We start from the raw sequence: 282,133 nt of genomic DNA on the forward strand, positions 1-282,133 counted from the left end.
CTCTGGCTCGTGATCGCTCGCCTCCTGGCTTCACCGCTCCTGGCTGGCGGCCAACTCTGAGAGCGCCATTTTGGGATTCCTGATCGGCGGATCGGGTAGGACTCATTTAAAACTTTGTCTCCCGCTTTTCTCCCAGAGCTGTACATTTCCTCATTTCCCCTTTCCTTTGTAAATAAACCTTTTATTAACCTTTCACGTGTGCCTGCAGTAGAGCATTGATAAGTCCTTTTAAGCGCGCGGGTGAGGACCCACAGTCAGGCACCCCGTTTTGTATCGGGGTTGCTCTACAACACTCTCTCTCTTCATCCTCTCCAGACCCCTCTTCAAAATTCTCTAATCCTCTAAATTCTCAGTCTTCACCTCCTTCAGCTCCCCAATCCAGCCCCTCCCCCCCCTTTCTTTTCACCTCCCAGCTGCCACACCCTCTCTCATGCTTATCCTCTTCTCCCTCCCCTCAGGGAAGTGGGTGGGGACTGAAGGAGGAGTTAGAGTCCATGTTCATTTCTCTGTCTGATCTCTCCCAACTTGAAAAGCGTCTTGACTCTTTCACAAACGATCCCACTACCTACACCTAAAAAATTTCATTATCTTACCCAAGCCTATGACCATACATGTCAAAATTACATGTTATCTTCTCTTCCACCCTGACCTCTGACCTGTCCCCTAGCTGGTCTCCAACCGGCAGCGCCTAAACCTATAAACTTTCATAAGTTCTGAAAAATTACCCAGACTTCCTCAAAAACCCCTCCTGACTTCCAAAGGCTGAAGGCAGTCCTCAAACCCCTATCCAGGATCTGCTTGATGCCGGCGTGTGTAACAACAGCTGCCGCTTTACCATGAGTTCTTGTCTCGTGAAACCCTAAAAAGGAATTCACAGACTTTTGGAGTAAGTAAGCAGAGAGAGACAAATCTTGTCTTTAAAAGAAAAGTTTATTTAGGAAGAAAAGAGACAAAGAAGAAAGACTCCCAGGTAAAAAGTATCTGGGAGGGGCCAAGATGAGCCGGTATGGGATATTACATTGGCAATATATACTTTTTTTCTCTCATTATGTTAAAAGTTCAGTCTCTCTTCCTGATTGGCTAGCTCTCAGGGGGTACTGAGGAATTTCACATTCCTTATTTCAATAGTATTTTCTTTTCCCATTTGTTATGCTTATCGCTTTACCTTTATGGTCTAGCCCTCCCGCTGAGCATCTTTACACTTTATCTTATCATCTAAAAAAAAACAGGACCATCCTTAACGAGATTATCTGTGGTGCTAGGATGTTTGTTTTTCCCCTAGTGTTAACAATAGTGCTGGGAAGTTTGTTTTTCCCAGTGTAATTGGTTTCATTTCCTTGCATGTCCTTATCTCTGAAGCCTCCCTAAATTCTTCAGAGTTCCCCTCCTGCACTGTCCCTAAAACTGCCTAATAACCCTAGCTTGCCCTGTCTCATGCTGAACATGGCCTTTACAGTATTTAACAACCGGGAGGAACGGGACAGGGCAGAGAGGGAACTCCATAGTCGCCAGAAGGCTGACCTTCAAGTTCAGGCCCTGGTAGCTGCCTTGAGACTGCCAGGCCCTGCTCCTCCAACGACCGCAGACTGACAGAGGATGACAAGGGCCCCATGGGCCCCAATCGACCGCCACTGGAAGCCTGCTTCAAATGTGGCCAAGAAGGCCACTGGTCCAGACAATGCCCCAACCCCCGCCCTCCAGGACCGTGCCTCATCTGAAACGTCCAGGGTCACTGGAAAAGTGACTGCCCCTCCATGCCTGGCTGTGGTGGGCCAGTCCTTCCAGTCCCTGCTACTCTTGCCACCAGCGGTCTTGGGTTTGGTGGCTGAGGACTGAAGAGGCCCGGACTTATCAACTCCGATAAACTTTGAAGAGCCCAGGGTAACGGTCAAGGTAGCAGGTAAGTACATCTCCTTTCTGGTTGACACAGCTACCTTCTCTGTCCTCCCCTCCTATTCTGGTCAAGTTTATCCTTCTCTGGCCTTGGTTACGGGTGTTGATGGCCTTCCTTCTCAGCCCAGGACCACTGGTCCGCTCTTTCCTAGTCATGCCTTCTTGCCCCACACCACTCCTGGGTCGTGGCCTCCTGACCAAACCCAGGGCTACTCTCTCATGGTTCCAAAACCCTAGCACTGCTCTCACCCTCCCACAGCTCCAAACATTTCCTAATCCTCTTCAGGACTACCTGCTGTCCCGCCGTCTCCTTCCACTGTCAACCCCCTGTTCTGGAATATCTCTATCCTGATTGTTGCCACCCATCGTATCCCAGTCCTCATTCGCCTTAAGGATCCCTCTTCTTTTCCCTCTCACCCCCAGTTTCCAATTTCCCTCACTCACCGTCAGGGTCTCAAACCCATCAGCCAACGACTCCTGGGAAAGGGACTCCTTACTCCTATCAACTCGCCCTGTAATACTCCCATTCTCTCCATTAAAAAGCCTGATGGTTCTTATCCCTTAGTTCAAGACCTTCGCCTCATTAACAAAGTGGTGGTGCCTATCCATCCCATAGTGCCAAACCCCTACACCCTTCTATTTCATATACCGTCTCCTACTGTTATAGGACAGGGAGAGGGGCAGCCCAAGCCCCGCAAACCTGCCCATTCTAAATGGGTTCTGCCATCCGCCGCATCAACACAAAACATATGAGACTTTAATGGGAAGGATCTTTAATAAAACTAGGAAACAATACAGGTAAGGCAAAGAGTCCAGTTTCTAAATGAAGCACCCAAAGTTACCCGTCCCCTCATGGGTAAAAGTCCATCCATATGGGATTGGCCCAGAGCAAGGCCCCAAAGCCTGCCACAAGTCTAAAGCACCTTCCAGTGGGGACCCACAGAAAAGAGTCAGAAACAACCAAACAAGCCCGGAAGGAAAAGAGCAAAATCAACATCAAGATAAAAGCTGCCATTGTCACCTCCCCACGGTCTCACCCACATCTGTGTCACCCCGTCCACGACCAAACGACAAGTGCAGTTTCTTCACGTGTCTCTAGGCTCCATGCGCCTCCTCCAGGTCTCCTGGCTCCATCCTGCTTCCTTCCTCAGTCTCTTCTGCAGCTTCTCCTCTTCCTGCTCTGCTCCACCCTCCCTTGGGTGGGGCAGGGAACCTGGAACTTCCCCCTTTCCTGGGGACCACCCTGTTACACTACCACACACTTCTCTGTACTTCACCTCAAAGGTATTTTTTTTTTCATCCTTCTAAATCCTCAATGTAACTGTTGTAGAGCAACCCCATACAAAACGGGGTGCCTGACTGTGGGTCCTCACCCGCGCGCTTAAAAGGACTTATCAATGCTCTACTGCAGGCACACGTGAAAGGTTCATAAAAGGTTTATTTACAAGGGAAGGGGAAATGAGGAAATGTACAGCTCTGGGAGAAAAGTGGGAGACAAAGTTTTAAATGAGTCCTACCCGATCCGCCGATTAGGAATCCCAAAATGGCGCTCTGAGAGCTGGCCGCCAGCCAGGAGCGGTGAAGCCAGGAGGCGAGCGATCGCGAGCCAGAGAGCGAGCCCAAGGCCCACGTGTTTGGTTTTTTATATCCAACCTGGCTGCCCAACTCCACCCTCAGGTCCCAGCCACCCTCCCTTGGTGGTGATGGGATTTGTCTTTCCCAGAGTCTTGATGGCTTTTGTCTGGAGTGGGGGTGGAGTCCACAAAGCCTGTATAGGATTAACTCAGGACATCACCCCTAACAATTCCCCCCTTTCACTTTTTGCCACCATTTCCATGGTGATGAAGATCAAACATATGGATGCTGGGATACAGTCTCAGATGAAAGTTTTCCAGGGTTCCAGTCTGAAAGAAAACGAATCCCTCCAGGTAGTGTCCATTGTGGAAAGCAAAAGTCCTCCATTCCTGGAAAAAACAGTTCATCAGTCCCAGCCGAAAGAAAACATCTGGAGGCATTAGCCAGAACAAGACAGCAGATATGTCAAAAATCACAGGGAAAAAAATCTTAAAATGGTTCAACTTATGTAAAAACAAATTCTCTCAACCTTGATCCCAAATTTTTTTTTAAACAGCATAGCAAAAGTTTGCAAACCAAATCTACTTTTAAACCATATTGCCTATTTTTGCATAAAATCACAGGGCAGAATAACTAAGCAGCAATTTTTAGCTGGCTTCGTTGGAATACTCCATATAGGATTCAGAGCGAACTGTTGACATCCGGTCCGTGTAGGCTTCTGGAAGAAGTTGGTCTCATCAGACTCCCCCTGGGCTTTCCTCTTCTCGAGGGTACCAGGGACTTTTCGTTGGCCGGGTTGTCCAGTCCTGCCAATGGAGGCAAGCTTCCTCACCTTCTTTGGAGGTCTCTGGAACCCTACAAACAAGGCAAACAGGTTCTCCTCTTCTTGGTTCAGCTCTGTTTCAACTTTCTGTAAGAGCTCCACACAAAGCTCCACACAATGAAACTTATGTCCAATTTTTTTCAGTTTAAACAAAATCCCTATGGAAGTTATGCAAAAAAGACTCTGAGATAAGTAGTAAAAGATTACTACCACTATTTTTATGCTGTGTTGGTATCAAGGGGAGAGAAAATGCAAACACAAGTTAGCTTTGTTGGAAAAAAAATTACAACCTTGCTGCAGATCCTGGTCATCAAAACAAGAAAACTTTGTGGATTTAGAGCAAAATGCAAAAAAATCATCAGTATTACTATGTCAAGGAAAACTTAGTAAATATGAGGTGTATTTCCAAGTCTATTCAGTCCTTAGTAGAAAAGTTTTACTCTCAACAGTTCCATCAATAGGAATCTGTTGAGACCTTTTCTCCCTATATTTTCAGAAACAATTCCTGTAGATATGAAACAATTGAATTATACAATATTACAAGGTGACAATCATCATTGACAATTTACATACATACCAGATACTGAGAGGTTTTTTTTTTTTTTACACATTATAGAGAACCACTGTTAACATTTTGTACATACCAAAGTTTTACCATTTTCCCAAGTGACAATGCTTCCCTTCTAGTTTTACTCTACTAGGTGAGCCAAATAGAACAAATTCATCTAATGCCTTTCCCAGGAGGAAAGGGAGAAACTTTGTGGAGTGTCTCAGAAGCTCTACTGAGGTTCCACAAAATTTCCTTGCATCAGCCAAATGACAGGCTACCAAATTTGTACTTGAATTTAGATTTCTGGGAAGCTTTGCCATAAATATCAGAAAAATAACAGAAACAACAATGTTCAATCTCTATGAAGGCACCGGCTTAGTTCAGTAGCACAATGTTGACAATGAAACCATAACCTTTAGTTTTTCTCATAACTGGAGACTCTTTTTTTTTTTCACGTCTATGGGCACCATGTATACCAATTTGTCAATCACTGGAGGTCAAGACAAGGACACAAGGAAAGGACATACAGACATACAACATATAGACACAAAGAGCTCTTTAGTTACCATTTATCACGCGTGGGATATCTCATGCAACTGCAGTTTCACTCATTGGCCAAAGTAACAAAAAGAAAGCAGAGAAAAAAATCTCAAAGTTAAAAACAAAAGTTAAAAAGAAATACCAAAATCAAGATTGAACGCCTTTCTGTGTAAAAAAATAGTGGCAGCATATGCATGATCCTAGATGTTATTTCACGTCTCCTAAACTTTGAAAGGAAGAAGATTGGTTAGAGCATGTTAGTTTTCTCAGGGTTTCTTCAGGAAAAAAAATGAGTCCTTGGGTATCCTGTAACAATAACTGGAAAAGAAGTCAGTAATATTCAAGTTTTTGTCTGTTTCTTAAACAAATACCTCAAGTCCTCAATGGGTTCACAAGACCAATGGGACTTCATCTCCGGGTCAGTTCCTCCTGGGGCTTCTCTAGATCTAGTGGAGCCCACGGGCACCCCTATTCTGCATCTGAACTTTCTCCATGAACTATCATCTGTCTCCTCTCCTCTGCACTTGGTTCTAGATTCCTTCTACTCTGTCTGTATTCCCTCCTATCTTCACCTGAGGCTCTACCCTGTGCTGTCATTTGTCTCCTGTCCTCTGTACTGGGCTCTCGATTCCTTCTCTGTCTGTATTCCCTGTCATCATCTGAGCCTCCACTCTGTGCTAACATTTGTCTTCTTTCCTCTCTCCTTGGTTCCTGGTTCTGTGTGCTCCTTCTATATTCCCTCCTGTAACCCCTACGTGAATCATCATGTCTTGGGGTTCTCTGTCTTCTATCCTGCCTTCTATAATTATTGCGTCTGCCGCTTCCCTGTAACCTGGGACAACTGTACTTCCAATGTCCCTCTTCCCTACAGAAAGCACACTGATTTCTTCCTAGGGGTTCACGTCTCTGTCCATTATTGTTTCCCTGAAACCCTGTTCTGTGTTCTCTTTGTAAAAAAACAGTCGCAGGTTTCGGTCTCCTGTCCTCTCTATTATTATAAACCCTGAATGCCAGGTCATTACCTGGGACCGACTCATCTCAGTGACGCCGTCCACCTTAGCTAACTTTTTCTTCATGTCTGGGGCACTATGGGTAATGAAAGCCATAGTGATCAGAGGAGCATTTTCTGGGGCATCTGGGTTTATATCCGTGTGGTTAGTGTAAGTTTGAATAATCCTCTCAAGGAACTCTGACGGATCCTCATTAGCTCCTTGCTCGAGTTGCAATATTTTGTTAAAGTTTTTTTGTTTGGGGATCCCCTGCTGCAGTCCTACCAATAAGCATTTTTTATACAGATCCAACATCGCCGTTCCTCCATTGTTAGGGTCCCATCCAGGATCTCTCTCTGGGACAACAACCTCCGGCTCTGGGGACTGCCTATCCTGTTGGTGGAGACGGTCAGCCTCCTCCCTGGCTTTCCTGAATACCATCCTCTGCTCATCCAGCGTTAATAAAGTATGCAGCATGGACTGTATATCTGCCCAGTTAGGGCGGTGGGAGACAAAGATAGAGGCAAACAAGTTCGCCATCCTCTGAGGAGCCTGCCGGTATGGGGGGAACAGAGCTCCTCCAATTTTAGGAGGTCCGCAGTACTGAACGGATGGTGCGACCAAAAGTACCCAGCAGGTCTCCCATGTTCATTTAAGCCACCCATTGGCATCTGGCGAAGGGGAAACTGCCCTGCCTCAGGTTGATCCTTCCTGCCAAAATGGGTGCCGAGTCTAGTGTGGGGAGGAGACGCCATTTTAGTGTCCTCCCCAGAGGGCAGTGGAGGCTGTGCAGCCTCAGAGGGGTCTGCACGGGAGGGGCTTTGTCACGTGGAAGAGGATTTTGTCCTGATGTATTTAAAGTATTTAAAATATGATGCTCCTCCTCTTCTAACTCTGCTCGCTGGCTGTCCTCATGGAAAGGGGAAGGTCTATCCTTTCCCTGCACCATTAGCCTAGCCTTCGCCTCCGCCATATCTAATTTATGGAGGGCGGCCTGCATCTGGTCCTGCATACCTTTAAAAGCTGACTCAAAAGTCCGATTTTGTTGTTGCACTTGAGACAGCATGCTTTGATAAGCTGACTCAAAAACGTTACGATTTTCATCCCTTATACTCTTAATCGTTAAATCAAAAGCCTGATTTTGTTGTTGTATGGCCACGTTAAAAGCCTGAATTTGTTGTTGCATGGCTATGTTAAGAGCCTGAATGTGTTGTTGCACATTCTCAGTATGTGAAGTAGAACTTCTACCTCTCACAGAAACAGGAATGTAGCAAATTGCGCTTACACATATTACCAAAAACCCACCCAGAAGCACAGTCTGTAAAGGGATGGCTTGTAAACCACCCATGTATGTATACAATAGTAAAATCACGTGCCATACACCAGGCTTCATCAAATTATTTATATTAATGAAACTGGTGGTGATATTTAATGGAAGAAGGCTGCTCAAATTCAAGGCCGGAAGGAAACTGAAAGAACTCAGGCTAGGGATGAAACTGTATAGGCTCATGATTGAGGCCATATTTGAGTCAAAAACGCACCCACAAGGGCTGTACGCACAGGGAAAAAACAGACTTTTCAGGACTAGAGACAAATATTATACTGCTAGTCCTGCAAACTAGTGCGCTTATGGTGACCAACGCAAGGAATGTTACTTTGGGCTGGTCAACCGCGGGTGTAACTTGGAAACCACGCTGGGTGCCAAACTGTTGTAGAGCAACCCCGATACAAAACGGGGTGCCTGACTGTGGGTCCTCACCCGCGCGCTTAAAAGGACTTATCAATGCTCTACTGCAGGCACACGTGAAAGGTTAATAAAAGGTTTATTTACAAGGGAAGGGGAAATGAGGAAATGTACAGCTCTGGGAGAAAAGTGGGAGACAAAGTTTTAAATGAGTCCTACCCGATCCGCCAACCAGGAATCCCAAAATGGCGCTCTCAGAGTTGGGCAGCCAGGAGTGGTGAAGCCAGGAGGCGAGCAATCGCGAGCCAGAGAGAGCCCAAGTCCCACGTGTTTGGTTTTTTATATCCAACCTGGCTGCCCAACTCCACCCTCAGGTCCCAGCCACCCTCCCTTGGTGGTGATGGGATTTGTCTTTCCCAGAGTCTTGATGGCTTTAGTCTGGAGTGGGGGTGGAGTCCACAAAGCCTGTATAGGATTAACTCAGGACATCACCCCTAACATTACTTACTATTTGCTTTTACTTGGGAAAATCCGGACACACACATCCCAACAACTGGCCTGGACTGTCCTGCCTCAGGGCTTCCGAGACAGCTCTCATTTGCTTGCTCAGGCATTAGCTAGTGATCTCTTGTCATGTTATGTTCAACCCAGCACTCTCCTCCAGTCTGTTGCTGACCTCCTCCTCTGCAGTCCTTCTCTGCCACAGTCTCAGCAACACACTGCACAACTCCTCACCTTCCTGTGCTCCAAAGGAAACCGTGTCTCCCCATTCAAAGGGCAACTCTCAGTTCCCACAGTCGTCTATCTGGGTCTTCGACTAACTCCTTCCTCCAAACAGCTGACGGTGGACCGCAAGCAGACAATCTGGGACCTTCCCTCCCCTAAATCGGCAAAAACAAATCCTTTCCTTCCTAGGTTTGGCTGGATTCTTCCGACACTGGATCCCTAATTTTGCTTTCCCAGCCAAGCCACTGCACGATGCAGCAAAAGCCTCCTTGAAGGACCTCTCCAATGCCCCGGAGAGTCCACAGGGTCACACATATCCTTCTTCAGGCACCTGTCCTTACCCTTCCTGATCCAGAAAAGCCTTTGCTCCTGTTCACAGCAGAACGTCAGGGTATTGCGGCAGGCGGCCTTTCCCAGTCTCTCAGGCCAGCCCTGCGTCCTGTCGCTTATCTCTCCAAGCAGATGGACCCCACTGTCAGGGGCTGGCAACCCTGCCTTAGAGCCCTGGCAGCGGCAGCCCAATTCACCCGGGAATCCCTTCAACTTACTCTGGGAAGACCCGTCCAAGTACATTCCTCGCACCGCCTTCAGGACCTCCTGTCTCCCTGCTCGCTCTCCACTCTTACTCCTTCCCGTTTACAGTATTTCCATATGCTCTTTATTGAAAATCCCCTGGTGAGTCTCACTCAGTCTAATTCTCTCAACCCAGCCACTCTTCTGCCTGTCTCTGGCCCCCTTCTGCCGCTCATTCGTGTTCTGAAATCCTGGAAAAAACTCAAACCTCCAGACTGGCTCTCCTTTGTCAGATGCCTCCTGTGTTTGTAGACTGGCAGTTCTTGTGAAGATGCGCGCTGTCAGCGGAGGGTCACCTAGGCCACTGTTACCATCGATCAGGTAATCGACACAGAAAAACTGCCTGGAAGAACCACCTCCCAAAAGACAAAACTCATAGCACTTAACCAGGGACCTTACCCTCAGCAAACATAATAAAGTCAACATCTATATAAATTCAAAATATGCCTTCCTTATTGCTCACAGTTATGCTGCGATTTGGCAGGAAAGGGGGTTCCTTTCCACCAAGGGGACCCCCATCATGAACGCTAAACTTATCCTTAAGCTTTTAATAGCCTTGCAGCTTCCAACTGAAGTCGCCATTCTCTACTGTAAAGGACACCAAGGCAGATGCAAGAGTTTTCGCTCTCACAACTGACTCTGCTGCAGACCCTGCTCCTATTCTCTTCCTATCAGTCCCCTCCAACACTCCCGGCTTATGAGCCTAATCAACACCAAATTCTCATGACAAAACAAGGAATTCAAATAGCCCAGGGCTAAATTATGGTAAATAACAAACTGGCTCTACCTGCCAAACAGGCAGACTTGGTCATTCAGCAAGTCCACAATACCCTTCACATCGGGCCACGCCCACTTACCCAATTCCTAAGTCTGCTCTTCTTCCACCCCTCCTTGAGTGCAAAAGTCTAATATGTTCCCGTCGTCAAACCTGTGCTCACGTGTCACCTCGAGGGGGAGTTCGCCCACCTTCTTCTTTTGCAGCTCACCGACTGCATGGACACCTACCCAGACAGGATTGACTTCTCCCTACTCAGGCAACTGCTCCAGGAACACGCAGACCGGTACTTACTCAGTCCTGCCTCAGATCTCAATCTCCTCAACCAACCTTCCCCACCACTGCATCCGGGAGACCAAGTCCTGCTCAAATCGCTTCAGCCAAAGCCACTGCAGCCTCGGTGGACTGGCCCACACACGGTTATTCTCACCACGCCTACAGCAGTAAAACTTCTGGGAGACCCCTCCTGGCACCATCTATCACGGGTCAAACCTGCCCCCGAAGACAAACAGTATGTATGTCATAAACTGGGTCCTACTAGGATGTGCATTTCTTGTCAAAATCTCCCCTAGCTCAGTGTCCTGTGTATGGAAATTCAAAGTTAGGGAGACCTTTGTCTCAGGATCCACGGAGACTACCCACTAGGTGGTACTGCGGGGTGCCCACAGGCCGGATGCAGAGCACCTATCACTCTCACCCTAACTCTTTAATCAATTACTAACCCTATGAACACCTTGTTTTGTTTCTTTACCATCAAACCTTAGATCACTGCAAAAATACCTATAGAGAATATGAGGGGTGCCCCTACCAGTCATGCACAGGGCATCTTCCAGACAAAGGCCAAATGTTCTCTCTGGTCCGTCATAATACGGGCTTCAATATAAATCAAGTTAGCTATGCTATTTCAGATCCTTGGGACCAACGTTGGAGACAGGGAGTCCAAGCCGCAGTGTGCACTGGCTGGCATTCCTACCCAGTGGCAACACTGTCCGTCTCAAGGGAATATGTCCCGACACAAAATGCCGCAGTCCAAGTCTCCCAGGACATCCTCCATTCAGAACAAATCCTATAAAATTAGTTAACATCATCAGAAAAAACTGAGACACCCTCAATTTGAATTCATATAATCCAAAATGCTATAGCCTTCCTAAATGACTCTCTAGGGACTAATACCTCCTCTTGTTTCCTCTGCGCTTCCCTGCAGAGACCCCTACTGGTGGCAGTTCCAATCAATCTCAATACCACTGTTATAGAGCAACCCCGATATTAAACGGAGTCCTGCAGACCTAATGCGCTTTTATGGTGACCAACGCAAGAAAAATTACTTTGGGTTGGTCAACCACGGGTGAAACTTGCAAATCACGTTGGGCGCCAAGCTGTTATAGAGCAACCCCGATATTAAACGGGTTCCTGGCTGTGGGTCCTCACCTGCGCGCTTTAAAGGGACTTATGAATACTCTACTACACACACACACAAAAGGGTTAATAAAAGGTTTTTTTACAAGAGAAAAAGAAATAAGGAAAATGTACAACTCAGGGAGAAAATAGGGAAATAAAGTCTTTAATGCGTCCTACCCGATCCGGCGACCTGGAAACCCAAAGTCACTCTCAGAGCTGGCCGGGTCGCTGCGAGCTGGCGGAGAGCCAAAAATGGGGGATCCTCCAAAGCCCACGTGTCTGCCTTTTTGCCGCGGACCAGCACAGCGATGGACGATGAGGCCGTCTCAGGGTTAAGAGATTGCGCAGGGTGGTCAGGGATTCGATAAATAAATGACACACAGACACACTTCAAGAGAGTGAAAATCTGAGTGCGTCTTTATTAAGCTAGTGGTCAGTATATATATGTTTTTCTAAAAGCATAGGAACAGTGAACATCAAAGAGATCAGTTTGCTCATAGACTTAGCTTATTTGACAGGGCAGTGATTTATGTCCGAAGTTACATCTGGACCTAGCCTCATTCCTAATTGGACAGGCTATAAATTCTTTCTACTGTTTTATATAATTATTTTCTAGTTGCACTAACTATCATTTTTACTCATAATTAATTGTCATGGGTGAATTTATTTTATAATGCAGTTAATATCAAAGGTACTAAAGTTAAGCACATAATAGAAAGATTATTAAACTAACAATTCTATTATAACACAGTGTTTAGTAATGTTTCATTTGCATTAGCCTAATTATTAAATTATGTATGTTTTTTTAATTAGCAATCAATGACCAGAAAAAGGAAAGATTTTAGAAAGACAGTTGTAGCAGAATAAAGTTTGTGGGCCTTGAGAAAGCGAGATAAGGTTCCAGGTGGTCAGCATTTCTTTTAATCATCTTTGTGGCCGCTTTTGATGGTCATTATTTCTTGGCAGGCATTCAGTTTCTCTGCATCTTAGGGAGTTTGCTGTTCTCCCCCTGCGCACATGGTTCCTTGCCCACGCCGGACCTCAGGGACCATGGCAACAGCCATTAGCCCTGAGGGTCACTGCAGGGGGGGGGGGTGCAGCACCTTTTATATCCACCTGGCTGCTTAACCCCACCCTCAGGTCCCAGCCACCTTCCCTTTGGTGGTGATGGGATTTGGAGTTCCCAGTGTCTTTGACTTTGACCTAGGGTGGGGGTGTAGTCCACAAAGCCTATATGGAATTAGCTTTGGGACATCCTTATCCCCCCTAACACCACTACCACCAAAATAACGGATGCTGCTAGCCAGACTCCCCAACTCTCAGTCCCCCTATGGGACTCCAATCACAGCTACCCTTGCTATCAAACTGATGCCCTTGTCAGCTTTCATTCCTGTACTTCTAACATTTCGGTTACTTCTGTGCTCTGAACAACAACAAAGGGAAACTTTTTCTGGTGCAATGGCTCTCTCTCTCGGTGTATTAATTCTGCTACTCCAGGCCCACGTATCCAAGTCCTCGTGGTCCCACATTTAGCTCTGTATGGACGGTCTGAGCTAGGTTGGTTATTCTCACCACATCGGACTGAGCGGGCGGCCTTTCTTCCAATCATGGTGGAATCAGCCTGGCATCATCGATAGCAGCTGCAAGTATGGCAGGTGGGGCCCTGGGACACAGCCTGATTTCTGCCCAGGGATTTCATGAAAGAATAGATACCTCCTTAGAAAAACCTATGTGTCTTTAGCATCATTACAAAGACAGCTCACCTCCTGGCACAGGTCACTCTCCAAAACCGGCGGGCTCCGGACTTGTTAACACCTAATAAGGGGGGTACCTGCCTGTTTCTCAGGGAAGAATGTTGTTACTATATCAACGAATCGGGGATTGTAGAACGAACTGTAGAAGCCTTAATAAAACCACGCAAAGACATAGAATGGGAAACAGGGGGCTCCAACTCTCCACTGACAAGGTTTCAAATCCTATAGTGTCATGGCTCCTCCCACTCTTGGGGCCAATAATAATGATAACCTTATTTTTTCTTTTCAGTCCTTGCCTCCTAAAATTCATTCAGGCTCGCATTTGGGAAATGTCTCATACCACCTTTAACCAACTCCTTCTCCATCCGTATTCTCGCATCCCTGCAGAAAACCCTCATAACCAGGCCTGAGCCACCCACTTGGTCTTCGCCCCCTTTCAGCAGGAAGTAGCCAAAGAGAGAACTGTGGCCCCTTTTCCTATCAACAAAAGGCTGGTATGAAAGGTCCATGCAGGAGGCCAGAATGCAGAAGCCAACCAGGAAGCCCACCTGGGGGGCAGGAATGGGGATACCTGCCTGGAGGATTCAGGCAGTGAGCCTCCCACCTCCCCTTAGAGTCTCTTCTCAGAAAAAGAACCTCTACCTGCCCCACGAAACTCCCCCCCCCAACCCCCCCCTCCCCGCCCAGCCCACCTAACAACGTGTGCGGCTTCACTGACCCCCACCTTGGGTGTGTGAGGTCCACCCGGGGCACAATAAACTTTTCCTCCCTTTGAGAAATTTAGCCTGGCTCTCCTTTTCTTTACTGCGCCGAACCTTTCATCTGTGAGATTAACTGAGGACTGCTCCTGTTTCTGATCCTCACATGACATAGAGTAGCTGTACTGACAGTACCGCCTGGAGGAGTGATGGTGAAACACTTGTCCTGGAATAAACTGATAGAAAAGAAAGTTAAGAAACAGGTAAAGAGTTTTGACTGAATGGAATATATTCTTACATGAAATGGCTGGGGGGGAGGGGGAAGAAAAAGAAGGAGGAGGGTAAAAAGACAGCAGCAGCTTTTGAAAGGAAAGAATGAAGAACTTAAAATTATTTAAAAGGATATGTTTACTGCAGCACTGTTTATAATAGCTAAGATATAGAAACAACCCAAATGCCCCAAAACATACGAATAAATCAAGGAGATATTGTATGTTTATATACACACATACAACAGAATACTGCTCGGTAATCAAAAAGGATAAACTCATGCCATTCGCAGCAACATAGGTGGAGCTGGAAGGGATTGTGCCAAGCAAAGTAAGTCAGAAGGGAAAGGAAATAATGGATGGTTTCACATATATGGAATATAGAAAATACAAACAAAGGGGCAGGAAAAATACAAAACTTGCAAACTGACCATAGATCTGAGGTACACAGCAGGGAAGGGGGAAAGACATAGGTCAAAACAGGGGAGGAAAGAGCACAGGTGTTATGGTGGCAGGAGAACTATGGGGACTACACCTGAGGGGAGAAATCAAATACTGTACAAAAATGAACAACAATGTAAATAAATAAATAAATAAAATTATTTAGAAGGGAAAACATACAAACTACTGGTGAAAAAAATTGTCCAACAGAAGTGCATAATAAAATAAGAATCTCAAGAGATTTCAACAGGATTTTGGGGAAATGAAAATGATAGCAATTTTATTTTTTAATCTCTATATCCCCATATAAAAACAGGCAAAATAAGCAAATTGTAAAACCAAAATCACACAGGTAACATTTGCAAAAAAAACTAGGTGCCAAGATATTCTCACGAATCCCAAAATACAGGTGAATGGTGACAAATCCCCAGTAGCCCCAAGAACTCTATGGCAATAGCTTCCATGGTGGAGAAAGCAGAAAAGTAGTAAGACCTGAAAGCAGGAGTAACTCAAAGTATCCAACAGATATTACTGGAAAAGATGGCAGCACTAAAACCGGGAAGTATTTTGTCCAATATAAAGATAAACGAAGGCAAGGAGTACATAGTAAAATCTTAAGGGGCTGGAACAGCCTGAGCTTCTATGAGCTCTGCAAATTAAACAACCAGGCCTCCCTTCCAACACAAAGTCTCACACAATAGAATCTAATCCGTACAGGGTAAAGAATTCCAGTCCTGAAAGTTGGAGTAAATGAACCAGCTTTACTTTCTCACCTGAAGCAAACAAAAAATAGGCAAAATATATGAAATAGTGGTTTTCAAGCCATTGGATATTAGGCCATGGACAGTATTCCTGCAATATGGGAAACAAACAAGTCCTGTGACTGCCCCCAACTTCTTGCTCCAAGAGAATTTCTAGAGCAGTGGTACAGGGACAGGGAGCCCAAGCAGAAAACACAGACTCCCTGCCTTGAAAAGGCAAGTGAGAGGGTCTCCCTGGTGGTGCAAGGGGTTAAGTCTCAGTACTTTGAAGCTATCAGCAAACACTGCAGCACTGCAGCACGAGTTGGATCCCTGGCCAGACCTCTCCTGTCTCTCCTGCTGCTCCCCTCAACAGTGTATTTCAGTAGATCAGCCTGTTCTGTTCCCTAGTCTGGTGAATCCTCTCCCCCCCCACACACTGCTGGCCTACATCCCAATTTATAAATAAAAATAAATCTTAAAAAAAAAGAAAAAGAACTGACAACTGAGAATCCAGAATGATTGAGGTAAGAAGAGTAATGGTGAGAAGAGAGCTTCACAGTTCACCCTTGAAAGTTCAGCAGAATTGGGAATGAAGAGATTTCCTGAGCAGAGATAGGCAGATTTCAGTCTTTTACTGTAATTTTTTACAGTATTCCATATATAATTGTCTTAATATGTAAATTTAGTGACATTAGCTAATGATCATTTAATGAGCGATAGTTTTAACAGTACAAAGTTCACAATGTTCTGTCCTTAGCCTTTCATTATTTTTCATCAGCATTTAAAAGGGAAGAAGGTGACTTATAGGTCATTATAAAGTCTTAACATGGGGGAAAAAAAGAAAAAGAAAGAATGCAGCAAAGAGAGTGATCTTTGAAGCAGCTGTGTGCAAACAACCTGAAGCTGTAGGAGGAACCAGCAGAAAGGATTAGAGGGAATGTACCTTGTACTTACACAGGACCAAAATTGTGCCACCAGGCTCAAAACCCTTTTAATTCTTAGTACATTGTGTAGAGAAATCACAAAGTTTTGTCTCCACTGGGGAAAATTAGCCTTACACTTAAACAAAGCTTTAATACTGCCTTAAAAATCTTAAAAACAAGATCAGAAAGGAATAGGTAACTGAAATGATTTCCAGAAGAAAGCTCAAGAATATTTATAGGGAAACAAAAATACCTAGCACACAACAAAACAAGTAGGTTTTTGTATCCCTTATTTCACTTTTCCCAGCTGAGTTTCTATGTAACAACCAGGGCATTTGGTTGCAAGCGCCAAAACTCACATAGTCTAAATTAAACAAAGGGGAATTTTCTCAGAGGAAATAATGGGAGTTAGAGGTTAGAAGGTGAAAGGAAGACTTTTGAGGTGGGAAATGCCATGAGAGACACTGCAGTTATGGAGCAGGTCTGCAAGGTAAGATTCTGCAGCTCAAGCAGATATTCTTATGTCATTTATTGAAAGCATGCAGGCTAGTAAAAGCTGATCAAGCCACAATGGTAAAAGGAACAAGGTCCAGAGGGTGGGATTAGAATGGGGGACAAAGTTATATGAGGAACAGAGAGGGGAATATAATGACCATATGTCAATAGACATTTGTGTCAGCAAAGTAATTGACGTTATCACGAGCAGAGTTATCCTGAGACCACCATGGAGTCTTGGTCACATAATCAGGTCAACAGTGGCCTAGGCATCCCAGGATCCCTGGGCCTGCCTTGTAATATGGGCTATTGTCCATAGGTAGTCAAGGAATGCTCTGCTGCAATTTTCAGGTAGCAAATAGGTCAGATTTGCCCATGAGTGGCCAGCTCATAGGAACCCACACATCCTCCTTTTCTATTATTTGGGTGAGAGGGAAATGGAGGGAAGTTATGAAGAGTGGTCTGGCCGATCAACATGGCTTACAGGAGGTGACATGATTGGATGTAGAGGCAGCACCATCAACATAGGCAGGTGAGAAAGAAAAACAAACAGGAGATATAAAAATATTTGAATATAAGTCTGTAGAGAGAAACTAGACCACCAGGTTTGTGGATTAGCTAATGAGAAGAAAGTTAGGAGACCATTGACGATTTGCTGAAGTTGGACAAGGAATTTGGCCTGTAGTTCTTGTACAGAGGTTTGTAAGAGGGAACTAAAGGTTTGGAGTAGATTTTGTTTTTGAGAAGTCCAGGAGAAGGAGGTGAAATTATCGGTGGTAAGACTGGTAGCACAAGGACGATCATAACCAACATCACACTGAAGAAGAGACCTTGTCCTTTTACAGTTTGTGCCAGTTATTTTCTGGGATGTCTGGTCTCCAGGGCTGGCCTTTGACACAGAAACATGTTCTGGCCTCTGCTTCTGTGTTCCTGGAGCTGGGTTGTTTTTTCTGGTCATGCTGGTTGGTTTTATGACCTTGTCTCCAAGCAGCCTTATCCATTCCCTAAGCTATTCCGGCCTTTTAAAACATACCTTATTTTACTTGCATTTAGAGTTATTTTGTCCTATTGTAGATCATAAGATATTGTAATAGCTGTTATACTATCATCCCTTTAAGTTAGACAACTTACACATAAACACGTTTTAATGTTCTTTTAGGTGAAATGACATTAAAGTTTAGTTTCCTTACAATAAAAAGCAAAAAGTAAACCTGAAAACTTAGTAATTTTAGATAAAATGACTTTAGCTTAGTAATTTTAGATAAAATGACTTTAGCTAGTTAACAAATTATTGTTATTAAACTTAACAAAATCTTAGTTTTATAAGCAATCTGGGGGGAGCAGCGCTCAAGTCAGGAGGGGTCTGCTGCTCCATGTGGGTTGCTCCCTGGCTGGCCGGGGGATCGAACTCATGCTCCCAGCCAAGGAGCAACCCACATGGAGCAGCAGACCGCTCTTGTCTTGCCCACTGCTCCCCTCAACAGTGTCAGTCACTCTGCTTTTTCTGTTCCCCGCTCTGTCTCTGGTGAATCCTCTCACCTCCCACACCTCTGGCCTGTACCCCAGCTCTTGTATACATGAATAAATAAATATTTAAAATAAATAAATAATGATAAAAAGAACAAATTCAAGATGAAGATATCAGTTATGGCTTTGGTTGTTATTTTTTTTCCCCCTTTGGACTGGAATTTTAAATTAGAGACTTGCAAATGTAGCAATTACATACACTAGGATACTTTTTAGGCAACCACTAGATAAACTGATAGAAGCAAGAAGCATTAGAGAGATTTAGTATTGCATAATTTTCTGTATTTTGGTGAGAGTCGCAGTATAGCTCAGTAGCTCATCTAGGTAGTTTTTGATGTCATCTTGAATTCCTTAGCTAGCAGAGAAAGAAGTCAGGGCATTTACTGGGGAAAAAAGTAGTTTTTTTTTCAAGGGGGAAAAGATGAGTGAATTAGTCTTCCTGGAAAGGAACTTTATCAAGAGAAGTTTCAGTATAAACAACTTTATCTTTGTTAGCATAGACCAGGTTAATTACTCCTTTTTTGCCAAATACCATGAGCTTTCTTTTTTAAGTAAACACATTTAACTATAGAATAAAGTGTTAATATCCAACATTGTAACCTTAATGCATGCAGGCTTCAAATTAAGCCATTAAATTTTGAACAAGTTCTTGTTTACCAAAATTTGAGATTCTCAATTTTATTAGAATTTATATAGGTGCCATTTATAATTAACCCTCCAGAGGCAAAAGACAATTACAGACACAGATAACTCTTGATTGTCATTTAAAATTCTGGCCATATGTACTAATTTTAAGAATTAGTTATTTTATTTGTAAACACACTGAGAAACTTTAATTGATTAAATTTTAGTTTTGAGTAACTCCTTTAAAACGTGTTAAATTTTTAGGAGTGACTCTTCGTCTTGAACTTAGGTTTTAGTTTAAGTTTGACAAATCCGTTTAACTGAGTTTTAATTTTTTTTTATATCAAGGCTTCCACTGAGATAGAAGCTAAAAATCTTTACATAGAATAAGTGTCCGATTTTAACCATTTCTTAAGACCAAGGACCCAAGACCACAACAATTTTAAAGACAAGCAGCTTTTTGTTGTTGTTGTTGTTTTTAAAGATTTATTTTTATTTATTTATGCATATATGAACTGGAGTATAGGCTAGAGGTGAGGGGAGGATTCACCAGAGACAGAATGGTAGCAGAACAGGCAGATCTACTGAAATATACTGCTGAAGGGAGCATCAGGCGAGACAGGAGAGTTCTGCTGTGCCATGTGGGTTAATCCCCTGGCCGGGGATCAAACTCATGCTGCAGTGGCTGACAAGAGCTTGATAGCTCTGAGACATTAACCCCTGTGCCATCAGGTAGGCCCAAGACAAACAGTTTTTACTAACTTTCTTACACAAGAAAACCTTTTTGAGTTTGTTCTCTAAGAAGTGATCCTTTGGCTTTATATTGTTTTTGTTCTACTTCATTGAGACCAAGCACATTTTTAAGACAAAAGACACTTTCCATGAGGACAGGAAAAGAGATAGATTAAGATCTTCATTTACAGTTTGTTCTTAGACTCAACAGAAATCTGATGTTGGAATTAAGCTCAAAGAAAGTTGCATTTCCACCTTATAGTTTTTACCAGATTAGTTAATTTTAATAAGAAACTTATTACAGGCCCAATAAGCAATTTAGAAGTTTTTACTCAATCAACAAGAATTCTATAGGAAAAGACAGGGAAATAGAATTTTTTACCCATAGAAAAAACCAGACTAGTATGTTACCATGGACAAAGGGAGAGTCCAGTTCCTCTATAGCAGCAAGGCAGCAGAGACATGCCAATGATTCCAGCACTGGAGCAAAGGTCTAGGCAGCTGCTTTCTGAGACCAGAAGCAGCCCCCTCCACTAGCCAGCCATAGTGGGTTGGTACTGTTTTGATAAGAACCTTTCAGATCCAAAGAATTAATGGAAGAACTAAAGAATTCTGGGAAAAGCAATGAAAGCAGAATAGATGAAATGGAAGAACGAATAAGTAATCTTGAAGACACAGAAATAAAAAGAACCAAAACAGAAAAGGAAAGAGAAGTACGAAGGAAAAAGAACGAAGAAAGACATCGGGAACTATCTGACTCCATGAGGAAAGGAAATATAAGAGTTATAGGAATACCAAAAGGAGAGGAGAGAGATGTAGGAACAGAGAAAATATTCAAAGAGATAATTGAAGAGAACTTCCCAAATGTGAAGAAGGAGCTGAAAATTGATATACAAGAAGCAAGAAGAACACCAAACTTCCACGACGAAAGGAAAAATACAGCAAGACACACAATAGAAAAGCTCCCAAGAATCCAGGACAAGGAAAAAATAATGAAGCTGGCAAGAGGGAAGAAACAGATAACATTCAAAGGAAAACCAATCAGGCTGACATCAGACTTCTCCGAAGAAACACTACGGGCAAGGAGAGAGTGGAGGGACATAGTCAACAGACTCCAAGAAAACAGATGCCAACCAAGAATACTCTATCCCGCAAAGCTCTCCTTCCTCTTTGAAGAAAGAATAAGGACCTTCCCAGACAAACAGAAACTCCGGAATTTCATTGCAACTAAACCCCCACTCCAAAAAATACTACAAGGAGTCCTAAAGCCAGAACCTCAGAGGGACGAATAACAATGAAAGAAGGCCAAAAAAAAAAAAAGTTATTAAAAGAATAAATAAATAAAATCAAAGGAAAGACAAACACAATGGCAAATACAGATGTTAACATATCAATATTAACTCTAAATGTAAATGGACTAAACTCTTCAATAAAAAGACACAGTTGCAGCCTGGATTAAGAAACAAAACCCAACCTTTTGCTGTCTCCAGGAAACACATTTAGCTACAAAAGATAAAAATAGGCTCAAAGTTAAAGGATGGAAAACAATCCTACAAGCAAATGGACCAAAAAAGAAAGCAGGAACAGCTATACTTAAATCAGATAAAACAGATATCAAACTCAAAAAGATAAAAAGAGACCCCAATGGTCACTACATTATGATCAAGGGGACAATACTTCAAGAAGAAATAACACTCGTTAACATATACTCACCAAACGAAGGAGCACCAAAATATATCAGACAACTGTTGTCCTCTCTGAAAACAGACATCAGAGAAAACACATACGTAGTGGGAGACTTCAACACACCACTATCAACAATGGATAGATCAACAAGACAAAAAATAAGTAAAGAAACCAAAGCTCTAAATAAGGACCTAGAGCAATTGGGCTTAACAGACATCTATAGAACACTAAACCCCAAAAAAACGGAGTACACATTTTTCTCAAGCGCACACGGATCATTCTCCAGGATCGATCACATACTGGGGCACAAGACAAACATCAACAGATACACCAAGATTGAAATCATATCAACCATCTTTTCTGACCATGAAGGCATCAAACTAGAAATAAACCATAAAAAGAAGGCAAGGAACTTTCCTACCTCATGGAGATTAAAAGCCACACTACTGGAAGACCATTGGACTAATGAGGAGATCAAAGAAGAAATTAAAAAATTTTTTGAATTGAATGACAAGGAGGACACCAATATCCTAAATGTATGGGATGCAGCAAAAGCAGTAATAAGAGGAAAATATATAGCAATAGAAGCTCACATCAAGAAACAAGAAAGAACGCAAAGAAACAACCTAATCTCGAAGCTCAAAGATCTAGAAAAAGAACAACAAAAAAACCCCAAAACCAGTAGAAGAAAAGAAATAATAAAAACCAAAGCAGAAATAAATGAAATTGAAACTAAAAAAACAATCCAAAAGATCAATGAAACCAAGAGCTGGTTCTTTGAAAAAATCAATAAAATAGACAAACCCCTAGCCAGGCTCACAAAGGAAAAAAGGGAGAAAGCACAAATAAACAGGATCATCAATGAAAGAGGAGAAATCACAACGGACACAGCAGAAATCAAAAGAATAATCAGTAACTACTATGAACAGTTATATGGAAACAAGTTCAACAATCTAGAGGAGATGGACAAATTCCTACAACTCTACAATCACCCAAAGCTAGATAAAGAAGAAATAGAACACCTAAACAGACCAATTACAATTAGCGAAATTGAAATGGTAATCAAAAACCTCCCCAAAAACAAAAGCCCAGGACCTGATGGATTTACAAATGAATTCTACCAAACATTCAGAGATGAATTAGTGCCTATCCTTCACAAACTCTTCCAAAAAATTGAGAAGGAAGGGACAATACCAAAAACGTTTTATGAAGCCAACATTACACTAATGCCAAAACCGAACAAGGACAACACAAAAAAGGAAAACTACAGGCCAATCTCCTTAATGAACACTGATGCAAAAATCCTCAATAAAATTTTAGCTATCAGAATCCAACAATGTATCCATAAGATAATTCACCACGACCAAGTAGGATTCATTCCAGGGACACAAGGATGGTTTAACATCCGAAAATCAATCAACGTTATCCAACACATCAACAAAAAGAAATATAAAAACCATATGATAATATCAATAGATGCTGAGAAAGCTTTCGACAAAGTGCAACACCCATTCATGATAAAAGCCCTTGAAATTCTTGGGATACAAGGAACATACCTCAACATCATAAAGGCCATCTATGACAAGCCAACAGCCAGTATCATTCTCAATGGTGAAAAGCTGAAAGCAATTCCATTAAGATCTGGAACAAGACAAGGATGTCCACTCTCACCACTGCTTTTCAATATAATACTGGAAGTCCTAGCCAGGGCAATAAGACAAGAGAAAGACATCCAAGGAATCCAAATAGGAAAAGAAGAAGTCAAACTATCACTATTTGCAGACGATATGATATTATACATAGAGAACCCCAAAAACTCCACAGAAAAGCTAATTCAACTCATCAATCAGTTCAGTAAAGTGGCAGGATACAAAATCAACACGCAAAAGTCAGTAGCCTTCCTATACACAAACAATAAATCTGAAGAAGAAGAAATCAAAAAAACCATCCCTTTTGTTATTGAAACAAAAAAAATCAAATATTTGGGAATAAATCTAACAAAAGAGGTAAAGGACCTATACAAAGAAAACTATAAAACACTGTTAAAAGAAATAGAAGAAGACACAAAGAAATGGAGAGACATCCCCTGCTCATGGATTGGAAGAATAAGCATTATTAAAATGGCCATCCTTCCAAAAGCAATACACAGATTCAATGCTATTCCAATCAAAATTTCAATGTCATTCTTCAAAGAAATAGAACAATTATTGATGAAATTCATATGGAATCACAAAACACCCCGAATAGCCAAAGCTCTCCTGAAAAAAAAAGAAGGGAATGGAGGCATCACACTCCCAGACTTCAAACTATACTACAAAGCCATAATCATCAAAACTGCATGGTATTGGAACAAGAACAGACATACAGACCAATGGAATCGAATAGAAAATCCAGAAATAAACCCACAGATTTATGGTCAACTAATCTTTGACAAAGGAGCAAAGAATATGCATTGGAGCAAAGAAAGTTTGTTCAATAAATGGTGCTGGGAAAACTGGGTCGCTACATGCAAAAGAATGAAGCTTGACCACTACCTCACACCATACACAAAAATCAACTCAAAATGGATTAAAGAACTAGACATAAGACCTGAAACCATAAAATATATAGAAGGAAATATAGGCAAAACACTACGTGATTTGCACATCAAAGACATCTTTACAGACACATCACCCAAAGCAGTGATAGTGAAGGCAAAGATAAACAGCTGGGACTACATCAAATTAAAGAGCTTTTGCACAGCAAAAGAGACAATAACAAAAACAAAGAGAAACCCCACCAACTGGGAGAACATTTTTGCACCCAACACTAATGATAAAGGACTGATCACAAAAATCTGCAAAGAGCTGATGAGACTCAACAACAACAAAGAAAATAATCCAGTCAAAAAATGGGCAGAAGAGCTAAAAAGAAACTTTTCTGAAGAGGAAATGCAAATGGCCAACAGGCATATGAAAAAATGTTCAACATCACTTGTAATCAGGGAAATGCAAATCAAAACTACCATGAGATACCATCTTACACCAGTGAGAATGGCACATATTAAAAAAACTAGCAACAACAAATGTTGGCGAGGGTGTGGAGAAAAAGGAACTCTCCTGCACTGTTGGTGGGAGTGCAAACTGGTCCAACCACTGTGGAAAGCTGTGTGGAGATTTCTGGACCTACTAAACATAGAGCTTCCATATGATCCAGCAATTCCACTCCTAGGTATTTACCCAAAGGACACAGAAACATCAATTCCAAAGAGCACCTGCACCCCTATGTTTATAGCAGCACTGTTTACAATAGCTAAGCTTTGGAAACAACCCAAATGCCCAAAAATAGATGAGTGTATCAAGAAGATGTGGTATATATCTACCATGGAATATTACTCAGCATTCAAAAAAGATAAACACATGCAATTTGCAGCAACATGGATGGCGCTGGAAGGGATCATGCTCAGCGAAATAAGCCAAAAAGAAAAATAAAAATACCGGATGGGCTCACTCATAGCAGGAATCTAGAAAACTTAAATAAGGGACCAGGAAAATGAATATAAGAAAGTGAAAATCAAAATCAACAAAAAACTATGAACCAGAGACACTTTTAGGGGGGCGGGGGCGGGAGGGGAGTGACTGGGGTCAGAATGGGGGGGCTGCAATTGTATGGGGAATATAACAATAAAATTTATATAAAAAAAAAGAACCTTTCAGATCCATGCAGTTATTTTTATACCCATTTTTTAATAACTTTAACAATGTTTTTTTGTGAATGAACTTTGACTGCCATTTTTAGAAATACCTTTTCTAAATTACTCAAAAACAGCAAATGGCAAACTCTTGTGTCAGGGACACTGGCCTTCTCCTCAAATAACTAAAAAAGCTTGAAGCATTTCTCCCTCTGATTGCTTTTCATGAAAACATCTTTCTATGCCTGGCTCAAAATCTGCTGGAGGCAGTGGTCCCATTTTTGGATCTCAGCTGCACCCATACAGTGGTGGCAGCACAGGAGAGGGAGGAGGAGGACAAGTTAGGGCAGGAACCGCCAGGTCATTTGTAAGTAATATCTTTATAGCCCCTTGAACGGGTCATAATGCTGATAGGCAGCAATTCCATGTGGAAAGGTGAGATACTTGTACTGGGCAGGCTGATGGCCTTAGCCATTGCCCTAATTTTCCCCAATTATTTAAATTTAAGGTTCCTTTCCTAGGATACCAGGGACATCACTTTCTGATGGTTATCAAAAGATGCTTGAACTACCAAGGAAACATTTAGCAAGAGAAAGAAATATTTGCCAATTGAGGCTTTTTGGCCTACTAAAAAGAAACATACAACATTTGGTTTTTTCAGGCTACTTCTTGTAAAGAAAAGACAAGGAGAGAGTAAGGAAGAAAAGAAAGTAATCACGACTGTCGTGTGAAAAAAAATGTCACAACATACTGTTCTGTCACAGACTCAAGGGTCTATGGGGCTGTGATGCAGCTGAGGCAGACGTCCTATCCCCTCACTGGATCGAGCAAGGAATGGCTTTTGATCCCTGGTCAGTCAATCCCTGGTCAGTCAATCCCTGGTCAGTGCAGGCCAACTGATCATTGATGAAGTCTCTTTTAGGGCACCACTCTGTTGCAGTAGGAAATACGATGAGAAAGCAGAAGTCCTTTATTGAAAGCATCCAGGCAAGGAAAATCTGATCACGCAACAATGGTATGAGGAACAAGGTCCAGAGGGTAGGATAGGAATGGAGGGAAAAGTTTCATAAGGAACAGAGAAAGAGACATAGGTCAAAAGACATTTGTGTCAGCAAAGTATTTGATGTTATCATAGGTAGAGTTATCCCAACAACACCATGGAGTTAGTCACATAATTAGAACAACCGCATCCTAGGCGTCCCAGGCGTCCCCAGGCCTTTCTCATGATACGGGTTATTGTCCATAGGTAGTCAAGGAATGCTCTACTGTGATATTCAGATAGCAAATAGGTCACAGTTGCTTATGAGTGGCCACCTCATAGGAACCCACAGAAGACTAAAACACTAGGCTAAGAAAACAGTAATTCTGAGCGTGTAGATAGTAGAAACTACTCAACATGAATTAAGGAGCACCAACCATTCACCAGCTCTCTCTCTAATCAAGGTCATATTCCAAGGAAAAAGCATCCACTTGTATAACTGAGCCTCATGACTGCTATTGGATAGAGGAGGGAAGGACAGTGTAAGAGAGATTATTCCCAGGGATAGAATGCATGATCCTACGAGCAGAAAGAGGAATGGATATATGCAGGCCAAAGACCAATGACCTCCACAACTTAAATTCTAGGCTTCTCTCATGCTAATGGTTCACTATCAACAACACCATTTTAGACACTAGAATAAACTAGAAACTAATGAAAAGAGTTGGGAATGGAGTAAATGATGAAGAGGTTCCAAATGGGAGCAAGGCATCTGAGTATACCTTTTTCTATAATTTTGACTATTGAAACATGTAAATGTCTTACAAGTTCAAAAGTAAAAGGGAAAAAAGCAAGACAAGGAAGTGAATGTTTCTTTTTAAACCAAAAACATATGCTGGTCTGTACCTTGCTCTTATCACTTCTGGAACCTGAAACTCACTCCATTATCAGTTCACAGGAATCTCCCTTTTTTTAAAATGTATAATTCAATCATTTTTATATTCACTGTATATTCATAAAGGTAGGTAACCATCACCGAAATCTAATTTTAGAACATTTTTGTCACCCTAAAAAGAAGCCCTGTATCCACTGTCAGCCACTCTTCATCATCCCCAACTTCCCACTTGCCTTCCTCTAGGCAACCAATAATTCACTCTCTATGGATTTGTCTATTTTGGACATTTTATATAAATGGAAATCATACAATGTGTGGAGGATGGGGGGTGTCCAAATTCTTCCACTTAGCATATGTTTTCAAGGTTCATCATCCTGTAGCATGGATCAGTACTTCATTCCTTTATGTTGCTGAATAAAATTCCAGTGTGTGGGTACACATTTTACTTTTCCACTCATCAGTTGATGGACATTTTGTTATTTCCACTTTTGAGCCACCATGATAATGCTGCTAAAAACCTTCATATACAATTTTTGTGTCCCATGTTCCTTTTTAAAGCTCAGTATTACTATACCATTTGATGTTTGTTCACCCATCCTCTCCTGATAAACATTGTTTCTGATCTTTTACTATTACAAACAATATTACAACAAATACTCCTGTGCTTATGCCTTCTTCCGTTTGAAGAAACATATCTTTAAGAACTATTCATACTGGGCCTCCCCGGTGGCGCAGCGGTTGAGCGCTGGGTTGCGAAGCTGCCCGCAGCCTCTGCAGCAGTTGGATCCCCGGCTGCTCCCCGGCCACTGGAGGAGGGTCCCACATGGCGCGCAGACATCTCCTGCCTCCCGCTGCTCCCCTCAGCAGTGTCCTTCGGTCCTTCTGCCTGCTCTGCTCCCCGCTCTGGCTCTGGTGAATTCTCTCACCCTCCCGCGCTTCTGACTGTACCCAGTGCTTGTATAATAAATAAATAAAATAAATCTTTAAAAAAAAAAAAAAGAACTATTCATACAAGTGGAAATACTAGGTTTATGTAAAGCATCATTTTTATTTATTTATTTATTTATTTATTTAATTTTTTAATCAAAGCATTATTTATTTTTTAATTTAAATTTTATTTTTATATTCCCCATACAATTACAACCCCCTTGTTTTGACACCAATCCCTCCTTTCCCCACCCCCCAACCCCCATAGAGTGTCTCTGGTTCATAGTTTTTTGTTGATTTTGATTTTCACTTTCTTATAGTTATTCATTTTCCTGGTCTCTTATTTAAGTTTTCTAGATTCCTGCTATGAGTGAGACCATCCGGTATTTTCCTTTTTCTTTCTGGCTTATTTCGCTGAGCATGATCCCTTCTAGCTCCATCCATGTTGCTGCAAACTGCATGTGTTTATCTTTTTTGAATGCTGAGTAATATTCCATGGTGTATATGTACCACATCTTCTTGATCCAGTCATCTATTTTTGGGCATTTGGGTTGTTTCCAAAGCTTAGCTATTGTAAATAGTGCTGCTATAAACATAGGGGTGCAGGTGCCCTTTGGAATTAGAATTAATGTTTCTGTCATTTGTTCATTTTTGTAAATATTTGATTTCTCCCCTCATGTGTAGTCTCTATAATTCTCCCCACTACCACATCACCTGTGAAGCATCACCAGTCACTTGTGCTCTGCCCTCTCCTGTTTTGACCTCTGTCCCTCCTCTTCCTCTGTTGTAAACCTCAGATCTATGGTTTGCCTGTAAGTTTTGTCTTTTTCCTAACCCTTTGTTCAGTTTCCCTATATTCCCCCTGTTTATCTTCTAACAATGTTTATATTGTACTTTGTTTGGGTTGATATAAATAAGTTTTCAATTTTTATATCTAGTCAAAATGTTTCTCTTTTTTTTAAACTCAATTTTGAGACATAGTTACAAAAGTTTTCCTCAGTTCCAGGTTATAAGGAAATTTACCCATATTTTTATCTTGAATTAATACGGCTTGTCTTCACATTAAATTTCTGACAATTTGGAGTTAATTTTGATATACCAAAAATAAGCCCAAGTTTATTTCTTTCCAAATGGATATATGGAGGTCCTATTCTATTTTTGTAATGCAACATCTTTTTCCTCAGTGACTTGAGATGCCACAAATCATATGTTAAAATTTCATGTTCAGGCCTATTTCTGGTCTTTCTGTTCTATTGTATGGTTCATTCATGCACCCATACCACATCGCTTAGTCATGAAGGCTTACTGGTATGCATTAGTGGCTAATATTATCAGTATATCTCCATTGCTCTCTTTGGGAGTTTTCCTGTCTTTTAATTTACATGTCTACATGGACTTTAAAATCAACTTGTCTAGCTCCCAAAAAACAAAAACCTTGTATTGATATTTTTATTGAAATTGACTTAAATATATGTAGTAATGTGAGAAGAATTGGGATATTTAAAATGTTGTCTAACTGTCCACTTGAGATGTTTTCCCATTTTTTCAAATCTACTTTTGTATTTTTCAAGGTTTTTTTCATTATAGGTTTTGTTCATATCTGAAATATTTTGTTGTTGCTTATACCAGTCACTGTCAATTGTGTACTTGAAAAACATTGACTTGTATGCTGATTTTACATCTTACTACTTCATTAGATTAATTCACTTATAGTATTCATTTGTTTTCCACCTAACCTGTTAGGCTATTCATAAATGCCTCTTCTTTTATAATTCTCACTCCCCTAATTGTTTTCTTTTGCCTGATTATTTTGCTTAAGATATTGTAATGGAGGTAGTGGGTATCCTCATCATGTTCGTTGGCTGATGGAAATGTATATAGTTTTCTCATTAAACAAGATGCTAGATTTTACTACTTTTTGTTTACTCAAATGGGTGTTGAATTTTGTCAGAGGACTTTTCATCATTCATGGAGTGCTCTCCTTAGATCATGCCTGTCCTTAGATCTACAATATGTGAACTGTATGAACAGATTTCCTAATATTGAACCATTTTTGTAACAATCATGTTATATCATCTAAAATTGTGCTTTAGATTGTTTGCTGATATTTTATCAATAGTTAGGACTTTTGCATCAATGTTCATTTGTGAGACTGGTTTGTACGTTTTATTTTTGTGTGTGCAATTTTTATCAGATTTAGGAATCAATGTTATATATGCTTCATTTAAAAGAACTGTAAATTTTCCTTCATTTTCCATATTTTGGAAGAGTTAATGTGACATTAGCGATTATCTGGTCTTTACAAGGTTTGGTAATTTCTGCATAAAGCCACTTGGGTCAGATGATCCTCTATAACAGTAATCCTGTTAGGGGGAAAAGGATGTCCTAAAGCTAATTCCATACAGGCTTTGTGGACTCCACCCCCACCCCAGGCCAAAGCCAAAGACACTGGGAACTCCAAATCCCATCACCACCAAAGAGAAGGTAACTGGGACCTAAGGGTGGGGTTAAGCAGCCAGGTTGATATAAAAGGCAGACACGTGGGCTTTGGAGGGGTCCCCCATTTTGGCTTTCCGCCAGCTCGCAGAGTCCGGCCAGTTCTGAGAGTGACTTTGGGTTTCCAGGTCGGCAGATCGGATAGGACGCATTAAAGACTTTATTTCCCTATTTTCTCCCTTAGTTGTACAGTTTCCTTATTTCCTTTTCCCTTGTAAATAAACCTTTTATTAACCTTTTGTGTGTGCCTGTAGTGGAGTATTAATAAGTCCCTTTTAAGCGCGCGGGTGAGGACCCACAGCCAGGAACCCGTTCAATATCGGGGCTGCTCTATAACAATCCTTCAGTAATTTTCTCATTCCCTTCTATGGAAATCTTTTTATACTTTCCATCTGTACTAGGATGAATTTCAATAAATTCTATTTTTCTTTTCTAGGAAATTACTCATCCATTGATCAAATTTATTCAGACCAAAATCAAAGGAATCTTAGCTTGTTTGAGTATCCTGTTTCAGTGGCTATTTCTCTCCTTAATTTTTTGGTATCTGCATGTTCTTTCTTGATTGGGTAAGTAAAAGTAGAATTATCCTTTTCTGAGGATCACCATATATTAACACAATTATTTATATCTAATAACTGTCTGGTTTTATCTTTATCAAAATTTTCTGAAAAGACATACTAAATATCAGAATTTGTGGAATTCCATTAAAGCATTGGTGAGGGAAACCTATAACTTTTAGTTACTTTATGTAAATAATAATTAAAATAAGTGAATTATACATTCAGTTATAAAAATCAAAAATTATAAAAAAAAATTTTTTTAAAGATTTATTTATACAAGAACCGGGGTACAGGCCAGAGGTGTGGGAGGGTGAGATGATTCACCAGACACAGAGCGGGGAACAGAACAGGCAGACTGATGAAATACACTGCTGAGGGGAGCAGCGGACAAGACAGGAGAGGTCTGCTGCACCATGTGGGATTCTCACCAGCCGGACAGGATCGAACCCGCGCTGCAGAGGCTGTGGACAGTTTCACATTGCGGTGCTCAACCGCCTGTGCCACCAGGGAGGCCCAAAAGATTATTTTAAAAAAGAAAGAATAGATGGCAATAAAGATAAAAATCCCAAATTCCTCAACCTTTTTCAAGTCAAATGCTGACAAAATATAAGTCAAATGTTACAGCATTCTCCCGGATTGGTTCTTAGATTTGGATTGCTAAGTAATGATGAGATCTCAGAACAATCTTTGGATTTCATTATTTCTGATCCTGATGCAGAGCAACAATCTCCTCAGGCAGCACACGCATTTTAAAAAGAGATAAGACAGAAGTGTAGCTTTTCCACATAGATCTTTAAAAATATTTTAATACTAGCAATCCATCAGGCAGCATGAAGGGCAGCATTTGTGCTCAAACCTGCTAGTAATACTAAACTGAACTATGATAAAAATGACCCAATAATGACAGACATTCAAATTAAAGCTAAAACTAAAATAAAATATACAAAGTCAAAGAGTTACATAATCTCAGCAATTAAGTGTAAGATTTTATGCTTGCCAATGTTTATAGAAAGTAATTAGTATAGAAAGTAATTTATTTTCCAAAATCTTATCAACAATTTCAATTATATTTGACAGACAGTAAGAGCAGACTAGGAAAAATGTTTAAAATAAATGAAGAAAACATATATTATTACATACAAAGACTTAACTCTGTAAACAAAATATAATTATGTATATTTTATACACCAAACTATTTACACTGGTAATAATTCCTTAAAGGCAAAAATCCCTGTCTTACTCATTCTTATAGTCCCATCTTAGAAGAGTGCCTGGCACAAAGTAGTTATTCAATAACTATTTGCTAAAAAAATGAAAATGGATAATCCATATCTTCAAGAAAAAGGTACACAAAGGTAAATATATGAAATATTTAATATGTTTGTATATGAAACATACAAAGGCCTAAACACAAAGTCAATACCTAACTAAACGTTTCTTATGTAATTCATTATTACAAATCTTGAGTCAAAAATACAACTCTAAAAATAGGTACTAAAAAATCACATATCTACATAAAACATTAAGACAAGTAAATTGTCTTAGGCTGCATCATCATCATCATCATCATCCACCGCAGTGTAAATGGCTTGATTTCTTCTCTTAATTTTCTTTCTTTGTTCAGGCTCATGTTCATCACTTAACCTCTTCATTGGCACCTGTGTTAGGTCCGTTCCACCTCCCAACTCCACAGTCTCACCAGGCTTCTCTCTGTCATCCAGGGAACCCAATGTATCATCAGAAGATACAACCATGGAACCTGGCAAGATCCTGACATCAGAAAAACTTGCAGAAAAGTCAGAGGCTTGACCAGAAGAAGGTTCTACAGACGGTGGATTTGTGTCACTATGTGCACTTATAATACTATCTTCATCTTCTTCCTCTTCATCTAACATTATTTCATCTGGATTAATAGAAGACAGGGCAGATGTGTCTGTGTTATATTCACTAGGGTCTTCCCCAGAGTCATTATTCTCCACATCATCCTGCTCTTCATATTCACCACACAAATGATTTTCTTCTTTGGCCTTCTGAAGCCTGACATTAATGTCTGTGATGCCAAGTTGCGCACAAAATTCAGTAGTCTGAGGGTTAATCCTATGAACCAATGGTATTTGTGTCTGTGGCTTGCTAGGGTCAAAACAGGCAGCTGTCATACTAAAGTTACATGGAACTTTGAGGTCATGATTCATTTTTTCCAGTACTTCATTCATAGATTCTTCCGTGGCACTATAATCCCACCTGAAAAAAGTAAAAAAAAAAAGAAGAAAGAAGAGAAAAAATGGCTTTTTATAGCTTACCAGCCTTAGACAACAAATGATGAAATACAGCTGTGGACTTCAGGTACAAGCATTAAAAATAAACCATATACCAACATTCCATTTAGTAAAATGGCAGTTTAGCAAAAACCATTCTGAAATGAAAATAATTTTCAGGAAGAGCTGTCCGTAATTCACACCCTAAAACGAGGATTAATCATTTTAATGTGTGAACCAAATCTCCACCATACTATATGGTTAGACATTTATTCACTTTATACACTGATTTGGGTTGGTAATCAACAGTACACTTTGTTGTGGCTCCTACTAGTCAAGTAAACTGAATTGTTCTTACATTCATTTATTCCCTTGATCACAAAAAAAAAGTGGAAGGGAAAAGGCAAGTCCTATATAAGGACAAACTTACCTTGTGTACAAGCCATTATTCTCAGGCATATTCCACAGGCGCCCAGTCACATTAATAAGATCATTAGTAGCCTTGAGAATAGTGAGCCATTCAATATCATACTCTAAGTAATCAGGAGCACTGGGATCATGTTCTATTTCTATTACCTGTAGGAAGAAACCAGTAATTTAAGAAATACATATCTATTTTTAATATCCTGAGAATTTCAATATAATACATTTTTATAGAAATTTAATTTAGGAGCCTAAAAACATTAATGTAAGTTAAATATCCCCAAAGAATTCTCAAATATACATAGATTACAAAAAAGCACAGATTATGAAAGGAAAATTAATAATTATTTTAATTATGGTTAGACTAAAACTGTACTGTAAAGGTTTTTCACTTTCTTTTTACCTGAAGAAAGTCTCTATGTGGTAAGCATTTGTCCAAGGCTAAAAATTTGGTTGCTTTTGCTGTCTGTCCTTTATCCTTGACCTAGATAAAATGAACCACAATTTAAGAAAGAATGTTCATGTTGGGGGGAGGGATAGGGAGTAAGGGGAACACAATGGACTATGGTAATGGACTATGGGTGTTTTGGTGGTAGGAGCACTATGATAACAGCACCATAGCAGGAGGGGGAATAAAAGGGAGTCCTATATTTCCAAAATACAAACTATGTAAACCAACATTGCCTCAACACAAAAAGAGTGAATGTTAAAATATCACAGGAAACTCATACACTGAATAGGATGGATATAATCTTTACTGCACATACCCTTAGGTTGTTTGTCAAAGGAACAACTGCAAATTTTCCAAAACAAGTTAGTTCTATACCCACTTATGCAATAATGGGCAAAGGACTTAAACACCTGAAGGCACTCTAGGCTTCAACTGCCTTACAAAAGTCAAAACAAAAACTAATGATGAGGGTCTCCCCTGGTGGCGCAGCAGTTGAGCGCTGGGCTGCGAAGCTGCCCGCAGCCTCTGCAGCGCTGGCTCGATCCCCAGTCGCTGGGCGAGGGTCCCACATGGTGCACAGACCTCTCCTGCTGCCCACTGCTCCCCTTAGCAGTATACTTGGTCAATCTGCCTGTTCTGTTCTCTGCTCTGGCTCTGATGAATTCTCTCATCCTCCCGTGCTTCTGACTGTACCCAGTGCTTGTATAATATATAAATAAATAAATCTTTAAAAAAAAAGTTTAAAAAAAAAAACCTAATGATGATAATATGCATTAAAGCATATAACCCACAATGCCTGATAGCAAAAGGATTAAAGATAACAGAAGAGTTTAAAAGTAAATTACCAAAACTAAAAGTATACAACTTCAAGAAGAAACCATAGGAGAAAATTTTCATAACCTTGTATCAGACAAAGATTTCTGGACACAACATCAAAAGTAGATGCACTCTAGCCAAAGAATGAAATACTATTTTCACAATAAAAATGAACGAAATACTAATACATGATACAAATAGAGACACAAAAACAGATTAGGGCTACCTGGAGCTGACGATGGGAATAAGAATTTGCCATAAACAGGTGCAAAGGATCTTTGGAGGATGGTGGAAATGTTCTAAAACAAGATTATGTGATATCCACACAACTCTGGAGATTTACTAAAAATTACTAAATTGTACATTTAAATGGGTACATTTTATGATATGTAAGTTATACTCCAATAAAGCTATTTTTTAAAAAATGAATTTGCAGGAAAAAAAAAACATGGGTTGGGGAGGTCACAAACATGAAGGTCATACATAGGGAACAGGAAAAAAGTATCTCATTGAAAATAATGAGGCACATGGGAAAAAGACAAGGATTTAGCCTTCTGAGAATCAGGTTTAAATTCAGTGCTGCTAAGGGACTAAGAAAGGTGGGAGGCACAGAGATCACAGGCAAACGCTGGCATCAGAGCAGTTCTGAGGAATAGTGGTCTCTGGCGTTGGTGAAGGCAGAGAGAGAGAACACTGGCAAAGTCAGAGGAGGTGGAGAAGCCAAGAAAAAAGGATCAAACATATCATTAATGCAGAGATACAGGCACATGAGGTTGACAACAGAAGAGGGAATGGAGAAAAGGTAGTAAATCAGATGCCCTAACAGAAATCCAAGAATACCATGAATCCTACAAGAAAGAGAAACACAGAGGTGGAAAGGTTATATAAGCAGATGACCTGACCTTTTAAAGAGGACCACCACTTTGGTACTAGCTCAAAGGAAACTGAAAGGAGTAACCTCACCTCATTCTCCCAGTGAAATGGGTGATCCCACAACAGAAAGGGCCTGTCAGAATGTTTTCTGAAAGAACCTTCCGCACTGTGTCTGAGGAACCTGATTAAAGTGTACCTCCACCACAGCAAAGTATTTGGACAACTAAGTTTGGGAACCACTGCACACCACATCCCATGCTTGGAAAAAGACTATGCTCGATGGCACATTAAAGAATTAAAGACTCAGAAACTTTGTAAAAAGCCTCTGAGGAGAAATCTCCAACTTTGCTAATTCAGTATTTTCTAAATGCTTTCTCTATGGAATGGAATAATTCATGGGAAAGTCACAGTTCAATCAAAATCAAGAGTGAATGGAAGAACTTCAAATTTCCATAAAAGTATATATTTATGCTCTACCCTCCATTAGACGCAATCATCCAGTGACACAAGAAAAACTCCATGAGTCACCCTAAATTACCACCTCCCTATCACCAAATCTTGATGATTCTGCTTCCAAAATCTCCACAAAACCAGCTTCATTCTGTATTCCTTCTTTGCCTTTGTTAACTTTTGCCTTTATTAGAACCTCAGCTTTAACTTCCACAGTCTCCTCTGCCTCGCATTTAACACTACTTCAATCCACATGCAAAACTGCTGCGAAAGAAATCTGATTTTATTACTCCCCAACTTTCCCCATCCTCTCTGGTTAAGACATAAATGCCAGGATATGGCTCAGAAGGAAGTTCTGATCTTGCTCCATTTTTGTCTCTCCCTAAGCTTCCGCCATAGGACTAACAGCAGCAGCTCAGACCTCCAGCTCTGCATACATTGGTCCCTCTAGAACACCCCCTATCTTCTCCTTCCTGGTACTATCAGTACTCAGCTCAGCCATCAATTCCTTTAGAAATTAAAGTCCTTCTCTCCATCTCTCTGTCCACAGTCCCAAGTCACCAGTTTGGCTTGGAATTCCCAGAGTATCCTAGCACTTTTTAAACTTTTTACAACCTTGTATTTTGTTTTTTGTAATTGCTTGCTTATCTCCTTCCCACCATTTGGATACTGAGCTACTGACAAGGGAAAAGTTATTTGTTTTGAACTTTACAACTGTGCCAACAGTGCCTACTCCATAGTCAAGGTGTTTGTTAAATAAAAGAATAAATATTTTGTTTTCTACCTGATGCTGCATAAAAGCTGCAAACTTGACATGAAGGTGTGCAGAAAACCAGTAAGTAGGTTTTAAGTACTCTAAAAGCTCTGAGGCAGCAGGACTTCCTAATGTATTATTTTCTACTTCTTGTCGGAAAAAAGATTTAGTCTTGAGAAGTTGCTTCTTATTTCCATAATGATATATGCTTCTTGGCCAATCATGAGATAAGAATATGTCCATAGGCTGCTTCAGCTTTAACAGAAAAAGAAAACTCTTAAAAACAGATTAACCAAAAGCTATCCCCCCTCCCTTTTCTCCACCACTAAACCACCAGTTACCCATTTAGATCTCTAGATTTCAGTGAAATTCATTCCAAAGATGCCATATTTAAGTAAGTCAAAGAAACACTAAACGACTCATCTAGGCAAAGAGTAAGTTTTCTGTCTCACAAATTATCTTATTTTCAGTGGCATGGCAAGCCAACAGAGGCTGATTAGACTGTCAATGATCTATGGTCTTGAGTATTGAGTTTCTAAAATATATGATAACCACGGTTCTTTTCCTTTGGCAAAGAAACTACTGTTTTAAGATCCAGAGACATCAGATTTCATGAGACTGCTCATGTAGTTGACACAATAAACCCAAAGATAGATTCCAATTTTTCCCTAATGGATTTACATACTATACACTGAAAAAAATCCCATTTTACCACATAAATTATATTAGAGGCATTTAAGGTACTTGGTGTCTTAATGGGGAACACACAAAAAATACCCCATACTTGACTCATCTCCAGCACTTCCAAGTAAACTGAAACAAATACTTGGAAAACTACATTAAAATAACTTTAAAAAATTGCTCAAGATAATACAAAATATTGACTAATACCTGAATAACAAGTGTGGGGAAATAAGTGCAATAAAAATTTGGATAAGGGACATGACTTTAAACTAGAATACTGGTTGGGAAGTGGTGTCTAAGCTGGGTCTTTATTGTTTTTTTAAAGATATATTTATTTACGCATACAAGAACTGGGGTACAGGACAGAGGTGTGGGGGATGAGAATATTCACCAGAGACAGAGTGGGGAAGAGAACAGGAAGACTGACTATAATAAACTGCTGAGGGGAACAGCAGGCAAGACAGGAGAGGTCTGCTGCACCACGTGGTAGTTCCCTGGCTGGAGATTAAGACACAATCTATGAAGCTATTCGCAGCCACTGCAGCTGGGTCTTTAAAGACTGGTAGAATTTAGATAGGGAAAGGGAAAAAAGCATTGAAGGTAGAGAACTGTCATGAATAGAGCATAAAAGAAATGCCCACAAGCAATCTTATGCTACTGTAGGGGGGTATGGTAGGTTGTATGGGATGGTGGGAAGGACTGAGATCAGTCAGGCAGGCTCTAACACTTAACAACTCGGAAAAGTCCTATGCAGGTTACTTACCTGAGTCGTGTGCCCTTAACATGTCATCCTTAATATGACAGTCATGCCCACCTCACTACATTTGAGTGGAAATGAAATATCAAGTGTGAAAGGTATTTAGCCCAAATATCAGGCATTTAGTCAGATCTCAAACAACAGACTAGTTTCACCTAATGTCCAATTAGGCCAGTATCTTGATTCCATCTTCACAATGTCATATCTGCTATCAACTTCACTATTATTTATTTTCAATTTAAAACCATTATTTAAGGGCCCCCTGGTGGCGCAAGGGGTTAAGATGCAACCTATGAAGCTATCCACAGCCTCTGCAGCACAAGTTCGATCCCCAGCCAGGGAGCTACCCACATGGTGCAGCAGACCTCTCCTGACTTGCCCGCTGCTTCCCTCAGCAGTGTATTTCAGTCAATCTGCATGTTCTGTTCCCCACTCTGTCTCTGGTGAATCCCCTCACCCCCCTGCACCTCTGGCCTGTACCCTAGTTCTTGTATGCACAAATAAATAAATCTTTTTAAAAAATAAATAAAACCATTATTTAAAATAAAATATTTTAATATTTTCTTTAAAAATCATCTATTTCAATCAATATCTACTCTTTAGACTCCCCCTAAATAATAATGTTGAAAATCAAGGATTAAATATTTTATTTCATTATTACTCACTAAATAAGTTCATAACTATCAAAATGAAACAAAATGTTCAGCTATCATTCTCCCAAAAGCAACTAGAGATATAAATGTTAGAAACTCCAACTTAACTTAAGCTCCTCTTGGAAGTAGTATACCAAAATGATCAAAATACATTTTGGTAAAGAATTACTTAAAAATCATTTCAAGTCCACTATAATGTACTTTTAACATACCTGTTTTAATTTGTAGACTTCAATATTTCTTACATGATATATACTCCTTATTGTAGCTGGATTATAAGGGGGATACTCAAAATGACCTTAAATTGAAGAGGAAAAATAAATTATGTCTAAGTCCTTTAAATATTGCAAATGAGAATACATACACACACTTTCCCAAAATTAGTTATTTATCAACACCTTTGCTTCTTAAACTGTTTATTTTTTTAAAGTGCTCTAAAAATGTTATTTTCTAGTAGTAAGTGATCACAAAATTTAATTAATTGGGAAGTTTATGATCTGTTAATTAAAATATACTTAATTTTGGAAACTATTGTCCATGTACACTATTTACAATTAAAAACATATCATTAGAAAGGTAGAGAATAAAAAGTGTCCCTCCTAGAGAGTGGATCAATTGATGTACTGGAGGAGACATTCATTATGAACAGACATAAAACTTTTCGGGGGTAATAGGAATGTTCTAAATCTGGATAGTGGTAAATAACTCCTATAAAATCACTGAATACTCACAATGGTACATAAATTTCACCTCAATAAAGCTGCCCAAAAAAAAGGGGCATGAATTCTCCTTTCCTGCCCCCTTGCCATCAGTAACTCTATTTAGAGGCAATGAATGTTAATCAGGTTTTATTATTTTTATCCCAAGGATATCACCATCTATGCGTATAATACACATACTTCTTTACCCCCCCCCTTTTCTTCACATGCATGGCAGTACATTTTATATGTATTTTGTGCCTTGTTTTATTCACTTAACATATTTTGGAGTTCTTTCCACATTAGTTATACATAATTGCCTCACTTCTCTTTCTTTCTTTTCCTTTTATTTTCTTTCATGGTGGCAATACAAGTTAACAAATATTGAATACCAAAGAACTCACATTATTTATTAGATTACTGACCCATTGAACCAGCTCATTGTTGGGGATGACAAATTGAAGTAAATCCTGCATCTTGGGAAATGAAGCCATAGCCAGCTGATATATAGCCAACTGTAAGAATCACAGGCCCTATATAGGAGGGCATCAGCTACCCCACCCTTTAGATACACTGAAATTCCATAGTCCTCAAACAGTTTTTGTCTCTCTGGAATTTCATTTTCAAATTCACTGCATGATACAGTACTTTTGGTTCTCTGGGTAACCTGACAAAGACCTAGCATATTCCACAGCAACTTGGCTCAGTTACTTCCCACCAAATGCAACCATTTCTTCTTTTTCTAAATGGCTTCATCAGCATTATATTGTATAGTTATATCATATTTAACTAGTTCCTACCTTTTGCTATTATAGACAAGGTTGAAACAAATAAATTTGTATCACTTTTTATTTGTGGACTACATCTGTAGATAAATTTCTGGAAGTGAACTCCTAAATTAGAGTACTTTTATAATTTCCAATTTCCTTTTGTCCACAAAAAAGTGGTTCCAATTTGCACTCATATCTGCCATAAAGTAGACAACCTATTGCTATATACCCATGTCAACAGTTTAGAATCATGAGAAACAGGGCAGCAGGAAACAGACTTGTGATTTAATAGTTACATTGAGGATAGAAGTTTTAGCTACTATGAAATTTTGTAATCAGTATGAACCCAAGCTATTTCTTTCAGCTATAGTAGAATGCATATAAAATGGAATATGCACGTATAATGAAACGCTATTCACAAACTAGAACGAATCGTTACACATAGTAACATATATTTCAAAAATATTAACTAAAGTAGTAAGGTGCAGAAAAATACAGGCAAAATGACACATTTATGTTAAGTTTAAAACATGCTATGTAACACATCATTTAAAATTCTTACATATGTGGAATAATGTAAAATAACCAAGGAAAAAACACCAAAAGGCTGGGATAAAAGGAGAACAAAGAGAGTCAGGATAGATAAACAGTGAACTTCAATTGAGTCTGTACTGTCCTATTTCTTAATATCACACTAAAAATGTCCAAATACCAAAACTTGATAAAACTAGATAGTGGATACACAGATAATATGATCTAATGTTCTCTGTATTTTAATACATACAAGTTATTTTATAATAAAAAATTAAAAATAAGATAGTACATAGAAAAAAACAATGAAAAAGTTAAATAATATTCTTAAATTTTTCTGGGGCATGCAATTTCTAAAATTTATAAACAATTCTCAGGTCAATTTTTAATCAATAAACAATACCTTTTCGATAATCATGAGATTTAAAGATACCAGAGATTCCACCAATCCTTACGCCTCGGTATTTTACTACACCAGCCAAACCTGGAAAATTACAGTTAAATATAATTACTACAGGGAAAAGCAATCTCTGTACTAACAGAATGAACAGTTGAAATGACTGGAATTCATGTAGCCCTAAAATTATTGGAAAATTAAGTATGAGGTTAGTCTTTTATGTATTAACAAGTCAAAAATATATAAGACCAGGGAGGGAAATCCTAGAAACAGATCACTCTAGAGATCAAACAGGAAGGAACAAATGAGACAGGGTGCATTAAGAGGGAAAAGACATAAATACAGTACCTAATGGAACAAGGTATGGAGGTAGGGAAGAGAAGAAAACATCCTATGATGGATTTATATGTTAATAGTCAACAGGTACAAGATAGGCTTTTTTTTTTTGATAGATAAGTTAGTGTTTTATTTGTTTCCCTTTTTTTATTTTTTTATTTTAACATTTATCATTTTTTTAATTTTTTTAAAAGATTTATTTATTTATTTGTTTTTTTTGTTTTGTTTTGTTTATTGTTTATTTATACAAGCACTGGGTACAGTCAGAAGCGCGGGAGGGTGAGAGAATTCACCAGAGCCAGAGCGGGGAGCAGAGCAGGCAGAAGGACCGAAGTACACTGCTGAGGGGAGAAGCGGGCGGCAGGAGAGGTCCGCACGCCATGTGGGACCCTCCTCTGGTGGCGGGGAGCAGGTGGGGATTGAACTGGCGCCGCAGAGGCTGCGGGCAGTTTTGTAACCCAGCGTTCAACCGCTGCGCCACCGGGGAGGCCCCATCATTTTTTAAATTTTAACAGGTACAAGATAGTTTTTATATTTCATTTCTGACTGATAATCTTCAGATAATTTCACCTTTTCACAATATTGCAGGATGATCAATCAGTAATGAAGTAGGGAAATTGAATTTCTAAAATTATTATTTTATCATTGGAAAAATCTATTAATAGCCCTGGAAAAAATATATACATTTAAATCAACGAGAGGACTATATAATTTACTAGGACTAAAACTGAAGAAGAATCCTAATCGGGTCTGTAAACCTAAACAGTGATTATGGGAAAAGCAGAAGGTAAAAGGAGACTTTAAACACAAGGAATTCCAATATGCTAAATTCAGAATGCAGGAGATTGACCTTAAAAGTTTCCCATTTTCTTTAACAAAACAAATGGAATAGGAGGTAGGGGGTAAGAGAGGGGAAAAAAGAGACCCTTATTGTCTAACAGACTTCAGAGTGATGGCAATCAAATGAAATGTGTGGACCTTGTTTGGATCTGATTTGAACAAACCATTAGCAAAACAGTTATCTTTGGGATAGAGAAATCTAAACAAAAACTAGGCAATAGGTAATAAAGAATTATTGTTACTTTAGGTATAATGATGGTACTATAGTTGAGAAATTCTGAAGTCTATATCACTTAAAAATAGGTACTGAAGGGCCTCCCCAGTGGCGCAGGGGTTGAGTGCTGGGTTGTGAAGCTACCCGTAGCCTCTGCAGCGCCAGTTTGATCCCCGGCTGCTCCCTGGCCACTGGAGGAGGGTCCCACATGGCGCGCAGACCTCTCCTTCCGCCCACTGCTACCCTTAGCAGTGTACTTTGGTCCTTCTGCCTGCTCTGCTCTCTGCTCTGGTGAATTCTCTCACCATCCCCCACTTCTGACTGTACCCAGTGCTTATATAAATAAATAAAAATTAAAAAAAAAAAAACAACCCTGCTTTAAAAAAAAAAATAGTATTTACAGGTAAAATAATATGGGTGAGATTTATTTTAAAATACTCCAGTCATCTTTTCTCACAAAAAAAAAGTTTACAAGACAATATGTTGAGATAAGAATGACAGAATAATAGCTGTTAAAACTTGAAAATAGGTACAGAGATTCAGTATACTATTCTCTACTTTTGTGTATGTCTAACAATTTCCATTATAAACAGTTTAAGTTTTTTTAATTGAATAAAAAGAGTAAAAACAAAGGATTGCAAATTGTGTGTAATGTTTTTGCAGTTATATTAACTATTGCTTAAAACACTCGATGAAATTGGACAAGTGTATTTGCAGTTATATTAACTATTGCTTAAAACACTCGATGAAATTGGACAAATGTATTTGCAGTTATATTAACTATTGCTTAAAACACTCGAAGTATGGATATTTTCATGAATAACTACTTAAATATTTTAGTTACATTTTCATGATTACCTATTTAAATTAAGAGACATTTCCAAAATACCACACATCTCAAGATGCTGCCCAAATGGTATACAAATCCTGACAGACTCTTCCATCCCATGAAACCCAGAAAATACCAGCAAACACGCACCTAAATAATAAATGTTTGGCGCCACCCAGCCACCATAGGGTAACTCTTGCAAATGGTTTGAGGCTTCATGGTTTCCCCCTATGAAGATTGTGAGAACTGGGGCATTTTTCTCTCCAGAGTAATACCTAAAATGTAAAAGTAATGTTGTCAATTGGGATAGGAGAAATTAGGTGTAGAGAAAAGTAATTAGGCGTGACGACACAATGAGGCACAGCAGAAAAGGAAACTGAGGTCCAAATGAAAAATCTAAGCTTCTGACATAAAGTTTAAAATGGCCTTTTAAATGAATTGACCGGTATCCACCCTAGCCCTTAAGAAGGAAGAGATGCCTCCTTGGATTTCAATCCAGTGTACGTTTACTGAGGTCAAGACTTTAACGAGTTCGCTTACTATAAACTCAGCTTCTAGAACAAGGACTAGCACGTAGCAGGCGTCCAACAACAACCACCCAAAGAATCCAGGATCTTTAAGTGAACTAATCCCAGGGTCCTACTAAATATAAGTAGATTAACCTGTCAGTTTCTAAATCCAGGTTTTTCCCTCAGGCTACGACCCTTCCGAAACTTAAAAATGAATGGAAAGAAGAAAAATGACACTGACTAAGCGCGGGCTGCTGGAGACAGCGTGAACAAAGACAGGAACTGGGAGAGAATTCGGGGATTCGAACTCAGCACAGGTCCTCTCCCCACAGCTAACTAGTCACCGGTGGCACGGCACGGTCTGAGGCCCGGCCGCGCCCCTCACCTGTAGAAGGTCTGCATGTGGCGGTACTTGGGCGGCACAGCCATGCAGCGCAAGTCGGCCTCGTTGCGCACCGCCTGGAAGTCACCGCAGCACAGCAGAAGGTCTATGGGTCCTGGGCCGCGCCGCTCCGCCAGGGCCAGCGTCTCGTAGATCTTGTCGAGCTCGCCGTGGCAGCAGCCAGCCACGGCCACCCTCATCCCGCCGGCCCGGGGCAGCGAGTGCTGCCGCAAGCCACTGGACGGCAGTCGGCTCAGGGCGCGGAGACTGAGCGCTCAGCTCCCGCCAACATTACCAGAGCCGCGGCCTCCCCGGGAGGGCTGCAGCGGAACTCACTTCCGGTTCTCAAATCTCGCGAGAAAGGGACTGGGCACGGCAAGCCTGACCTTAGGGTCCCGGGAGCTTCCAAATAAACTCCGGGACTTCTGTCTCTCCTCTTGAGTCCAAGAAGTCTGACAGATGACAAAAATCGGAACTAGAAAAGTAGATAAGATCCCAGAAATAGGAGCTTAGTTGACAAAATTAGACCAAGTAAAACCAGTGAGCAGTCTAATTGCCCTAGGACAGACCTCTCATGGCAGAGATGATTGCCTGAATGTCAATTAGTTGAAAAGATTTTTCCCAGGTTTTAGCGTCAAAGAAAAGATTTTTTTTTTAATTTGCAAGACTCTCCAACTGAGTTTTAAAATAACCTATCCCTAGCCCCAGGAAAATTTCCAAAATTATCAGTGAAACTCTGAAGTGGGGCCTTGGACTCTTCGTTTTCCTTCCTAATAGTTGTTTGCCTAATGTTTATAAGCTGTTAACACTCACTAGACTGTTAGGGGGAAATGATGTCCTGAGTTAATCCCATACAGGCTTTGTGGACCCCACCCCCACTCCAGACCAAAGCCATCAAGACATTGGGAAAGACAAATCCCATCACCACCAAGGGAGGGTGGCTGGGACCTGAGGGTGGAGTTGGGTAGCCAGGTTGGATATAAAAACCAAACACGTGGGCCTTGCGCTCTCTCTGGCTCGCAATCGCTCGCCTCCTGGCTTCATAGCTCCTGGCTGGCAGCCAACTCTGAGAGCGCCATTTCGGGATTCCTGATTGGGGGATCGGGTAGGACTCATTTAAAACTTTGTCTCCCACTTTTCTCCCAGAGCTGTACATTTCCCCATTTCCCCTTCCCTTGTGAGACAGGGCAAGCTAGGGTTATTAGGCAGTTTTAGGGATAGTGCAGGAGGGGACCTCTGAAAAATTTAGGGAGACTTCAGAGATAAGGACAAGCAAGGGAAAGTAACCCATTCCATTAGGAAAAACAAACATGCCAGGACCAAGGACAACATTGTTAATGCTGGTCCTGGTTTCCTTCAGGTGGTAAAGGGAGGCGGAGATTGGAGAAATGGAGAGTGGTTTAATTTATGGTCACATTAGAAGGGCAGCTGTTTAACTTCAATGCAGGGATGCCCATCCAGAGGACTGGGCCATAAATTTAAAGATGCAGCAAATGGGGAAAGAGAAAGCTGTTAGATAAGGAATGTGAAGATCCCCACTCAGTAGCAAATTAAGTGAGACAGCCGAGAACTGACCAATCACAAAGACACTGGGGCAGCTTTAGAATAATGAGGGAAAAAAGGTATATATGCCCTACGACACGACTCTACTTTGGCTTCCTTGCCCCTCCCAGGCCTGGTTCCCTGGCCTGGGAGTCCCACTTTATTTCTGCTCTTTTTCTCCTCAATAAACTTTTTAATCTTCTAAACAAACTGCCTCTTCTCGCTTGCTTGCCTGAGCGTCTGCGGAGTTCCTGCTGCGGCTTCGTGAGACACCAACCTGTGGGGGGTCTAGCAGCTGGGGCTCAGCGCTGCCCTGCAGCCTGGAATCCATTCCTGGCTGGGAGACTAGGCCTGACAATTCCGGTATCATTTGTAAATAAACCTTTTATTAACCTTTCACGTGTGCCTGCAGTAGAGCATTGGTAAGTCCTTTTAAGCGCGTGGGTAAGGACTCACAGTCAGGCACCCCGTTTTGTATCGGGGTTGCTCTACAACAAGACCACAAACTAAATAAAAACAGATGAATATTTTTTTAAAACATTTATTTATTTATTTATACAGCACTGGGTACAGTCAGAAGCGTGGGAGGGTGAGAGAATTCACCAGAGCCAGAGAAGGGAGCAGAACAGGCAGAAGGACGGAAGTACACTGCTGAGGGGAGCAGCGGGTGGCAGGGGAGATCTGCATGCCAGGTGGGACCCTCCTCCAGTGGTCATGTTAGGGGGAAGTGATGTCCTGAGTTAATCCCATACAGGCTTTGTGGACTCCACCCCCACTCCAGACTAAAGCCATCAAGACTCTGGGAAAGACAAATCCCATCACCACCAAGGGAGGGTGGCTGGGACCTGAGGGTGGAGTTGGGCAGCCAGGTTGGATATAAAAACCAAACACGTGGGCCTTGCTCTCTCGCTCTCTGGCTCGTGATCGCTCGCCTCCTGGCTTCACCGCTCCTGGCTGGCGGCCAACTCTGAGAGCGCCATTTTGGGATTCCTAATCGGCGGATCGGGTAGGACTCATTTAAAACTTTGTCTCCCACTTTTCTCCCAGAGCTGTACATTTCCTCATTTCCCCTTCCCTTGTAAATAAACCTTTTATGAACCTTTCACGTGTGCCTGCAGTAGAGCATTGATAAGTCCTTTTAAGCGCGCGGGTGAGGACCCACAGTCAGGCACCCCGTTTTGTATCGGGGTTGCTCTACAACAGTCAGAGAGCAACCAGGGATCGAACCGGCGCTGCAGAGGCTGCAGGCAGCTTCACAACCCAGCGCTCAACCGCTGCGCCACTGGGGAGGCCCAAAAACAGATGAATATCTTTAAGTTCAGGAGGGAAAGAGTCAAATTGATAATTGCCGAATGATTGACCAAAACAGAAATGAGCAAATAACACACCTCTAGTAAATGTAATAAAGAAAGTTAATCTTATCAAGATATCAAAATAATAAGCCCACCTCTACTCATTTGGAAAAAAAAACAAACAACATTCTAAGAACAGACACCAATCAACTCAAATGATGCAGGACATGTAACTAGAGCGATGAAAATACAGAGACATTAGAAAAGTTGTAAAGCTATAAATCCACTAAAAGACATGATGCCCAAAGTGATTTGTGGGTAATTTTTTTCAAATTCACTAAATGTGTATGTGTGTGTGAATTTTCATGACATTTATATTTATCAGAATAACAGAAAAATAATATTTTCAATTTTTTAGCATTGCACTTTCCTTCCGTATTGGATTTTTGAAATCTACAAGAACAACACATACTTTCTACAACATTGTTAAATTTAACTTTTTCCACCTTATTTTTAATACGCATGAATTGGGGTTTTTTGGGGGATTGTTTTTCCTCCATGTAAAATATTTTAATTAAAATATAATTAGGAGTAAGATGAACAAATAAAAGTTTGCTGATTTTTTACATACATAATCCACCATATAGCCACCATCCATATCAAGATATAAAATATTTTCAGCATTCAGGAAAACTGTCATATTGTTAGGGAGAAATGATGTCCTGAGCTAATCCCATACAGGCTTTGTGGACTCCACCCCCACTCCAGACCAAAGCCATCAGGACACTGGGAAAGACAAATCCCATCACCACCAAAGGGAGGGTGGCTGGGACCTGAGGGTGGAGTTAAGCAGCCAGGTTGGGTATAAAAACCAACACGTGGGCTTGGGCGGGCTCGCTTTTGCTCGCCTCCTGGCTACACAGCTCCTGGCTGGTGGCCAGCTCTCAGAGCGCCATTTTGGGATTCCTGATGGGCGGATCGGGTAGGACTCATTTAAAACTTTGTCTCCCACTTTTCTCCCTGAGCTGTACATCTCCTCATTTCCCCTTCCCTTGTAAATAAACCTTTTATTAACCTTTCGCATGTGCCTGCAGTAGAGCATTGATAAGTCCATTTAAGCGCGCGGGTGAGGACCCACAGTCAGGCACCCCATTTTATATTGGGGTTGCTCTACAACAATATCCTGGTCAAGTCTCTTGCCCCCCCCCACACACATAAAGTACTATCTGACCTGTCAGAAATAAGTCAGCCTTACTTATTTTTAAGCATCATATAAATGTCAATATGTATTGTGTACTCTTTTGTGTCTGGCTTATTGTTTGTGAAATTCATCTATTAAAAGATAATCTATGACATTAAAATTTTTTAAAGTTTATTTGAGGAAAAAGTCAAGTCAGGCAGCATCCAATCTAGCAGATAGAAAGGAACTCTAAGGAGCTACACAAAATGAAAGATATTTTATGACCAAAGGAAGCAGGAACAAGGACATAGCACCAGGCCAAAAAAAAAAAAAAAAAGAAAAGAAAAAGAAAGAAAGAAAGAAAGATTGGTGATTTAGAAGTTAGTTTCTTTTAGGGAATGGCAAAAAGATGACCAAACTAGTGTTAACCTGGCAATTTTTAATTGATTGGTTTAAATTCCATCTCTAGGACTATCAACACTGCAAGTAAGTCTCAGTTTGGTTTCATGGGGCTTAGAAATTAAGTCCCCATTTGGGGCCAGTTATCTTGTTTTTTAATACATCCATGAATCTATTCTGTAGAAATATATAGCCATAGTATGTTGTTTCTTATTGCTATGTGGTATTCCATGTATTTTGCTCTTGAAGGACATTTGGATTTGTTTCTAATGAATAAAGTAGGCATGTATCAGTACAATCTTGTAAAATCTTTTGGTGAACATAGCACTCATTTTCTTTGGATATTGCCTAGGAGTGGAATCTCTTGAAAATAGAGAGGATACATGTTTAACTGCAATAGCATCAATTTCCACAGTAACTACTAATTCAGTTTTCTAATTAATATAGTAGCACTCCAATTACTTTCCTATGTTCAACAGCACTTGGCATTATCTGTCTGTTAAATTTTACTTATTCTGTTAGGTACACCATGATATCTCCCTGTGATCCATGTAGATTTTAGAGCAAAAATGTAATACATCTGTCAACTTGAATTTTTTAACTTTGTGACCAATAAGAAGCAATAATTTAATGTCATAACATTCAAAAGCTATTAGTCAAGAAAATAAATAGAAGATTTTGAAGAACATTAAAGTTCAGTGTGTTTCAGGTCCTAACTCTATTCCCAACCCACAGTCCATTTCCAAGGGCCATCTTGGTAAATCAACAAATTTGAGAATTCTCATTGACTTTTCTCAAATGCAAAGGCAATCAACCATACAGAAAACCTTACCCCTTTCCCATTATGAATGAAAAGAAAAGGAAAGGTTGATGAGAGGAAATGGATTGAATGAATAATGATACTCTCTGAGAAATGTGAATGACCACTGAACATGCAGGCATTCTCAAAGTGTGTCTGTGGCCTGTGGGGAAAACAAGCAGGCCATAGAACTGGTGGGAAAGAAATTTCCATCCAACACTGAGCAAAATAAAAATGAATCCATATGAATTATGGGTACATGCTAAAAAGAATATAATCTGAGGTGAGGATGCATGGAAATGTTGTTTAAAACTAAGTCTTGGTTTTTCAATATCATTCTCCTCTTAAAATAATCAAGTATACTTGTTGAAATGGTTGCTCCAGGGCAGAGAATGTACAAATGAAGATGGATTGTCTTGGAAAGCAAGGAAGTGCCCAAAAAATCTGCAAATAATGAAAGAATGCTGATTAAAGATTTTTCTATTGGCCAAATCTGAAACAAATTCAGCATCAAAATCCATAGTTATAGCTACAGACTATCTAGTTCATTGAATAAAATAGGAATCTATTGTCCCATACTAATGTAAATAAATAACAGGGACAAGAGAGAGCCCTTATTTACATAAGAATGCTGACTGATAAATATAGAAGGAAGTTTAGAATTAGAAATCCCCATTTCACTACCATCACCAACACTACCACTGTCATCGCAATTGTATCAAGCAAGAATATTCAATAAATGCTAACAAAGGTTAAAACTTTGAAGAGGAAAAGGATACTTATTTACAGGGTATCAGTTATATAGTTTCAAAGTTTCATCCCAAAAGATACTTATAATAACAAAGAGAAAAATAGGAAATTTATTCTAGAGAAACCTGGTAGACACCAGTTTAATGGTGATCAAAGTTAACCTTATTAGGAATGGACATATGCACATTAGGTGCCTTCTGATATGACATACTTCTGTAGCATTCCTGTCAAAAATTCATAACCTAAATTCCTGCTATGAGTGAGACCATCCGGTATTTTTCTTACTGGCTTATTTCTCTGAGCATGATCCCTTCCAGCTCTATCCATGTTGCTGCAAATTGCATGAGTTTATCTTTTTGATTGCTGAGTAATATTCCATTGTGTATACATACCACATCTTCTTGATCCAGTCATCTATTTTTGGGCATTTGGGTTGTTTCCATAGCTTAGCTATTATAAATAGTGCTGCTATAAACATAGGGGACCAGGAAAAAGACTAACTATAATAAAGAAAAAATCAAAATCAACAAGCAACTATAAACCAAAGACACACTATGGGGGGGGGCGGGGAAAGGAAGGATTAGGGTCAAAATAAGGGGGGTGCAATTGTATGGGGAATATAACCAAAATGAAAATGCATACATTGTGCAAAAATGAAAAATGATGTAAGAATTACATAAAATAAAATATTTTTTAAAAATGCATAACCTGAAATCTTGAAAAATAAAACATCAGACAAATTAAAATTGAGAGATTTTGAAAAATAACTGATGGTGAAATATAAGGACAGATTGGAAAAGATTAACAATTAAAAGCTATTGCTGATTCATGATGTTTGAATGTAATGTGGTGCTATAAAAAACATCTTTAGGGAAAGTGACAAAATCTGGATAGGGTCTGTAGATATTATTGTATCAGTGTTAATTTCCTAATTTTATTAATTTTACTCTGGTTATGTAAGGGAATTCTTTGTTTTTAGGACACATGCTGAAATAGGAATGAAGGAGTATCTAACCTCCAATTTTATATATACACATACCTTTATATACATAAACAAATATCTTGGAAAGCAAGGAATGTACATTATAATATACACTGTACATTATAAACATGCACACACACATTAATTTAGTTCTCTGCCCATCCATGTATTGCAGGGAATAAAAGCTAAGAGACTATATTTCTTAGACTCCCTTGCTGGCTGAGATCTAAATTAAGTATTGCAAATTCAAACATTTGGTGAGATTGAAAGACAGAAGAAAGATAACAGCCATTCATTTTCTTTTCTGGCTCTGGCAATGGTGGTAGCAGCTTTTTGAGTGGTGGTGAACCTCTTATTGTTCCTGATCTCAAGTAAAAAAAATTCCCTCTCTGTTTGCATCTTTAGACTTTCCAAAACCTTTGTAATCTTTTTTGCTCAAAATACCTAGATGGGTTCTGATTTTCTGTGTTTTACCAGAGAAGATTTTGTTCAAATAAAAGGCAACAATGTCTTCAACCAATAGAGTCCCAGGGAGACAACACCCAAGGACACTTTTTGAAAAAAAATGTTTTACAATGAAATCCAGTCAAATAAGAAGTGAATATAGGACAAAGGAAGAAAGACCTGCCTATTAATTGATGCATGATTAAAAATAGAACAGAGTAAGGGGAGGGGAAATATTGTGGTGGAAGGTATGTACTTAATTAATGTAGGGTATTTCTGGAAGACCACACTGACAGTGTGACACACTGAGCAGCAACCTTCATGAAGCAAGGGAGTGAGCCATGTAGATATATGGACAATGAGTTTTTGAGTCAGTTTGTAAATAAAATATTACAAACATCAGGAAAACCTTCCATCCTTGCCATCAGCATCTTAACGTTGAAAGAGGTGATTGTTGCACCAACCACCACCTGATGGCAGCATGCTCTAACTACAGGAAAACTATTAAAGGAGATAGTTCATCTGTGAGGGAATGCAAACATCATGGAGAGGTAAAAAAAGTTCAGTGGTGTCTCTAGCCCTGCACCTTAAACTTGGCAAACAGTTCACAGAACTTTCTGGTTTCATCAGGGAAAACAAAAAATAGTCCTTGTTTATAGGTTTTATGACTTCCAGATTCCATTCCTAAACTGTAAATGGTGAAAAGAACTGATGCACTTTGCCTAACTTGTTGCTTTTCCGTCTCCATTTTGAAACACATCTTTATTCTACTTTGAATCCAAAGTACAATGTGTGCACAAATAAACCCACAGTTTGTGTCTGTTGAACTAAACTAGATTCAGGTTGTCAAGGTTTGGTGGCCAGTAACTAAACCAAGATACTGTGGAATCTGTTGACCTCATCAGATTACCCAGAAACCCTTAAGTATTGCTCTACACAAACAATTTGAAAATAAAATTCCAGAGAGACAAAAACTATTTGAGGACAATGGAACTTCAATGCATCTAAAGGGTGGGGCACCTGACGCCCTCCTGAATGGGGCGTCCATGAGCTGGCTATGGCTTCATTTCCCAAGAAGCAGGGTTGCCTTCAATTTGTCATCTCAGCAATTAGCTGGTTCAATGCACCATAATCTGATAGTCTAAGTTCTTTGGGGATCAATATTTATTGACTTGTATTGCTACCAATAAAGCAGTCTTTCCCATGAAAGATAACTATCTCTTCTATACCACTGCTCGTCCATTTTCTCTTTTTTATTTATTTAAAGAATCACTTCCATTTTCAAATACTTTTTTAAGATTTACTTTCATTTATTTATGCATTATAAGAACTGGGATGCAGGCCAGAGGTGTGTGTGTGGGGCGGTGGGGGGGGGGTGGGGGGTTGAGAGGATTCACCAGAGACAGAGTGAGGAGCAGAATGGGCAAATCTACTGAAATATACTGCTGAAAGGAGAGGTGGATGACAGGAGAGGTCTGCTGTGCTATGTGGGTTAGCTCCCTGGTTGGGGGGCTGGGGATTGAACTCATGCTGTAGTGGCTGCCAATAGCTTCGCTATGCTGAGACTTAAGCCCTCTTAAACCCTTGTACCACCAGGGAGGCCCCATTTTCAAATCTTTTTAAAGGTTTTTTTCAATTTCTTTTGGGGTCACAGTTTTTGGATTATGTCTCTCTTTTTATATTTTAAACTTTCCCTCTTTGCATAGATATGTTACTATTAAAAAATGTGGCTCTGTTTCTCCATCCGGAAATTTTTACTTAGATATTTATAAACACTTTTCAGATTTCCTTCTAACTACCTATTTTCTATCCCACATTACTAGTTTTTCTTTATTAAACTCACAATTTGTATTTTTTTTTAGAAATTAATGCTTCTGAGATGAGTGCCAAACTAAATCTTTTGTTGCTGAATCAAGATTTCTTATCACCCCTCAAATTCTACTCATTACTTAGATTTAAAGAGTATACATAAGGTTATTTAGCAGCAAATTTTAAACGAGAAATGAAATTCCTGATACTGTTGCATAGAGAGTTGCTAATAATCAATATTTCCTTTCTTTAAAATAGTTATGTCAGGAAAAACAGGAAAGCCAGCATAGCAGGAGTTTTTCTACTTGACTCAGTGGCCCTCCCCCAATGATTTCACATACAACTAATGATGGTTCTGCTGTCAGCCCAGACTCATACTGTTTCAAATACATCCCACCCCAAGTGTGAGCCTACAGATCTGTTTTTTAACATCAGATTAAGGAAGCCCTCTGTGCTCTATGTAGAAGTGCAATACAGGTAGGTAGAGAATTAAAAGTTTTGGGGGAAATCTTTAACCATTTCAGACAGGAGTGATAAATGCTCCAATCTCAAAATGGATATGGGGGGGGGCATTCTGAATGTTTATGAGGATAAGTAGTGACTTGAAAAATAAACACTTATATTGATTTTTTTTCTTTCTTTTCTTACTCTTCCTGACCCATCAATTCTGTTTCTTGGAAATACTTTCCAAATAAACTAGCTGTACCCAAATCACTTACCAGAACCCACCTTTGTGAATGCTCAAACTAAGCCAAAAATTAAATGAACAAACATTTCCTTAAGCGACTATTCTATAGAAGGCAGTGAGATGAGAGACCAAGAAGATAAAATTCTTAGTTTCTGTCCTTTAGTGAATAACAGGGTAGATAAACAAGTGGCAAGAACACACTGATGCATGACGATATGAGGAGGGGTCACATAAACTTGTACTTAGAGGAGTAGCTTCCCAAGGATGTATTGCTTGAGTTTAATGGATGAAGTGTGAATCAAATACAGTTATAATAGCTCTAATCATATAAATGTTAACTAAAATTTCAATTACATCTCTGTGTAGTCTGTGTAAGGGATATGCTCTAAATTGTAATATGCCATAATGTCGGTGATTTATGGCTAGTTGTTTAAATTCTCTGTAATGTAAGGTTAATGTATATTGGGATAAAAAAATAACAGCATGATAAATTTCATTTTACTGAATATTACATTTTAGGATGAGGCTTTTTCAATGAGTTGGAGTTGCCTTTAAAAAAACATTGAGTGAATAATAATAGTCATCTTTCCAGATTAGCAAAGAGTATGTGGGTGAAATGCATATTACTGAAGTTTGAGAAATAGTGTTGTAGCAGTAGAAAAATCAAAAATAAAATTCTTGCACTTCCAAAACTCAACAGTTAGAGAACACACATCATAAACAAGGATGATCAATGCTACAATTAATTTGGAATGCCAGTACAAGAGAATATAGGAATTCAGTAAAGAGCAAAATGAAGGAGAGGTTAGAGGTTACAAGACCAGTTGAAAGTTATCCGTCTAGTCCAGGGGAGAAATATAACAGCCTAAATGGAAGGAAGAGACTGGTAGTAGAACAGGTTCATTGCAGCCATTCTGTGAAAACCTCACTATTTGTGAGCAGCGTGAAGGTGAAACCTGTCCAGTCAAGTAACAGGCAGTTTCGTGTACACACACACACATACACACACACACCCCTCACTAAAATGGAAGAGCTGGATTAAGACAGAAAACTAGAATTAAAAGCTTACTTTTATTGGGTTTTAGTAATAAATATTCAGATAATTGGTCCCATTTTTTTCTACTTTACTAGGAGGCTGGAGAAACGCTATCATACAAGGTTTTCTGCATTCCAGGCATGTACGAAGAGCTTTACGTACGTTCTCTATCCTAACCCTTATTTCACTGAAACATGAAGAAGTTAAGCAACCTGCTGAAGATAATGCACTGAATGCAGTAAGGATGAAATACAGGCGTTCTGGCTCTAGAGTATCTATTCCTGACACTACACCAGAAAACATGGATTGGGCAGATAATGCTAACGTAGTTCACACTTCAACATTAGATCGGAAACATTCTCATTGGTAGCAGCAGACCTGGTTCCGAGATCACAGTTTTTCCATCTGTAAAGTGGAGATAATGACACTAAGGGGTTTGGTGCAAAGAGGAATAAGATAATGCATGTGAAAGTGAACTTCCAACCATGTGTATGATCCTACAAACCAGCAGTTCGGAATACAAACGTCCCAACTCATAAATTGCAGCGGAACACCCCGCGTACCTTACAGCGCCGGAGGTACACTCCGCCCCTGAGCTCCGCCCGCCCCGCCCCTTTACTCCCTCCCCGCGCCCCCGCCCGCGCGGGCGGCAGGTGGGGCCGAGAGCGCCTCTTTGCGCATGCGGACACTGCCGCCCGCTCCCACCTCTCACCCAGCCTGAGAGTAGCTGCTATTTCTGAGAGGACGATTCGTAAGGCGGCTCCTGGCGCGGTTTTCTGTAGCTATCCTTCTTGCCGCTCCCGGCCGTATTTCAGCGGCGTCTAGAACGTGGTCCGTTCTCGCGTACCGGCCCGGCTTTCTGCAGAAGTGCCTTTCGTTGGCCCAATAGTTGGCTGTCGAAAGTGCCGGCCCCCGCGCCGGCGCCGGCCGCAGCCGGGTGGGAAGGCTCAAGATGGCGTGCCTGCTGGAGACCCCAATCCGCATGAGCGTCCTCTCGGTGAGTGACCCGCCGCCGCCGCCCGCCCGCCCGGGAGCTCGGCCCGGCCCGCAGCGTTCACCCCAAATGTGGCGTACCTCTTGGACACCACCCCTTGGGGTGGCCTCGGGCTCAGCATTGGCGGGGGGAGTGAGAGAGGGTGGGCGGGTGGGATAGACTGGCCCCTGGCCGACCCAGAAACGTCTCCAACTCCCGGGGCTCCCTTGGGTGCTGGTTCTCAGGACGACGTCCCGCGGGCGGGGTGCTTGAGCGGACGGGCGGCAGGCCTGACGGCGCGGCTCGGCTGTGCCAGGAGCTGCGCGGAGCCTTCCCTTTAGAGATGCCGCTGCTCCGGAGCGGAGCGCTCGGCGCTGCGAGGCGTTGGGCTTGCAGCTGGCCTGGGGACGAGCGCCCACTCAGCTTCCCGCGTCTTTGGCAAGAAGAGGTGCAGGCTCCTTAGTCCCCGTAGACTCAGAGCTGCCAGGCCAGATCTGTGTGGTTTCTGTTGCGTCCCAGCACCCGGGCATGGCTAGAGCTGCTTGCTTCTTGGCAACGCGGATTTTATATCAGCTGCAACGTCTCCTAGTGTATGTGGTTATTTAAGCCCCTTTTCTCCGCTTGATTGGGGAGGTAGCAGCTCTGAGTCTAAAGGAACCTGTGCCTGTCTTTTCGTTTTCCTCTAAGGGGAATCAAAACGTAGGGAAAAAAAAATCAAATTTTCCTGTTGTTGAATAAGGAAAGGGACGTATTGACATGCCAGGAAATAATACCTAGGTGTCTTTTTTTTTTTTTTTTAAAGAATAAAAAACAAAACCCCACACGACTTTCATTCACCTTTCACCAGGTTGCTCTTAAGAATCAGGACTAGGGGTGAAAGTTGCTGGGAGATAACTTCGGAGGGTTTTGCAACAAATTAGAACTGTCTTACTATGCGAGCGGTCAATTTCCCAATGGTCCATTTTGCTGTTGTTGGAAATAAGCAAGCAAATACTGGTTGATATCTTTTAGACTTGTGGGGAAATCAGTCTGATGTTAAGAGAGTAGTCGGAATATGGATGAGTTGTCAGGTTTTTATTTAGAGTCTCTGACCTCAACCACTTTCATTTCTCTTCCCTAACTTCTATAAACACATTCACCTATCTGAAAACACCTTCGACATTTGCCTATGATTCGAGATTAGAGCATTGTGGTATACTAAAACCTTGGTAATGTATTGAGGGAGGCAAAATTTGTCACAAATTTGTCCCCGATCCATTTTAGCAATCTTTTTTTCTTATTTTAAAACTGCAAGTTGGGAAATACTGCTCACCTAAGTATTGAATTAGATTAGACAATTATTCCACCTCTGACTGAAATACCTAGGAATGTTTTGTGGAAAGCAGGTCAGTGATTTCACTCATTATGACTTTTTTTTAAAAGTATGTATCTGAACTGTTCTCATTTCCCCTTCATCACATATACCCCTTCATTTCACCTGAAACTTCTGTACTTTTTGTACATTGTCAGCTTGTATAGTGCATACAATAGAACATTTGCATCTGTTTCACTTAGTAAATAGCATTTACTGCTTAATTTATTTCAAAAACTTCTGGAAGCGTTCCCTATTGTAATGGGGATTTGCTTTAGTCTCATTGGGTGCTTATTTTTTTTAAAGGTTTTTCATAGTCCCAAAGTCTGGTTTGTCAGTTCTTCAGTTCTAGAGCCTGCGGAAATTAGAGCTTAGGACTTAATTCACTTAAACTGTTTAAACTCACTGATTATATTAATTTAAAGACTGTGTCTTTTTAAATACTACCCAAGGCACCACTTTTTGAAAGTACAGGTGGAACAGGAAAATTAATAAGAAATTATCTTGAAAATAATTGATTCCCTTAATAGGCTACTTATTGTGAAACACCCAAGAATGAGATCAGACATGCCCTCAGGGAGCTCACAGTCTGATTCTATGGCATTCATTCATTCATCCTAGGGGCAAATCAAATTGTTTTTAAAGGATTTTCATTCAAGACCCTTTAAACCTTCTTCCCTTTGAGAGATCTAATTGATCCTCACACCTTACCTGTGATCAACTCACATATACTCTGCCAACTTTGACATTTCTTCTTTACTTAGTCTTCTTCAAGTGTCTGAATCTTACACATCACTTCCAACCCAAACACTTTTCTTCACCTGAGGAGGACTTAGCCATGACTTCCCATTTCTGTTAATGATATTTATCTTTCACTCACCACTCGCAGTTAAGCCTCTTGCAACATCTTTGACTTTCCCCTCTTTCCTGTCCCTGTATCTGTTCAGTCTTTAAGTTCTGTTGGCTCTTCATTCTTAGTGTTTCTCACATCTTTCTGTTTCCGTGGTCCCCCTCTCACCCCTTATCATTTTCTGCCTGAATTATTACCACAGTGTCTACAAAATTGCTTTTACTGCCCCTAGTGTTTCTTAGCCTCTCAGTTCGAGTCCATTCTCCACATTAATTTTATTTGGACATGCCACTTCCCTATTTCTTTAGTGACTTCCTGTTGCCAAAAGGCAGGCATTCATATTTAGCTTTGAATATAAGATTCTTTATACTTTGCATGATGAACATTTTATTCCATATAAATTGGCTTTCTCAAGTTGAAGTGATCTTGGGTCTCCAAACCCCAGTAATTCTGATTTTCTGCCCACTCATATGCATATATGAATTACAGCTTTGTATGGATTTATTTATTTTGGCAGGAATGGCACTGGGTACAAAGGTGAGCTCTATAGGTCTCTCTCTACCTTTGGGGAATTTTAGCCTAATGGGGAACATAGGTGTCAAATTGTCATACAGTTCTTTGTGATTAATAGTGTTATGGATGAAAAATATGGAGTGTTGTGCAAACATGTAATAGAGGGACTTGATCAAATATGGAAGGCAATAAGAAGAGCTAGGGAGAGTTTCTTTGAAGAAGTGACACCAAGCTGAGGGTTTGAGGACACATAAGAACTATCTAGAAAAGCAGAAAAAGCATTTCAGGCAAAAAGGAACTGCTTTTGCAGAGACCCTGAAACCTTTAATAATTATTCTGTATTATGTTCTTAGTACATTAATTCATAGGTAAGAAGTGGGAGTCTTCTTTTAAACCCACTGCTGTTTATAGGATTATATCTTACATATACTAGGTACTCAATAAATGTTTGATTGAATTGTATTTCAGGGAGAAAATCAAACTCTAGCTGTCTTTTTCTACCGTGCCTTAGTCAGCCCATTCCTCTTTTTTTTTTTTTTAAAAGATTTATTTATTTATTTACACAAGCTCTGGGTACAGTCAGAAGCGCAGGAGGGTGAGAGAATTCACCAGAGCCAGAGCAGGGAGCAGAGCAGGCAGAAGGACCAAAGTACACTGCTGAGGGGAGCAGCGGGCGGCAGGAGAGGTCTGTGCGCCATGTGGGACCCTTCTCCGGTGGCCGGGGAGCAGCCGGGGATCAAACCGGCTCTGCAGAGGCCGTGGGCAGCTTCGCAACCCAGCGCTCAACCGCTGCGCCACCGGGGAGGCCCCAGCCCATTCCTCTTTGTTTTGCAGTCAGTATTACAATGTCATGCTTTTCAACAAAGTTGTAAAATCTCCCATGTTCCCCAAAATTTTGGGTAATTTTTAATTTACATTATTTGCACTTTAAAACACATTTTCTTTTGAAAATAATCTAGATTCACAAAAAGTTGCAAAGATAGTATAGAGATCCCTGTATCCAATTCATCCGGTTTCCCCCATTGGTTACATTTTATGTAACTGTGTACAAGATCAAAACTAGAAAATTGACATCTGTGTAAGTATCTATAGAGTTCATGTAGCCAAGATACAGAACTAATCTGTCACTAGAAAAATTTCCCTCATGCTATTTCTTTATGGTCACACCTACCTACTCTTTCCCCTGGCTCCTAATTGTGTCTACATCCCTATAAATCTGTCTTTTTCTATAATGTTATATAAATGGAGTTATATAGTATGTGACCTTTTGGGAGTGACTTTTGTCACTCAACATAATCCCCGTGAGATCCATCCAAGTTGTGTGTGTCAATAGTTTGTTCCTTTTTATTGCTGAATAGTATTCCATGGCATAGATGTACCAGTCTACTTAACCTTTCATCTACTAGGTGTTTTAGCTATTTTTGGTTTGGAGCTATTCTGACCTGTTTTGTACGAGTTTTATATGACTGTAAATTTTCTTTGAGGTAAATGTCCAGAAATGCAATCTGAGATAAATGGCCAGGAATACATTTTATGGTATGTTTAGTTTTTAAAGAAATTGATAAACTTTTTTAAAAGTGGCTATCCCATTTTACATTCCTATCAGTAATGTATGAGAGATCCAGTTTCTCTGCATTGTTGTCATCATTTAGTAATTGTCATTGTATTTTAACTATTCTAATAGATGTGTAGTCATATCTCATCATTGTCTCAATTTGCATTTCCCTAGTGATTAAAAATGTCAAAAATATTTTCATTACTTATTTGCCATCCATATAGCCTCTTTGGTGAAATATTTCTTCTTTTTGCCTACTTTCTAATTGAACTGTTTGTTTGGGGGGTTTTTTGGGAAGTTGAGGGTTTTGCTTTTTTAACCAGAGGTCTTTATTTTTTTTTCCAGAGGTCTTTATTTTTAAATAAAGCTTGCATTTATATTCCTGAATAATTAATAGTGTTGCATAAAAAAGTCTGACTTGAGTTTTGAACGTTCTTTATATAGACTATATGTGAGTCTTTTGTCAAAGAGGTACTTTGCAAATATTTTCTCCTAGCCTGTAGCTTATTTTTTCAGCTTCTTAAAGGAGAGGTTAAAAAAAAGAACCTTGATCTTAACTTCACATCTTATAAAAATTAATTTTAGATGGGTCATAGATTAACACAATAAGACAATTTTTAGGAGAAAAAGGGTAAAATCCACTGAACCTTGAACTTGCAGAAGAAATTTTAGACACAACACCAAAAGCCTGACCTGGTTTAAAAAAAATTAATAACTGTTCTTAATCAATATGAAAATGTACATTCTGTGAAAGACCCAATTAAAAGAATGATTCCATTTTACTTGGACTGCTTTGTAATGATTTGAGAAAGGCAAGGTAATAAAATGTCTTTGAATCACATTGTAGGCTGGTATAGACAATTAAGGCACATATTAATTTTTTTAAGATTTATTTATGCATACAAGAACTGGGGTACAAGCCAGAGATGTGGGGTGAGGAGGCTGGGAAGATTCACTAGAGACAGAGTGGGGAGCAGAACAGGCAGATTGACTGAAATACACTGCTGAGGAGAACAGCGGGCAAGACAGGAGAGGTCTGCGGCGCCATGTGGGTTAGCTCCCTGGTCAGGGATTGAACTTGTGTTGCAGTGGCTGCAGACAGCCTCATAGTGCTGAGGCTTAACCACTTGCACCACCAGGGAGGCCCAAGGCACATATTAATTTTAATTGCTTTCTTTATTGTCTTTTCCCAGTGCCATTATGCCTTTTTTTTAGAAACAGCTATTTTAGCTGTATAGGGTATTACAGGTCTGGGTGTTCCTTGATTTTGTTATGTTATTGATTATTTTAAGTATTTTGTTGACCTTAAGCTGCATATTGGCTTGCTATCATCTATGAGTAGCTGACAATAGAATAATTTTTTAAAAGATTTTATTTATTTATGCATAGGAGAACTGAGGTATAGGCCAGAGATGTGGGGTGAGAGGATTCACCAGAGACAGAGCTGGGAGTAGAATAGGCAGATCTACTGAATTACACTTCTCAGGGGAGCAGCAGGTGAGACAGGAGAGGTTTGTTGCGCCATATGTGGGTTACATCCCTGGCTGGGGATTGAACTCAGGCAGCATCTGTGAGAGTGCTGAGACTTAACCCTTATGCCACCAGGGTGGCCCAGAATAAATTTTCTTTCTGTGCAATTAAACCCAAATATCCTACAACTTGAATTTTGTTCCTCTTGGTTTTTAGAAAATATGGTCAGCACATTTTAAAGTTTGCCACTGGTACCAAATAAGCACATGGTATGTCAGGAGGTGGTTCCAAAAGAAAGTAATCATTATGAACTTCCTAATCTTTAGTGGCAATGTGTGAAGAATGCTTGATACATACTGTTTCCAGACATCTGTTTCTTTAAGGAAGATAGCCACCTGAATAAAACAAGAAGTGCTCAAGAAATCTTTTTAACACTACCAAGAATTACAAACACTTCGCATAGGAACTTCATATTTCACTTGGAGATCTAGTCTTCCTATCTCCTTGTATTTTTACTAAGAATTTTAAAATAATGTCAGGGGCTAGGAATTTCAGTGATTCTTTTATCATTTTTTATTTCTTATTTGGCATTTGTTTTGCAGTGCCATCTGTCATGTTGGCTTTTGGGTAAGATAGGGAATTATTTGACAAAGGAAAAATCCTTATGGAAATGGGAGAAGAGTTCCCGTCATAGAGTACTGCTATGAAAGGTATTCTAAATAAGAGCAGAAATAGCCCTCACTTGTCAGTTTGATAAAGGAAACTTTTTTTTTTTTAAGATTTATGTATTTATGCATACAAGAACTGGGGTACAGGCCAGAGGAGCGGGGATTGAGAGGATTCACCAGAGACAGGAACAGAACAGGCAGATTGACTGAAATACACTGCTGAGAGCAGTGGGTAAGACAGGCGAGGTCTGCTGTGCCATGTGGATAGCTCCCTGGCTGGGGATCAAGCTTGTGCTGTGGATAGCTTCATGTACTAAGGCTTAACCCCTTGTGGAGGGAGGCCCAATAAAGGAAACTCTGTTGACCTCATTACATAAAGTAAGAAGATGAAGGAATTTGTTACATTTCTCTGGCATACTCATAATGCAGTTATTGAAAAAGGAGGAATGATGAGACAGTGTTAGGCTTTCTAGGAAAAGTCCAGTGGGAAGAGTTTCCAGCCTGTGGGAAATAATGACACTTAAAGATCTTTACCACCTCTGGAAAATCATCATAGGACACATGATTCTTTTGCTTCAGGAGTGTTTTAAGAATTTGTTAGGCTTTCAGAAAGTTGTAAGTGGTAATTGATAGGGGAATGAGGAAAAGAGAAGAGTCATGATCATGATCGAGCATGATTCATGGGGATTTTTTCTTTCCAGCTAGGTTGTGTCATCTATTAAGATGTGAGAGTTAGGGAAGAACATGTTTGGAGAATAAAGAGGAAACCTGAGTGTCATTTTGAAAGTGCAGAATTTAAAATGTTTTTGGAATATTCAGTAAGAGGACATGTCCAATAGGCAGTTGGATGTTCTGAGGTATTTATCCATAAAACTAATCCGTTCTCCTGTTGTCTGAAGACACTAGCTGGTGTCCTACAATTTAACTCAGTTCTGCAGTTTGGTAGTGTCAAATCCCACAGGTTGACTCAGTTCTATAAGAATTCTTCTACTTCAGAGGCCCGTTGTGATTCCAGGTTGTTCACATGTGCCTCTAACCAACCAGCTATAAATATATCTGAGATTCCTGCCACTCCTTCCTCAGGTTTAATAATTTGTTAGAATGTTTCACAAAGCCCAGAAATACATTTACTTACATGAATCAATTTCTTACAGAGGATATTATAAAGTATACAGATGAAGAGGTCCATAAGGCAAGATTCAGAAAGGCCCCAAGTACAGTAACTTTTGTCTCCATGGAACCACAGTATGCTACCCTTCTGGCACATGGATACATTCAATAATTTGTAAGCTCATTAATTTTTAATCAGGAGTGTTTATAGAGCTTACATCTCCAGCCTCCCACTCTTTCCCTCCCCAAAGGTTGATTGGTTGCATTGAAAGTTCCAACCTTCTAGTTATTTGGTCTTTTGGTAACCAACCCCATCCTGAGGATATCTAGGAGCCTTAGCCTAACTGCTTATTAGCATAAACTCAGTTGTGCTCAAAAGGAACTCCTTATGAATAACCAAAGACTGATCACTCAAGAAATGCCAAAAGCTCTGTGTCAGGAACTGGATGAAAACCAAGTATTTTATGCCACAGTTATGAGAATCTGGTTCTTAAATCTGGGGTGATAATCATTATTTTAGAGTAATCTCCAATGTGTCCCAACCTTTTAAGGATAACAATTTCAGTATGTCTTTCCCCAGGGAAAAAAAAATATCTGCTTAAAGAATCACATCATTTCAAGGGATTTATAGATTCCCTGAAACCTACACATCAATGTTTACTTAAAATTCCTATTCTTTATTTTTCCCACGGGGAGTTAGTCACAAAAGGATATAGGAAAAGTTAGAAATCATTTAAAATAATTTTGGAGTGGTAAAAAATATAACAAGGTTTAAAAACTCTCATAAGATATCATGTGCAGGACTTGGCTCTGATGTACTGTAATCTTTTGCTCAGCATATGCCCAGTCATCTTTCACAAGGTGCACTGAATGCAGAGAGGACTTTGTGTAACAGATGGTGCATGCTTGCTTAAGTTAGCTGGAGAGCCAAGGAAGGACAAACAAAGCAAGGCACTTGTGGGTCTGCTCACAGATATAGTGGAATAGACAGATATCAGAAGTGGTCTATGATATTGACATGATTATCACAGGCCATAATGTGGAAAAACAGATTAGACAGACCTTGAGCGGTACTGTAATAGGAAAACTAATACACCAAATGTTGGAAGTGGTGGGCTAAGTCTGAGTCAAGCACCATGGATAGCTCCAAGCCAAGGGTGTTTACTGCCTCAAAGAATCTGCAAGGTCTTTTTTATAAATCAGAAAAAAACTGATCTGGTGCATTTCTGAGGTGCAGCATTAAAAAATGGTATCCAGAACCTCAGCTAATACATGATTTCAATATTGAGTAATAATTCAAACTGTTCTTATGGTCCAGGACAACCACACAAGCCTTTTCTGAAAATCCTTATTATTCTTTGTGTCAGAATTGAGAGGTAGACATTTAACTGCATCCTAGTGAATTTTCTGGACCATCTTATCTTGGGAGGCATCTGAACAAACCTCAGCCTACACAGAGAATATCTCAACCTTTGTAAAACTCCTCACAACCTGTTTCACCATATATATGTCCCAGAGATGGTTCTTCTGTCCATTGATTTCCATATTATGCTGGTTTGCACCATTGGTCCTTACTTAGTTCACTTACTCTGTCTGGAGGGCTCTCTTTTTGGCCCACAGTCTTGAGATAGTCTCATCTACACCAAAGAATAAAGGATCAGAATTTAATTATAAGGCAGAACAATCATATAGATCCAGATAGCTCTTGGTAATTTGTACCATATTTTATTTTAATTTTTTAATAAAGATTTATTTCTTCAGTTTATTTATGCATACAAGAACTGGAGTGTAGGCCAGAGGTATGGGGCTGGAAAGGATTCACCAGAGACAGAGTGGGGAGCAGAACAGGCAGATCTACTGAAATACATTGCTGAGGAGTGCAGCGGTTGAGACAGGAAAGGTTTGCTGCGCTTTGTGGATTATCTCCCTGTCCAGGGATGGAACTCATGCTGCAGTGGCTGCCAATAGCTTGCTAGTGCTGAGACTAACCCCTTATGCCAACAGGGAGGCCCTGTACTGTATTTTAATAGTGTAAACATTGGAGTTCCTGATTAAAAACATGAGTGCTAAATTGCTTCCGATTTTTGTGATCACCAAGGCATGTTTAGAATGATTGTTGATATTAGCCAAGGGCTATAAGAATATTTTATTACATTAAACATTCACTACAGAAAAAGTAAAGGCTGTTCTTCATATCCATTTTAGCCTAACTGTGCTAGTTTTTTTATTATGTAAAAAAACACCCCTGCATACAGGTATAATATTGCCTAGAAGAAACCTGCCAGTAGTCTTTAGTTCATCCTTGTCATTTTTTTATTGGAGGCAGCTGAGAAACAGAGACACTGACTTGCCTACTGTCATACACTATTTTATATAAAGTTTCAAAGTCAGATTTCTAAACACCTAATTAAAAGCTTTTGTTGGTGTATCCAGCCTTACATTTTAGAATTTCATTTTAAAACTTGATGAGCAGTTGTTTGCTTTTATTTTTTTAAAGAGGCATGTATTTTTATTTATTTGTTTGTTTGTTTGTACATGCACTGGGTACAGTCAGAAGCGCGGGAGGGTGAGAGAATTCACCAGAGCCAGAGCGGGGAGCAGAGCAGGCAGAAGGACTGAAGTACACTGCTGAGGGGAGCAGCGGGCGGCAGGAGAGGTCTGCACGCCAAGTGGGACCCTCCTCCGGTGGCCGGGGAGCAGCCGGGGATCTAACCGGCGCCGCAGAGGCTGCAGGCAGCTTCGCACCCCAGCGCTCAACCACTGCGCCACCGGGGAGGCCCAACAGTTGTTTGCTTTTTATTTTAAAATATGTTCTTAACATATAAAGCCTTTTTAGTTTAAATTACTTGAGAGATCGGGTTGCCTCTTATCTAAATAGATTACATTAAAATTAATATTTAAGTATTTGCATGATTGTACTTGTGAAATAAAAGCAGATTAGTGTCTAAGAATCTCAATTATCACAAGTATGCTATATTCTACACTGATGGGGCCCAGCCAAACTATCCTTTTGTAGATGTCCAAAGTTTCTAACAGCTACAGGAAGTAGGACTTTAATTATTCCAGGGAGGGAAGATGCAGTGAACCTCTAGAAACAGCGAAGAATGAATCCTTGGATTTAAAGAAAAAAGTTAATAATTAGAAATAGTTACAAAAATACTGTTTGAAGGGTCTTGAAGACTTGAATGAAAATCTGATTGAGTTCTAATGGGGCAAGTAGTTTACAACAATATAAAATGTAAAAGAAAAACAAACAAAAAATCCCACCAAAATCTTGGGTTTTAAATAGAACTTGGGCATTTTCTTATTTTTCTTCAATTTAAAGGCAAACTAGGAATTTTGGAATATCTAGGAAGGGTGTAATGGCTGTCTGCAAGGAAAATGTCAGTTAATCTTTGTTGATGATATTAATGTTTTTTTTTTTTTCATTCCAGAAATAAGCAGATTTTTTTCCCTCTCAAAAATAGGGGAAAATTGTCTAGTAGTTAGTTTTGTCTAATAGTGAAGTAGGGCCTCCCCTGGTGGCGCAGCAGTTGAGCACTGGGCTTTGAAGCTACCCACAGCCTCTGTAGGCCGTTTTGATCCCCAGCTGCTGGCGAGGGTCCCACATGGCACACAGATCTCTCCTGCCACCCGCTGCTCCCCTCAGCAGTGTACTTCATCAGTCTGCCTGCTCTGTTCCTTGCTCTGGCTCTGGTGAATTCTCTCACCCTCTCATGCTTCTGATTGTACCCAGTGCTTGAATAAATAAATAAATAAATCTTTAAAAAAAAATAGCGAAGTAAACTCTCTGGCACAGAAGTCCTATATATTAGCAGAATTCTTCAAGCAATATCGTAGCAATATTTAAGATTTCTTGACTATCTTACCAGAAAAAGGGAGACATGTTTTAAATTAAGACACCATTTAATAAAATGCTAATTTCAAAATATTGATTTGTGATTTCCTGCATTATAGCAGCCCCTAGTCTCCCTAAGGATAAATAAACACACAAGTGTCTCTGGGCTTTAAAATGAACAATTGCAATTTTGTGACTGTTCTAAGTAGTACACTTATTTGAGATTTCAGAAAATTGCCAGAATGACAAAAGAAAGTTTGGACTAAGATTTGGAAGCATCAAAAATTCAGATTTTGGTTTCACATTGTTTTGGGAATGGGGAAGAGTTTCTGGGGCTCCCAGTTGACTGGAACATTAAGAATTGTTTGAGGTAGTGGTCCCCAGCTTTACCAGACTTCTAACTCTCTTAAAACATGTTTTTGTAACCCCTTCATGTATATCCTGAAGTGAGAAATCATAGGTAAGTTAATTACTTTTACATGTAACTTTAAAAGTTGGCATAATTCCTAGCTATATATTAAGGTGAAAAGAGCAGGAAACTAATTTATATCATTTGAATGAGTACTACTCAGCTTCTACTAACTAGAAAGAAGCAATTAAGTGGTGCTATATTTGCAAATGTACAGTTTGGCTGTGACTGTGACTGCTAACTACAGACTGATATAGGTATGATGTAATGGATATTTAAATACAATAAGTAATTTTGTTTTAAATGTGACTAAAATATAAAGCTTTTGGCAAAATACAAGCTTTTCTTTTACTCATATGGGAGTTGCATTTTTGGAAAATTGATTGTATAAGATGACTCAAAACATATTTTGTGGTTGTATGTAAAACAGTTAGATTCTAGGCTCACATAATTAAAAATGGGTTTTTGGTCTTTAAGACTGCAGAGTGGAAAGAGTTCAGGAGTGGGCCTATTGTGCCATGCATTACAGAACATCTAACATCATCCTTGGTTCTTGTGCACTATATGGCAGTAGCACCTCTTATCCTTGTGACAGCCCATATCATTTCCATGGATTTACAAAATGTATCCAGGGAATAGTGCTGCCTCTGTTTAAAACTGCTGACACGCTGAGAGCATGGGACCTTTTCAGAGGTTTGGTATCTTGGTGTACCTTTCTATTTCTTTCCCTCCTGCCCCAACTTGTGACAGTGTACCATATGAGGACATGGAAATAAAATGTGGTAGTAAACATTTTCTCTCCTAGCATGTATAGCCCTCCAAATATGCTATGTCATTTAATTATGCTTATTGTTGTTTATCTTTTGTCTCTTGTTGAAACATAAACTCTGAAAAGGTGGACTTTTACATTTTTTATTGTTTTGGCTTTTGTTTATTACCTCGAATAGTACTGCCTAGCTGTTTTGTTGTTGTTTTTTTTTTTTTTTTTAAGATTTGTTTATTTATGTGTACAAGAACTGGGGTACAGGCCAGAGGTGTGGGGGGTGAAAGGATTCACCAGAGACAGAGTGGGGAACAGAACATGCAGATTGACTGAAATACACTGCTGAGGGGAGCAGAGGGAAGTCAGGAGAGGTCTGCTGCACCCTGGGTGGGTAGCTCCCTGGCCAGGGATCGAACTCCTGCTGCAGTGGCTGTGGATAGCTTCATAGGTTGTCTTTTATTCCCTTGTGCCACCAGGGAGACCCTGCCTAGTTGTTTAAATGTTGAATGACTGAATTAGAGTACAACATCAATTTTGTATCATCATAGTACTAAATTGCATTTTTCAAATACACCATTGCTTCAGAACTCTTTAGAATGTGCTGTTCTTCACATAGAGTCCTTATCTTATTTTCCTCCCTTTTTCATTTGTCAAAATAATATTAGCATTTCAGATTACTTTTTTTTTTTTTTTTTTTTTTAATACAAGCACTGGGTACAGTCAGAAGCGCAGGGAGGGTGAGAGAATTCACCAGAGCCAGAGTGGAGAGCAGAACAGGCAGAAGGATCAAAGTACACTGCTGTGGGGAGCAGCGGGTGCGGCAGGAGAGGTCTGCACACCATGTGGGAGCCTCCCCAGTGGCCGGGGATCGAACTAGCGCTGCAGGCTGCAGAGGCTGCAGGCAGCTTCGCAACCCAGCGCTCAACCGCTGCGCCACTGGGGAGGCCCTTAAATAATTTTTTTTTCGCATGTTTTTATTTATTTATTTGTTTGTTTGGTTTATACATGCACTGGGTACAGTCAGAAGCGCGGGAGGGTGAGAGAATTCACCAGAGCCAGAGCGGGGAGCAGAGCAGGCAGAAGGACCGAAGTACACTGCTGAGGGGAGCAGCGGGCGGCAGGAGAGGTCTGCGCGCCATGTGGGACCCTCCCCCGGTGGCCGGGGAGCAGCCGGGGATCTAACCGGCGCCGCAGAGGCCGCGGGCAGCTTCGCAACCCAGCTACTGGTTAGACATCGCCTCCTAATTCTACCCCTATCTTCAGTATTTCATTAATTTACATCTTAGACTTGCTTTCTTTTAAACATTTATCCATTTTATGGTTACACTTACCATGTGTTGCAAGTTACACTTTGTTTCCTTTCTGTTCTGTGAGCCTCTCGAAGGTAAGAAATTCTTTATCTTCCTGTTCCATCACCTAGCATAGTACCTGATATGGTAAAGATATGCACTGTTGAATTTCAGCCTGAAACAAGTTTTAAACTGAATCGTTATGGAGTTCAAATACTATATTTTTGTTTGTTTCTTCTCTCCAAAATAAGACGCTCCCTGACGTTACTGAAGGGACAGTTTTATCTTAAAGTTCCTAGTAGTTATGGAATAATTGACTTATTAAATATTGATTGGCAGACACTAGTATAAACATTCATTTCTTAGAAGTCACAATTTCCCATGAGAATATAATTTTTAATTTCTAAAGCGCACATAAATTAGAGTACAACATTAATTTTGTATACTGTATCATAGTACTAAATTGTGTTTTTCAAACACACCATTGCTTCAGAACTTTTTTGAATGTGCTATGTTTGCCACAGAGTCCTTATTTTATTACTAAATACGTGTCATATATGAAAATATTCATCTGTATACCATTTCTTCCTGGATTGATTGTATGAGAGAAAAAACACTCCTCTAATTATACATTAATTTTCTTAACTGTGATTTTAAATTCTATCTGGATGCATGGTAACAACCACGGTTATAATGGAGGTTGGTGATACAGACTGCACAAATTTTATACATTTTAAGTAGTTTAAAATCTCAAGTAATGAAAGTTTAGATTTTTAAATTTGCCACTCAAATGTATATTTATTTCTTGCTAAGTACTTAGCTTGGTGTAAGAGGACACTGCTATTAGACAAGGAAAGGTTTCTTTGAATAATTAGGTTTTAACAATGAATATGAATATAAACAAGAGTGTTTTGGTATACCTGTTAAAGCAGGGGGTTTTTTGGGTAGAAAAATAGAATTTTCCTGGAATCAGTATTTGTGTGGTACTTTTACAAGGGTCCTCCATATGTTATTTGATCCATACTCTGAGCTATATGGTATTATCACCATTTTATAATAGAAGAAACTGTCTCAAATTTTTATTTTAGCCCTGGAAATTAGCCCTAAGTTACAAAGTTAGTAAGTGACATAACTCAAACCCAAGTCTTCAAATGCCAAATCATTTGTTTTTCTATTATACAATGCCTGAATGTGTTAAAAATTTTGAAATAAAGCATTTCATGAAATGTAGAGTAAGACTTTATTAAAATAAGATGCACTTGATATTTTCTTATTAACTCTTTAAGTGGCATTCTTTGTTGTCTATAAATACATTATTTTACCCCAAAGCTTCAGTTGAAACATTTATTTCTAACTTTTTGAGTTAAATCCCATTCATGGCCAATCTGAGATTTAGTAATTTGGTATTCAAAATTCTTTCTCGAAGAGTTTTTTTTTCAAAAGGCAAGGTTTTCACTTCAGTCATGGGTAGGTTATTCGGAAAAACACTGGCAACTGTTCCTTTTCAGATATCTGACCAATTTTCTGGGTTACCTCTATCCTCTTCTTTTGAATAAAGGGTAGGGTTATTGTACAGTCCTTGTCTCCAGCACTCGACTTTTGTGAATTATTCCTTGACTATTATTTATAGTACTCTCTAACTTTTTTGGGGGGAAGCATTTTTAAAGGACAGGTTTATTAGGAAAAAGAGAAAGGAAAAAGAGGGAACTGCTTAGATACAGATGGGCAGAAAGCTGCTTTCAATTGGGGCCAGTTTGCTGAAAGAGATGCCTGCATAGACACAGGGGGACAGTCTTGCAACAGGATCTGCTTTAGTTCTTAAAATAATCCTGGCTTGGATGATAAATATGAAAGTCTATTAGTTATCTATTGTATTGCTATGCAACAAATTACTCTGAAGCTTAGCTGCTTAAAACAACATTTCTTATGTCACAGTTTCTGTAGGTCAGGAATCAGGTGTGACTTAGCTGGTACCTTTGCCCCAAAGTCTCTCATAAGGTTGTAGACAGGGTGTCAGTCTTTTCTGAAGTCTCATTTGAGGGGGACTCTGCTTCCCAAGCTCTATGACTTAGTTATTGGTAGGATTTAGTTCCATGTGGGCTGTTAGATTGAGGGTCTTAGTTCCTTGCTGACTTTTGGCCAGGGACTTCCCTCAATTCCATGTCATATGGACTTTTCTATAGGGCAGCTCACAGCATAGCACCTGGCTTTTGAGAGGGAGAAAGAGGGAGAGAATAAGAATGAAAGAATGAGAGAGAGAGAGAGAGAGAGAGAGAGAGAGAGAGAGAGAGAGAGAGAGAGAATGCTCTGAAATGATGTCCCATCTCCTCCACTGCTTTCTGTTTGCTAGGATCAAGTCTCTACATCAGAGCCCTCACTCAGGGGAGATATTGCACACAGCTTGAATATTGAGAGGTGGTGGAGATTATCAAGAACCAACTTAGAGGCTGCCTGTCACAGAGGATCACCCCAATAAAAGGGAAATAACTTCCACCAAATACTTCTTCACAGTGGAAAGCAACTCCACCTATTTTTACTTTTGTTTTCCTGAGAAAATGTGCTTCAAGTTCTTCTCTTTCTCCTCATCTACCACCACTACACCATTTTTTACACAGTAAATTTAGCTCTTCTTCGAATTCTAATTTGCTTATTTGTTGCTTACAAACTTTCTGATGCAGGATTCCATGTACATCTTCACATAATATAATGGGTGGGGTGCTATTACGCATAACTGTAACAGGTTTTTAGTATATATATTTGTGGTAGCTTTATTGAAGCTTTGAATGTGTAATATGAGTTCAGAGCCAGGTTGGAGGGCTCATTAGCTGCTTTGTTTGGAGCCCTGTGCCAATAGATGGAGGTCATAGTCTGATCTTGGCTGGCTTAGTTCTCATCCTAGACACAAACTGTACCCTGAGCTGCTTAGTATAGTCACTCTATTGGTTGTGGGGATGGAAGAATCACAATGTGTTCAATCCTTTCCAGCTACTAGAAGTTATATAACCTAAGTTAAAAGAGCGTTGGTGTTCTGAAGTGAGGGTGAAGCAACATCTTGAAAGGACAGAATGTCAGGAACCCTCTTAACCATCTTGCCTCTGTGGGCAGGACAGGTAAAGGATCCCCATGATTTCTCATATTTGGGGGAATAAGTAAGAATACCCAGATCAAACTGTCCCTCACCAGCATTATTCATATTGTTGTTGGCAAGAATAAAGACTAACTCCCAAATTCTCTCCACCCCTACTCAGAGCCCTCACTCCTGTGCTTGAGGGCATCAGGATTAAGGTCTTTATCTTTTTACATTAACTACCATGCTGAGGCTCAGGACTCTAGTTTCATTTCTCATGCTCAAATGGCCTTGTCTGTTTACTTTTCTGTCCAGATCCCTTGCCTGCACCTTTCATGGGATTTCCTTTAGCCGCAGCCTCTTCTCTGAACAGTTCCTTCATCTTTTTGCTTAGATTAGAATTGTATTTTCCATCTGATGACACGCTCTTCCTAGCTTTCCTTTAATCTTAGCTGGTGGATCTTTTCCTTCCCTCCCATGTCTCTCATATTAGATTAAAAGGTGGAGAGAAAGAGAGACTTGCTCCTCATTGCTCTTTTTCAGGCCTCTTTCCCTCTACTCTAAACATTTCAACTCTGAATCTCATCAGATTCCAGTTTGTTGTAGTCAGCTGCAGACTCCCCTGGATCATTCCCCCTCATTTCTTTAAGATGTTTTGGCTCCCAGCTTATTATCTGTAATTATTATCATTATCTGTGATAGTTTATGGAAATTTCATTATGTATTAGTGCTACCTGGCAATGTTGGTACATTTTCCTGACCAATTCATGGTCCTAAAGTTTTTTTTCTTTTTTCGAACTACCCACTGTCTGTCTCACACACACACACATACCCACCAACACACATACCTCTTTTAGACTCAAAAAATTTTTTAAAGTAGAGAAAATATCCACAAGCTCTCACCACCATATCTGCCTAATTAATTCTCACTGGTTATTATACTTTCCAAGCTCTGCCTGGTCAGTAAATCCCATTCCTACTTCATTATTCATGAATGCTGGTCCAAAAATTCTCCCCTCCCCAGTGTAGCATCAGTTTTTTTTCTCTATTGAAAAAAATTTCCATCAGTGAGTTAAGCATGTTCCTTTAAAAAAAAAAGTTTTCCTGTCTCCACTTCTCCCTCTAGTTGTCACTCTATTTCTTCACTTCCCTTTAGATTGAAACTCCTCAAAGAGTTGTCTGTATTTACTTACTCTAATTACTCTTGGACCCTTGTCCAATACTCTTGTCAAGATCATTGATGCCATCCATGTTTTTAAACCCCATAGTTGAGTGTTTATACTACACATCAGTAGTATTTGATGTATTTGATTACTGTCTCATGTGAAACATTCTCTCATTTGGCTGCTTACATTTCTTCCCACCACATTGACTGCTTGTGCTCTAAAGTTCAGTCTTCATGGCTTGCTTTTATCAATCCATGGTCACTCCCTTAATGAACCCATACTATTTATAGGCTGACAACGCACTACCCACAACTCTTTCTTAAACTCTAGACTTATCTATACACTTGGCCAAATGGACATTCTCTCTTGGATGTCTGTTAAAATTTTCAATCCTGACATGTCCAAAACAAGTTTTTGGTTTTTTAAAAATATTTATTTTTTTATTTGTTTGTGCATACAAGAATTGGGGTGTAGACCAGAGGTGCGGGAGGTAAGAGGATTCCTCAGAGATAGAGTGGGGAGCAAAACAGGCATATCGACTAAAATACACTGCTGAGGGGAGCAGCGGGTGAAACAGGAGAGGTCTGCTGAGCCATGTAGGTCAGCTCCCTGGCCGGGGATCAAACTATCAAACTCAAGCTGCAGTGGCTGGTGATAGATTGATAGCGCTATGACTCTAATCCATGTGCCACCAGGGAGGATCCCCCAAAATAAGTTTTTGACCTTCACTCAAATTCAGTTTCTCTAGGTACTCTGGCGAAAATGTGAAATGTTATTCTTGTTTTTTCTTGTCTTTCATACTACACACCTAGTCTGACAATATCCAATTTGATAGTCATTAGAACTTCAACTTCTATCTGCAATCTGAGAGAATCTTGCTGCCACCAAATCTCTCACTTTAGTCCATGCTACCATTATCTCTGAAATAACAGCATTTCTGATGATTGAAATTTAACCTCCTATCTAGTCCCTTTGCTTTTGTCCTCTAGTCCCCTCCACACATTTGTCTGTTTCTAAATTTGGAACCAAAGCAATTCTTTTAAAACAAATCACTCATGTCTCTATTTTCTGAAAATTCTCTAATGACTTCCTAACACCGTAAAAATCAGAATCCTTGGGGAAAGATGAATTCTGCATGGTTATCACCTATATGAGGAATTGAAAAAGCAAAGAAAGGTTCAGACATACTTTAAAATCAACTTTTGAAAGCTGACCTTAGAACTGATGCATCTAGAGTGGAAGAGGGGTTAGGCCAGGGTGGGGAGAGAGCACATTGGACTGTGTGGATACCTTGGTGATGGCTATACACTTGAAGGGGGAGATCCTATACTTCCGAAATACTAACAATGATATAAGCCAGTGGCACTACTAAATTTTATTTATTTATTTATTTATTTAAAATAGAGGCATGTTTTATTTATTTGTTTTGTTTTGTTTTGTTTATACAAGCACTGGGTACAGTCAGAAGCGCGGGAGGGTGAGAGAATTCACCAGAGCCAGAGCGGGGAGCAGAGCAGGCAGAAGGACTGAAGTACACTGCTGAGGGGAGCAGCGGGCGGCAGGAGAGGTCTGCGCGCCATGTGGGACCCTCCTCTGGTGGCCGGGGAGCAGCCGGGGATCGAACCAGCGCCGCAGAGGCCGCTGGCAGCTTCGCAACCCAGCGCTCAACCTCTGCGCCACTGGGGAGGCCCTACTACTAAATTTTAAAAAAAAGTTTAAAAAATCAAAATCCAGTGACCAACAAGGTTTCTATATTAGCATTGTCCCATGGAAAAATAATGCGATGCACAGTTGTAATTTAAAATTTTCTGATAGGACCTCCCCAGTGGCGCAGCGGTTGAGCACTGGATGGCGAAGCTGCCCGCAGCCTCTGCAGTGCCGGTTCGATCCCCGGCTGCTCCCCGGCCACCGGAGGAGGGTCCCACATGGCGCGCAGACCTCTCCTGCTGCCCGCTGCTCCCCTCAGCAGTGTGCTTTTGTCCTTCTGCCTGCTCTGCTCCCGCTCTGGCTCTGGTGAATTCTCTCACCCTCCTGCACTTCTGACTGTTCCTAGTGCTTATATAAATAAAAACAAACAAACAAATAAATAAATCTTTTAATAAAATAAAATAAAACAAAATTTTCTAATAGCCATGCTGAGGATGTTAAAGATAACATATGAAATTAATTTTAATATATTTTATTTAAGCCAGCATATCAAAATGTTGTTTCTACATGTATTCAAATATAAGAAATTACTAAATTATTTTATTCTTTTATATCAAGTCTTCAAAATCTGATGTGTATTTTATACAATTTAGATGCCAAATTATAGTTGGAAATACTTGATTTGCAATTAGATTCCACAAAATTTACAGTTGAAAAAGTAGATTCACTTATCTAAGTGGTTCTAAACATTCCTAATATTTTTCTGATAACTGCATCCAGTATTGGTTTTTAATTTGAATTTTAATTAAAGTTAAAAATCTTAAATTTAGTTCCCAGTCACATTTCTTTTTTTTAATAACATTTTTATTTTATTCATTTATTTTTTAGATTTATTTATTTATTTATACAAGCACTGGGTACAGTCAGAAGCGTGGGAGGGTGAGAGAATTCACCAGAGCCAGAGCGGGGAGCAGAGCAGGCAGAAGGAGCGAAGTACACTGCTGAGGGGAGCACGGGCGGCAGGAGAGGTCTGCGCACCATGTGGAACCCTCCTCCGGTGGCCAGGGAGCAGCCGGGGATTGAACCGGCGCTGCAGAGGCTGCGGGCAGCTTCACAACCCAGCGCTCAACTGCTGCGCCACCGGGTAGGCCCCCAGTCACATTTCAAATGCTCAGTAGCCACATGAGATTATTGGCCACCATATTGGACAATACAGCTCTTTGCCATCTGGCCCCTCTTCTCTGACCTCATCTCCTACTGCTTTCCTCTTTGCTTTTTCTGCTCCAGCTCTAATGACCTCCTGTTCTTTGATCACAGCTATTTCATAGCCTTTGCATTTTGCTGTTCTTGCCTAAAAAACTTTGTCCCCAAATAATTTATTTACTCACCTTCTTCAGATGTTTGCTCAAATGTCACCTTCTTAGATGGTCAGTCTCTCTATACCAATAACCTTCTCTCTCAAGTTTTTACATTGCCAGGCTGCCTTTTGAAATAAGGGAGAAGAGGGCTGAGAGAGGAAAGGGGACCTGATCTATAAAAGGAAGGCAGTGAAATATGAAAATTGTTCCATACAGACAAATAATGATCATGTTAGGTAAAAGCACAGAGTAAAATTAAATTCAATAAGTGACCATATCTTCTCAACTTGCTACTTACTAAGTACGTAGCTGAGAGGATTATCTTTCATCTACTGGCCCCTTATATTGATAGATTGTAAGTTCCTTGAATGCAAGGCTGTTATCTTAACCTCTTCTTTTACCATCTTTGGGACTTAGCATAGAACTTGACCGAGAGGCAATCTGAACTCCAGTTATGGGGACTACCTGTTGGTTAATCTTTGGTGTTTTACATGCTATGATACCTCCCTGCTCTCCCCTCTTTTACAGTGCTTGCAACTGATGTACTTGTTGATAGGCCTGCATTGTCTTTACATGGCCTATGCCTGTGATTGTGACGTGAACGTTTTTTCCTTTGCCAGTTCTTTTACATTTTTATTCATTTTCCAAAACCAATTCCTCTAAGAATCCTTCACTGAGTCTCCTAGCTTAATTAAGCACTTCAGTGCTGCCTATATGAATGTATACTTTGTTTTATATTCTAGCAGGGAATATAAACATATAAGCACAGTTACAGTGGAATATGAATTTGTGAGGGTAAGGGCATAGATCTTACTAAATATTCAAAACTCTTTAATGCCTTGCTCAGTGCCTTGTGTATAGTAGGTACTCAGTGCTTGTTAAATTGAATGAACCAGGCACAGAGGAGTCATAAGAGTTGCTATTAATGAGTGAAATTTTGTTGTTTAAAATGTGGGTCTTAAACCTGTGCCTTTTTAAAAGCCACATTGATGTACATCTGTGTGGAGAGGAACAGTAAATCAAAGATCAGTGCTTGGATAGGAAGGAGGCTAAGGGTCTGAGGTGCTTGGAGGAAGTTGCATGTTGGAAAACCAGAAGCGTATGTGTACCCAGAGGGACAAAACTCAGCAGTTTGTATCACAAGAAAACTGTTTTTAGTTTACCCTGGATTTTGCTCTTGGTGTATTATTTCTTGATAAATTTGAAGAGTTGTTCAAATCCCTGCTTTTAACATACTACAGTCTGACATCTGGGTAAAGATCATCATCCATCATGTGTTGACCAAGGGATTGGGACACATCATACTCAGTAGTAAGAGCCCTTCACATTCTGTGATTCTGTTTGTTATTTTGAGGAAACCAGACCTTATTAGCAGGTAGTTTAATGGTACTTTAGTGGACACAAACATTTTTATCAGTTTTGCTGCTTTCCTGCCACTGTTTATTTTTTATAAATAGGATATATACTTAAAGTGGATATTTGAATTGCATGTGAGGATATTTTAGTTGAAAACATACTTTGGGTTTGGATTAAGGATATAGTCATAAAATTAGATTTCATGCAGTTTTTCTCCAGATATTTTTTTGGTGACTCAAACACTTAAGTTGACACTATGTCTTAGCAATTAATTCTTTTCTGATGAAGTCTTCTGGTAAAATGGAAAAGTATTCCTTCCTCTCTATGATAATTTATTTCTAATGGCTATGTGAAAATATTCTTGCAGGAATCAGAAAGAAATAGCAGCGAGCAAAAATTCTTTATCTCTGATTCTTAAACATTTGTTCTTTGTTTTAAATAAGGTAAATTATTGAAAATTAAATATAAAAAGTTGTCCCCTCCCCAAATAAGAAATAGTACAATAGAACAAACCCAACAATATAAATAAAAGAGGTAAGTGTCCCTTCTTGTTCTTTATGTCTTAACCCCTCCCCCTTCTGTCTGGCCTCATTTAGTTAAGAAAAACTGTTAGATCTGATCAGTAACACTAATTCATAATTGTTTTTCTCTCACAGAAAGTGACACCATCATTTTAATTTTTTTTGCTTGTGTTTGCCTCCTAACACTGTATGTCCTCTGCATCAGCCTGAAGACCTCTTGTAACTCTACCCCTTATAGGCTGTTCACATAGTCTTTCCTTTTTTCTTGCTGATGGCCAGGTTTCTCTCCCTTTAATGGGTGCTAAACAGAAGTAACTTTCCTGTCTGTGAATATGTAGGTGACACCCAGCAATCAATTAAGAAATTTAGCTTACTTCTTAACATTTATAGCTCTTTCTTTCTTTTGGAAAATTCACCTCAAGGTCTCCCATCTAGTTATATTTTTAGTGAGAACTGGGTATCTTCTTTCTTCCCCATCTTACTATCTGTCTTGTCCCAGACTTTCTCAGAATGATTTAAGTATTTTGTGAACACTAATGCATCTGCCTTATGTTAGATTACATTGCTATTTGGTGTTGTGGGTGATGCTATGAATTTGTGATTTGCATGGCTTCAGATGTCATAATTTTTCCCCCCACTTTCTAGGAAGTAACAGCTAGCAGTCGCCACTATGTTGACAGGCTATTTGACCCTGATCCCCAGAAAGTTCTACAAGGTGTCATGTAAGTAGTATGTATTTAAGAGTCTATTGAAAAGTCTTGTTTGTTTTCATGTTTGAATCTGCCAAATATTATAATTTTGAAAATTCATTTTTTTCTTCCATTTTGGAAATCTGCCCTGATATTTATGACTTTAATATTGTGCTATAAAGAATTGTTGTGTAGTTGTTAACTGACATGGTTAGCTTTGGCTTTTGTAGAACATTTGTTTTACATTAAAAAAAAATGTTTCCTTAGAGAATGATTTTATGACTTTAATATCCAACAAAAGCTAGAGAATAAGTTGATGATCTTTTATAATTGGAAGGAGGTGGAGAATAGATCACTGGGGTTCTTTTGTTTTGCTCTGAGTTAATGCATTCTCTCTGAAGTGTGGATCTTCTAGTGATGTTTTAAATATCAGAAGTTAGAAAGCAGTCATTAGAAAATGTAAAGAGGGCCTCCCCGGTGGCGCAGCAGTTGAGCACTGGGTTGCGAAGCTGTCCGCAGCCTCTGCAGCACCGGTTCAATCCCCGGCTGCTCCCCGGCCACCGGGTAAGGGTCCCACATGGCGTGCAGACCTCTCCTGCCGCCCGCTGCACCCCTCAGCAGTGTACTTCGTCAGTCTGCCTGTTCTGCTCTCCACTCTGGCTCTGGTGAATTCTCTCACCCTCCCGAGCTTCTGACTGTACCCAGTGCTTATATAAATAAATAAATAAATAAATCTTTAAAAAAAAAAAAAAAAAAGAAAATGTAAAGAAACCCTTGGTTCTCTAAATGCCCTCCCCCCCCCCCAGAATTCCCTTGTGTTTAATGAGAGGAAAGATCTTTTTTTTTTTTTTTCAGTTTTTTTTAAATTTATTTTTAATGCTGTTTTCTTTTTGCATCATTGGTCATTTTTAAACAATATTTGCTCCCCCCCCCAACCCCTCAGGTTTAGTCCCCATAGAATTTCCTTCCCCAATGCACCCGTTTACCATCACCACAGTCCCCTGTTCTCCTCCCTCCCTCCCTCTGATCTGAGAGGAAAGATCTTTAAATATAATGTTTAAGGTTATAATGCTTTTAAAAAATTAAGTGGAGCTGTGTGGTAAGATTACAAGTGATTGAAAAATCAGTTCTTTCTCCTAAGAGCCAATTACTGTGTTTTTAACACATAGTGCTAAGGAAGAATGTTTAGACTAATTAGCCTCATAGGGCTGGGAACACAGAGGACCCATAGGTCTGAACTGTGTCCAGGGAAGGAAGCACACAGATAGGGTCGGGATGAGATACATTTGGGATAGCAGGGAGGACACGAGTCCCTTTCTTCTCTTACCTGTTAGTGTTATCAGCCAAACAGTACCTTCAGTTTAACTTGCTCAACTATGACAAGGTTAGGATATTTTGTTTATAGAAGTTTCTACTGAATTCAGTTCTTGTTCAGACCCTACTCCCCATGCTTCCAAAAACAAGCATTGTAGAAGGGATGTCTTGGGGGGTCTTATGGATTTGTAAAGTGAAAGCAAGGTAAAAATGAATAAGGCTGCTTGACTATTTAGTTGAATTGAAGAGGTGAGGAGCTGGGTGGAAGTCCTTCACCCTGAAATATTTAACACCTATCCTTATACCTCAGTTTACAGAAACAGGAGATGCTATTTCTTCTTATCTCATTATGTTAGTTTTGCCTTTATTCTCTTAACTATGAGACTATATAATGAATTAATCAATCTCTTTATACATTAGTTATGATTGTTACTAGAAAATGGCCTTGAATCCATTTGTTAACTAAATCATTTTTGGTTGTGCCTGTGCATGTGCGTGCATGCACATTCACACTATCGCACACACACTCACACACACATTTTAGTTGAGGGGAGTATAAGGTTTAATTTAACACTCCTTAGGCAGATACCACACATAGTTATGTATATTGGTAATTGTGGATTTTATTTAAAATCATCAGCAAATAGCTTATTTGGAAATGTCACTGATTGATTGTAGAAGGCATTGTTATTATTTTTATTATTACTGCTAGTATGATTTTTTTTTAAAGTCTTTTTTAAAGATTTATTTATTTATTTATACAAGCACTGGATACAGTCAGAAGCGTGGTGGGTAGGGGTGAGAGAATTCACAGAGCTGGGAGCAGAACAGGCAGACTGACAAAATACATTGCTGAGGTGAGCAGTGGGCACGGCAGGACAGGTCTGCGTGCCATGTGGGACCCTCGCTGGCCGGCCAGGGATCAAACCAGTGCTGCAGAGGCTGTGGGCAGCCTCACAGCCCAGCGATCATCTGCTGCACCACGTGGAGGCCCTGCTAGTATGATTGTTTAGGGGAAGAGCTAAATTTATCAGTCAGGGATTCTGCATGAATGACTTGTTTGTATCTTGACTAGTTGTATCTGATATGAGTAGCTAATTTGAGTGTTACTTGTCACTTTTAGACATTTTTTCCATTACAAAAGAACACTATAGCTTCTCTAAATTTGATGAAATAGCAAATAAAGCATTAAAATACACTGGGAAGAGTGTAATATAACCAACTAGCTAAGATATAGTTTGATAGTCTTAGTGCCTCTTAAAAAATTTTTGAGTCTCAGATACTTAGTTGTCAGTTAAGGCAATAAAGTTCTTGTGAAGGGGATGGTAGAGTGAAAAGAGTATGGCTTTGGAGTTGAATTCCTGGTTCTGACAGTTCCTGTTGGATTCCCTTCCTAGCTGTGTGCCTGGGCAAATTACTTTGCTTTGTTGAGCTTCAGTCTGATCATCTCTAAAGGGAGAATACTGCTCATCTTGCCAACTTGTAAGAATTAAGAATTAAGTCACAAATATGAAATTATATATAAATATAAAAATGTAAAATAAAATTCAGTGCCAGTATGTTGTGGTTACCCTACAAATTGGTACATAAATGGCTAGTTGTTATGAGCCCTAATTTAAGGCAATTTCATATAAAATAAAATGATTTTTTTCAAAGAAGGGAGAGAAAAAATAAAAAAAAAATTCAAACTAAAGAAGAGGGAGAGGGGCTAAAATTCTGGATTCAGAAAAGAAAATGTGATCAAAGACACATTACATTAAACATGATTGCTAATTACAATACTAAAATCTATCTATACTGTAGTCTCCCTCCTCTACCTTTTTCACTGGGAATACATTCCAAGACCCCCAATAGATGCCTGAAACCACTGATAGTGTATATTATGTTTTATTGTATGATAAAATTTAATTTATAAATTAGGCACAGTATGAAATTAACAACAACGAAATAGAACAATTATGATAATAATGGACAATAATATATACTATATTAAAATTTTTGTGAATGTGGTGTGTGTCATTCTCTCAAAAGACATTATTTGTAATGTTTTCTGATTCTGGCAACAGGTAAGCAAAAACAAAATCACAGCTGAAGGGATATTTCTATAGTTTTTTTCCCAAAGATTCATTTGTGCATACAAAAACTGGAGTACAGGCCAGAGGTGCAGGGGGGGGGGGGGCGTGAGAGAATTCACCAGAGACGGTGGGGAGCTCCCCTCAGTAATGTATTTCAATCAGTCCACCTGTTCTACTATAGTTTTAAAGGGACAGATCACTCAAAATCTTTTTACTTTATGTGAAAATAGGGATGTATCTAGTGTGATTTGATGAAGCTTCCTTTTCCCTGGAAAAGAAATATTCTTTTTGATTTAATTCTTTAGTAAGCTTTGTCACTGTCTGAAAAGTAAGTGTATATAGTAAAGAGAATGAAAAGTGAATGGTATTTTTAACATTTTCTTTATTTTTAAATTATTGATAGAGGAAAGGCAGAATTAAAATGATGTTTAGGGAGAGTGTTGTCTGATTCTTTCCTTTTTATACACATTTCACAGCTACCATTGAATCACACAGATACCATTACTAGACCAAAACAGGTAGACAGGAATTGGCAACAGAGTGTAAACAACCAAAGGCAGCTTACTAATTTTAGGGAAGAAAAAGATATAGACGGAAGTAGTCAGCTTTGAATCCAAAATATCCAATTGGAAAGACATAAAAGAATTGTCAGCTAGCTTTAGCTGCAAAACAATCAATTTTATCATTTTCTAGCAATATTAAGTTTGGTTTTCTCAATAGATAATGTGAATATATAAAACAGGAAAAACAAAATTGGAAAAATGAAAAGTGAATAATGAGTTTTCATCAGATCTGTGACTAATCTCTATGATTGAATTAGATCCATAATCTTACCCATAAATACGGGAACTTATTTGTAGATAGCCCATGTCAGTAAAGGACCACTTTACCCAGACAGTGAGTGTGCCTTTGTTGAAAGATATTAAGCATCAGGACTGCTTAATTTCAGTTGTTGAAAAATGAGGAGTTATGTGGAGATAACTTTTTGTAGTAGCACAGTATTTGGCATAAACTTGAATGGACCAGTTATCCTTTTGCATAATCAGGTTTTGAAAGAGCAAAATTGCAAGTACATAACTGAATAGTTGATTGTTAGGTAGGAATAAGATGTGATCCGAGAGCAGGAAAGTCAGTTATGTAGGTCATAAACTTTGCCTTTGCAACTACAACAAAGAGTAGATGTATCAGATAAACTGTACTGAGTTACAGATTCCAGCTTCTTCCAGTGTGGAGACCTATGTATTACTTTAGAAAAACAATTACAGGATATTTCTTGGTGATGTTACTGTGGTATTAGCATAGCCATGTTAATTCTTATATTGAAGATTCAAATGTTTTTGTAACTCATGAGTCAAAACTGTTAAAACATTGGTTTTTCAGTGTGTCCAAACTAGAGGACCTGGTCAGACTTTTACTTCAGTGATTCTCCATCAAAAGATCAGATATCCCTGTGTGGCCTTACCTTGATATACTTTATATTAACAGGCAAAAAGGTAATATAAGCAAGTATGTTTGACTTTGTAGTTTCAAAGTGAGTAGAACCAGAGAACTAGAGTGGATTTGTCTGGCAAACAGTTGTGGATCCTATAAAAATTGTGTGGTTTTCACCAATACCCATTTCCTCTTCATGTTTGAAGACTTATTCAAAAGAATCTTCTGAAGTATTTTTAATGTACTGAAGAAATAAGTTTATTTTGGTAATGCTTACTTGATTTTCTGATTCTAGGAAATTATGTACCTCTAGTTCAGTAGACTGTAGATAGGTTACATTTTCCTGCATGAGCTAAAGATATAAGCTCCCATAAAGTCAAAACTTTAAGAATTTTTAAATGATATGTTTTAAGGTAATTCAAAGATACATATATATTTGTGTGTATGTGTGTGTATATATATGTATGTATTATATGTATTATACACACATATATGTATTATACACACATAAAATCAGTTACTCTTAAAAGTATCATTGGGAAGCATAAACAAAGATGTCCTTTGTTAATACCAAGTGAAATAAAGCAATTCTGAGTCTTACTTGTTTATAATTTATATGTTCTGAAGTTATCCAGCCAGAGAATTATGGTGAAAAGGGTGGTAAAATTCTCTAGAAATTATTAGATCAAAGTGATATGGTCTTCGTATTTGTGTACATGGCATTAACTTTGAATATCAAGAATAGTTGTATATTTGTATGCATGTAAGTATATATCTTTTCATACTTATAAGCCACTTAAGTGTATGCTGCTTATTATTCCATAATGTTCTAGCATTTTTTGATGTTTGTAATGATTACGTATGTAAAATATTAACATGCTATATGGATGTTTTGGCATTTGTTATTAATATGGTTTTGATATTTCATTCTTCACTTTGGAGAATGTAAAATGACTTGTAAACATAAAATGAAGAACTAAATACAATAGCTTCTTCTGAGTCGGTATTTCTTTCTTTTTTTTTTTAAGATTATGTATACAAGAACTGGGGTACAGGCCAGAGGTGTGGGGGCTGAAAGGAGTCCCCAGAGACAGAGTGGGGAACAGAACAGGCAGATTGACTGAAATACACTGCTGAGGGGAGCAGCGGGCGAGTCAGGAGAGGTCTGCTGCGCCATGTGGATAGCTCTCTGGCTGGGGATCGAACTCGTGCTGCAGTGGCTGCGGATAGCTTCATAGGTTGTGTCTTAACCCCTTCCACCACCAGGGAGGCCCTGAGTAAGCATTTCTGTAAATTAGAACTGTATCTCCTACTACACATATCCAAAAATCTACACTACATGATGATTTGTTTATAAGGATGACCTAAACTACTGCCAATTCTGAGTTCTTTTCAACTTGTATATAATAATGGCCAATAAATGCCACTATTGAAAGATGATGTTTACTATAATTTTTCATATGCCTTTAGAATCAAGCCTTATGTTAAAAATAATTTTAGTTAAAATACTATGTAATCACCTAATTCTTCTTAAATTGACAATTCACACATGGCAATGGTAGCTTTATTTGGAATATGAATGTATTTTAATCCCTAACCTTGACAGACAATGAAAGTTTATTGTACTTAGATTTTTGATGTTAGATTCTCCAAAGAGGACATCATAATAATTATAATTACACATATAGAGCTGTGAATGTTTGTAATTTTCCAAGCAACTTTGTAAGTCTTTACCTGTTGACTTATTCTAGTTAACCAAATATGTATTTTCTCTTTTTTTCATGGCTGTCTTAATGACGAGTGAGTTTATTAATTAATACGTAGGTCAAATTTTATACTCAGTCTGTAGTTTTCAGTACTGGTGTACTTTTTGGCTACTTTGCACCAGTTAGAACAAGAATGAATGTGCAGTATTCCAAACGAAAGCTTCTTCAGGTAAGTGATAAGTGTATTGGTTCAAAATGAAAATGACCTAGTTGATCTTTAGCTATAATTTTCCGGTTTTGGGTGACATTAAGTTTTCGATTAAAATATATGTTATTTTGACTGTTTGGGACTAAATAAATGCATGCTTAATTGGCAAGCTGTTTTCCAGCAGGTCTAGGTCCTATTTCTTTTTTCACTTTTCCTACCACTTTAGTGGCAAAGTGCAGTGTTTGCTTTCTCTCTTGGTTTTGATAACCATCGCTAGTACTCCACTTTAGACATAGGCTGTGATAGAAGCTATACATGTTGTGTTAATATTTGGGCCCTTTACCTCTACCACACTAAAAGTTATTAATCTCTTTCAGAGCAAAGGAAGGAAGTAGAAAGGTTTGCCTCCATGCAAAATTGGGTACCTCAAAACTACAATGAGATACCATCTTACACCAGTGAGAATGGCACATATTAAAAAAACTAGCAACAACAAATGTTGGCGAGGTTGTGGAGAAAAAGGAACTCTCCTGCACTGTTGGTGGGAGTGCAAAGTGGTCCAGCCACTATGGAGAGCTGTGTGGAGATTTCTTGACCTAAACATAGAGCTTCCATATGATCCAGCAATTCCACTCCTAGGTATTTACCCAAAGGACACAGAAACATCAATTCCAAAGAGCACCTGCACCCTATGTTTATAGCAGCACTATTTACAATAGCTAAGCTTTGGAAACAACCCAAATACCCAAAAATAGATGACTGGATCAAGAAGATGTGATACATATACACCATGGAATATTACTCAGCATTCAAAAAAGACAAACTCATGCAATTTGCAGCAACATGGATGGTGCTGGAAGGGATCATGCTCAGCGAAATAAGCCAGAAAGAAAAAGAAAAATACCAGATGGTCTCACTCATAGCAGGAATCTAGAAAACCTAAATAAGGGACCAGGAAAAAGAATAACTATAAGAAAAAAAATATCAAAATCAACAAACAACTATGAACCAGAGACACTCTATGGGGGGTGGGGGCCAGGGAAAGGAGGGATTGGGGTCAAAAAGGGGGTTGTAATTGTATGGGGAATATAAAAATAAAATTTAAATTTAAAAAAAAAACAAAATTGGGTACCTCTTGAATCCATTTATTATTGGGCAAATTTAAGATTCTAGCTAAATTTTAGTTGAAGATAAGTCCCTTGCTAAGGGACTTACTCTCCAAGCTTCCTAGCATCCTCTGTAGACACCCAGACTTGAAGTGATCACTGAAGAAATGCCATGTATCACATTTCTTGTATCTATAAATCACCTTGTTAACTGCTTTCTCAAAATATCTTTTGGTGTTTTTTTTTGTTTTAAAATAATTTTATTTTTTTTAATATTCATTTTTTTATTTTTTCCATCATTGTTTATTGTTAAACAATATTTGCGTCCCCCACCCCCTCAGGTGTAGTCCCCATAGAGTTTCCAGTGCACCCGTGCACCATTACCTCAGTCCCCTGTGCTCCTCCCTCCCTCCCTCTGATCCCTCTCCCTCCTTCTGCCCTGCAGTATGTCTCTGATTTATAATTTTCTGTTTTTGCTTTGTTATGTTTTGTACTGCTACTATTTTTTTACACTGATGTCTTACTTGATTTGCCTATTTTCCTGCTAGAAGTGAAATCATCCGATATTTTTCTTTTTCCTTCTTATTTATTTCACTGAGAATAATTCCTTCTAGTTCCATCCACGTTGCTGCGAATGGCATGAGTTTATCTTGTTTTGATTCCTGAATAATATTCCATTGTGTATGTATGCCATATCTTGATCCAGTCATCTGTTTTTGGACATTTGGGTTGTTTCCAGGTTTTACCTTTTGTAAATAGTGCTGCAATAAACATAGGTGTACAGGTGTTCTTTTGAATGAATGTTTTTGTGTCCTTTGGGTAGATCCCTAGTAGTGGAATTGCCAGGTCGTATGGTAGCTCCATTTTTAGTAGACTGAGGAACCTCCAGACAGCTTTCCATAGTAGTTGGACCAGTTTGCACTCCCATCAGCAATGTAGGAGAGTTCCTTTTTCACCACATCCTTGCCAGCATTTGTTGTTGCTTGTTTTTTTTGGTAAGTGCCATTCTTACTGGTGTAAGATGGTATCAATGTGGTTTAATTTTCATTTTTCTGATTATAAGGGATTTTGAACATTTTTTCATATGCCCATTGGCCATTTGCATTTCCTCTTTGGAGAAATGTCTTTTAAGTTCTGCCCATTTCTTGACTGGATTGTTTATTTTGTTTTTGTTGAGTTGTGTGAGTTCTTTGTATATCTTTGTGATCAGTCCCTTATCAGTTGACTAGAGTGCAAAAATTTTTTTCCCAATCAGTGGGATTTCTCTCTGTTTTGGTTAATGTCTCTTTTGCTGTACAGACACTTTTCAGTTTGATGTAATCCCAGGTGTTTATCTTTTCCTTGACTTTCTTTGGTTTGGGTAATGAGTCTTTAAAGATGTTACTGAGATGTATGTCTTGTATGTTTTACCTATATTTTCTTCTATATATTTTGTGGTTTCAGGTCTTATGTCCAGTTCTTTTATCCATTTTTAGTTGATTTTTGTGCATGGTGAAAGGTAGTAGTCTAGTTTCATTTTTTTGCACCTCATAGTTTTCCCAGCACCATTTATTGAACAAACTGTCCGCGTTTCATTGCATATTCTTTGTCAAAGATCAGTTGTCCATATAAGTGTGGCATTATTTCTGGGCTCCCTATTTGGTTCCATTGGCCTGTGTGTCTGTTTTTGTTCCAATACCAAGCTGTTTTAATTATTATGGCTTTGTAGTATAGCTTGAAGTTTGGAAGTGTGATACCTCTTTTCTCCTTTGTTTTCATCAGTAGGGCTTTGGCTATTCGTGGTTTTTTGTGGTTCCATTTGAATTTCATCAGTATTTGTTCTGTTTCTTTGAAGAATGCCATTGAGATTTTTATTGGAATAGCGTTGAATCTGTATATTGCTTTTGGTAGGATGGCCATTTTAATAATGTTAATTCTTCCAGTCCATGAGCAGGGGATGTCTTTCCATTTCTTTGTGTCTTCTTCTATTTCTTTTAACAGTGTTTTATAATTTTCTTTGCATAGGTCTTTCACCTCTTTTGTTGTTATGTTTATTCCTAAGTATTTGATTTTTTTTGTTTCAGTTTCTAGATTTCTTCTTCAGATTGTTTGTGTATTCAAAATGTCCTTTGTATTAATGATTCCTAGGGCTCCAACCCCAATCAATTTCACATAACCAGATTCCTGGATAGATTGATTAAGTCTGTCAACAAACATTCAGTGCCTGCCAGGTGCTAGACATTGTGCTAATATGGGAATATATAAGGATGAATAATATGGAGGATCCAAAGTCTGATGAGGAGTCAGATAACTAAAGAGATAGTTCACTGTAGTTTGATTCAGGAAGATTATGATAATGATAAAGAAAGGGAATCTTGGGACCACAAAGGAAGGACATCAGTCATTTTGTTGCCTCTCTTTAGTATTATCTGCATTCCAGTTCTTTCCACGTTCAGCTTATTTTCCTAAGCCACTCTTTCCTTCATGTCCTTTTTCTGATCAAAAACTTGATTGCTTTTTAATCCATCCCCCTTTGGTTTATCTCTTTATGTTCCATGCCTTCTTAAAAGGAACTCTCTTTTCATTCAGGTTTCTGGCACTGTCCAAAAGTATATTCATTTCCAATATGGTCTTCTTGTAGGTGTGGGGCATGAGAGGTGTCACCAGAGACAGAGTGGGGAACAGAACAGGCAGATTAACTGACATACACTGCTGAGGGGAGCAGCAGGCAAGTCAGGAGAGGTCTGCTGTGTCATGTGGGTCACCTCCCTGGCCGGGGATCAAGGGTAGCCTCAAAGTGCTGCATCTTAACCCCTTACGCCCCAGGGGAGGCCCCACCAATATGGTCTTCTACGAATGACTTTTCCTTTTGCCTTTTCATCTACTTATCCAAATCCTGGCCAGTTTCTAAGGTTCATCTTAGCTCCTACCGTCACCTCAAAACCTGTTCAACTTATCTACTTACGTTAGCTCAATAAGCAATCAAGTCCTAGCAGAGTATTGTTAGTGTTATTTTTGTCTTCTTGGAAGGTTGCAAACTCTTCAGATCAGGCATCTCTATATAATGCTTTTATCTTCCCCGGAGCCTAACACAGTGCTGAACCCAAAAACCAACTGTTGAAATTTTAGTAATATATAAATAGAGTATTTCCTTACTCTTTCAAATTAAAAATTAGTAAAGATGAGATTATATTACTTTGCTTTATGGGGAAAAGAATATCTTTGGCTAAAAGTTAGAAATTCTTTTATTTTGTATAAAAATGTAAAATTGAAACAGGAGAAAAAGGAATTACATTTACTGAATTCTTTTTGTCTTTCAATCAGTTTGTTCTGAATGCCTGATATGATGGAAGTAATGGAAAAAATACTTAGCATAAAAGACATGGGATAAGGCTGGCTGTCCTTTAATGTGAAGTGCTAAGAAAAGCCCCAAAGCTGAGTCTTAGCTTCCTTACCTGTAATTTGGAATTAATATTACTCAAGGCTGTGATGAATATTAAATAAAATAATAGATATGGAATGCTTTGTATACTTCAGAGTGATATATAAATCTTGCTTAATTATTGTGTCCCATCTGGAATGACAGTTGTGAGTTTGCATTTTACAAACATATAAATTTCTATATGTTACATTTTGTGATCCATTGTTAGTAATGTCTCTGGTATTTCCAGGTCAGACTGGCTTTCTTGCTTCTTAGGAGGAGACAGACTTCTATACTAACAAAGTAATGAGTGACCTATGATAAGGGCCCTTAAGAGGGACACCTAACCCACACCTAGGAGTTGTCAGTGTATGCTTCCTAAAGAAAAGTGACATAGACATCTAAGCTCAGACCTCAAAGATGAATAAAGTTTCTCAAGATTTTCTAAAGATGAGTATATGTGATGATTATCACATTTCATTCTTAACTCATTCATAGAAATGATCCTTTATATTAACAGCTGACTAGAACTTTTTTGATGGGTTTTAATATCTCTTCTTCCTTGTCTAGCATGGATATATTTTACTAATTAGAGCCAGAGTAAAAATTGTTTTCTTTAGACATTTATCCATTTCGTTGTGTTCTTTTTAGTCTGCATTTACTCTGTAACTACCAGCTGCCTCCTTCATGTCATCTTTGCAAACTATTAAAAGTACTGAAAAATTAGTTTTGGAAGGGGTTTTGTTTACTTTTGTCTGTAAAAACATTAGCATGGTTTCAAATATTTGGAATATGTTCCTATTTAAATTAGGAAGAACGGGGAGAAACCTGGGAAAATTTTAGGAGGTGGGAGTTTCAAAATATAACAGAGTATCCAGAATGGCACCTGGCACAAAATTATCTCTCAGTAGATAACTACTGGACAAATGGATATGCTGCATTATTATATGCAGAAGACATTAAAAGAAGGTGAAAGAACTTTAAAAACTGCTAGGTTAGGGTATGTGAATTAATGATTGAAAAGCTAGTCTCTTCAGAATATAGCTGGCAGCCCTAAGGAAGCTAGAGCTTAGATGTACAATCTCTCACCAACTATGCTGTGCTAAGTCAGTTTTTTAAATACATAATTTTAAAATCAATGTATCAGAATTTTGTAAAAACTCCAATATGCTTTATTAAGTTTGGTCTCTATAAAGTAAAAAATGTTTTTACTTATCCCCTGTAAAAATGCATAAGATCAGAGTGATTGTTTACAAAGAGATAAGGCCTTGAAAAATAACAGACACTAAGCTAATGGAAAAAGTATAGGCAGATGCAGTGTTTGACTCAAGACTTGAAAATGCTATTCAGAAAATTTGTGGGGGGTATCAATTTTCAGCAGATCACTATGTCACAGCAATATTTTTATGCAATTGTCAGAGAAGATAACTAGGGAGAGGATATTATAATTATTTCCTGGATTTTTTAATGCAAGTGAATTTGGTTGGTGCTAGAAATATATGCTGACTATAACATTTATTTGTTGATATCTTTTTTTTTTTTTTTACAAGATTTATTTATTTATACAAGCACTGGATACAGTCAGAAGCGCGGGAGGGTGAGAGAATTCACCAGAGCCAGAGCGGGGAGCAGAGCAGGCAGAAGGACCGAAGTACACTGCTGCACTGCTGAGGGGTAGCCGGGGAGCAGCCGGGGATCGAACCAGTGCTGCAGAGCTGCAGGCAGCTTCGCAACCCAGCGCTCAACCGCTGCGCCACTGGGGAGGCCCTATTTGTTGATATCTTAAAGTAACTTTTTCCCCTCAGTTTTCTACTCTTTTTCTGTAAGATTCTGGTTTGCCTACTATAGGATTGTAACTTTCAAGGTTGGCAACAGTTCCTATATATTGTAAAACTCTGCCTTATTAAAAAAGGAGGGGAAGTCAAAAGTTCTGGATGAAATCAACAGGTATTTGTTTTGGAATGTGAAAGAAATCATCAGTGAGCTAAGAACCTTATTTTTTCCCTAGAGCAAAGACCTTTAAGGCTCTAAAACAGTGATCTGAATGCTATCGTACCTGATCTACCTTTACAAATATTTTGTCCCATCCCCTTTGCTATCCTGAAGATAAATCTTTAATATAATTTACTCACATTCATAACTCCTTTCCCTACTTAAAGTATGAAGGAGAAATAAAACGATAATGTATAGCATTTCAATATTTAAGTGCTTAGCTGTTACTATATTAGAAAACTTAATGAAGTAGTGCTGACACAAGCGCTGCAATGTGGACTAATGTGGGAGTATGGTATTGGTGACCCAAATACCATGAGTGTCTCTGTGCTAGTGATCTGACTTTCCAAAATAAAGTAACTTTTAATAAAAAGCATAATCTTTTTATTTACTATACAGATTCAACACTAAAAAACACAGTTTCCTTTAAAACTCTGCAACAGAATGCTTTCTGTTTCTTTGTATAACTATGGCAAGAAATTTCCAGACACTTTCTTTAAAGTTCTGAAATGTCCGTAGGTGATGTAATGTCCTCTTCCCCACTTTGAGAACCACTGACATGTAGAATCATAGTGTTCTATATTAAGATAGCACCACTGACCAATTAGGGTAACATTTTTTACTAAACATTTTATCAGTAGTATTAGGTTTACTCTGAGCTATTTATTTTTTTCTCTACCTGTCCTTAGGGACCAATTACACGTTGTAAACCAATAGGTCATTGACAGAGATACTTTTATTGTGGATTAGAATTGACTCCTGGTGAAATAAAGATCTGAGTGTATCCAGAGTCAAAAATAATGGTAGTATAAAAGATTTTTCTCCTTATTTTTTAATCTCCTTAAAAGATCACTGACTGCTTAAGTAAATTAGTAATAATATGTTGTTTCTAACTAATTTTAAAATGAAGTGTATGACAGTAGCAGCACAAAGAATGGATGGGGAAATGGAAGTAAATACTTGCAAGGCTCTTAAAAATACACATAAAGTGGGATAATATCCCTTGAAAGGTGTACTGTGATAAGTTAAATGATGTATAGTAGAAATTGTAACACTAAAAAACAACAAAACAAAACCCAAGAAGAGGTATAACCAATAAGACAATAGAGAGATAAAATCAGATTATAAGAAATAATCCACTCAAAGGGGGGAAAAGTAAACAGTCACGGTCTCTAAAACAAGGTCAGAGGTGTTTTTTGATTGGTTGCTTTACTCCTTTCTCCCTCAGTTGTGAGAGGTTGGCCTATATCTATATATTCAAAGGATTGGTGATCTTTTTTGAAAAATGCAGCTCAATGCTTGAGAGAATTCAAAGTCTTTCGCCAGTACTTAGGGTATCTCCCACTTGCACTATCCTCCCGTTTTAGAGTCCCCAGCTTTAGAGTCCTCCCGTTTTAGAGTCCCCAGCTTCACCCAGCATCTGTTTTTATCCCTTTTCTTTGACACTCCAGGTGAAAAAGGGTCAGTTTCAGTTTTGACTTTGTCACTAAGTTCTGTACTTAACAATCTAAGATGTTGCATAGTAAAGTGGAGTGAATTGATCTTTGATTTTTCTGTGATGGCTCAACATACTTTATACCCTTTCTTTCTCCTCAATTCAGAGACATGAAAAATGCTGTAATTGGAAACAACAAACAGAAAGCCAACCTCATTGTTTTAGGAGCTGTTCCAAGGTATGTTTTTATCATCACCTTTTTTGCCTTTCCTTCTAAGTTTCTAATGTATTTCTTATTCTAAATTCAAGTAAGACCCATTTTCTGTGTTGTCATATTTTTGAAAAAATCTCTTAACTTTTTAAATAAGTGTTTTGAAATATTTGAAGCATCTCTTAAAATGAAATTAAAGTACCAGAAAATGGAATTTGAAGCAAATGTGCTGATACTGAATGTAAATTCAGGAAGCTCACTGACCCTGTAATAAAAGGGTCTTTTGGATAAAAAGGCAACATACACCAGCTTGATTCTTTCTTCCCTATCACCTCAGAGGCCTGGCAGTTTTTGTGTGATTAAATAACTTTCTAGAAGTGAAAATCAAAATCAACAAAAAACTATGAACCAGAGACTCTCTATGGGGGATAGGAGGCGGGAGGGGAGGGATTGGGGTCAAAATAAGGGGGTTGCAATTGTATGGGGAATATAAAAATAAAATTTATTATTAAAAAAAAATAAATAACTTTCTAGGACCCTTGAACCTTTTTTTTGAGATTAAAAATAAGAAAGACTGTTTAGATTGTAATCTTGTGTTTCTTTTAATTTTCCAATTTTCAGAATTTGCTGTTCTTTAAGTTAATACAGAAAGTTCAGTGTCTTCTGATGACCTCCTTTTGGAAGGCAATGACAATTGAATAACTTCCCGTTTGCCTTTGCTACTCAGAACTAAATTTTATGTGCAATTACTATAAGTTTTTATTCAATTTTTTATTTTTTTTTCTCTTCTTTTGCTATAGGATTAGTGGCTTTATTGTTTTGGTCAAAACCACCTATAAATGTATACTTTGGTAACCATAAAGCTCTCACATTTCTTAGGGGATTAGTGTTCAGTATATATAAATATGCTTTAGGAAGCATGAAGTTTCTAGTTGAGAACATAAGTGAAATGGACATAAATGGGTGGGATTAGAGTTTAGGGAGTAGTTGTTTCGCACACTGGACTGAAGTGGAAATAGGAGAAATCTCCTGATTCCCCAAATGGGAGAAATAGAGAAGAGAGCCTCCCTTACTTGAAGAGCTGCACATGGTCTGAATATACCTTGTAGATGAGACGTCTGTGTTCTCTGAACTACAGTTTTGAATATTCAGGTACTATTTCTAATCTGAATTTAAGGTCCAACAGCACTTGGCACTGGGAGTCTTCATGTCCTGAGGTATCTGAAAACATAGATTGTGTGTACTGCTTTCTGGGGAGACTACTTCTGAAAACTTTCAGGTTTATAGTTCTGATAAACTCTGAGATTATATTGTAGTTCTTTTGTTCAAACTGAAGAAAATCTTAGGGTTTTTTTTTTTTTTTTTTAAACCAGATAGTTCTTTATTATATTAGCAACTGATAGAAACAAATCACCATTCCCTAGTTTTGTATAAGTTTGCCAATTATATTTTTAGTATCTGGTATATACTGGTTGCCTTTTAGTTTTAAGGTTTTAGTCTCTTCTATTTATCAAGTTACTTCTTTTTAGATTGCTATACTTGCTTCAGCAAGAAACTTCAAGTACAGAACTGAAAACCGAATGTGCAGTGGTATTGGGAAGTCTTGCTATGGGCACTGAAAACAATGTCAAGTCTCTCCTGGATTGCCATATTATCCCTGCCTTATTACAAGGTATGTCGGGACATCATTTTTCTAGAATTAGTTTGCAGTGGTTTAAATACAGGCTGGAAGGGTGAGTCCTGGATCTTTTTTCTCTTAATAGGACTACTGTCCCCAGACCTGAAGTTCATTGAAGCTTGCCTCCGATGTCTGCGCACCATCTTTACTAGTCCTGTCACTCCAGAGGAGCTACTATATACAGTGAGTTTTAGATATTTTTAATATCACCAGTTATATTTCAGTAGCAGCATACTTCTGACTTATTTAGCACCCAAAGTCCATCATAACTGTGTTACGTTATGGAAAAGTCTCAAGAAGTATTCGAGTTTTTTCTAATTTATAAATATCAAATGATCTAGACTTTATAAAGATGGGAAAGGTAGTCTCAGACCTTGAGAAATTTATAAGCTTTTTAAAATTTTCTTTTTGAAAAATTCTTTTCTTTTGCTTTCTTATTTTGTTTTTTTAAACTTTTTTAAAAGACTCTTGTTGACCTCTTAATACATACCAATAAAGAAATGATAAATTAGAATGAAAGTAAAATTAATTTTTAAATTTCTTTAAAATATAAAAGATAAATGCAAAAATAAATACAAATAAAATCTATTAAGTATGTTTAATGCTAAATGAGTGATAGGAAATTCTGCTCATTCTAGGATAAAATTCAGTAGGGTAGGCTTTGTAGAGAAGTTAGAATTTGACCTAAGTTTTAAATAGTAGATGAGATATAGAGAAGTAGAGAGTTAAGAGGCCATTCTGTTTAAGAACGAATAATGCAGGTCAGTGGGCAAAGAGTCAGATGCAAGAAGGACATCAGTGTTAGTTTCAACTGGAAAGGTGAACCAAAACCAACTTGCATGAGGCTTACTTTTCAGGTTAGAATCAGAGAATATATATAAAAGAAATAAAAATTCTCCAAAGATCTTTGGAGTGATTCAGTGGTGTCAGAAACTTCAGGGAATATTAGAGGATCTTTTTATCTGTTGATTACATAGGACTTTCTTAATGAAAATTATAAAGGCCAAAATTTTTCAAACACTATTATCCAGAATTCACAGTAAGGAATACATTTTCTTTTGTCACACTATGCACATGTGTGAGTGAGTGAGTGAGTGTGTGTGTGGTGTGTGTGTGTGTATGAGTGAGACAGAATTCTAAAACAATCTCTTCACAAAATAATTCCATAACTGTCATGCCCCCTGGTTTCTATTCTATCCTTTTTTTCATTTTTTAAATGCTAGTTGTCATTCCGTAAGCTAACATGAAGAATCAGAATGTCAGATTGGACATATGTGAGTCATAGATCTTATCCAGAAGTTTATTTTACAAATATTTCAAGAATATAAACAATCAAGAGGCATAGGCAAAGCAAGCAAGGAGAAGAGATATGTCATGTGACTCCATTATATTTATATTTGACTCTGGCCCATAATGATACATTAGGTTGGTAAACAGGTTTTGGATCATCTCACGTAGCAGAGAGAATCTGAATTATGACACATCTCAGTTTTATCCTCAGGGATTTGTGCAACTTAGTTTCAGGGATCCATACCTCATAAATCCATAGATTGTTTACTACAGTGGTTCTCGAAATTGAGCATGAACCAGAGTTACCTTGAGAGCTTGTTAAACACAAATCACTGACCCACCTCCAAAATTGAGTCTGGAGAGGCTTCTGAGAATTTGCATTTCTAGTAAGTTTCCCGGTAACTCAGATGCTGCTGTCCCATGGACAACCAGTCTTTGAGAACTATTTGTCTCCGGTAAGCAGTCCTATATCATGGGCATCTTCCTCAAAGCATGCCCTAGGGATGGACTCTCTAAGTAAATCTCAATCTGTCTTCCTGAAAGTTTTACTGTTATAGTTACCAAGAGATGAAGCCACTCACCTGTCTTCTTTACCCTTAAGGTTTCTCCTGAACCCCTTTAAGAGGAGAAATTGATCCTGACCAGCTGTTTTAACCCTTTGTCCTCTTCTCTAAACTGAGTTCATGACCTACTAATGGATCATGGTTCATAATTTGGAAAACTCTGGCTTAGACCAGCTTAACTTTTTTATGTGAGAAAAATTGAGACAGAGACATTAAGTGACTTTCACAATGAGAAATGTCTAAATTATGAAACATCTTAATTTTATGCCTCGGGGACAAGGAAAAATTCATCAAAAGTGTTAGATGGGCTAATGACTGAGAGTAGTGTTTCAGTGTAATTAACTGACATCTGTGAGTTGGATTGTATAGAAGCCAGCTGTTATAGCAACTCAACTAGAAGACAGTAATCCACTTGGGAGAAGGCAGAATGTCTAGGTTGAAATTCTGTTTATCAGATGGATGACTTTGGCTACTTATGTAACTATGTTCTATAGCACAATTCGCAGAAATGGGGTAAGAGCTGTTGTAATAGGAAAACAGAGATAAGAGGGCAATGGAGAAAAGGAAGGGGATGGAAGTAGTTTTAGGAGACTGTTAGAGACTTTTTTTATCTGCCTGTTCCATCTTGGCTGCTGGCTGCTACCTGCTTTCATGTCTTCTGCCAATAGAGCCACTGTTAAACTCATCTCCCACTTGTAAAATAGACATGTGCTTGATATTCTCATCTTTTTTCTGTGCATTTAGTGCCTGACTTTTCGGGGATGTTTCTTAGTTTTTCATTTGGTCTTTAAAGTGCTATGAATAACACAGAGAGTTACCTAATAAGCAAGAGGAAAAGAATCAGTTACCTTCTGTTTTCCCACTTAGCTTTTATATATCTTGTTTTCTTTTTAAGGAAAACTCCAAATCTTGTTCATCCTAACAGTGGCATTCTTTTAAGTTTCCTTATTTGCCCTCTTGTCTTCTGTCAAAGTATCATCTATGTACCAGTGTTGTCAGCCTAAGATAAAATCTTAGGTTCTGCTCCAACCACATTCATACTTCAGAAGCAAAGCTCTAAGATTCATGACAGCATTGACTAGAAAGCTTGAGTTAAATCTTATTTTCCATCTGTGGTGCATACTAAATCCCTTTTCAACTTTTAATTCCTTTTAAATTAAAAAAATGAATAAAAAAGGATATTCTGGGAGAGTCCTGCAACAGGGTGGATTATTTTCTCTTTAACACCATGTATGTTGCTAAGTGTCAGGAATAGGCAGAGAGTGAGCTATAAATAAGAGGTTGTTATATTATAAATTGTCTTGTGCAGATTGAAATTAACTAACTACAGTTATGAGAGATTGTTACTAGCTATTGATTATACCTTAACATGTCAGATCAAAATTGTAATGTTTTATTTTTATGTAATAATTCCCCCTTAAGCTATTTATTGCAATATATTTTATTAGTAACTCACATTTTGTTTCAGAACAAATTTCTGTCAAGTCTTATTGAAATGATTTTCAAATGATTTTGTTTTATTGTAGACTATTTATAGGAAGATATTTGATGGCTATGTTGCTTTGTTTTGCTGTATTCCTTAAAGAGATTTGATTTACTGTCAATAAGATAAAAGGCTAGAATATGTACCTGCTCATGGAAATAACCTGTTAGAGGTATTCACAGTACCTAAGTTCCCTGTGCTGTGCTCTCTTTCTCTTCATCTCCAGGATGCCACAGTAATACCACATCTCATGGCGCTGCTGACCAGGTCCCGCTACACCCAGGAGTATATCTGTCAGATCTTCTCACACTGCTGTAAAGTAAGAATCAGAATATATGTTCTCTACAATGTAAATCTCTTATGCCTTTGGGAGATGTGCTTTCTTAAGTGTCTTCCCAGACATAATCTATAGATCTGTGTATATATCCCACACCTTTTTTTAACATAACTGGTAGCATAGTATACATACTCTTCTGTACCTCACACTTTCCACTTACCTTGACAGATATTCCTTATCAGTACATAACAGCTTATTCTTTAAAAAAAAAAAAGCCACATAGGGCCTCCCTGGTGGCACAGCGGTTGATTGCTGGGTTGCGAAGCCGCCCGCAGCCTCTGCAGCGCTGGTTCGATGCCTGGCCGCCGGGTGAGGGTCCCAGATGGCCGCAGACCTCTCCTGCCACCCGCTGCTCCCCTCAGCAGTGTACTTCCGTCAGTCTGCTCTGCTCCACGCTCTGGCTCTGGTGAATTCTATCACCCTCCCATGCTTCTGACTCTACCCAATGCATGTATAAATAAATAAATAAATCTTTAAAAAAAAAAAAAAACCACATAGTTCTTTACTATATAGATGTACAAACTTTAATTAACTGGTTCTCAGTTATTGAACATTTGGCTTGTTTCCAGTCTTACATTGTTACAAAACATAACTGCAACGGAACTGGACAACTTATATGCAAGGCATTATATAAGAAATTGAATTGCTGAGTCGGCATGTATGCATTTGTAATTTTGCCACATATTGTCTTATATTGAGGTTGTACAGTTTTATAATTCTGCCAGCAGTGTGAGATCATGACCAATTCCCCATACCCCAGTTTCCACACTTTTGAAATTGTGATCTCATAGAGAGAAATGAGATTCTTCTCTGCTCATTGTCGAGAGAAGTTTCTGTTTTAAAGGACCCAAATCTAAACAGAAAAATGCTATGAAGTACTTTTTATTTTGCTTCATAGTTTGCATGTTAAATGTACCCCTTTTTTTTTAAGATTTATTTATTTATTTATGCAAGCACTGGGTACAGTCAGAAGCTCAGGAGGGTGAGAGAATTTACCAGAGACAGAGAGAGGAACAGAATAGGCAGACTGACGAAATACACTGCTGAGGGGAGCAGTGGGCGCAGCAGGAGAGGTCTGTCGCGCCATGTGGGACCCTCGCCCAGCAACCGGGGATTGAACTGGCGCTGCAGAGGCTGCGGGCAACTTCGCAACCCAGTGCTCAACCGCTGCGCCACCCAGGGAGGCCCTTTTAATAGCCCTGGGTCATTATTTATTTGAGAGCTTTCTTAATTTCTATATATTTTATAACTTCTAACCATGAGGATGGTTCCATGGGTGCTTCATGACAGCATTACCACCTGTCTATCATATAAATACAAAGTGAGAAGTTTGGTGAACTATAGGAAAGGGAAGTAGTAAATACCCACATAACAAACTAGGAACATAATAGCTCTCTGCTATTTTAGAACAGTTTCCAAATACGTTAAAATAAAATCACTTGGTTCCAGAAAAGTAACTAGATTAATAACTTGAATTTTTAAATCACAAATCCAAGCTAATTATCACAGCCTGAGAATTAAGGATTTTTGTCAAAAACCTTTGACATTTTTCTTCTTGGTTGCTTTGACAATATTTGACAATATTTAAGTCTACTCACAGGACTGGAATGTCAATGTTGTAGTCTTTTGAGGTGAGCAAAGTAAATCTTTATTTTTAAAGATTTATTTTATTTATTTATACCTAAAGAACTGGGGTTAGGCCAGAGGTACATGGGATGAGAGAATTCACCAGAGACAGAGTGGGGAGCAGAACAGGAGAAATGATTGAAATATACTGCTGAGGGGAGGAGCGGGCTAGACAAGAGAGGTCTGCTGTGGGGATCAGTCATGCTGCACTGGCTAGTGACAGCTTGATAGTGCTGAGACATTAACCCCTTGCGCCACCAGCGAGGCCCAAGCAAAGTAAATCTTAGAGAAAAAGAATTTTATTTCAGCTTGTTTGCTAAAGATGAACTGAACCAACAAGGTGTAGAACTTTCCAGCAACAAAATGATGTCTAATAGTCAGAGCCCTGGCATATAGGTAGAGGAGGATATTCCAAACTCTGTGCCTCATTAAAAATCTCTCCAAAAAATTGGGGCCTCCCTGGTGGTGCAAGGGGGTAAGCACCGCACTATGAAGCAATCCCAGCCTCTGCAGCACGAGTTCAGTCCCCAGCCAGCCAGGGAGCAACCCACATGGTGCAGCAGACCTATCCTGGCTCGCCTGCTGCTCCCCTCAGCAGTGTATTTCAGTCAGCCTGCCTGTTCTGTTCTCCACTCTCTCTGGTGAATCCTCTCACCCCTGCATCTCTGGCCTGTGCCCCAGCTCTTGTATGCATAAATAAATAAATCTTTTTAAAAAAATTTTAAAAAATCTCTCCAAAATAAATTAAAAAAATTAAAACCTCAGCATCTGGGACCTCCCTGGTGGTGCAGGGGTTAAAGTTTCAGTGTGATCAAGCCATCACCAGCCACTGCTGCATGAGTTTGATCCCCAGCCAGGGAGCTAATGCAATGGCACAGCAGACCTCTCCAGTCTTGCCCACTGTTCCCCTCAGCAGTGTATTTCAGTAGATCTGCCTGTTCTGTTCCCCACTCTGTCTCTGGTGAATTCTCTCACCCCCCACACCTCTGGCCTACACCCCAGTCCTTATATGCATAAATAAATTTAAAAAAATTTTTTTAAATCTTTAAAAACAAAATCTTTCAGCATCTGTATCTGAGGGCTTAAGATACAGCATCTAACCACATAACCACAGTTATCCCAAAGCTGGACTGAGAAGTATACTTACATGTCATATTATGTTAAATTATGATAAGTCTAAATAGCTCTATTTCTGAAATTACCCTTTTAGAATTACTCATCAGAAATTTCTCAATGCTTTTATTTATTTTTATTTTTCTAATGAAGTACCACTATTTTATATTCATGTTAATGTTTTGACAGTATAAGATTTCTACCCTCAGATGTGGCAACTATAGTTTTCTACCACCGAAGCACCAATAGCCCTCTACCATAGTCATTGTCTCAACACTTTTACATCTGCTCATCTGAAACTTCTCAATACTGTTTTAGCTGAAAATATAAATAAAAGAATACCATTAAATTACTGGCTCTTTTGCTGAGAGAAACTTAAAGCTAAGTGAGGATTTATAGGCAATCTTCTGCTACTGACAGAACTAAAGAAAATCAACATAACTCACTTTTCCCTTAATCTGATAATTAGTACTTGCCACTGTAATTAAATCACTGTAATTAAATTTTGTGTTATAAGATGTAAATCTCAAAAGACATAACAGCATTTAAAAACCCAATGATAATAGTAATAGCCGAAAATACAATATTAATTTTTCTATATATACTAATTTGTATCTTTGAAAACAACTGATCAGATAATCCTCTATATTGTTATTTGTTATAAAAATCTTTCATTTTCATGTGTTATTTTTGCATATAGGCCCAAAATAATACAGAATTTTAGGACTTGTTCATAAATTTGGCATATACTGGTATTAGTATTAAATAACTTTACATGCTTTATGTAGGGAAGACAGAAAAAGAGGAGAGATGAATAAAGCATTTGTGTTATAACCTAATCATATCTTTTATTGTCTCCCTCCCTGATTTATTAATAATCAAAAACAGGCTAGTGATATTAACGGGAGTTCTGATTTTTAAATTGTTGCCACTTTTTTAAGCAGTTACTCAGATTTCTGAGACCTGTCTTTTGGAGTTTAAGATTATAAGGGCGCAAGTGCTTCCTACCCTGTGCATGCTGGCTCACTAACCCAGGTCCATCAAGGTTGATTTAGAAACTAAAGAGAGCCTTGATGAGAATCAAGCAATAGCTCCTCCTCTCTACTTGGATCAGCCACTAATTCCTTTCTTACTCTTGTTTTTGCACAACAGAGAAGAGGAAGTGCTTCTTTTATAATGAATATTTGCTGTAATTCTTGGTGCAAATAATTTAAAGGATTAAAAAGTATAATAATCTCTTACAAGCAGTGGGGACCAATGTGTATAGAGAACTGCATTGTATTTGATCTTTTCACCATCACTTATTACTCCTTACTATTCCACCAGTAAGTATATTCCATAGGTGAACCAGCACTTAGGAAAAAGACACATGCACATAGATATTCATTGAAGTGATGTGTGTAATAGTATAGGTCTGATAATCCAAATGTATAATTATCAGGTACTAGTTAAAGTAAGGAATATTTTTATGATGAGATAAGACCAATTAAAGAAATGAGAAAACTCTTTACTGATCCAAATGAGCTGAGAGATGTAGTAAAGGAAATAAAAGATTTAGATCAATATGCATGAGTATGTATTTAAAAATGTGTTTTTATAAATATAAACCTTTTTTATATATCACTATATAGATAAAATACAGAATTCTACCAATGTGTTAAAAAATGGCAAGGGGTGCCCTCCCGGGTGGCACAAGGGGTTAAGCCTCAGTACTATGAAACTATCAGCAGCCACTGCAGCACTGGTTCGATCCCCAGTCAGGGAGCTAACCCACATGGCGCAGCAGACCTCTCCTGTCTCAACCACTGCTCCCCTCAGCAGTCTATTTAATCAGTTTGCCTGTTCTGCTCCCCACTCTGTTTCTGGTGAATCCTCTCACCCCCACCCCTGCACCTCTGGCCTACACCCCAGCTCTTCTATGCATAAATAAATCAAATAAATCTTTTTAAAATATGGCAAGGGGAAAAATATACTTATGTATTTGCTTGTATGTGTATAAAATACCTTTAATAATATAAGATAATCTATGATTAGGTCACCTCAGAATGAGATATTTGGCCAAAGATTGACAGAATACAGAGGTGGAAAACAAGGAGGTGCCAGGGGTAGAGCTAGTACCCATCTATTCAACCATTCTGATAAACACTGCCAATATTTAAATTGAGTTGTGTAAATTAATAAGGAAGGCAAAAAACCTTGGTTTGCTGACATATAAGCTGAGACTAATTGAGGCTTATTTTCACAATTTATTCACATTATCTACTTGTTTCTAGGTAAGACAAAATGGGTTAAATTTTTAGGAGATCCTTCTTTTTCTTGGCTCCACATCTCTATAATCAATAAGGTAGAAGTTCCTATATTTCAAAAGAGACAATTCAAGCAAAACTTTCAAAGCTGTTAAGTTGGGTACTTGTACCCAATAAGTATGACTGCAGATGCATGGAGGACAAAGAGGTAGGAAGACAGGAGCATATTTCATGCCTGTGCTCTGAGCATGTCAGTTTTTCAGTTATTGTAAAGGCAAGTTTTGATAGGTATCCAACTATCCTAGATGGATATGTAGTGATAAATATATCAAGCATTTGTTTTCTGGGATATTATCCACGTACCCTAAGTATCAGCACTGAAATACAACTTTAATAATTTTCAACAAAATATTGTTTATAATAGCCAGATATTAGAAACTACCTAAATGTGGGAGGTGGGGAGAATTGGCCTGAATAAATTGTGGAATATTATATAGTGATTAAAAATAAGAAAATATAGTTAGAAAATATATAGGAGTCAAGAATTTGCTAATGTGGTAGTCTGAATACAATAGGTAGACTTTGATTTATAATGATGCATATCTGAAACTTTTGTAATGTTATAATGCAAATTTATATCAATAAAATATTTTAAAATAGCAAAAAAGAATACCTTTAATAGTATATAAAATATTTTCAGGATTGTTACCTATAAAATAGAATATGGCTGTGTTATTATTTAAAAGCAAGAAAGCTAATCTCCCCACTTTAAATGATTGCTATTTTGGTCCAAGAAAGAATAAATGTCTGCAAGTTACTTGTTATTTGACTAAATAGCAAGGTGGAGAAATTGGTTTGAGAACTCTTGTTCTGGACTAATAACTGTTTTCCTCTGGTGAATCCAGAGAGGTAGCCTGCCTTTTGGTGCTATTTTTCCTCTCCTGGATAATAATAAGCATGAAATGCCATCCTTGTCCTGACTTTGACTTCCCATTAATTGAATAGATCTATAGGACATAAAACAAATAAGAATTGTATCAAATTTAAAGCCTTTGCATTAATCTTTAATTTCTGGGCCTCCCTGGTGGCACACGGGGTTGAGCATAGCACTATGAAGCTATCCGCACTCTCTGCAGCATAAGTTCAAACCCCTGGCCAGGGAGCTCCCCATGTGGAGCAGCAGACATCTCCTGTCTCGCCCGCTGCTCCCCTCAGCAGTGTGTTTCAGTCAGTCTGCCTGTTCTGTTCCCCGCTCTGTCTCTGGTGAATCCTCTCACCACCCCCGACCCCATGCCTCTGGCCTGTACCCCAGTTCTTGTATGCATGAATGAATAAATCTTTAAAAAAAAAACCATAATTTCTGCCACTTGTGAAAATCTTCAGTAAATTGTTTAGTTGAAAACAGAGTTGATGAAAATTAAAATACCTTAATTTCCCTATCTTACCACACTATGAAGTGATAATTTTAAAATGAGAAATAAGGAAACAGAAACCAAAACACGTTCATTTCTCAGTTATAGAATGTTGTGTTTCTCTCCATCCCTGACTCAGACTCTGGTCCAGTTCCTCTTGTAATTAGTTTTAGATCCCCCTGACTAACTCATCAGTCTCAAGTTGTAAGAATGACTGCCACTGTATCCTATAAGAATAGTGCAAGAATTCATAGTGGTTCTGTTGCTGTGATGGAATGCTGCTTAAGAATTGCAGATGTTTCTTGGTGCCAAGATAGTTTTTGTGCCCCCTTCCATCTATCGTGGAGGTAAGGAAGCAGTAGTTTCACAGACTGGGATGAGGTAAGATATGACGGTCTCTTGCAAGACTGAAAACAGTGCCTACCCTGCTTGTTTAGGATGGGTTCATATAATAAAAAGTTAGCATTATAGTGAATGTGGTTTTCTACACTTAAGTAAAAGTTACATTGCTCTTCTCATGTATTATTACATTCTCTTCTCTTACAGGGTCCAGATCATCAAACAATTTTATTTAACCATGGTGCAGTTCAGAATATTGCTCACCTACTAACCTCAGTATCATACAAAGTAAGATGTTAAAGATTATGTTGGATTTTTATACTTATTTTGGTTTCTACTGTCTTGCTCTAGAAGGAGAGCCGCATATTTTTATTGCTTCTTTGATACTGTGATCAAGAGTATTATTTTACCAGTAAAATGTTATGGGGTATTGTTTTACCTAGAGAATACTCTTAAACACAAAGTTTCCCTTGTCTTTTCCTTTTTTCCTCCATGATATAATTGTGGCATGAGTTGCTATTGTTCACCTTAATAGTCGTGGTCTTTAATAGCCTCTTTTGGTTAGGTTCCAGTACCAACACTGCACTTGAGGTGATGCCTTGAAGTATGTAGGTGCAATCCCTTATTGTATCAGGAAAGACTGGATTTCACGGTTGAGATCTTTATTCAGCCATAGTTTCTCAAACTTATAACAAGCTTATACATACATAAGCATCAGCATTTAAAGTGTGTTCTCTTTTGTGTTAAAAATTTAGGGTTTTCTGACTTAGTAAATTTTCTTGACTATCTTTTATATATAGGTAAGTAGTACTGTGATGTTCATGTATTTGAAACTAGTCATTCATCATTGTTTACCAAGCAAATTTTAGCAAATATTGGGCCATTGCCCTTATTGTGTTATATTAGAGCTAGGCACACCCAGAGTTTCCTGAGCTGGAAAGCAGCCATTTTTAAAATATTTTATCCACTTCTGCTGATCCTAGTCTGTGCTTTATTTTCGTCCTTAGCTTTGTTGCAGGTGGGACGTGATAATAGGTGTATTTTCCCTTCCTTATACATCCAGAGTTCAGTCTTGGTGAAGAGCGAGCTGAACCAGCTTGAACCTAGCCAGAAGTAGGGGAAGGAAATATATAGTGCAGGCTGCTTCCTCTGCCTTGTGCCACATGGAAACTGAAATCAGACAGCATTTGCACATCAAAAAAGAGTTGCTGGGGTAGTTATGCTATTATTGTCCCTTTACTTCTCTAGTCTCTTAGCTTCATTAATTTCCCTAGCTCTTCCTTCTTTTCTTTCTTTTCTGTACTAAATTTCCTTATCCACTATAACAAATTCCAGGTTGTCAAAGGAAAAGGTTTTGCTAACATTACTCTTTTGCCAAGGTTTGCTCCATAGTCCGTGTGTCATTCACAATTTCTAGTTCCTACCTGTGGACGCATGCATGGTTCACAGGTCACATTCCAGCTTTCTATACTGTGAATGCCTGCCAATCTCAGGTTCCACATAAGAACATCATATATAGTCTCAGGCTGGGAGGATCAGATCATCTAAAAAGTGAACAGAAAGAATAAAAAATAACAGGGCCTCCCCCACAGGCGCAGCGGTTGAGCACTGGGTTGCGAAGCTGCCTGCAGCCTCTGCAGCGCCGGTTCAATCCCTAGCTGCTGGGCGAGGGTCCCACATGGCACGCAGACCTCTCCTGCCGCCCGCTGCTCCCCTCAGCAGTGTACTTCATCAGTCTGCCTGTTCTGCTCTCTGCTCTGGCTCTGGTGAATTCTCTCACCCTCCCATGCTTCTGACTGTACCCAGTGCTTGTATAAATAAATAAATCTTTAAAAAAAAAAGAATAAAAAATAACAGCTGTTCAGAGCACCTGCAGATTGTAAACTATCAATATATCATATGTAGTCAAGAGATTGAACCCCTAGTATTACTCAGACAAGCAATCTAGTTTTAAGGCATAGTAGTAGCACAATTCATAGGTGTTTTCAAAATTAATTTAGTCTTTTTCAAACTTGTATTATTATAACTGTTTCTTTTTCTGTTCTGTTTGCCCCAGCCCTACCCCATACACTACTGTTTGTCTTCTCTTCAGTCCTCTGGTTTGTAGTTTGAAAAGTAGAAGCACCCACCTTGAAAGACAGCTGGTAATTAGTTGTTATATAGTTCTCTTTGCCTTACCAGCATCAAATTCTGTACAGTGTTCTTTCAAATATGATCAGGAATTTGTCTAGTTCAATTTTAATTGCTTCCTCTTTACTTTTTTTTAGTTATTTCAAAATTAATTTTAACTTTTTATAATTTTAACTCTTACTACACTCTTCAGCTACACAAGTGATACATTTATTCCCTTGCCGCATGCTTTGAGTACTTTAAGCAGACTTAAATAGTTATTTCTTCAGAAGGGTTTAGATTTTGAGACTTTAAAATTCATATTTGAATTTTAATAAGTATTTGAATGAAAATTTTACATATTTGAATTAAAATAAGTGCTTTTCTTTTTCTTTCTTTCTTTTTTTTTTTTTGTTCTTTCACTTCTATAGGTTCGAATGCAAGCACTGAAATGCTTCTCCGTTTTAGCTTTTGAAAATCCCCAGGTATCGATGACCCTAGTAAATGGTAGGCTGGAACTTTCAGTGACATCTATATGATTTAATTCATGAACTTTTTAGATTTAAAGAATTTTCTTAATCCTTGTTGTTGTTTTTTTTAATTTCTAGTTTTGGTTGATGGAGAATTGTTACCACAAATTTTTGTGAAGATGTTACAGAGGGATAAGCCTATTGAGATGCAACTCACATCAGCAAAATGGTAAAAGTTAAGACAATGTGGGAAGGAAGAGTGTTTTATCGCTGTCTTAGAGTATTTTAGGACGGTCTAGTTAGCTCACTGTCAGTCCTCATCTTGTTTTGGGATTTTAAAATATGAAAGTGATCGGATTGTCTCACATTTTCTTAAATGAATGTGAATTTTTCATTCAGTTTACAACTACTAGCATGCAGACCACGAGAACTTTCATTTTACACCTAAAACTGTCTGCAGAAAATGACTTTATTACATGCTCAACTTTTTTTTTCCCAGTTGAAATAATACAGACTGGATCAGATTTAATCAACACATGAGTATTAAAATATAAAAAAAGTGTTAGTTATATTATACATATAAAGGTGTAGAAATGAGAATTTGGCTTGTCATCTTTAGGGGAAAAAATCCTCAAAGAGATGTGACGTTATAAGATAGTTGTGTGAAGGTCTTGTTAGCATAGTTGCTGGCTCATAGAGACATTTAATACATATTAATTCTTTAATTATAACTATACTCATAGGAAGATTGAACACCTTTTATGTATGCTTCTATGCTAAATTTCAGTATTTAAGTTTAGTAAATACTGAATTTCATTTCAGTATTTAAGAAGCTGTGACTCTAATATTTTGGCAAGAATGAGGAATTTTCAGTAAATTACTTATGCAATATAAATAATTTTTTTTGTTTAATTTATATTTTTGGTTTGCTTGTTTTTTGTCTTCAAAACTGAGCATTTACCTCTTAGTTAATAGTAATGTTCTCATATAATTGTTTTCAAAAAAGAATGGGGTGACAGCAAAGAACTCAACAGTATAAGTATTTTACTGATTCGTTTATAGCTTCCTGTAGAAGCCAGAACATGGGATGTTTTTCGCCTGGCTTACTAAAGGAATCTAATTTGAAAAGGAAATTAAGTTCTTAAGTGCTTAATTTCAAGAACCTGCTTAAAGGAGTACAAATTAATTTTGTTCTTATATAAAGCCAGATAAAATTGTATTGGTAAATTGTTTTTAAGTAGAACCAAATCACCAACTTATTCTCAAAGCCACTACAGTAACCTCTGAATAATTCATTTCTGCTGGATTGCTATGTTACAAGTTAAATACTACCTCTGTGATGTTTCTACACTGCTTTTGGAATATCAGTGCAACTTTGTTTAACCTTATATACTTTGTTAATGTTATATTTTACTTTTAACAGTTTATTTTTATTATGGAGAAATTTAAAAAAGTATAAAAAATCTCCTGTGTGCCCAGCACCTAGCTTCAGTGTTTATCCGTGCATTAGGCCATTTGTTTTAAAAATAATTTTGTAGATTTTTTTTTTTAATCTGGCTTATTGTCTGTATGTGTCAGTTTCCTTTGACTATTCCCAGAACCTTGAATAAAGAAATAACAAAGCCTTTTCTCTCAAGATAAGTGAGAGCATTAGTCTTTTTTTTTTTTTAAACTATCTTTAAGGCAAGTAATTTTTCTTTTGAAGCTTTAAAACACAGCAGAAACTTACTTTCTGCCATCTTATTCCAGTTTAACTTATATGTGTAGAGCTGGAGCAATTCGGACAGATGACAACTGTATTGTATTAAAGGTGAGCTAATTAATTCTTTCTAAAAATTTGAAAAGCTTTCTAGTGATACGAGTGGTGAAATAAATATTGGTGTTCCTATTTTTGTTAATGCATTTTCATTATGGTATATGATGTGCATAGCATAAAATAATACTAAAATAGCATGTTTTTAGAGGATTCATGTAGTATCAATAAATTAGTTTTAGATGTGTTTTAAAAGTCAAAGGGAAATAATGTTTTCCTTGTCGTATCTTTTTCATTTTTTTAAATATTTATTTTTATTTATTTATGCATACAAGAACTGGGATATAGGCCAGAGGTGTGGGGGGCATGAGAGGATTCACCAGAAAAAGATTGGGGACTAGGACAGGCTGATTTACTGAAATACACTGCTGAAGGGAGCAGTGGGTGAAACAGGAGAGGTCTGCTGTGCCATGTGTGTTAGCTACCTGGCTGGGGATCAAACTTATGTTGCATGGCTGGCAGTAGTTTGATAGTGCTGAAACTTAACCCCTTGTGCCACCAGGAAGGCCACCTTTTTCATTTTTATGACAATTCTGCAGATACAGAAATTATAAGAACATGTAAAATTTAAATGAAATAGAAAACAAATTTTAATCCTTGATTTTCATTACATTTACAACAGTTGTAGACAAGCAATTTACTAGTCTTCAGATATTTGTATCACTCAGATTATAAATTATCAAAAGATGGAATAAGAAAGAATAAATAATATGTGAAAACAGTCTTTTTGGTATATCAAATGTAACCAGAACTCAAAACCTAGAGACACTAACCCTGACTTGGTAATCTTGGGCACATTTCTTACTCTTTTGGTGGCTTAGATTCTTAATTCTGAAAATGGAGGCATCTATTTATGAAAATGCTCATCCCACAGAATTATACTAAGTCTAACATTATGTTAAATACATTAAAATGTATTCTCCCATATTTTAATACATTAAAATGTATTCTCCCATATGTCCCCTCCTTTGCTATATGCCTTAGTACCATGGTCAGCTTGCTAGTTGTGACTTTTTCTTGACCTTTCATTTGGTTTCTCTATATTCCATGTATAAGTGAAATCATCTGGTATTTTTCTTTTTCCTTCTGACTAATTTTAGCTAGCGTAATCTCTTCCAGCTCTAACTATGTTGCCACAAATGGCATGAGTTGTCTTTTTTGATCACTGAGTAATATTCTGTTGGGTAAATATACCACAACTTTTTGATCCATTCATCTATTTCTGGTAAAATATCTTATTACCTATAAAGAACAAACAAGAATAAGTAGATCCATCCCATGTCATCTTATGAATATGAGATCTCTCATTATCATTGTTTAAAATGAACCCAAGAATAAAAGAGCATTTAGAAGACTATGTTTGCTATAGCCTTTGGTGAAGCAAGTCCACTGATATAATTAAATCCGAGGACCTCCTAAGTAAACAATGCTGGTATTTTTTTACAATAAGGGCTTCCATGCAAGTGACCTTGATTTATTTACTTCTCTACCTCTTTTACTTCCTCATTAGTAAACTAGGTTAATAGTATGTCTTAGCATAGCAGTTCTAAGCATTAAATTTCACAATCCATGAATTTATGGTATTGATAAATGTTAATAACTGTTCAAAGTAAAATAAGAATAGGACTTTCCTCTTGGAAGTTTAGGGCTCTCTTGTAAAGCCTGGTCTAGCCAGATAGGAAATCAATATTGAACCAAAAAGTGCTAATCTCTGTTGTAAAGATACAGTAGGAACTTAGGAAAGAACAGAACACTATGGTAGTTAAAGAAGTCTTCCTATAATAACATTGCAATTTCTACTTGCACATTATCCTTTAAAGTAAATTTATCAGCTTTAGAAATAATAAATACAGGGTTTGTTTGTTTTTTTTTAAGATTTATTTATTTATACAAGAACTGGGGTATAGGCCAGAGGCATGGGGAAGGTAAGAATTCACCAGAGACAGACCAGGGAGCAGAACAGGCAGGCAGACCAAAAACACTGCTGAGGGGAGCAGTGGGTGAGACAGGAGAGGTCTGACACGACTTGTGGGTATCTACCTGGCCAGCTGGGAATCAAACCCACGCTGCAGAGGCTGCAGACAGCTTCACAGCGCTGTGCTCAACCCTCTGTGCCACCACGCAGGTCCTACAGGGGTTATTTTTACTGAGATCTTAATGTAGATAAGGCGCAACAGACCTCTCCTGTCTCTCCTGCTGCTCCCCTCAGCAGTGTATTTCAGTCATTCTGCCTGTTCTGTTCCCCGCTCTGTCTCTGGTAAATCCTCTCACCCTCCCACACATCTGGCCTGTTCCCCAGTTCTTGTGTAAATAAAATAAAAATAAATCTTTAAAAAAAAAGAACTTAATGTAGATAAATTACCAAGACCTGTGACAGGATTTTTGAAGACCTCAGAAATAAAATTGGACTCACAGGTGATACCACAGACATTCCAGGGACATTTTCAGAAAATCTAAGAATTGTGATTGATGCATTTCATTCATATTACAGAACTAGTGGAATCTGAGTATTGGTAAGATTGCTGAATTTTTAAAGTTGTACTTTGTTTTTACAATAGATACTAAACCCCAAACAAGTGGGAAAAAAATCAGTCATTCCAGGCATACTACTCACTAAGGAAAAGGTAGCATACATTTTCCAGTGCAAAATCATTCCTGACTAGAGTACAAGGTCTGTTTTAGGCAAATAAATACATAGATGGGCCAAAAGCTTCAGTTATGGGATTCTTTAAATGTCTTTTATTAAGATTTTGCTTATTTAAGTGTAAAAGAACTGGGGTGTAGGCCATAGGTACGGAGGATGAGAGGATTCACCAGAGACACAGTGGGAGGTGGATTTACTCTGGTGGATTCACCAGAGATACAGGTGGATTTACTGAAATGCACTGCTAACAGGAGCAGCTAGCGAGTCAGGAGAGGTCTGCTGCACCATATGTGGATTAGCTCCCTGGCCAGGATCGAACTCAGGCCCTAGGGGTAATAGTGCTGAGGCTTACCCCCTAGGCCACCAGGGAGGCTCTTAAATGTCTTTTTGAAGCTTGTGCAATAAAGGTTCAGTCTTACAGATCTTTAAAGCGTAGAGTTTGTTAATGTGCTTTGTATGATTAGAGTTTAGTGTGCCAACAAAAATAATTAATATGCACTGGATTTTGTTTGTTTTTGAATTCTAAGAAAGTGTTTTGTTCTCCCAAAGTCTTTATTTAAACAATGATCACAAATCTGACTCCCTGTGGAAAAACTATTGAGTTGATTCAGTTACTACATGCTGTCTGTCAAGCTTTTGCCTTTACCAAAAGCAAATAATTAATCTCACTACCTTCCAGACATTGCCTTGTTTGGTTCGAATGTGCAGTAAAGAGAGATTACTAGAGGAGAGAGTTGAAGGAGCTGAGACACTTGCCTACCTGATTGAACCAGATGTTGAGCTACAGAGAATCGCTAGCATAACTGATCACCTCATTGCCATGCTTGCTGATTATTTCAAGTATCCCAGCTCAGTGAGTGCCATCACTGATATTAAAAGGGTATGTTGTCTTTTCCTTTTCAGCTATTCAAGAGAGGGATTTTTAATGTTTTTCTTACTGCTCAGAACTTTGAACCAATTAATAATTACAGTTCAAAGCCCTTTTCAATAAATAATTTTTTTACCTTTGGTAACACAGATGATGTTGCTTTATGAGTTTTTTAATCCAATTTGTTTCATGTTTATTGTCAGAAATTTTTTATTAAGTAGATAACCAAGAGAGAAGAAAATCGTTTTCCTAATTAAAGTAAATCCAACTGAAACCCAAAAGCAGTGGGATCTCTAATGTTGGGTATTGATGTTATATCAATGTCATCTAATGTTCTTCAAGTTCCCAGAATCCTTTTTGTTGCTATGTTCTCATTCTTTAGGTTAAGGGTAATTTATTGTTACATATGACTATGTGGCCATACTTAATGTTCTTTAGCTACCTTTTCTTCTAACTTTTGCCATCAACCTATTTCCTTTTTTTTTTTTTTCAGTTTCATACTGTGCTTTAAGGTTTGCTAGTGATTGTTAAAACACCATTAGTGTCTAGTTTGAGACCATCAAGTATCAAATTATAGTAACTTTTTCTCAAAATTATCTGTTGCTTTGATTAGGTAGATAGTCCTTTTGCTTCTTAGCCTGTTTGTCATATCCATTTCTCTAAGCATAAGAGAGCAGTATTCTAGTAGAGAATGCTTGTTGAGGTCATGGTAGAGGGAACTGCCTCCTAATTAGAAGCCAGTATGGTTTCATGAATGTGACTATATTTTTTATGCCAATGGTAAATTTTTAAAAAGTGTTGTCCTGACTGCTCCCATGACTCGGAGTTCTAAAAAACTTCATCTGGAAGGCAGTTGTCAGTAGGGCATTTAGCATTGAAAACAAACTACTAAGGGTATAACTTTTTTCTTAGGAAGGACCTAAAGTAACCTTCATTAATACTTGTATTAATAATATACACTGCCCTCTGTGTTAAAATTATGAGTCTACGCTTCCTTTAGTAGTAATGCTTTTTCAGTAGCAGGGATGGGTTATATTGAACCAACTACCCTGTCTTCCCTTGCCACTTACTCGATAGTAACTCAGTATGTCACTGGTACAAAGATACCCGAACAAGTCCTAATTGTGACCTCAGGGACACCCCAAGTTGACAACCCTAGCAAGGCAAATATATTACATTGATGAGCAAGAGAGTAAGGAAACATAGTTATAAGAACTGCAGGCTAATGCATGTGCATATGATTTATCTAGTATGTGGAAAATTATCTCTTCTCTTCGTGTTTTTTCTATTTTAAGGGTTTTTTCTATCTTATTTCTCTCACAGTAAAACCAGAATAATATTTTTTTAGTGATCTCATAATACCAAACTTGAATGTTAGTTTCTTTCATCATCTTTATTTTTGATGATGGATCATCAGTGACTTCTAACCATAAAAGCACAGCTACTAAGCCCATAGAGAAAAATTCATAAATGTTAATAAATTTGTGATTTTCATGGTCTATTAGTTAAAGTCAGTATTCTGAAATATAAGTTGTAACTAGAAAATAACAAGAGTTTAACAATAAATATTTTAAAATTTACACAACAAAATGAGTGTTTTATAGTAGGAAGTCATTTTCATAGTCTGTCAATGCCTTCTTTGATCAAAATATTTTTGAGACTATTCTTTTTTTTTTTTTTTTTTTTATAGAGGCATGCTTTATTTATTTGTTTGCTGGTTTGTTTGTTTGTTTTGTTTATACATGCACTGGGTACAGTCAGAAGCGCGGGAGGGTGAAGAATTCACCAGAGCCAGAGCGGGGAGCAGAGCAGGCAGAAGGACCGAAGTACACTGCTGAGGGGAGCAGCGGGCGGCAGGAGAGGTCTGCACGCCATGTGGGACCCTCCTCTGGTGGCCGGGGAGCAGCCGGGGATCGAACCGGCGCCGCAGAGGCCGCGCGCAGTTTCGCAACCCAGTGCTCAACCGCTGCGCCACCGGGGAGGCCCTTTTTGAGACTATTCTTAAAGGAATTGCCTTTAAATCTATTCCAGAAGAGTTTAGTTTTTTACTATTTTGTTGTTGTTGTTATTCTCATGTTACCCACACAATTGCCCAATTTTCCCTCACCACAATCATTGGCAATTAAAACTCTTAGTTGATGAAAATATATAGCTATCATGTTTTTTCTAGCTAATGTGCTGTTTATAGGAAGTTTCAAAACTGGGTCACCAGTGTTAGGAACAGCATCCACATCAGTACATAGCAGTGAACCTTTCCAAGGCAACTCATTTGCAGAGAGTGGTACTAACTTGGACATAAAAGTTATAGCTCTTAGTTGTAAATAATGTTTTATTATTGATTTTGCCTTGTATATTTACTGGTTTGTTTTTGGTTATTGACAGTGTACTGAGAACAGGCTTCTGTTTTATTTTTATAATATCAATAGTTTATTGATAAATCAGATGTATGGAAGAATTGATAACCGTAGCCATTTGTGCATATGAAAAGATAGCATTGTTTCATACCAGTAAGAAATTTTACAAATTTCATTAAAAAAAAAAATGAACATTAATCTCAGACATTTGTAACAGATAGATATATGATAATGATTATCCTGGGACATTGTTTATAAAGGGTTTTTACAAAGATCTCTCTGTTTCTAAAAACTTTTTAAATACTGAAATTAGGCTAGCTCTGCTCTTAATGTTTGCAGAAATCTTTTAAAGACTTTGTTGTGGCAGTGTGTTCTGGGGCTAGAAAGTCCTGCGTGTACCTTGTTTTTGAGGAGTGTATTTCAGAATGCTAGTGGAAGCAAGCATCAGTGCCACTAAAACTACAATTAAGGAACACTGAATGTTTAGGGATGAGAGGTACACAAACGATTTTCATATTCCAGCATCAAATGGATGCAGGCTGCATACATTCTAGATCATGCTGACACAAACACAACTAGATCTCAGTTGTATGCGAACAGAACCCCAAAATAACCAGGAATTCAGTGACAGCACTAATATCTCAGTCCTTGTCAAACTTTTTTTCAACTCTGCCCAGTAAATTTTATTGAAAATTTAATTTGTGTACTGAGTTAGAACATATCTTTCTCCTCCCTCCCCCCCATAGCTTGATCATGATTTAAAACATGCTCATGAACTCCGCCAGGCTGCATTCAAGCTCTATGCCTCTCTTGGAGCAAATGATGAAGACATCCGGAAGAAGGTGAGTCTGGGAGAGGGGCGTTCCCCAGTCCTGACAGCCAGCAGGCAGGGAGTGACGTCAACCTGAAAGTCGTGGTGAAGAGCACTAACAGTGACTGCTTGAATATAATAAAGCAGAGTGACTAAAGGCATAATTGAAGAATGAATGGGACCCGGAATTGGGGGGTTGTTTGTTTTTAGAACATAGAGTGGCATGGTCGTGCTGGAATGACAAATTATTGGCGTGTTTTTTGTGTCATTAATATGGATTATTGTGTTGCACATTTTTGCATGTTTTCTGATAAAAATTCTAGCACTGTGAAGCATTAGACTCCTTGAAAGACCTAACACTAGAATTGTAAATGTTATTTATGGAAATACCTTCCAATGCCATTGAGAAATTCAAATCTCTATTGTATATTGTTTTTTTCATATGTGGCTTAGTTATGTTTTGATTTTTTTTTTTTTTTTTTTTTTGCTACTGTGATGTGAATAAAATCTTTGTGGAATAATGAGTTTATGTTTAGTGAGTGGTCATCTGAATTTTTCAGCTCCCAAAAACTGTATCACTGGTATAACATCTTTATATTACTACGGCCTAAAGTCCAACACTCATATTTTTTATAAGAATTGTTGTAAGCAGGGAGTATAGTGGTAATCTCTAACCTGGCTCCCTCCACTAACTAAAAGAATAGAGTTTACCATTTGAAAGAATATATAATCTAGTAAATATTGCACATGGTATTTAGGAACATCAGTAAATTAATCCACATTCTGTCTTGATGAGCCATAGCAGATAGGGCAAATTGGGTATTTATTGAACATGGCAATTTATAAAATTTTCCCATCTATATTGATATTTTAAAAAACCCTGTGAGAGAAATCACAAAATATTGGGATTTTACCGTGTTTCAGAAAGGTGTTTCAATCTTGTGGGGAGAGAAATATGGGATAACTGTAGGTTTATTGAAATAAATTGAAAAGGAACCATTCTTGAAGGAAATTGAAATAATAGCATTAAGATTTGGTGTTTGAGTAGTACTGACTTATCAGTGCAGAAAAGTACAACTAAACTGAATGTTTTCCCTGTACCTCAATTTAGTTTAGTTAACAAAATGTTTTTGACTTGAAGTGTTTTTAGTAAATGTCTTTGGAAATCCTTTGATCCCTCTGAGCTTTCATTTGCAAACTGTTAATTCAAGGCAAACATACTAACAATATGATACTCCCTATGACTAAACATGGCTTATGGATGTTGATGCTGATACCATTTGTTAAGTTTAGGTATATGATGTATTGCAAGGGAAGAGGCATTTATGGCAACTCATATAGATAAAACATCTTTTAAAAATTGACATGGACTGTATAACTTAAAAATATTTAATGATTTGTTTTTGGACAGTTACTAGTGCCCTTTGGAAAGAGAAATATACCCATTCTTTTAGCTCAAGAAGGCCATGTCATTGACTAAAAGGGAGATAGATACTAGATAGACAGACCATAATTTGGGGGAGAGGGGAGGAAGTAGGATGTCCATTTGTACTTCTTTGTACCTTTTTGTTAATAAACTATTGTTTTGGAATTAATGACTTTATTTGTGATGATATGTTCTAGAAATACTTGCACCATAACAGTTGATGATCAGTAGTCTTAAAATATGTATTCATAATGTGTATAATTTCCTGGTAAGGCTAAAATCTGATCATTTCTGTAGAAAGATGACAAATAAAGAATAAGTTATAATTATTAATTATAGTTTTTTTTTGTGTGGTGAAGAAAAGATACTGTGACATTCTTATGTGATGGGGTTTATGGAGATTTTAGGTAGACATTTTATTTCTGGGAAATTCAGTGTTTGAATAACTTAGTTCAAGCAACAACAGAGAGATTGTAAAATGGAAAATACAAACTCATTTTGTGATAAAATCTTTATAAAAACAGCTTTTAGGAGTGGAGAATGCTTATTTTCAGTGTATAAAAAATAACTTTTCCTTTGAATGCATTTTTTTTCCATTTTTTGTTGAAATATATGATTAGATTTTTGTTTACTTCATGAAATATTGATTTGCTTTTTACATTTATGTCTTTTGAACCTAGATTGTATTCCTTTTTTATGTGTAGATTCTTGAAGTATGATGTTTATTATTGATTTGCTTTTTAATGAAATATTTATGCTTACCAAGGTGAGATTTCAGTCGATTGAATTAATGAATGGAGACACTCTGAAAGAAATTTCAAGGACTATAGATTCCTTCCTCCTTTACCCCCTAACCCCAACAAAAAAGTGCTTGTTTCAGGAGGAAATAGAATGTTTCAGTTTGGTCTGGCTTTTTAATTGAAAATGTGAATGCAGTGCAATAAATACAGGAAATAACAAATATCATACTGTCCTGTTGTTGGCCAGTAAAGGAAATAAGGCAGAGTGGAGAAGAGAGAATAAGAGCAAGAGGTAGAGACATGAGAGGTATCCACAATAGTAACGGAGAAAGGTACAGGCCTTCTCTCTCATGGAATTATGTCTCTGTCTGTCTTATTGCTTCCAAAGACTTCTAAAGGCCTATTGTGATCTCATTTCTTGATACCTTCTCTTTGGATAAGACAAAACTAAACTGAAGACTGAATGACCTTTCGTCAAGATTTATCACTCCTGCTTTGGAGTGATCAAACCACTCCTGCTTTAGTGGCTTATTCCCACTAAAAGAAACCAGCTGTATAACAGTCCCTATTAAGTGCTCAAAAAATATTTGTTGAATAAATATAGAAATGAAAATGCAGAAATCATACACAGAGTGACATTTTAATATGTCTGGATCATTCTGTATCATGTGCAGAGTGAGTTGGTATCCTAATTCTTAGCTTTGCACCCTTTATCACTCTGTGGCATACTTACAAATTTCCTGATTTCCTGTAGTGTCCTGTCAGAGAGTGAGGAGGGTGGAAAGAGTTCCACAGGTGAGAAGGAAAACATTACCACTGACTGTGACTTGAAGAGGGAGAAGAGTCCCGAGAAAAGATGAAGGACCACTAAGCTTGACAACAGTTGTGGCATGGCTGTATTAAACTTAGAAGAATTCAAGGATTTAGGTAAGGGAAAGCAAGGGCAGGGGTAGGAATTGAGAACACATGAAAGAAGGGTCCAGAGAACATTGGCATAATTGCACTGGCAGCAGTGCCAGGTAAAAATTAGCTGACATTGCTACCACAAGGAAGTCTAGTTCCTAGTGATAACCTTTACCACATATTAATGCTGAGAAGTGTAAATTCATTAATGGAACAATAAAAAGGAAAGAAGATACCAAGCAAGCATTAACAATTACTTCAAATACTGATATCCGCAGTAAGTGGTTAAGTAATGGAGAGACATAGGTGGCAAACAATCTAATTCTGAAGCCAGTGTTTTTAATAACAAAGAATTTACTTATAAAGAGGATCACTTGATTGGTAGTCAGCAATTAGGTTGGAAATTTTAAAGGATTGTCTCTTTTTACGCTCTTCAAGGAGCTAGCAGAATTTATTAGAAAGTTATGAAGTATAAATTGAGGAAAATTAGAAATAGTAAATATAAATTAAAATGGAAAGAAATTAATAAACTTGACAGGATGTTATTTTTGCTGACAATGAAATACTACAAGTGTTAAATGTAGTACTTATTGTAGCATTTGCTCCTTTGAAGTATCTGACTAATGGAGCCTTTCAGAAAGCTTTCCCCTTGGATTCTGAGTACTTATATTTTAGTTGGAGATACATTTTAAGAAACTAGAATGTAAGCTCCATGAGGGCAGGGATTTTTGATGTTTTGTTCACTACTGTATTCCCAGCATCTACAGCACTGCTGGGTACATAGTTGGCAATAAATACATACCAGAAATATAAATGAATGAATGGACAAATGGATGAATGAACCATATTGCAAAATTGCATTAAGTACCCATAATCAAATTACGTATGGATCTATCTACATTAATTTTCCTAACTTTACTAGCTATTTTATGGGTTGTGAAGAGAGGAGATTTAAAATATGGGAATTTACCTCTGATTAGATAGGCAAGGTATTTCACTATACTTAGCATAGTGAAAATGTGGGACATTTCCTGTTTTTCAAGTGTCTTGGGCATATCTTCTACTCACCTTGATATAGGTCAAAGAGAACAATTTTATGGCACAGTGTTTACTTAACTTTGAAATAATTTTGACCATTTCTTAATTAGCAAAATACAGGGTTTTTTTTTATTTGTAAATGTGTGATTTTTAAAAATTTATGACATTCATAATTGTGAAGATGGGCCAGTGTTATTTTCTAGGAATAAAAGTGTGATTTGGTTTCTAGAAATTAGCTTGACTCTCAGGAATCAACCTGTTTTGTTAGGTGATATACAACTGTACAAAATACTATCTTCCCAAATAATAATGTCAGATTTTTAATCATTCCAATTAATTGATCAAGGTGGGATTTCAGTTGATTGAATTAATGAGTGGAGATACTCTAATAAAAGAAATTTCAAGGACTGTAGATTCCTTCCTCCTTTAGCCCCTAACCCCAACAAAAAAGTGTTTGTTGTGTTATGTAAACATTGTCTAATCAGTGGAGGGAGGGCAGAAAGCAGTGAGGAGAGATGAGGAATAAGAAACAGTGTTAAGGCCTTCCTGGTGGCACAAGGGTTAAGACACAACCTATGAAGCTATCCGCAGCTACTGCAGCATGAGTTCAATTCTCAGCCAGCCAGGGAGCAACCCACATGGTGCAGAAGACCTCTCCTGACTCACCCGCTGCTCCTCTCAGCAGTGTACTTTGGTCAGTCTCCCTGTTCTGTTCCCTATTATCTATGGTGAAATCTCCCATACCCCACCCAGCCCCACTCTCCCATGCCTCTGGCCTGTACCCCAGCTCTTGTAAGCATAAATAAATCTTTGAAAAAAAAAAGAAAGAAAGAAAGAAACAGCTTTAAAACTCACTATACTAAAACCTCAACATGTCAGAAAAGAAAGCAAGGAATGGCTAATAAAAATTTGCTGGGAACACAAACAATTATTTGGAACCAATTAAAATGGGTGTAGTGATAATCAGTGGAGCTGTCAGAAATTAATATTTTAATATTTTTGCCATTTTTAATATTTTTGAAATGGCTATAGCTTCACAAATTGAAAATGTAAAATCTTAAGTTTTTGTTCCTTCTGGGGAATAAAACTGGTTTTATATGACATGTGAAGAAGATAGACAAGAGTGGGATTTTCTTTTTAAACTGAACCATTTTCTAAAAGATTTATATAGAGAGAGGAAAAATAAGAAAAGGAAGACAAATAATGAGAATCTGTCTTCTACTCTCTTTTTCTCAGCAAAGGAAGTTATAACTGCAAGGTCACCAAGAGGATAAGATATGATATATTTAAAGTATTTAGCATGGGGCCTGTAGGTGCTCAATAAATGGAAATTTTAATTGGAATATTTAAAATGACTTGATTGAAAGAATTAAGTGTATTTAGAGTAAAACTGACAAAATTGAGTTATAAATAGGAACGTTTAGCAATGATAACAATGATTTTAAACTATAAACATCCAAAATTGTTAGTTTTTCATTCCAGTGAGAGAATATTTATACTTCAGAATCATGGTCTTTCTTGTTTATCTCTTGTTAATAACAAGATATCTTCTTACTCTTTATATATTTTAAAATATTTTTAGAATACTGATTTTCAAAACTTGTCGCTATAGCATGTATTCCAACACACCAAGAATAATGTTGTGTGTCTGAGTTAAATGTATAATATAGATCAGTAATTGATTAAAATCTTAGGGAAAATTGTCTTGAGAAAAGTAAGAGGCCATATTTTATCTAACTTTTGTTATCTAAGTCCATGATCGTCATTGTTATTTCTCCAAAGGCTCATCATTCATATGAAATCATATCCCAAATATATATAATCTTCAAATTTTGAACAAATGTAAATTCTATATTTTTAAAGTTATAAGATTTTAAAGTATATTTGTAAATTTATGTCAGTTTTTTCTTAATATCTTCCTGTTATCTCATAAGCTTGCTAAACATTTCACTTTGAACATTTTCATCATTTGTTATAACTATTATTACTAGTTGGTCTTCTGGATAGCAGTGTAATTTATATTTCATATTTATATTTTTAAATATTTTACACATTTCATTAATTCTAAATTGCCATTGAAAAGGCAATGTCAAAATTCTTTTGCCTCTGCTATGAAATCAGACAGATGCAAGGCATTATTTCTAAGCCTTAGCCTGCATGTTGAGACAAATACCTTGAACATTGTGAAGGTTTTCGACGATATCACAGAAGTAGCACCCTTTCAAGACTTGTCTCTTCCACGAATAACAGCCAATTCATTCTGAATTCCTTGAATATTCTGTGGTTAAATTGTTAGTTATCTTTTTAAAGCTAATATACCAAAGAATTTTAAGTGAACTCTGCAACATTCATTCACAATGGTAAGTATTTTTAAAGAGTTAACCATGACAGGCCCAGGTTTTGCAGCTTGCTCACAGTACTGAGACTTTGACCTTCAGCATACCGAAAGAAGCAAACTGGGAGTGATAATGCTATGTACATAATAGAGGTATTTATAAAACCAAGTTACAAATTTTTATTTCAGTGTTTCATTAAATGGAGACATCTTAACATTGTTTTGTGGTACTATTTGTTGTGTTATAGTTGCATAAACCACTGAATTACAGTCCTTACTAATTTTGGAAATGTGAAATACAGGTAATTTTATTAGTTGTTTATAGTCTAAGACATATCTTATAAACCAAGAAATAGGCTAAAATATAATCTTTAGTAGATCTGTAGAGCTAAAATTAGGACATAGTTAAATTTTTCAAGAATGTTCTATCTAAAATTGAATGAAATGTTTGGGATGATATGTTTGTTGGGTAGTAGACTTTGAGAAAGTTGAGTCGTGTAAAGAACTAGGATCATTGTTATGCTCTTTCTATTGTTAAAATGCCCTACCGCAGAGGTCAGCAAATTATACTCTGTTTGAACTTACTACCTGTGTAGTAATTCTGTAGCCTGTGAGTTAAGGATGGTTTTTGCATTTTTTTTTTTTTAATGGTTAAGGGAAAGAGTGTCTCTAGACAAGTAAAAAATAAATTCAAATTTATGTCCATAAAGATTTTTTCCAGCTTTATTGAGGAATAAATGACAAAATGTCCATAAAGTTTTGCTGGAACACAGACGTGTTCACTTGTTTATATGTTGCTTATGGCTGTTTTACACTACATCAGTAGATTGTGTAGTGGGCAACAGAATCACATGGCCCACAAAGCCTAACATATTTGCTGTCTGACTCTTAACAGAAAATGTTTGCTTACTCTGTTGCTAATACTGCATAGCTAAATAGAAACTATTATAAACCAGTTTGGTGAGAAACTACACTTCCTATTTACCTCTTTGTACTGGATTGTAGAAAGAAATGGAGTCTTTACCCAAACCAGGAGAGAGAGGGGGGGTCAGTTGTCTGACTTTCTGAAAGAACAGCTTTGTAAGTGTTGACAATATGACATCATCACTGGATACTTTCCTACATGCTGACTCCTTTGTTTGAATGACTTGGGCATGTGACAGACCTCAGACAAATTGGGTAACTGTGGCTTTTGGTTATGGTAGGAAATATTAGATTCTGTCTATTGATTAGCAAAGTTCCTAAATAAGACATTTCACCATACTAAAAAATGAAAAGGAAAGATCCAGTTCACTTTTTAAGGAAATATCTATTTAACCTCTGCTATATTCAGTTTCGTATTTGGTGCACAAAAGCATGTGATTCAGATGATATTCAGAGATAATGTTTGAGAAAGTGAATTCAGCCTAACTACTACCATTCATTGAACACTTACTATATGCTGGGCACTGTGCTAAGGATTAGTACATTATCTCTCTTAAATTTCATATAACCCCATGTGATAAATATTGTAGATCAGGAAACAAGAGTTTAACCACGAACACCCAGCTTAGTAAGAAACATCGTATTCCATTATCTCTGACTATAAAACCTGTGCTCTTAACCATTATATTACTCATATAAAGTTAAATGCAATTATTGGAGCCAAACTATTAATATTATGTGGAATGGCAAGAAATTTTATAGGAGATGTGTAATAGTTTGCAATGGTCAGAAAAGAAAATGCTATGAATTGAGAGAACTTAGTAATTACTATTCACTGGTTACAAAACATCAAATTCAGAAAATGTGCCTTTTCTTTCAGTTTTTGATATACAGTGGGTAATGAGATTATTTGATTACATTCATTTATTCATTTGGCATTTATGGCATTTATAACTTTTGTGTGTTCAGGAATGAAACAGAAGACTGGTGTGTACTTTGTGAGAATTGCAATTTAAAATAGTTAAGGAGATGAGACTAAATTGCTGTATAATATTTCTAGGGTCTTCTGTGTGTATAAAACATCTCATCTGCATTGAAAGTTAGTTTTGCCATGATGGGTATGCCCAGATACAATTAAGATATGCCTGTAATTGAAATAGCTTGTAACATAAAATGAGTATGGAAAAGTTTATCTCCTATAAGTTTAGTTGAAAGCATTTACACCTTCTTCAAAAGTACTAAAATTAGTTGTTTTAGAAGTTTTGACCCACAGAATGAGGGATCTCCACATCTGTGTTCCTTCTGCATCAACTGAAAATGCAAGGCACAATCTCGGTGTGATTGCATTGTAAATTAATGTTCTAGAAAGGAAGCATACAGAGTTAATGATATCATAGAGGCATAATTGAGCGTTTTCTTTTGTAGACGACTTCCTTATAGAATAGATTTAAACTTGATGCAACATTTTGAAATCCTTGGGTATTCTTTTAATAGTTATCAAGCTATAATATCCGTAACTGGAATGTAAGCCCCACAAAAGCAGGACCTGGCATATAGTAGATGTTATATTTATGATTGTTCGGTTAATTGTGTGTGTTTGTACATTAAAAGTCTGCCAGCCAACCTGTAGGATAATAAAGACTGTATGTGCATTGCATTGTATATATGGACTGAACCAGAGCCATTGTTGTACAATTCCTGGGACAGTGCATCATTCAGATCTCTGGAATGGAAAACAACATGAAATGGAGTGGAAGTTTCTATTTCTGTTGTTTGAATAGTAATTTATAATGATCTTATTTATAAACATGTTCATTTATAAATGTGTTAATAGTGGCTGTTAAGATTCTTTCTGTCACGAAGCTAATGGTTGAGCTTTAAAAGATTGCACTTCATGTGTAGAGAAATATATTTGATAGAGAAGTGTTTATCTATTTTTAGACATTATAAATATTTCTGATAGAGTACATTTATATTTTTGGTATTAGTGGAAGGAGAAGTGGGGCCAGATAAGAGCTTTCACTTTTTTCTAACATGTAGAGAGATTAAGAACTGTGTTTCTTCTAAACACAATATAAGTGAGTTTCCCAACTATTAAGAAGATAAAAGGGTGCTGAGGTAGAGATTACAAGATAACTCTTAAAGAGGTTTTAAAAGCAAGAATGGAAATTAGGAGGTTAAGAATAGGCCTATCATAAGAATGCCCTCCACTCTTGAAGTGACACTAATGTTCCCAGTTTTACTTTGTAAAACATTTGTTGGACTCCAATATAACATGTTGGTCAACAATCAGTTCTAAAAGAAGCTATGTATCTTTTAGGAGGAAAAAAAGAGTATTTTAAAACTGTCCTCTATTTAAAAAATAAGGAAAATGTCAGAAAACCTTATTTTGGAGCAGTGGCGAAGATATTACATATAACAGAGTAAAGTTAGGAAAGCCAACCTCAAATTTTCATCCAGAATAGATGGGGCTTGTTGCTTGCAGACAGTAGAATTTTACTCTCATTTAGTTAGTATTTGCTGAAGCTAGATCCTGATTCTAAAATGGAGATCAAATCATAAGGACCCACTCTTGTGCTTTCCTCAGAGTTTTTTCTTATCTTTTCCTCATTGTCTTGCATCCTCTCACCTTTGACATTTGTACGTCCAATGTGAACTAATCATTGATTTTTCATTTTCTCTCAGAGACCCTGTGAATTTTACCTTTTTCTCCCCCTTGTCAGCTGATTAATGATGCCCTCTCTTGCCTTGTATCGTATGGAAATATTTATTGGTCTAGCATGTCAGTATGCTAGTCAGTATGTAGTTCCCACATCTCCTTTCCAAGCTTTCAAAGCCAGATCTCAATTTCATTATTAATTCTAAGCAAAAATGTCATCATCTTTAAGCACAGTAAGTGAAAAGGATCTCACAGTAGAAGTAAAAAATGTCCTTGGAGTCCTAGCTCTGCCCCCAGTTTGCCTAGAGAAACTTGACTAGTGAGTTAATTTTTTTATGTATTTGCTTATTTTCTTACATTGTGGGCCATCTTTTTATAGGTATTGTTCCCCTTAGGTGGGGCCTTCCCACCAATAATCCACCTGTGTATCACCACCCTGCTCCCCTGTGTGTCTTTCCCCTGCTCTGATCACTTCCACTCCTCCCCTATTGCAAGACGTGGGTTGATGGTCAGTCCAGGGGCCTTGTTTTTTTCCTGGAATGTTGTCTTTTTCCTGGGTAAGGACCTGGGCTCCTGGACTGCAGCAGACCAGCTGTTCTAATCCCCAGGAGCAACTGTCAGGCAAGGCAGTCATTTAGGAACTTCTTGTAGGGCAGGTGTGTGAGGTGGTTCTCCAGACTCCTTGATTTACAACTCCTGTGGTAGAGGAGACTTTTGCATTTTTTTCCAGGCCAGTGTGGTCTCTGGGTGCCATGCCTTCTCGTCCACACTGATTGTACCAGCCATTCCAGTAACTGTCATATGATGCTGCTTCTGAGTCTTACAAGGTGACTTAATTTTTATGTACTTCAGAGACCTCATTGATTAACTAAAGAAATTAGATGGGTTTGTTTCTGAGACCCTTTAAGATTCTAATATTATTCAACCAAAAAACCAGCAGCTATAAGTGTGTTTTTTTCAGATAGTTATGTTTGTTACCACTAATGCATGCAAAAGAATACAGTGAAAGAATTGGTTTCCCAGTTGAACCTATTTAGAAGCAAGCACTGAGCACTCTTGCTTGATTCATGGACAGCTATGTGTGGTTGGGTTTTTGTTGTTGGTTTTGCTTTGTTTTAATAAAGGAGAAATGGCTTAAGCATGTGCTCAGGAATTAAAAATATTAGGTGCTTAATAATTTCCATGATGTACTTGGTATCATGTCCTTTAGCTAAGTATTTGGTGGTAAAATCAGTATGGTAACTTCGTAAAACATAGGATAAATTGGGTCTTCCATTTTTGGGGGATGGATTCCTTCCCCAGAACCTTTTGATTATACTCAGTTGACCAGATAACCAGGTTGTACATGTTTATCTCACCCTAGGGTCTGCTCTTGTTACTTCATAACCACCTCTTTCCTTCCTTCCCATTTTCTGTATCATTTCCAAAATCAGTCTCTTGACCACACTGACATCAGATCTTGTGTTTATAGGGTTCATGTCCTTTAAAAAAAAAAAAAAAAAAGATAGGTGAAGACCGGAACAGTAAGTAAATAGCCCTAGTTAAAAAGACTTCAATGTGTATCTTGGGATGCATCCACTTTGACACAGATGAGACTTTTAAGTATTGTCACCTGTACCCAATAGATCAGCTTCTATTGTAGATCTTTTTTACAGGCTAGACCTACTCTTTCTTCCGACATCCTTGTGCTGCACCTTGCTTGACTTCTTAGTACCTATTGCTTTAACTAGACTTTCTGGATTTGATACCTTATTTGCTTAGACCTTAGAAGACTGCTTCCTCTGACCTCAAAAGTTCAGTTCCAAGTCTTCTCTGTCTGGCCAGTTCTGTCTTACCCTCTTGAATCCTTCACAAAAGCCCATTTGTATTAAATTGTTTGCCTGTCCATTGTGCACATTAGCCTAAATAATTGATGTTAAATGAATGCTTACTTTGCCATCCAACTCCTTTGACTTTGAATTACCTGAGAAGTTTGGTGATAACACAAAGAATCTGATTTCAGTATCGTATCCTCTGACCTGGTTCATTCACAGTTCACAGTCAAGCTGTAGTTTCTAGTTTCTGGAAAATTTCATTCTGGGTCATGCTGGAAAAATAGTTGGATCTTGTTCCATCTCTCTCACTTTCCTTATACTTCCTATGCTCTGAAGGAAAAAATGGTGACTGACTTGGCTACAACTAAGTTAAGGGTCCACTAGAGCTCATGAATGGCTGGGGAATTCCCTTATATGTCAAGACCATCCATCTTCTGTTAACATCACGGGACCTAGGGATCTCCCATCCCAAAGACAGGGGTCTTAGATCCTTTTCCAATTCTCAGCTACCCCTCCCAAACATGAAAACTAAAGATACCAACAGAGAGGTACAAAACATGTAGTCCGTTGACCTCTATAACACAGGGTTAGTTTAGGAACAGCATTTTTTTAAAATGAGATTTAATTCTATAGTTAAATTTATATCTCAGGTCCCTAGAAAAGGAGAATACTGAGATTTTCTTTTTTTAAAGCAGATCCAACAAACTTTCCCATAGAATATATTTGCTGAGCTATTCCTCAGTCGAGGAATATGCAGCAAGAACCATGAGGCAGAACAACTTTGCATTCTATTTGGCATTTTTTGTTGTTTGTTTGTTTACTCTAGAAGTGCTTATTACAGTGAGAAATCACAAGGTTTTAAAATTAACAAATACCATAAAATCCAGAAATTGGCTTTATTCTTACTTCCTGGGAGGTCATTTGCTGGGGCTCGGACTTGGCTGTCCATCTTTATCAGATCTTTATAGCACAGTACTGAGGGCATTGAAAGGCCTCTTGTTTTATTGGTCTTGGCTTTCCAACCCCAGATCTGAAATTTTTTTCTGGTGCTTTTTTATACCTTCATATGTGTCAATGAAGACTGGCAAGGGCTGACATGAAATTTTTTTTCTCTGGATTAAATTCCAGTCCTTTCCCACATTTGTACCTCATTTTAGTGGTTGTGGTCAATGTGATGATCTTTTCCTCCCTGCACAGGTAGTCTCAATACCCTCAAGTTTGTAACACCTTGGTGAGATCATGTTGTCCATTCACATGGCCTCCCAAGATACCATTTTGGATTAGAATTCTAGGTTCTATTCTAATTTTTGCATATTTACCCTCTCAACCCAACACTGACGTTCGATGGAGCTGGTAGACCAGACTCTGAAATAGTATGCTTTCTGGAACCCTAGCAGGGTTACTGAAGTCCTTCCATAATGAGTTCAACTACAAATCCAATTCTCCTACTACTGACATTTTGATAGAAAATGACCTAAGAAGGGCCACTATGCCTTGAAGAAAAGGTAATCAGGAAAGATTCTTCAGTTACCTTATAGCTATATGCCATCCCCAAAATATCAAGCATTCATATTTCCAGAAAACTTAAGAGAAAGTGTGAAGCTGTGCTCTGATGTTAGTGATTAGCCATTAATATAGTTCTCCAGTGTCCTCTCCTGAGCTTGAATAGAGAGTAAGACCATTAATGGCTATTTCCAACTCATAGTAAAACTCCCATTCTTGAGAATGGATATTTTTCCTACCTGCCCTTTGTAGATATTTAGTTCACTCTTCATGCTTTAAACCTTACAGCACATCATTCCTGAAGTGTTTTTGCTACTATAGAATCTAGCGCTGTAACTGCCCTTAAGGCCTTAATTATAACGTGCTTATTCAGTACTGTAGTTTGGTGGGAGCAAGGACTCACTCACTCTCACCATTGTATCTTCAAGTTTTAAAACCATGCCCATGCCCAGCACTCAAATATTAACTGAGTAAAGAAATGTGGGCATACAAATAGGTGCTGTGCCTTATTGGCCCTTCCTTGTCTTCTCCCTGATTTCAGCCTTCCTGTCTAGCTAGACCTGCACTATGTCCAGGCTGTTCAAACATACTGCTTCCCATGTTGCTTCTGAACAACATAACCTTTTTTTCCCAGACAGACTAACATGATATTATTTATCTACTGATAGCAAAGGATTGGAGGTAAAATAATCATTGTTGTATCCCACCTACCTTTCCTCTTCACTTCCAATTTACTGAAGGCCCAGGGAAGTAGAGTGAGTGACTCAAAATCATAGAGCAAATCTGTACCTGCATGATTGCTACACATGCCCTGTCTCTTGGCACATTTATACATCTGTAAACCAGTGGTGGCCAGTAAATATTCTCCAGAAGTCTCTTTCAGGTCTTGCCTATACTGTGATTTCTGAAGTTCCTGGAGCCAGTGCTAATATTTCTCAGTTCTTCTAACAGAGTAATCATGAATCGCTGTCCCACTGCCCCACTTTGTCCTGTGATTATATAATTATATCAACTACAGCCAGCTGTTTCTCCAAAGTTGTCTCTACTCATTTTTAAGCAAAAATTTCCCAAACTGGAAGGAACTTGCAGGCATCAGCATCTAGCCATCCAGTGCCTGAAACTTTTGCCCAGATTTTAGTTTCCTCTCCATGCTGAAGGTTCTGATTTTGCCTTGTCTGTTTAAAAAACTTTTTCAAGTGACTGCTTTCAATTGACTGTAAGCCAGCCAGTCTTTGGCAGTTGCTATAGCATAGATGACTAGATAACTTGGAACACACATTGTTGTTACCCCAAGGAAAGAGTAATAAGGTCTTAATTAGCTTAATGGCATGAGGATGGTGATGGAAAGAATATAAGGTGTAAACAAAGACACTTGAATGGCTGTTCAGGAAGAGATGGAGTCAAAACACAAATTTAGTACCTGGATGACTGAGAGAGTGACAACACCTTTAGCAGAAAGATTTAGAGAAAGATTTAAGGAGGAAATGTCAAGTTAATGTGGGACGTAATGAGTTAGAAGATGTCCAAATATTCATACTGTGTTTAACAGACAATTGCAAATATGAGGCTAGAGGTCAGGAAAAAATTCTATGATAGAATTTTAAATTAGGGAATTACCCATATCAAGCTGATTTTGAAGTCACAGCCTTGTCATTTGTAGACTGAAAGATGAACAGTGTCTTGGGGCATATGTCCATTTAAGGAAGAGGTAAGGGTTGAGAGGACTGTAACTTAAAGAGATCATAACTTGGGCATTTAAGTCTTAAATAGGGCTGGAAGTGGGAGGTGGGCGGTCTGAGGGAAAGGATCCAGTGGCATTGGGCAGAGTAAAGATACAGGAAAGAGGTGTGAAGAGATAGTTTCTGAATTAATGAGGAAGGGCTTGCAGTACACAACACCAATGCAACATAAATGAAGAAAAAGAAAAATATGGAGATAACTTAATGAGAAGTGGGAAGTTGAAGCAACTTTCCCAGAAAGCAAACAATGTCTGCAAAAATGAGGTAGGCACAGAGGACTGCTGAGGGTGTGAGACAGCAGGGAATGATGAGGCTGGTAGAACAGCAGAGAGTATCCCAGGTGGGATGGCAGCCAGATTTGGTGTGGTTTTTTTGTTGTTGTTTGTTTGTTTTTACTGTAATATCAGCACTTTGGAATTTGAAGCAGGAATGTTGAGAGGACAGTGAAAACAGAGGAACCTGTACTATGTGGAGATGTAAGCAGGGCCTCAGATGAGGGAGAAAGCATAACAAGGGTCAAGAAGAATAGGTAGACATTGAGTGAAAAGGGGGGCGTTTAGGGGCTAGAAGTGACAATGGGTGTGGTTTTGGTCTAGAGTGAGGAGTAGATTAATGTGTACATTTTCTTACCTTGGAGCCTGTAGGCATTGTGTAACATTTTCTTACCTTGGAGCCTGTAGGCATTGTATAACAATTACATGTCCTACCCTACAGCTGAGTTGTGTTCCTTCCTCTTGATAGTTGCTATTTCCCCACCATTGTTCAACTCAATTTTTCTTCATATTTGGCTTGAACATCCTAAGATTTGATTTTCCACCCTTTCTGTTTTGGGGTCAGCCTTCTAACTCTGGTCAGTTTAGTAGAGCTCTATGATCTCCAATGTTGGCTGCACACTAGACTTAACTGAGGAGCTTTTTAAAATATAGATTCCCAGGCCTTACCCTAGAGAACCTAATTTAATTGGCAGGTGACTGTGTTTAAAGTTCCCTGGGTGATAATTCTCACATGTTCTCCATGTGAGAGTAATGACTCCAGTTAATTCATCTCCCTCACTGAGAACTACCTGTTGAGTATGGGATGCTACCTTTCTTACAAACTGTTGTTACAAGCCTAAGCATAAGGAGTCTGGAGTCAGATGCCTGGGTTCCTGTCACAGCTCTGTGATTCCAGCAAGCTCTATTTCATCTAGAGTCCTCAGTTTCCTAATATGTTAATGGAACTAATCATAATAATGCCTACGAAAGGATGAGGGTTAAATCAGATAATGTAAGATGCTCAGCACAATGCCTGGTATATAGAAGTTTGCAACAGTACTGTTTTTCTTAATATGTATGTTGTGATTACATTAGCATTTTGTTCTAATATGCTATTTTTCCATAGGATCCAGCAAAGTAAACCTAATTTTTTCCACACTTTATTTATTTTGTGTCTGTACATTGCTGAATGAAGGAAAAATGTAAGCTACCTTGTTTTTAAATTTAAAAAAAGTGCTTCCTGATGGTAGTGATTACACATAGCAGGTTTGGTGCACAGTGAATGGCAAGAGTTACTGTTCTTAATATTTAGTTTCTATTTGCTTGGTAAGGAAATAGCCTCAGGGAGCCTGTGTGAGAATCTCACAGATTTCATAAGGGCTGAATGTGGACTATCATTTTTCTAGAATCTTACCCTGGCAGGAACCTGCCCAGCAATTTTTTCTCAAAACTACCGTTTTATTTATGCCATGTAATTGTTGTTTAAAGTGTTTATATAAATAAAGAAACAATCTCTTCTTACACCTGTCATTTAGCCTGGCATGTCCTTAGTAAGGTGACCCTATCTTTCTGATGCACTGCCTATGCCCTCCACAAAATGATAATTCCAGAGGTAAAAACTTGCTAAAAACATTAACCTTTAGTGGAAATTAGCATACTTGCATTTACAAGCAGTGAAGTTTGTCATCTTCGTGTTGTTATTTATGCAGCATTAACCTTTTTCTCCAGATCATTGAGACTGAAAATATGATGGACCGAATTGTGACTGGCTTGTCTGAGTCTAGTGTCAAGGTGCGGTTAGCTGCTGTCAGGTATGAGCTTTAAATGGTCTGAATAAAACTCCTTTGCCGTGTGTTTGACTTGTCTCCTTTCCAGACCTTCATGAATAAAGCAGAATCCAAATATTACTCAAAAGTATCCTCAGGTGAATTCATACAGTGTGTAGTATTTAACAGAGACTCTAGCTATGAAGGGTTCTGACGTCGTTGAATTAACAATGGCTGTAGATAGACTTGAAATCTATATTAGTAATTGTGAAGTGCCAAGCACTGTTTGAAAAGTACAGGTTTCTGCTTCTTCTGAAGCTAATTTTGATTATTCTTTGTAGATGTTTGCACAGTTTATCTAGATCTGTGCAGCAGCTTCGAACCAGTTTCCAAGATCACGCCGTGTGGAAACCTTTAATGAAGGTAAGGAGAAATGGTCAGCAGGTAACACCTGTTCCCAGAGAGCCTCTAGTGAGCTTCAATCGCTGGCAGCTCTCCCTGGTCTGGGAATAGATGTGATATTCCCTGTGTCTTCAGGTTTGCAGAATGTGGTTCTTAGGCACACTTCATGTGCGATAGGTAGTATGAGCCTGGTTTTCTTTTAATAAATATAACTCATTGGGCCTCCCTGGTGGTGCAGGGGTTAAGTCTCAGCACTATCAAGCTATTGCCAGCCATAGTGGCCTGAGTTTGATTCCTGGCCAGGGAGCTAACCCACATGGCACAGCAGACCTCTCCCGTCTCTCTCGCTGCTCCCCTCAGCAGTGTATTTCAGTGGATCTGCCTGTTCTGCTCTCTACTCTGTGTCTGGAGAATCCTCTCACCCCTCCCTCCCCCTACACCCCTACCCCTCTCTGGCCTACACTCCAGTTCTTGTATGCATAAATAAATCTTTTTAAAAATATATATATATAACTCCTCTAATTTCCCTGTTTAGTATTAACATTAGACTTCCATCTAGCTAAATATTTATTTTAGTTATAAAAAAGACAAAAATCAGCGATTTGTGGATAACCTGTTCATAGTCGTTTGGCAATCCCTGGGTATCTTTTAACATAACTATTCCTGCTTGTCTACTCCAAAATAACTTCTTTAGTCTCAGGACTTTTCTTGAGAGTAGGAGAAAAACAAAGTGGCTCCAGTCAATTAGTCTCAATTGAGACATAGAGAATATTTCATCAGGTTGATGCTAGTGATACCGCTGATATATTAAGAATCACAGGCCAAATTAGTCTCTGGTTCATCTTTTTCCTTTTATGTGGCCATATACCCTGCATTTAATCATTGGAATCTTTTGTTTACATGTTTGTTTTAGCATCTACTGTGAAAACTTCTGGGCATAGTAAGGTCGTCAAAAATTGTATTACAAAGCTCTTGCCCTCGGCATAAGTCTTCAGGTTACAATAGGGGCATCAATGTGGTAGAAATAGGGGAGTCTTCTGGTAGGAAGAATATGAAGTGGGCTTTGAGGCAAAGGAAGGCAGGGGATATTCCAGAGATAGGAACAGCATGAGCAGAAACATTAAATCTGCACGTGTGGAAGCAATTAGGGTGCCTTGACTGTAGTAGATGCGTGGGGTATAATGAGGCCCAGATGGGAGAGCTGAGCCAGTACTCTCCTCAGTTGAGTGATTGTTCTGTTGCTGTTCTTGTTCTTAGATTGCACCTTTTTCATAGCAGCTTAGTCTTGATGTGTTGATTGTATCCATTCAATATTTTTTAAAGTACTCTCCTTTTCCCCAAAATAACTCCAAGTTATGGAACCGTTTCCTCTAATTGTTCAGCTTAGTATCCCTTTATCCCATGAGTCAGAAATGAAATAAAATGTGGTTGGCTCCTAATGAGTTTTACCTGGGAAAGTTTTGGTAAACAATCTAGAAGGATTTTGTGCACTTGGGTACATGTTAGTATATATAATTTACTACAAACTACTTCTTTGCTGCACATTTAAAGTATAGTGTTAAAAGCCTGGAAGTACATTGATGATTTATTTCAGATATTTTTAGGTTTCTGCATGTCTATGGATTATTTCCCCTGTTGTTTTCCATGTTTTTAAAGCCACAGAATAATAGGGCTTTTTCCCTTAAATTTTTCATTTGTAATTATTTTTTGGTCTTACTCTGGTGAAATTCTATTTGGTCAGTGTTAATTGTCAACTTCTAAATTTCACATATTATTTTCTCTCACACTGCATGGAGTAAATGTCATAAATCTCTTCTGTTTTAGTTTATCACTAAATGTTTTCTAATTTGAAGGTAAAAGTAGATAAAAGCACATTAAGTTCTATAAAACAATGTTTTGAAAAGTGAATAATATAAAAATAACTTTTTAAAGACTTGATGATAAGCACTCATTTATTTCAACCAATGATTCTAAGCAGTATAATTTTTTTTTTTTTTTTTTTTTTTTGCCCCAGGCCTTGTGCCAATGGGATCTGGATTTAGTTCCACAATGATTTCCTTCAAGTCTTCCAGTGAGTAGGTTCCTTTCAACCACAAAGATTATTAAGACCAATTATCAAGTTTTAGCATGAATTCTTGAAAGGATACAATTAGTGGTTAATTTGAAGCAGTTAGAAAAGTAGGTCGGTGAATGGTAATTATATAGGGATGAAACTGTAAGGATATATGGTTGTGGTCCACATATCATGACCATTTCTAGAAAAAGAATTGCTCTTCTCCCATGTTTATCTGTTAGGAAAAATAATGGTTGAAGGATTTTTGAAACCAACTTGCTTTGGAAATGGTTTTAGAGCATGATGGTTAATAGTAACCGATTACTTCAAAATCACTGAGAAAAAGGACTATGTGCCATCTTGAATTTTTGAGTTTATAATGTAATTGGAATCAGTTGGTAAGCTAGGAGATGTTTAGATGGTTAGAAAATATTTCTGGACTAATTGCAACCTTCAATTTTTGCAACATTGGACTTTTGAAATAAAAGGAAACAAAAATATAATATTAAAATACAACATCATTGGTCAGTCATAAGACTTCCTATGCCTCCCTCAGCTATATGGTCTTCTAGTCAGAAATGGAATAACTTTTGGGATACTGTCTCTGCTTCACACCACTGGATATATACAGCAGGTTACTGCACTCTGGCAGTTTAGGATAAGCAGTATAATTTTTAGTGGAAAGTATTTCTCTTAATTCACAAACAGTCATTGAGCTCCCATTTTGTGTAGCACCATTCATTGAGCTCCCACTTTGTGTAGTACCATTTGGCTGATACAACCCAGGATAGATTAGACCATAGATACATAGATGATTTCTTTGAGAAGCTTAAATTTGTTGATATAGAAGTAATAAGGTTTTTTCAGAGAGTTCACAAAGAATGGCAATGGACACTGACAAAGATGGAATGACTTCTGACCAAAAGCCTCAAGGCAGGTTCTGGAATAGGGCAGCCTTTATACGTGGGTACAGTGTATATCTGAAAAGCTGAATAAGGCCTTAGAGGGGACCAGCATCCAAAATATGTGAGAATTCATCTTTATCAACTAAATAACAATTTATAAGAGAAGTAAAACAATATTGTAAGTCAACTGCTTCTATTTTGAAATTCTTGCTTACTCTTAGCTTGGGAGCTTCATACTTCATTTAGCTAAAGAAAGCAGATTATATATTTAACTCTGAGTTTTTCCTCAATCTGTGAATCTAGAGCTCCTAAGATTCCTTTGGGGATTGTAAACCTAATCCTGATTTGATCCCACATGCAAAGGATTTAGTTGAAGAGGATATTGCATATAAGTGGCAGTGTTTATAAAGTCTTTTCAGAAATCGGAAAGCACAGGTTCTTGTAATAGCTGATAACAACTGACATTTATCATGCTGTGTTGTCCTCATGAATTTAGTGAAATCCATGATATTTAGTTTACTGTGTACCTACTATGTGCCTGATAGCAACTGCAGCAATTTAAAGTTTTAAAACCCTTGCTTATGTAATCAGTAAAATATTTTTATACTAATTCTCACAAAACCCCTGTAAAATAGATTCTATTATTATCTCTGTTTTATAGCCAAGGAATTCTTGTACCTATTAAATGATTGAGCTGAAATTTATTTTCAGGCAGTCTGTGTTCATTCTCATACTGTGCTGATTCCCTTATCTGCCACCCTACCACATTTAATCATACATAGCCCTATCAAGGAAATATTTTTCTCATTTTCTCAATTCAAAGACTCATAGAGATAAGAAATGACCTCAAGTTCATACATGTGGTGGAGAAGTAAGGGTTAGACCCTGGGCTGTGTGATTATAGTCCTGAGAACTAGTTCCCCACATTGCCCTGCCTGTGCAGTAACTTGATCCATTGATGCTCCTGGTCAAACAAGTTCTGAAAGTCTCAAGCCCTTGGGCAATTCTGTGGTTTCATAAATGGCCTGATTTGATGAATAGAATGAGCTAAACTTGCCCCAAAGCAGTCCCATGTCTTCAAATGTCACGTAGAGCACACCCTCCTTGACTCTTTACCTCCTTTTCCATGCAGCAACCCACATCCTGAAAGTGAGACTGTAGCTTTCTCTGCTAGCTATGAGGGCCTTCTTCAGTCATAATTAAAGCACTAGGTAAATTCTGACATGCTATCAAGTGGATCTTTCCTAACTATTTCTACAATATGAGAAATCAGGTTAAAAGATAAGTTGTTTTTGTTCTCATTTATTCTTATGATCTCCTTTCCATGTTTCTAAGCCATTAATAGTATCCCCCCATTTTTTATTCCCTAGGTTTTACAAAATGCACCAGATGAAATACTAGTGGTAGCATCTTCCATGCTATGCAATCTTCTTCTTGAGTTTTCTCCAAGCAAAGAGGTCAGTATTAATTTCCTCTCCCTAGATTTTACCCCATTTACCTATCATCTGGACTTTGCCCCTGTTTACCTATACCCCAGTCAATAGATATTGAAATTTGAAGGTTAGGTTTAAAAATTACTTCTGAATTGTTAGGTTGGACAAATTAAAAATCATTTTAAAAATCATCATTTGCTGAAGAATAAATTAAGACTAAGTTTTGTAAACTAGGACTATAAATTATTTTAAAGAGATTACTGCCAGCACTGGAAAATGCTTTTTAGTAGTAGTTGTTTGGGAAGGAATTGTGAACTGAGGTTTAGAAACCATCTATTATTGTGCATCTAGTACTCCCATTTTTGTTGAATTTCTTTTCTGTTTTATAACACCTGCACACTTTTGACTGATAATTAGGAGAGTATTAGTAACAAGATAGAAGTTCAGAGACAGTGAACAAGCAAAAATCTGGTGACAAAAGGGGAAAGACTTATAGTTACTCTGCATGGGAAGAGAGGCAAGGTAAAATGTCATATATGTCTACCCCATTGTTGAGAGAGTCTCTTGCTGATGATTTGGTTGTAGTTGGTGTGGCACCATTAATCATCCTGAACAGCTCCTATGTTGCCTTAAATCCACCTTCACAATATTTAGTGTCTAGCTAGGGAGTGGATGAGTTCACGCATAGGATCATTAATATGATTGGCTTTTTTACATTAATAATAAACTGGATCCTGAACTAAAAGGAAGGAAATGCTATCAACAGCATTTTTGGACCATTTAACATAATTGGAACATGCACTATAAATTTAATAAATGTATAGTTTCTATGTTAACTGTTCTGAATTGTTTCTGTGGTTTCCTTATTCTTAGAAAATACACACTGAAGAGTAAAGGGATTTGAGATATGTACTGTACTTTCAAATAGTTCAGGAAAAGATAAAGTGGATATGGGTGTATAGAATGAGAAAGATAATGATAAAGCAAATATGGTAAAATGTTTAAAATTGGTGAATCTGGGGAAAGAATACATGAAAGTTCCTTGTATTGTTGCTACTTTATAACTTTGAATTTATTTGAAAATAAAAGGTGAAAAAAGGACCCACAATTTGTACAAGAAGAATGTATAATCTTCTTTGAAAATGTCATATTGCAAGGCACTGCCCTTTTTTTCCAGTGTTTAAGTCTGAATTGCTTAGACATTCCTTGAATCTACTTGACAGATGACCTTTTACAGTATTTGTTGATTGGACTTCCTTGGTGGCCTAGCGATTAAGTCTCAGCACTATCATTTGTAAGGCCTGAGTTCTATTCCACCCCCCCATGCCCCCCACCCCACCTCCCGCCCCACAGCCACACCACCAGGGAACTAACTCACCTAGGGCACAGCAGAACTCTCCTGTCTCTCCCCACTGTTTCCCTTAGCAGTGTATTTCATGAAATCTGCCTGTTCTGCGCCCCACTGTGTCTCCAGTGAATCCTCTCACCTCCCCCCACCCCAACTTCCGGCCTACACTTCAGTTCTACTATGCATAGATAGATAGATAGATAGATAGATAGATAGATAGATAGATAGATAGATAGATAGATAGATAAATAAATTTTTAAAAAGCAAATAAATAAAAAAATAAAGTATTTGTTGATGATGGTAAATAGGTACTCTAAGGTTTGAATTACTTAGCAATTATCAAAACCTATTTTCAGCCAAGTATTATAAATAAAGTGTTTGGTTTAAAGCATGCTATTTTAGGTGTAAAATATGAGATGACTATGAAACTATGAGACTGTTTTGCTTGTATGGTTGACAAGTAGTCCTGATAGTTCTAAAAGATAAATTCTGCAGCAGGTTTGGAATAAGATTGGCAGTTTGGAAGCAGGATAGTTAGGTCATTTAAATTCCTTTCTAAACCAGCCATATTGCTTCATAGCCACAGATTGTGGAGTACACTTGAGATATAATACATGCAAACGTAAAGCAGGGAATGACATGTATAGATAATTAGGATTTCTCCTGAGTCTGTCAAAACTATCAAAAAGAAGGAAATGACAGGCTTATTTTGTGGGTGTTTAATTTTTGTTCGTTTGTGGAAAAAATTGTCCTTACCTTTGCCCTTCTCAGAGGGAATTTTATGTCTGCCTCACTCCCTGCTTTGTAAAAGTTCCCTGAAACTGGTTAAGAATAGAAAGGCCATCTTTGAGTGCCAGGGTATATACACCTTTATTTTACAAACCTGACTTTAAAATTGTGTTTTTCCTTTCCAATCATAGCCAATTTTAGAATCAGGAGCTGTAGAGCTACTTTGTGGATTAACCCAAAGTGAAAATCCTGCTTTACGAGTGAATGGAATTTGGGCTTTAATGGTATGTTTCATTGTTATATATGTCATTGACAAAGAGAATAGAGCTGTCATCAAAGTTAAAACAAAAGAATGTGTTGTTTGAAATATCTGGAATTTTGTTTTTTAAAAAAATAAATTTTTTTTGGTCCATTTTTCTAAGACCTGGAAGACTCAGTATTCAGCTAACAAATTTGAATATAAACTGGTTGCTTGGCCACTGTGTGCTTCAGTTCTCCTATTTGTCATTAAGAAAATAGCCATACATTGAAGCTTGACCTATCTAATTTTGGGGAAACAAATTTCCTCATTATGAACACATTGATACCTATATAGAGCTACTACCTACTTTACAAAGCACTTTCATGTCTCCTTTGCTCTTTATAACAACTTTGTGAAATAAACTAGGAAGTATTCAGACACTAAATATATTGGTGTTAGTATTTGTTATCTCTATTTCTTATATCTACCTTATGACTGGGAAACTGGAACTTGATGGGTAAATGAATCCTCAAAGGCCTCACAATTGAGTGATAGAAATGGATTTGGAAGCTGCCCAAGTCCATACCCTTCACCCTTTTCTGTGCTGTATCTGCTGTCTTTTCACACAAATTTTGGGTTAGAAATAATCACCCTCTAAGAAGTCCCTGAAGCCAGTATTTTCACTTTGTCCCAATTTTTAGCACTTCTTTCTTGAAAATTTTTCCTAGGTCTTAATTTTTTTTTTTTAAGCTCTCTTTCTACCCACCTTTTCAGGGAACATTCCTCCAAGTATCAGTACCTTTACCCTTAAGTTTTGGGGACTTCATCTATTCTCATGGTATTTTCAATACTCTTAAAAATAACCTGTGGGATTTCATTTGAGGGTTCCTTGACAGTAAAATTTTAACGTTGAAAATTGAATTTATCACCCCATTCATTCCTCAAATCTATAGTAACTGTCTTGTTCTCATCAGTCCCCATATTACCAGCTCTGTACACAAAATGTAAAACCTTGGAATTGTCTTTGGTCTGGGTCTCTGGGCACCCTACCCAATGTTCTTGCTCTGCCTTGCAAGAATGCCATGTCATTGTTACTTGATCTTTCATAGTCTCAGCTCCTTAATTAAAAGTAAGTTCCTGGAGGGCAGTAACCACATATTACAGTCATTTGTTTATAAGAGGTTTTGTACCAAAAATTGATCTATGAGTTATTCAAAAATTGCCATTTTTTTCTTCAGTTACTATAGTTTCAGGTTAAACTGGGGCTAATACAAGTGTCCAGAAAGGAGAAATGAAACAAAATAGCTACTGGCTATCTAGAGTTGTTAGTAGCTTTGATAGATCTCCTACCGGCTGGTGAGCTTGTGTAATGTGACCCAACTATATCAACAGCTAGCATGGCATTCTGAACACAAAAGGTGTTTCAGTGCCAATAAAGATAACAGATCTACTACTTATTTTCATCTATTATAAAAGAAGCTCTCAAAATTGATGGCACAGTCTAATTGTTTAATAGTCATTTTGTTATTAAGTGCACAGAAAGCAACTTGATAACCACAAGAATGTTCTCAAAATGTAATAGTGGGTTTTGTATTTAGTTAAGAAATCTTAAAACACTCAAATGCCCATATCAGGAAGTGGTCATATTCTTCATATAGGAGTATATGTAGGAGTGACAGAATTCTAAGTGACTAATGGGAATCAGAAAAGTAAGGTGACTTATGCTTAAGGATTTTCTGCAGATTTGTTTTATGCTTTGAAAATTATCCATTACTATTACAGTATAATTTAGTAAAGCAAATAGAGAAATGATTCTTGAAACCTCTTTAATCCTTTCAGAATATGGCATTTCAGGCTGAACAAAAAATAAAAGCAGATATTTTACGAAGCTTGAGTACTGAACAGCTATTCCGGTTATTATCAGATTCAGATCTGAATGTGCTGATGAAGACGTTAGGACTTCTTAGAAATCTCCTCTCTACTCGGCCTGTAAGTAAAATCACCCAGGTTTCCAGATTAGGTCCTCTTGCATATGCATTACAAAACATTGTCATCCTCTGCTCCCATCAGCATCTGCCCACAAGTGTGATTCAAATGCTGCTCCATCCCAGAGTAACAGGGGGTGGATAATCTAGAGCTGCCACCTGACTCTCCATGTCTGCACTGCCTGTCATATCTCCTTCTCCTTCCTTTGCTGCATATGAAACTGCCTTGATTTGTTTCTTTATGCTGACCTGGTCTGCTGACCAGGATGGGTTTTCTCATCTGCCTAAATCACTTATCTCTGGGTTCTCTGCATCTTTCCCTTTGGAGAATCCTTTTCAGTGCCATTCTGTAGACACCTCCCACCTCATCTCACTGGCCACCCACATTTACTGGTTGGCCTCTGAAGATGTCAGGGCAGAGAACAGTGGATGTGCATCAGAACAGGAGAGGCTGAGCCTTGCTAATGAGCTCCCTCATTGTTTTCCAATGTCCCCTAAGCTGTAATGTCAGTGGCCTCCAGGTAGATAGATATATGTTACTGGTCCCCTTCTCTGTGCCTCATTTGTGTTTGAATTTTCTTTGTATATTTATGCCCCATGATAGTGTTAGTAACATACACCCTATTTTCTCTGTCTCTGCCTGCTTCCTTCCTCCCCCACCGACCATTTTCTATACTTCCCTTTTCCTTGATATCTTCAGACTTAAAGATCCCCAGTGATTACAGTTCTATATTCTATCAGACCAGTTCTGTGCTCTTTTCATCTTCAAGTTATCAAAATGAACAACAACAACAAAAAAAATTGAAGGCAAAATGCAGCTTCAAGATAGTACAAACACTGTTCTTTGGCATCGAGTTCTGTATGCTACAGTGTTCTCTTTGAAGCAGCTATGTATTGTATTGTTTAACTATTAGAAGCCTTCTATTCTTTTCTATGGTCATTTTCTTTGTTCCCCAGACGATAATTGTGGATTTCCCATTGTTTTGCAGCATATAGATAAAATAATGAGTACTCATGGAAAGCAAATTATGCAAGCCGTCACCCTTATTCTGGAAGGGGAGCATAACATTGAGGTCAAAGAGCAGGTATGTGTTCCCTTTTTTTGAGGAATATCTTCAGTGTGGGAGTACCAAGAAAGATCCTAGTCTCCTGCAATACTCAAATCTGTGAAAGACAGGATGTTGAGATGGGAGGTGCTGTAGAGACAAGAAAGGTCTGAGGAAAAAGAGCTTCTATCACCCTTCAAGTCTCTTCAAGAATTCTTCCTCCTGCAATAGAAGAAAACATCACCAGAGTTGTAGTTTCACCCTCTGTGTCATGCACTGTACACACTGTCCCTGTCTCTAAAATGTAGCCACCTTCGATCATCCTAGAGTTGATCTTTCTCTGGGATTGACTACTTCTAGCCCACTCTCCCACCATGCTCTGCACTCAAATTCCTGCAACTCTGATAAGATAATTCCTTACGCTGGGCACGTTTTTCATTTCTTTACTCTGTGCATCTCTGTCCTTTATTCCTAGTCTATTTCCCTACTTTATTTTGAGTTTCATTTGGGCAAGTTTATAAAAAATACAGAGGCTATATATTCATCAGGGGACAGTTTGGGAATTATTTATCTGTTTCCAGGGATTTACTATAGAATCTTTTTTTTTTAAGAGAGTGTGTGTGTGTGTGTGTGTGTGTATTGGCATAGAAGATCTGGGGTGTAGGCCAGAGGTCGGGGGGGGGGTTGTTGAGAGGATTTACTGGAGACACAATGGGGAGCAGAACAGGCAGATTTACTGAAATACACTGCTAAGGGGAGCAGCGGGACCTGTTGTCTCTTTTATGAAAAGGTGTTTAGCTACAAATTCAGTTTCTTTTATAAAAGTAGGACTATTCAGGTTATTCATTTCCCCTTGAGTGAGCTTTGGTATCCTTTAAGGAATTTGTCCAGTTCATCTATGTTTTTAACTTTATTAATATAAAAATTTTCATAATCTCTTATCTGTTTAAAGTCTGTGGTAATCTTTGTAGTGTCTCCTCTTTTAGTCCTTATATTCGTAATTCCTTTTTCCTAATCAGTCTGACTAGAGGTTTATCTATTTTCTTAATATTCTCAAAGAAGCAGCTTTTGGTTTCATTGGTTCTTTCTTCCCTATTATTTTCTGATCACTATTTCAACACAGTACAAGATTGATGTTTTTAAGTTTTTCAGATTATACATTCTACTGTAGCAATTGACTATACTGTTCTGGACTGAAAACAGCTACAGACAATATATAAACAAGTAGATGTGACTGTCTTTCCATAAAACTGTTTACCAAAACAGGCAACAGATCAGATTTGGCCCACAAGGTCATCATTTGCCAATTCCTAATCTAGATCATTGATTTCCAGTTGAGAGAAAGAAACTTTTGACTTAGCTACATATGTTAAATTGGCATGGTCCAATTGCTCTCTTTAGGATTTGGTTCCCCATCTCCATAGGAACATTTATAGTTGGGTTGGGATGTCAAAGCTGACCTATAGCTCAATCTGCCATGCTATACAAACCTGAGAAGGCATGGAGGTATTCTAACATTCTGTGAAGGGGAATCACTTGTCTGTCTTGTTGAGCTAATCTGTTCTAAGGAATGTTTCCTGAAACACCCCCATTCCCGAGCCCCCTTATATTCTGTCTTAGTAGGTAAAAATGGGGGTAATTCTTCCCTAGAAGAATTTTAAGGTGCTTGCCATTTCCTCTTCCCAGGAAAACCTGTGTCACAAAACCTCTTAAATTCCTTAGGGTTAAAGTAATTTCCATTATTTCCTTTCAAGCTAATTTATTGAAGTAGGTCTTTCTGGTAAGGAATGGGGGTAGGGGAGAGCAGAGAGCAAAAGAGAAAACGCTTATATTTTCTCCTGTCCTGCTTTCCAACCAGGCTATACATTTTATTCTCCTTGCTTGGCCTTAGTCCCTGCAATTTGATTGAAGCCTGAAAGAATAAGAAGAATAGGAAGAAAAATTAGATAATTTTAATGTTTACTTAGTGCCTGGGAGAGCCCAGTTGGTGAGGACCAGATCACTACCACTGATGAATTATCACCTTGCTGACTTGCTCTTCAAAGGTGGGGACATTGTACAACTTGGTCTTCTGAGTCTATTTCTGTAATTCCTTGGGAAAAGAGCAGAACAAGAAGGAATAAGGCATTTCCACATGTAATTTTCATTTTGCCTATATTAGTGAGTCTGATGGTGTCAGATTTGAAAAATTTGTTAAGACATAAGTGGGAAGGGGGATTGGCACTCATTGTATCCAATGATCTTATCAGCCTCACCCTATCAGATGGGGCTGGAATATAGGTGGAGCAACTATCAATTATATCAACCTACTGTCATCTTGAACTTGAATGCCTTAAAAACAGTTGACTATCAATTCCTTCTCAAACTAATTGCTCCTGTTAGTTCTACTTATTACTGTTATGTATGTGTCATCATAGGATCTTTCCAGTAGGAGATTAATCAATAAGAATAAAGATTTGGGGGCCTCCCCGGTGGCACAGTGGTTGAGCGCTGGGTTGCGAGGCTGCCCACAGCCTCTGCAGCACCGGTTTAATCCCCGGCCGCCAGGCGAGGGTCCCACATGACACGCAGACCTCTCCTGCCGCCCGCTGCTCCCCTCAGCAGTGTACTTCATCAGTCTGCCTGTTGTGCTCTCGCTCTGGCTCTGGTGAATTCTCTCACTCTCCTGCACTTTTGACTGTACCCAGTGCTTGTATAAATAAATAAATAAATCTTAAAAAAAAAAAATAGATCTATAATTAGTTTTCTTAGGCATAATAGTATGGCACATAGGAAAACATCATTTTTCTTAGATAATATAAATACTATAATACTTAGAGGTAAAGTATCACATTTGCAATTGTCTTTGAAATGGTTCAGGAAAAAAAGAAGAAAAACACTTCACATACATATGTGTACACACAAACCCATATTCTTTAGAACAAATATGGTACAATGTTTTTGAATGTTGAAACAAGATAATGGATATATAATGGGTAAATTTTTTTATAATTTAATAATTTTTAACAAGAGAAAGAGGGGACCTCCCTGGTGACACAAGGGGTTAAGCCTCAGCACTATGAAGATCTCTGCGGCCATTGCAGCATGAGTTCGATCCCCAGCCAGGACACTAACCCACATGGCCCAACAGACCTCTCCTCTCTCACCCACTGCTCCTCTCAGCAGTGTATTTCAGTCAGTCTGCCTGTTCTGCTCCCCACTCTGTCTCTGGTGAATCCTCTCTCTCAAACACACACACGCCCTCCCCACACCTCTGGCCAACACCCAAGCTCTTGTATGCATAAAATAAATAAAATAAATCTTAAAAAAAAAAAACAAAAACGAGAAAGAAAGTGCTCCAAACCTGTTTCCCCCCTTGCTATCCCCTCAACCCTGAGAAATTTAAATTTAAGAGTGTTGTGCCTGCTAGGACTTCTGACAGGCTTTCTGCATACAAGATCACTTTGAAATCTTATCTTCCCCAGATCAGCTCTCTCCAATTTCTGGGCATATCAAGGTCTCCTTGTCATTTAAGTGCCCTGGAATAAATAGTTCTCCAGTGACTGGTGACATCTTGAATTACAAATTGCATTTTCCATGCCTCTTTTATCCCAGAGCCAACCTTTTTGGTTCCAGACTCACTCTCACTATCTAGTTGCCAGTGTATTAATCTAGGAGAATTAAGACTGCACACCTTTAAGATATCTGAGCATTTGAGCCATAATAAGATTACAGCCTCTTCAGTTAGCTATAGCTTGCAGGCTTAATTAGCTTAAGTCTAGGTTCCAAGTTGGAGAAAATTTTTAAATTTATATCCCATCCCCACCTCTCATCACTTTCTTTGAGTGATTCCTGATTGTGCTCCAAGACTCAGTGTTACTTCCCAAGAAGCCTTTCCTGATCTTTGCACTAATCTTATGCTTTCCAGTTGTACTTTTACCACAGTTACACTTCAGTGAAATGTTATTGTGTGACAGCTTCAAAGTTTGGGTGTGTGTTTTATTTCTGTTTCACCCGATGCCCTGTGGGTACATGCATGTTATAGGTGCTCACTAAATGTTTGGCGATTTGCTCAGACTGGCACTAACTCAGTATCCCTACCCCTGTCCTTTCACCTTTACCTTAATCCTTCCCACCTGCTGGTCTGACTGTAAGAATGTAACCAAGCAGCCTCTTTCTCCAGTACCAATGTGACTGCCTTTGATATACCATGACATAGTCTCTCTCCACCTTCCACATTAGGCCATTGTAGACCAAGCTTCTTTACACGTTTTGCTTCCCTTTCTGTTCCCCTAATTGGATTCCAAAAAGGCAAGAGATCCTAACTGCAGTGACTAGTGTAGCTGGTGGACAGGATTCAGGCCTTTACCCCAAGCATGAGCTTGGGGGCAAGTAGCATTCAGAGGGTGAAGGATGAGAGTTGCAACACCTGTGGAGCTTCCACCAGAGAGACTACATTTGAAGGAAGCTGTGGGTGATTATAAGAGCCTCTCTCAGAAATGAAATTTTCAAGAAAATAATAAATTATATTTTCCCTTTGATTTATGTAATAGCCTGAACTGTAAGTCACGACTACCTTTATTCAGTATGGCTTATACCCAGAATGAAACAAATGTTTGGTTTCTCTTTTGTGTGAGATGAATTGTTTTTTAGGTATGGTTACTTTGTTGGTAATGACACCAGGAGGTGAGAAATCAAGGCATTCATAATGGAGTCTGTGAGAATCAGTGCATTTCAGGTGGGAAATTACCCAAGTTCTTGAGAGAGATTGCGTCTGGGGACTTGAGAGCCTTGCTAATCACTGGCCCTTTGTTCTCTTCTAGACATTATGCATCCTAGCCAACATAGCAGATGGGACAACAGCGAAAGAACTTATTATGACCAATGATGACATCCTGCAGAAAATCAAGTATTACATGGTAGGCCTTTGTTCCTTTTCACTGCTCTACACTAGCTATACTTTAGAAAGCAGGAACTGTAACATTGTTAAAACAAATGGTGTAGAGATTTTGAAAAGAGGAATATACTCTTCTCTGTAACAACACATCAAGGACCTCTTTGAAGGAAAAGGAGCAACGCCAAGTCTTTAAGCTTGTGCCATTTGGCAATATTACCACCCACAACCCCACTCCTTACCCTTGCCATCCCTTGATTGCTTCCCTCTTAATCAATGAAGACTTGAGCTCTTGGCTTTCTCTCAGCACCTTCCAATCCTTGTCTTCCCTTTCAAGGCTTCAATTCCAGGTTGATGACCCCTATAGCCCTTCAGCATCTCTGGTACCTGTTCTTTGACCTCTTTGCTTTCAAACACAATCCACCTACTGTCCTGCAGTTTCTTGTCATTAGTAGAAACTGCCCTTTGCCAAAATCTGGATATCAAACATCCCACCTTTTTATTCTGTTGGTATCTCTTAGCAAAAGCTTAACCATGGATAAACCTGTTTCTCTTTGCTTGCTTGTCAGAGTTAACAACTGCAGAGAAAAATATAGGACCAGACTGTCTGGTTTCATGTTATATTCACAAAACCCAGGCAGGTGCTAAGCACTACCTGATATCCTTCAGTGATTCGCCACACTTATTGCTTTCTCTTCATTCTTTAAACCTCACCTTTTCTCTCACCATCACTCTTAGTAATGACCTCACCTTTTGTTTTATTAAGAGACTAGAGCTCATTATCTTTCAGTGATACCATGAACAAAATCATTTACACCCCTCCTTTTTATGATGCCTTATAAAGTCCTGTCTTTGACCTTATTCATCTCTATCCCCAACTCATCTTGTTCCCCTCCTTTCATTCACTATATTGACCTCTTTCCATTTCTTGAAAAGGTCATGCTCTTTTCTACCTCAGGACCTTCACACATGATGACTTCCCTGTCTGTAACACTTTTCTCCCTGCACCCCACACCTTTATGGCATGCCCTCTCACCTTTAAAATATCAGTTCAACTGATATTTCCTCATGGACTATTTGTGTGGGTTGTTCTTTTTACTGCATTCTGTACTCATCAGAGCACTTAGATCAGTTGTACTGTTATATATTTGTTTGTGTGCCTACTAATTGTCCCTTCTCCAGAGAAGAAGAAGCAAGGACTGTCACAGTGGTATATCCCTCACCTTGTGCAGAGCCTGACCCTTAGTATATGCTCAGTAAATATTTGTTGAATGAAAACCTTACTGTTTGAACCCCCCCCCAGGAACTCCTTTATCCTTCCAATGCCAGATCCACATCATATCTCTAATCTTTCAAGGTTCTCCTGATTTCCTGTACCCATTGAGGTACACCTATTCTCTGCTACTATTCAAAGCTGAACTTCTTAAAGGCATCTTCTTCACATGCTATCTCCTTCCTCACCTCTAAATTCACTTTAACCCACTTCGTCTGACCTCTATTTGGATCTCTTAGCTTAAACTGTTCTGGCTAAAGTCACCAGTGATCTTGATGACAAATCCAAAGGATAATTTTCTCTCCTTATCTTACCTTACCTGTAGCAGACTTCAACACAACTGACCATTTCCTCAACCTAGAGACATTCTTTTACCTTGGCTTCTATGACACATACTTCCTTGCTTAGTGCTGTACCCTTTTCTCTCTCTCTTACATGCTTTCCTGAGATTGGTGCTTCCCAAACTGTTGTACAGTGGAATCTTCCTGAGAGCTTTCAAAGACTTGTCACTGTCCCCTTCCTTCTGAGATTCTAATTTAATAGAATCTGGGGGATAACCTGGACATCAGGATTGTGTAAAGTTCCCCAAATGGTCTTATGTACAGTCAGAGTTAAGAATCATTGGCTTAGGGGAATCTCATCCACTCCATGACTTTTACTGTCTCTATACTGATGACTTCCAAATTATATACCTCCAACCTAGACCTCTCTTCTGAATTCCAGACTCATGTCCTTCTGCCTATTCAACATGTATATCTCCGTGTGACTGTCAGAATCCTCTTGAATTTGATATTTTAAATGAATTTTTAATTATCTCCTCTAAACCTAAAGTTCTCCTCTCCTGGTCTTTCCCCTTCTCCTTATAGTGGCTCTACTCTCTGGCTCATTGCTCAAACCTAGGACTCAGTATTTCTCTAGTTCTTTTACATCATTCATTCAACTTATCGGAATGTCCCATTAGCCCTTCCTCCAAATCTGATCTTGCACCTGTTTACTTCTTTCTCTAACACTTCTTCCCACAGCCCAATCCCAACAGCCCGATCTGCCTGATTAACTATAAATAGGCTTCTAAGCACATCTGCACTGACACTCCAATCCCTTCAGCCCAGGTAAACTTCCAAAAATGTAGAATAGATCTTTTCCCTCCACTTCATGAATCCTTCAAAGGTTTCCTGGCTTTTTGGTGAGAGTACCGACTCAGAATGAAATCCAGAATCCTTAATCTAGTCTACAGAGGCCAAAAATTGAGCCTCTGTAGCTAATGTTACTCCTCTTAGCTAATGTTACTCCAGTTTTCCTTCCCATTATGAGTAAGTATATACCTCATATCTTTTCAGCAGCTTTTCCTTCCTCTCGAACCCCTGACTCCTTATTCTTTGCTATCACCTTCCTATTCTTTAAGTCTCTGAGTAAGTGTGCCTTCCTTCAAAGAGATCTTTTCTATGTACTCTATCAAAAATAGATTCCCACCCCTCCACCTTGAGTTTTCTATGTCACAGAGAGCAGTTTGCTTTTTCAAAAAAACATGTATTGAATGACGAATGAATTTATACATAGTAAATGCTTGTCAGATGCTGTTTAATTTATTCAATAAATAAATAAATAAATTCATTTATTCAATAAATATAGAAAAACATAGCCTAAGTTAAAAGCATAAAATTACAGTATGCCAGTGTTTCTGTGTGCATGAGTTGAATGATATAAATTGCAAACTGCACCTATGACACTATGGCTAGTCAGAGGGTTTCTAAAATTTGAATGTCTTTCACTGCTCAGATTACCACATTCCCCATCACTCCCTGTTGCCTTTAGCCCAACGCTTTTGTCCATTAGCACTAACTTTGTGGTCCCTTGAAACATTTGAATTTGAGAGCTCTGCTTCAAACTTTTAGGCTATTAAAATTGCCTATGTTCTGTCACATAAATGACTTCAAATGAGGTTATCTCCATTTGTGTTTTTTCCTTTCCTGTATCAAATAGGGTCATTCACATGTCAAACTGCAGCTTGCCGCTATGTTTTGTATATCAAACCTCATATGGAATGAAGAGGAAGGTAAGAGATTGGTGAGATTTGTTCTGAAGAAATTTACAAGGCCCCTGATAGGAAAGGCAGCAATATGCCCCTAAGATCCTGGAGAGAGGTACTGGTCATTGGAGCCCAAGCACCCAATAGGGTCACCCTGGTATGAAAATCATGGGACTAGCCTGTGTCAGCTTGACAGTTAACATTGGGCCTCGCTTAGAGTCAGCACTGCACCAGATTACTAGGGATGGGAATAAAGGAGACCATAAAGAAGTGATAGACCTTACATTTGAAAGAACTGAGGAGGAAGATGGTGAGATGCACTTGAAGGACATGAGAGTTGAGAGTGGGTAGGAGCATAGGCCTTCCATTGTGTGTAGAGGAAACACATATGTGGCCTACAGACAGATTAAGCTCCATGTTGCTGGAGAAGAAGGTGCATCAGTGAGAAATGATACGGTACAAATGATGAAGCAGCCGGTCTCTGTAGGTCAGAGGTTCTCCACTTGACCGCATATTAGAATTACCTAGGAATTTTTGCAACAGCTCAGTTAAATCAGAATCACTGGGGGTGGGCTTCTTGCATACATGTTTTTAAAACTCCCCCAGGTGATCCCAGTATACAGCCAAAGTAGCAAACAGAGGCATGAGAGCAGTAGGTCTTCGTCCTGGGTTGCATATGAATCACCTGGAGAACTTTTTTAGACTTAGTATTTTTGGGGGGTGCTACCCCTAGTGATTCCGGTTTACTTGGTCTAGAGGAAGTGAGCGCATACGTTCATCACTGTAGGCTCTTCAACATCACTCTGCTCAGCAGCTTTATCTAAAACAAAGTAGAAGGAAGAGAACCAGATTCAGTTATAGGTCTAGAGACTGAGTACCATCAGGCACCAGGGAAACAAAGCTGTGCTCATGTAGGGCCTCGTCTAATTGGAAGACAGAACAGAGCAGTATGAAGTCAGAACTGTCCTGAGCTAACCCAGAGGAAGCAGAAATTGTTGAGAAGTCAGAAGGAAAAGAGAAGAGAAGGGAAAAACAAGACCTGTTTGGAGTAGGAGGAGGCTGGCTTGTTATGTCTAGAAAGCAGAGATGAAATTAGTACCTAATAGCAAAGGGTCTGTGCAAAGGTGAAGAACTTGACCTGGAGAAATTAAACAGTCAACCCATGGTAGACTGCAGGCAGGACGGTTGAGAAGCAGAGAGAACAGTCAAGAATGCTGTCAGAGAATGGAAGCCTTCAAGGACCCAACTACAGTGAAGGTTGGGATGGAGGGGTGGGGAGTGAGAGTACTGTAAGGCTCCAAATTATTTATTGTACATACATCAAAGAGAGGAGCCTCCAGGGTCACATTTCCAGTAACCTGTGGGCTTTAATCTCTTAGGTTCACAAGAACGCCAAGATAAGTTACGAGACATGGGCATCGTAGATATTCTACACAAACTGAGTCAGTCACCAGATTCAAACCTTTGTGACAAGTGAGTATCAAAGTGAAAGGACGTTGCTTTGGTGTTCATTAAATTATTTTATGAAAGACTTTGGATTGCTTAGTAATTCACATGACCAAACAAAAACTTTTATTTTTTAACTTTTAATTTTTTATTGAAGTAACATTGATTCACAGTATTACATAGATCTTAGGTATACAGCATTATAAATCAATACCTACATATACATTATGTTAGCCACCCAGAAATCTCATTTGCATTTTTCACCACACAATCCACCCCTTTTACCCCACTTATGCATCTCCCTTCCCCATCCTTTCTGGTAACCACTATTTTATTCTTATGGTCTAAGAACTTGTTTCTGTTTTGTTTGTTCTTTAGTTTTGTTTCTTTATTTTCTGCATATGATTACAATCATCTGGTGTTTGTCTTTCTCTGTCTGTTTTCTTTCATGTAGCCTAATATCCTCTCCGGCCTTCTGTGTTGTTGAAAATGGCAGGGTTCCACCTTTTTATAGCTGAATATAATTATAAACTCTTTCAGATTTTTAGATTCTCTTTTTAATTTTCTTTGAGCCATCTTTGTGACTTTTGAGTAAGAGATAAAGTAATAATTAACAAATTATTAAAGATTCTCCTCTTACTCTGAATTAACTTGAGCCTGGGCCATCTTAGGGATCTATAAAGAAGCACCCTAGGGGCCTCCCCTGGTGGTGCAGGCAGTTGATCGCAGCGCTGTGAAGCTGTCTGCAGCCTCTGCAGCGCTGGTTCGATCCCGGCCGGCCGGCGAGGGTCCCACATAGCAAAGCAGACCTCTCCTGTCGTGCCTGCTGCTCCCCTCAGCAGTGTATTTCTTCAGTCTGCCTGTTCTGGTCCCCGCTCTGTCACTGGTGAATCCTTACCCTCCCGCGCATCTGGCCTATACCCCGGCTCTTGTATAAATAAAAAAATTAAAAAAAAAAAGGCACCACAGGCTACTCCATTACATTCCTTTAATGATTAGACTAGAGGTCCTCCCTGGTGGCACAGGCAGTTGAGCACCGCACTGTGAAGCTGTCCACAACCTCTTCAGCGCGGGTTCGATCCCAGCCCACCAGCGAGAATACCCCATGGCGCAGTAGACCTCTCCTGTCTCGCCCACTGCTCCCCTCAGCAGTGTATTTCATCAGTCTGCCTGTTCTGTTCCCTGCTCTGTCTCCGGTGAATCCTCTCACCCTCCCGCGAATCTGGCCTGTACCCAGGTTCTTGTATAAATAGGAAAATCTTTAAAAAAAAAAATGATTAGACTAGAAATGCATGTTGCCTTTTGGAAAGCAAAAGTGAAGGCAAAAAATAAAAACATACATTAGCTGAAAACCTCATTGAGGGGTCTCCCTGTTGGCGCAAGGGGTTAAGTGTCAGCACTGTGAAGCTATCTCCAGCTACTGCAGCACGAGTGACCCACATGGTGCATCAGACCTCTCCTGTGTCACCTGCTGCTTAATCCATCTGTTCTGCTCCCCACTTTGTCTCTGGTGAATCCTGTCACACACATACACACGCACGCACGCACGCACTCGCGCGCTTTCCTCTGGCCTACATGCCCAGCTGTTGTATGCATAAATAAATAAATCTTTAAAAAAGTTAAAATAAGAGCCTCCCTGGTGGCGCAGCAGTTGAGTGCTGGGTTACGAAGCTGCCTGCAGCCTCTGCGGCGCCGGTTCGATCCCCGGCTGGTCCCCGGCCACTGGAGGAGGGTCCCGCATGGCGCGCAGACCTCTCCTGCCACCCGCTGCTCCCCTTAGCAGTGTACTTCTGTCCTTTTGCCTGCTCTGCTCCCCGCTCTGGTTCTGGTGAATTCTCTCACCCTCCCACACTTCTGACTGTACCCAGTGCTTGTATAAATAAATAAATCTTTAAAAAAAAAAAAAGAGTTAAAATAAAATAAAAACCTCATTGAGCACCTGGCCTGGCAGTGACCACTAAGGAGTCCCTAGCCTCAAAAGAGACATAAAAAGTTTTTCCTAGCAGTGTCTACTCCTTTTAACAGAGCTTTCACTTGCCAGCTCACTTTTGTACATAACAGTAACAACAGCAAGAAACCACTCTCTCATTTCCCAACTCTTGAGTATGGCTCAGAAGCCTCTCAGGGTTTGGCTCTGCCTTTCTAGCCCCCCTCCCCCATCCAGCAGCCCCCATGCCCACCCTATATACTGCAGCCATAGCTGTACCATTAAAGAATCACACCTCCATGCATTCATACATTCTGTTCCATCTGATTTCTCATCCTCAGTTCCCTTTCCTCAAAATTCCCATTCATTCAACAGATTTTTTTTAAATACCTGTCTCTACCAGCCACTGTCCTTGCTCTCCTGCAACTTATATTCTAGTAGAGATTATAATGAGCCAATGAATGTGTAATACAAAGCAAGTAATGAAAGGCATTGTGAAGAAAAATAAGTAAGGTGAGGGAATGGAGAGTAAGAAAGTTTCTTTTCTTTTAGGTTAGTCAGCAAAGTTCTCTGAGGACGTGGCATTTGATCAAAGACCTGGATGAAATAAATGTCTGCCAGGTAGATGTTTAGAGGAAGAGTATTCCAGGCAGATGGGACAGTGAGTTCAAGGCCCTGAAGCAGGAGGAGCTTGCATGTTCAAGAAACAACAGGAAGACCAGTGGGGCTGGAGAAAAAAAAGCAAAGGAGAGTGGAAATGATAAGACTTATACCCAGAGCAGGTGAAGGCCTTGTGGGCCATAGTAAGGACTTTGAGTTTTACTCAGAGTTTGATGGGAAGTCATTGGAAAGTTTTGAGCAGAAGAGATAATTTATGATTTGAATTTTTAAAAGATCACCTTGTTCACTGCATAGAGAATTGTCTAGTAGAGCAACAATGGAAGCAGGAGACCAGCTATACAGCTTCTTACTGCAATGCTGTAGTAAGAGATAAGGGTGGTAGCAGTAGAAGTATTGAGTAGTTGGATTCACAGCTTAATCTAAAGGACAGGATTTGTTCATGGATTTGACATACAGTGTTAGGAAAGGGAAATGCCTAGATTTATAACCTAAGCAACTTGCCATTTGCCAAATGATAATGAATACAAAAAAAAGTGGGTTAGGATAAGGAGAATCAAGAGTTCTTGTTTGGGTATATCAACTGGTGGATGCTTATTAGATATGCAAGACATTCAGGAGAGTGGTACAGAGGATATAAATTTGAATGATAAAGCCACCGAGCTCCATAAAATTGCCTAGGGAGAATAAAAACAGAGAAGAGAGGAGTGCTAAGAACCAAACTCCAGGGCCCCCTAACATTTAGGGGAAGACAAAACAATATAGCAAAGGAGCCAAAGGAACAACCAGTGAGACAGGCAGAGACCCAGACACACTAGGGTCCTGAAAGTAAGGGAAGAGAATGCCTGGGCAGTGGCCAGCCATCATTCAGAAGTTAGATCAGGTTTTCACCTCCAAAATGTCTTCGTGATTTAATCTCTGTGTTACCCCCCAGACTTTGCCAGGACCCATAGCCCCCATAGAAGATACCACGTTGTGTTATGGTTGTCTGCTTCTCTGTTTTCTCCACACGGAAGAAGCACTTGGTAATTGCGTCTTGAGTAAATGGCTTTGCCAGACTCATGCATGCAAAGCAGGTGGGGCCTTTCCTTCTGGAAGCTTACCATCCCCAAATAACTGCCTCCCAAAACAGCTACTCAGATGAGTGTCACATCAAAGGCAGGTCAAGGCCATCCTGGTGCTGAATGCTGGATTTGAGCTGCACCTTGAGGACTGGAGTCTCTGCCTCCACCTCACAGCAGTGGTAATGGCTGCCAGCTTAAATGCCAGCCTGTTTCTTCTGACTTGAGAGCCAAATTGTTCCCTGGGTTTTTCTCAGTTCAGAAATGAAACGAGTTCTGCATCAATCCTCTCTGGCATGAGCTGAAATACTATGAGAGACCAGTATGAAGTAAGATGGCTTTGAACCCTGCCCTACATTGCTTAGACCACTGTGGTGCTGTTTCTTTAAATTTGTACAGCACATAAATTTTCAGCAGCTCTTCATTTAAACCCTATAAAAGAACCAAAGTCTAAGCTACCCCACCCACCTCTGTCTAAGGAAAGTTAATCTCGCCTCCAAGACCATCCACCTGAAAGACTCCTTAGATAATAATGTCAGGCAGATAATAAGGAGGTCTGAGGTCCTCAATAATCAGATATAACCAGCCCCTGAGAAGGACCCCAAAGGAACATGCATTGGCAGTGTAAAGAGTAATTCAGAATTTTAAGTCTCGTGTTGACAGTCCCACCTTGCACAGTAAAGTCTGTTACCTAAGGAAGACCTCTCTCAGGTTCCTTCTGTCTTTAAAGTCTTTGTGATTCTTTGACTTTCAAACACTTACAGATCCAGAGCCATATTACTTAAGCAGCCGTTTCCACTTCAGAAGACCTCCAGCTTTTGGATTGTCTTTAAGGAGTAACCTGGGGCAGCTTTCAGAAAATAACTTTGTAGGACCCACCTTGCTCATAACTTGGAGCCAGAGGTGTGTGGAGCCAATCTGTATAGATTGTTTGCAACTATCATTTTTACAGTCTTAGATAATTGCAAGAATATTCCTTTGTGCATCGCTTTTTAAATCTGTAGATTATGTCCATTCACTATAGAAGCGGCATTGGAGACCAGCTTATTGCACACCCAGTCTCCTTGGTATATTTGTATCAACTAATAGCAACTAAGAATAGCCTTTTCTTTTCATAAGTTAGAAGCAGACACCATTGCTGAAACCATGACTGCAGTGTCTTAGAAACTTAGCTCGTGATGGGAATTGTAAAAGAGGCCTCTTCAGTCTGTGTTCAAAGGAAAGTACTTTGCACAGATGAGGACAGGGTAAATCACTGCTTGTGTTATATCTCTTCCTTTCCAACTAGTTACCTTCTTTCCCAATCACTGTAACACCCCACATCCCCATTAATCAGTGTCATTAGGCATGATGAAAAGTTGATGAAAGTGGAACCCTTCTTCCCAAGTTTTGAGGCATTTGAACCATGAGATGCCGTCATCCCATGAACTCATGGCTCCTGCCAGGAACCTTCTAATTAGTACCTAAACTCCTCTTCCTGATCAGTTTTCCTCTTAGCTTCCCAGAACCCTGAGTGCCCGCCCCTGTGTCCTGGAGCACTAGGTAAAATCTGATTGGCCATAGGAGAGAGTAAAGAATTGCAGATCTATCACAACTACATGCCAGTGGCAAAGGGAAATTACAGCAGTAAGTGGGCTGCAGTAGGTGTGAGGGCCAGAGCAGGCTTTTGTAAGAGAAACTCAGGCAGGGGGAGGGTGGAGCCAGCATGGGTTTAAAATATCTGCTGACCACAGATCTCTGCCCCTTAAGGTAGGTGCTGGGCTAAGCTCACCCCATATTAGAGATCTGCCTTTTCAGATTTAGACTTCCCCAACTACCATCTTTGAGCCACAGGTTTTGCCTTAAATACTCTTCTGAGATATGGCTGACAAGAACTTTGTGATTTCAGGGCAAAGACGGCACTGCAGCAGTACCTGGCATGATGGGAACGCCCTGGCACCTGTGAGCACCCACATCCTTGTTTAAGGAAGTACAGGAACTAGCCTCAATTGATTCCTTCTATTTGCACAAGTCACCTTGGACTGCAGGGAGCTGTTTTGCAAAAGCAATTTGGTAGGCTTAGATCTCAAATTCATCTTGAGAACATTTTTTGAGGTAGTAATTTCCTCAGAGGACTATTGTGTTTTGTTGGTTTTTTGTTTGTTTTTTGGTTTTTTTTGGTTGTTGTTTTTTTTTTTTTTCTGAGCTACCTGGACTCTTTATTAGAACAATCAATCATTTTCCTTTGGACCTACAATTTTTTGCCTATGCTGCAGCCACTTTGTGAGCGAGAATGAATGTGTCCATGCACACATGGGTCTGTGTGTGTGTGTGTGTATGTGTGTCCATGGGTCAGAATGAATGGGTGTGTGTGAGGGATACCTCAAATTTTTCTTTTCTTATTTTGTGTGAAAATCTCTTTTCTACAGATTTTCCAGGGTTTAAGCATTGCTTGCTGTATGAAAAACTTTACTGAATTATATACAGTTTGAATGAAATGTTATTTTAAAAACAAAACAATTGTTAAGTGTTCCATAAAGGTTATGTTGAATTTTGGTCAGATGAATATTTGTAAGTAAAGAATATATGCATTTCTGAACCTCAACTTACATAGATTTTCTTTATAAAAACAAACAAAAAAAAGAAGAAAAAGAAAAGTTTGGCTATAGTTGGCCTGAAAAACAGGCACTATATGTGGTGCTGTGCAAAATAGTAAGCTAGCATCTTACTGCCGTCATTATCAGCAGGTACAGAGCTGCTCTTCAGCCTAATTCAGTAAGCTCTCAGGCTTCCAAGTCAGATGCAGAGGGTGGAGTGGACTGAGGTTACAAAGTCACCATACTTTTTTAAAACTTCGAAGGGAACTACAACTACTGAGAGTGAAAGCCCAACTGTGACTCTGTGGGCTCCCCTTGGCAGGAACTGGCACCGATAGCCTCCTGCCCGCCCTAATTCCTGTCACCTGGCATAGCAGTGTCTGCCAGGACCCAGACCCAGTCGTGGAACCTTATACTCAAACTGAAGTAGGTCATTACTTCCTGAAAACAGTCCTGTCACCTTGGGCTTCCTGAGACAGCATATATCACTGTGAAACTAAAGAATGTCCTGTAGACCCATCTGTAGAAAGAAGCAAAGAAAGGAAACAGTTTAGAAAGCTGTTTTTCCCTTAATTATACTCAGTAAATGACTAGTCACTCAGGACTGCTACTTAAGTATGTTTTTATAAAGTTTGATTGAAATATTAGTGAAAGATATGGCTAATATCTTTACCTGCCTCAAGCCAAAAGCACTGAAATTTGTGAGAAAGAAAGAGAATCTCCCCAGGATGACTGACGATGACTTCTATTCTTTTTATAGCGGGTACTGCTTAGCCCTTTGCCGCTCTTAACTTGGCACCTGCTCTAACATCTGGGTCAGCTTCAAGTTGTAGTCAGCAGGTTGCTCTTGACTGTTCGAAGGTAGAACCAGCCCGCCTTTTCCCTTTGCTAAAAGAAGGTCCAAAAGGTCAAAGGCACTGCAGCCAGGAAGCGAGGTCTGCGTCCAGAAGCTCGCCCTGAGGTGTGCCGCCGACAGGATCCCAGGCCCACCATCCACTCCTGATGGGTCTGCTCAAGTCGCAAACACCCCACCCCCAAACTGCACCTTCCCTGGAAGATTTAAACATGTTTGATTGCAAATGAATGTTTCTAAAATGTATTTAATACAATTTCTCCTGTACGCAACATGACCACCCAAGATTCAAACAGAAATTTCCAAGTTGTTATTTTTTCAGCACATCGCCAACTTAAAATCTGTCATGACAGGGACTTGGGTTTTGTGCAGCCATCAGGGTGCTAATGTGAAAAAGCCAATTTAAAGAAAATCTAGTTTATTCAGAATAAAGCCTTATTTAGGCCTGCTCATTGAGATTTCTAGTACTGAGAAAATATCCTAGGTTGGCATTTGTAACACAAAACACTAGAGAGTTGGTATTCCAAAGTACCAGGTAAATATAAAGAAACCAATAATGAATTGCTGAGACAATCTTGAACCCAAATAGCATTAGAAAGCTGAAGGCCCAATGAAATAACACTTCTACACTGAACTCTATGGATAAATCTTGCCTGTGACTATAAATAGATGGTCAAAGAAAAAGTGTTTTACTATAATTAACTTTTCTGATTTGAATGAAGGAAATGTATTTATTGAAACAGAGCTGTTTGCTGCTTTACACAGGTGCAGTGTTCAGTCAGCAAGGAAGGGGGAGGAATGGGACTTGGTCTTGTGTCTCCACTCAAGTTCTTAACAAAGCTTCTCACTCTCTCTAATACTGCATTCTGTTTCTCCTTTTGTGCCCTGATTGTAACCCAAAATTTATGAACTAGAAAAGAATGTCCAATTTAATAAGTTGCATTTTTTTCCTTAAGCACTTTATGCAGAACAATACTGGTAGTGTTTGAATAATATGATTTTAACACATGCTAATAAAAGCCAAGAAAAACCATGGCAACTTTTAAAAAAGAGTCTGTTTTCCAAATGTCTCGAACATTAGGAAACATTAGAAGATAATGTGTACTAGTTTTTGGCACCTGATTCTTAGTGTCTAGAGACGTTGGGAGGTGACTTTGTATTTCAGAGTGGAAGCCAGTGCCATGGGGTAACTGCTACAGGGATGCCTGCTGCAGTCTGGGGCCCCTCTATTCCTGGCCTCCAAAAGCCCCGCAGACCATTTGCAGGTCACCACTCCCAGCCATCAGGACCCCCCATCCCCGTGTTGCATCTACTCCCTCTGTCCTCGCCTTTTCCCCTTCTGTAGCCTCAGCTCCATTTGCCACCGCCTGCTGGACTCAGACAGAGTTTGGCAAATGACCAGCTGCACAGTGTGCACACAGCTGCCATGCCCCCACAGAGGTGCCCAGATGTTCTTCACCTGCTTAGTGTGTGCTCTGCTTTTCCCCACCTCTAAAATGTGGAGAAGCACCTCCTGACCTCACTAGAAACAGGGAAAGCCAAGGACACTCATCCTTGAATGTGGAGGGAGGCTGGTGAGTGGTTGGCAGGAGAGGAGAATTCTTTGAAAGGGAAACTTGAAGTGAGGCCTGAGAAAGGAGAGGAAAGGGGACCCCCCACCTGGGTAGGTGCTGGTCCTGCCCCAGTCCTGTCCCTTTGCACTGACTTCCCTGGTTGCTGGGCAGAGACACATGTCAGAGCAATTTGGGTCCATGGCTCGGCTTCAGGAAAAACAGGGCACTCCCAAGGAGCACACGGATCCTACAAGCCACCTTTCCTCCCTCTTTCTGTGCAGCCCCTGACTTCTGGCCTTGGCTCTGCCAGGAAAACAGCCTTTCACTGAGTAGATCACCAGTCTTCCTTGACTTCATGGAGCTGGGCCTGCCATCTGGCCTGTCAAGCACTCACACCCAGTCACTAAGAGACCTTAATGCCGAAACAACTGCCATCATGCACCTGACAGCTTCTATTATAAGAAGCCAGATCCGGGTCTCTACGAAGAAATTCCATCCTCAGAGAGTGAGCTGGTATTTCAGAGACTCTCAGGAGCCATCTCACTCCGCCACTCCCCAAATCCTGCCACAGACTTTCTGGAGTAAGAAAGGAAATGCCTTCCCATGTAATAGAAGGCTACCCGTGTTGCCACCCCTCTCCTCTGGTCCTATCAATTAGTGCCCTTCCTACTCCCCCACACAGCCCTACCATTCCCAGCTACTCCTGGGAAGACAAAGGTCATCAGACCAGCGCACATCTCCCCCCACAGGGTCACTTCCCCCAGCTATTCTTCCTCTCTCTTCCCTGCTTTCAGATGCCTGATCTCTCCTCTCTTCAGTGACAGAAGATCCTTGGCATTTCGACTTCTGGGAGATCAAATAGCTGTCAGCTGGGTAAACTGCCGAGTACTTCATTCAGAACCACACAGCACCTGTGGTGTATAAACCCAGGCTTAGGCCTCTAGTGCTTCAAGGTATTTGCCAGCTCTTAGATGGGCACAAGCCAATCATGTCCCTTTTAAGCTCACTCATGAAAGGGAAGAGCACAGCCCTTTGGTGTGCTGTGTGTCTGGATTCTAGAAGAGTGGACTCAACTTTCTTGACAGATCCTGTTGTGCAGGTTCCAGCATTTGGTTGCTCACAAGGGCCTGTACAGTGGGCATGTGTGTTTCCATACAGAGTGACAAAGTCATGGGAGAGGCAGCTACCACCCTGTGTCACAGGCCTTGGTCTCCACCTTCCCATGGCCTGACTCATCCAGTCTGGTGCCAGCAAAGTGCCTCATGCTATAAGGAATGATGTCTCTCAAAGTGCAGTCTCCTGGCATCTAACTGCCCACGGACAGCATTTCTTCAAGTCAGGAGCAAAGTTCTCTGAAGAAAACCAGCAAATGAAGGTAATCACTGACACTGCATCGTGGTGTAGGAGATCACAGCCTTTCCTCAGAGAGGAAAGAGAATGCCAAGGCTTAGTGAGCTACAAATAAGCTGAAGAGCAAACTGGCTATGTGTGTTAATGTTCACAAGGGTAATAATAGTTTTTTTACTGAAAACCTCCTATGTCCTTCAAGGGCACAACCATGGAAGGACAGCTCAACCAGGCAACTCAGTGGAAGCCAGAGACAGCCTGGCCCCGTAGCAACTCAGGTTTTAAAATGAGCCAGAAACAGAAACCCCCAGAAAATGGGTGAAGGGAACATTGGGAAAATTAGATGAACCCTGACTCCAAATGTAACCTCCAGGTGTTGTTTTGTGAACATACCCTGATTGTTTGAGACCCACAGATGGGCAAACTCAGTGATATCAGGCCTGGTGGTATAGCCCGGAAGGTTGCTTGGTAAGTACTGAAAGCTGATTTACACTTCCCTCCATGTCCATATCTCCAAAGGGACATATCGAGTCCATATATCATGGAGTTGGATCCATGATTAATGGCATCCAATTTTGTTGCACTGTTTTCAAATTCATAGTTTATCAAGCTTCAATTCTTTTTTTTTTTTTTTTAAGAATTTTTTTTTTTTAATACAATAGCTGGGGTACAGGCCAGAGGCGCAGGAGGGTGAGAGGATTCACTAGAGACAAAATGGGGAGCAGAACAGGCAGATGGACTGAGAGTACTGCTGAGGGGAGCAGCGGTCGCAACAGGAGAAGTCTGCCATGCCATGTGGGAATCTCCCTGGCTGGCCAGGAATCGAACCCACGCTGCAGAGGCTGCGGACAGCTTTACAGCGCTGTGCTCGACCCACTGCGCCACCAGGGAGGCACAAGCTTTAATTCTTGAATCTATAAATGATTTTTTTATTAGGGAAACACTGCCCTATGAAACTCAATATTCCGAGATGACACCATATCACAGCAGAATACGGTAACTGATGTCCATTTATTTTGTAAAATCCCAGAGATGGTTAAAAAAATTATGTTTTATATACTGTTTAATAAGGCAGAAAAGCATATACTGTTATTTTTATTATCCATTAAAGATAGCTAAGCTCAAAAAATCCTGGTTCTCAAAAGGGCTGGTTGCAGTTCTGGAGGTTTCCTTAAATGCAGCAGACACAAGTACATCTCGTGGACACGGCCCTGGTCCCATGCATAGGGAGAGCAGCACAGTCATCTCAGTCCTCGTCCTTAGTTTTGGCCCCGTGGCCTGTGGGACAACAGATAGTCTATGGGACTCTTGAAGCAAAAGTAGTCTGTGCCAAGCACCATCCACACAAAACAAGAAAAGGGACGCTCACTATATCAGAGGTGAAGTTAGGGGTCAGGGTGGAAGAGATAGCAAAGAGTCCTAATCGTTGTGTTAGGGAGCATGTGCAATTGTACAAACATTTGTACATAAAGAATAAAAAGAAAACATCATTTGTTGAGCACTTGATATGTGTCAGACACCAGGCTAAGCATTATCCTTAGTATCCTGTTACCTTCACAACAACCCATAGAGGAAGATAATTACTATGGATTTATAATTCTGGACCAGTAGTGATGCTACCATTATCTTCATCATAGATAAGGAAACTGAGGCCCAAAGAAGGTAAGTAACTTTCTTATGCTATTCAGCTGGTAAATAATGGAGCCAGGATTCAAATCCAGGATAGTTTGCCTCCAGAGCCCCTTAGCAGACAAAGTGCTGGTTAAGTTGCAAACACACTCAGCCAAAGTAGCATGACTCATCAAAGCGAATGATCAGAACACCACCCCCGTGAGGCTGCCTCAAAATGAAGCCTGTAAGAGACTGTGCACTTACTCCCAGATTGTGGTCTGGGCTGAGACCCTTCTAGAATTGTTCCCTTTGTTCATTATCACCCTAAAAAAATTCAGGTTCAAGATGTCCCAGCACAGTCCCAATAGCCACATTGAGTATTTGCCAGTTCACCTCCCCTGCTCCCCAAAGGACAAAGTGTCCCAAGACTCTGGATACATCCCCAGAGAAAAGCTGGCTCTGTTGGTGCCCCAGCAAGGGGAGAGAGGGGCGATGTTGAACCACAACATGTACTTGTATGTGTCAAGTTTGATCTCTGCTCCACCTAGAGTCACACTTCCTATGATTTCTCAGCTAAACTCCATGGGCGTGTCAACTTGTCCCTCAACTGGCAGCAGAAATAATTACACCTCTCAGGCCAGCTCCTGGCTCCTGTTCCTTGCATTCAGACCACGTTTTCCTTGCCTGCATTCTAATCTTGAGACCATGAACACTGCAAACATTTAGGTAATAAATTGGTTAAAACCCAAACATTCAGACACATGCAGGCTCTTTCAGATGTGTGTGTAGCCTGCTGCTAAGAATCCCATCCTCACACCCTTTGCTTTTCCAGGAGTTTCATCCTCTGATCCCTTCCACCTCACCTCAGGCTCAAACCAGACACATGCAACTCAGCAGGAGCAGCTTGACCTGGCCTAGTCCTCCCACTTGTAGGATGGGCTAAGTCACATGCCCTTGGGCCCTCTGGGCTTCTCACACACATAGAGATGACTCAAAAGTGGGTCTGAGGGAGCTAAGTGTCACAGCAGGCTGTGGGCCCTCTGTGAACCCTGTACCTATCAGGACCCAAGCAAAGGCTTAGTGAGGGGGTGCCATCACTTCTGACTGAATTTGAAGTAGGCTTCCAGAAAGTTAAATTTTCCCAGCTGTTTCCAGGGGAATATGCAAAGTAACTTTGCAAAAAAAATACAGGGTTCCAAAGTTAGAATGTAGCAAAAAGTTTGAGGTATTAAAAAGCAACACATTACTCTGAAAATGCCAAACAGTTCAGAACTGCTACTAAAGCTATTTGATAAGCCCTGTTTTCAGAACAGGACCTTATTAGACTGAAGACAGTTACCACATATTTATTATCAGCGACTCCAACTTACCGCAGATTTAATGAAGACCAGATCTACCTGACTTACCCAGAGGAGCTTTTGGAACTTCCTCTGAAAACTTAAAACTGGGGAAGAGCAATGCCAGTTCTCGGCTGGCGTCTTCTTGGCGTTCACTTCCATGGACGGCATTGAAGGGCATTTCTGTGCCATATTGAGCCCGGAGGCTGGGAACATTGACAAAATGTACAAGAACAATTATTTCATTTGTAGAGGAGTCTTGCTCTCTGGCAACATGGTCATCGGCTACCAATCAGCACCCTGCACTGCTTGAAATACTTCCTCTGCTGGAAATAACAAGGACAGCAGCGCAGGGCACTTTGCCAAATGTGTCACATACATGAGCTCATTTCACTTGTGCCACAGCTTGTGAGGGACACTGTCAAGATCCCCAGTTTTAGCCCAGGGGAGTCGTGTAAGCCCAGGAGCTGCCATTTTGTGGATACTACCACCAGGGCCCAGCACCCTGCTGAAGGCTTGATAAAGGTTTGCATAGTTAATCTTTGTAACAATACTGCAAGGTAATATTGACATAGCTAGGAATTCCTGTGTCAGGCACTGTGCTAAATGCTCTGTAAGTGTGTGTGTGTGTGTGTGTGTGTGTGTGTGTGTAGCACGTGCATGTGCCACCGCTTATTTAATCCTTACAATGATATCTGAGGCAGGTCTTATTTTAGTACCCATTTTTCAGATGAGGAAATTAAAGCACAGAGGGACTAAAATGTGGCCCAAGTTCATGCAGTTAGTAAGAGGAAGAAAAGGGATTCTGAAGTCTCTGCTCTTAGCCATGGCAGGTATTCATATCCCCATTTCACCAGAGAGAACAGAGGCTCAGAGAAGAGACTTGCCTGTGTATGTTGCCAAGATCTGATCCCTGGTCTGTCTTTCACTAGCACAGCCTCCCCCATATAGGGATGTTCAGGCTTCTAACAACTACAAGGTGCAACTGCAGCTACTTGGCCTGCTGCTTATTTCTTTCTTGTTGGCTGAGCCTCTCTCAGCTTCAAAGGCCAGACAATGAATTTGGCATTGGCCATACCAGGCTAAATAAACTCAGGGCTAAGGAACAGAACAAGCCAACCTAGTACAGTGTGTATAATACTTGGATACCAGGGGACCTTAGGTCCCTGGGTGAGGAGTAGGGGTGGGATCCTGGAATCTACATTTCCTGGGTAAGTATTGCTGGTGGTCCTGGGGCCATAATATGAGAGTCTCTAACTGCAGAGAGAAGAGTAGGAACTGAATCCAACAGCAGGCTCCAGAAGAGGGAGGTGACAAAGAGACAGCAATGAGCTGGAGACTAGATCAGAAGGTAAGGATGTGTCAGGATCTCCTCAAATACAGGATCTCCTCAAATACGAAGAGGTCAGGTTTCCCCGAATATATAATACAGAAGGCATCCAGGCCATCAGAAAGGCCTCTGTGCTCCCACAATTCTGGGCTGACATAGAGCAGGGCCCTCAGCTTCCTTGGATGCAGGTTTTGGGGTGGATTAAAGGACCACAGCTGGTAACATCACCTGTTAGGTTGCTCCCTCCTTGCCACAATGGGGTCACAGGGCCCCATGAAGGTTCGCCAGGTGCTGACCACGTCCTCAGCATCTTCAGTCCTGGTGAGGATCAGGAGGTGGCTGGGCCCACTGCTCATGTGATGTACCAGCTTCTCAAATGCCTCCTAGCACAGGGAGGGAGAACAGTGGCCTGGGGCAAGGGCGTGAGGCCTGCTCAGGGTCAGTGGGCCATCACTGACAAGACAGAAGAAGGTTAATGAGAGCCAGCATGCCCAGGGAGTAGGGGTGGTGATGACCAACCACACCCAGAGAAAGCAGATATAGGTTAAAGGCGGAGAGATGAGACTTTGAGTTGACTCAAAGTGGAACTCAATATTGACTCTGAGTTGAAGGTGAGTGTATAATACATTGGGTAGGGGCAGTTACAAAACCACATATGGGAATCATATGGATGCTTAACCAAGAGGCAGGATGTAGTTGAGTTATTTTTGTTTTTCAGTGCCTTGCAATTCTTCCCCCTTCTTCAAGTAATGGCATTCTGGTTTTCCTTTGGGGCACAGCTCCTCCCAATTTCACTCTGTTTTAGTTTGACAACAGGATGCCTGTCTTCACCCACCACACACACAGGTGGACTATGGCCCAAGACAGGTCGAACGACCCTTACTCCCAGTAAGTGAGCTGCAAGCAAGGGCCAATGGAGAGTGGTTGAATCTACCCAACTGCAACATGACTGTCCATACACTTTTGCTCCTGAGATTCCTCTGACTGCCTTGATTCTTCTCGCCATCACTGTTGTTCATTCAATTTTCTTCCTTCAGTCCCAGGAGTTATGGGGTATTCTTCCAGTAAACCCCTTATTTTATTACTTTGCTAGAGTCAAAATCTCTTCCATGCAATTAAGGAAATTTTGCCTGCTATAGCCTATAATCATTTTTCTGAGAGCAAATTCATGGCCCACTTGCCTTTCATATTCTATTCTTCATACTATTATATTTTCTCCTAACCTCAATCTATTAATATTGAAAAAAGAAATGAGAGTGTGTTGGACATGTGGAAGCAAATAAGCTAACCTCGCCAGCTCTGTGTTGGTAGAAAAGTCGCATTTCTGCCTCTGTCATGGTTCTCTCTTCATTTGTTAAAATGTCAAACCCAGCCTCCTGGATCTGTTGAAAATATATATAGATACAGACACATGTTCTGAAAAGGTAAATCAAGCCCAAATTCACATTTAACTTAGTTGAAAAGTAAAAGATAACAACAGGTAACACTAAAATCTGTGAGGACTTCATTCCCATATCTGTCCCAATTGCATTTAAAATATTTAATTTACTTAAGTGGATTTCAGCTAAAACTCCTAAAGTCCAACTTTTCCCACTAGGAGTCTATGGAAAATTGTACACGTCTCCTTTTTTCATGCCAAAAAGGTACAGGAGGGTCTGTAGGTACATGTTGTCTCTTACCTTCATGATAATCTCATCAGCCTTTCCATGGACCACTGCGTCTGGTTTAATGATTGCCAAGGTACAGCTCTTCTCTGAGGAAGCTGCAATAAGCCAAGCTGGTGTTATCAGGCCCTGGTCCCACAGCCCCCACCACTGAGGCTCCCAGGAGGCCATTCTCAGGGATGTGCAGCCTCCACATGACACTCCCAGTGCTCCCTCACCTGGCCTCTTTGTTGTGCACCTGCAGACCTGGACTTTAGTGGAAGCACAGGTCTAACTTCAGACCTCACCCTCAACCTGGTTGCACGGAACAGAGACATGCAAGGGACATGAACTATGGAGAGAAGGGATGGAATGAAAGGACAAGGGAAGGGAATTGAGACTTCTCAGGAACAGAAATCCATAAACAACTGAAAGTGTCATTCTGGAATGTGGGATGAACTGGCAGTAGAGGCAACACAGGTCTGGCCATTCTTGTCCCTTCCTGTCCCCTCTCTTGATTCTGAGCCTCTAATTGCTGCTTGCTGCGATCTCAATCTCTCTCTCTCTCTCTCTCTCTCTCTCTCTCTCTCTCTCTCTCTCTCTCTCCTGATTCCTTTCTAATCCTTTTTAACTCTCCTGGCATGTGGCCATAAGGACAGCCTCAGGTACTAATTCAACATGACCTTTCATGACTTTTAAGCACCAACACAGACTACCAACTGAATCTTCAGTCTCCTGTCTCAGTTTGAGTTCTCCTGAGTGCAAACTAGATTGGCCAACTAATTGATTGGAGCCCAGGCCCAGCTCACTGATTGGCTGCCCATTTGTCAGTGTCCATAGATCCATCCAACCAGCTGTGCCACCTGATCATGTCCACAGAAGCTGTAGGCAAACCCATCCTTATTGTACTCCTGTTTATATGAACTTGGCCTTGGTAAGCTACCTATGCTCTTCAGACTCTGTATTTCCTGTTCTCAACTTTCACATCAGTTGTGTTGCAATGAAACATGACAATGTCTGCATGGAAGGAAAACATCCTACTTTGAAAATCTCAAAAAAGTGTCCTGCAGAGGTAAGCAACAAATCTGTATTATTTCTATGGCTCTATGAACACTTAGACTTTTAGGGACTCTTGTAATAAATTCTGTATGAATTGACAGTGTGATCACTCAGGGGTGCAAAGTGAGAAGGAAAAAGGTCAGAGCACGTGACTGTGGGACTTCCAAGAACTCAACTCAAAATAGGAGCAAAGGAAAAGAAACCAGTGAAGTGGAGAGCTCGGACAGACCAGAGGGGAGGAAAACGTGGAAAGTCCTGACACCTCTGAAACCAAAGAGGGTTGTGGTAAGGAGGGCATGGTGAATATCGTCCCAGTCCTCAGAGAGTGGCCATAGGATGGGACTGGACCCTCCCCTTGGGTGTGGGATGGCTCAGGGAGGCGCTGCAGGGAGGTCAGTTTGCGGCAGGCAGGGCAGGGAGGGGGGCCCAAGGAACTTAGAAGAAAGGACAGCTGAGGCAAACGCCCACTTTGGGTTGTTTCCCAGATGGAGCAACTTCATCTGAGAGGAAATAATGGAGGAGAGAAGAAAGAGAAAATCCCCAAAGAAGGCAACAAATGTTTCCTGCAGAAACCATGTCACCAATTTTCTTTTCACACTTGCTCTCCTAAACTGTATCTCATTCTTTGACAGAATCTAACTCCAAAAGTTGGTTTTTTTTTTTTCATTATTCATGTGAAGAAAAAAAATATACCTTTCTATCTCGTGCAATAATAAAAGTCTTCCTTCTCCAACTCAGACCTTGAACTTAATCCTGGCTTCCCCTGGTGTCTCAGTTACACATCAAATGCACCATTACAGTGATGGGCTTTCTAACTGCTTCCTTCTCTTCAGTGTCAAATTAAAGTCTTCTCCTCATAGGTATGGTTCAGGAAGGACTGCAAAGTCCAGGATATGGAAATATTTGGGGAACAAGGGGAGAGGGGCAGCTCTCCTTCCTGCCTGTGACTTTTCCTAATAAACTTGTCCTTTTAAAATCTAAAAAAAAAAAAGGGGGGGGGAAGGTGTCAGGACATTGACTTGCTGACACTTCAGGAAAAAGGTGTTTAAAAAAAAAGCTCAAGGAAGCATCAAATAAGGGCTAAGGAAACTCCCGGCAGCATTACTTTACATTTACTTTACATTATTAGTGTCACAACTTAGGCCTCCCTGGTGGTGCAAAGGGTTAAACACCACATTATGAAGCAATCTGCAGCCTCTGCAGCACAAGTTTGATGCCTAGCCAGCCAGGGAGCAACCCACATGGCAAGGCAGACCCCTCCTGTCTCATCCGCTGCTCCCCTCAGCAGTGTATTTCAGTCAGTCTGCCTGTTCTGTTCCCTGCTCTGTCTCTGGTGAATCCTCTCACCCCCACCCCCGCCCATGCATCTCTGCCTGTACCCCAGCTCTTGTATTCGTAAATAAATAAATCTTTAAAAAAAAAAACACTATTAATGTCACAATTGTCCATTTTAATAAATGCAGTGTTTCCTGATGCCCAGTACTTGCTAAAGAAAGTCATGCCTGGTTTATTTGAACATGCTCAGAAAGCCATGAATGGTGCCCAAATGCCCCGGAAATACATTTAATACATTTGAATTCAGAGGACAGACAGCAAGATGTTTTAAGGTTCATCTCCCTAGAGTCCAGGTTACTCATTAAACTGATGATTGGTGTATGTTTTAAAAACACACCGCCCCCTATAAGTCTGCTTTGCTCTTTTCCTTGCTTCTTGTTTCACTCACCCACGTCCTCATCTTCACTGTTGTCTTTTTCCTGAGAAAAACATTCATCTTCATCACAAAGAGCCTCATCTTTAATCTAGTAGGAAATCAGAAAGTCGTTAACTAATTTAAATTTTTTTTTATTTTTTTAAGATTGATTGATTGATTTATACATACATTCATACAAGCACTGGGTACAGTCAGAAGCTCGGGAGGGTGAGAGAATTCACCAGAGCCAGAGCGGGGAGCAGAGCAGGCAGAAGGACCGAAGTACACTGCTGGGGGGAGCAGCAGGCAGCAGAAGGGGTCTGCGCGCCATGTGGGACCCTCCTCCGGTAGCCGGGAGCAGCCGGGGATCGAACCGGCAGCGCAGAGGCCACGGGCAGCTTCACAACCCAGCGCTCCACCCGGGAGGCCCAACTAATTTAAATTAAATGACTACAAAGACCTTCAAACACCTGCAGGATCAAAAAAAAAAAAAAAGCTAAGTTCCGAAAGGAAACTTTACAAGATCCTTTTTGTCATTGGTGGGGGTGAGAGACTTGAAGACAAGGAAATCCAAGCTGATCTTAAGATCGCGTCTGCCTGTTTCAAAAGCATCAAATAGCAACTAAGGAAAAAGAGTTGAAAAAAGGTTGGCAAAAGGAAAAGGAAGAATTGAAAAACATGTAAATATTAAGTGATTGGCTAAACGGTTCAGGGAAGCAGTGAAGACAAGGGTCATTTTCCCCTAGAAGAGGCACTTGAAAATGTAAGCATTTGTGATTTTCTTTTTTGGAGGGGAGTGAGGGAGGTGAGAGGAGGGACTGCCAATTTTCTGGGAAAAATAAAATTTGATTCTAATTCATTCTATTAAAATGGGACTTTGCTATTTGGAATTAAACATGAAAACTTGAACAATGAACACTGAGCAGTGTTAAGCTCATTCAGCAGATGCTCACCCGCCAGGAAATTCCTCTCTCTAGCAGGTGTGTGAGTTTTCAAGGGCAGCCAACTAATTATTGAGGGAAAATTTGCACCCTTTGTTATCATGGAAATAATTGATCAATATCACAAACTATGCTGATCCTACTTCTGCAGGTAATGACAGAATTTAATGTTTAAAGACATGAATTCTCTGGAATCCCAAGTAAAACCTTCAGGAAGGTGAGGTGAGGAGGCATGACCAGGAGAGGCTTCACCCTGAGGCTCACCCCTCCCACCCACTGCTTGATCTATAATATTGTTTTCATCTTTAAATTCATTGTTGAGAGTCAGAACCCCCTGTGAAGAGTTGAACTGGGTACAAAAGGAAAATGGATAAAGGAAATTAAAATATCTTGGATGAAGGAGACTTTTTAAAAAGGTTTCACAATGCACACAGGTTGTAGTGGGCTCTGCCTCTCCCCCAGTGTCCAAGGTGGGCCGTTAATGAAGCTTCCCTCCCACCGCTCCAGGGACTTAGTGAGGGCAGGGAAGGGCAGGTCTCGCCTCCCAGCACATTTCTGAGTTAGTGTTGGAGAAGTGGACCCCCTTACCACTCTCCGTTCTCTGCCTTCAGATAACACCTTCTTTTCAGCCTCAAGCTGATCCAGGATGGTTTTCTGCAGCAGTGGGGCATTTGCTCCTCTCACCACAGCCACCAGTTCTCCTCCCTAGAATGCAGTACAGACACGCTGGTCAGATTGCTACTAATCTCTCTCAAGAGACAGCAGGAGTGTCCAAGAGATTTTCTTAGGAGTGTGTCCAAGGTCAAGGCCCATCACCCCCAGAACCACTCTGTCTACCTCGCTACATTCTACTCCCTCCAGCACTTCCTTCAGGGCAAAGGGCAGTTAGTTAAGGGGGGAACTAGGCACAGTGGGTTATGAGTGACTATGTGTGACCCACACATTGCTCATTCCCCCAGCAAATACTTGCTGAGCATTCACTATGCCAAGCACAAAGACAGAGGCAAAGCATTCCCACCTGTGGTGGTTGATTGGGAAGGAGGAAGAGGGGTACTTTTGTTAAAGAAACAAAGTGATAAACACAGTCCAGGAGAAACTGGCACCACTTGTTTGGATCAGTGAGGCCTCTGGGTGACATCCACTGGGAAGGAATGCCAGAACCATGTGTTTATCTGAACCCTAATGGTTTGCAACCTTGAAATAGTTCTGGTTCTGAAAAGGCACTTACTGCATAAAACAGAAAGGTCGGCTCACATCTCCCTCGATATTTTTCAAGGACATCAAGACAATCTGCCTCTGCCTAAAGGAAAAAAGTGGTTAGCGGGACCCTGGGACACAGTGGGTACGGGGGCATGATGGCAGGAGACCCCTATACACATCCATCCCTAAACACCCCCACCCCATACACACCTACACCACGCCCATATATACATACCCCTCATACCTACCTATATCACCCACACATACAGTTAAACTCATATATACACACACACCTACACCCCTATCCCCACACTTCCCCAACTCCCCACATATCTATACCATACCCTGCACCAACATATATACCTACACCCACACTCCCACACACACATTCCCACGTACCCCGAGACCACACCCACCCCCCACATACATACTCATGCACACATACTCACACACTCCATACATCCTGTATATATGTGTGTGTGTGTGTATATATATACATATACATATATGTATATACACACACACACACACACACACACATACACACATATCATTACTGGCCTCCCCAGATGAAGACCTGGCTTACTCACACGGTATTCCTTCTAATGTCTTTGCATCAGAATCTTAACTACTGTCCTCAACATATGGGTAAGAATTGGTAAAAATACTTCTTTAAGAATAAAAAGAGGAGAAAATATTTTTTCCTTCTCCCCTCCCCATTACTATTCATTGCTGCCACTACAGGTGAGAACAGTATGAAAAAACCCTCAAATTCCTCAAACTTTGCATTTGTAGTCTGATAACCCCGTATCTGGATTCCCCACTGAGCATTTCCTCCAAGTTCCCTAGAGAAGCATCAAAACTGACTCCCAAGGGAGAAAGCAAAGTCCTTAAAGTCAAGCTCCTTGAGAGATTAGCATATGGAAGAAAGCCTACAAATTTTAAGCACCAAAAAAATAGACTGGTAGAGATTGAGTCAGCAGATCAAAGAGATCTGTTAAAAAAAAAAAAATATCACCCTACAAAGTCAGTCCTGCCCTGTCACCAGGAACTGCTGATTCTGGCGTCCATCCCCCACTGGAGCAACCTGCAGCATCCAACCAAACAGGCATTTCTTATGATAGATTTTTATGTGTTACAGTTATTGCTTTCCTCTTGCACAGATTGTATCTGTGACAGGTAATGATCCCAAGTTTTAATCATGCATATGAGTCAGGAAATTATCATATGCTTGTGAAAACATATGCTTTGTTTTTCTCATTGCTTACCTTAATGTGACTTTTTAAAAAGATTTATTTATTTGTGCATACAAGAGCTGGAGTACAGGTCAGAGATGAGGGTTGGGGGTGTGTGAGAGGATCCACCAGAGACAGAGTGGGGAACAGAATAGGCAGAGTGACCAAGGTACACTGCTGAGGGGAGCAGTGGGCGAGTCAGGAGAGTCTGCTGCACCATGTGGGTTGCTCCCTGGCTGGGGATCGAACTCAGTGCTGCAGAGACTGCAGATTACTTCATAATGAGGTGCTTAACCCCTTGCACCACCAGGGAGGCCCCTTAATGTGACTTTTTTTAAACTGAGAAAGCCTGCCTGTTCGAATACTATATAAGTTAGACCTTCCCTGGGAGAGGGTAGAGCAGGGGAGAAAGCAGCTGGCTGGTACTCTTTCCCACCAAACTGTTCTTTTCTAGGTTAATCATCATTTTGACTCCAAGAATACATCTTTTTCTTTCCTCCTCACAGTAGTAATTATTATTATTTTGTCATCAAGTGTCTGATATAGTCTCCCCTGTGGTCATTGACTATGAATTTCAAATCCATGCAGCTGAATGAGGGTCTCATACATTTTTCTGGAACTTATTCCCATTTCCATATGTTAATCCAGTTAAATGTGAAAAGATAAATGTTCCCCTTTAAGGAGTAGAGATTGAAATCTTGAAATTCCGTACTCTAAAAATAAGCTTCTGAGTTCACAGTACATGAGCTGTGAAGGATCCCGGAGGTAGGGCTCCTTGTAGGGTCATGGTGATGAGGTCAGAATCATCACCTCTAGAAAAATTATCATCACCCAGCTCGACCAGCAAATATACAACTGATACCTCTTCAGCAGCCTGAAAAAGGCAGTTCACTTGACCTGTTCCCATTTTAAATTTTTTTTATAATGTTGTGTGACATTCTGCTGAACTCTTACTAATGCAAAATGCAGAAGATCCAGGCCAGCCTCGATCCTCATCTTCTGGAACAGGCTCACCACGGGTTTGCAGGGGCCACACCAGCCTTGATAGACATCAACAACTGTGTGGAAGCAGGAAGCAGGAACAATCAGTGGGCACCAGCATTCACAGTGGCAGGTGACATTTATACCTATACATTCTAATCCCCCGATGGACTCTGTTTGCAGGGATATTTAATGGTGAAAGAGATTATCCCGTCAGGGTGTGAGCAAGCATATTCCTCATTCTTATGACTCAGTTTTTAAAATTCTAAACAATGATTAGTCTTGTGGAAAATCATTTTCTTTGCATGGATACTTTAAGGAATTTTTAGGCTATATTCAGTCAAGCCCAGCACAGAGTGACCCTCCATAAATACTTGGACTGAAGTCAACGATTCTAAAAGAAGAATTCCCTGTAGTTGACCTGTCAGCATGCAATCAGCTCTAAACTATTCAGATATAAACACAACTGGACCCTCCCCTAATGAATTAAGTCACTGGCTTTGGGTAAAAGTTTTTATTTTCTTTGTAAAATTAACATTTTCCTCCTGAAAAGTGAATCTGATAGAGACCTAAGTAAAAAGGTAGATACCTTTTGCTTCTTTGGTCCCAGTCTATACCAGGGCTGGGTGTGAGGGAATCCCCTCATCTGAGTACTCTAGATGTGAGGCCTCTAAGCAAGCTAATCCACCATAGGTGTACCAGATGCATGCCCCAGGTGGGGCATGGAAACATAGCAAGTGCTAGATTAAAATATAACAGTGGTCACATTTTAGAGGGAAGATATCTTCCAAAAGACCCCAACACTCACAGAGTTCATACCTAATCCACACACTGCTGTTTAGCGCTGGAGTGGCATGGTTGTGGGGAGTTAGGTAGACACTGCTTATGAACTACTGGGTCAGGCAATTTTGCTTATTTCTCTGTTTTAACATTTTGAAAGGATAGGTTTATTAGGAAAAGGAGAAAACAGGAGAGGCACCTGCATAATCACAGGTGGATGGAGAGCTGCATCTTAGTCAATTTTAATAGCTTGCAATTGTGCTTTTATTTCTTGATGATTCACATTTCAAAATTTTTACATCATGTGAAAACCATTAGTAGAACATGATATAAAATCATGAAAATTAGCATAGTCTCTGGCAGCACTGTACTCTTCTAATCAGGAAAGGAAGGCTTCCCAGTGGAGGGAGCCTGGTAATGGGCATTGTGGGAAATGTAGGGCCTGGCTTGGTGTGGGGTAGGGGTGGATATTGGGGGGATGCTGTGATGGGAAACAGGAGCAGCCAGACACAGTTGGGGAGTGTAGGGACACTGGGAGCAGACCAGCCTGCGGTGGGGCCATGGCTAATGATGACAGTGGTCACAGGAGAGTGTGAAACATGGGAGCTAGTATTTCTGTCCTGTTTACTATACAATGAGGATTCACAGTAAGTTGTAGAGAGGAGAGGAAGCTAATATTTATTGAACTGCAAAAGCGCCCCTACACTTTGCTTTTCTTTAAAAGAAAAAAAATAAAACAGTGAGATGGGTATTGTTATCTTACTATAGAGATGAGGAAGAGGAAGTTCAAGGAGGTGAAGTAATGCACTCAAGGTAAAAAATGAAAAGCTCTCAAGTGGTAGAGCCATATTCCTTACAATGCAGTCCCCTTTCTGCGTCAGGAATTAGAAGAGATTTCTGTTCCCTTAACAATCCCAAACAACCCCTGAGTATGATAACCAGCTAAAACAGCACTGTTATCCGACAGTAATGAGTTGTCAGAACTGAACTTATTAACAGATGTTCAAGCCAGATACATACATAAATACATGTATATATAAACATATGTATAAACATACATACATACATGTTTATTATATATAAACATGTATGTATGTATGTTTATACATATGTTTATATATACATGTATTTATATATAATAAACATGTTTATATAATAAACACACATGTTTATATATATATAAACAGAGAAATCTTTATTTACAGAACTCAAGGTATAGAAAATGATACCCATTGTTGTCCTCTTCACAATTCAGTATGTCATTTAGCAATTTTGAAAAGGATGGATCTAAGAAGTTAAATTACCAGTAAGTCCTTTGGAACTGAGCATTTCTTCCCAAAGTTCCTGTGTGCTGATGTTGACCTAACATCAAAAATGAACAATTGCTGTATTACTAATGGTACTGATGGGGAAACAATTTGATGTATTTGCTCTGCACACACTCTCTCTCCTGTGTCTCTCTGTCTCTGCTGTCTCTCTCTAAGTTACAATTACAGTTCAAGCTCTCCTCTTTCAGCAATCTTTTCTCTCTCTTCTGGTCTCCATCCCCACAAGTAACCACTTAGATAAGAAAATTTCAGACATTTTAAAAAAGATTATCAATATTTTTATTTGTTACTTGTCCTAAAATAATACATGAAATACATGTATCCATATACATGCATACAGTATCAGACTATATCTTTTTGCAATTTGTGTTTTCACTCATCAAGTTTTGACATTTATATGTATAAAAATATGCCTTTTTGTGTTTTAGTGAAATATAATTTGTTTAAATTAAGCATAAGTTCTTTGTCAGAACTAAAATGTTAGTTAAATGAGTCTTGAAAGATGGATACACCCATGTATCACACACCTACCACAATACAAAACATTTGTTACCCCAGAAAATTTCCTCCAGTCTCTTCCCAGGCATTTCCCACTTCTCACCCCAAGTAAGCATTGATCTGCTTTCTATCACAAAAGATTCATTTTGCCTGTGCTAAAACTTTACATATGTGTATTAACACAGCATTATTATTTCATGCTGGCTTCTTTCCCCCATCATATTTTGGGAATTCATCTGTGTAGTTGTGTGTCAGTAGTTTGTTCATTTTTATTCCTGATTATATTACAATGTATGACTATATAAAAATTTGCTTAATAGATATTTGGGTTGCTTCCAGTTTGGGGCTATTATGTATAAAGAGTTATGAATACTCGTTGAATCTTTTTGTATTCATGTTTTCTTTTCTTGTCAGTAAGTAAATGCTCAGGAGTAGAATTGCTAGGACACAGGATAAATGAATGTTCAGTTTAAGAAGAAGCTGCTAGCACTTTTCCTAAAGTGGAACCATATTAAACTTCCATGGCAAAGTATAAGAGTTCTGCCTATTATATATTCTCACTAAAATTTCATAATGTCACTTTTTACATTGCACACTAATGGTAATGCAGTGGTGTCTCGTTGTGACTTTAATTTCATTTCCCTAATGACTAAATGGTGTTAGCATTATTTAATGTGCTTATCAGTCATTTGTATGTATATCTTCTTTGAGAGTGCCCATTGGTTGTCCACTTTATATACTGGACTGTTGGCCTTATATTATTAGGTTGTAGAGGATATAGTACATTTGGGGGTACAAGTTCTTTATCAGAAATATGTATTGTAAATATTTTTTCTAAGTCTGTGGTTTGCCTATTCATATCTTTCAAGTCTCTTTTCTTGAACATAAGTTTTTAATAGTGGTAAAATCTAATTTACCAAATTTAGTTTTATAGTCAGTGCTTTCTAAGAAATATTTCCTCAAAATCACAAAGATGCTCTCACTTTCTTCAAGGAGCTTCATAATTTAAGCTTTCGTTTAAATCTTTTTAAGTTTCACTTAAGTCACTTGAGTCTTTGATCCATCTGAAATTAATTTTTGTCTATGTTGTAAGGGAAAGTAAAATTGGGGTTAATTTTTACTTTTCATGTATTTACCCAAAGGACACAGAAACATCAATTCCAAAGAACACCTGCACCCCTATGTTTATAGCAGCACTGTTTACAATAGCTAAGCTTTGGAAACAACCCAAATGCCCAAAAATAGATGACTGGATCAAGAAGATGTGGTACATATATACCATGGAATATTACTCAGCATTCAAAAAAGATAAACACATGCAATTTGCAGCAACATGGATGGCGCTGGAAGGGATCATGCTCAGCGAAATAAGCCAAAAAGAAAAAGAAAAATACCGGATGGTCTCACTCATAGCAGGAATCTAGAAAACTTAAATAAGGGACCAGGAAAATGAATATAAGAAAGTGAAAATCAACAAAAAACTATGAACCAGAGACACTTTTTGGGGGGCGGGGGGCGGGAGGGGAAGGATTGGGGTCAGAATGGGGCGTTTGCAATTGTATGGGGGAATATAAAAATAAAATTTATTATTTAAAAAAAAAAAAGAAGTTTAAATCCCAATTCTACTACTTATTACCTGGGCATTCTTAGCATATTATTTAAGCTCTCTGTGCCTTAGTTTTCCCATAGAGATAATAAGGATGATGAAAACAGCAGTATTTATCTTATGGGGTAGCTGTAAGAATTAAACATATTGAAATATATAAAATGTATACTGGTTGACATATAACAAGTAGTCAGTAAGTGTTATCTATTAACAAAGTGTTTCCTAATCGCTCTCCCCAAATCAAACAACTTCTGCATACTATATTCTCTTTAGTGTGTCAGCAAGCAACTTGTTTCATTAACATGAACACACATTGTGCAAAAATGAAAAAATGATGTAAGAATTATATAAAATAAATTACACATTAAAGAAAAAAAGAATATTATCTGGCCCCACAGTAGACACTCATTAAAGAGAGCCTTATAAGTAAAGTTCCTGGCACATAATGGGTGCTTAGAAAATGATAACTGCTACAATTATTTAGCTAGCTACCTCTTCCCTCTGAGGAAAAAAAAAAAAATTTTTACTTTTCACGTAAAGGGATAGTTATTTCTGCAGTTTGTTGAAAAGACTTACTTCCCTATTTAATTCTTTGACAGCTTTTTTGAAAGTCAATTGACTCTGTAAGCGTGGTTTTATTTTGGACTTTCTTCTGTTTGGTTGCCCTATCAGTCTAGTCTTGGACCGCTGCTCCACGGCTGTGGTTACTGTCGCTTTAAGTCTGGCCGCCTCGAGTTCAAGATGGCGGACTCGCGGGCGCCTGGGCTCACCTCCTCCCCACAGACACTGCGAACCAACTTTTATACTAGAGCAGCTGCCTTTGAAAAGGACAGAAGATTGGAGGATCACCGTCTCCACGAGAAAAGTGATCGCCACCATCTGAAAGGGTAGGAAAGGCTGAGACCGTCTAGCTGGGGACGCTACCAGGGAACTTGGGGGCGGGGGGCGGCGTCGGGGACTGGGAACCTCTCCCTGACAGAAGGGTTTAGTCCCTCACCAGGTGCCCCAGCACCTGGGAACTGTGAGGGTGAGGGGAACGCCCACATCTCATCTCGGTGTGGAAAACAGAGGGTCTTTCCTTTCGAAACCAGCGGGATTCTGGGGAGCAGATATCCCAGGACTACGCACAAAGGGGACAGATTGATCAGGGACATGCAAACCTAACTGAAGGGTTTATATTCGTTGAAACTAAAACTTCAGCGGGAGATACCAGCGGAGACGTCTCTTGGGCGTCTGCTCTAGCCTCTTATCTGTGTGTTACCTGAGAGGACAGACACCTACTGTTTGAAATCAGTTGTGGAGCCATCCTTGGCAGCTGAAGCTCCCAGTCAGTTCTTGCTCCACAGTAACTCTGGAGCCCGATCCTCTAGGGAAAACTGTAGAACTTGCTGGGAACAGACTTAGGATTGTAGCTTTCCAGCACTTCCCCCTCCCGGCACCCCTCAGCTTCTAGGCAGCCTCCTCTGCTACTCAGACTGCCCACCGTTCCTGCCTCTGTTGGAGCCCACTGTGCCCAGTTGCTATTCTTTTTCCTTGCCTCTGGTGAAAACTCTGCTTGCAGAACCTGCTAAGATCAGAGATAAGCTGCAACTGAGTTTCAGCCTAAGGCTACTGGTAAAGCTCTGCCCTTAGAACTTGCCTTGAGTTGACTGTGGTTGCAGATCCCTGCCTGAGCTCTAGAACCTCCTGCCCTCACCCATCTAGGCGTGTGCCCTTGGCACTCTACAGCAGCTACTTCCTTGCTTCCCTCCTCCTTCCACCAGTACAGATTGGATCCTCTGGCTATAGCCTGCACTGCTGAGCTCTAGCCATCCTGACTGGTTACAACAGAAAGCCTAGCATCTGGGGCCAACACCCTGCAACTCAATTCTAGCACAAGGCTAATAATCTGGACTAGGAAAGGAAGCCTACCCCATGCAAATAAACAGAGTGCCAAACAAAATGAGGACACAGAGGAATTCACTCCAATAATGGATCAAGACAAAACCCTGGAAAGAAATCTAATGCAGCAGAATTACCTGAAGAGGATTTCAAAGAAATAGTCTAAATTGATGCTCACTGAAATTAAGAGGAAAATTGATGAACAAAATGAGAACTACAGCACTGCAATAGACAAAATATGAAGAGAATCCAAACAAATCATAAAGATAAATAACACAATAGTTAAAATAAGCAATACATTAAAGGGACTCATACTAGATAATAGTTCTTAGAATCAGATATTGTGAGGTTTCCATATTCTTTTTCAAGATTTACTTGAAAAAAGTAAATTTTACTTATACCTTTTAGAACCAACTTGCTAATTTATGCAAAAACTCCCACAGAAATTTTAACTTGGGTTAGCTTGAATATGTGGATTGTTTTGGGAAAAAATAAAATCTTAACACTTAGTGACTGCAGTTTATTAACATGTTTCTCATCATATATTAATTTTTTTTAAAAGATTTATTTGTTTATTCATACAAGAGCTAAAGTGTAGGCCAGAGGTGCAGGAGGGTGAAAGGATTCACCAGAGACAGAGTGGGGACCAGAACAGGCGGATATACTGAAATACACTGCTGAGGGGAGCAGCAGGCAAGAGGTCTGCTGGGGCGTGTGGATTGAACTCCTGCTACAGTGGTTGCTGAAACTACATAGTGCTGAGACTTAACCCCTTGCGCCACCACGGAGGCCCCCATATTTTAAATCTTCCTTCATTTTCTCAGCAATGTTTTGTAGATTTCAGTGTATACCTTTTGCACATCTTTTGTTAAATATATGCAAACATCAGAAATAATGGTTAAATTTACTCCATTTCTCAGGATTGGTTGGAATTAGTTGGATAAGTTGGGACCAGTTGTATTGGCTGGAACTGGCTGGAACTGGTTGGAATGACAGAAAAATTGAAGATTGTTCCTCTCATTTTGTCTTAGCCCATCCTATCCTGTGACACAATTTCAGCCTGCCCCTTTACTGATCCACTTTGATCACTTGATTAAATGGTCTGCCAGGTTCCTGTACAGTGAAATTATTCTCTTCCCCTTTGTAATTAATAAGTTTTTGTAGGGAGTCACTTTGAAACTATATAAATGAAAAGACATGACAATCACCACTCATTCTTAATACCGGTATATTAAGGTCTGTCCCTTTATTTATTTATTTATTTATTTATTTATTTATTTATTTATTTATTGTTAATTTTGTTTTTTTGTTTTTTTTAAAGATTTATTTATTTATTTATACAAAAACCAGGGTACAGGCCAGATTCATGGGAGGGTGAGAGGATTCACCAGAGACAGAGCGGGGAGCAGAACAGGCAGACTGACGAAGCACACTGCTGAGGGGAGCAGCGGGCGAGACAGGAGAGGTCTGCTGTGCCATGTGGGTTTCTCCCTGGCCAGACAGGGTTCGAACTCATGCTTCAGTGGCTGGCATAGATTGATAGAGCTGTCTTTAACCCCTGAGCCACCAGGGACGCCCTGAAAGTTTGCTTTAAAATGTACCCATATAACATATCATCCCGACAATCTTATGAGAAAGCACTCCATCCCAATTCCAAGCCATGCCTACACATTCTTAACATCACTTTCAAATCACCCACTAGTTATTGTCCAGGAGCAGGAAAGAGAGCAGAAGCTGCCTTACAAAGTCACATATCTGGGGCAGAAATGAAGTAAGGCACCCTAAAGAACAAATGCATAGCAATAAGATATCAAAACATATTTGTTGAATAAACAATGACTGAAGAGAGCAGTGGTGGCAGAATCAAGTCTCTGCACAGCACACAAGTACAGACACATGCCCAAATTCAAAAGAACCCATATTATATTCTCTCAACAAGCTGCTATTATATTTCAACCAAAAATATGTAACTTGGGATTATATGGATTCATATATTCTTGGTTTTGTAGTTTTATTTTCTTTTAATGTTCAAATTTTATGGTTGTATAAGCACTATAAGCATAAATATTTTATACCCCATTTGGTAGTTTATATTTAAGTGCACAGAAAAATTGTCATTTATTTTTTCCTTTAAGATCAAGTTTAAGAACACCATCACATACTGCTGGCAAACCAAATACTACTTTTATTCTGCTTTTCTCCATCCACACCAACCTCCTCATCACCCAACCCCAAGTGCAGGAAGTAAACGCCCCCTTAAGGCTTACCTGCAGGGCAATTTCTTTCTTCTTACTGCCCATGGATCTGCAAGAATACAGAAGTCTTATTACTACGGACTCAAGACGTTCTGATCTCGCAACCTCGCGTCATACTCCGCAAGGATCAGACAAAGCCCTCTGCCTCTTTAAGGTGCCTACATAGGAAGCAAAATAAACACTTCACAAAGAAGCGGAGCCTGCTGCCTGCGGGCTGGTGGTTCGCTGGGATGTCTTCTGCGGATTTGCCATCCTGCTCCACTCAGGAGTCGGCTGAGGGGCGCGCGCCCAGGCCTTAGAAGCAGCGCCTGGCGAAGCAGACTCTCGGGCACCGCAGCGCCCGCTCAGGAATTCGAACGAAAAGGGGCCGTAGAACCCTGTTATTCCTATTTCAGTGTATTTTGGGGAAAATGAGCCACCGAGAATGACCTCTCGATAGTGCACGGTCCTTAAAGTGCAGGGAGAGTTTCCAACCGAGTCTGCGTTGATCCAGCCACCGTCGTCATGGCAACGCGAAGTCGGCCGGTAATAAGCTTGCAGAAGTGTAAGCCACGCCCACTCCAGGTTTAACCCAATTACAAATCGAAGATTCTGAGCCTGCCTCAAAGCAGAAGGGAGTCCCGCGCCTTTCCTTCGGAATTGGACGTTGGGGATGTAGGAATGCTTTTATTGGCTGAAGCGGTTGTCAGTGTCTGCGGGATTTGAATCTATCAAGCAAAGACCCTGTGCTTATATTGCATATTCTATCCCTAAATCCCATTTACTCTCCTCCCCTGCTGGAGCTAGTCCGTAGTTTTCTACGTTACTTACTGCGTGCCATGCAGAAGTGACTCCGAGTTTTGAGGGATCTGAAGAGGTTCACTTATATGATCAAAAAAAAAAAATACAAAATCACAAAATCAAAATTAGGTATGAATGTCAAGAGGAACAAATAGGAAATAGTTAAAAACTCGATGAAAGTAGCCTAATCACACCAGTTGAAAGACAGAAATCGTCGGTAAAGGACCTCCCCGGTGGTGCAGCGAGTTGAGCGCAGCTCTGTGAAGCTGTCAGCAGCCTCTGCAGGGCGAGTTCGTCGATTCCTGGCTGGCCAGGGAGACACCCACATGGCGAGGCAGACCTCTCCTGGCTCGCCCGCTGCTCCCCTCAGCAGTGTTTTCGGTCCATCTGCCTGTTCTGCTCCCCACTCTGTGGTGAATTCTCTCACCCTCCCGCGCCTCTGGCCTGTACCCCAGTTCTTGTATAAATAAATAAATAAATCTTAAAAAAAAAAGAAGAAATCGTCGGTAAATTAAAAACCACAACCAAGTGTATAAAAAAATCACTTTTATTATAAAGACTTATTCACGGGCCTCCCCGGTTGCGCAGTGGTTGAGCGCTGGGTTGCGAAGCTGCCCGCGGCCGTGTACTTCCGTCCCTCTGCCTGTTCTGCTCCCCGCTCTGGCTCTGGTGAATTCTCTCACCCTCCCGCGATTCTGACTGTACCCAGTGCTTGTATAAATCAAATCAATCAATCAATCAATCAATCTTTAAAAAAAAAAAAGACTTATTCAGCGGCATGAACCTCTGATTTTAAGGCTTAATAATATGTTATATATAATAAATTAAGTACAACTTACTGCTTATAAGTTAAAAGTAAGGGAGTGGAGAAAGTTATGTTGCGCAAAACTGGAGTAGGTATAGTAATTTCAAACAAAGTAGGCTGAATAAGTACATTTATTGGGATGAAGAGAAGGCATTACATAAATGTTAAAGGGATCAGTTCCCAGGTAAGACAGAACAATTCTTAACATGTATGCCCCTAACAACAGAATATCAAAATACATGATGCAAAAGCTGATAGAACTGCAAGGGAAAATAGATAAACCCACTATTATAATTGAGAACTTCAGCACCACTTTTCAGTAATAGAGCCAGCAGGCAAATAGTGAGCAATGATATTGTTGAAAAGAATATCAACAATGAACTTGATATATAATTGACATTTATACAATACTTCATACAAAAGCAGAATGCAAATTCTTCCAATTCACATGGAACATTCTCCAAGACAGACCACATTACAGGACATAAAACATACCTTAACAAATGTTAAAGAATAGAAATCATTTATTGTATATTCTCAGACCACAATGGAATTAAACTAGAAATTGGTAACAGCTAATGAAAGAAATAAAAAGTTTTATTTTTTTTATTTTTATTTTTTTTCCTTTTTTTTTTTTTATAAATTTTATTGTTATATTCCCCATACAATTGCAGCCCCCCATTCTGACCCCAATCCCTCCCCTCCCGCCCCCGCCCCCCTAAAAGTGTCTCTGGTTCATAGTTTTTTGTTGATTTTGATTTTCACTTTCTTATAGTTATTCATTTTCCTGGTCCCTTATTTAAGTTTTCTAGATTCCTGCTATGAGTGAGACCATCCGGTATTTTTCTTTTTCTTTTTGGCTTATTTCGCTGAGCATGATCCCTTCCAGCGCCATCCATGTTGCAGCAAATTGCATGTGTTTATCTTTTTTGAATGCTGAGTAATATTCCATGGTATATATGTACCACATCTTCTTGATCCAGTCATCTAGAAATAAAAAGTTTTAAATAAATGGACAGATATTCCACCTTCATAGCTTGGAAGATCAATATTGTTAAGATGCTAGTTCTTCCCCAAATAAGTCTACACACTAAACACAATTCTAATCAAAACCCTAGCAAGCTATTTTGTGTATATCAACAAACTGATTCTAGGGTTTATATGAAAAGGTAAGTGACCCAGAATTGTCACTACAATACTAAAGAATAATAAAACTGGAGAAATAATACTATTGTACTGCAAAGCTTACTATAAAGTTGCAATAATCAAGACAGCATGTAATGAGGGGAAAAAATAAACACAGATCTGGAACAGAATAGAGTCCAGGAATAGATCAATACTACTATAGTCAACTGATCTTTGAAAAGGAGCCAAGGAAAGTCCCTAGAGAAAGGATAGTCCTTTCAGAAAATGGTACTAAAATAACTAGACCTAACTTTTCAGGAAAAACAAATCTGGACACAAGTATCGTCCACAAAAATTGCACATCTTTACATTTTTCACACATATAAAAACTCAAAAAGCATCATGTTAAAAGCTAGACGTCTATTTTAATAAGAACTGACCTTAGGGGAGCCACTTTTGTGTTTATTTTGCTTTGTTTTAAAGCATAAATTTCTAACTAAGGTTTACTGCTGTGTCTGGAGTCTGAAAGATTGAAACAACAAACGTCTTCCTCTTTCTCCTGCAAGTCATGTTCATTGCCACAAGGTGGTGATTTATTCCAGGAAAAGCCTTATTGATTCAAATTGGAAACCTGGAACATTTTCTTTATGAAAACACCTCAGAAACTCCATGTGACTGTGTAAAAAGAGAGTGAATCTACTCACTTTAAGAACTAATCACAGGGGGGTGCGGGGCGGGAGGGGAGGGATTGGGGTCAGAATGGGGGGGTTGCAATTGTATGGGGAATATAAAAATAAAATTTATTATTAAAAAAAAAGAAAAAAAAAGAATTAATCACAAACCAAAGCTGGCTGTGTATATCCACAGATAACTTCCAGGTTTTCCTATTAGATGGTAAGAACGTATGCATGTATCTTTGCCTAGCTGACAACTTTCTGCTTCCTGATACTTTTTTTTTTTCATTTCCACTAGTAAAAGCATATCCTTACTGTGAAAGGCTGCTGGGAGTGATGGAATTGGAAGCTTTAGAGTTAAATAGACTTGAGCTGGATCTTGGACCTACCTCCTGCTACCTGCAAGAACTTGAATAAGCTACTTGAACTTCCTTAGCCTCAGTTTCCTCCTCTTTAAAATGGGAAGCATAGTACTCTTTCAAGAAGATTCTGGAGATAATATCTTTTAAGGTTTCTTGACAGCAAAGTCACTATTGGTAGTGTTAGGGTATCATGTCTTCCTTTTATAGTGCAAGGTTCTTACTGGGAGGCAGCTTCCCACGCAAGCATGACAATGGCTAACCCTATCCTCTGCAGCCAGCTGGAGCCATTTGGTTGGTTTTCCTCAGTCATGGTGGAAGTGATGAGTGTTATTGCTGAGCCCAAGTAGTGAAGTATCCAATGTGGAACCCTCCCCCACCAACTCATCCCCCCAATCTGCCAGTTCGATGTTATTAGGATTGCTTTAATGACCAGGAGTTTTAAAATTTTGATGAGATTTAATTTATTACTTTTTCTTTTACATTTATTATTTTCTTTGCTCTGTTTAAGACATTGATCCCTAAGTAATCTTTGCCTAGGGAAATCTTTGCCTCTAGGTCATGAAGATATTTCCCTTATTTTCTTCAACAAGTTATAAAAAGTTTTAATCCTAGAAATTATTTTAAAATTATAATGGGGCCTCCCTGGTGGCGCAGCGGTTGAGCGCTGGGTTGTGAAGCTGCCCGCAGCCTCTGCAGCGCCCTGTTCGATCCCTGGCTGCTCCCCGGCCACCGGAGAAGGGTCCCACATGGTGCGCAGACCTCTCCTGCCGCCCGCTGCTCCCCTCAGCAGTGTACTTCGGTCCTTCTGCCTGCTCTGCTCCCTGCTCTGGCTCTGGTGAATTCTCTCACCCTCCCTCACTTCTGACTGTACCCAGTGCTTGTATAAATAAATAAACAGTTGATTTTTGTGTTCTCAAAATGGATTAAAGAACTAGACATAAGACCTGAAACCATAAAATACATAGAAGGAAATATAGGCAAAACACTACGTGATTTGCACATCAAAGACATCTTTACAGACACATCACCCAAAGCAGTGATAGTGAAGGCAAAGATAAACAGCTGGGACTACATCAAATTAAAGAGCTTCTGCACAGCAAAAGAGACAATAACAAAAACAAAGAGAAACCCCACTGACTGGGAGAACATTTTTGCACCCAACACTAATGATAAAGGACTGATCACAAAAATCTGCAAAGAGCTGATGAGACTCAACAACAACAAAGAAAATAACCCAGTCAAAAAATGGGCAGAAGAGCTAAAAAGAAACTTCTCTGAAGAGGAAATACAAATGGCCAACAGGCACATGAAAAAATGTTCAACATCACTTGTAATCAGGGAAATGCAAATCAAAACTACCATGAGATACCATCTTACACCAGTGAGAATGGCACATATTAAAAAAACTAGCAACAGCAAATGTTGGCGAGGTTGTGGAGAAAAAGGAACTCTCCTGCACTGTTGGTGGGAGTGCAAACTGGTCCAACCACTATGGAGAGCTGTGTGGAGATTTCTTGACCTACTAAACATAGAACTTCCATATGATCCAGCAATTCCACTCCTAGGTATTTACCCAAAGGACACAGAAACATCAATTCCAAAGAGCACCTGCACACCTATGTTTATAGCAGCACTGTTTACAATAGCTAAGCTTTGGAAACAGCCCAAATGCCCAAAAATAGATGACTGGATCAAGAAGATGTGGTACATATACACCATGGAATATTACTCAGCATTCAAAAAAGATAAACACATGCAATTTGCAGCAACATGGATGGCACTGGAAGGGATCATGCTCAGCGAAATAAGCCAAAAAGAAAAAGAAAAATACCGGATGGTCTCACTCATAGCAGGAATCTAGAAAACTTAAATAAGGGACCAGGAAAATGAATATAAAAAAGTGAAAATCAAAATCAACAAAAAAGTATGAACCAGAGACACTTTTTGGGGGGTAGTGGGTGGGAGGGGAGGGATTGGGGTCAGAATGGGGGGGTTGCAATTGTATGGGGAATATAAAAATAAAATTTATTATAAAAAAATTAAAAAAATAAAATGCTATTAAAAAATAAATAAATAATAAAATAAAATGCTCCTGCTATTTAAAAAAAATAAATAAATAAACAAACAAATAAATATCTTTAAAAAATAAATAAATAAAAATTATAATGAAAGCCATTGTTAAAAATTTATATTTAGGTTATATTTCCATCTCAAATTCATTTTTTGATTGCAATTTTGAGATATTGTAGATGTATACAATTATAATAAAAACAGAGAAATCCTTTGCACACTATGCCTAGTTTTCTCAATGATAACATTTTGCAAAACTATAGTAGAATATCACAATCAGGATATTGACATTGATTTAATCTACCCATTGTAGTCAGATTTCCCCAGTACTTCTATGTGTATTAACTTCTATAAAATTGTATCACCTGTGCAGGTTCATGTATCCACCACCAAAGTCAAAATCTTGAACCCAAGGATCCTTTGTGTCAGTTTTTGTCACTGTACCTACCTTCCTGCTGCATATCTACTCTCCCTACCAGCCCCCCATCCCACACCTGACCTCTGGCATCTACTATTCTGTCATCCATTTACAGATTTTGTCACTTAAAAAGTGATTGTAAACCATATATAACCTTCTCAGATTGACTTTTTCCTGGATATTCATCTAAGTTGTATCAATATTTTACTTTTTTATTGTTGCATATTCCATGGTGTGGGTGTACCATAGTGTATTTCCAATTAATCTTTATATGGAATGTGACGTTGGGGCTAAGGTTCATTTTTTTTCCATTTAGATTTCTGATTGTGGGAACTGAATTTCTAGTTGTTGAGAAGATGTTCCTTTACTCCACTGGATTGCTTCGTTACCTTCATCAAATATGAAGTGGTTATGAGTTTTTTTCAGGACCCCTAGTCTATGTCATGCGTCTATATGTGTATTCTTATGCCAGTATTTCACTGTCTTGATTTTTGCAATTGTATAGTATTTTGAATTGAATGATGTGTCCTCTCAAAATTCATATGTTCAAATCCAGATTCCAATTTGACGGTATCAGAAGGTGAGGGGCCTTTGGAAAGTAATTAGGTCATGAGGGTGGAACCCTGAAGAATGGGATTAGTACCCTTTTAAGAAGAGATCAGAGAAGGAGCTAGCTACATGAGTATATAAAGAGAAGTCAGCCATCTGCCACTGTGAAGAGGGCCTTCACCAGACCCCAACCGAGCTGGCATCCTGACCTTGGACTTCTAGCCTCTAAAACTGTGAGAATAAATACCTGATATTTAAGTTGCCCAATCTATTGTAATTTTTGTGGCAGCCCAAATGGACTAGATTAAAAATTTATAGTGAGAAGAGAGGTGCTGCTGGAATGAACACCTAACAATGTGGAAGCAGCTTTGGCATTGGGTGTTGAGAAAGCCAGAAGAGTTTTGAAGTGTGTGATAATGAAAGCCAAAATGATTGTGAAGGGATTTTTAAAGATGACACTGATAAGAGTTCAGAAATAAAAGAGCTCTAGAAAGTTTCCTAGAGGATCTTCTTAGAGGAGATATAAATAATTATGCAGAGAATGTTGGCAGAAATGTGGGCAGTAAAGGCCATTCTGTGAAGTCTCAGATACAAATGAGGAACATGTTACTGGACAATGTAGAAAAGGTAATTCTTATATAAAGTGACAAAGACCTTGGTTAAATTGTGTTCATGGTCTTGTGTTTTGTGGAAGATAGAACTCATGAGTAATGAAATTGGATATTTAGCTGAGGATATCTCTAAGCACAGCGTTAAAAGTGATTTGGATCCTCTTGACTACTTGCAGTAAACATGCAAGAAGAGAGAAATTATGTGAAGATGCTATTATTAAGCAAAACAGAACTAGAATCTAAAGATTTGGAAAGTTTTCAGCCTATCCATATTGCAAAAATAAAAAATAAGAAAGGTGTGGCCAATTGAGTTTCAAATAAGATTTTTTTTTAAGATTTATTTTTGCATACAATCGCTGGGGTACAGGCCAGAGATGCAGCGGGGCGGGGGGGTGGTGGTGGTGGTGGTGGTGGTGGTGGTGGTGGTGGTGAGAGGATTTGCCAGAGACAGAATGGGGAACAGAACAGGCAAATCTGCTGAAATACACTGCTGAGGGAAGCAGCGGGCGAGTCAGGAGAGGTCTGCTGCGCCATGTGGGTTGCTCCCTGGCCAGGGGATTGAACTTGTGCTGCAGAGGCTGCAGATTGCTTCTTAGTGTTGTGCTTAACCCCTTGCGCCACTAGGGAGGCCCTAATAAGATTAGTATGTAAGTAATCCACACAGATATAATCAATCACCCCAGTAGGACAAAGGATAAAGAAGAAGGAGACAAGGAATCAAGGAAGGCTGACTTCTTGGATTTTTAGAGGACCTAACTATAGAGCTAGCAGGCTGCCCAGAAGATGATTCAGAGATCATTAGGACTGTCTCCTTAGTTTCAAATTGGGGGACTATCATTTCACTTTCAACAGACCAGATATCCTCCACATAAAGCTGTGTGGCTGGGATGCTCAGCCCAACCCTGGAGACAAAACCCCTGTCTCTGAGCTGCTGGGGCAGGACCTCTGCCCCAGGGGTTCTGGGAGGCAATGCATTAAACCAAAGAGATTATTCTCAAACCTTAAGATCTCATGGAGATTGCCTTGCTCAGTTTCGGGCTTGCATGGGACCCATCACCACCCCTTTCTTCCTTACTCCCTATTTTTCCCTTTTGGAATGGGAATTCCTATCCTATTCCTGTCTCATCATTGTGTTTTTGAAACATGCAATTTGCTTGGTTTCATGGGTTTTCAAATGGAGAGAAATTCTACTTCAGGTTGAGTTATAGCTTAAGTCTCCTGCATGTCTGATTTACTTATTTAGATGAGACTTTGGACTTTAGACTTTATTTTTTTTTTTAATAGAGGCATGTTTTATTTATTTATATTTGTTTGTTTTGTTTATGCATGCACTGGGTACAGTTAGAAGCGCGGGAGGGTGAGAGAATTCACCAGAGCCAGAGCAGGGAGCAGAGCAGGCAGAAGGACCGAAGTACACTGCTGAGGGGAGCAGCGGGCAGCAGGAGAGGTCTGTGCACCATGTGGGACCCTCCTCCTGTGGCCGGGGAGCAGCCGGGGATCGAATGGGCACCGCAGAGGCCGAGGGCAGCTTCGCAACCCAGCGCTCAACCGCTGCGCCACCGGGGAGGCCCTGGACTTTAGACTTTATAATTGGTGCTGGAACAAATTAAGATTATGAGGGCTGTTGGGATGGAATGAATGTATTTGCATGTGAAAAGGACATGAATTTGGGTGGACAGTAGTGGAATGTTATGTACTGAGTGGGTCTTTCCCAAAGTTATAAGTTAAAACCCCAAGCCTAATGTGATGGTATTTGTTAGCGTAAACTTGGAAGATAATTAGGTCATGAGGGTGAAACCTGCATGAATGAGATTTGTGCCCTTATAAGAGATCAGCATTCTCTTTCTGTCATGTTTAGAAGTCAGCCATCTGCAGTTTGATGGCAAATTCCTCCTGTTTGCAGCATTTCTTTTTAGGTATCACATATTTCTGCACATTTTCAGCCTGGAAAACAGCCTTCACCAGGTCCTGTCCATGCTCACACCATGATCTCTGAATTCCAGCTTCCAGAACTTTGAAAAATATCTATTTTGATAAATCATCTGATTTATTGCATTTTGTTACAGTATCTCGAATTGACTAAGATGTATATCTTAAATCCAGATAATCTAAGTTCTCTGACTTTGTTTTATGTTTTAAAAACAGTTTTGGCTATTCTAAGTCTCGATTTTCAGACAAATTTTAGAATAAATCTGTTCGTTTATTTAAAAAAAATTCTGTTGGAAATTTGACTAGGATTACATTGACTCTAAAGACTAACTTGGGAAAAAGCGACATCTTAACATTGTCTTCCATGACATATCGTTCATTTATTTACTCTAGCCTCAGCAATGTTTTATAATTGCCGTGTCATTTGTGAGCTGTTTATTAACATGAAAATTAATGAAATTGTTTTTTTTTTCCATTTATGTGTTGCCAGTACATAGAAATACACTGATTTTTATATATTTACTTTATATTTGAAGACCTTCCTAAACTCACTTATTAGTTCTAGTGGTTTTTGGCTGATAGTGTGCCTGACTTTGAAAACACAAGGTAGTGAGTCACAAGTGGAAACAGCTTGTCTCTCTGAATTTACCAAGCAGCATTGGACTGTGTCAGACTTTATTCACATTGAAAAAGTCATTGGTGCCCCCAGCAGATTGCTGATATGCATTGTGAGTCCCAGCTACTTCCAAGTGACCCTTATGGAGCCTTAGGTCCCAGCATGAGTCCTGGGCTGCCCACCACTCAGGCTTAGGAAAACTTAGAGGAGATGGTTGGGAGACACTCTACATATTGTAGAATAGTCTGATGACAAATTCCTCCTGTTGGCAGCATTTCTTTTTAGGTATCACCTATTTTGGTACATTTTCCAAGCAGCGGCATTAACTGCCTTTATCCCCAACTATCTTTTCAGAAATGTTTATACAGTGAACAGCCTTGAAAGATAGAGGTAATTTCTCCATCTAAAACAAAGGGAAGGTTTATTTATCACCTTGAACAACAGAGATCATGTTTCCCTCTATAAGAAGCATACTTTCTCTCCAGTATAAAGATCCTGGTTTCCTGAAGTTCAGTATTCTTCTCATGTAACGCAACCCACTGCATGGGCAGGTATATCTGGATCTCTTTGCTATATCGCATAGGAATAAAGGTTCAGGAAACCTATCAAAGAAAAAAATAATACTACCTTAGCTACTACTATTGCCATGAATAATAGCTTATCCTTCATCTCTGATCCAGGAGTTTCACATCTTCTGTCATGGAAGGATTGCTTGCTAGCTTGCAAGTAGTATAAAACCTCAGACCTTCACAGTTGCTGATACCTTCCCAATAGTAATGAGCTTTGCCCATTAATTATTTAAGCTTCTTTGGGAGATTAGCGAGCAGGACCTATTTTCCTCTAACTGCCCTTTAGAACAGAAATCCTTGCCCATCTATTTGGTCCAAAAAAAGAAGTTCTCGAGGCTGACTGGGGTCTCAACCAGTCATGAAGATATTATTGCCAAAGACTCTACCCCTCCAGTGTTTCCCCTGTAGCTTCCTGGAGGATTGCTGCAGAATTTGATTGGTTAATGCTAAATTACCTTCTATGTTCTCCTAACTTTGCCAATATTTATCTGAAAGATGTGCATGCATTTTGAAACACTACATACTGTATTCATATTTGCTTTAATGTAAAATCTATGTTTTAAAAAATCTAACCATCTGGGATTTAATTTTTTTTAAACTCTTGTTTGTCAAGAAGGGTGATGTTATTTGAGCTCTCAGACTGGGCTAAATTGAAATGAGCAAATGCTGCATTTGTTGGTTCAAAATCCAGGCAATTTTGTTTCTTTATCTGACTTGGTATTGCAATAGCTTCAATAGTAAGACTCATGAGAACATGTGGCCACCAATCGTGGTCATTTTCCCACAGTTTTGCAAGCTGTGGCTGAGTAACTATGGAGGAAAAATGCTCAGGGTGCTGGTGCCAGGCTCTGAGTTGCAGAATGTCACTGAGGGTGTCTCCTGTCAAGAAGTCAGGCCACACTTTCATGTGACAGAGAATGACTCTTGAACTCAGCTTATTATCAGCTCCAGGAAATGTACATCAAAGGCTTTTTTTTTTTTTCAATAAAGAAGGATGTCTGATGCTTGTAAAAAAATTTTTTACCCTCAGTGCTATAGTTTTTATCAAATGTAAGTTATTTGTGAGTCTCAAATACTCATAGTCCTCTTCACCCAATTCTCCAAACTTTGAGAAGTAATAAACAGTTCCATTATTTTAGTTCAGGGAAGACAACAAATTTGCTGTCTGAAGAACCCCCTTACGCCATACCAAGCACAGCACTAGCTGGATGGTCCAGAGACATCAGTAATAATCTTTTCTCTAGCACTCACCCCCACCCCATGCCTTTTCACTTAATCATGTCTACAGAACCCACATCAGCTCATTCTCAGGGGATCCCAAAATACAAGATTTCCACATCATACAGTGGGTAGCAACTCTGGGATTCCATGCAACAACTTGAGAAAGATTAAGAGAAAGGCAGAAGGCTCTTGATTTGGTTTGCATCAGCGTGTAACAAAACCATTGACAAAAGTATGAAATTTCAAAACTTCTTTCAATTGATTGAGTGAAATCAACATTCTGGGAAAATAAGCAAGGAACAGCCTATGACTTGGACCCCAAAGACTCATACATGCACCATACCTGGATCTGAGAAATACAGATGAGGGCGTGAGTATGTCTGCCCTGATCAGGACATGTAGCTTCCAGAACAGCCTTAGCACCTTACAGGAAGCCTAGAGGTACTTTGCTCCCCAACTCTGCACCCACCCCCGCCCTTTGGTCATTTAGTTGCCAATAAAAATGACCAATTTATTACTGCTCCAGATATAATGACCATGATTAAAATACATGTTCACCTTAATGGCAGGGCTTGGTTGCTGTTCCCTTTGCAACGCTATTTCCAAGCATGGAGGGAAATTTTGCATTATGCCAGAAAAGACTTGTTCCTGAGAAGAGAAAGAGGGAGAAGTGAAACTCCAGTCATGATAGGACAAGAATAAATAAGGGACATAAAGAACAAGCATACTGGAATTCTGCCCTGAATGAGCGTGTAGAAAATCTGTGCAAATGCATTATAGCCAACTCAATTTATAGGGCCACCTGCTCCCCAGGCCCTCAGCCACTTCTCAATTGAGAGCCCAGCTGTCACTACCAAAACCTCATCTCCTAATACCACCAGCTGCCACAGCCTTGGCTGGAGTGAGAGCCAAGCCCTGGCGGGGCCTCTGCTGCACTTGGGGCAGTAGGAGCCAGCTGCGCTGGCAGGCAGCCCCTTGAGCTGCTGGCCTCTCCCACCGCCTCTGAAAGCAGATACAGCCCACAGCACAAGATCTCCCTTCCTCTGCTGCCTGGCGAAGTGAGATAGTACAATGTGGAGTGTGGTGCATCTTACTGGGGGATCTCTGATCCAAGGGAGATAGAAGACAGGAAAGATGCAAACTCTTCTTCCCACCCTCCCCTAATGAAATTCGCCAAGCTCAGTGGTTCCAGCTGCTGTGTGACAGAGCACAAGGGCATATTTTCCTCCAAAGCTGTGGTGAGCCTGGTTAACTCAACACCTTTTGCTTCCCCACCTTCCCTACCACACTTCCCTTTTCCTCTCACTTTTGGTGCCCTGGGACTGTACGCTGCTCCAATAATATGCTCTGCCCAGGCTCTTTCTAGGGAAGCCAGGCTAAAACTCCCCTTTACATTTCCCATTCCTCACCACATCTCCATAGCTAAACATTCTATGGATCTGATATGTATCTGTTTGTGTTTGCAATTTTTTCCCTCCCATTGTGTTTATTAGGGTTATTAAGGTTGGTTTGCATTGTTAGGGCTATTGGGGGGGGTTATAGGTTTAAATCTCAACAAATGTATGTTTTCATACCATCTCTATCACCAGTGTCCCAAGAATCATCCACCACGTTCCAATAGGTCCCTTCCATCCCCTGTTCTGGCCCTTGCACCCTCCCCTCTGGTTGCCTTAGTTTTGCAGTCAAATGTCAGGGTTTATTATTGGTTTGGTTTTGTCTGACCCTTTGTTTTGTTTCTCTGTAGTCCACATGTAAGTGAAACCATCTGCATTTGTCTTTCTACTGCTGACTAATTTCACTCAGCATTATCCCTTCCACGTCCATCCATGTTGTCACACATGCAAGAGTTCATATTTTTTTTATATAGCTGAGTAGTATTCCATTCCAATGTAGACCACATTTTTCTGATTTACTGCTTTGTCCTCAGGCACTTATGCTCTTTCCATAACTTAGCTTAGTAAATAGAACTGCAGTGAACATAGGAGTGTATATGTCCCCTCAAATTAGTGTTTTTGTATTCTTTGAGTAGATACCTAGAAGTGGAATTGCTGGGTTATATATTAGGTCCATTTTTAATATTTTGAGAAATTTCCATACAAGTTTTCAGAGGTATTGGACAAATCTACATTCCCACCAACAGTGTACTAGTGTTTCTTTTTCCCCACATCCTTGCCAACGTTTGTTTCTGGTCTTTTTGATATGAGTGTGAAGTGGTATCTCACTGTGGTTTTAATTTGCATATACCTGATGATAAGCGATGATGAACACTTTTTCACATGCCAGTTGTCCATCATTATGTCTTCTCTGGAGAAGTGTATATTTAACTATTCCACCCACTTTTTGATTGGGCTAATTTCTTTCTTTTTATTGAGTTGCATGAGTTCTTTTTATGTATTTTGGATATCAGCCTTTTATCAGATGTGTTATGTGCAAATATTTTCTCCCATTCAGTAGGTGTCTTTTTGTTTCTCTGATAGTTTATTTTGCTGTGCACAAGTTTTGGGTTTGATGTAATCCCATTTGTTTATATTTGCTTTTGTTTCTCTTGCCATTGGAGATGAATCCCCTAAGATGTCTGTGAAACCAATGTTGTTGTTTTGCCTATTTCTTTCTTCTATGTATTTTATAGTTACTATATATGTATACTATATATACTAGTGTAAATATATATCACTATATATAGTATATATGTTTTCTGTATATTTTATAGTTAATATATAGTTACTATATATTTTATAGTATTTTTTTAAATAATAAATTTTATTTTTATATTCCCCATACAATTGCAGCCCCCCCATTCTGACCCCAATCCCTCCCCTCCCACCCCCACCCCCCTAAAAGTGTCTCTGGTTCATAGTTTTTTGTTGATTTTGATTTTCACTTTCTTATAGTTATTCATTTTCCTGGTCCCTTATTTAAGTTTTCTAGATTCCTGCTATGAGTGAGACCATCCGGTATTTTTCTTTTTCTTTTTGGCTTATTTTGCTGAGCATGATACCTTCCAGCGCCATCCATGTTGCTGCAAATTGCATGTGTTTATCTTTTTTGAATGCTGAGTAATATTCCATGGTATATATGTACCACATCTTCTTGATCCAGTCATCTATTTTTGGGCATTTGGGTTGTTTCCAAAGCTTAGCTATTGTAAACAGTGCTGCTATAAACATAGGGGTGCAGGTGTTCTTTGGAATTGATGTTTCTGTGTCCTTTGGGTAAATACCTAGGAGTGGAATTGCTGGATCATATGGAAGCTCTATGTTTAGTAGGTCCAGAAATCTCCACACAGCTCTCCACAGTGGTTGGACCAGTTTGCACTCCCACCAACAGTGCAGAAGAGTTCCTTTTTCTCCACACCCTCGCCAACATTTGTTGTTGCTAGTTTTTTTAATATGTGCCATTCTCACTGGTGTAAGATGGTATCTCATGGTAGTTTTGATTTGCATTTCCCTGATTACAAATGATGTTGAACATTTTTTCATATGCCTGTTGGCCATTTGCATTTCCTCTTCAGAGAAGTTTCTTTTTAGCTCTTCTGCCCATTTTTTGACTGGATTATTTTCTTTGTTGTTGTTGAGTCTCATCAGCTCTTTGCAGATTTTTGTGATCAGTCCTTTATCATTAGTGTTGGATGCAAAAATGTTCTCCCAGTTGGTGGGGTTTCTCTTTGTTTTTGTTATTGTCTCTTTTGCTGTGCAAAAGCTCTTTAATTTGATGTAGTCCCAGCTGTTTATCTTTGCCTTCACTATCACTGCTTTGGGTGATGTGTCTGTAAAGATGTCTTTGATGTGCAAATCACGTAGTGTTTCGCTATATATTTCCTTCTATATATTTTATGGTTTCAGGTCTTATGTCTAGTTCTTTAATCCATTTTGAGTTGATTTTTGGGTATGGTGTGAGGTAGTGGTCAAGCTTCATTCTTTTGCATGTGGTGACCCAATTTTCCCAGCACCATTTATTGAACAAACTTTCTTTGCTCCAATGCATAGTCTTTGCTCCTTTGTCAAAGATTAGTTGACCATAAATCTGTGGGTTTATTTCTGGATTTTCTATTCGATTCCATTGGTCTGTATGTCTGTTCTTGTTCCAATACCATGCAGTTTTGATGATTATGGCTTTGTAGTATAGTTTGAAGTCTGGGAGTGTGATGCCTCCATTCCCTTCTTTTTTTTTCGGAGGAGCTTTGGCTATTCGGGGTTTTTTGTGATTCCATATGAATTTCATCAATAATTGTTCTATTTCTTTGAAGAATGACATTGAAATTTTGATTGGAATAGCATTGAATCTGTATATTGCTTTTGGAAGGATGGCCATTTTAATAATGTTTATTCTTCCAATCCATGAGCAGGGGATGTCTTTCCATTTCTTTGTGTCTTCTTCTATTTCTTTTAACAGTGTTTTATAGTTTTCTTTGTATAGGTCCTTTACCTCTTTTGTTAGATTTATTCCCAAATATTTGATTGTTTTTTTGTTTCAATAATAAAAGTGATGGTTTTTTTGATTGCTTCTTCTTCAGATTTATTGGTTGTGTATAGGAAGGCTACTGACTTTTGTGTGTTGATTTTGTATCCTGCCACTTTACTGAACTGATTGATGAGTTGAATTAGTTTTTCTGTGGAGTTTTTGGGGTTCTCTATGTATATTATCATATCATCTGCAAATTGTGATAGTTTGACTTCTTCTTTTCCTATTTGGATTCCTTGGATGTCTTTTTCTTGTCTTATTGCTCTGGCTAGGACTTCCAGTACTGTATTGAAAAGCAGTGGTGAGAGGGGATATCCTTGTCTTGTTCCAGATCTTAATGGAATTGCTTTCAGCTTTTCACCATTGAGAATGATACTGGCTGTTGGCTTGTCATAGATGGCCTTTATGATGTTGAGGTATGTTCCTTGTATCCCAAGAATTTCAAGGGCTTTTATCATGAATGGGTGTTGCACTTTGTCGAAAGCTTTCTCAGCATCTATTGATATTATCACATGGTTTTTATATTTCCTTTTGTTGATGTGTTGGATAATGTTGATTGATTTTCGGATGTTAAACCATCCTTGTGTCCCTGGAATGAATCCTACTTGGTCGTGGTGAATTATCTTATGGATACATTGTTGGATTCTGATAGCTAAAATTTTATTGAGGATTTTTGCATCCGTGTTCATTAGGGAGATTGGCCTGTAGTTTTCCTTTTTTGTGTTGTCCTTGTTCGGTTTTGGTATTCGTGTAATGTTGGCTTCATAGAACGTGTGTGGTATTGTCCCTTCCTTCTCAATTTTTTGGAAGAGTTTGTGAAGGATAGGCACTAATTCATCTCTGAATGTTTGGTAGAATTCATTTGTAAATCCATCAGGTCCTGGGCTTTTGTTTTTGGGGAGGTTTTTGATTACCATTTCAATTTCGCTAATTGTAATTGGTCTGTTTAGGTGTTCTATTTCTTCTTTATCTAGCTTTGGGTGATTGTAGAGTTGTAGGAATTTGTCCATCTCCTCTAGATTGTTAAACTTGTTTACATATAACTGTTCATGGTAGTTACTGATTATTCTTTTGATTTCTGCTGTGTCCGTTGTGATTTCTCCTCTTTCATTGATGATCCTGTTTATTTGTGCTTTCTCCCTTTTTTCCTTTGTGAGCCTGGCTAGGGGTTTGTCTATTTTATTGATTTTTTCAAAGAACCAGCTCTTGGTTTCATTGATCTTTTGGATTGTTTTTTTAGTTTCAATTTCATTTATTTCTGCTTTGGTTTTTATTATTTCTTTTCTTCTACTGGTTTTGGGGTTTTTTTGTTGTTCTTTTTCTAGATCTTTGAGCTTCGAGATTAGGTTGTTTCTTTGAGTTCTTTCTTGTTTCTTGATGTGAGCGTCTATTGCTATATATTTTCCTCTTATTACTGCTTTTGCTGCATCCCATACATTTAGGATATTGTTGTCCTCCTTGTCGTTCAATTCAAAGAATTTTTTAATTTCTTCTTTGATCTCCTCATTAGTCCAGTGGTCTTCCAGTAGTGTGGTTTTTAATCTCCATGAGGTAGGAAAGTTCCTTGCCTTCTTTTTATGGTTTATTTCTAGTTTGATGCCTTCATGGTCAGAAAAGATGGTTGATATGATTTCAATCTTGGTGTATCTGTTGATGTTTGTCTTGTGCCCCAGTATGTGATCGATCCTGGAGAATGATCCGTGTGCGCTTGAGAAAAATGTGTACTCCGTTTTTTTGGGGTTTAGTGTTCTATAGATGTCTGTTAAGCCCAATTGCTCTAGGTCCTTATTTAGAGCTTTGGTTTCTTTACTTATTTTTTGTCTTGTTGATCTATCCATTGTTGATAGTGGTGTGTTGAAGTCGCCCACTACGTATGTGTTTTCTCTGATGCCTGTTTTCAGAGAGGACAACAGTTGTCTGATATATTTTGGTGCTCCTTCGTTTGGTGAGTATATGTTAACGAGTGTTATTTCTTCTTGAAGTATTGTCCCCTTGATCATAATGTAGTGACCATTGGGGTCTCTTTTTATCTTTTTGAGTTTGAAATCTGTTTTATCTGATATAAGTATAGCTGTTCCTGCTTTCTTTTTTGGTCCATTTGCTTGTAGGATTGTTTTCATCCTTTAACTTTGAGCCTATTTTTATCTTTTGTAGCTAAATGTGTTTCCTGGAGACAGCAAAAGGTTGGGTTTTGTTTCTTAATCCAGGCTGCAACTCTGTGTCTTTTTATTGAAGAGTTTAGTCCATTTACATTTAGAGTTAATATTGATATGTTAGCATCTGTATTTGCCATTGTGTTTGTCTTTCCTTTGATTTTATTTATTTATTCTTTTAATAACTTTTTTTTTTGGCCTTCTTTCATTGTTATTCGTCCCTCTGAGGTTATGGCTTTAGGACCTCTTGTAGTATTTTTTGGAGTGGGGGTTTAGTTGTAATGAAATTCCGGAGTTTCTGTTTGTCTGGGAAGGTCCATATTCTTTCTTCAAAGAGGAAGGAGAGCTTTGCGGGATAGAGTATTCTTGGTTGGCATCTGTTTTCTTGGAGTCTGTTGACTATGTCCCTCCACTCTCTCCTTGCCCGTAGTGTTTCTTCGGAGAAGTCTGATGTCAGCCTGATTGGCTTTCCTTTGAATGTTATCTGTTTCTTCCCTCTTGCCAGCTTCATTATTTTTTCCTTGTCCTGGATTTCTGGGAGCTTTACTATTATGTGTCTTGCTGTATTTTTCCTTTCATCGTGGAAGTTTGGTGTTCTTCTTGCTTCTTGTATATCAATTTTCAGCTCCTTCTTCACATTTGGGAAGTTCTCTTCAATTATCTCTTTGAATATTTTCTCTGTTCCTACATCTCTCTCCTCTCCTTCTGGTATTCCTATAACTCTTATATTTCCTTTCCTCATGGAGTCAGATAGTTCCCGAAGTCTTTCTTCGTTCTTTTTCCTTCGTACTTCTCTTTCCTTTTCTGTTTTGGTTCTTTTTATTTCTGTGTCTTCAAGAGTACTTATTCGTTCTTCCATTTCATCTATTCTGCTTTCATTGCTTTTCCCAGAATTCTTTAGTTCTTCAATAATTCTTTGATCTCCTGCATTTCTTTTACTTCCCTCTTTAGGGACTCAATTTCATTCTTCTGACCATTGTTTTCCCTCTTTAGGGACTCAATTTCATTCTTCTGATCGTTGATTATTTTTCCCTTATCATTGTTTTCCTTTATGACTTCTGTCAGTTTTTTAATCACGGCAATTTTAAATCTCTTTCAGGAAGGCTCAGAAGTTCTTCCAAGTTACTGTCGTTGCAATCTGGGGGCTGGCTTTCTTTTTGTGGTGTGCTTTTTCCCTGGGGAGTTGCTAGGTTGCGTGTGGTTCTTCTACTCCCTATTGTCTGTTTTCTAATTTGCCGTATGCGTTGGGACACTGTGTTGTTGGGACTGGCCGGCATCTTGGGTGAGCTTCTCTGTTCCCCTCTGGTTCCTCCAGGAGCCATATGTCAGTTTCAAGCAGTCTTTACTGGAGAAAGGTCCCTGTTCTAAAATGCCGATGTGGGGACACACTCCCCTGTGCGCCTGGTCTGCCCTGGCGGTGGGTTCCTGCTCCCCCTCTGGGCTTGGACTGCAGGCCAGAGGGGGTCTGGCGTGGGCGAACTTCCCCTGCTCACCTCTGGCTCTTGAGGAAGCCTTCTGCAGGTAGTCTTTACTGAAGAAATGTTCCTGTTCTAAAATGGTGATGTGGGACACACTCCTTGCATGTCTGGTCTCAGGCACACTCTTCTGTGCGCCTGGTCTGCCCCGGCTGTGGGTGCTCGCTCCCCCTGTGGGCTCAGACTACTGGTCGGAAGGGGCCCGGCGTGGGCTAACACCCTAGCTGGCCACTGGCTCCTCCAGGAGCCTCTGCTGGTTGCAAGTCGCTAGGTGGCGCCAGAGATCTCTCCTAGAGCCCTTGGGGAGCTGATTTTCCACTCCGTGGGACAGGGAACAGAGCGGGAATGGTAGGGTAAACCTCAACCGCTTTGGGGTGCTGTGTCTGCCTTGTGCCCCACCGTCGTGGGGAACCCACGCCCCTAATTTCGTGCCCGGGTCTCAGTTCCAAAGCCCTCAGTTCCAGGACGCGGGCTGTAGCCCAGTTCAGTGGCGCGGGAATGGCGCCTTTTGAATCCCGCTCCAGTGCCTGGGCGCCTGGTTCCTGCTCACTCAGGGAGGGCCTCCGCGCGTCTGTCTCCCCGCAAGCCTAGGTCGCAGGCGCGGGGACCTGGGCAGCTGCGATCCGGATCCGCGTTTGCTTTTCAACCGCACTGCTTTTCTGGGCGATCCCGATTCCGTGCCGATTTTCCGCACAATCCCGATCCCGATCGGCGTCTGCTTTTCCAGTGCGCGCTGCTTTTCTGCGCAATCTAAGCTTACCAGGCGGCCCAGGGCTGTGTGCTGGTGCTGGTCTCCTCCTGGGGGGCGGGGTCTCTGTTTAATGGCTCCTGGAGCTCACCTCCGCGGCGAATCCTGCAGGATTCTCCACAGCTCCCGTTCATGGGGTGTGGTGGCTGAAATAGTTCCTTTCCACTCACAGTCCCACTTGCTGCGTAGTTTGTTCTTGTTGGTCGTTTTAGTTTGTTTGTTTGTTTGTTTTTTTCCCTCCTCTCTGCCGGTCGGAGAGTGCCGACTTTGTGGGCGGGGGAGGGGAGCAGGGTTCTGCGCTTTCCTCCCTTCTGGTCCTCTTTTATGGCCACTTTCTTCTTCGGGCAGTTTGCTGGAGTCACCCATTTATCTTCCGTGTCCCAGTTCTCACTGGGACCTGCCGCTTTTCCTCCCTATTAACTTTTTTTAATGGGAGATCTTACTCGCAGCGTCTCCTCGCCGCCATGTTGCTCCGCCCCTTCCCCAGTATTTTATAGTTTTATATTCATGTCTTCAATCCATTTTGAATTAGTTTTGTGTAATTTGTGGGATGGTGATCTAGTTTTATCCTTTTGCATATGGCTGTCCAATTTCCCCAACATCATTTGTTGAAGAGACTCTCCTTTCTCTAATGTATGCTTTTGGCTACTTTGTCATAGATTAACTGTCCATATATGTGTGGGTTAATTTCTGGGCTCTCATTTCTATTCTATTTGTCTGTATCTATTTTTGTTCCAGTACTACACTGTTTTGATGACTATTGTTTTGTAGCATAGTTTGAAGTCTGGGAATGTTATGCTGATATTCCTTCTCTTTTTTGTCAGGAATGTTTTGGCTATTCAGGGCCTTTTCTAATTCCATATAAATTTCAGTGTTGTTTGTTCTATTTCTTTGAAGAACACCATTGGAACCTTGATAGGATTGCATTGGGTCTGTGTATTGCTTTAGGTGGGATGGTCATTTCAACATGTTTAGTTTTCCAATCCATGAGTAGGGAATATTTTTCCATTTTGTGTGTGTCTTCTTCTATTTCCTATAACAATGTCTTGCTATATAGGTCCTTTCCCTATTTTGTTATATTTATACCAATGAATTTAGTTCTTTTTTTTTTTTTTTAAAGATCTACTTATCCATGCATACAAGAACTGTGGTGTAGGACAGAGGTGCAGAAGCCTAGAGGATTCACGAGAGACAGAGTGGGGAACAGAACAGACGGATCTACTGAAATACACTGCTGAGGGGAGGAGCAGTGGGCAAGTCAGGAGAGGTCTGCTGCACCATATAGGTCATGTCCCTCACCGGGGATCAAACTTGTGCTGCAGAGGCTGCGGATAGCTGTATAGCCCTGTACCTAACCCCTTGCACCACCAGGGAGGCCCAAGTAGTTTTGTTTTTAACTGGACTTCCTATATGTTGTTTTTCACACCTGACTCCTTTCACTTAATATAATGTTAATATTAGATATATTCATAACAATGTGTATTGTTATGAAGCAGTAGTCTTATTTGTTGCAATATAGTATTATATTGTATGAACAAACTACAAGTTATCTTTTATTTGTCCTCCAGTTAATAAACATTTGGGTTGTCTCCAGCTTCTAGTTATTTAATGAAAGCTGTATCAATATTTTTATACATGTCTTTGGGTGAACATATTTACTAATTTATCCTAGGTATTGTATATACTTAGAAATAGCAACAACATTGAGTCAGTATGTTTAGCTTTAGAAGATTCAATTAAATAGTTTTTCAAAACCGATGCCAGTTATCAATTTATTGCCTCTTAGCTCCAAATTCCTCTTCACCATCTTCTCAGTGATCATGGGATAGACCCTGGAAATAGTTCTCCTTTACCATAGGGCACAATATTATGCTTTGTCAATAGAGAGCTTCTCTGAGGAAGGGACTTCTCTTCCTGGTTCTGATGTGCTCTGCCTCCACTCTAGAGATCTGTCTATTACATTTCTCATCATTGTATTCTTTAGGATTCCCTTTCCCTTTAGTAGTTGGTTCTCTCTTATAATTAGTAATTCTTTACATTAAAATTTCCCTGTCCAAATTACTGTGTGATTTCTGTATCCTGAGTGATAAATGGATATATATTTTACATTTCTACCAGCAATGTATGAGAGTTCTAGTTCCTCCACAATCAGTTATTTTAAAGTCCTGTCTACTGACTCCAACATGATCTGTGTGTACGCTTCTATTGTCTGTTTTTTTCTCTTGCTTATGAATTGTATTTTCATGTATCTTCATCTGACTCATTACTTTTTACTACATGTAGACTTTACATATAAGAGACATAGATACTCCAGATGGTGCCATTTGCCACACAGTGTTTCCTCTTTCCTCTATTAAGTGATGGGGATGAAGAATAAGCAATTCAATCTGGTTAAGAATTTAGCAGGTTTTACTTTTACAAGACTTAATCTATCTCTGATTTACCCTGTGTTTCACATGTAGATTTTGACTCTATGACTTCAGTTACAAAAAATTTGAGTTCAGGTATGCCCTTCCAAAGTTTCCAATCCAACTATCCTGACTCTGCCCCCATAAAGGTCTAAAAATCTGACAAATGTCATAAGACAGGAGATGACCTTGTGGATGAATCAGGCCCTTACTTCTTTTTAATAAAACAGAATAGAATAGATCAGAATGCACCACAGATAGTAAGATAGATATTGTTTCATTAAATTTTTTTGTATGAGGGGGGAAAGAGAGATCTGATTTGCAATATAAAACCTATTTCTTCTTGGGCCTCCCCTGGTGGCACAGGCGGTTGAGCACCCCGCTGTGAAGCTGTCTGCAGCCTCTGCAGCACCAGTTCCATCCTGGCCGGCTGGAGAGGGTTCCACATGACGCACAGCAGACCTCTCCTGTCTCACCCGCTGCTCCCCTCAGCAGTGTGTTTGGTCAGTCTACCTGTTCTATTCCCGGCTCTGTCTCTGGTGAATCCTCTCACCCTCCCACGCTTCTGGTCTGTACCCTGGATTTTGTATAAATAAATAAATAAATCTTTAAAAAAATCTTAAAAAAAACCCCTATTTCTTCTTATGGGTCTAAGCTCAAAATGTTTAAAAGCCACTGGACTTCAGTTTAAACAGAGGAACAACCAGGAATGAGAAAAAAATAATCAGAAACATATTAGTTGAATATGGGCAACTTTTTGGAGATGGTTAGCCATGAGTGGGAAGCTGATTGATTACAAGTTCTTCTGATTCCAGAAAACAAGAGGGGGCCCACTGAAGGATGAACCACAAGAATCAGCGAACCACAAGTATCATTAGGAGGACTAATTCCTAATGAAGCTGGGACCGAGGAGGGTAGGGGGTGCAGAGGGTATAGCGAGGTGGGGGGGGGGGGAACTGTAGATGACAAATGACTGAAGTGGGGTTGGTCAAGGCCATGAAAATCCTGAGAGAAGACTTGGGCAGCCACATCATGGGCAGCTCAGGTGAATAAAGGCTTTGTTTTGGCACAGAAGCAAGGTCAGCTTGCTTCTATGATGACCAGGGGATGAACAGGCATGGGGTGTGGTGAAGTTCTTCTGCTAACTCAGAGTTGGTGTTTTGGGCTCAGCAAGATCTAATTACAGTCACAGACCTTGAAGAGATGGTTACTGGAATGGGTATTAAGGTCTACTTCACCTTCTCTCTGCTTATCACACAGCCCCCAGTACGTTTTATATCCATACTACGTATCCCTCAGCTGGCATTCAGTGTTTGCTTGGAGGTAGGCCTCTATCACAGCACCTGGCACACAGTAGGTGCTCTCACAGTATTTACTGAAAGAATGAACTCTCATACCCAGGCTGCACTTTTCTGCTCAGTGATCCTGTTCTCTAAAGGCCCTGCCTGCCAGCAACTGAGTCACACTTTATTTCAGGGTTCAAGGAGAAGAGGAGGCAGCCCCCATGGGACAAGTGCCTGGTTATGATTCCCCAGCCAAAAGCAGCAAGGTTTGATCTGAGCAATAGAGAACCCCAGATACCTGTGTAGTATAAACTAGCTGTTTAAATGGTTTCTTAAATAACTTAATTATTAAAGCTTTGTGCATGAAAGTAATATAAAAACAAATCTTTGATTTTTGTGCAGATGCCATCTCTGCTTAAATTGAGGACAGGAGGCAGGTTACTGTGCAGCCTGGGCCCAGGAGAGGATGTCTCTTGACAGAAGGAACCTGTAAGGAGTGGACAGACAACCAGGACACACAGATATATACCCACCTCCCCCGAGGCCTGAGGTAAGTTGAAAGGGGAGGAAGAGGCTGATTCCAGGAAAAGACCCAGTCAAGATGAACACCTGTCCTTCAAGCCCCATCCCTCCACCCCAGCCAACCCCCACCTCCAACCTGTTCTTTTACTCCCTACCAAGTGAGATAGATTGGATGGCATACTTCCATCCCCAGCCATGGGGACTCATGGGGTTTACCAGACCTTCAGAGTAGCAGGTAGGAATTATGATGCAGAAGGACACAACATCTCCCTCCATGTACCTGGAGGGTACCTGGGATGACTATCTAAGTCTGCATCAGAATGTGAGGACCAGTCTGGCACAAAGGACTCAGGGCAGTAAGGGCCTTTGAGGCCTGGGGTGGAGGCAGAAGCTATCAAAATGGTAAGGGAATGGGTTTTCCAGATGTGTAAAGCTGGTCCTAAGACAACCTCAAGGTCCACTGACAAGCAAATAAAAATGGCTTCCGTAATCAAAACCATAAGGAGATACACCTTAATTCCCAATAGAATGAGAAACATTGGAGTTCTCATACATTGTTGGGCATGTAAAAAAATGCAGCTACTTTGGAAAACAGTTTGTCTCTTCCTCAAAATGTTAAACATAGTTAGTATGTGACCACAAAATTATTGCACATCTAGGTGTATACCCAGGAAAATGAAAACATGTTCGCATGTACACAAACGTGACTCTATAGCAGCTTTATTCATAACAACCTAAAAGTACAAGCAATTGTTAGTTGCTGCTATGGATAAATAAAATGTGGTCTATACATGCAATGGAATAGTATTCAGTCGGGAAAAGGAATGCAGCATTGCTGCCCAGCACAACATGAATAAACCTTGAAAATGTTCTGCTCAGTGAAAGAAGGTGGTCACAAAAGGCCACATGTTGTATGATTCCATTTTTATGGAATCCAGAGAAACAGACACTCCATTGGTTTCTGGGACTGGAGGGAGGTGGGTAGGGGAAGGAGGACTGTAAATAAAAATTAATAGTTTTGTTTTGTTGGAGGGGGTTATGAAAATGTTCTGGGATTGGATGATAATAGTTGCACAATGTTGTGACTATCCTAAAAACCACTGAATTGTACACTTTAAAAGGAAGATTTTCGTGGTATGTGAATTATATCTCAAATTTTTAAATAAGGGGAAAATGGAGCTGGTGAAACCGAAGCAGTGTGGAGGGTGAGTGTCGCCTGTTCCTGTCTCACACGATCTCTAAAAGAAGTTTGGGCCCAGGAATGCTGCACCCGAAGGCCCAGGGGGCAGAATCTGGGGAGACACACTCCCCCCGGATTCAACGTGGCGGTCGGGGACCTCGTAGGACTTGGGATGCTTTTGGTAAACTCTGAAGTTGCCAGGGCCGGGCAGAAATGCAAAGGTTGGGGCGCAGGGGCTCTTAAATAGGCCGGGGCGAATTCCCAGTCCGCGTCCACCTTAAAACCAGCTCTTAAGCGCCACGGGTGGGACCCGGGTAACCGCGCGGGGCGGCGGGGGAAGAATCAGCACCGCGGCGGGGCCGGGCTAGCGCTCCCGCCAGGTCCGCACGGCTCGGCGAGGGCGGCCGGGACTTCGAGGACCGCGCGCCTCAGGGGCGGGGTGCACGCGGTGGCGGCGGGGTCGCGGGGGCGGGCCCGGGCTCCCCCCGCGTCCGCGGCACAGCTCTATTTTTAGCAGGCGCTGTTGCAATATAAGGAATGCGCGGCGCGCCCTGCGCTCCCGACGCGCGCGCGGACAGCGCGGTCGCTTTAAGGAGGCGCCGGGGCGGGGACGGGCCGGAGCGGCCGGGCCCGCGGGCCGGGAGCCGCCAGTCCCACAGCCGCGGGGCCCGGCGGGCGCGGCGCTGCCTCCTCGCCGGCGCGGGCGCGGAGGAGGCGGCCTGAGGGCTGGAGCCGAGCCCGGGCCGGAGCGCGCGGTGAGTGTTCCCGGCAGGCTGGACGGGGAAGGGGCCCCCGCCGCGCCGACCCCCGCCGGGGCGGGCGCTTTGTTCCCTGGAGGGAGGTGTGGCCGCCCCCGGGGCCCGGCCGAGCGGGGCGCGCAGTGGGCGAGCCGTGCGTCGCTTCAGGCTCCCATCGCAGGCTTCCACGTAGCGGTGTGAGCTCCAGAAAACCGTTCACTACCCAGATCCCAGTGGGGAAGGTCTGCCCCCCGCCTCAAGAGCCCCTTTCACGGTAACCGCCCATGCGTTCCTTTTCTATCCCGGCGAGGACCCTCGGGGAGCTGGGCGGTGGGACTCGGGGTGGGGTCGCGGAGGCTCTCGCTCCCCTTTTAAAATGGCGTTAACGAGGGCTGGGATCCGCTGGGAGAGTTGTCATATTCTTCTGAATAATAAAAAACCGCCGGCTTCTTAAACTACTCTTCACTGCGCTTGGGGCTCTGGTCACAACGAGGGCCCGGCTCATTCATTGACCAGACTTGGCTGGGGCGCCCAGGGTGTATGGGGGCACCGTGCCCGTTCCTGCTCCGCCGAAACTGAGTGACAGCCCGGCTTGGTGGGTACTGGGACAGAGAAGCTCAAGGGTTGTTGGAGCCTGGTAGGGACCACTCGCCATGGTGGGAGGTCAAGGAGGCCTCCTAGAGGCGGCGATACTTGGCAGGAGCGGGGCACTGAGCACTGCAGCTGCAGCTGAAGTGTGCTGGCTGGGGACAAAGTGGAGTCTGGAGAAGTGGACTGGGACCTGGATAGCAGAGCTCTGGGATGCCCGTCCTTCTCCATGGGTCCCTGCTGGTCCCAAATCTTGGAACTAGAATGGTTCTTGCTCCTCTGATATTCACTCTCTGTCCCAGACCTGACCAGAAAGGGTGACAGAAAGACTCAGAATTGTGGCCTCAAAAGCATGACCTCCATGGCAGCGGTAGTTACAAGGAGATCTGACTTAAAATCTCTGAAACTCCACTGTACTAACAGTCAGCACGTCTGACACAGGCGAGGCTCTTGATTTAGATGTCCTTGCTCATCATTTGATAAGATTCCTTCAGAAAGATTTTATTATTGTACCCATATGCAGATGGGAAACTGGAACTAGGAAGTGTCAACAACTTGTCCAAGACACTATCTAGCAACCAGGTTTAGACCTTGCTTGCAGCTTTTTTGTCCTTCTTGTGAGGTTCTGGCTGCCCTGGGCTGGAGGGCTTTTACTCTTTTGACATTCACTGGTTGGTTGAAATGTGGGGTGATGGGCTGTTAGCATTAATGACTGACACGTATGGGGGGGGGGGGCTTGCAGTGAACAAAGTGCTCTCACTGAGATGGTTCTTAGAGTTTCTCCTTCTCTTCCTAGGGAAGAAACTTGAGCTGGTAACATTTTGTAAATCTCCTAATTTCCTGTAAATTGCAAGTCCCTGCTGACTGGGGTTGAAAATGTTTATGGCCGTGGTTTTTCCCCTTGGGTCTGTTCTCATTGCCCAGCAGCTAGTTAGCTTCTCTGTCTGATTTCTGTTGGAATTTGTCCTTTCTCTGCCAGGGCAGGAGGCACAGGGCTTTGATATCCTAGGATTTTTAAGGCTGCAGTGTCTGCCTTTATCGGGGAAGGGGGTATTGAGTATGCGTGATGCTCTGGTGAAAACTGCTCCACCTCAGCAGCAGCCTCAATGTTTGCTTTTATAGAGGGGGTGTCAGGGCCTTCTGGAAGCCCTGGTGAGGCAAATGACAGTCTTTGGGGTTCCCAGCTTTGTTTCCGCATGAGGCAGTTTGTGTTTTCCACGACTCATGTTTTCACCTACTTCAGCTGTTTTTGTGACAGGTATGACTTTTATTATTAGCTCTAACCACAGGTATTTCACATTTTTCAGTTGATCTGAACAGCTTATACAGTGGCAAGTCCATTATCCCTGAGTTGGTTCCTGAACTTGAATGACCACCTGAAACCAGGCAGGGCAGCTGATCTCTGATGAACTGAACAAACACCCAGGGGGACTGGCCCTAACATCAGCCAGAATCAAAGGTTGACCAGCCTGGTCTATTGAGTGAGTTCTCAGGGGAATGTGGCCTCTGGTTTGTATTTTGCATCTGGCATAATTATTTCTACCAATGAAGTACCCCCAAAGAGTGTGTCTCTCTGCAAGCAATTGAAAATATACCTGCTCATGAATACTGTGTTGTTTTTACAAATCTTACTCATATGAACTGAATGGGAACAGGTTCTGGTGCAAAGCTGGAAAGTCCTCAAGTGCCCAGAGGGGGTGTGTTGAGTTCCAGAAGTTCTGTACCTGCCAGGGTGGTATAAGGCATTCCACCAACTGTAAGGCATACTTACTTTTGTTGGGTATGTGGAAAAGGAGGAAATTGGGCATGCTTCTTCTGCCCTGGGGCACCTGGCAGATACCTGTTGTTTGGAAGCTGAGCAGAGAATTCAAGGTTTGAGAGGAATTTTTGTTGGTGGATTCTGAGACCTTGTGAACCCTGCTAAACTTGGGAGATGCCCTGGGCCCTATGTTACTGAATCAATGGGATGCTTTTGCATGCAAATAAGGAAATCCAACTAACAGTGGGTTAAGGTAGTTTAGATCTCCCAAAGGTGCCTCAACTCTTGTGAAGTCTCTGAAAACAAGGATTGGATATTAGTATCAAGTTCCTGTGTGAGACAGACAGCCATGCAGGCTGAGGGCCTGGTGTCCAGAGCAGAGATTCTCACCTGCTTGGGTAATGGCCTCTTTAAAATGCCAATGAAAAGCACATAGAAAAGTTGCTTGGATGTGCAAAATAGGGCATTCATGGATCTCTGAAAACAAGTGCTGAAGCCCAGGTTGTCTGCCCCCACCCGCCACAGCCATGGGTCCACCCTGCTAGCCTGCCAACATGGTAGAGATGGGTGTCAAGAGTGAAAACAGAGCAAAACAGTGCTGTCAGTTCCCAGCCCAGGAGTTGAAATCTGTGTAGTCAGCCTGTGTGGTCTGTCATGTGGAACTCTGCCCGAGAGTTGGGTGCTGCCACCACACACTTCAGACAGTAGAGTGAAGGTCAAGGCCAAGGAGACAGCCACTCCTTGGTGCCTGCCATACATTCTTAGATGTCCATCTCCTGTTTTCTGGGAACCATTCCTGATGTGTGTGATGAGGCTGGTCATGCCCGTTTTCAGAGACTACCCCCTTGCCCTCCTTGTCCTGGACTCCCACCACTGAGTCCCTGGGGCCTTTTAGCTGCTAAACATGATTCAAGGCAACTTTCTGCAGCCATCCCTGGCTGCATTGTCCATTAGTATTTTTGGTAACTTTATGAGAGTAGTGCCTGTCAAATGGCCAGGTGGCAGATGACAGTGTGGGTCATCACTGGTTGTGGAGGTGACATTCTGGGTCTGTGTCTCAGCCAGGCATATTCTCATCCAGAGAGCCTGGCATCTGGCCATCTGAATGGATAAGACTTTGCCATTTACATCTGGGTTGTGTTGCTAATGAAATTTTGGAGAGCACTGATTGGGCTATTTTGAATAGGGATAGAATGAAGGAGGAGGTGATGGAGAGTAAGAAACTTCCTGGTCTGGTTCTGGTCCAGGTCCTAGAGAGCCTTGGGTGGGTCCCATATTGCAGGAGCCCAGAATCTATCTGTGACTTTTCTGCCCAGCCCTCAGGGTTGTCATGGGGATTAGATGAAATACACAGATGAGAACAGGCTTGGGAGATCAGAAAGGGCCATGAGATGCAGAACATTATCAGTATTCAAGCAAATTCAGATAACAGAATCATAGACCTAGAAGAGCCCTCAAAACATATTTAATTTAGATTCTGCCTCTATAGAACACATTGCTTATAGTAGTGAGGGATGTGACTTTAGGTGGAACAAATACAGTATCTTTCATTTGAATGGGTGTGTGTGTGTGCTGGTTTATATGCATTATTAAAAATACAGGCATCACATCAAACCTGTTTTTAATTTTATAGATAATTTGCTCAGATTAAGGCTCAAGAAAGATTTTAAGTTAAAATATGGTGATTTTAAAATAAAGATTAAGGCAGTAGTAATTCAATAGTAGATAAATGGAGTGACCCCTTCCATAAAGGCTGGGAAGCTTTCAGCAGGGCTCTCCCACCTATGCAATTTGACAGGGGTGGTGGGTCTTTGGCTTCAGCTGGACCCTTCTAGGATATGGAGCTTCTGCTCCTCAAGTTAGTTCACTCTAATTGGGGATTCTCTCATCCTTGCCAAGTTCTTTCCTTTCACCCCTTAACTTGCCCCCCTGCACCTATCCCCCATGAGCCTTTGACAGTCCTGCTTTTCTCTAGCACTGTTTTCTTCATCTGCTTCGAAGTGGCACAGCCTTTCTGTATGTCAGCCCTTTTCATGTTCCTGGCCACCTTCCTTCTTCCCTCTCTCCCTCCCTCCCTAAGACTTGTGGGCTGCCCCTGTGCTACACACTCCTCCGTATTTGCCATTGCTAAGCCTCACAATACTTTCGCTGGTAACGTTTTGCAGATGTGAAAACTGAGGCTCAGGGAGGTTGAGTCATAGCCTGAGAGAAGCAGAGCCGGGAGGAAGTCTGCCCTAGGTCTGCTGGCCCTGAAGCACATGATCTTTGTTTCATTGCACTGCTCCCGCAATTGGATGACCAAAAATGACATATTCCCTTCTTTCCTGGTCCTCATGGGAAACATCCCAGGGGTTCTGACCACACATAATCCAGTGCTGCAGTGGAGCAGAGGCCTCATGAGGAGAGGAGAAGAGATGGAGCAGCCTTTGCACAGGGTCATTTTTAAAGCAGCAGAAATAACTAGTTGGGAAAGGAGGGGCAGAAAGAGTCTAGATGGCAGAGGTTTTCCCTGACTCTCAACTCTCATTAATTTCGTAGTCAAGTACTAATCCCTAGATCAGTTGTGCATTTGACACATTTTTAATTTTGAAAAATAAAAAATAGAGAACAAAATAATAAATAACTGTGTCCATTACCCAGGAAGGACAGTTGCAGTCACCTTGTGGCTCCATCCTTTCCATGGTGGGGCAGGGCTCAGAGCTCCTCCCCGGGCATGAGGCTCGTGTGGGCCTGTGCTCAGCCTTGCCCCTGAGTTTCACTGAATTATCTTTGGACATGAAGGTCCACAAGAAAGTGCCATGTGGGTCTCCATTGAGCTTGTTCGTAGTTCCTTTTGCTGCCCATGACCATACTGGGGAGCAGGATAAGTATGCACTTTTGAATTTAACCTTTTTTTTTTTTCCTTTTTAAATATACTGCTGAGGGGAGCAGTGGGCAACAGGAGAGGTGTGCACGCCATGTGGGACCCTCACCCGGTGGCTGGGGATCGAACCGCTGCTGCAGAGGCTGCGGGCAGCTTCGCAACCCAGCACTCAACTGCTGCGCCACAGGGAAGGCCCTGAATTTAACCTTTTCAAGAAAGTTCATCCATCCTCAGAGACACCTGCCTTTGCCATTGTAGTTGGACCACAGACTGCAGGGCATAATTTAATCACAGCTGCCCCTACCGGAATGTAATTTAAATGGCAGGTGTGTATATTTGGAAGAAAGATAAAAGTTAATTTTCTTTTTATCATTAGACAGAAATTTGCTATGTAACATGGTTTAAGCAGTCTTTCACCCATTACATGTTATATCCTAAAGTATAGAATTACTTTAATAAAAGAAAGGCTAACATTCAAAGCAGTAGTTTGTTAATCCCTGGATTTTGCCTGTTCCAGCTTTTCCTTTCCTTAGTTTTCACAGAAGGAAAGTACCCCAAGGTGCCTGGACCCAGCCCTCCTCTCCGCTGAGCCAGCGGATCCAGGAGGAGAGGCGGCCAGTCTCCAGCTGCAGAACGTGGAAGTTCTCCATGACGACAGGAGACAGTTTCTCACCCAACTGTGAGCAGCCTTCCCTTTCCACGCCCTGACTGAGCTGGAGCTGACGTGATTCCATTTGCATATAGCTTGAGTTAGAACAGTTAGTAGTTTTTGTTTTTTTTCTTGCCTCTGCAGAAAAGATTCATATTTGTCATCATTGGAGACAAAGATTTGAACTAGCTTTATAATAGAACGGGGGACCTGAAGTGGTCCCTAAAGTCCAAACATTTTTTGGCCCTGAATTGCCATCAAAGAACAACCCTGTCTGTGTCCTTTCCTTTCACTTGGATGGAGATGCTCAACTGCCAGCAAGGGCCGGGAGCTGAGGGACCTCAGAGACCTGCTTTGTTGGGGTTTGCTCACCATAGAAAGATCAGTGACTGCCAACAACAGCAGTTAATCACATTATGAAACCAGTTCCTGTTTGATGATAGATGCACATATGTATTATGTTTACTGGCCCGCTTATTTTTATTTATTTTACAGGAAAATTTGGTTTAAAAAGAATTCTATACTGTATGTTAACCTGTCCCTAGTATCCCCAGTACCCAGATTAAAAATAAAAATATTTGTAGGCACATGGAGTTGTGTGGAAATTGCTGAAGGTGTGGTGGAGTTGCCAGGGGGCATCCACCCCTTTTGGGGGCTGATCATTTTAGAGTTTAAGGCTAGGTTCTTGCTTCACCAACTGTAAGGGCAGGACAGGCCACAATGCAGGTTTTTTATGATCTAGCAGACCGGGTAAAGGAGGAGTCAGAGTGCTCAGTGGTTTTTGCAGGTCTTTTATTGGGATTACCCGGTACATAGCAGGCAGGGGTGCTGGGGGCCAGGGAGGCTGGCAGTCCTCCCAGCCCCCAGCAAATCCTCACTCTATCTGGGCTCTCCGGTGATCTCTGCTTCTACCCCTCTCTCTCTCCCTCTCTCTCTCTTCCCCGTGACGCCACCCTTAAAAGCCCAATCTTAGCCCATCTACCTATGCCCACACCCTACTCCAGGTGTCCGCCATCAGACATGCATTCAGGACCGCAAGGATCCATCATCTATCCTGATGGCGGGAGGGCAGAAAAGCCTGACATTTTTCCTTACCCTACACCAACATATTATATATTCATTTCAAAAGCATAGTTCACTTTAATTCAGCTTAGGCTTTTCTTTCTCTCTCTTATTTAGAATTCCTATATACCTCCTTGAAAATTACCCTTTTTAGTTAACCCACAAATTTACCCCTTTATATTTTAATTTCACTGGAAATGGAGGTCTCAAGAAGGAGATGGTGGCAAACCCATCTTTCTTGGCAAGTACCATTTTCTCACAAATTGGCTCAGCAGCTCAAAATAGCCTCTATCGTGTTCTTTCAATGCCTGCTTTATTGTAACCGGAGATGATGGAAAAGGGTGGGGCCCCTGTCCCAAAGCCTTGGGGCCCTATATTAAAAAATAGCTCCTATGGGATACTCTTCTCACCCATCCCTCCACTCCCACATTCCTCAGGTTTCCAGGCCTTGGGAAGCAGAGCTGGGAAGGCCTGGCACTCCTCACAGCCTCCTCACTCCCAAGCCCCCCACTCCCGCTGAGGCAGTCAGGCCCCAGGTGCTCTAGTGACACTACCAGGGAGCCAAGCTCCACTGGCATCAGCACCTTTCCGTCCACCCCCACCACTGACCCCCTACCCCACCCGCCTCAGTGGATAATGCCTGAGTCCACTTATCTGGGGCTGGGTGGGTGTTTCCTGCATGTTTGAGATTTTACAGAGGAAATCAAAATAAAGAAACAAAGCCTTTGTTTTACTTCTGGACTCAAAGTGGGTATGGCTGGAGGGATGGAAAGGGAGAGCAGAAGCAGGTCACTTGGTACTTCAACAAAATAACCATTGATAAAGCCTTTAGCAGGGACATTTTTCTGTTAAGGATTGGTGTGAGTGAACAGAAGACATGGGTGGAGGGCTGGGAGAGCCCTCTCAGGTTTTGGCTAAACCTCTCCGTGTGGAAGGGAAGGGCCTCAGGCCAGGTCTCTGGCCACCAGCAGGGCTGCAAAATTAGCCACTTTAGGGAACTCAGTCCTCCATTCCTTCAGATGACTCCTTAAGAGAATGGAAAAGACATGGGCTGCAGGACCAGTGCCCCCCCCACCCCCTTACTGCTGCTCGCATGACCTCAGGCAAGCCCCCTACCACTGTGAGCCTCCTCTCTCATGTCCATAACAGGGCACAGTGCTGCTCTATCACAGATGTCCTGGCCACCCTTGCCCCCTTTCTAGTCCAGTTATACCCTTCAGGCCCTCATACCACATATGTGGAAATGGAGAGGTGCACTCCTAAATAGCTTTTAGTTCTTCCCCGAGAATTTTCTCCTTGTACAAGTTCTCTGAGTGTATCATTTCTTTTTCTTTAAAAATTACCCAAGCATTGATGAAACACCCCATCTATAATGTTTCTGGGGATTTTGGGGTGGAGACCACCATGTCTGCTGGCTGGCTATCTTCTGGGGTCAGCTGCCACACTGCCCCACTCATGCAGGTGTACCATAGGCTCAGTGTCCTCATTCCTGGGCCCACTAGGCCACAGCTGTTGTGTATGACAGGCTTGGACCAAGAGCTTGTAAGAAGAGGTAACTTACCAGAAGGGGTTGCTCAAAACAGGGCAGAAGTTGAATCTGCGTATCAGACCTCCTCCCCTTGCCTGTCCATATCCCTGGAGAATTCCTCCCAGGGTGCTGTCTCCTCCAACCTACTTTATACTGCCCTTTCCTGGACACTTCCCACCAGAAATTCTGAAAACTCCAAATTTCTGTTATTTTTTATTGCAGAGCAATGATGAAATCTTTCCTCCACTAAGTCGTGGGCCTGCCTTTTGCATCTGAAAAGTCATTAAAGAGCACTCTGAGTAAAGCTATATACCCAGTCCTTGCCTCACTTCCAGTAAGACCCAGCAGAAGCTGTGGCATTATTATTATTATTATTACAAGCCAGATCCAATTCTTCAGTCAGGTCTTCTTTCGCAATTGCCAAAGCAAACGCAAGGGTTTATTTTGAACATTTTGCAGAGTAGCTGTAAGGATTGGAGCTGATGGGGATCAACACGAGCAACCTTCTTTGTGGCAAGTATATTAAGGACAGCAAAGATAGCAGATGCTATGTGTCCAGCACTGTTCAAGGCATTTGCACATATTCACTCATTCTGTCCTCAGAACAACCCTGTGAGGTGGGTACTCTTAGTAACAGGTGAGGAAACAGGGGCACAAACAGACTGAACTGTTTGCCTAAAATCATAGACCTAGCAGAGGGACAAAAGCATTGATTTATGACTTTTTATAAAAGTGCAGAATGTTTTCTAAATTCCTGCTATGAGTGAGACCATCCGGTATTTTTCTTTTTCTTTCTGGCTTATTTTGCTGAGCATGATCCCTTCCAGCTCCATCCATGTTGCTGCAAATTGCACCCTAAATAAGGGACCAGGAAAAAGTCTAATTATAATAAAGTAAAAATCAAAATCAACAGGCAGCTATAAACCAGAGACATACTACGGTTGGAGGTGGGGAGGGAAGGGAGGGATTAGGATCAAAACAAGGGTGGTGGGAATTGTATGGGGACTATAACCAAGATGAAAATGCATACATTGTGCAAAAATGAAAAAATGATGTAAAAATATATAAAATTAAATTTTAAAAAAGTGAAGAATGTAGGAAAAAGACAGGTGGGAGCCTCCCTTCACCCCCACCCTTACCACTTACCACCAGCAGCGGCTTTTGGATAGGGCCTGCCCTTGGGAATAGAGTGGGTCTGCTCCCTCTGTTCTTTGACCCTCTCACCCTCACCCCACCCCCCTTCTGTTAGAGCTCCAGGGGAGAGGTGTGAAAAGTGGCCTCCTATCTTCCTAGCTGAGGGGGCTTGAAGTGTGGATTTGGAAGGATCCCTGAGAAGGTATCCCACCCCACACCTCCTGGACTCAGTCTGTCAGAGCACCAGCCCCCTCCTCCTTCTGCCACAGCCTTTGCCCAGAAAAGCTGCACAACACCCTCCCCGGGTAGCTCATCGCCATGCCCGCCTGTTCTCAGGAAGTTTCCCTTTTCTTTGGCTGCCATCCATCTCTCTACAGTCTGCTCACTCTTTTAGAATGGAGATTGGCCCACCTCTCCCTGCCTCAGGAAGAGCCTAGACACTGTTTCTTTCTTGTTTTTGGCTAAACCTAAAAATTTTCATATTTTCCATTAGTGATGTTTAACATTTTGAATATAAATGGTAAAAACAAATCAAAGCAATAGTCATTCTCTGGGTTCTGATGCACTCCTGTGGTCGACCGTGTTCCCTCCCGCTAATGACTGCTGGACTGGGGGTCTGGAGGCAGGGGGGGCCCTCCATGATGACTGAGTCCAGTCCAAAGATTGCACAGCCTAAGGAGGCTGTGAGGAGGACTCACAGGAGCCTCTCCCCAGGGTGTCATAGGCTGAGGGGGAGCTGACTCAGAATGGGGAAGGGTAGGACAGGAGCCTGCCAGGTGTGGGGGAGTCCTCAGAATGTGCAGAAAACAGCCCTCACCAGTAAGGTGACCACCGGCATGCCCTTCCCAGTGGGCAACTTTCCAGTGGGCAAACTTCTGTCTGAGGAAGTTCTCAACTGAAAGGTTCTCCCCCTCAGTTGCCGGTGAGACTGCCTGACTCTCACTAGGAAAATATTAATAGGCCCCTGGACTGAGAATAAGAATTTAAACTTATAGTCCTCCTCTCTGACCCTGCTGCCACTCAAGGAAACTGTGAGCCAGGTGACAGCCTGGCCCTCCCTTTGCCCCTCACCCCTGAATTGGGTCCATTCCCACCCTCCTGTGGCAAGGGAGCATCAGAACACTTTGGATGACTTGCCTGAGACCTCTGAGGACCGAGTGGTCTGGTGGCAGCACCTGTGACCTTAGTTCTTAGTGTTGCTGAGACACCCTGTGCCCTGGACAGGCTAGGAAGAGGGTTTTGGTGCAGTTTTGGTTTTGCAGCTGGGTTTAGATTTGTGCCATATCTGTTTCACCCTTTACCAAGTTGTGCCCTCGTGCAAATGTCTTAATTTCTCTGTTTCCCTGCTGATAAAGTGGGAGGACAATCCCGCCCTCAACGTCTCTGCCTTCAGGTGTTGGTTGCTGCCCAGCATCTGTGCGACCTCCCTGCTTCCCCACCCCTTCTCCTCTCCTCCGGGCTGCTGGAGTGGCTTGTGTGTGTCCTGTGCAGTTTAACCAATGTCTGCTGGACTTTTCCTGCTGGTCAAACTCATGCTGTAAGAGGTGTGGCCTGTTGGATTGAGCAACTGTCCAATAAGCCTGCATCTCCTCCCCTGGAGGCCTGTGGGGAGGCCAGGGTTCAAGGTCTCCAGGCCTGTGAGCTTCCTGTGTCCTCTCCTGTCTCCGCCTATATCCTGACTACCTGTTCTTCATCACTCAGTGTATTAAGCAGCCACTGTGTGCCACGTGCTATGCTTAGTGCTGGGAATGCTGAAGCACAAGCCTAGGGGTCAAGGAGCCCACTGCCTGCTCCCCTTACCACCCGGGCCCTCCCCCATTGCACTCCTTACACATTCTGCACTCTGGCCACATCTTGTTACTTGCAGCATGTGGTGCCTCCTTGGTCTTCCACACCTCCATGCTGTGCCTGTTTGTAGCTTCTGGTCCTCACCCAGGAAACTTTCTCTCTCTCTCTCTCTCTCTCTCTCTCTCTCTCTCCTCTAAGACTCTATTTTGGTATTGACTTTCCTAGGCACCTCTCACAGGGTGGGGTGAGATGCCCTCCACTCCTCCCTGTTTCCACAGGACGTAGCCCTCTGTCTGCCCTGCCCATACACGCACACCATGAGTCCCAAGGCTTACTGGCAGCTTGTCCAGTTTACTCTTCCTGGGACATTCTCTTCTGGGCTCAGGTAAAACTCATGTCATAGGTCCTGTTAATTTTTCTTTCCAAAGATCTATCCAGACCAGCAGGTATGCGGAAGAGGGCCTTGGTTTTTTTGATGAAGAGCACTTCTGGAGACCAGAGGGAGAAGCCATATTTCATGCTGAATCTCAGCAGTTTGGCATCTTCCATGCCCTGTTCAGTGACCAAGCTCCCTTGAATACTTGGGGAATGTCTTTGAGGAGCTTACATGTCATCCAGTCAGTGAGTGTTTGGGAGCTTGTTATCCTATGGCCTTGCCAGAGAGCTGACAGCAGCAGGCTGAGACATGGGTCTACCCCCTGAGGCAGAGTGCAGCCTGAGAGCACATGGAGGAGGGAGCCACAAGGGCCTGAGTTCTGCCTAGCTATAGCCTGGGGAACCAGCCAGCCTGTAGGCATCAGGTCTTTGGGGAGGTAGGAAGGCAGCCTGCAGGGAACTTAGAAGGGGCTTTGAAGAAGGATGCTTATAACGGATGGTAACACCCTGGTGTTTATTAAGCACTCTGTATGTGACACTGGGCCCAGCAAATAAATGGAGACTTCACCACCACCCCCACGAGGTCAATGCAGCTACTGTCCCCACTTTATAGAAGAGGAAGCCAGGGTACAGAAGGTAAGTACCCGGCCTGAGGTTGCAGGCTGTTTAACTCCATCAGTCAAGCTCCTTGGCTGGGGTTCCAAGTGGAGCTAGCCTTGAGCGGAGCAGGAAGCATCCTGTATGTGGGACCACAGTGGGGATGGACTGGGGCTGGAGCTGGGACCAGCACAGTGGAGAGATCCCAGACTGAAATGCTGGGAAATGAGGGTCTCAAGGTCCCATGATCCCCAGCTTCCTCCCTGATCCTCAGGATAGGAGGCCTCCTATATCCTGTTTGGCAGATGTAGATTTTGTCTCTGTAGAGAGAGGAGCTGTGTCTGTCCCCAGTAACTAGCATTTGCTCACCTGCTTTTCCCACAGGGCCAGTCTCTGGGAGGCCTTCCTGCCTCTTTCTGCCTTACTGCTGACCTCTTCCCAGAGCTCCTGGATCTGCTGCCTCTGACCTAGCATGACTCCATTCCCACCCACCACTCCTGCCAGCCACTAGAGGATGCCCAGCTGGATGGGCTGGTTACAGGCTCTGGAGCCACACTACATGGTTTCAGATTTGGCACTAACACTTTCTATCTGGGTAACCTTACAAAAGTTATTTTATTTCTCTGTGTCTTAGTTTCTTCAACTATAAAATGGGGATAGTCAAAGTCATACTTCATAAGATCATTGTGAGAATTAAATAAGCTAATTTGGTAAAATCTTCCAATAGCATCAGACAAATTGCTAACATTAGATGTTCCTATTGTTCCTAGCATGATCATGATTGTAATTAGTGCTGGGTCAGAGGTGACTAGGCTCTAGACTCTGTCCAAGAGGCTCTCTCACACTAGTGAGTGGGACCCAAGTGTTGACAGTTGTCATAGAAGGAAGCGAATAGCACTTGAGGGTCACAAATAAACCTAAAGGTATTGTATCTACTACCTGGCTGGCTTCAGCCGTTGGCCTTTGACTGGATCTTTGATCATTTCTGCTTGTTACCGGCACTCCAGGTGTGATCCTAGCAGAGGTGTTTGGATTTGATGGGTTGGAAAAGCAGGGGCTGATATATTGACAAAAGATTTGGGTAATGCAACCTGTTCATTATATTGACAAAACTGGTTATCTCCAGAGATAAGTGGGTAGGTTACCCCTATAGGTCCTGACCTGCTCCCATAGAACAGGAGGCCCACTACATAAGGTGTTTTGGAGAGAACCAAAAGAGTGGTAGGATAGATCTGGAGTGGAAATAAGTCACCTCTTTGGACTAATCACCTGGTCCTGGCTGCCAAAGGTGCTGCACTGAAGGGAGTTCTAAGTCTGTACAGGAAGAGGACCATGGTTGATTAGTGATGTCTGCCATGGTTCTGGGAATGGGAGGGAGGGGGAGCACCCATGCCACATCCTCACTATTTAGACCTGATGATTTTTAAGGTCCTTTACAGCATAAAACAATATATGTAGGTGGGTGGTTAAATCTTAACAATGGAGTGAGCTAAATACATTGGTGGCTTCTTGGAGTGGCTGAGTGGTGCAATGACAGTGTTGGCCTTGGGTTAGCAAAATCTTGGGGAGGGAAGAGTGAAGCCTTCAGGGATGCCAAGTGGCCTAGACCCCTGGTGGGGCTGCATACCGCTTGCACACCGCCTGTAAATCAGCAGCCCTGGGGAAGCTGCCCATTTCTGGGAATTGTGCAGAAGGGAAGGGCAGCTCTTGGAATGCAGAGCTATTTCCTCCACATGGGTTGGGTCACTCCCCCCAGTGTCTTCATCCCCCTGAGCTGGACACACCCAGACACCGATGAGATTTGCTTCCCAAGGCTGACTCAGCTTGGTGTCATTGAAAGTCCTCTACTATCCCAAGGGCTCCATTAGTGGTGAATGTGTCCCTCTCCTCAAGCCTCATTTACCAGATAATTTAGTTCAGTTGGTAGGGTTGGGGAGATCTTTAGAATAACTAGTTTAGAAATAGAGAAGCAAAAAGCAGTGAAAACTAAACCTTCAATAAAGCTGGCAGCACCTTGGAAAACGTTCTTGGCTGGCCACTGCCCCAGTCCCTGAGACTCTGTGGTCCTATGGTCAGGGCCAGGGAAACAGCCACAGGCTAAAAAATGCCTGTGGGTTAGTGAACCACGATGACAGTCAAAGAAAAACCCTGTGGTGCTGCAAAATTAATTCCCAAAAGAATTCAAGGCATCATGATGGGGTGGCTGCAAACGTGACCTTTGTTGTGGGTCAGTCCACAGCCGACGCCTGCTGCATGGGGTCGTTACTGCTGTTGCCTCTTCAGAGCACTACTTGTTCAGGCCAGGACTGTGGAACACTGCTCTGGAAGTGGTGCTGGCTGGGGGGTTGGGGTGCATGGATTGGCCAGGGAGCTGAAGGGTCCTTGGACAATGTCCATAGCTGAAGCCATTTTTTTCATGTGTGCCCACATAGAAAATGGACCATGTTTTAGCTTATTCTTTTTGGAAACAAGTTCTGTAGAAGCTGTAGAACTGAATACCTGCAGAGAAGGGAGCAGATTTTGTAAGTGATTACAACCACTGGGCACTGCCATTTTGAGAGCTGCTGGGGCCCGCTGCTGTCTAGACAGTCATATCTGTCACTGTGTTGGATCTTCTGGTAGCTCTCCCTCTTAGGACCCAATGATCTCAGGACCACAGGTGATGCAGGGTCCAAACTACAAGGGTCAGGAGGCCAGGGGTCCATCTACTTAGCATATCAGTGCAGACAGGTTGTTGCTGAAGGCCCTCCTGCTTTTTTTACCAGGACTTACACATCTCTGAGTGTCCTGTTCCTGTTCTGTTTTATAGATGGGGAGGCTAAAGTCCCTGGAAGTTGAGAAACTTGTTTCAGGTCATACATGCGGTCCATACTGGAGATATGAGTGGAACTTGGGTGGCCTGACTGCAGAGTTGGAGGCTGTCATTGACCCCCTCCCCCAACACACACCTTCCTCCACAACCTGCCCTCCTGAGAAGTGAGGGTGGGGGTTTGCACAAGACTGTTTCCAGGAGATCTCAGATCGCCCCAAGCACATTGTGAGAATTGCTGGGTGAAAAGGTTATTTTGGGGTCACTGGTCCGCCCAGTCCCCCACCTCCTAGGAGCCTTAGGCTGTCCCTGTCAGGAGCGGACATCACCCCTTCTTAGCACAGGGAGTGCTGAGTGGTGGGAGTGGTGGCACACTGCATCGGACAGTGCCGAGGAGTCAGTCAACAGTAGACCTTGAGCCTGCCCTGCCCTGGGCCCAGCCTGGCCCCGTGAGAGGCCAGGGAATGAGGACAATCGGCTCCTGTGCTCGTAGAACTTCTGAGCTGCTGAAGAAATGAATCTGCCATTCAGGAAACAACCTCAAACTATGCAAGATGGTGCTAATTGTAGGGGAAAGGACGCAAGAGACAGCAGCCATGGAAGCTTATGTTTTGGCTTAAATATTCCGAAAGTCTTTTATAGTATTATTTAAATTGCCAAGGCAGTGATACCACCTTTTAGGAAGAAGTTTGCAGTCTGAGGAGGGCTTGAGTTGCCCATGGACTGGGAGGGGCTCTGGGAGCCTCGGTTACCAGGGGAACCACACAGGCCACCTCCGCTGCCAAGTGACTGCTGTTTCAAAAGTTGGTTTCTGAGTGGAGAGGGCTGCCTGGAAGCTCAGCGTTTCCCTTGGAAACAATGTTCTGAGTGATGGGTGACATCCCACACAGGCCTATTTAACCTGACTGCCATGGAGGTGGGAGTGAGCTTCGAATGGGGGTGGGGAAGAAAGCTGGCACTGGCAGGGGGCCACTGAGTGGGTGTGCTCCCCCTCTCCTGAGAACAAAAAAAAGCAAGTGGGGACAACAAATATTTGAGAAACTTCCCTGAACTGGGCACATTTCATACATTTTGATTCCACACTTAGATCTTGCAAATTAGGATTCTCTAACCAACTCCAGCTAACAAATAGGAAACTGAGTATACTATACACTAACTTGCCCAAGTTGGCTCAACTGTTGGTCTGTAGGAGAGTATCTGGCACAGAAAATTGGTGGGGAAACTTGAAGAAGAACCTCGGGTTCACCTTCTGCTACCTCCCATCTCAAAGGGGCCACCCATGACCCTCACTAGTGAAGAACCAACATTCTAGAATGGCCTCTGCGGTGGCTTCTAGTTGAGTAGGCTGGAGAGGAGAGGCATTGTCAACGTAAGGAGGTTGCTCCTTAGTCACCAACTATCTTTTTATACTGTGGTAACTTTATTGTTATTTTTAAAGATTTATTTATTTATACAAGAACTGGGGTACAGGCCAGAGGTTCAGGAGGGTGAGAGGATTCACCAGAGATAGAGCAGGGAGCAGAACAGGCAAACGGACCGAAAGCACAGCTGAGGAGAGCAGCAGGCAAGACAGGAGAGGACTGCTGTACCATGTGGGTATGTCCCTGGCCAGCCGGGAATTGAACCCATGCCTCGGAGGCTGCAGACAGCTTCACAGCACCGACGCTCAACCTGCTGCACCACCAGGGAGGCCCTGTGGTGACTTTAAAATGGCTTTCTCTACACCACGTGAGGTATATTTGATAGGAATGTGTGCATGCTGTGGGCATTGTTTCCAAAGATGTCGTTTAGTCAGGATCATTATTTGGGGGGCAGGTTGAACTGGAAAACCTGCCCATCTGGAGTAGAGACCACCTTTTCATGAATGAGAAGGAGGAGTCATTTCTGGACTCATTCTCTGGCTTTGACGACCCCTTCTTTTCTTTTGGGCTCACAGTTTTAGAAGGGTCTCGTCTATACATTTGGTCTGAGTAGAGGAAGGGAGTCGGTCTCAGTCCCTCGCTGAAAGGGTCATCCTTAGATCCTGCATGAAGAGACCAGCACGGAGGCCAGTAGGTTGTCTGGTGGTTCTTCACAAATACAAGTGTGGAGGTTCCAGTTCCTTCAGTAAGCTTCTGCTTGCTGTGCTAGGCTTTGGTGATACAGAGAGGCCCAAGGCATAGTCCCTGCCTTGTGTACAATAGATGTATAGAAAATTCCAAGTGTGTTGTGGCATCTGTAACAGGAGTAGGCCTCAAAGCACAGGGTAGAGGCGGTGTGTCCCATGGGGGGAGATTCTGAAGGCAGTTCTGACCCATGCAGAGGTGTGTGCTCTCCCCGTATCGTATCCCAGGGTGTGGTGCACTCATTGTGACCACAGGGAACACCACGAGAACACCAATCTGGTCTGGGGAGAGTGTATGAGGCTGCAGCATGGATGCTGCTGAGAGATCAGTGGTGGTAGCCAATTCAGGCGCTGATTGTTCAGTGAAGTAACCTGGACTGGGGGCGGCATCCTTCGTGATTTTTTATGAGTGATCCAGTCTGATTTTTATATTTACTGTGTATTCTACCACTATTCCTTTGAGTCTGAGTTGGACGGGAACCCCAGTTGGCTCCCTAGGTCTCTCGGGGCTCCCACACTCAGTGCAAGGGCACTCAGTTAAAGGAAGGGACCCTCAACGGAACATTTCCTGTCGGCTGTTTGTTTGGCAAGCAGAGGGCGAGTTTTCGTAAGTCCCCAGGTGCTTCTGCAGTGGGTGTTCTAAGTGCTGACTCAGGTTCAGTTCATGTCCTCTGTCATATTTGCTAGTGTATTTCTTGTTTTATTTTGAGAAGAAAATCAAAAGAAATGATCTCCCTTCCTGGTACCCACTGGTGGTTTTTTTTTTTGTTTGTTTGTTTTTATATTACTACCTGTACAGAATGGTAGGGAGCTTTAAAAACAACCTCTAAGTCAAGACTTTTTGCCAGGTCCGGCATCATTGTCCATCCCAGGGCAGGACAGAATTAAGGATGGGCAGTGAGGGGCTGACAGCTGCTCCCTGACTTAAGAGGCAAAAGAAAGCTGGCCCCCACTTCTCTCCCCATTTCTGTTTCCCTCTAATGTCCTTCTTTCCCTTTGGACCACAGACTGCGTTAGGTAGGAGAGCTCAGTTCATAGAAGCCTCAGCAAGTGTCCTTCTTTGCACAGAGAGAGGGAAACAAGATGTTGTGGCTGCATCTGGTGCCTGGTCCTTCTATCCTACACCAAAAGAGCTTCAGTCCCCACTCAAAAGAGAGGAAATAGCACATCTTCAGTTAACTGGAACATTTTTTATGGGGAGGATTTTTTTGTAATTCAATCAGTATTTTTATATTTGTTTATTAAAATTTTTTCACTCATTGTTCATTTTTATAAAGTAGTCCCTGAGCACCCATGAGCACCTGTGGCTATCACCACAGCCCCTTGTGCTCTTCCCTCCCCTGTTGTGTGCCTCAGACCTATGGTTTGCCTACAAGTTTTGTCTTTTTCCTGATTCTTTGTTCTATTTCTCTGTATTTGTTGGGAGGATTTTAATATTAAGATTTTTCAGTGTAGGGGGCCTCCCTGGTGGTGCAGGGGGTTAAATCTCAGCACTATGAAACTATCGCAGCCACTGTAGCACAAGTTCGATGGCCGGCCAGGGAGCTGACCCACGTGGCACTGCAGACCTCTCCTGTCTCACCCTCCGCAGTGTATTTCAGTAGATCTGCCTGTTCTGTTCCCCACTCTCTCTCTGGTGAATCCTCTCACCCCCCCCACACACACCTCTGGCCTACACCCCAGCTCTTGTATGCATAAATAAATAAATCTTTTTAAAACTTGTTATTGAGAATTGAAAAGTTGAGGAAGTGCCTCAAAGTCTGCCTGAGAGACAGCTTCATGTGGACCCCCTCTCTGCCTGGATGTGCACCTGCATGTGTATCCAGCTCTGGGCAGCTTCTGGGCATGTGTGCAGTCATGTTCTTGCTGCTTTGTGGCCTTTTTGAATTCTTTTCATACATAGCAATATGAGCATTTTCTAACTTAGTGAACAAACACCCTTTTTAATGGTGGCATAGTTAGTACTGCATTGTATGGATAAACTTTTTCTTTAACCTCTTTATCCCACCATTTATTTCCATTTCCCCCATTCTTTTTTTTTTTTTTATAGAGGCATGTTTTATTTGTTTGTTTGTTTGTTTGTTTTGTCTATACATGCACTGGGTACAGTCAGAAGCACGGGAGGGTGAGAGAATTCACCAGAGCTAGAGCGGGGAGCAGAGCAGGCAGAAGGACCGAAGTACACTGCTGAGGGGAGCAGCGGGCGGCAGGAGAGGTCTGTGCGCCATGCCGGACCCTCCTCCGGTGGCTGGGGAGCAGCTGGGGATCGAACCGGCGCTGCAGAGGCTGCAGGCAGCTTAGCAACCCAGCGCTCAACCGCTGCGCCACCAGGTTGGCCCCCATTTCCCCCATTCTTGACATCTTTGTACATTTTCAGTTAACTCTTTAGGAGAAATTCTCACCTGTGGTATGACTGCGAGAGAGGGCATGTTCACTTTAAATTTTGGCTTGTTGGCACAAGTATATTCCCGGTCCAGTTTGGACAGATTTACGCTCTCACCCACAGTCATGAAAGCACCCACTTCCCCTCACCACAGGGAAACCCTAAATGACAACATCAGGCTTCAGAAACTGCAGGAGATTATGCAATGACATGCAGGTGTGCCCTGTGCAGATGGCACAGCCACATAACCCACATTTGTGTCTAACATGCTTTCTGTTGAAATCTAGAATTGAGGGCTCCTTTAGAACTAACAATAACTGTAAAACTCCAGCCCTTTAAAGTGAGAGGTGATGAAGCTCTGGGCCGGTAGGTCAGTGACCTTCTCAGGTAGCCGCGATGGACACAAGACACCTGTCCCTTATCCTCCCTGCTGCCTGAGCCCCATTCAAGTCTTCAAGTTTCCCTGTTGCACAGACACTGGGGTTCTTGCTTTTCTCCTACACTGACATAGGATCAAGCTTTCACTCCTTTGGCTCAGGTTCAGGTTTCAGACCATCCAGGAATGCCCTACCCAAGGGTGGGATTGCTTCTCCCTGACAGGGTCCGCGTTTAGGAGCTGAAGTCTGGCAACTACCTTCACATTGTTCTTTAGGTAACACCCTCCCCTCATTGTGTAACATTTGGTTCTGTCAGCCTCTTCCTCCTTCTGGAAACTGTGGGCTCCATTATTGTAACAGATCCTGGTTTCCCTGCCATGTTTCTGATTGCTTTTTCCAGGCTCCCTGCCTGCCTCTCCCCCTCCTCACTTCGTGACACCATTTCCAAAGGTCGCTTCACTTCTCTGCTGTCACCTCTTCACATTCAGTCCTTATCTGTTAAGGACCAGTCTTTTAGAATCCTGTTCTCACATTTCTAGTACCCCCCTGGCACCTTAGCTCAAGGTTTCTCAGCCTCACTGCTGTTGACATTTTCAGATAGAAAAATCTTTGTTGTGGGGGGCTGTCCTGTGTATTACAGGATGTTTAGTAGTATACCTGCCTTCTTCAGAGAAGATACCACTAGCACCTACTTGGTTTTGACACCAAAAATATCTCCAGATATTCCAGATATCCCTGGAAGGGAAAAACTGCCACCAGCTGAGATGGAACGCTTTAGCTAGACTCATCATCAAAACAAAACTTAGCTCTACTTTTCTCCAGTTTAAATGGGTTGACCAGACACCAATATTCTAGCCCAATTTTGTCCATGCTAAAGCACAAGGAGACCAGGGAAAGGGGTTCAGGATCTCACAATTCTGAGAGGTGAGGGGCCTCCTACCCTTTAAGCTCAATCACCCTCAAATCCTCAGCACTACAGCCCTAACTGATCAGAGTTGACATGAATGGGAAACTGCCATGCCATCCTGCTCACTATAACATACCCTTGCTTACCTTTCCAGGTATTGGGCAGAGTATAGTGGTGGAAAATCTTCTCTGACATGACTTTTGGCTGCACTTGTTAAAGACAATGTGGTAGCTAATACTGTGTCCCCAAGACTAGGCCTGGCACATCATTGATATTCAATAAATGATTGAATAAATCATTTTATTTATTTTTTTGATTTAAAATTTTTTTAAATTTTATTTTTATATTCCCCATGCAATTGCAACCCCCTTATTTTGACCCCAATCCCTTCTTTCCCCACTCCCCCCATAGTGTGTCTCTGGTTCATATTTTTTTGTTGATTTTGATTTTTTCTTTCTTATAGTTATTCTTTTTCCTGGTCCTTTATTTAGGTTTTCTGGATTCCTGCTATGAGTGAGACCATCCGGTACTTTTCTTTTTCTTTCTGGTTTATTTCGCTGAGCTTGATCCCTTCCATCCATGTTGCTGCAAATTGCATGTGTTTATCTTTTTTGGTTGCTGAGTAATATTCCATGGTGTATATGTACCACATCTTCTTGATCCAGTCATCTATTTTTGGACATTTGGGTAGTTTCCAAAGCTTAGCTATTGTAAACAGTGCTGCTATAAACATAGGGATGCAGGTGCCCTTTGGAATAAATGTTTCTGTGTCCTTTGGGTAAATACCTAGGAGTGGAATTGCTGGATCATATGGAAGCTCTATCTTTAGCAGGTTGAGGAATCTCCACGCAGCTTTCCATAGTGATTGGACCAGTTTGCACACCCACCAACAGTGCAGGAGAGTTCCTTTTTCTCCACATCCTCGCCAACATTTGTTGTTGCTAGTTTTTTTAATATGTGCCATTCTCACTGGTATGAGATGGTATCTCATTGTAGTTTTGATTTGCATTTGCAAGTGATGTTGAAGATTTTTTTATATGCCTGTTGGCCATTTGTATTTCCTCTTCGGAGAAGTTTCTTTTTAGCTCTTCTGCCCATTTTTTGACTGGATTATTTTCTTTGTTTTTGTTGAGTCACATCAGCTCTTTGCAGATTTTTGTGATCAGTCCTTTATCATTAGTGTTGTGTGCAAAATTTTTCTCCCAGTCGGTGGGGTTTCTCTTTGTTTTGGTTCCTGTCTCTTTTGCTGTGCAGAAGCTCTTTAATTTGGTAAAGTCCCAGCTGTTTATCTTTGCCTTCACTATCACTGCTTTGGGTGATGACAGCCATACTTATATCAGATGAAATAGAATTCAAATTAAAAAAAAGTAAAAAGAGACATAGATGGACACTACATTATGATTAAGGGGACAATACATCAGGAAGATACAACACTCATCAACATATACTCACCAAATGAAGGGGCACCAAAATATATGAATAAACCATTTTAGCAGTGATTGTCTCTGGTTGTGGGGCTAGAAGTGACATTTCATTTTGTGTTTCTTTATTTTCTGTAATTGGGAGTTTTTGTTACTTGATCTGGAGGAAAACACATGACTATTTTCCCCTACCAGAGAAGAACAAGGCCCCTGCCTCATCCCCATATCTTTTTTCCCCAGGTCTGACCCATCCGAAACATGGCCACCAGTGCCGTCCCCAGTGACAACCTCCCTACATACAAACTTGTAGTGGTGGGTGATGGAGGCGTGGGCAAGAGTGCCCTTACCATCCAGTTCTTCCAGAAGATTTTTGTGCCTGACTACGACCCCACCATTGAAGATTCCTACCTGAAACATACAGAGATTGACAATCAATGGGCCATCCTGGATGGTGAGATGTGCATGGTGGCCCTCCACAGGGTGGGTGTTAGAGTGGAAGGGTTAGGGGGACATGGTCAGGCTTGGGGGAGGGGTATATGGTGCTTTCTTCCACATACTATTATGGGACAGTTGGCATAAGCCTGTGTATGGCTTCCCGGGAGAATTTTGAACAGCTTTAGGGAAACCAAAATGTGTATTCAACAAAAAAAGCCAAGGCCAGGCTCATGCCAACTCAGTAATGTCATGCTTATTTCCTCCTGAGCAGAAGCTCTGATGAGCATTTACAGATGTCTCTAATGAATTTTTAAAAGCAGGGGGATATATTATTTTTTAATAAACATAATCTTCATGGTAATTGTTGAGGGTGGTGTGTGAATCTTTCCTCTGACATTGTTTCTGGTTTAATCTAAGTTGTTCTAGATTAACAGTTTTCAAAATGTGGTAGCTAGGCCAGCCCCACAGCATCACCCAGAACCTGTGAGAACTGCAAGCTCTCAGATGCTTCCGAGTCAGAAGTGCTGAGGGTGGAGCCCAGCGATCTGTGTTTTAACAAACCCTTCAGGTGATGCTGAAGTTAGAGAGCTGATGCTCTAGTTAGATTCATACCGATTATTACTTTATACTATCTCAGTCTTTCAAACAGCTATTAATCATAGAATGTCATTTTAGGAGGGAACTGTAAAAATCAATCCTCTATCTGATATGTGATTTGCAAATATTTTCTTCTAGTCTGTGGCTGGTTTTTCATTCTCTATAAACAGTATCTTTCCAACCTCAGGGTTTTTAATTTTGATGAAATCCAGTTTATCAGTTTGTTGTTTTATGGATTGTGCCTTTGGTGGTCTAGTAAAGCAATCTTTGCCTAACACAATGTTTCAAAGGTTTTCTCCTGTTTCCTTCTAGAAGTTTAATGGTTTGGGGTTTTATATTTAGGTTTATGATCTATGCAGAGTTAATTTTTGTATATAATATGAGGTATGGACAAGGTTCAATCTTTTTGTATATGTATATGCATTTATCCCAGGACTGTTTGTTGAAAAACTCGACCTTTTCCCACTGAATTACATTTATACTTTTGATGAAAATTAGCTGTGTAAATATTGTATTTCTTTGATCTATATTTTTATCTTTACATTACCACTACACTGCCTTGAAGTCAGATACTATTAAAACTCCAACTTTGTTCTTTTCAAAGTTGTTTTGGCTAGTCTAGGTCCTTTGCATTTCTGTATACATTTTAGAATCAGCTAAATTGTTAAATTCTAAATTTTGATTTGGATTGTATTGAACCTATAGATTTATTTGATGAGAATTGACATCAACATCTTAATAATGTTGAGCCTTCCAACCCATGAACACATATGTCTCTACATTTATTTTTCTTTAATTCTCTTGTGAATTATTTTGTATTTTTTGAGTGCATAGGGCCTTTACATCTATTGTCATACTGTACCTATGTCTGTATTATAAATGATATTTTTACTTCAGTTTTAATTATTTGTTTCAAGTATATAAAGATACAATAGAATTTTCTATATTAATCTTATAACCTGCAATCTTGCTAAACTCACTGTGAGTTCTAGTGACTTTTTTGTAGATTCCGTAGGATTTTCTACACAGATGATAATGTCTGTAAGTAAATCCTTTTGCTTTTTCCCTTTTCAACCTGGATGACTTTTATTTCTTTTTCTTGCTTTATTTCACTGAATAAATATATAGATAACCTGTCTTGTTCTTGATCTTAAGGAGAAAGCATTCAGTCTTTCAACATTAAGTATGGTGTTAGCCATTGGTTTTTTTATAAATTCACTTTAGGTTGAGGAAGTTCATTTTATTCCTAGTTTGGTTGGAATTCCATTTTTTCAGGAATGGTTTTTAGGCCTTGTTAAGTGCTTTTTCTGTGTCTACTAACAGAATCATGGTTTTTCTTTTTTAGTTTGTTAATATGATAAATTCTATTGATTACTCTTTCTAATGTTAAACCAATATTGTAGCCCTGGAGTAAACTCCACTTGGTGACATGTATTCTTCTTTTATATTTTGTTGGCATTGACTTGCTAAAATTTTGTATAGAATTTTTGTGGCTATGTTCTTAAGAGATCTTGCTGTGGTTTGCTTGTAATGTCTGCCTTTGCTTGTAATGCTGGCCTTACAGATTGAATTGAGAAGTATGCCATTTTCTTCAATTTCTGGAAGAATTTAAACAAAATTGGTATTATTTCTTTCTTAAATGTTTACTTTGGGCCTCGCTGGTGGCACAGGCGTTTGAGTGCAATGCTGTGAAGCTGTCAGCAGCCTCTGTAGTATGGGTTCAATCCCGGCCGCCACAGAGATACTCACATGCACAGCAGACCTCTCCTGTCTTGCCCGCTACTCCCCTCAGCAGTATATTTCAGTCAGTCTGCCTGTCCTATTCCCTGCTCTGTCTCTGGTGAATACTCTCACCCTCCCGCACATCAGGCCTGTATCCCGGTTCTTGTATAAAAATAAAATCAATCTTTAAAAAAAAGTTTATTTTTTTTTTCCACTTAAGTTTAGTGAAATTCACCTACTGGGACATCTCAGCCTGGAGTATTCCTTGTGGGAATGTTTTTAACTTTAATAGATATAGGACTATTTAGGTTATCCACTTCTTTTTCAGTGAACTTTGCTTGTTTATGTCTTTCAAAAATGTTCAGTTTGTCTAAGTTATCAAATTTATTGGCATGAAGTTGTTAGTTTTACTTCTTTTAGAAGTATAATTTAACATCTGTAGAGTCTGTAGTGATGTTACCATTCTCACTCCTGATATTGGTCATTTGTTTCTTCTCTTTGCCTTATCAGGTTAACTTGAGATTTTTCAATATCATTGATTTTCTCAAAGAACCAGATTTTGAACCCATTGATTTTTTTTTTTTTCATTTGGCTCCATCGATTTCCACTTTTTGTTATTTTCTCTTGTCAGCCTACTTTGGATTTATCTTGCTCTTCTTTTTCTAGTTTCTTGCATACAAGCTGATGTCATTGATTTGAACATTTCTTTTCTAAGATGTTCATTTAGCTGCAGTCTGCAAATATTAAATGTCATGTTTTCATTTTCATTTGGTTTAAAATACTTTTTGATTTCCCTTTTGATTTCTTCTTTGACCCCTTGGTTATTTAGAAGTATATGATTTAGTTTCCAAATATTTAGGAATTTTCCAGAGATCTTGCTTTCTATTTTCATTTCATTTTGTCAGAGAACATACAGTATATTATGTGAGTTCTTTAAAACTTATCAAGGCTTGTTTTGTGGCCCAGGATATATTCTGTCTTGGTAGATGTTCCATGCACACAAATAAAGAACATGTATTCTGCTGTTGTGGGGTGGAGAGTTCAATGAATGCCAATTAAATTGAGTTGGTGGATAGTGTTGTCTAGGCCTTCTATTGTGGTGATGACTGTTGTTCTTTCCATTTTGTGGGTGGAGAAAATAGCACAGAGAGATTCCTATAGCTAGCAATGGTCTTAACTTCGCTTTGTCTACTATGTTCTCTCTGATTGCCTGGAAAAATCCCCTTCCAGCTCCCACAGCTGATCCCTGTGCCTCTGGAAATGGGAATTGGAATCCAGGAATAAGGGAGTGGGACTTGCCCGGATGATCGGGATCTACAGGCACTCATCTGCCCCTCCAACTCCCCACCCGAAGTCCTTCAGAGAGTTGGGTGCTTGTTCTGATCTGAATTTCAGATCAGAGATTCGTTAGCTTCCTCAGAAGCCTTCTGTTTTCCACACTGGGGATCTCATAGGCGTCCCACTTACATACACACCTGTTTCTTATTTTCTTTCAAGGGGCCTCATTGCCCTTGTTCTCTAAGAACCTAAGAGCTAGGAGGAGACAGCTGACCTGACAGGGGCCAGTGACCAGACTGCATTATCTGCAAACTGCTCTGCCTTCTTCCCCTCAAAGGTTGGGGACCTTCATCTCACCTTCCGTTGTTAAGGCCCACCTCTGGTAACATCTCTTCACCATCTGGTCCCCACCACTCCGTTGTGGGTTTCCATCAGTTCCTCCATCTCTGACTCTCAGGACCTTCTTATGGTCTCTGGCTTTGGATCCCCACCTTTCAGCCTTGTGACTTACTCATCCCAGTTCTCATGCTGCATAAATCAGGAAGACCCAAGCCTTATGCAGAGTCCTGGAGCTTTGTATTTGTTTTGGTTTGTTTTTTATTGTGGTAAAATATATATAACATAAATTTTATCATCTTAACATTTTAAGTGTACAGCCTTGGGGTATTAAGTCCATTGTCCTTGTTTGGCAACCCCCAACACCACCCATTTCCATAACTTATTCTCCTTCTCCAATTGAAATTCTACACTATTAAACACTAACTCTCCTTTTCCCCTCTCATGCAGCCTCTGCTACCACTATTCTTTTTTCCAATTCTATGAATTGACTACTCTGTGTATCTCATGTAAGTGGGGTCATGCAATATCTGGCCTTTTTTGACTGGTTTATCTAACTTAGCACCATGTCATCAAAGTTCATGCATGTGGTAACATATGTCAGAATTTCCTTCCTTTTTAAGACTGAATAATGTTCTAATATATATATTATATTATATATATTATATATAATGTATACACACACACACATTTGCTTACCTGTTCATTCAGTGATGGACGTTTGGGTTATTTCCACCTCACTATTGTGTACAATGCGGCTGTGCACAGGTATCCACACATCTGTGCTGGTCCCTGCTTTCTGTTGTTTTATATTAGAGTTCTGTGCCTATTTTTTCTGTGAGGTTGAGGCTGAAGGCTTCTGAACTCCTAACTTTACATCAGAGGAAATGGCTGTACAGATGGAGAAATAACTTACGTAGCAACAGACCTAACTAGAGGCAGAACCAGGCCAAGGGTTTCTTGACTGTGCCAGGCACATCACCCATTCTATCATGCTGCCTCCTACTCTGACACAGGCCTTGGGCATACAGGGAAGGATGTTGAGCAAATCTTCTGCCCACTGACAAGTAGGGGCAGGTATTTCTGGGTCTTCCCATTATATGGCTGCCAGCCACACCCTCTGCCCAACCAACCTGTGGAATCTTGCTACTTTCTTCCATCAATAAAGAACAGTCTCTGGATACTCCTTCCCACTTAGGGGCTCTTGGGCCTGGCTTTGCAGCCACTCCATCCCCATCTTTCCCCAGCAAGAGCTTAGTATTTGCAAAGAACGAAAAGCCCTGGCTCTTCTCTGCACCCTCAGAAGCTGGGACATTTCCACCCTGGCTTCTGCCCAAACCTCAGACACAAGTGCTGTTGTATTCTCAGAGGGGCCTGGACCTGACTTCCCCCTGAACACTTGAATCCACATTCTTTCTAGGGAGGGGGAGGAGATGAGGACATTGGAAGGGCAGCAAGAAGGAAAGGAACATTTATTGAGAGCCTTTTTTTCTAAGCTAGGGGCTTTACTTGATAGACATCTATGCTCAGCAGCCCTTAGGCTAACTTCAGAGCAGTCACTTCCCTGTGGCCCCCAACTAAGAGTGGGTTACAGACAGAACTGGCTGATCCTTGTATGCATCTCCCCTTTTTTATGCTGGAAGTAATGTGGGAGGAAGTTCCCTCTTTTCCTTTATTAAAAAAAAAAAAAAATGACCACTAGTCTGAGATGATGAAATCCAGCCCTGCAGGCCTCTGCCTGACCCTTTCTCCTGGTTCCATCAGCCATCCCTGCTTGAATGCTTCCAGTAACACAGAGCTCCCTGAACACCAAGGCACCTGGTCCTGTGCTTGCCGCTAGAAAGCCCTTCATTACACTAAGGCCAGATCTGCCTCCCAAGCCCTCTTTTGCTGTTGCTCCTTCTGCCCTCATAACAATGTTAGCAGTTTCTGTTCACCAGACCTTGCTTGAAGGCTAGACTCCATGCTAAGGGTCTTATAGGGATTTTGTTTTATTTCATCCTTCTAACATTTCTGCTAAGCTGAGATTAGTGTCTTCATTTACAGGTGAGCACAGCTGCTCTTCATCTTTAGCTGGTATGTACCAGCACTACCCTACTAGTTGATAAAATGGTATCATTTTAGATAAAACTGCTGCCCAATGTTCCTGAAGGCCTTTCCCCACTGAGCCCTGCTACAATACCTGTCCAGCAGTCCTTGGACAGGTCAGTCCTGAAGTCTCAGAGAGGAGATGTACTGTGTCCGAGGTCACTCAGTTGATCAGAGCCCTATTGTGTCTGACCCCAAAGTCAGAGCTCTTAATTTTGCTCTGTGCTCACAAGCCAGCTTGGGAACTGAGGGACTCTGCCTAGAGTCCTAGTGGCCTAGAGTCAGCTCAGCAAGGCAGAGTGATGAAGGTGTGCTTGCAATGTGCACCCTCACCCTTCAAAGTCCCAGCACAGCCTGGGGTCCTTCCAAGCTCATCAACACTCAAACTCCAGGTGGTTTGCCTCTTACATGGCTGACAGTCAGGTCCTGTACTCCTGGATTTGATTTTGGGTTTGCCCTGATTTCAGAAGGTCACATTGATTGGAATTTCAGAAATCATGTGCTTGGTTTGGGCTGAGTGCATCCATCTGGCCAATGTGAGTTGGGCACTCACGTGTCTGCCCTGGTGTTTGGTGACGTGTGATGCTGCCAGCTCTGGGCTCCAGTGAGCCCCTGCTTGTTGCTATACCCAAGTCTGAGTGCCTGGGAGCTTCTCTTTTCCTTGGGTATACACAGCCTCTGGACCCGACCTTGTATCTCATCTATGGGGTCTGCATTGCCAGTAGAATATACCCTCACAGTCATTGCAAAGAATAAATGAAACAATACAGATTGTAAACCACTTGAGGAAAAAGATCGCGTCTTTGTCCATCATTGGATCACTGGTCAGCTGGCCACGATTTTACTCAGCACACACTATTAGGTGCTAAATCTTGCTTGTTGGGTAAGTGAAGAAATACAGTACCTGTGAGGGTTGGCACACAGTAAGCCTTGGTCAATGCAATAGTTGCTGTGATTGTTGTAATATGATTCTGATTACTATTTATGAGGGTGACTCAGTGCTTTCATGAGTAAACCCCATCACATGTGCAAATGAGAGGCCACCAACCATCTGCCAGTGTCTGGGGACTTCTATGAGTGAGGCTTGAACTTCTGACTTGGAGTTACCTCCTCTCCAGTGATGATGCGGACTGGCCCCACGAATCCTGTGTATTTGGGTATGTTCACTAATTTACTCAGCAAACACTTCGGGGTACCTGCTAGGTGCTGGCTCTTTTTCAAGTCCTGAGGATTTAATAGCTGGGAGAGACAAGCCCCTGCTCTCATGGTGCTACATTAGAATGGGGGAGACAGAGTGTGAATAAACATGTATTATTAATGTGCTATATGTTATAAGTGCTCTGAAGGAGAATAAGGCAAGGTAAAGGAAATAGAAGTGAGAAAAGAGTTGTTCTCTTACATAGGCTGGTCAGGGAAGACCTTCCTGACAAAGTGATGTTGGAGTAGAAACCTGAGGAGAAAGCTGGGCCTATATACTTGAGGGCAGACACCTCAGAAAAAGTTCAAAGAAAAGGTCCTGAGGCCTCTTGGGGCAGAGCTGGGAGGCTGGGTGCAGAGCGAGTGAGTGGAAGCATAATAGCAGAGAGATAGCTGCAAGCACTGGTCTCACAGGCCCAAGGAACTGTGAAGCCATTAGAGAGTTTTGAACAGAGGAAGAACATGGTCTGATTGATGTTTTAGGAGACTCACTGTGGCTATGGTGTGGAGAACAGACCAAAGGGGAGCCAGGGAAGCTAGTTAAGAGGTTCCTGGTGGTAGACAAGATCACTGCAGAAGCAGGAGGTGAGTTCAATTCTGGATGTATTTTGAATATTTCTATTATTTCTGTTTCATTATTTGCAAGTTTTATTTTTATTTATTTATTTATTTTTTATACAAGCACTGGGTACAGTCAGAAGCACGGGAGGGTGTGAGAATTCACCAGAGCCAGAGCGGGGAGCAGAACAGGTAGACTGACGAAGTACACTGCTGAGGGGAGCAGCAGGTGCAGCAGGAGAGGTCTGCGCTCCATGTGGGACCCTCACCGGTGGCCGGGGATCGAACCGGCACTGCAGAGGCTGCAGGCAGCTTTGCAGCCCAGCGCTCAACTGCTGTACCACTGGGGAGGACCTCAATTCTGGATGTATTTTATTTTGAAGGAGGAAAAAACAGGATTTGTTGCTGAAGTGAGTGTATGGGTGGCATTAGTAGAATAGAGTTTATCAAGACTAGGAAGACTGGTAAAAAGTAGATTTGGGGAGGAAATCAGGAGTCTAATTTTGAACATGTTAAATCTGAGATGCCTCTCACACTTTCAAATAGAAGTCAAACTGGCAGCAGGATGTCTGAGTCTGGAGTTGAGGGAGATGTGTGAGCTGGAGATGGAAATGTGGCAGTCGACGTGAAGGCATGAAGTGGGAGATCATCAAGGAAGCAGATGTCTCAGGGCTAAGCTTGGGAACTCAGTAAGGATTAGAGAATGAGGAGATGAGGGGACAGAGTAGGACCAGACACTGTGTTAAGAGGAGACTGAGAGGGTGACGTCCTAAGGCCACTGAAGAATGCTTTTCAGAAAGAAGGGAGCCATCAGTTGCATCAAGTGATCCACTGGAGTGCGACTGTCAGCCACTCTGGATTTAATGTCATTGGTAAGTTGACAAGATCAGTTGTGGCAGAAGGGCCAGGAATGAAGGTCTGATTAGGGTGCGTTCCAGAGAGGGTGCAGGAGCGGAAGAGCAGGCAGTGAGAATAGACAGCCAAGGAGTGTGGCAGTAAAGAGGAATGGAGAAATGGGCGATAGCTGGAAGGAAATGTGGACTCAACAGGTTGGTTTCTAACATTTGTTTCTTGGTTTTATTGTTTTTTTTAAGTTGAGAGAAATTATCATGTTTACATACTGATGGAAATGAATCATCCAGAGAAAAGGATGATGCAGGAGAGCAAGGGGACAACCATAGCGGTGGTGCCCTTGCATGGGTGACAGGGGACAGGTTCCAGTGCTCAGCTGAAGAGATGGTCTTGGGTAGAAGCAGGATCAGGCCTTCCTTCTTTGGAGAGGGTGGTGGCACATGTGTTTGATATAGTGTTTTTATTGAGATATATTTGCAAGTGGAAATCACCTCCTCTAAAGTATGTAGTGCAGTGATGTACAGCACACACCCAGAGTAGTGCAGTCACAAATTGATTGATTAAAAAACCAGCAATCACTGCAGTCACCACTATGTAAATCCTCAACATTCTCATCACCTCCCCCCTAAAAATCTCATACCCATTAGCACTTACTCCTCATCCTCCCTGAGCCCCAGTGCTGGAAACCACGAATCTACTTTCCATCTGTACTGATTTGCCTATTCTAAGCATTTCATATAAATGGAATCATCTAGGATATGGCCTTTAAGACTGGCTTTTTCACTTAATAGTGTTTCACGTGTTACAGCTTGTGTCCAAATTTCATTCCCTTTTTTTTTTAAATATTTATTTATTTATGTTAATAAGAACTGGGGTACAGGCCAGAGGTGTGGGGGGTGAGAGGATTTAACAGAGACAGAGAGGGGAACAAAATAGGCAGATTGGCTGAAATACACTGCTGAGGGGAGCAGCGGGCAAGTCAGGAGAGGTCTGCTGTGCCAAGTGGGTCAGCTCCTAGGCCAACTGGGGATTGAACTCATGCTACAGAGGCTGCGGATAGCTTCACAGTTCTGTGCTGTGCTTAACACCTTGCACCACCAGGGAGGCCCTCATTCCCTTTTATGTGTGAATAATATTCTAGAGTATGTGTTTTGCGACCATCCCAGGCTGGGTAGGTTGGTCTTCAGTTCAGGCAGGTTGAAAGAGAACCTTGGAGCCCCTGGCATCATCCCCGCAGGTGAGGGGAAACAAGCCAGCAGGGAGACAGCAACTTGCACCCCCCTGCAAATCCCTGTACGCTCTTTCCTCTGGTAGCCATTGTCCACTGCTCTCCACCACATGGTCCGCCACTGCACTTACATGCTCAGACTCTCAGCTCAGGTGTGCCCACCTCTGCCATCAGGCACACGTATAAGACCACAGGTGTCGATCATAGATGCTAACGGGGGGGATCCTGATGGCTATACCATGCTTTGTCCTTTCATGCCAATGGACCTTTGGGTCATTTCCACTTGGGGGCTACTATGAATCATGCTGCTATAAACATTTGTTTCTGTGGGGACAGATGTTTTCACTTCCCTTGAGGATGTGCATGTATCTATGTACACAAACACACACACAACTAGGAGTGGAATTACTGGGTCACATGGTAACTCGGTTTAACTCGGTTTTGAGTAACTTTCAAACTGTTTTCCAAGGTGGCTACACTGTTTTCCCTTCTCACCAGCAGTGCTGCCATGGTCTCCCAGGTGGGGGTATTTGGGTGGAAGCTTGTGGAGTTTAGCTCCTGCTTAAGCAATACCGTGGGGGATGGGAGTGACTCCACGGGGATGGAGGATAGGTTTTGAATCGCTGGGTACTCCAGAGACCCTCAAAGTTGGTGCTTGGAACTTTAAATGGAACCCAGGCAGCACTGCTGTGAGTTTACTCCCTGTAGTGGCAAGCCTGCAGGCAGGCAAGACAGAGGGGCTGGGAGGCTCCTGAGGCAAATGAGCCTCCCAGCCCCCAATGAATCTTTACTTTTTCTCTGGGCTCTCTCTGGCATTCTCTCATGGTCCCGCTTCTTCTGTAGTCACGCATCCTCTTGTAGCTGTCCTTCCGTAGCAGTCCTCTGTCTCTGAATGATGCTGCCCTTAAAGCCCTGACCCCTAGGCTCATGCAAACTTGTACTTGTTCATGCTCCTGGTGTCCATACTCAGGTACGTGTGCCCTGTGCTCACACTCCCAAGCGCCTCCTGCATTAGCACGATCAAGGCCACAGGTAATAGCCACAGAGGCTAGTGGTGCAAAAAAAGCCCTTTTAATTCACTTACCCTATACTCCCCAACACATGAGGCTACCCCGGTGTGTGTGGAAGCAGAAGGTGTGCGATAACAAGGTGGGGCTGGGTGTAGGCAGCATAGCCAACAGGACTTTATCATCCATCTCTGCAAACATCGGGGTCAGGCCTCTGTCCCTACCTTTCCTTTTAGACCTACTTGTCTTCACCAGCTTTGGGGGACAGTGCTGCTGGCTCCCCACTCAAAGACAGGTGTCAGCAGCAGAGTCAGGCTCTGAGCAGACAGGCCTCAGTTGAAACTGTACCTCTACTGTGTGTTAGCACTGTGGACCTCATAACATCAGTTCCTTGCCCTGCCTCAGTTTCCACTTGTGAAATGTTGGCCTCCAGAGTGGTTGTGAGGTGGAAATGGGGTTGTCAACCAATGTTTTGCCTTTCTGTTCCTCTCTATTTTCTCGTCTCTCCCTGCCTGGTCCTGGGCCCCTGGTTGCACAGCTGAGACCCCTCCTGCTCTTTCCCTCTTTCTTTCCTCAGAGCAACATGGGGGTGGGGGGGTTGCTCCTAAGAATCCCACAAAACCAAGGGCCAGGGCCTCCCTGGTGGCTCAGCGGTTGAGCACTGGGTTGCGAAGCTGCCCGAGGCCTCTGCGGCACCGATTCGATCCCCGGCTGCTCCCCGGCCACTGGAGGAGGGTCCCACATGGCGCGCAGACCTCTCCTGCCGCCCGCTGCTCCCCTCAGCAGTGTCCTTCGGTCCTTCTGCCTGCTCTGCTCCCCGCTCTGGCTCTGGTGAATTCTCTCACCCTCCTGCGCTTCTGACTGTACCCAGTGCTTGTATAAACAAAACAAAACAAAACAAACAAACAAATAAATAAATAAAAACATGCCTCTATTAAAAAAAAAAAAAAAACACCGAGGGCCAGTTCCCTAAAGACATGTACCTACAGATCTGCAATTTGTCCACCAACTCAGGGAACTCATGGGCCTCATGAAAACATGTCCCAGGCCCTCCTCACCCTTCCCCCAGTGGCAGCACTGTGGCCTCCAGAAAAACATCCCCTGGGGCTGGTGGCCAGCACTGCTCCCCCCTTGTCCTGAAGTCAGCTTGCTGTGAGGTTGGAGCCGCTGCCAGAATAATCTCCCATTGCCAGGAGCCGACTGGCACCTGCCAAGGGATTTTAGCTTCCTCCCACCTAGAGAGTCTCTAGTGGCCTGACTTTCCATGCCCTGCCAGCACTTCCGAGAAGAAAGCAGCCCCTTTTCTGGGAACAGTGCATGGTCGATGCACCCAGTCCTTCTGCCTGGCACCCAGCCACTGCACACACACCCTTACCCAGAAAGGGAAGCACAAGGTAAAACAGAAGGAACCCTTATCTTGAGTGGTACTCAGCCAGGTGGCATGATTTTAGCTAAGTCTTCTCCAAGGAAGGGTACAGATCCCCTGGCTGCCTCCCCAATTGTGCATGGCCACCTGCACCTCCGAGGCAGTGTCTGGAGTGAGAGGTGCAGACAGCACAATCCTCGGAGGCATAGTATCTCTAGGAATTAGCACTTCTATTGTTTCATAGTTCGGAACCCTTACTTCACCCTGAAGGATGCTTTCTAAAAGTTAAAAAATTCCATTTTCTGTGATTTCCCCTAATGCTGGCATGGACTGTTTAAACACAATAACTGCATTTCCTACCACATGTACATGATTTGTCAAGTCGCTTGCAAATATTTTTTGAACCCTCATTGAGTTCTGATGCTAGAGGGCACCCGTGCAAAATGAAAGCCAGGCTCTCACCCCAAGACTCCATCCCTGAAGGTAGCTAAGCCAGGCCAAGAGGCTCACGCTTGGAGAAACTGATGTCAGAAGGCTCAGGATGGAGGGTAGAGACTGGGTCCCTGGGAGAGGGGGTGAATTGCAGCCATGCTGGGGGCGATGGGGAGAAGGCATTCTAGTTGGAGGCTGTGGCTTGAACAAAGGCTCAGAATAGAGACATGGCCTAGCTAGCTAGTTCAGGGTGGCCAGAACTAGAGAAAAGACTGGGCAGATTGGGGCAGTTGGCTTTGGTGGGGTGGGTCAAAGTACCCTCTTTCCCAGCTTAAGAACTTGAGCCCATCTGATCCCTCTAACTCTGGTGACCTCAGGCTCTTCATGTGTGCTTACAGGGGGGTAATATCTCCTCCGCAAGGCTTCCCTAGGGATGTGTGTGTGGGTGGGTGTGTGCACATACAGCCTCTGGCTCAGTACGTGCTGCTGTGGAACACAGTGGGTGGGTCTACCTTGGCCGAAGAGCTTAGACTATACCCTGGGCTGTGGGCCAATGTCAGAGCCCCCAGTCTCTATGCCAGGGTTTTCCTCCCTCTGGAAGCCCTAGAGGAGGAGATGAGGAGGAGAAAAGCTTAGTGGGGACTCAGGCTGGTGTCTCCTCCACTGCTGGCTGTCTTTGACTCAGGAGGTCTCTTACTTTTCCTGCCTTTCAGGTGTGGAAAAGCATAGCTGCCTGTTATCTCCAGCTTCTCCCAGGAAGTCTTGGAGGCAGAGCTGCTGACAAGGTGCCTGTGCCTGGGCATTTTCAGGTGTATGTTTGTGGCCAGAGGGCTGGACCCCCTAACTAGACTGAGCTAGGCTCAGCCTGCACGTTCTTATCCTTAGTTGCACCTGCCTTCCCAGGGGCCAGGATTTGGAATTTCTCAGGTGCCCTCTACTCTATTTTCTCCTGGCCCTCTCCATGACCATTCTCTGTGTTCTGTGTCTCCAGTCATTCTCTTGCTCCATCTTAACCACCTGCCTTTGCTGATGCCCTGGTTTCCTCTGCCCAGACCCTCTTCCTCACTTCACAGGCTTCCCTGCCTCTAATCCCCTCCCTCGTTGGCTGCTGAACACCGGCCTCTCTCCCCACTCTGAGCTTTCACTAGCTCCCCAGTGCCCATAGAATTTAGATGTTTTAGTTCGGGATCCATGGTCCCCAGTTCCTGGTGTCCCTGTCTCAATTTCTCTGGCCTGTTTCCCATTACTGGCCTTTCACCCTGGTAGACTACCACCTCACTGTTCTCTTCTTTCCAGTCTCCTGGCCCCTGCGCATGCTGTTCCTCTGCCTGGAAGGCCTTTCCCGGGGTCCTCTCTTTTTATATAAAATTCTATTCTTCCTTCAAGGCAGGGCAAGTATTATTCTTTGAACCCTGCCATTAGCCCTCCAGTCTGAAGAGACCCCCACTTCTCTCTATCGCCAATAGTTTGTATCACTTTCTGTCCCACATTGTTATTTGTCTATAAATGTCAGCCCAACTAGCCTCTAAGTTCCTTGCTAGCAAGAAGTGTCCTATTCTTTAACTTTTTTTGAACTCATAGTTCTTCTATTCTTTTTTTAATTTTATTTTTATATTCCCCATACAATTGCAACCCCCTTTCCCCGCCCCCCGCCCCATAGAGTGTCTCTGGTTCATGGTTGTTTGTTGATTTTGATATTTTCTTTCTTATAGTTATTCTTTTCCTGGTCCCTTATTTAGGTTTTCTAGATTCCTGCTATGAGTGACACCATCCGGTATTTTTCTTTTTCTTTCTGGCTTATTTCGCTGTTCTTTAATCACCTCCAAAGTACCAAGGGGAGTGGGTGGGACAGGGTAGGTACTCAGAAGATAACTGGCAAATGGCTGAATGACAGCATCTCCTATTTCCCCACATGCAGGCTGCATCTGTCCCCCAGAGGTGCTAGACCTGGCATCACCACACACGCCTGCCCCACCCCTGTCCAGTTTATTAGGCATCTGAAAATAAGCTGGAAAGTTCCTATGTTTTCCATGCTCTGGAACAATTTGTGGGTTACAGGAATAGCTTTTTTGTGGGTAGGTTTTTTTTGTCTGCAATTTCGTCTGCAAATTATTGGCCTATTCAGGTTTCATAGATTTTCTTGAGCCAATTTGTTTGTTCATTTATAGTTGCTTAAATCATCCATTTCATTGAGAATTGAAAATTTATTGCTATAAAACCATAGTTTTTCTTGTAATTAAACATGTTTCTATATCCATATTCATAGGCCTTTTCTCATTCCAAATGCTTGTTGTTTTTTTTTTTCTCCCATAAGAATTGCGTAAGGGTGTTGTTTATTTTTTTTTTAAATTGGTTCTCTCAAAGAATCAGCTCTTGGGGCCTCCCCGGTGGCACAGCGGTTGAGTGCTGGGTTGCGAAGCTGCCCACAGCCTCTGCAGTGCCAGTTCGATCCCCTGCTGCTCCCCGGCCACTGGAGGAGGGTCCCACATGGCGCGCAGACCTCTCCTGCCGCCCGCTGCTCCCCTCAGCAGTGTCCTTCGGTCCTTCTGCCTGCTCTGCTCCCCGCTCTGGCTCTGGTGAATTCTCTCACCCTCCCGTGCTTCTGACTGTACCCAGTGTTTGTATGTATAAATAAATAAATAAATCTTTAAAAAAAAAAAAAAGAATCAGCTCTTGATTTTTAGATACCAGCTACTTTATCCTTCTGTTTTCTTAGTTTCTATGTTTATTGGTAATCTTTCTTTGGTCTTATTTTATTTTTCCTAGCATCTTGATTTAAATGACTGGTTAATTTTCAGTCTTTCTTGTTTATTGAAGTGTATTTAAAGCTATAATTTTCCTCTAAGTACTACTTTGGCCTCAAACCAAAGGTTTTATTACTGTTCATTGTCAGTCAGTCCTAAATTGTAATTTCTGCTTTGCTTTTCTTTTTAACTAGGGAGTTATAGAACAGTATAGCTTTCTAAATTTTCAAGTGGGTAGTTTCTTTTATACTCATGTTTCTGTTAATTTTGTGATCTTATTGCATTATAGGCAAAAGAGGGTTCATCTGCTTTCTATTTTCTGTAATTTGCTGAAATTTTTATTTATGGTTTGATGTATAGCCATTTTTGGTGACTGTTTTATATGTCTTTGAAAATACTTATTTTCTTAGTGTAAAGTCTGTTCTCCCTCTCAGATTAAAATTTTAAATTGTATTTTTTAATGATGGTCATTACAGGTGCTTGCTTAATTCTCCCAGAGTGATTATGGAATTTGTTAATTCCTACTGTTTTTAAAAATCAGATTTTTTATACATATTTTTTTTTGGCAGCATTCTCAGATGCTTATGATTCTTCACTGCATGGTGCTTATACTTTTTCCCATTGTAAATACCCTGTTTTGTCCTGTTTGATGTATTCACCTTGAATTCTGTTTTGTGGATGCACGTTGCTGGTGTATTCATTTTATTCTTCCATTTTCCATCCTTTCTGTGTCATTTTGTTTTATGTATGTCTTTTGTAGTAGCAGAATTTGAGTGTCTGCTATAAATAGGTGCATTTATTTTATTTCTATTGTCAATAGATTTATTTCTACCATCTTATTTCATGTCCATTTTTAAAACTTTCTTGTTATTTATTTTGTGTTTGTCTTTCATTGGATTGGTCCTATTGATTAAAAAGCTTTGGGATTTATTTCTATTTCAGTGATTATTCTATATACATAAGTATATATAATTTTATTTTTCTATCAGGAATTTGTATGTAATCAACATTTTTAACCTCTTCCCAAATGAGGCAAGAATTGTAATAGTTACTTTTCCCCAGCCTCTACCTTCACATGTGATCATCATGGATTTATCATTGAATAAATCTCTATGGGTTATCATAAGTTATCATTCATTCTCTTTAAATTGTGTAACAATGTTTATTTAACTGTAACTCTTATTTTTGCTATTTGGTTTTCATACCATTTACCTTTCTCTTTTATGGACCTATATTTTTACTTTGCTATATTTTCAAGGAATTTTCTAAGAATGCATAGGTAATAAAATTTCTAAGACCCTGAATGTCTGAAATGGCTGTTTGTCCTTTCCAGAGGGCCTGTTTTGATTTTCAACTCCCTATTGTGCTTTTTTTTTTTTTTTAATAGAGGCATGTTTTATTTATTTATTTTATTTGTTTGTTTTGTTTTTACATGCACTGGGTACAGTCAGAAGCGCGGGAGGGTGAGAGAATTCACCAGAGCCAGAGTGGGGAGCAGAGCAGGCAGAAGGACCGAAGTACACTGCTGAGGGGAGCAGCGGGCGGCAGGAGAGGTCTGCGCGCCATGTGGGACCCTCCTCCAGTGGCCGGGGATCGAATCGGTGCCGGGGATCGAATCGGTGCCGCAGAGGCCTCGGGCAGCTTCGCAACCCAGCGCTCAACCGCTGCGCCACCAGGGAGGCCCCTCCCTATTGTGCTTTTAAAAATTATTCTGAATGCTTATAATTTGAAATATCTTAGATATCTAGTTTTTGTTTTGGGTAATAGACACACTCAAAATCTGTGACTATATTATTTACAATATTACCTTAATGTTTGCTGTTCCATTAAGGCCTTCCCATCCCCAGCCAAATCCATGCCATTTTATCCATTTTGTTGATTGCAGTTTTGATTAGGATTTATTTAGGGGGAAAAAAAAAGGCTTTACCCCCCTCAGGTGAAGCTACAATCTTCCTGCCCCTCCCTCCCTGGGAAATAATGAGGAAGTTGCTTTTGTCCCTCATGGTCCTCAGCTGGAGATTAAGTTTTCTTAGCCCTTTCATTTTATGTCCAGATACAATAATTCTAGGATGTCAGAACGAGAAAGACCTGAAGGTTCTAGAGCCGTGCCTCTCATTTCACACAGGAGGAGACTGAGGCCCTGGGGAATAGCCAGCAGCTGCTCCTGTGTTTGCCATGCCTTGCCCCTTGACATGCTGAGTAGCTTGGGGGGATGTGCAGGGATGACAAGCCATATGGACAAGATCACTCTCTCAGGCACTGTCTAAGGTACCTGCCCAGGAAAAGTAAGGCCAGCGCGGACGCGCATGCTACGGCTTTCCTTGCCACCCCCCACACTGAACAGCTCTCACGTCTGTACCTCCCACCCCCTCCTCAATTCCTTGCTTAAGTCTCTGAATGCCTTCTTGAAGTTCTTTCCAACATAGGCATCTGAGACATTCTGAAGCCTGTGTCTGGGTTGCAAAGCTCCCCACAGCCTCTGCAGCACTGGTTGGATCCCCGGCCACCAGGCGAGGGTCCCACATGGCGCGCAGACCTCTCCTGCCGCCCGCTGCTCCTCTCAGCAGTGTACTTCATCATTTTGCCCTCTCTGCTCTCCCTTCTGACTCTGGTGAATTCTCTCACCCTCCCGCGCTTCTGACTGTACCCAGTGCTTGTATAAATAAATAAATAAATAAATAAATAAAATCTTTAAAAAAAAAAAAAAACCTGAGCCCCCAAAACCTTGGCTTTCAGCCAGATTTGTCTATCTCTCTATACCATTCATTTGACTTAGCCCCAAATAGCCATTGTCCTCCGCACCATTCTCTCTCATCTCTCACTGGCCCGTATTTCCCTCCAGTGCTGTTTTAGCAAGTAGCCTGAATCTGGTCACTTCTCACAGCACACCCCTCCCCCAGCACCCACCTTTGATCCAACCTTCTGCCTTGTCTTGCCTGGGTTATTGCACTTAACTCCTAACTTAGCTGCTTTGCTTCCACTCTTGGTCTTCCCAGCAACCAGAGTAAAATTTTCAAATGTCCTCCAGATCATGTCACTCTTGGCCAAACTCCCCAGTGACCCACCCTTGTCTTACCCAGTGCAGAACCCTCCCCACCCCCTGTGACCTATCCCTGCCTCCTCCCCATCTTCCACTCCCATGTCAGTCTGCTCCCCCAGGGCCTGAGGCCAGCCCGCCACACCATCACTATGTTCCCTCTGCCTGGCATGTTCTTCCCCTCTGCCACATGGCAGTCTCCCTCATCACTTAGTCACTGCTTAAATATCTCCTGAGATATAACTTCCTTCCCTATCCAAAATGATGCTTCTCACCATGAACTGGCTATATTATTCTTCATAGCACATACTCATATTATCATATTATCCATATATTTGTTTACCTGTCTGTATCTTAGGTCATAAGTCACAGGAAAGCAAGGATGTTGGCTCTTTTACCACATATCCATAAGCCTAGAACACTGCCTCACCAGCCAGCCCTCAAATATTTCTTAAATGAATGAATAAACAAAATTGGAGAGACTTCACATTCATTTATTCATTCAACTACTCTTCAAAGACTGTTTATACCAGGCCCCAAGCACATAGATGATTCATTCAGACAAGGTCCCCACTTCTGGGGCTGACAGTCCAGCTGGGGCCCAACTAAAGGGGCAGCAAAAAGGGTGTGCTAAAGATTTTGTGGGGGTGGCAGAACCCTGGGGCCTCCGCCAGCAAAACACTGTGGGTGGGTCAGCTCTCCAAGCAGGGGTGGCAGGGAGAAGGGGTGGTTGGGGGGAAGGAGTTCCTTGCCCAGGTCAGAGACAATGCCCCAAGTTCACAGCAGATGCTCCTGGGCCGGCACAGCTCTGAGGACTTTAGCATACTGACTTAAAACAACCTTGAAACAACCTCTTCCCCATTTATGGCAGCTTAGAAAAGTGAGCTTACCTAGGGTGACATTCTGGGAATGATGAGCCAAACTCAGCCCAGTGGTCTGACTCCCAAATCTGCCCTACCACCTCCAGGGAGAGGGAAAGGTGGGTCTGGTGGGAGAGCAGAGTGGGCCGGGAAAGTGGGGAGAGGCCAGGCAGTGAGAAGGGGCTTGCTAGCCACTGACCAGTTCAGGCTTCATTTCCCTTGTAGGACTTCTACAGGGGCCCCAAGGCGTCGGGCTTTACCTAAATGGAGACCACCCCCCCCCACCAAGCTGTGACTGTATCCTCTAAAACAGGGGTGAGCATTTTGTCTCAGCAGGAAGGAAGCCAAATGAGTAGGTTTCAGGGGACTGTGGCGTGGGGGTAGTGAGAGTCAGTGGTTGGGTTAGGGGAAGAACTTTGCCGTACCATCTTCTCCTAGTCTCCCTTGCTTCCCCTTCCACCATCCCTGTAATAGCTCTCTCCTGGAGGAAAGTGACCCTGGCTCTTGAGGACCACTCCTTCCCCATGATTTCTGTGGTGTCTGTCCACACAGGGGCTAAGGACCCTCCTGACGGGGATGGCCTTCTCAGGGCTTCCCATACAGGACCTGGGATTTTCCTCCCTAGGGCCGCCAGGGAGAGGATTGTTTCTGTTTTACAGAGACGGAGATGGGAACTCAGCGTCAATTACCTCCCCAAAAATTCATTGCAAGGGCTGCAGCAGGATCCAAGCTCAGTCTGGGGACTCCCCCAGGGGGAATTATATTGCAAATGAATCACTGGCTACGAGGCTTTTTTGTGGACTGAGAATTAAGACCCAGGTGTGTCATAGGTTGGAATCCATGTGTTCCCAAATGAATCAGTTAGAGCCTCCCACTTTGAGGTGTCCGAGGCCCCACTGAAACCGTGGCGCCCAGCCCTGGGAGCTAGTGCAGCCTTGGGGGCGATAGTAGCTGCAGCATGGGGTCTGCAGGTCACAGGGGCTCCAAGGTAGATGGTGACAGCCCCTGGTGGCCTCATCCCATCCCAGTTCTAGATACTGCTGGGCAGGAGGAGTTCAGCGCCATGCGGGAACAGTACATGCGCACGGGGGACGGCTTCCTCATTGTCTACTCGGTTACGGACAAGGCCAGCTTCGAGCATGTGGACCGCTTCCATCAACTCATCCTGCGCGTCAAGGACAGGTGAGGACAGCTGGGGGCACCTCCTGGTTCAGAGCAGGCTGAGTCTCAGTCTCTCTCTCTCTCTCCCTCAGGTTTTCAGGTGAAAACTAAGGCACAGACAAACTGAAGTTAGACTGTGGCTCCTCCAACATCTGCCCTAGTAATTTCTACTGGCCAAATTGCTTACAGGACCTCCAGGGGTCCACTCTCCCTCCGCACCCATGCTCATAAAGTGTCCCCATTGACAAATCAGGGAATCATAAGTAACATCTCTGCTATTCAGCTCCAAGTTAACCAAATTTTATTACATTTAAAGGAAAAGTGAATTTTTCTCTCTAGTATACTTTACAATTAGTTAATTCAGTGTTGACATTGAGATTCATAAGCCCCTAATTAAAGGTTCATTTTTTTATTTTTTATTTTTCACATTATATAAGTGGTTAGATCATTTGGAGTCTGTTTTAAGCCTAACTGGTCTTTTCAGTTAATTGGATCTTAAAGAGGCAATGTTAAGAAAGTAAAAGGATAACCTAATAGGAAAACAGCATGCTTTGAAGAAATCTCAGTAAATCAGAGAAATCAGTTAACACTTATTCTAAAGGCAGTGTTAATAACATTACCAGATAAAGGGATGCACAACTCACACACACACACACACACACAAAGCTGAAGAGATAAATGTGGGTCAAGCCACTGACTCTAGCAATCTCAAAAGAAAAATGGCTTAGATGTGGGAAAATATCCAACCTTCTTGCTAATCAACTAAATACAGCTGTCAAATTATACGCTTAATGAAAATACTCAATTCTGCTATCATGCTTCAGGACTGACATTTTGTTCACTTTTGAACGCCAATATGCACACATGTGGGTGGGCTCTTGAAGGCAGACATGCCTCTTGATCCCACCTTCCTCTCCTGTGGGCCATTCTGATTGACAGCTACCATTTATTGAGTGCCAGCTGTGTGCCCTCCCCTGGCCCTGCTGCTCCTCAGGCATCAATGCTGATGGCCATGGCAGCCCTGCATGGTTGGTAATTAGGGTGTCAGGGGATGGGAAGAAGCAGGTCTGGGAACCCAATCCCTGGCCCAGCAGCCCACCAATGCCCTCACTGACAATGCTAGGCAAGGGGCTTCCAAGGAGAACTCCTGCTCACCTGCAACAAGCCTATGGCTTTACATCCAGACAGCCAGCTGGCCCACTGCTGGCCCCTTCCTGGAGAGAAGGGGCTCTTAAGTCAGCCAGGCTGACTGCAGAGGCACCGTGGCCTGTGCTATGCCTGACATAAAGCTGCACCTCATTAACCAGGTGTGGAGGACAGCGAAACCTCATGAACTGTTTCTTTATTTCTAGGGAGTCTTTCCCGATGATCCTTGTGGCTAACAAGGTGGATTTGATGCATTTGAGGAAAATCACCAGGGAGCAAGGAAAGGAAATGGCAACCAAACACAATGTAGGTTTGTGTGGGGACGGGGGGAGTGTTTGTAGGGAAGGGCTGGGGAACCAGGGGGTATATAATAGTTGATGCCCCATCACCCCTGCAATCTCAGTCTATGGAGTGGAAGAACCCGGATCTCCCAGGTAGTGGGCTAGATTCACAGAGAGGCCTGGTGGAGCTTATGAGATCTCCTATGAAACAAGATGATAGACTAGGGGGCTCTGCTGGGGAAACCCGGTTCCTTCACTGCGGTCTGCAAGCCAGGGCCTTCAGGGCATCTCCTGCTCCCTATCCCAATTACTGGGCCATGCATAGTGGCTTTTGTCTCTGCCTCTGAGCCAGCCATTGTCTTCAGAATCACTGGGACTGCTGCTGTTCACAGAGCCCGGCTCTGTGCTGCGTTGTGCTGGAAGCATTTACTCCTCACCACATACGGAGGTCACTAATTATTCCCGTCTTACAAGTGGTCAAACTGAGGTTTGTCCAGGCCACAAAGTGATATATCAGTTATGTTGTTTTCAGTTCCCCTTCACCCTCTGGATGGTGCTGGGTGGGTTCCATGGGCTTCTTCCCACTGCTCCCCCACATTGACCCGGCCTATGCATCTGACCTCACTAGTCCATTATGACATCCACCCTGCCTACTGGGTGGGCCCAGCTCTGTGAGTAGAGGAGGGGGCTCACTTCAAGTGACTTCTCTGCCTTCTATGTTCACTCACATATTCATCCCAAAGTCTTAGGTCCTGGGAGACAACCCCTTGCCTCGTGCTGCTCACTTCCAGTGACGGGAGACAGGGAACAAATAAAGCAAGTTAGAGTGTGTCTGTCAGAAGGTGACGTGTGCAATGAAAAAATGTACCTCACGGGAAGGGAGGGGAGATCCCTTTCCAAAAAGAGTGGTCAGGGAAAGCCTTTCTGGAAAGGGTTCCTGTCAGCAAGGACTTGTAGGAAGTAAGGGAATAATCAGTGTGAAGGTCCTGGGTCAGAATTTGAGGTAATGGTGGAGCAGAAGTAGGAGAGGTGAATAGCAACAGGTGGGGTCACTAATGCAGTTTAACCACTTGTGGACTTTTACTCAGAACAAGAGGGGACACTGTTGCAGGGTTTTGAGTGAGGAGTGACCTGCCCTGACTCATGGCTGAACACTCTCTCGCAGCCAATGTAGACAATGGGGGAACAAGGGGTTCGGCTGGGAATGCTGCAGGAAGCCAGGTGCAGGTTGAGGTAAACCTTCTCCTGGACATCCTAGGGAAGGGCTCTGGCCTAGCCTCACAGGGTCTGTGGGACTGTCAGAGGTGACTGCTGCACCTGGAAGAGGTGCCCAAGCTGACCCAGCACCCCCACCTGTGTGTGGGAGGCCTGGCAGGGAGTAGAACTTGAACCTGGTTCAAATCTTGATTCTCTGCGGGTCACTGTGTGGCCAGACAGCCCACAGCCACCACAGTGGAACAACCTACAACAGAACAACCTCCTTTGATAGCATTTTCCTCTCTTGTGATCAGAGGCTCAAATATTTGTTAAATGTTTCAGTCCCTTGTGCTTTGCCCTTTGTGGTGTTGTCAATGGCAAGATCTCTGCTTGAAGCCACAGTGTGATTATCTGATGTCTCACAATGAGAATTGATGGAAGACACTGACTTAATTATGTGTCCTGGGCAATGGTTTGCAACATGCCCCTCTAAAATAACAACGTACCCTATAACCCATCCCCCTATGCATTTAAAAGTGTCAATCATTTTAATGTTCTGCCCTGTGCTTTTCCAAGTTATTAAAACAAAATAATTGGTGACATGCTATGAAAAATGAAGTTGTTCAGTCTAATCACAATTGGCTTATAACCCCGTCTCATCTAGGGAGTTCTATTGTGGGTGGTATGAACCCCACACTCTCTAGTCATCAGGGAGAGGGGCTAGCCCTTTCTGCCTTAGTGGGGTCTCTGTTTAGGAGACTATGCTCAGGGCTGTCCCAATGTCATGGAGCCTTTGTTCTCCCTATTGCTAGCCCGAAGCTTGGTGTGGACATGGCCTCACACCCCGTCCTACTGCCCGGTCTTTTAGCTGGGCGGTAACTCCTCAGCATTACAAGTGCAGACACAAGCCTTCCCTAAACAAGCTGAGGTCCTGGGCCTGCAGAAGATGAATTAGATGCTGGGCTGGGCAGGCTTGGTAGCAGTGGAGGGCATGGACTGGCCAGGGGTAGAGGGCCCTGCCCATGGCTCAGCCTAGCCTCAGCCTCCCCCACCCTGCTCCCCCCAATCCTAGAGTCCCCACTGGGGTATGCAAAGCGGGACAGAGCCTCCCCCAACCAAAGGCAGAAAAATAAGCCTCAGAAAGAAAAATGAACAAACTCAGAACATGTTTTAATTTGATGGTTTAGTTTGATAAATGGAATAGTCTTTCGTCTTTAAGTATATAAAAAGATCACTTTTTATTCTATTTTTAGAGGGCTGTTAAATATCTCAGTGGCTAGAGAACAAGAGGAATTGCAAAAGCTGTTTGTTAAACTTTCCAACCTTAGAGAGGGAGAAGCTGCCAAAGAGACTTGAGGTTGTTGGATCCCAGCCTTCTGTGGGGGGTGTTCAAGCCACATGGTTCTCAGAACCTACAGAGAACATACATTCTTAGGGAATAGGGCTTCACGGACCTCAGGGCCCCTCTTAGCAACTTAAACTTTGTCTTGCAGATTCCGTACATAGAAACCAGTGCCAAGGACCCACCTCTCAATGTCGACAAAGCCTTTCACGACCTGGTTAGAGTAATTAGGTGAGTGATGCACACCTCCCTGCGCACAGGGCCATCTCCTGTGACAGACACCAGGACAGCCAGAGGAACGCATTTCCCCGCTCCAAGGCCAAGACTGGGCGACTCTGGGCCTGTCTTTGGATTTCGCCATTTCTTTCCCTGCTGCCAGCCTGAGACCCCTCCCACCACCTTTGGGTGAAGTGCCTGCCTGAGGCGCCAGCTCTGGCCTCCCCTGCTGCTCAGGCCCCCCTATCCTACCCTTCTAACACAGAGGCTGTCAGCGCAGTGAAAAGCAGGTCCTTTCTCTATCCTGATATCAGAGCATGCTTTGACACTTCCCCTGAACAGCTGACATTCTACTCCCAGGCTCAAGTTTGAGAGGTGCTCATTGTGTCTCCTTCCCAGACCACACACACTGTCAGTCTCTAAACTTTATGAGAAATCCTAATAACAGTTTCTTGTACATTCCTTTGCACACTCAGGGCCCAAACCTTAATTGCCCCTAGCTTTGATGTCTGAAACAGCCTCCTGGCTAGTTCCCTGGCAACCAGCTGTCCCATTTCCAAAATCTTCAACACACAGAACATCCTAAATGATGGTTCTCAAAAACCATGCATTTAGGATGTTGCCTTATGCCGGTGAACTCTCACGCTGTCGTTTAGTATGAAATCACATGACAACTCTGGTGGGGTCCTTCCTGACCCATCACCCCCAGCCTCCCAGGAACACATGCACACACGCCGAACGGTCTCACCTCTTCATCATTCCCAGCATGGACTGTGTTATTGCAGCCGTCATCTTATGTTTAGCTAGCAATCCTGCACCCCTGAAATGATTTTCTTGTGGCTATTTTGCCTCCACTGGGATATGCTACCAGGAAGTGGTCGTGTCTTGGTTATGGACCTGTGGTTCCCAGGGCAGGCTTTAGACATAGGAAAAATTAACAGGAAATATGTAAAAGGCTTTTGTACACAGTTAACCTGTCACTGTATTTAAAATATGCAAACCAGAAACAGAGGTCAGCACTTTGTAACCCATAATGTAGCATATGATTTCAATAAATGCAGCCGCAGCATGGTGTCAGAGGGACAGGAGGAGCAAAACCCTTGCTGACTAGGTTTTTCTTCATTGTCTCCAAAGGCAACAGATTCCGGAAAAAAGCCAGAAGAAGAAGAAGAAGACCAAATGGCGGGGAGACCGAGCCACTGGTACCCACAAACTGCAGTGTGTGATTTTGTGACAAGCCTGAAGCTCTGGGCGCAGTGATTGTGAACTGGCCAGTCCTTGGGCCCCCTCTACTGCCTAACCGCACTGAAAACCATTTCTAACCATGACCCCTGGCCCGAGGACTTGGCATAGGAAGGGGGAAAGGGAGGGCGGGCATGGGGGAGAGGGGTCTGCCTTGGCCCAGAGGGCACCAGCTTTCCCGCTTCTCACAGGACGAGGAAGTGACGGGTAAACTGAAGCAGCATCCAGGCCCCTGGTGTTGATTCCACTTGGTTCCTCCCTCTCGGGGTGGCTGCGTGGTTTCTTTGAACTACTTAGTATTTTGGTTTGTTGTGGAATTGCTGATCCACGTACCCAAAGTACAAAATAAGCCATGAACAAGTCCCACTTCCCAACCCCCAGTCCACAGTGTCTGAGCTTGGGTGTCTTTTGTAGGTTTTTAAATTATTTTAGTGGTTACTATTTTATTAAAGGGGTCTGTGCCCACTACCTGGTGAAGGTTCGAGTCTTCAGCAGACCTCTCAGTAATGTGTCTGGAATATTGTTGTTTTAACTGAGATCTCCCTGCAGTGCCAAAACTCAGCTCCGTCTGAAAGTGCAGTGACTAAGAGGTGAGGTTAGTAGGACCTGTATGTAGCTGGAGACTCAAGAGAAACAGGCCGTAGTCCTGGCCTGACAGCTGGAGAGAGGAGAGGAGGTATGTCTGCCCAAAGGCATTTACTATGGCTGAGGACGCAGAGATTAGGAAACAGAATTTTATTTTGCCAAGGGGAGAAGCTGGTATAAGAATGTCACTTCTGATAGGGCTTTTCTGGAAATGTTTAAGTAAGCTGATTGATTGCAGAAGAGTTCATTTGTCAGACAGCATGGGTTAAGTTTGGTGTTCTTCCTGGCCACGCAAAAGGCTTTTTCAGATCTGTCTGTCCTTTGCTGCTCTCGCACATGGCCCGTGCTGCCTGATACAGACACTGACATGGGCAAGTACATTTCTTCACATCACCCTAAGCTCATGTGGACACCATCCAGAAAGCTGGCAAATGTTAATCTTAACCAAAGTGATCCAATACTGTTCTTATTAAAATGAAACCAACATCTGAAGTCATTTTCCCTTTGAATCAACTCACTGCTGTTTCTTAAACCTAGCACATAATCAAAGCCCCCTAAGTATCTGCAGACTTAGTGGTAGCTTCTTTCCCAGCACACTTTGGTTAATCTCTTGACTCTTAACTATGATGCTTGATAAAAGGCAGAAAGGAAGGTTGGGGTGATGACATGACTCCCAATCATCTGTTTCTGCACCACGACAGTCTTCCAGCTCCCTAATGATACCCACTTCTCTCTCAGGTGTTGCTGGTGTGAGCCAAAAACTGGAATTTTCTGGCCAGGGTCGGGGCAGAGGGGCAGCAGGAACTCATGGTCTCGCTGAGGTCAAAAGATGAAGCAGCGTGGCTAGTGACCTTATTTTCCATCAGTTTCAGTCAGCCCATTAGGCAGACTAAAGAATCCCTAGCAGGTGTCCTGCCCATTGTTTGGAGAAAAAAATCTGGAGAGAGTGAGTCCCCGGCTGGACATGGATTCTTCTCCAGTTTTGAAAGATCATGAACAATCCAAGGCCTGGTCAAAGGGCGATTCTGCTACAGAGTGAAGCTGTTGGGACTTTGGTTAGTCAGAAATCAGACCTCCCTTTTTGTCTAAATAGCCCTTTCTTGCAGACCCTAAAAAGGAAGGATAACAAAAAACATTCCAGATCAGGCACTTCAGAACTTCCAAGATCCCATTTTAAACCCTAATAGGACAAGACTCTTTCCAACCTTTATGCTCCTGTGGGCCACCATGTCCACAGTAGCCCTGGTGCTGTTTGATGGCAGCTGCAAGCTGGAGATGAGAAAGAGGCCAGGCAGGCAGGAAGAAGTAAGGATGGAGATGCTTTGCACCAAGGGAGTGGTGGAGCCCTGCACACAGGGCAGTGTGTGGTGAAGAAAACTGCGGCTGGTTATAGACCAGCATGCCTCTGCCTGCCATGGAGCCTGCAGCCCCCAACCGCTCTGAGTAGGGAGTCTTGTTGGAAGCAGATCAGTCGACCCCGAATGAAACCCTTAGCCATGAAAGTAACCAGAAGAAGGGGTTCCAGCCAATTCTGGCCTCCAGCCCTGGCCCCACCTTCCAGGCGTCTGTCACACCCTCAGCCATGGCTAACTCCACAATGCCCCAGGGAAAAACCAGCTAAAGATAGTCTTCTACAGCCTCTGTTGCTGAGCCAGTGGTCAGCCTTCATCACACATGACCTCGTCTCCCCCTTAAGTGAGATGAGTAATAACACCTTTAAAAGACGATTCTTTGTTTTTCAGAGACTATAGGCCCTCATGGCAGTGGCTGCTTCCAGGTATGCCAGAATGGCTTGTACCCTGGGGTGTCCTAGTATACTCTTTGCCATGGTCACCTGGCAGGGCAGGTCTGGGAAACCAGTTGGCCAAGCTACTCCATGACTGAGGAGCCCATGGAGACTGGAGTCTCTGGTGACCTCCTGGGATCCCACAGGACTCCCAAACCTCCTAAGTAGTGAGTGTTACCTTCGCATCCCCTGGGCACACCCTTCTTGAAGTCTCCTCAACCTATGCCTTTGCCACTGTGTGCTCTCCGATTCCCTTCTAAAATCCTGTGTCCCTCTTAGAGCCCCTGACTTCCCCTGTGCCACACCTGGACGCCTGGATGGTTTGTTACCTTGCCCCCCACCTTCCTGTGGCACTTGCTGTGGAGAGTGCCTGGTCAGCCCACCATGACTGGTCTCATTGTGCCAGGAGATATGGCCCACTAACACATGGCAGCTCTAAGTCAAAGGCCCCTCAGACATGTAAATCCAGAGCACAGACATGCTCATTAGCCGCTCACTGGAAACTCCAGGCCAGGCGGACTGAGGATGAAAGATACTTGAATTCTGGAGCACCTGTGAGCACACATTTTCACTTCTGTTACCCAGTATTAACAGGTGGTCATTGTCGTGACATGAGAGTGAAGCCCGAAGATGTCAATGACGCTTGAGCCATTTATGTAACATTTTTTGTGTGTGTATCTCAACTCATTAATAAAGAACAGGAATACTTTCTGTCTTATTTCTGCTCATTTAAATGTTCCTAAAGTTTTGCCCAGAACGTTGTCAGTGTCTTGCCCAGGTCACCCAACTATGAGGGAGCAAACCTAAAGTCAGGGGCAGCAACCTGGTGGCCATGCAGGGCTCTCCTGGCTGCTCGGAGCCAGGCTGGCACAGCATTGAGGCACAGCATCGAGACACAGTCCCTGGATGCTGGGCAGACCTGGATGCAGGCTCTCTCTTCCACGTCCACATGCCCTTGTGCAGGTTGTCTACTTCAGTCTTCAGCTGCCCTGCCTGTGAATCGGATGGTAGCACCACCTCCTAAGTGGACTGAGAACTGAGGGTAAGTGTCGGGGTACATGGCAAGGAACTCAGAATGCTCTTTGTAAAGGACACCTGTTGGATGATGCTGCTTTTCTTGTGCACTGCCCCATGCTCCCATCCTGTTCTATGAGGTGATTTTATTTTCCTATTAGTGGAACCTGGTGGGTACCTGATCAAGCTGAGCCTCTCTAGGCCCTTTGTCCAGAGAAAAAAAGATCAAATCTCCCTCTTAGTATCCCTTATGGTGACAATAGTTGAAACATGTAAACCTGGGCGCTAGAGCTGCTTCTCGCTTCCTCTAGGCTGGGAGCGAAGGTCAGATGCAGACTGCAGGGGAAGAAGTGACATGGCCGGCCCAGGCCTGGCCGTCTGGCCATGTATTCATTCTGCAAATGTCTGTTGAGCCCTGCCATGTGTCAGGCATCAGGCTGGGTGTGAGGTATATGGTGGTAAACAGGGCAAGGCATTTCTCCTAATCAGTTTTCCTTTAGTCCTGTATTAGTTTTCTGGGACTGTTGTAACAAATTACCACAGTAGAGTAAAATGGAAGTTTATTGTCTCCATTCTGGGGAGTGCAAGGCCAACTGAGTCTCAAGTGACTGAAGGCAGGGTGTAGGCAGAACTGCACTCGCTCCTGGAGGGGAGAACCTACTCCTTGCCTCTTCCAACTTGTGTGTCAAATCTCCCTCGCGCTCCACCAAAGCTCCCTCCTACACTGAGAAAGTTGAACCAGGTGACCTTTTACTTCCAAACTCCCTCCATGGCCTCTAGCCACCCACCTGAATCTGTATCCACATCCTCTGCCTTTCTGACTCCCCAACATGAGCCACCCCTGCTCCTGGCTAGAGCCAGTCCCTTCTCTTAGGCTCTAGGACACATCCAGCACCTGCACCCCCTCCTGCCTGAGAAGCTCTCTCTACAGGGTCTTTCCCATCTAAATAAAAGAACAAAACTTTCCTTTGACCATTTCCTTTGTTAAATGCCCTGCTTCTCTGCTGTCATTTGTAGCTAACCATCTTAAAAGAGTAATCTGTACTCACTGTCATAAATTCCTCTTGCTCCTTTCACTTAAACTGCTCCAAATAAGCTTTCGCCCATCCCTCTACTACCACCACCCTTCTCAAGGTCACCAGTGGCTTCTGTCCTGCTGAATTCAATGGTTGGTTCTCAGCCTTCTCACATTTGATCTTCTGCAGCATTGATACAATTAGTCACCCCCTCTTTGGTAGTTGGCTGCTTATATGCTGCCACCTCTTGGTTTCCCTCTTTCTACAACAGTCACTCCCTTGCTGCTTGCTTTCTCCTCTTCCAACTAGCTTGCAACTGGAGCACCCAGATCCTTGATCTCCTTAACTACCTAAATCCCTTTCCTGATGATCTCATCCAGTCTTGAGACTTAGATGTGTTTTATGTGCTGCTGACTCCAGCTTGAAACTCTCTCCCACTCATAAACCCAGCTGTTTGCTTTACATCTCCACTTGGATGTCTAATAGAATGTCTCAAAGTTATTATATTCCAAACTGAGGTCCTGGTCTTCCCCTCCATGCCTGCTTCACCTACAGCCTTCCCCAGCTCACTTGATGGCAGCTGTACAATTCCAGCTGTTCAGGTCAAAAGCCTTGGAGTGGTCCTTTACTCCTCTCTTGTACCTCACACCCAATCTGTCAGCAAATCCCACTGACTACCTGCAAAGTATATCCATAACCCACCCATTTCTCACACCCCCCCACTGCTCCTTCTATCCCAAGTTGCCATTATTTGGGCTTTTCACTTGTCCCCTTACACTTCACTTCATCTGTGCATTAGGAAGATTCCCTTTACCTAGGAGTGTGCTAACGGACGGACATCTCATAAAACCTTATTCCGAGTAGATGAGGAGGTTGTCCACTGTCAAGGGGAGCACCAGCATCACCCAGGAGCTTGCTGGAAACGCAGACTCTGGGCCCCCTCTCAACCTACTCAGGCAGCATCAACATTTAAACAAGTTCCCAGGTGATTATGTGTGCAGTGAAATTTGAGTATCACTGTCCAAGAATATCAGTTTCAACAACCCAGTTCCACCTGCAACCAGAGGAAACCTCATCCACATTAAACTCAACAATTAGAAATTGCCCCTCTGCCTTTTATAGCTGCGAGGTTCTACCTGCCACAGCAGCAAGCCCAGAAGTCTACCCACACTGGCCCATGGGTCCCCTAATGGTGGGAGGTTTTTACATAAAAGCAAGTGGACTCGCTCTTTGCATCTGAAACACTTTAGGTTTTTTTCTTAAAATATGGACCACTATGGCAATGCAAAGAACAAGAGAACTCCGGCTGAACTGAGACCACATAAAGGTTTTGTGTTCTTAAGGTGATCTTAAAAGTGGAATATTCTGTGCAAAGTGGAGACACATTTATTCCCAGCACTTTCACTTTGCTGGGTCCCAACAAGGTGCCATAGAGCACTATCATGCTAATGTGAAAAAAAAAAATGAAGCATAAAAAAAAGGAGCCGAGTTCTTATGAAGCCAAGAACTGATGGCTGCTTTCAGCAGAATGCACACCCTGGCAATGATGTGGTCAACCATTAACTCTGACTCAAACCCAGCTTGTTAGCCAGTCACGAGACCTGTGCCTGGAAAATGAACTGAGGTAAATAATTAGATGAGTGGGTCTCAGAGTTTGGTTCCAGACCAGCAGCTTTGGCTTCAATGGGGAACTTTTTTTAGAATTGCAAATTACTGGCTCCATTTCAGATCTCCTGAGTCAGAAATTCTGAGGTGAGACCCAGTAATCTGTGTTTTAACAAGCCCTCCAGGAAATTCTGATGCTCCCTGAAATTTGAGAACACTGAATTAATACATGTAGGTAAAACTAAAAATTCCTTCCATGTGAGGATAAATAGCAGCTTGTTTTGTTCTCATCTGCAAGACAGCATCTGGTTCTCTCGGCGAAGCTGCCCCGGTCCTTCCTGCTCCTGCCTGCATCTGATTAACCTGGGACCCCTGTTTAGAGGCAGTTGACCTTTTCTCCATGGGTGACAGCTGGAGTGGCTGGTCCCTTGCATGCCAAAAGTCATATGCAAAATTGTGTGTATATATATATATATATATATATATACACATTCTTCTGGGAAGACCATCATATTTTATCAGATTCTCACTGTGCTTTTGGGTGCTACCCAGTTTAAAAATAAACCTGGCCCTTGAATGTCCTTTTCTGACTTCAGGTCTTTCTGTAGATTTGGAGCCACTGGGAGGGGGAAGAGGAAATGAAAGGAACAAAGCTCTGGTTACTCTTCTAAGAAACTCTGACAAAATTCTTCTCTTGGTTGACACATCCCTGATCTCACCCCCACATCCTGAGTGAGGGAGCCTGTGCCCTTCTCCTGGTTCCACCACATGACTGTATGTGACCCACACATGATTCACCCACCTCCTCCCCCACCATTGTTAGCACCACCTGCCACTCAGGCCCTGCAACTGGCAAAGGGGGAAGAGGAAATCTGGGATGGTGTAACAGCCCCAGACTACTTATCAACCCACCACTGGGCTTGGAAGCTGGGAGGGTGGGGGGCAGAGGAAAGACATCAGGCAGGTAGCAAAAGCATGTGACTTCCTGACCACCAAGACCCGTGGTTCTCTGAGGGTCAGTATTGGAAGCACTTTGGGACCTTGGGGGAGAATCTCATTGCCCAGGTCACAGCCCCAGAAAATCTGGTGCAACTGTCCTGGCTTAGGACCCAGGTAGGAAGACTCTTTAAAACTTCCCAGGTGATTGGGCTGTCTATCCAGGGCTGAGACACTGGCTGTGTACCATTTTATTCTAGTCCCTTGAATACTATGGCTTTTCAGCGATAATTGAGTAATAAAAGAAACAGCTGCCTGGAGGAGCTGGTGTCTGAAGTTCCTAAGGAACTCAGTTTCCCAGGGGTGTGTGTGTATAGAACAAACACTTGACCAGAGGGATTCTTTCTCTCAAAGCTGGGCCTTCCACACACAGCTTGGCTTGACAGGTTGATTTTCTAGTCAAAATCTACAATGGTATCTTATTCATTCACATCCCTTCCGTCTTTATGTCCAGGGGAGTGTTTGGTAGTACAAAGTTAACATTCTGTTACTATAATTTCAGGCCTAGTCTCCCAGCCAGGAATCCATCCCAGGCTGCAGTGGCAGCGCTGAGTCCCAGCCACTAGACCACCACGGGTTGGTGTCTCACGAAGCTGCAGCAGGAACTTCGCTGGCACTCAGGCAAGCAAGAGAAAAGAGATTTATTTAGAGAAAGAAAAAGTTTAGTAGGGAGGAAAGGAACAGAAATTAAGTGGGACTCGCAGGCCCAAGGCACCAGGCCAGAGGGGGCAAGGATGTCAAAATGGAGTCGTGCTTCAGGGAATATAGACCTTCTTTTCTAATTATTCTAAAGCTCCACCAGTCTCTCTCTTACTGGTTGGTTCTTGGTGGTCTCACTCACTGCCTCAATGTCTCTGTGCCCAGAATTAAGTCTCGCGTCCCAGCCCGTATCTTAGAGTCCTTTATCATCCTTGTCCAGCAATGTCTTATTAATCCTTCACTGCCCTTAGTCCAGGGACTATCTGGTTAGTCCCCTTTGGAATTTGCTGCCCCTATCTCTGGAGCCTCCCTTATTCCTCCGAGGCTTATTCTGACCCTAGAAGCTTTCCGCTTGCCCTATGACTCCACTCAATGCTTATTAAGTGAGTTAATAGTTATTATACATATCATCAGAGGGCTCTAAGCCTTAAAATCTAAGTCAGGCTCCTACTACCCTCCTCTGTCCTCCACCCTGTGGTCTATGGAAACCCAGACACCAGCTGCAAACTTTAAATCATTCCTAGCATCAGGTTCCTACTGTGGCTTCCACTTCTGTCTCTGTTCCACAGCCTTGCTTCTCTGATGTTCAGCCCACCTCAGTTTCCATAAAGAAAGCCCACTCTCAGCAGCCATCCCTGAGCTTTGCTGAGAAGTTGGGGATCCCAGGGATGGTCCTGCTGCTCTCAGGCCTCTCCATTGGCCTTATGCTGTGCCATGCCAGACCCTCCACCAAACCCACTCCTCCTCTGGCATCAGCCCCCAGTCAGTGAAGCACCCACCCCTCAGAGTGCTCACCTTGAGTGTTTGCTTTTCTTTGCCACAATCCCATAATTCCTTCCTGGGATGAAATATGGAAATATGGTTCCAGCTGTTAATAGAGTAACCAGACATTCCAGGTTACTCAGGACTGGGGTTTCCTGGGAACTGGAACTTTCAGCACTAAAACCAGGATAGTTGTTTATCCTGCCAGGAAGAATAGAAGTTTTCGCCTTCTTCTGTAAGGGCTCTAGAAACTATAAATTAGGCGGTAGTTCTCAACCATTAGCAACAATCATTATCACCTGGGAGGCTGCTTCAAAGGCAGAGTTTTCTGTTAATAATTCAGCAGGTCTGGGGTGGGCCTGAGAAATTGCATCTCTCACAATTTCTGGGGATGTGCTGCTGCTGGTCTGGGGCCACACTTGACACTCAGCAGAGTGTTTGGCACAGAGTAAATGGACAACAAATACTAGTTTTGTTGAGCACAAAATGTAAGCCAAGTGCTATGCTATTATACATATTTTCTCATTTAATCTTCATGGGTACATGTTGAGGTGAGTGATTCAATACTTGTTTTACAGAAAGGGAAACTGAGGTCTAGGAGCAGCCAGGAGTGACATGAGCCTGAAAGCACACCGATCCAAACTGCCTCCAAAGTCTGTGCTTGGTTCATCATCATCCCCTGCCACACAGACCGGCCCTCCCAGTTAGCTACCCTGCTCTTTTAAAACTTTAACTAGTTTGAGGAAAATCTTCCACATCCCCCTCCTTCCTAGTGACCTGAATGCAGATCAACTTCCCCTGGGTGACTCAGCAGCAGCATTTCAAATCTTGATCATTGTCATTTTCTGGTGCTTTTGCACCAGCCTCTTCCCCGGGGCACCGCCTCCAGTCCGTCCTGCCTGCTGCCTCTCTCCATCCAGCCTCTTTCTGAGCAAGGCCAGGCCAGCAGTTAGCAGAGTAGGTGACTCCATGGAGGCTTAAGTGCAGTCTGAGGGCCTCTGGCCTCCAGCCCAGGGGAGCACAACATAGCCAGGGGCCCCGGATTGCCTCCTTGCTCCTACTCCCTTGAAGGCAGCCTGGAGGAGCCTGGGTGCAGGATACTACAACTGTTTTTGGTCAATATAACAATTCCTCCCTCCTACCCTCCTGCCCCCAACTAATCCAGATCTCTTCTCTCTTTGTTGTTGGCATGCTGGGTTTCTGTATTGTTGGACAGAGGCTGTGTGGGGTGGTGGTGGGAGCAGGGGTGCTGGGTCTAACCCAGCTGCACTGCTGGCTGATGACCTCAGTCAAGTTGCCCAAACTTTCAATGCCTGGATTTCCTCATTTGTCAAGTTGTGTTGATAATCATAATTGTACTTGTTAAGGCTATTACACTGCTTATTGGTTTTTTTTAAGATTTATTTATTTATGCATATAAGAGCTGGGGTGCAGGCCAGAGGTTTGGGGGGTGAGAGGATTCACCAGAGACAGAGCAGGAAGCAGAACAGACAGATGTACTGAAATACACTGCTGAGGGGAGCAGCGGGCGAGACAGGAGAGGTCTGCTGCACCATGTGGGTCACCTCCCTGGCCGGGATCAAACTCTTACTGCAATGACAGCAGATAGCTTCATAGTGCTGCATCTTAACCCCTTGTGCCAATGCCTTGTACCACCCTGTTTGCTGGGTTTAAGCTAGATATACTTTCAGAATAGCGGCTGGCTCATAAACTGTCTATTTAAATGTCACTTGATATCTCAAAATCAAATCAACAAATGCTTTTGGAGTGCCTAATCATAACATCATCTACAACTTTTTGAACTTAGTATGTGGCATCATGGACCTCTGTATGTCCTCCTCACTTCAGTCATGGGGGTTGGGTGATCCGCCCACACACATAGACCATAAATGCAGAGTTAGGATCCCAGTCCAGGCCAACCTGCCCCAAGGGCCTCTCTGCTTCCCTCACTCAATGCCACTCTCTCCTGGAAGGTTCACTTTGTAGCCCCATCCTTTGGCCACAGCATCCATTCTCTTGCCTTTGCTCTCACTCTCCTGCCCCAAAATTCTTCACCTGAAAGGGTGACACCCCTCACCCAAAAGGCAGCCCCCACCACTCTACTCACTTTGCATCTTCTCTGCTCTCCTGGTTCCAGGAGTACTCTGAGCTCTGCTCTCACTGGCTCCCCTTGTCAATCAAAACATCCAACCTTCATGGGAAGTAAGTTGGCATCCAGAGTTGAGAGTCTTACAATCCTCCATTGTAACAATCCCACTCCAGGGACACTCTCCTAAAAAAATCATCCAAGAGTCAAAAATGATGAACAAAATGATCTTTGTATTCATACATAAGACAAAATTGGAAATGATTTAAATGAACAATTCTTGGGGAATGATTAAATTACTTCATACAATAGAGTATACTCAGTTATCAAAGAGAAGATTGTGAACCAGCATATAAAGTTACATTCCTGCACTTCCACATCCCTAAATGTTATCATCTTTTCCGAAATTTACAATTCGTGGAAATGTGAGAAAATAACACCCAATTTCTGTTTTATTTTCATTTCTCTGAACACCAGAAAGATTGTATTTTTTTAAGGTTTGTCATTTTCACTCCTTATAAATTATGTATTTATTTTCTCTTTTATTTTGGTATTTAAGTTTACTAACCATATGTATTATATTTATTGCAAAACCTTTCCCTAGTATGTCATTCCTCTTTTAATTTTATTTATGATTTACTGGCAATTCATTATAGACATTTTGAAGCTGTAGTTTTCTCCTTGGTGGATTTTGTCTTTTGGTGCTAATGGGGTCCTTTTTTTTTTTTCTTTTTTTTGAGTAGAAGGGGTGGGGATGGTGAGAAGATGAGAGGATTTACCAGAGACAGAGTGGGGAGCAGAACAAGCAGATCTACTGAAATACACAGGTGAGGGGAGCAGTGGGTGAGGGGCAGTAACAGCACTGAGACTTAACTCCTGGGCCACTAGGGAGGCCCTAACTAGGTCTTTTTCATGCAAATATTATTTTCTTCTAATATCTTTGTAGCTTTTTTTGCAAATGACTTGAATCCATTAAATAATAAAATGGAATTGTCCGCCCATAATTATAGTGGAGATTTAATGAGCTAATTCATGGAAAGCTCTAACTGGCAAGTACTTGTCAATGTTCATTATTATTAATTTAAACTTTAATTCATTGGAAACTTATTCTGAAGTTGGGTGGAGAATAGGTTTTAGCTTTGTGTCAGGGCATTCGTCTCCACACAATTTACTCAATAATACATCCTGCCCTCATCCTAAAGCCTGAGGCTGGAACACAGTCTTTTTGTCCAACCCGAAGTTCCCCGGGGAATTCCTCTTCCGGAGCTATGGGTTAGGGCAGGGTTTGGGAGAGAGGGGATGAGGCTACAACAAAACTCCCTGCACCCCCTTTCAACCACTACTCTGCCCGGCCCAAGGATTTTTCTAAGGATAGAGCCATAGTCAGGACTTGCTCAGCCTAACTACTCTCTCCTTTCCCGACATAGGCTCTGTGTGTCCACATTTCCACCTGCCCCCAGTGCAGCCAGCATGCCCAGGTAGGAGCCAAGGGAAGGATGTGCCCTTTGTCCTGTCCTGGGTGGGAGTGAAGGAGTGAGGGATGCCATGTCCCTTGGCTGAGTCCAATAAGGGCCAGATTTCCTCAGTGGGCAGCTCCAATGGTGTTAACCCCTCTTGGTTCTTAACATTGACTCTGTAAAGAAGTTCTTCAGAAGTGAAGGGGTGGGTGGGCAGGTGAGGGGTGAGGGAGAATGGTATCAAAGGTTAGGGAAGAAGATGGAATTTGTTGACTAACTTGTCTCTCTTTGTGAGGCTAAGAGCTGAAATGCCACTCTGTCAAGGCCCCCCTCTTCAGGGAGCTGCCTCCCTGGGGGGCACTGTTGAAAAGTCATCACTGTTGAAAATGGCACCCTCTGGCTTTCACAGCAGCCAAGGCCTGTGCTGAGGGCCTTCACCTTACTTCTTTCTGCATACAAATGAGAACACTGAATACCTCTTAAGTAAGGAAACTGAGCCTCAGAGATGTTAAATAACTCTCCAAGGTCTCTCAGACCTGAATGGAAAGTCAGTTGGGCTGTGTCCTCCAGCGGGGCACAGAGGACTCTCCTCAGTAACTGTGATTTGAGCAAGTTATTCCAACTCTATGTATTCCGACTTGAGGCCTGGGTTCCCTCACCTGAAAAATGGTACTCCTGTGAATACTCAACATCTGTGTTTGTTGTGAGGACTAAATGATTTGATAGATTCAGATAGTTTAGTGTCTGGCATACACACAGAAAGTTCTCAGTACTTTATAGTGCTGTTTGAACAGCACCAGCGTTCTACTGAAGCAGCAACAGTTGGTATGATCCCCTTTGGAGGGTCCCTGTGACCAGCTCCGGGAAGGCGAGAAGCCAGACCAGTGTCTCTCGTCCAGTAGGTGGCGCCCTCGCAGAGCAGATGGCTTGGTTCCCAGCTCCTGGCTCAGTTTGTAGGGCCGCCCCTCAGCTTCCACAGGGGCCCTGGAATATTAAGGGTGGGAATCTGTACTCTTCGGTACCTACTGTTCCACCTCCCTTCTGGCACTTCCTGCCCTGTAGGGCTACTTGAACCCAAATCACTGTACACCCTGGGTATATAGGGTCTGGCAGATAGCATGTTCACTGCCCTGCTCCAAAGCATTCACAGGCTCCAAGGCCAGTCAGGAGGTCTTTGATGAATCTTTCTAGAGGGTTCCTACCAGAGGCCTGGCTAGCTCCTCCTGGACATTCCATACTGAAAGCCAGACCCCAAACCCTTGTGGCTAATGTCAGTGTCTTTCAGGAATTGATTGTTTCATCAGGCTTCAGGCTCACCAGGTAAATACAAGGATATGTGGGCCACCGTAAAGAAGTTTCAGAAAGGAGCTTAGTGACTCGATTCTCACAGAGTCCCCCACCCCCACACACAGTCCTATCGCTGGGACTAGAGATCCCAGTCCCTGACTTCTGGTCTCTGACCTGTTCACTTGGCAACCAGCTTTTCATAAAATGTTGTGTGAGGACCTTCTGCCTCAACCATGGATATTTTACTAACAGGGCAGAATCTACAGTCCCACTTCGGACCGATGGTTCTCAAGGTGTGGGCCTAAGTCAACAGCTTCACATCACTTGGGAATTTGTGAGAAATGCAGGCTCTCTCCAGTCTGCCCTACTGAATCAGAAACTCTGGGATGGAGCCCAGCAACCCTTGCTCAACAAGCCTGTAGGTAATTCTGCAGTGGAAATCCTGAGATTCACTGGCCTGTGCTTCCACCTCTTCCTAGGTTATGGGGTCCCTCTTTGCAGATATCATGAACCAATCTCTCTCTCCAGAGCTCCAGTGAGTCTAGATCATCATTTCCAAGGGGCTAGAGTGATTTTTCACTGGTGTGGTGTCCCACCTGGTGTGGTTGTGACAAGTGTTTTCCCATGTGATGGTGCTCAGAACTATTGTGGTTTTGGTTTTTATCTTGGTGAAAATGTGTGATGTTTTCATTACAGTTGCTTAGCAGCTAGAACACCAACTTGTCACAGCCAACTTTACAAATGATCAGATTGCATATTGTAGGGGCAGGATAGGACACTGAGCAGGTTTTCTGATCCAGCAGACCGGGTAAAGGAGGAGTCAGAGTCCTCAGTGGCTTTTGCAGGTCTTTTATTTAGATTTACCAGGCATATGGCAGGCAGGGGTGCTGGGGGGCCGGGAGGCTGGCAGTCCTACCAGCCCCCGGCAAATCCTCACTCTATCTGAGCTCTCTCTGGTGTTCTCTCTGCTTCTCTTCTTCTCTCAGCTTCTGTTCGTTCTTGGCTTCTGCTGGCATCCCTGCGACGCTGCCCCTACAAGCCCAGTCCCAGCCCAGGTGAATCCCATCTACCTATGCCCACAAACCCTACTCCAGGTGCCCGCCATCAGGCATGCATTCGGGACCGCAGGGTTCCGTCACCTATCCTAATGGTGGGAGGGCAGAAAAGCCTGACTTTTTACTTTACCCTACAATGTACTCAATGTCATAGTACTTGTGAAAAGTTGACATAAGTGGAGCCATTTGAAAATGGAGGGAGTCACTACAGAGAAAGCTGTCTTATTTGAACTGGTCCCCAAATCAATTGTTTTAAGAAACGATCAAGCAAAAAATGGAAGTTTTTGTTTAATGAGAATATGTTTTGTAACATGAAAAGAGTTCTGAAAATGGATGGAGTGATTTTGCATAACAATATGAATGTTTTTAATACTACCGAACTGTACACTTAAAGTGCCTAAGATAGTAACCATGTTACGTGTAGTTTAACACGACTTAAAAAATGATACAGATAATACATAATTTTTTTTTTTTTTTGTGGCGCTGGACTTTTATTTTTTATTTTTATTTTTTTATAAATTTTATTGTTATATTCCCCATACAATTGCAGCCCCCCATTCTGACCCCAATCCCTCCCCTCCCGCCCCCGCCCCCCTAAAAGTGTCTCTGGTTCATAGTTTTTTGTTGATTTTGATTTTCACTTTCTTATAGTTATTCATTTTCCTGGTCCCTTATTTAAGTTTTCTAGATTCCTGCTATGAGTGAGACCATCCGGTATTTTTCTTTTTCTTTTTGGCTTATTTCGCTGAGCATGATCCCTTCCAGCGCCATCCATGTTGCAGCAAATTGCATGTGTTTATCTTTTTTGAATGCTGAGTAATATTCCATGGTATATATGTACCACATCTTCTTGATCCAGTCATCTATTTTTGGGCATTTGGGTTGTTTCCAAAGCTTAGCTATTGTAAATAGTGCTGCTATAAACATAGGGGTGCAGGTGTTCTTTGGAATTGATGTTTCTGTGTCCTTCGGGTAAATACCTAGGAGTGGAATTGCTGGATCATATGGAAGCTCTATGTTTAGTAGGTCCAGAAATCTCCACACAGCTTTCCACAGTGGTTGGACCAGTTTGCACTCCCACCAACAGTGCAGAAGAGTTCCTTTTTCTCCACACCCTCGCCAACATTTGTTGTTGCTAGTTTTTTTAATATGTGCCATTCTCACTGGTGTAAGATGGTATCTCATGGTAGTTTTGATTTGCATTTCCCTGATGACAAGTGATGTTGAACATTTTTTCATATGCCTGTTGGCCATTTGCATTTCCTCTTCAGAGAAGTTTCTTTTAAGCTCTTCTGCCCATTTTTTGACTGGATTATTTTCTTTGTTGTTGTTGAGTCTCATCAGCTCTTTGCAGATTTTTGTGATCAGTCCTTTATCATTAGTGTTGGGTGCAAAAATGTTCTCCCAGTTGGTGGGGTTTCTCTTTGTTTTTGTTATTGTCTCTTTTGCTGTGCAAAAGCTCTTTAATTTGATATAGTCCCAGCTGTTTATCTTCGCCTTCACTATCACTGCTTTGGGTGATGTGTCTGTAAAGATGTCTTTGATGTGCAAATCACGTAGTGTTTCGCCTATATTTCCTTCTATATATTCATAAAATAATTTTTTGTAAAAAGCCAAATAATACAAAGCAAAAGTCTTCCTTGACAACTTCCCCATCAGGATAAATAGCTTCATATACACTGTGTCTTACTTACTTTTCATAACCACCCTGTGATTTAAATATTACTATGAGCATTGTTTCGCAGATGAGGAAACTGAATTGCAGAGAAGTCAAGGACTGTTCCCACTGTACGTACTTTACCAGAATTGAACTCAGACAAATGAATTATAAAGACCATGCTCTTACCCATGGTGTCTCACTTCTTCCAGTATGTCAAATTCTGTGTGATATTGTAAAGGGCAGGACAGGACACAGTGCAGGTTTTCTATGATCCAGCAGACCGGGTAAAGGAGGAGTCAGAGTCTTTAGTGGCTTTTGCAGGCCTTTTATTGGGGTTCACCAGGCATATGGCAGGCAGGGGTGCTGGGGGGCCGGGAGGCTGGTAGGCCTCCCACCCCCAGCAAGTCTTCACTCTATCCGAGCTCTCCGGCTTTCTCTGCTTCTCATTCAGCTTCTGCTGCTTCTTTCTTGGCTTCTCTTTCGGCTTCTGCTGGCGTCCCCGTGACGCCGCCCTTAAAAGCCCAGTCTCAGCCCAGGTGAATCCCATCTACCTATGCCCACACCCTACTCCAGGTGTCCGCCATCAGGCATGCATTCGGGACCACAAGGATCCATCATCTGTCCTGATGGCGGGAGGGCAGAAAAGCCTGACATTTTTCCTTACCCTACAGCTTATGCACTGCAGACATATGATGCAGCAGGTATTATCACTCAGGGAATTCCCAGTGTGAAGAGGCAGACTCAAAGAAAACTACTCTAGCCCCAAATACAGAAGGAAAACTAATGATATCTACAGAGCAGTTACTTTCTGTTGCAAAGGAGAGATGCTTTATGAAATATTCAGTCTTTAAAAAGATATATGCACATTCTTCAAGATCACCCATACCAGACACTGTCATACCATGTCTTCACAGCATGTTTCCTTCCCTGCTATTTTCTTGTTTATTTGTTCGCTGTCTATCTTTCCCCACTAGAAAGTCAGCTCTGTGACTGCAAGAGTCCCTTCTATTCTATTCACTCCTGTGCCTAAAACAGTGCCTGGCACTTAGGTGGCCATATTAGTTTCCAAGGACTGCCCGTGACAAAGGCATGCAACTGGGTAGCTTAAAACAACCTGAAATATATTCTTTCACCATCTGGGGGACTAGCAGTTTGATATCAAGGTGTTGGCAGGACCAAGCTCTCTGCAAGCTCTCAGGAAGAAAACTTCTTGTCTCTTCCTGGCTCTGACAGTTACCAGCAATCTTTGGCTTAGAGCTGTGTAACTTCTGACTCCACATGCTTTTCTGCCCTTTGTAAATCTGTCTCCAAATCTGTAATTTTTTTTTATTTTTAAAGATTTATTTTTATTTATACAAGAGCCGGGGTATAGGCCAGATGTGCAGGAGGGTGAGAGGATTCACCAGAGACAGGGCAGGGAACAGAACAGTAGACTGACGAAATACACTGCCGAGGGGAGCAGCGGACGAGACAGGAGAGGTCTGCTCACCATGTGGGTTTCTCCCTGGCCGGCCGGGATCATATCAGCACTGCAGAGGCTGCTGACAGCTTCACAGCGCTGCGCTCAACTGCCTGTGCTACCAGGGAGGCCCTCCAAATCTCTCATTTTATAAGGACCCCGATCATTGAATTAGGGCCCACCTTAATCCAGTTAGATGTCTTTTTGATGACATCTGCAAAGACCTGTTTCCAAACAAGGTCACATGCACAGACATCAGGTGTTAGGACTAGACAGCTTTTGTGGGGTTGGGAAGGACACAATTCAACTCACAAGAATCGTCAATAAATATTTGGAACAAATGAACCAGTGTTTTCTGAAACCTGGCATATAATATGAACAAGTCCCATATGAGTTCAGTCAAAGGCTCTGAAAGACATCATTCTCCTTAGGCTTTGCTATGCTCAAACAGTCCATGAAATGATTTTTTGCTGGCAGCAGTAATAAAATAGGGAGTCCAGGTCAAGAAAAAGAATGGCTCCAATGTTCAAGCACAGATTCAACCTTAGGTAGGGATGAAGTTTTAGATGCCATATTCTCAATATTCTCATATATTTAATTTATGAGGGTAATTTTATCTAAGTAAATGAAATGAAGTCTAGAAAAGGAAGGAAAGAAAATCAACCACAATCCCGAATGTACTTTGGAGAAAATCTTGAAGGGGGACATACCAAGGAGATGGACCAGCAAGTACAAAATCCTTGGGGAATGAATGAGCTTGATGTGTTCAAGGAGCAGGAAAGGTAGTGAAGCTGGGGGCGGGGAGGAGGTAGCAATTTACAGAATGTTCCAGATCTCATGTCTGACATCTTTGTGGGTGTCCATCTAGCAACCAAACCAACAACCTTTCTCTGATACTCTTTCCCCAAACACACTTCCTTCCACCCCCTCCACAATCCACATCCTCTTCCCAACCACACCAGGAGGAGGATGTGTGGAGAAGGAGGGGAAGGGAGGGCAGGGGAGAGGAGGGGAGGGGAGATATTCAGGATGGGGACAGCGTAGGGGTCAAGCAGTCTCTCTGGGAAGTTCTGTGACCCTGGAAGCTGTGGGAAAGGGGCTGTGTTCACTTCAGTCAGAGGCAGAGGGAGAGAAGCAGAGGTGCAAAGCCAAGTCCTGTCAGTTCACTTCCTTTTCCATCCATCCCGAGAGCAGCGACCTTCCTTCTCAGCTTCCAGGAGACTCCCTCTACCCCTGTTGTACATCTTCATTTCTTTATTTTATTTTTTGTGGGACCCTCGCAGGCGGCCGGGGAACGAACTGGTGCTGTGGAGGCTGCGGGCAGCCTCACAGCCCAGCGCTCAACCGTTGCGCCACCAGGGGAGGCCCCCATCTTCATTTCTTTAGTTTCAACTGAGCTGAGTCAGCCAATAAGAAGTGTTTTTTGAGGAACGAGGTTTTGTGGGCAAATAATTTGGGAAACATTTTTTTTTTTAACTAACAGTGTTTTATCTGTGGGACTATTCAGTCTTTAATAGGATTGTGTACACCTGCACGGGCAACCAGGTGCAGGATGGGCACGTTCATTGTTGATCAAGTAAACGGAAAAGGAATCTTTGAACTTCCTGTAGATTTGACAGGTTTTTAACGTTCAAACAGGGGCGGGGTACACAGGTAGGCCAATGGGCGGGGAGGGAGGCAGGGAGGCTGGGAAGCTGGGAAGCTCGGAGGCAGGCAGCAACTGAGCCTCCCAGCCCTCGAGATCTCCAATCTCCATGCTTTCTTTGACTTCTCTCTGGCTTCTCTTTTCTGTCCCCACTCTCTTTTTCAGCCCAGGTGTCTGCATTTATGCTGTGGGGCCTCCTGCTCTCAAGCTTCTCAGCTAGAGGTCCATAATCACAGGTGCTTGTGCCCTGTGCTCATGCTCTCAAGCACTTTTTTGCGACAATACTATATCACATGTGGGTGATGAAACCTAGGAGGAAAACAAAGCCACAGTTGGCTTTTGTCGAGGCAAGCAGGCAGGAGGTGAAAAAGAGCCTGAGTTACTCCATTTTCCTTACAACATACAAAAAGGAACTCAAGGAAGTCACATTTCCTGCATTGATTTGACAGGCTCCATTGGGAGATATCAGTGTAACAGGGTGTTAAAGAGAGAGGGCTTTGGATTTGGCTGAGTCCCAGCCGCTCAAGGACAGAAGAGACTACAAGCATTCAGGCCCTGAACACACCTGTAGTTGAAAAACTCAATGCAGTGAACACATTGATCTATGAGGGGAGAGAAGATAAAAGTCAAGAAAGAGATCTGAAGGGATGGAATGAAAGCAAACACAGCTGTCTTCTGCTTGCTGCCCATAGAGTCCAGCCTTCCAGTACAGCCACTGAAAGATCATAGAATCATTCAGAATCACCCTACACATTTGTCAAGTCCAACACCACATTTTGATAATCGATGTGCTGACTCATGTGAGAACCGGTAAATGATACCATCCATTAGATGACTGACTGCTTGAAGTCAGAGATCCAGACCTCCACCTGCTCTGAGCATTCAAAAAGGGTTAATAGAGGGCCTCCCCTGGTGGCGCAGCGGTTGAGTGCTGGGTTGCGAGGCCGGCCGGTTCGTTCCCCCGCCACCGGCCAGGGTCCCACACACAAAAAAGGGTTAAATAGAAACCAGAGGCTTCACAACTGACCCCATCACCCAGGGCTTGCTCTTCATTTCCCTTGTCATTCACCCAACATTTCTTTTGCTGAGCGCCCCAGAAAACTCCCAGTCTCGGCATAGCAGATGCAAGGTTCCGACCGCCTCCTTGAGATCTGCGCACCCCAACCCACCCAGCACCCCCCTCCGCTGACCCCAGCTCCCTTCCGAACCTCCACAAGCACCAGCCCCACCTCCAACGCCCACCCCGCTCAGCTAGGCTCACCTAGGCAAGGAATGAAGATCCAAAGCGACAACCTCGTATAGGGTGGTAGTGCGGGAGTAGTATTGTGGGGTACAGGAGGAGCCCTGAGTTCCGCCAGGTGGGATTGATGGCC

General features: G+C 41.3%; 4 protein-coding genes across 9 annotated transcripts; 2 read left to right on the forward strand and 2 right to left on the reverse strand.

Annotated features, from left to right (window-relative positions):
- Positions 1 to 32,486: 32,486 nt before the first annotated feature.
- DBR1 (debranching RNA lariats 1) lies at positions 32,487 to 44,767 on the reverse strand (the record flags this gene model as incomplete). The annotated part of the gene is made up of 8 exons (XM_084232606.1): positions 32,487 to 33,186; positions 33,631 to 33,776; positions 34,027 to 34,107; positions 36,998 to 37,222; positions 39,274 to 39,359; positions 41,464 to 41,544; positions 43,827 to 43,951; positions 44,571 to 44,767. The coding sequence occupies 8 exons, from the start codon at positions 44,765 to 44,767 to the stop codon at positions 32,487 to 32,489; spliced, it is 1,641 nt and encodes a 546-aa protein (XP_084088732.1).
- Positions 44,768 to 56,440: 11,673 nt separating this feature from the next.
- ARMC8 (armadillo repeat containing 8) lies at positions 56,441 to 160,504 on the forward strand (the record flags this gene model as incomplete). Of its 3 annotated transcripts, XM_084232849.1 has the most annotated exons (22): positions 56,441 to 56,485; positions 80,038 to 80,114; positions 94,915 to 94,986; positions 96,489 to 96,631; positions 96,723 to 96,820; positions 100,200 to 100,292; positions 107,254 to 107,334; positions 109,587 to 109,662; positions 109,764 to 109,854; positions 111,375 to 111,435; positions 114,762 to 114,962; positions 118,051 to 118,146; positions 135,179 to 135,261; positions 135,558 to 135,639; positions 139,947 to 140,033; positions 142,278 to 142,370; positions 144,167 to 144,316; positions 145,302 to 145,397; positions 150,161 to 150,256; positions 153,485 to 153,557; positions 154,910 to 155,003; positions 160,471 to 160,504. In XM_084232849.1, 22 exons carry the CDS (start codon positions 56,441 to 56,443, stop codon positions 160,502 to 160,504), a joined length of 2,022 nt encoding a protein of 673 aa, XP_084088975.1. The 3 variants fall into 3 exon arrangements, with proteins under 3 accessions (XP_084088975.1, XP_084088977.1, XP_084088976.1); XM_084232851.1 differs by lacking the exon at positions 114,762 to 114,962; XM_084232850.1 differs by lacking the exon at positions 100,200 to 100,292.
- Positions 160,505 to 161,614: 1,110 nt separating this feature from the next.
- On the reverse strand, positions 161,615 to 186,331 carry NME9 (NME/NM23 family member 9; the record flags this gene model as incomplete). Of its 4 annotated transcripts, XM_084232196.1 has the most annotated exons (11): positions 161,615 to 161,682; positions 167,920 to 168,065; positions 169,418 to 169,572; positions 170,479 to 170,571; positions 170,869 to 170,951; positions 173,615 to 173,690; positions 175,111 to 175,227; positions 175,751 to 175,822; positions 177,912 to 178,015; positions 180,023 to 180,080; positions 186,299 to 186,331. In XM_084232196.1, the coding sequence occupies 11 exons, from the start codon at positions 186,329 to 186,331 to the stop codon at positions 161,615 to 161,617; spliced, it is 1,005 nt and encodes a 334-aa protein (XP_084088322.1). The 4 variants fall into 4 exon arrangements, with proteins under 4 accessions (XP_084088322.1, XP_084088323.1, XP_084088324.1 ...); XM_084232197.1 differs by lacking the exon at positions 161,615 to 161,682 and having other exon boundaries at positions 167,824 to 168,065; XM_084232198.1 differs by lacking the exons at positions 161,615 to 161,682; positions 175,111 to 175,227 and having other exon boundaries at positions 167,824 to 168,065.
- Positions 186,332 to 235,584: 49,253 nt separating this feature from the next.
- MRAS (muscle RAS oncogene homolog) lies at positions 235,585 to 261,640 on the forward strand (the record flags this gene model as incomplete). The annotated part of the gene is made up of 5 exons (XM_084231470.1): positions 235,585 to 235,777; positions 256,092 to 256,245; positions 257,577 to 257,676; positions 260,342 to 260,421; positions 261,541 to 261,640. 5 exons carry the CDS (start codon positions 235,585 to 235,587, stop codon positions 261,638 to 261,640), a joined length of 627 nt encoding a protein of 208 aa, XP_084087596.1.
- Positions 261,641 to 282,133: the final 20,493 nt, after the last annotated feature.

Source organism: Talpa europaea, assembly GCF_964194135.1.
Source record: "Talpa europaea genome assembly, chromosome: 4".
Taxonomy (NCBI): domain Eukaryota; kingdom Metazoa; phylum Chordata; class Mammalia; order Eulipotyphla; family Talpidae; genus Talpa; species Talpa europaea.